This window comes from Colias philodice, chromosome 15 (assembly GCF_061535455.1).
Source record: "Colias philodice isolate Cphi_HAF_F1 chromosome 15, ilColPhil1 Martin Lab GWU primary, whole genome shotgun sequence".
Lineage (NCBI taxonomy): Eukaryota > Metazoa > Arthropoda > Insecta > Lepidoptera > Pieridae > Colias > Colias philodice.
The window spans coordinates 5,334,450-5,581,397 of record NC_143100.1 but is presented as its reverse complement, the minus strand read 5'-3'; the positions used below and the strand labels follow the sequence as shown (position 1 = coordinate 5,581,397).

Here is a 246,948-nt window from a genome sequence, read left to right as displayed (position 1 = left end):
GAAAGTAACTCTGTCTGTCTGTCTGTCTGTTACTCAATCACGCCTAAACTACTGAACCAATTTTCATGAAATTTGGTATGGAGATATTTTGATAACCGAAAAAGGACATAGGCTACTTTTTATCCCGGGAAAATGAAATCCCGGAAATCCCACGGGAACGGGAACTATGCGGGTTTTTCTTTGACTGCGCGGGCGAAGCCGCGGGCGGAAACCTAGTAAACACTAAATGTTAAATGAAGATTACCACAATATATTAATGAAAATCGCATCTAAATCGGATAAGCCGTTTCTGAGATTAGCGTGCACAAACATACAGACAAACAGACAAAAAAATTTATAACTACAGTTTTGGGTTTGGGATCGATTTAATAATAACCCCTGCTATTTTTTTTACATATTTTTATTGTACAGACATCACTTTTCTAGAATTTTATTATATGTATTGATTGACCACGCGCAAGGTTACTAATTTCCACTACATCCTCATGCAAATCGTCAATTTTTATGAACATTGAATCTGTAAATAAAAAAAAATCAAAAGATAAGTACCTAATTTTATTAAAAAGCTACTAACAAATAAAGTTTTATCAAGAACTAAAGTGACCTTCTTTGGGCGTATAATATAGTCTTGTAAAAGTTATACATAAAAATAAAATTTCATCATTTTCTTATTTTGTCATAACTTTAACTAATTAAAAACATGAGTATAACTATATAATTATAATAAACAATAAATATAAAAGCTACAACTTACCTTTTGTGGGAACGCAAGAAGGCGAAAATTAAAAAATAGCCGAAGATTTTTAAAAATGTAACGAATGAACACAATCACTGTTATCTACTATTACCCAAAGAGAATACAAATACTACGTCTATTACCTATATAACTGTAATGGTGTCTTGTTTGACATCAAATAATAAACATCTACCCTCACTTATAAAAATTTAGTATATTCACATGAAATATAAGCGCACCTGAAATGGACTCTGGGAAGATATGAATTATTTATTTAACTTTAAAAAAAAACAACCTCACCAACATCATAATTCATAATATTTAAATTATGAATTTCCAAGGAGCGTTAATATTATGTAAATTGATTTAATTTTAATGAAATCTCATAGATGGCGCTGTTTTAAATTTGTCTTTATACTACTAAGATTCATTATACTGTTTCTCTGCCAAAATTACTTAAATGATGTAGTTTTTATAGTGTAAAGGTAGACAATAGCATGGCTTACTCAAAAACAACATTTAAACATGAGTCTTTATATTGTACGCTGTCGTAGTACACGGAATACGTAAGAAAAATAAAGGTTCACAGCTCCTCCCCCGAAGGTGATAGCATGATAATATGTATATAACAGCCTGACCCGACCTGTTAGTAATATTCATGCAAAATTTGAAGTAAATCTGTGCAGTACTTTCTGAGATTAGCCTGGACAAACATACAGACAAACAGACAAACAGACAAACAGACAAACCGACAAACAGACAAACAGACAAAAATTCTAAAAACTATGTTTTTGGCTTCTATATCGATTATAGATCATGGATTATGTATTCTTTTAAAAAAATATTCAATGTACAGTTTTGACTTTCCTACGATTTTATTATATGTATAGATTTCTTTATCTTTGGGTTATAAACATAAAAAAGTCATTTAATTTAATACCTACTCATTATAGCTATGTAGAATGAGGAAAATGATTTTTTTAATGTTGAAGGTTGGTTTTTTCACTGAGAAACTTTGAGATAGCTAAATCTTATTTGATTTGTTCATCCATCATTAACGTTTTATTTTATCTCTTAGACTTTGCACCGAAAAACTGAGTTTATTCAAATATTATTACGGGTTTCCATTACATGTGACTTTTCTCATATTTATGTATTTACAATAAAACATTATCTTCTTTAAAATCTGATAGTGAAGTAGGTTGTAACGTGAATAAGAATTAGGTAGATCTCTCGTGTTGATATTAAAAACCCTTTTAAAAGTGAGGTAGGTCCAAGGAACATTGTAATATCTACCTACCCATAACTACATACTCTTATGAATTTTGATATTCATTACTTTATATAAGGTACAAATGCGAAATTGTGTTTGACTGTCTTCCTTTCACTTCACATTCAGAGCGATTCTACGTGATGTGAATTTTGTAACTGTAGACATAAAATAAAAATACCTAATACCTATTACCTATATACATATAGGTATATATAGTTAACTGGCTAGAGACTCTCTAGTAGAGAGTGATGAGTGAGGCTACTTTTTACAGCGTTGAAACATTCTGATGGGAATTTTCTTTGACCACACGGGTCACGAGAGAAGTACCGGGCGTAAAGCCTAATCTGCTGCTTAGCTAGCTAATTAACTATTATGTACCTACCTACTTGTAACTATTTGATTATAACTTAAAAGTACCTACGTAGAGGCTGTCAACATTTTCAACATTATAGTCAAGTTACAAATTAACCTAAAATTAAAAACATAAACATATAAAAACAACCATGAAAACAAACCTTAAAAAATGTCGACAGTCGACACTAATCTGTTATCTCTTCATATGGATGTTTAGTTATAGCCCTAACCCGTCATTGTACCTATAGTTGATGCAGCAGTGATTTACAGTGTGATCGGTTCCTACAATATATCCCAAGTTTTCTTTAGACAATCCGTGAGCGATGTACAATAACGTGAATAATTTATTTACACGCGACAGGGTAAACTAGAACCCTTTATCTCGGGTTTTAGTTCAGATAAAATAGATAATGTGTTTCTTTATGGCAGAAATCGTAAAACTGTATCGTAATACTGGCGTCATGGGGCTAGGACGCGACGGAGGTTGACATGTGGGTAAGGTATATAGATATGTGTTTTGTTTGCTGTACCTACGTATATAATTGAGATGGGAATGGCATTGAATGTTGATAAAAGGTTCATGTACGTTACTAACAATAGATGAAGATATTTTAATGTAGATAAGTAAATAGATTTAATTTAAGGAAGCTTCTTTGGGCTATGTTAAAAAATAGACTTTAAATATCGACTCTACATACCTAAATTAAAACCTACCAACCTAAATATAGGTATAAAATACGATAGTAATTTTATACACTTAAAGATCTTCTTTATGTTTTTACATCTGTGAGAAATTCAACATTTTCATCCCCTACATTACTTACCTACCATCGTCACCAAGACTACATAATAATAGTATACTTAAATACATCATAACACCAAACGATACTTACCTACTATCCCTTACCATCAGTAACTTAACTACAGGAAAAATATGTTACTAACATTCAAGAGCGTTCCTGAAATTTGTATGCCATAGAAGTTCGGTTCCAGGCGATGCGGCGGCGGTTGATTTATGCTGGCGTGCGGCGCGGGTGCGGCAGGTACGCGGCCGTTTATAGCAGAACTTTAATTTACAACCGCTCTAAATAACGTGGATTTACTGCGCGCTTTTATTGGCCCGCTAGACGCTACCCGCCCTACCTCCCCACTTCCCGATATCCCCTTTGTTTGAATCGAATTTAATGTGATGCATTATGTTTTTTAGCTTTTAATGACACGACTTTCCATGTGTGATGGCTTTATCTTTGTATATTGCACGCCTCATAAGCGAAGCGTTGAGGTGGGTACTACTGTCACTTCGCGCAAAACATCTGATTTTTCAAACTTAAAATGTCTTTATGTATCATACATTGCACTTGTAAGATAATACATACACACACATATTAAGAAAAAACACTATTTTTAACGTTCATGATATTTTTGATGTCATTTTTGTTATTTAAACTAGTTAAAAAACAGTTTAAAAAAGTTCTGTCTTGGACGTCCGTGTGTCTGTATGTGCGGATCCTTTTTCTTGTTAACACGATAGCGACCGAAATACTTTACTAATCGAGTCTTTTTTTTTCTCTTACGCTTGAGTATGCTCAGGAATAGAACCCTTTCATTTTTCAGGGTCTGATTCGATGTGGTTTAATTGTTATTAAATAAACAAAAATAATAATTAATAAATATTTATTAAAAAAAAATTATGAGGCGTGCACTTTTGGATTTTCCAAATTATTTTTTTAATTTTAATAATTAGCCTATGTAAATGAATATTTAATTTCTAATAAGTAGGTAGGTACGATTCTAATTAGGTACCTATCTCAAAAATATAATTAACTTATATCACAATTTTAATCATAAAATTAGGTACTTTTTATAGGTATTTCGAGCGGGGATTTCTGTTTCATTTTAGTTTTTATTGATATTAGATAAAAATATTTATATAGGTATAAACTAGGTATGTGATAGAAATAAGAAAATCCACATATTTTAACAGTATTTTGAAAAGATTACTATGACGCTATGAATAGGTAAATTAGGTATATTTTCCTCATGATAACTACATTATCTTTTAATCTAATTGTGAGAATAAAAAAACCTCATGAAACATTGTGTATTTTCAGTATAAATGGGAAACCCAAACATATCATAGCACCTTGATGATAATAATATCAAAAATTGTTATAGGTATGAAATAATAACCTCAGGTTTTAGATAACATTTATTGTATCATAAATTTAAATTACATAAACATGAATGTGTGTGCATTTACACACATAGGATACCTACCTAGCGTAGGCATATTGTCGATAAAAGTAGGTAAGTACCAGGTTGTGTAAAAACTAATATGTAGGTAGGTACCTTATTCTAGTAATCAGTACTAAAATAGTGTTCAACTACATAGTTCATACAATATGGTTCATAGTTCATACTCAATTTCAATCAACATAATCAATTGATAAACATAAACATAAACGATTGATTCAATTGTGGCATCTCTACACGACTGCGGCAGGAGTCAGGACCTACGAAGCTATGTTGAACATAGTTCATTTGAAATAATTTATTTAATCATGTAATTAAAAGCACTATGTTACAATCTAGTTCTATGCACAGTTAAGAGTTAAGACACAGTTAGTTAAATTTTTTCTAACATTATTATTTATTACATTAGGTATTATTTGAATCGTGCAAGTCCACTATCAACAACAAACATTTCTTTTGTCAAGCTCTTTGCTATATGTGATAACGAAAATTGATGGGATTTTTTATCTTAAAGGTGGAATTTATCGAGTAATCGTGAAAAGCTCTCTCTCGGCAAGGCCACGTCATATCCGTCATTATCTACAGAGAGAAAGCGGATGCTAACACCGGCAACTTCAAAGGCATGCAGCCCTTTGTCGGCGTAATCTTTAACTTTTAATTGCACTTGCAAAACTAAATGTCTTTATTGCTCCGAACAGTTTTGTGATAACGCTGAAAGAGTGATACAATAGCATGAAAGTCTGCATAATGTATTTTCTATCCTTCGGTACCTACTGATAATTAATGTAAGCCGGCCAACTGTTTTTTTATGCATTTTATGTTAAAGAAAACAAGGGAATAAATGCAGAGTTATCAAGATTTCGGTACATTTTATTTCAGGGCATTATTCTTTATGTATTTATCTACGTGAATACCAACTCTACAAGTAAAAACTATTTAATTAATTTTATTGCCAGCACGGTTCGTCTTTCAACGTCTAATCTAAGCCTATTAAACATCACGAAGCCGTCTCGGAACTCTGAATGCATTTCCAAGTATCCAACCCGATATAATTGTAAAAAATAAAACGCAGGATGGACAACAAACACGTTTTACCTAAGTGTAATTTGCATCTGGTGCGATTCCATAACTTATTAACCCTTTTATATTCATATTAATTGATGCTCTAAGAAAAGGAGAATAAAGTTTAAAATCGTATATTGCGACTTTAATTTATGGCGTTTTTTGTTAGGATGAAGTTTTATAGCGTTGGCGGCTGAGTAATAATTGGAAGCGGGGATGCGTTAGCGCAGTAAAGCTGCAATTGACCAGAAAATAACGAGCTCTCTCATATGTAAATATATTACCTATATGCTTCGAATATGCCGTCCATTCCCAGCTGCTGTGCTGTGCGGCGAGCAGTTTTATTATCTAAAGTATTTACTTTTTACTTATCGACAGCACTTGTGAGTGTGTTTTTAGACTCATAATTATTATGTGCCTACCTAAGGTATATCTATAGATAGGTAATACCTTCTCCTCTTATTTTAGAGAAAGTACCTACTGTTTACATAATGAAAACTAAGATAAATACCTACTTCATATCCTATATTGATGACTTGTATCGTAGGTAGGTAGGTAGTTAGCTAATTATACAGTTCTTGATAAATTTTCTGTTCTTTTATTGATAAAAGACGAGCCATAAATAGTTTTCAAATTAATTGTTAAGTATTGCATTTTAATAATCACGACTAAATAATAGACATTAGAAGCTCTGTATAATAGGTTTCATAATTTCATTAATTTAATAGGAATCATGTCAATACAACACGTTTACAACGATTGTTAACGTTTATTTGATAAACAAACTTACAAACAGTAAAAGTATAACTCGCGCAAACAAGAATCAATAAACTAGTATCTAAACACAATCCGTAATGGTTATGGACCCGCTGCGAGCGAACAGTGAGTCCATACAAGTCGATGATGATTCCATAAATTTATATAGTGCATAATAAAAAGGCTGCTTGGAACAAAACGTCGTCACCTCCGTTTATGAACAGCCGTACGGCGGGTGCACCCAATCATTGTTCTTTGTAAGCCCTAGCGAGTCCATACCGAACTTAATTACCGTGGAAATTGGTGAAGGGCCGCTTTATTGGATTTTAGCGACTTTACATTGTGACTGATTAAGCGCCTAATACTTACTAGCTACGTGGTAAACTGGTAATCAGTTTCGCCTTGACATTAATGAAACACTGCCTGATTTTATGTCAGACGCGGGCCGAAAGTTTACATAGGGGTGCTAATTAGAAATCTATAAAACTTTAATTGGTTCTGAACACAAATTAATTGCTGTGCGCTAAAATGCGTATGCTGCGTTCATTATTTTACTTGTGATAAATAAATAACCTTATTTTAATTGTGGGAACATAATAAAAACTTAAAACGTCGAAAAGACGAGCCATAAATAGTTTTGAAATTCAGGCTCTCCTTTTTGTTCAAGACGTAAGTTCTTTACTTATATTGAAACATAAAACCAAAATATAACATATTCCAATCTACAGTTCATTTATTAACAATCTCCGATAGTACATAAAGGTGCTATATAAGTCATGACCCGCGTCCATGGGTGATGGGCGCAAGGCGGAGTCAAGCGAAGTGACGCGGGCGTAGTGCGCGGGCGGCGGATAACGCTCGGACAAAGGCGGACATGAAAAGCGCCGCCGAATCTGCTTATCACACCGTTTGATTGTTCGTTGGCCGCGCACTAATAATGCCCTCTATATATCAACTCTCACGTGGGCATGTGAATGCAGCGATATCATGTACTTATTAGTATAATTAAGGAAGGGCGATTGAAAATGGTTATATGGAATTTAAATAAAAAGCAGTGTTTTGGTGAAGCTGTAAGTTTTTCATTAAAAAACTGTAGATCGGATTCAGCAGATTTAACAGAGAGTTAATAAACCGTGGATCCGTTCTAAGGTAAAGTTTGCCATACCTACCCACTAGAAACTTATAATTCTTCTTCTTCATTGTATTCGTTGAGTCTCAATATTATATTATATTCTACCACAAAATACCAAATGAATAGACCTTCAGGATTACTTTACCTATACGCATTTAATTATCTAACTCATAGTGATTCGGTTATTTTTCTATATGTTTACTTATACTTTTAAAGAAAAATAATAGAGAGTACCTACCTAATTTCGTTGAAGTAAATGTGTAATGAAATATTTTATAATCATTATATTAATACCTAACATTAGTAATTAGTAATTACTACCATAATTAAGCGCTTAGTTGCATCTATAAATTGCATGTATTTATGCAAGAAAGCTATAAAATTGTAAAAAGATCATATAAACTAAGTACACACCGTTGTACTTACAAAATATTCTAGAGCTACTCATATTCAAAAAATATAATGTACAACAACATTTGAATCTATAGAATAATGACTCAAAAAAAGATGGTGATTGTGTTAGACACAATATCATCAGTCTATCACGAACATGAAAATGAAAATCTAAAAAAAAATATCTAAGCTTTATTCAAAAGAAACTTTTTTTTGATCGACACTATTAAAAATATAATTTTATCATTTAAAATTAAGTTTTAAATCCATTTCACATACCTATAAAATAGCGATATGACATGATATCTAATGTTAAAAAAGTTGGAATCGTGTTATGAATTTAGTTTAGGCATGTTTAGGTAGGTACATCTACTTTTAAGATTCAGACGTTTGCAGTTAAAGTTCCGCAAATTATACCTTTCGAGTTCCAACCTTATCCAACCTTAAGGGAACCCAACTAACTACGCTTTTACAACGTTTTATGGCACATAATCGCCGTTCTTATTAAAATTTAAGTGCTTGCCTTTCCTTATGCAGCTACAATAACGTATCCTTATTGGCATTTACCTTAAATTGACTTACATTATTATATTGGTGCTGTTTACTGTAATGTATATAGCGCAAGTAGGTACACAGGAACGCAATTAATTGCTGATCTAACGGAGTTGCAGCTTTTACTTCCCGTCGTGAACGTTGGAATGCATCATCATCATCGGACTCATTGACATTACTGAATACTTATGGTCCCTGAAGATTTCGATCATAATCCGTCACGCTGGGAAAAAGTGGTTGCATACCATTTAGGGCCGATTTTTCAATCCTTGGTTAAAATTTATCCGTCCAATAAAGTATTACACGAACATTTTATAATTTCACCTGTAAACTGTCAAATACGGACAATTAGAATACATTTTTGAAATGGTAGTTTAATACGTTATTCGATGAATAAGTTTTAACCAACGATTGAAAAATCAGCCCTTAGACAAAAACTCTACGAACGCTCTACGACCTACGTCTACGTCATGCGGGAAGCAAATAGTCTTGCGCTTTCCTTCAACGACAATAGATATATCATATAATGCGTAATAATAATATTTATAATATTTATATTGCGCAAAAAAAAAACATTTTAATAACCATTTTTATTTATTTTAATTTCGATTTTCGGTCGGACTCCTACTAGCGTTAGCTCTGTGCGTTTGCTACTCTTAAATTTAGTATTCTGTGCTCGTACCTCAACTTTTTCCTGTATGTTACATTAAATATAGGTAGTTAGTAGGTACCTATAAATAGTTTAATGTTCATTTATAGCCCTTATTTTCTGTACAAAACTATGAACGTGTGTACACGTAGTATGTACCGAAAATGTACTGCATCTACCGATACCATCTGTAGTAATTTTGTGCAATAAAATTTAATTGGTTTCTACTGAACTACAATATTATAGAGCATACTGAGTGAGCGCGGCAAACGTGGAACATCGACCAAATAGTCGTAAACCACTTATAATCCTATTGTAAGTTGTAACTAAACGGATTGGTTTGAAATAAAACATTGATTTTTCAAGTTTGGTACGAAATCGAGGAGAGTTTGCATTATTGTATCTATTTATTACTAGAAACCTGTCTTATAATCTATAGGAACCTATATTTATTCAAAATTATATTGTAGAGTCAAGAATTATATTGTAAAATCAAATTATTAGGTACCTGCCTACCTATGTGATTTCGAAAGTCACATTAACGAAAATGAGCATATAACAGTAAATCACTCTACATCTTTTACAACTAAGATATTATACCTATTCACATATTGAACATCTAATTTATTTTGGTTTGTCGTGCGCAATTGTAGGAACTAGGCACTCTTGAGCACAGCTCGTACGTGTTATTTTACTTATTTTGGAAAACAAAGTATACATTTAACTGACTTAAAATGCAACATTTTTATAACCAACTGTGCCATTAATTGTCTGAACATGTTGTAGTAATCTTCCAGATTAAAGGTAAAGGATAACACAAGAAGCGAACTAGTTTTCTTTAAAATAAACAGTCGAAAAACCATTCATTAAAGAACAATAAGGATAGCTGTACCTACCTCATAAACAGATTACTTAAATATCCATAGTAGTTTAACTAAGACAATTAGGTCGGGTTCTTCATCGGGGATTACCGTCGGCACCTTTTGAGTTTTGACAATTGACAATAATGCTTTGTTTTATAGTTGCCTTTTTTGCAACTGTTTTTGAAATTACTAGAAATCGCGTACACTGGGGTTTCCCGTTACGTTACAGTCAAGGATCAAGATATCTTTCACGATAGTATCTAAATATAGATATTTGGAATCATTATATAACTCCATTTAATTACATTCAAAATTATTTACAAGATATATTTCTGATGGAACTTTTATAGGGTCTAGAAATCAAGTTTTTAGTTATTGTAAATGAAACAGTTAGGTACTGAATATCATAATAATTATGAATTTAAATAATTATGGAAAACAATTGATATCATAAAAACTTCTGCTCCACCCATGAAAACAGGTACCTACGATGAAGTAGGTACATATAATATACATTTTTTATTAAAATACGTAAGAATACTGCAGGCTTAAACTCGCTACTTTCAGGAGTACCTACCTACATATTTACACAGTAAGTAGTTCCTGAAATACCTAAGCCAGGGCGATTAGTTAGTCACTTATAAAAAAGCTATCTATCATTCTCAAAAAGTTTTCTTTTACATTGATATTTTTGAAATACTCGGTCGTTTTTCTTTATTTGATTTATCTCAAAGCTCATAAATTTTGCAAACAATAAAATTGGGAAAAAAAATTCTTACGAATAGATCAAGTTAAAATTAATCGTCTTTTGAATAGTTGCCATAACATGACTTTGATTAACGGTGTCCAATAATCGTAAAATAAGAATTTTCTTTTTCCTCCCTCCGATATCCTCCGACATTTCAAGTTATCAAAAATATCGTACAGTACTCCCAAACTGATAATGCGCATAGAAAAATTCGTCACTGTTCGGCAACTGTCATATTCCCCGACGAGCCTCCGAAGACGATAAGTATATAGAGTGGTTAAATGTAGGGTAAACTCACCTAATTATGTGACTCACTTAATTCGGAGATACAACGTTTGGACTCTTTTATAGCGTTATAGGAGTAAAATCCAATACATTAAAATTAACCCTATGGTATGGTAATAAAGCTTCTTTTCGTGTACAAACTTTTGTTAAAATTGTGCGGGTGAGATAGTAAGAATCACGAGATTTGTCACTGCGCCCGCCATGTTTGACGTTTCACCGGTAGCGTGCAACTGTGCTGTCATTATTTAATTAATTTTAAATAGAAAAGGTGAGTGTAAGTTCATGATACTTTGACAATTAATTGTTAAAAACATATTCTTGTTGATACCGATAAAGGTTTTAATAATTTTTCATTTGTTTTTGCATAATACCTTATTTCCTGGGTTCAAAAAGTTAACGATTTTCAAGATTGCAACTCAAAACAGTGTCACCGAATTAACCAAGCAAATTTTTATTATTTTCAATTCGTGTATAAATAATTGTTTTTAGTACGTATACGTTAGTCGTTTAAGTCAGAAAATATTTATTTTTGCTCAGGTTTAAAAGTAGGATCGCTTTCAAGCATTTTAAAAAAGTCCGTTATTTTTTTATCACATAATTAAGTGAGTTATTTTTTTTTATTTTAGACAGCATGGAGGAAGACAAAAATAAAAATAGAAAATATAATGAAACAACGCTGACATCCGCAATTCAAAATATTCTGCAGTCAAAAATGAGTCTGTACCATAGAAATCTAAATAACAAGACACATAGAAGTGCTGTAATGTCATAATTCGTATGAAAACCGCTGTCGCCAAAATCAACACATTCAAACCGAAAGCTAAACAGTACACACAAGTAAACTATGCCTTTTATTGGACAGCTTGATTTTAGTGAAAACTAACTTATCTATTAAATTAAGCTTTTGAATATGTATCCTAACGCACGAATTTACGGTTTATTTTAGAATAACATCCCTAAGTATATGAGACTTTTTGCTCCAATACGAACAAACGTGATAATAAGAATGGTCGACTGTGTCATTCATTGTTATTTCGATTACTATGGTGACACTCGTAATACTTGTAAATATTCTATAATTTTAAGGAAAAACGGCATTATTTCTAAAAAAAAATATTTTCCGATGAAATATTATTCCTTTATAAGTATAATTACAACTTGTGGAAGAATATCCGCAATGGGAATTGCTGAAACACACCATGTATACACTCATACGTCTCCAGAGCAACTGAACAGTGACGAATGCACTGGTGATGTGCAAATCACCTGAGTGGCGACAAGGTCACGCACGCTTACGACTTCTAGTGTCTTGTTATTTAGATTTCTATGGTCTGTACACTGTTCACACAAACAATAATTATAATGTCCAATATTAATTTTTTATGGTTCCCCTCTTTTGATAATTTCTCATTGATAAATAAATACATAATTATTACTTTCAATATGTTTATATTTTTATTAATTGTATTTTTTTTTTACTTTTGTGTTAAAAAATAATAAATACCTACTCACTTAATTCGGTTATAACAGAATTAGAGAAGTACTATCACCGAATTATGGTGATTGTCACAGAATTAGACAAGTCATCGCGGTTTGATTAAGCTCATTTTACGCTGAGTTAATTCATATGTGTTAAGATTACACTTGCTCCATTTGATAAATAGAAGATTGATTAATGTTCCTATTAAAAATAAAAATAAAATTTATAAAGTTTAACCTGTTTTTTTTTCATATTCTGTTTTGTCACAGAATTAGATGAGTTGACTATATTTTCTTCATGCATAGTTTATTAGAATTATGAGTTTTATTGTGATTTTATGGTAAAAGAAACAAGTAACGAAATTTGTTTCGATAATTCAATGTAAGTTAATAGCGAGGATAAGCCACACGATTGCGAATATATTATATATATATTTGTTGTATTGATTTACTTGGAAAATTCTATACTTAGAACTATGTATTAAAGTGTCTTACTGAAGCTGGCGTAATGATCGATGTATGGAAGGATAAAATAAGACAAAATATATTTAATATAGGTCTTATAATTATTATAAGCTGAAATAGCTAAAAAGCTTCAAACTGAGTAATTATGTAGGTATTCCGTCTACTAACTTATCTGCCTTTTAACACGCTTTTATTACCTTCACCAAAAATTTCAGATGCTAACATTATAATTACTTGGTTTCTATGAAGTCTTAATTAGATACCAGGCCCTGGAGACAACTATTCCCATTTCCCACTGGTGTTTAAAAACTTTATAAAAATATGTTATATAAATTATATCCATCGCGATCGAACTAAACATATTTACAACAATGATTAATTCATTCGTATAGGAACGACGCCATAACACCAGTCGGATTTAAACTTGGAATTTTGGTAAGGGCAACTTTACCGGGCGTTTATTGACCGAGCCGTGGACAAAGACGCTGCATTTATGACATCGTAAAACTTACTATTGAAACGAGCAGCTCCAAACTGAACGCACCGCACTTATTGTTCAGACTTAAATAAGATATCCATTTTTTATTGTTTAGACTTTAGCCCATTACGGCCAGCGTTTGTACATATTTTGACTCGGACGCCTTTTCAGAACACGTCGTTTGAGATAAGCCGACTTTTTCACTTCGCAAAATGGTCACATGCTGAAATAGCGCCTACCTCCGGCCTACGTTACAACTTACACATAAACATGCCTATTGTTATTGTGTATTCTTTGAAACGTTACAAAGAAATAGACAATGGAAATACATATGTTCTGAAAGGCTTTGGTTGGAGTTTATTGGTTTAATTATTAGCTCTACCTTTTATATTTTGCCGACATCCATACAGTTCTCTAAAATCATGTTTGATATCGGTAGGTAGGTAACTACCTATATCTCCAATATGATAATAATATTATATTGAATAAATTCAAAGTTATTTAATATTTTAGCGCCACCTTACCGAATAAAATATCTGAAATTATGCACATGACCCATGACATATTTTAGAACTCTTATTTACTAGGAAGGATTAAGCACATAATTATTCAAAAACTCTCAAAGCATGTAAAGTCAGTCCAAATGGACGGTTTTCAACGTATTTTATACCACACAATAAATTAGAAGAGCAATAACCATAAATCTTCGTTCACGTCAAATCGCATCACATATTCATGGCTTATGTTTGATATTTAAAACGAACCTGTCGATGGCAAATGTGTTCTGACATACAAACGTAAATAACTATATTATCTTCGTTTAGATCTTAATGTATATATGTGTAAAATATCCTATAAAATGAATACATTTTTATATTTGTTTTGGTATTAATAAAGAACATTGCTTAATTGCTGCAAGGCTGTAGTTAAATAATATGTTTTTAAATCTCTATATATGAATCCGTTACTACATAGGAAGCTGTTTGCCTCCGCTGGTGCTTTGCGACGACTGCGTAATCTTCTACCCGTTCCGAAAAAGTTAGCGCTTGCTCATTCCCTTCTCCTGTCCCACCTTGACTATGCTGGATACATCCTACTTTGACCTTTCTGAAGCCCAGTTGGATAGGCTTGAAAGACTCCAAAACTTCTGCATCCGATTTATCCCTGGTTTGAGAAAATTTGATCACGTCTCCGACTTCCGTAAGAGGCTGAAATGGCTCCCTATCCGACTCAGGCGAAACTCCCATATCCTTCATCTTCTGAACTGTGTGTTGTTTGATCCAAAAGCTCCAAGCTATCTTCGAGATAAATTCAAATACTTGAGCTCGAGTAATCTACGCTCCTCTACTAACCTTTTACTTCTGATTCCGGCTCACAAAACATTTGTTGCAGTTCGACACAATTCGTTTGCAGTTCGTGCGGTTCAATTATGGAACCCTCTCCCCGCAAAGGTCAGAAGTGCTCAAAATTTGAACGCTTTTAAATTTTTATTAAAAAATTATTATCTATCTCTTGTGTAATTTTGTGTAGTTGTCGTATTTACGTTTATTTTTATTTGTTGTTTTATTCTATTTTTCTGATTCCTTCTTTTCTGCATAGAAACTAACCGGGCGAACTCTGTTTCGCCACCAGAGACACCTTTTCTTTGCTATAAACCTCACGGAGCCCGAGACCCGCTTTCCAACGAATGCAAAACCGTGGAAATCGGTTAGTGCGTTCTGCAGGAGTTATAGCGCGAGCGTCAGAAAGGAAAACCCGACTTATTTTTATATTAGTAGATTATATGTGTGCTATGGATATATATTTGTATGTGTATTTATGTATTTATTGTATGTATAATTATTTATTAGAATATATGTAATTATTATTATCGTATTTATGTATTTATTTATTTCATTATTTTTATCTATTTTATATTACTTTTAGTAAGTTAAGTAATGTTTGCTTTGCATATATGTTTATTTTGCACATTTTATCAATGTGTTAGTATTGCCTTATTTTTGCTCACCCACATCATATCTATTGTTATATTTCCTCTGATTGTTGGGTTGCCTGGTAGAGATCGCTACCTAGCGATAAGGCCGCTCTTTGCTGTTTCTGTAGTCTTGTCTTTGTTACCTATATGTATTTATGTATTTTCAATGCAATAAAGTATTTTTGATTCATTCATTCATTCAGTTTACCACTATACAAAAATCATCATGAATAGTCAGAGTCGAATTTTTGTTACTGTAGATATGTAGTTGAAAAGAGTCTGAAACATTAATTTAATATTTTTGGTTATGACTTATGTTTGATCGCAAAGTTCCTTTGCATGCAGATAATATATAGATGACAGCAGACGCCAGACACGCTGAAATAAATTCAATCTGAAAAAAAAAACATTTAGGTACCTACAAGGTACCTACCTACCTATAGAAATAACTCACATTTATTTATTGTCTATTCTCAATTGCTTATGTTGGTATTAGATAACTTAGATAGATTTATTTTTTTACATCAAGCTGTTGAAGAATTATTGAAGAAACGTAACTTTTTTTTCACTTAACCGTATACGTAAGCCTTCCACAGTTTCTGTCAACTGAATCCTACGTCATAATATAAAATAATATTAATAAATAATGACACATAATAAAGTAATATTACAACATTTTAGGTAACATAGATTTCCCCAAATAACTAGACGTAATACGACGATAACATTAAGTATTACAAATATTCTTATCTAAATGCGAAATAATTGTGATTTGTGACGTGACAAACAAACATCAGTAAAGATAAACTGATCTCCTATTGGTGCTATTTACTACGTCGACAAACTTGAGTAAACACTGGAGAACAATTAGTGAGAAAAAATAAAGATGGTTGAGTAACCACAATAAGTTTCCATGACATTTAATAGCGTATCTATCTATCTATTTATTTATTAATACAGATATATTAATACAGATATTTAAATACCTACAAACTTCCTACAAATAACACAAGTATTTGCGTAACGTCCTTTTCTGGATCCCTAGAAGAATAATTACCATCAGGTGAGGATGGAAATTGGAAATATTCAAGGGGAAATGTACAACTATTTTCACTATTTTAATGTAATACACCATGAAGGATATTTTATACCTAATATTAGGTACCTATATCAGTCATTCTAAAAAATCAATTTACTAGACATAGAGCTTAAAAAAATATTTATATATTTATTTTCCTAAAGCTCATACCTAGTATATTTAAGTAGGTATATAATTTTAATTTATAATTTTTTATCAATGTAATCTTGTAAACCAAGAGGACGAAACTGATCAATATTAAAGTGGAAAATTATTATCCTATTAAATTTTATTAATGTATGTGTGATTCATCCAATTCATGAAAATGGATTAGCCGATTAAACGTCTATCCGATAGTGGACAAGTAGGTACTTAAACGTTACAAAATCTAAAACACTTTATACCGCCAAAATGAGCCTAAGTAGGAACGTATTATCTATATATAGATATAATTAAAAATAATCGCTAAATGTGTTGCTAAGTGTAGCGTAAAAATCTAGAACGGCTTGACCAATTCACCAATTTTTTTTTTACATTTTTGTTGAGGCACAAAATGGAGCAATAGGGTAGAACAAAGTCTGTCGGGGCATGCAAACTGTCCCGGAAGACGTAGAATTTGTGCGAAGTTTCATTTTTTTATTCTTATTACCACCAATTTCTTACATGTCTCTTTAATAGAAAAATTTTTCACTTTCTGTATAAACTGTTTTCCGAACCGATGGTACCCACCTAGTTTAAATTAAGTACATAATTTATTTAGATAGTACCACACAAAACAGGTATGTATACCTACTTACTGCGATTTTACTAAATCGGCTCTATCTTTTGCAAGGCGATATACATAAATATACATACAAGAAAGTACCAATGTATGAAAACAAAACATTTCGTACCTAAAATATATTAGATATTACTTTATAAGCAGGAAAGAAGGATTAATGTAGATATTTTATTATCTGTACTGATACGATTTGCAACTTTTTAATTATTTTCATACTGCATATCATTGAACGATAAAGTAACAATATTTTATGAGTAAATCAGTAGAATCTGAAGTAAAATAAAAAACCGGCCAAGTGCGAGTCGGGCTCGCGCACAAAGGGTTCCGTAGCAGCAAATATAATAAATTACAGTTAAATCAACCTATCTCAAAAACTATAAGAGATACTTTGATCAAACCAAAAATCGTTGAAAGAGTTAATTAGCATGCATCACCTCTATTTTTTTTAGAATTTTATACCCCGTAGTTATAAAAATAGAGGGGGGGGGACATACTTTTTACGACTTTGAGAGCTGATATCTCAAAAACCGTTCACTTTAAGAAAAATGTTTTTTAGAAAACTTTATATCATTTTAAAAGACCTTTCCATTGATACCCCACACGGGTATGTACATCGAAAAAAAAAATTTCATCCCTCAGTTACATGTATGGGGGGCCCCACCCCCAATTCTTTTTTTTACTATTTAGTGTCATATTTTTGTAGCGGTTCATACAACACATATTCCCATCAAATTTCATCACTGTAGTACTTATAGTTTCCGAGTAAATCGGCTGTGACAGACGGACAGACGGACAGACGGACAGACGGACATGACGAAACTATAAGGGTTCCGTTTTTGCCATTTTGGCTACGGAACCCTAAAAAGCACACCACTCAACGCCTACGCAAGCTTATAAGATGAAAAATGAAAACTATTGTTAAAAAATATATCGCTATAGCTTACCTATAACTAAACTCAGGCATACCTAAGTGTAGGTATGCCTGAGTTTTAAGTAGAAGATACAATACAGTAGATAATATAATTACTTCAAAACATGTTCGTAACGTAAAAACTATAAAAATTAAAATAGGAAAAACCCTGAACAAAACTCTACAGACGCTTGGCGCTTCTATATGATTTGCTTCGGCCTTCAAACTTACGTGACTTCTGAGTGCCAAAGTACTGCTATTTATCGGTAACATCTTTGTTATATAATATTGATAGCCTTTATTACGTGAGCAATATAACAAAGATGTTAGTTTTAAACTTTATGAACAAAGTGTGTGCATGGTATCACATTACTGCGACGTAATCAAGATATGGTATGGACACGAAGGAAAAGCGGGATTAAAAATTCATTTAGCCGCTTTCATGTTCGCCGATAATCCGGACCTTATCAAGATATCAATTCATGAGGATTAAGCCCGCCTAGTTAAATAGAATCCACTGATAAGAGCTTATTATTATCTGATGTTGATATTTTTTAAATGACTAAAATTTCGTTTTAATTATGGTTTAATTATTTGGAAGTTTCGAACTTCGATTGAAAATTGTGAAGTTTCTTATCGGTCCTTATAAACTCTCTGTATGCAAGTTGTTTGGTATTCCAATTCCTTGCATGTAATTAACCTGAACCGAGAAAAAGATGATTGTACCAACATCAGTTTCTAAGAAGCTCTAAGCTAATCGTGATTTAATTAACAAATGAAACAAGGATGCATCACTCGTTAAACATCCGATGCGCTATTGTGCTACACCTACTGATGTTTGTCGTCCCCGTAATGACGAGCCTGGTGATTTAATGAAACTGTAGATTCTGTTGACATTGTCCGCCAGTTAGGCGTGACGTGTTAACGACCTGTAAGACTGCTGTCAAAGAGTAAACAGTGCAAGGAAAGGCAAACATGTAAGGAATAAGGATTGTTTGCTTAGCGCCGGGCCGCTGTGTGATAGTCGGGGAGCGCGGCGGTGGTCGCCCCAATCGCCGTGCGTTTATTCGCTCACCGCCAATCGTGGACCTGCTGCATATTGTACTTTAAAGATGGCCACTTTTTTCGCCTTTTATATAAAATTCTTCCTAATTCGCAAGAATGTTCGTCGATGGTTCGCATACACAATCGCATACTATTTGCAAAATTTGTCTGTGACCTGTCTGTATTATTCATCGTAGAGTGATGTTTTAGGATTTTTTTTTGTTTCTATCCTAGCATACAGCTTTCATAACATATAGCTTTTAAAGTTATAATATTTATTTACACAGGTTTTAATAATTAATTTTTACCTACTTCTGACACATGATTAATTATTCATGTGCCTCTATCAAGGTATAAAATCATCTATTCAATAAAAATATATTACCACCTACCTACTTACCTATATTAAATTTCGGATACTTACAACAAATATCCCAATCATATTATCTAGAATTACGAGTAATGTTGAAACTGTTGAGATATTTAATTTGCCAGCGACTCTACATTTTTTAAATATTTGACCAGCTGAAGGTATTCTGAATAATAAAATAAATTTTATGGACATATTTTTTGGAATAAATAGCAATTGATTTAGTAGAATTAACTTTATCCACAAACTTTCTTATATTATAAACTCGAAAGTTGGTAAGAATCTAGGGGAGTAGGAGTTATGTTATATGTTTTGTAATTCTTATCTGGTGTTCAGTCCTATCCTAAATGTTGGTATGTACACAGATTCGCAGAACGAGTATAAATAATGTAATAAAATAGCTGAAAGGTATACAGGTATGTAAAAATAAAATGAATAAATAAATAATTATTACCTATCATTGCGTCAGTATAATATAGCAAGAATACCTTTTATGCGGACACGATTTTTTTTAATAATTTTAATCTTTTTGAAGGACATAGGAGAGAATAAAAGAGCTAGTGAATTGTTTCTCAAAATCTAAAACTAAAAATATCGCAACTCGAAAGATAACAGAAAACATCATCAGTGAAAATAAATGTTCAAAATATATACTGATTCCTGTACCACGAATCTATCTATAATTTGAAATTCGAAAGAAATTGGCTATCTATTAATAACAATAGCAGACGATTTTCATCTCATACCACATCTCATACATATAGATAATAGATGCAACAGATATCTACTTTTTAGGAAAAATGAGTAAATTTTCTTTTCTACATCGAATTTTAAACGACATCTATAGTCGCTATTGCATTGATTACTCCTTCTAAATTCATTTTTATTATTATTCATATTCATATTTAATCCTATAGGTATTAAAAAAAAACAAGATTCAAGATACGTTCAGAATGTGGGTTCTTTTACTAAAGCTAAAAATAAAAGCTATGTTGGCTGTTACATTAGAATGTCGTCATTTATTACCTAAGCCTCAATGTATTTCGCTTTGTCACCATGAGGCATGAACAATAAACTTAATACTAAACTTATGTGGTTTAAAATATATTTTATAAACTGCAGAATAAGATGCATAATATATTAAACTATACTATATAATATAATATCCCGGGGAAAAAACGTGCGAAAGCGTTTTCATCCATTTTCTTTTCGAAACGCCGATGATAAAGTCTATAGGTATGTTAAAAAATAACAATGAATAGGTACCTAATTAAAATATTTTATACAAAAATAATATCCGTAGCCAAATACGACATCACATCTCTGTATTGATTGAATCGTGGCTCTTTGTTCATGTGTTATGTTACCTATTGGTGGTACCAAATAGCTAAGATTGAACATGGTCGAATTGATTATCTTCTGCCTACGCTATAACACCGTTCAAATAGTTTGACCCTCTGCCAGCAACCCACGAACGGTAACATACGTAACTAGTATTGCTTTATTGCACGCCTCATAAGCGAAGCGTTGAGGTGGGTACTACTGTCACTTCGCGCAAAACATCTGATTTTTCAAACTTAAAATGTCTTTATGTATCATACATTGCACTTGTAAGATAATACATACACACACATATTAAGAAAAAACACTATTTTTAACGTTCATGATATTTTTGATGTCATTTTTGTTATTTAAACTAGTTAGTTAAAAAACAGTTTAAAAAAGTTCTGTCTTGGACGTCCGTGTGTCTGTATGTGCGGATCCTTTTTCTTGTTAACACGATAGCGACCGAAATACTTTACTAATCGAGTCTTTTTTTTTTCTCTTACGCTTGAGTATGCTCAGGAATAGAACCCTTTCATTTTTCAGGGTCTGATTCGATGTGGTTTAATTGTTATTAAATAAACAAAAATAATAATTAATAAATATTTATTAAAAAAAAATTATGAGGCGTGCACTTTTGGATTTTCCAAATTATTTATGATTTTTGTCTACTATGAGCTTGAAGTAACAAACAGAAACTACATTCTATAATAAATAGTTAAAAATCCAAATAAAATGACACTGAAATTAGGTATATAATTTATTTACTAATTTTCGGTGTAGGTATCGCGCTGGCTCTTTTAACGTTTAAAGAAAAAATAACATTAATGTGCATTTAATAGAGAATTAGTAAAAGTATTTAAAACTAGCGGTCCGCCCCGGCTTCGCCCGTGGTACATATTTATGTTTTCTCTACATAAGAACCATCCTGGTACTTCAAGGAATATAATAAAAAAAGAATTATCGAAATCGGTCCACCCGTTCTCGAGTTATGCGCTTACCAACACATTTTGCGATTCATTTTTATATTATAGAATTATAAAACTTATATTTAAAATTATAAAACTTAAACTGATTAGTAAATGTAACACATGTTTACGTGATTTAATTTACATTTACTAAAAGTCCATATACATATTGTATGTATCTAGAACTTTTAAAAGCTGCAAAGCTCGCTACATTTTTCAGTGCAGAAGTGTGAAGTGTAGGTCGATTTAATTCATAGGTGATTCCGTCATAGCTTTCAGAAATATTTCGTGATTACTAAAAGACAGGAAGGTTATAGTACTAAAATCTTAAGGTACCTATAGCTACCTAAATTCTTGGAAAAATAAAGTAAAAAGTAAGATACTGGCTATGCCACCGATGTATTATATGAATATAGTTCCTGTTGGCTGCTCCCGTGGGATTTCCGGGATAAAACGTATCCTATGTGTTAATCCAAGTTACCCTCTATATGTGTGTTAAATTTCATTGCGTGAAAGAGTAACAAACACACACACACACACAATCGAATCCCTAAGCACGTTAATTAATAAATATTTAAATCTTGTAAAAACACAATAGCTCTGCGATTTAAAATGTGAACGTGTACACAAGAACATGAATGGGCTAGAATAATGTTTGAAGTGAGTCATTATTACAATTAGCATCGGTTGTGTCTACGAGGTACGGGAAGTTCGAGGGTCGACGCAGGGCTGCGGCGCCTTTGAGCGGTGAAGTGCACTCAATAAGCATCGGTTTACATAACATTTAGCAGCATTCCTTTGACTTTTGTACGCACTTTTATTGGAAAATGAAAACTCTAATCTCATTTCCTTTCGGGGCTCTTCGTTATAAGCGACCAATACCTGATACTGGATATATCGTGACGTAGTTACTATTTAGTTTAATAAATAAATGAGTAGGTATGTGGTATAGGGAATAGGGTATCACTTACCCACACTGGAAATAATACTGCTTTAAGACATAAATATAGGTACATTTTAGACGTAATGGGCCCTTTTGTGGAGAAGGCTATGTCTACAGTGTTTTGTGGTACCTATACGTCGCCAACGCTTTTAGCCTTGGTCTACCCACTTCAGTTCCATTCAGTTTATACATATTTCCTTTTTTACTTTATATAATACTTACCTTTTCAAAAAAATAACATCTCTATATATACCTATTAATTCCCGTGTCACATTGTTAGTTACCTTACTCCTCCGAAACGGCTGGACCGATTATGTGTAACTATATCGGAGAATCGGAGATCTATTTTTCATACCCCTAAGTGTTAAGAGTTAAAGCATATTAGTATATGGGTAGTATTTAAACGAGTGACTGTAAATTTAAAGTTTTAGTTATCAAAAATATTGATTGATTATATTGATTGATATGTAATTATAATTGGGGTAACAGAATTACTAAGTGAGCGACTGACTGCGAGCGATGAAAAATTAATAGATCAGCAACTAACAAACATTAATTTGCGTTACATAAAATACAAAATGAGCAGCTTCATAATATTTGAGCGACCTAATATTAATTGTTTGAGTGACAAAATTACGTCTTGTATTATATTCATTATTTGGCATATGATTTATTTATACTGAGTGGCATTTTATCTTAATCGAGGTATTTCGAATAGAAAAATCACTTTGAAAAATACTATAATGGACAGAGTAGGTACTATCAGTTCAATTTGTTTTTGAAGGTTTTATCAAATAACTATTTGAACAATTTATTCTAGTGTTTTTAGTCGCTCTAGATGAGCGTAATTTAGTCGCTCACTTAGTAATCTATTCGCTCAACTAGTAATTTAGCCGCTCATATAGTAATGTAATCACACAGTTAGAATTCGAATATATCAAATGGATTAATCACAATCCTCCTTTAGTACACTCAATCTGAATTTTATTATCAACTAATATTCGTTGCTTGTTTAGTTTATTTGTCGATTACTCAAATTCATACCGCTCAAGTTATTAAATCAGTATCTCATAATCAGTCTCTCACTTTATTTTCAGTCGCTCGTTTTATTATTCCCCTTAGTATATACACATATAGGCGTAAATAGATAGCTAGACGGCGAAAACCGCCTTTTTTTATATCATTGTAATTCTTTGACTGAGGGTAGTTAAAGTTATACTTATTGTATTTGAAAGTAAGTTATCCGTAGTTTCTCGAAAACTACTGCAAAACGGTGTACAACTCAAGTTTTACGGTTTTATTTATTGTTCATCAACTTTTAGCTTAATACAATCATCCTTACAGATAGGATTATAGAAATTTAACAAAATATTGTTATCTGGCAATTTATTAAAATATAATATCCATCAACAAAGATAAAAAAAGGAATTAATTGATTGAAGAATATCAGAAAGGTGCTCATCGGATGCAATAAATTCTAATTATCAACAGTGCATATCAATTATCAACTCATTTGTATAAATTGTTACTATGCTATGCAATCAGCATGCAGTATTCTGTATTCAAATGGGTTCATGTCTTGAAAATTCGTGACTCAAAAGCAATTATTTCTTTATAGGAATAAATTTTAATTGCTTTAAAAACTATTTGTAGGTATGGATCGTTTATTTGTCTGATGCAAATTTTGAAATGTTTAAGGACAAATTGAGGTTACGTATACCTAGTCATCAATTTTTATTATTTTGCAATCAGAAATAGATAAACAATATTTATCTATACAGATGTCATATATATTATATCAAATGATTGATTTCAGAGATGTACAATATTCCTACATGTCGCCGTCATCTGGTTGAATCTGCTATTTGATTGAATGACTAGCGCTTTCATTGATGACGGCATTTAATTGAATGACTAGGCCGCATGTTGTTTTGATGGAAGGGTGATATTTAAACAATTAGTAGATTAACATGGATTTATTTAGTTTATCAAATGTGTTTCGTGCCGGTGCTGTACTTACTAACAAATCGGTGTTTTCAAACAATACTCTTTAACACAACATTTTAAATACAACAAGCACATTACACTATAGATACATATGTTCACAATATTTAGTATTTTTCAAATCAGCATTGAAGCGAATCGAGTACTTTTAATTCTTAGCACCACAAAATGTTTAATGGTCATTCCTATCACAAAACATAACGATAAACTTTGACAGTCAATAATTAAATGGCTGATGAATAAATTAAATTAGATACTACTACATTTAACAACTTAACTACAAGTTAAGCAATGTAGATCAGAATAATCATAAGTCTGAAACATTAATTTATTGTGTATCAATAAGTGATTGCATTAAATATGAGATAAAATTACATCTAATTTTAAGCTATTATTTACAGAACAGTTAAAACTAGGAATAATCTCATTCAACGTAAAAAATATTTCTCAATGCCCCCGATGCAATAAAACTATGTCGTAAAATTTATGGACACGGTTTATGATTTTACAAAGTATTAATGAGATTCTAAAAAGCTTCTATCGAATTATTTAATAAAAATATGCAAATTAAACGAACCACCGCATGAATTCTTTTCAATGACATGCGGATTTTAATTTAACCGGAAAATAATCTCATTGGTAACATGTGAAGCATTGAGAAACATAATAAATTGTTAAAAATAATGAATTCAGTAATACTTAAGTATTATAATAATATAAAAAATATAGTTATCTATATTTACAATGACAAAATTCTTTTAATTTAGATTAATACTAATCGTATTTAACAGTAAAAGGCCATAATACAGCCTTAAGGCGTAACTGTATAAGAGGCACATACTAACAGTTAAATAGCTATAAAAAAGCTATGAAGGTCCACTCCTCTGAAGCCGAGGCTTCTTCGTTAATTCGTGAAATGAGCCACTAAAGTGAGGGGTAAAATAAGAGTCCGGAACTAACGAATAAAGTCTGAGTATCAGAGAGTTTTTACGATAGTCATTTATGCTTCCTCACGAGTCCCAATATTCATAGTTTCATCGTATTTCCGGAGAAATAGTCCCGTGAGAATATTGCACTTAGTTTATCACAACTTATAAGTAAAGGATTAATTTAAAGCACAATTACGTATACCCAAGAGGGGTAATTCACAAAATAATCACTGGTCAAAAAGTCACTGTCCGTAGGCGTCATAGGCACCGTAGTCTTGGTTTTGCGGTCACAGCAGCGGGACTGGGGCCACCCCGGGAACGAGCGGCTCGGGCACGCCCTGAAGCACGCCTTGGTGGTAGTGGTGGTGGTGCATCATGCCGTTCATCATCTGCTGGTGGTGCAGCATTGTCGCGTGATGCAACTGCGCGTGTTGCAGCGACGCATGATCACCCTTTTCTTTCATTACCACCTCTTCGCGTTTCTTCACTTGTTTCCGCTCTTTGGCTCGGCGGTTTTGGAACCATATTTTTACCTAGAACATAATGAATTATTTAAATTTTGTGTTGGTTGGTTGATGAATGGTGAATGTAGCCTTTTATAGCTAGCAGTATTTTTGTACCAACTTTTATAAGGACTCGAAAGAATTAATATTGCTATTTGACACGTAGCATGATTACGGCTTCTGATTTTGTATTACTATTTTCAATCTGTATTTATAGAAGTATTACAACATTTAGGTAACAATTAGTCCAAAATAAAATAGGTACCTATTTCATCGATACGCCCACTGATATAATACTCAAGACCAGTTAATATAGCAGTCATAAATTAATTTTCTGCAAGCTTGTACCTAAAATTGTAATTTACGACAATGGCTTAAACAGCGATAATTGAAACTTGATTAGCTACTTCAAAATACCTGATTGGAACAAAAGGAATTTTGTATACAGAAAATATTAATTGTACTTGATGCCTACAACCTTTATTGTTCACTAGCTGCTCCCCGCGGTTTCACCCCCGTGACTCCGCTCCTGTTGGTCGTAGCGTGATGATATATAGCCTATAACCTTCCTCTATAAATGAGCTTTCTAACACCGAAAGAATTTTTTAAATTGGACCAGTAGTTCCCGAGATTAGCGCGTTCAAACAAACAAACAAACAAACAATCAAACAAACAAACAAACTCTTCAGCTTTATAATATTAGTATAGATTAATTTTCTGCAAGCTTGTACCTAAAATTGTAATTTACGACAATGGCTTAAACAGCGATAATTGAAACCTGATTAGCTACTTCAAAATACCTGATTGGAACAAAAGGAATTTTGTATACAGAAAATATTAATTGTACTTGATGCCTACAACCTTTATTGTTCATTTGACATTTAAAACTAAGACGATAATATGAGCTTCGTTAAGATTGTGTATAATGTAAGTACCTACCTATATTGCATAATTAATCACAAACTGTTAATCTTAGCAAGTAGGTAAAGTAATTGGAAAGTAAGAATATCTACATATTTTCTTTGATTAGATAATCACAAACAAACGACATACCTAGATTACTTTTTATCCCGGAAGGAACGGGAACTATGCGGGTTTTTCTTTGAAAAAGCGGGCGAAGCCCCGGGCGGAAATCAAGTTTCATTATAAATTAGGTGAGTACTGTTTGATCCATTTCTCTCAATTGAAATTTGAAAAAAAAGGTGTTCTAATTCTGATCAGATCGCAATTTATTATTTGGCGATAATTTATAGGATCAAACAAGATTTTAATTAAATAAATACCTGTCGTTCAGAGAGTCCCAAACTGACAGCTAGCTCAGCCTTCCTTCGAATAGTGATGTACCGACTGTAGTGGAATTCCTTTTCTAACTCCAGCCGTTGATGGTCACTGTATACCACCCTATATTTGTCTTTTGTCCGCGTTTTGCCTGTAACAAATAATGCGAATTAGTACCTAAATAGTGAAATATGTACATAGTTAATTTCGAATTTACGATTCGAAAGTGCTTCTAAAAGAAGTCTAATTGAAAAAATAAATGTTTGAGTTTGAAAGACAATAAATAAACAATGCAAAAATGTCTGTAATTTGTAACAAAAAGTAAGAATACCTAACACTGTTTTAGTTAGAGATTCTCAATATCTAAACTGAATTGTGGTCTTGTAAGTTGTAGGTAGTCGATTCTCAAGCGAAAAGTGTGATTCGTCGAGTATATTATCTAACACCAACCAAGTATATCTAACACCAAGACTCCAGAGGCAAGGCTAAGATTTTTTATTATTAAAATAAATCCTTTGTTTTATTTAAACAGCTGTTGGATAAGAGGATGATAAGATGAATCCAATTGTTTGAGAGAACAGAGATGCCGCGGCTGGGAGCTTAGCGCGGGATCATCGCGGACCACACCTGAAGAGGTTACTCTACTCAAGTACTGTTTGTTTCATAAGCTTTCCTATCTTAATTCCTTCTTTATTATTTACGTTACCAAGTGACAAACGCGAAATAAGAACTACTTTCACTGTTCCCTATTTACCACTTCATTTGGGGTTACGCATCATATCTGAATTCTGAAGGCAAAATTTGTGGTTAAATTGAAGGTTTTTCTTTTTTTATGAATTGATTTTGGCTTCAAGACAAAGCTATATTTAATATTATGTAGGTATTTTTGTAGGTATCCCATCGTTGAGAATTATTGATCCATTTTATATACATTTCAATACTTATCTAAGCTTATCATTTTTTATGGCACATTACATCGCATCGTTTTAAAACAACATTTGAAAATACATATTTATACGTGTACATAATATTTGACTTGAATTTAACCTTTCTACTGTTCGCAAGTAACTTTTATAATATGTAGTTACCTACATTGCATCTATTTTACCGCAAGTTCATTTTACATAATTTGAATTTATGAAATGGCAAATATCTCATCTCCAACATGAGTGGTTGATTAAATGCCTAGACGGTTTAATTCTAATCCATTTTTAATCTCTGTTCTCTTGATCATACACAGCTCAAGGCTCTTATTTGAAGAGCTTAAATCCCAAAAGCGGAAAAACATCCCATGTTTTTCATCGTTATATATGGAAAATTGTAATTTTATTTACACTTTTTATCTGTGTTGTAGATTTCTCAACAAGTAAAATCATCAAGATATGTAGATCTGTTTACACAATACTAAGACAGAGTTGAGGTGTCTGCTTGTGTACTCGGAGTGTGTAAATATTCCTTATCTTGGTATTAGGAACTTCATAAATTACGTTTGTCAGATGCGAGAAACAACGTGGAATTTGATAGAAACGTTGCGTAATAATTTCAAATTAAACATGCACGTTTTAGATGCATTTTTGTATTCTTTTATTTATTGTATGGAGACGGTGACATTACGGGTTTATAACTCATAATTAACAAAAACTATACCCAACAACATTGATGTTATCTTATTAGTAGATATTGCAACTGATAATACAAATAATTCCAAATGGAATATACCAGACGGGAAAAACGATATAAAAATAAACGACCTGTCGTAAATTTCTCACATTATAACAAAACCAAACAATATTGTATGCATATTTAAGAGGTGCATAGATAAACTCTTCAGTGTGCTCGAATGACAGAAAATTATAACTAAAATAAATTTCCTGTAGGGGTGCAAACACAAAGAGAACTAGCGGGTCAAACAAATACCCGCTCTATCTATAGAAGATGCGGTGTTTGATAGCAGCTGTTAATTTTTTGGGTAAACGTCATGTGATGGCTGGACGAGCACCTTGTGAACTTTAGGCCACACATACACGCATATTCTAAACTGTATAAAAAGTTGAATTATATAGAATAATGCAATGCTAGGTATAATAGCTATAATTTTACATCAGACGCATTTGAAACATGACGTCAATTGCATCCATTTAGCACATCAATGCTAGTTAAACAGAATGCCTTCAATATATTTTGCTGATATGTATATGCATTTATTACTCATATCTCAATATTAAATTGTGAAATCGAAAAGACATTAATAATATGAAAAATATTTAAAAATACAAAAATAAGCTTTAGATAAACTTAAAATTATTCATAGAACTTTTCACACAAATACTGTATAGAATCATAAAATATTCACACCTAAGCCATCGTTCTTATACAAATTGTGTAAGGTATATTAAATTTAAAATCAATCTATCTTCCCACCTAATAGAAAATCTAAATATAGCGTTATCATTATGCGTTTTACAAAAAACAGTTGTTTGTTAATAGCAAACAGTGCGGGCGGGCGCGGCGAGCCAGGGCGGATAGGACTTTTACTCGTTTCGTTTGTTATCACGGGCAAATACACTTTCAGATAAAATGGCCTCGCAGTGCATCACTAACGCCATTATTAAAATAGCAGATCTTACGTGTCTTCTATTTATAGCAACATCAATATACAATACTAGAACCTACCATTCGTTTCCAACGGTGTAAAAACTAAAAACCCTCAACTTGTTTCAAGTTTCAGACCTTGTCATTTAATTACATATTGCATATTCTACGACATAAATAAATAGGAACATTAACACAAACAAATTGCAAATGTAAAATAAATTCTTCAACAAACTCAAGATACCTAATGTAATGATAGTAAGGTCACATTATAACAATAGAGTAATTATGATAACGCACTCATTCACCAGATAGATGAGTATTCGGCAATATGAAGTCGCTAATTGAAAAATAATAAACACGCTTCCCATATCGCTGATCCTCCGATTACACGTGTACCTCGATATCAGGAACAGAACGATTGCTTGTCGAACATATTGTAGAACGCGATTTGTGAGGGAAACAATTAATCGACGAGTTATCGGTTACGCTTGCGGCTTTGTCGGCCTACCGAAGTCCGAAATCCTGCTTTCAGTAATGCGCGATTATCGCGAGCGAGTGCGATAGCGGCGCCTTTGAATATGTTGATTCAACCGCACGTCCTATCGCCCGATACCTTCTTGTAAGCGCTTGTAATGTGTTTTTGATGGACGAGGTGCGGCCACTATCTGATATCACGACGATAACATATACATTAGAGACGTATGTGATACATTTTGAGTGGAAACAATCTGGTTTGACACTTCTTAAGTGTCATAAATGCGATTTTCGGAGAGCGGAAGAAATAAGATTTTTTTTAAAGTAAAAATAAACAACACTCATGGTTGGAAAGAGCCAAATAGCGGCTATAAAGCGTCGCTTCGTTAGCTTTATGTGCTGTTTCGCCTCCATTTGGGGTTCGAATTGATCCTACGCCGACGTTCGCGTTGTAGTAACTGTTAACGCCTACATGATTATGAGAGCATCAATTGGTTGTTAAATACGGTTGGAACGTGTTGCGATATTGAAATAATACTTAATTTTATTTAAGAAACATTACTTAATATGCATACAAGTACCTAGATAAGTAGTAAATTAAAAAAAATTAAAACACTTTTTCAGTAAAATACAACACTACCTCAGTAAAATAAGTAAAAAATGTAGGTAGTTTAGAATTAAACCTTCTAAAATAATTGAAACTTGGAAAAACAAAAGATGCCAAATAAAAACAAGAATAAAAAACTTTCAACGTCAAACATATTGAAACACGAAACTATAGAGACATCACAAAAACTGACCAAGAACATCAATTAGTTTCAAGCTTGGACAATTATTACAATGATCGTCTCCTACTGTTCGCCTCTGAATTTTTTGCGAACCATCACCCGCTGAGAAGTAGCCGCAAAACGTCGACTTTCGACACTCTCCATCCATCTTTCTTCATTAGCCCATTTACCATTATCTTTGTATCTTAAATATTGATGGGTTGTTTACAAAGAAGGCGTTGATTGGTTATGCCTTTGACATAATCGGCTTTGTGTAAACTCCCCGGGGGATTGGTGAATGCTCGTTGACAAATGGAGAATGATTTCCATGAACATTCGGGATTGTGCAAACAACGACGTAAGATAAATAGAGATAGAAACGTTTTGTACACATAGAACCCGCTACATAGTCAGGTATAGAAATTGTGAATACTTATTTAAATAAGTCTGCAAATATTACGATAGTGTAATTGATAAGAAGTTGCATTGTTGTGATACAGTATTGAAGTGTGCTTGAAATTAGTTATTAGACCGAGCATATCTAGTTAATTTTTGGGTGGAAAATGATATACTGCATATAGTACCTATGTGCAAAAAAATACACTAAAATTATTACATATAAAGACATCACAAGAACACAAGTATGTAATATAATCATCAATCATGTGTCATTCTATTTTAGTTTCACACAATATAGTACCTAGTAAGTAGTACCTAGCCAAATATTGCTAACTAAAAATACTTTACAAAAGCAAGTCACGTCCAACCCATTGAATAGTCACGAAATAGCGCACAAATACCGGTGCACTAAATAAAGACAATAGCTAAGTAAAATTACAGTTTCGCGCTGTTACGAGAACTTGGCAAAGATTTAACTTGTTCGAGTCCCCGGGGGGCCGTTGTCCGTGATTGTCGCCGGGAGCATCCCCTTCTATCCCGGCTTGGCCCGGGATTAATTGTTCACACCATGCATTCGCTCCCAAGGCACGCGTTAAAACTGAATCGTTCTACAAAGCATAAAATAACATCTAAGTAATGTTATGCTCGATGATAATTGCGGGAGCGTTGTTCGAGAATGCGAATGACAAAGTTAATTGCTCTTGAGGTTTTATGCGTTATTTAAAACAATGTTGGACGTTTTAATAAATGTTGCGGTAGATTTATGTGTCTGTATTTAAATTCGGTATAATAAGAGATGTTATTTTGTAACACAACATTAAAAGTTAAGACGCATATAGGTTTAATTAAACAGAAGCGGTCATAAATATTAAAACCTCTACGAATAATAATTATTATTTGTAGGAAATCTATAAAAATGAAGTATAGGTTAATTACTTAGGTATTTTAGTAACTATGTGAATACCTATGATGAATATTTAGATATTTATATACATATTATGATTATATTATTCTTTCTAATGTGCAAAGTTCAGGTTGTTATGACGTAAAGTATAAGAAGGTATTGGTTACCTTGAATTTAAATCCATCATCCTATATCATTTACATACAGGGTGTCCCAAGAAGTATGGATATATGCCAGGAGGTAGAGGACCTATAGGGCTATCCGAATCACCCCCATGTATGTCATGCGATTTTTCGTATTTTCGGAGTTATGACTTTTTTTTTTAATTTTTACATATTGCCGAGTACGATGAGATGATTTATACCTACCATAAACGTGACTTATTGCGGTAAATGCTTGCTTTTTTTTGTGTGCTAATCTGAAAGATAGGCCAATTCAGTATGGTAACATTTTCTATCGTTAGATCGAATGGAATAAAAAAAGAATTGAATGCCAAGAAAGATAAAATTACCCAGTATGTTCACAACTTCAAGGACCCGTAAAAAATAAAAATATGACATAAAAAAAGATTTTCGTTTGGCTTTTGAAAACTTGCTCTATCTATCAGGTAGCTAAAAAAAATAATTTTATAATAGAATTTGAACTCTCTATCTATCTATCTATATATATACCTACTGAATTGGACGATCCATCTTTGCCAAAAGAATCATTTGCCTATCCTCGCGAGCAGTGATTTTTCAGGGTCGAGCTCTTCAGACACTTGATCAGAACTACCATGCTTTTTGAAATAGACTATAACATTTGATATCTTTTTATCAAATACTCTAAATGATTTTCAATTTTCCTTTAACTCTAGTTTTTGTCAAAATGTAAATGTAAACTTAAAAATATTTTTCTTGTTGAAAAATGTTTACCCATTTTTACTGCAAAGTTAATTAATAATACAAAATGACAAAAACAATCGCTTACCTCAGAGTTAAAAAATATTCACACATTCAGACAATATAGGTAGCATTGGCGAAATAAAAGTTCAATTTTCATTGTTACAAATAAAATAATACTTAAATTAATTGTACAGAAAGTTTATTTCCGTTATTCCGATATCCGATAAAAAATAACAACTTTAAAAACCTTGCATGTTATTCGAAGGTTTCCTTTGGGTTAAATAAAAAATACCTACATAGGTATGCCTATATTTTTATATATTTATAAGACTTTTAATGTAGGTAGGTATATTTACTTGTTATATTTAAATAATAAAATACATAATATCAGTCTTTAACTATCAATATTTTATTTTAAACAAAACTGAGTCAACGACTGACTACTGAATAATCTGGATGTAACTTTTATATCTATTGTTAAAAATATTACATACCCATTATAATAATTCCTTCATCATTGAGTGTACATGAAAATAGATAAAGTGTGATTAAATCTCATGTTATTAATTATTCATTGTACAAAAATAAAAACAGATTGATTGATTGGTTGCTGATTATAGTCCGGGATACATCGCCCATTTTTGCAAGTGATTACTATCAAGCTAATTTTTCGTGAGTAGCTTTATTTTGATGAGATGCCCAATAATTTCATGTACGAAACTCTCGATTGTGGTAGCTTACAGAGGTAACAAGGATAAAAATTTTTGATTTGACGGTTCTCAAATATTTATTACGCAATTTGTAGGACAATATGTCTGTTGAATTATATACGTATTAAATAAGTGAAAATAAAAAAATCTGCTGGTTAGTAATCATTTATGATGACTTCGTTATCGATACACATTGGAAAGGGGGACTCTTTGATCAAACCATAGATTTTGTAGGACAAATATTTTTTCGAATAATTTAGATAATTATCTTGAGATTGAATAAAAAAAAACATTCAGTTAGTAATTAATATTTGAGAACCATCAAATCAAAATATTTTATCCTTGTTTCCTCTGGTAGCTACCACAATCGAGAGTTTTGTACATGAAATTATTGGGCATCTCATCAAAATAAAGCTACTCACGAAAAATTAGCTTGATAGTAATCACTTGCAAAAATGGGCGATGTATCCCGGACTATTACAGCACAATAGGTATGCTCAATGCTCATAATATTTATAGGATACTCTTATAATAGATATAATTTAATCTGTGATTTGATTTAGATTAGATTTCATGTTCCTAATATGGAAAGAAGGAAAGACAGAAAAAAACGTTTATTTAGCGAGACAGTGTGACACAGTTAATTTCTTTTTTCCAGAAAATATAATAATTGATGTATAATTTTACTATATTTCTACCTATACCTATGTGTGCTTGTGCAGTCTCTCTTTCATTATTTACGTACCTATAGATAGATATGTAATATTAGGAAATCTTATTATGTGAACAATTCCTACTCCCAACCTACCTACTTTAGTTAACGAACAATTATTTTCTGTAAATGTATGCTGTGATTGCTGGCTGCTTTATTTGTGGGAAGCTTTAAACTAAAACTAAACGTTATATATCCTCACAGTTAAAAAAATAATAATCTACATAGTTGCTATTTTGATTTCTTCTAATTTATTTGGCTCAATAGTTTAAAAATTAGGTTTTCTCCTTAGATATAAAGATACCATAATTGAAAATACATATAATATACATAGGTAATGTACCTAGAAGAATTTTATCTTTGAATCAAACCCAGGACCTCTCGGTTCTACGCTCACGCGTCTACCACTGTACCAAGGAGTAAATTATTAGTAAATTATTATGTAGTAAATTATTTTTTTGAAAAACAAGGTCATAAGGAAGTTTCACTTCTTACGTGTGTACACTAGTACACGCACACATTATTTTTTTATTTTATTTTTGTGATTTTCTTATTAAAAATTGTTGTTTTTTTGAAGTGAAATATCACGGAGTAAGGTGACGATCTTGGTATCTTTGAATCTTGCCAAAGAAGTTTCATTTCTAAGTGTAACACGTGTGCTCGGTGCACACGCTCTTTTTTTTAAGTGTTATACTGTAGGTAGGTACTACGCTTATATTATAATTTAAACGTTAAAGGTAAGGTATTGTGTTGTTTAATTATTCCAATAAAACAAGCGATTGTTAAATGACTGTTAAAAATGAAAGCCAATAGCCGCGTCCAGACCGGCTGAGCGCGGCTCGGGAGCCGCGCTCAGACTTCCTGCTCGCGAGCCGTGGCACCCGAGCTAATTGTGTAAAGTTCCGAGCCGCGCTCGCGAGCCAAGGTGAGCCGGTTTGAGCATTCAGTTTCTCTCCGTATAACGATGGAAAACCACGTATTATAGATGCTGCGGCGCTTGTGTTGTCTGGATATATCATAAAAAAAAGAAAAAAGAAACGAAAACTGGATTAAAAAATTGTACCAAAACCGAAATTTTTATTTAAATGATCTGGATCTTTCGAATCCCATAACATTTTGAAGCTTCCGTAAAGTTGTATTAAGCGAATACTGTCTTCTTTATCCATTTTTGATTCTGGCTCGCGAGCGTCGTTACGTCCGTCCACACCGGGCGAGCAGCTCAGACTGAGCCGCCTTTGAGCATCGCCAAAAACCGACAACGCATGGCTCGGGGCTGAGCGGCGCTCGGCCGAGCCAACGTGTGCCCGAGGAAGCCCGAGCGCCGTCCACACCGGCCGAACTATTGGCTCGCGAGCGGGACTCGCGAGCCGCGCTCGGTCGGTCTGGACGCGGCTAATGACAGTTAAAAGTGTCAGATTCCGTACGAACAGGTATTTTTTGTAGCACTTGGTATCCATTGTTAAAATCCCTAAAACTCACTTATCAGACACTGTATTTATGTAAACTTGTTTAACGTTGCTGTAAATAACTGGTAACTATTAGTGGCCAATCGATAGCATACAAATTTTATTCATATTTATCAAAGATTTTTGTGGTCTTTGTATGTAACAAAGACCACAAAAATCGCAATTTGACGCGCTTAGCGCATCCAATTGCAATCCAGTAAACCTAGATTTTTCGACCTTCCTTATACCGGATATTATATCTGGTTTCTTCGTGTCATCACAATTTTAAGCTTAAGGTCAAAGAATGAAGAAATCAATTGAAATATCTGCGGTCTTTAAATTTTGATTTTTAAGCGATAGGTAGGTACTTAAATAAAGGAGATTACCTGACAAGCTTCTTTATTTTGTTTATTTTAAATCACATTCCCTAGAACTTACTTTAACTTATGAGGAATATTTAGAACCAACTCAGTTTAAAAATAACATATCTATACATATTAAATGAAATCATAGGAAATGCAGGGGCGTGATCTACAATCGATATCGAAGCCAAAAATATATAGGTATACCTACTTAGTTTTTAGAATTGTGTCTTTTGTCCTTCTAAACTAAAAAAGTATAGAATGAATTAACTTCAAATTTGGTACAGAAATAGCTTGAGACCTAAGAAATGACATAGGATAGGTTTTGTCCCGGAAATCCTACAGGAACAGGAACTACCTATGCAGGTTTTTCTTTGTCTTTCGGCGAAGCTGCCGGTCTGTACCTATAGGATACCTAGTTCAAAAGTTAAATCATTTGTCTGAAAAGACATTGGAAACAGAGGCAAAATTCGATACCTAATGCGGTAAAAAGCATTTTTCGCATATTTTTTTAGATGAACTTGTGAATTCAATTTTGAAAACTTTAACTTTTTTTTAAGGAAACTTATCTAGATACTTACCTAATTAATAATACTGATAATACCTAGTTAATAACCGTGTACTTTTGATTTTTTAGTGACAATGTGTTTTAAAATATAATCCGTAGCTTTTTATACGTCTTTTACTTGGGTAGGTAAGTATGTAGTAGGTAGTAAATACCTAGTAGGTAGTTTCTAGTTTATTACAGGTAGTAGTGGCGGGCACCTATTGAATGATTTGAAGATTAAACATGGTAAGTATCTAATATCTATCCTCGCGCATTATTTTCTTCAAAATGCAGGCTATTTATTTTGGATTGACACTATTGATGTAAAACTTGAAGGAAAATTACCTCGGAGTAGCGTAAACAGTGGCTATTTTATATCTTTGTATTTTGTTGCGTGTTTTCTGTTGATAATATCTTGTAATTTTACTCTAATAGGTACCTACTTAGGTATATGAGGTTAGTAGATAAATAAAAATGATGCTCTCATAGTAATAATAACTGCATTTAGGTAGGTCCTACATTAGTTAAAAATGAGAAAAATACTTATAAATTAATAATTATGTTGTTAAAGTTAGCCATTTGCCATCTAACGAGACAAATAGAGTGGCATAAACAATAACAAGAAGGAATCTTCATAAGATGCCGCTCATTTTCTTGGAACAATAACCGAGTAAGCTTCAGCCGTAATAACAATTAGCTGCCATAAAATTTATTACTTACCTACATTATCTGACCGACAATGACCTGTTATTGTTTGTAAATAGACAACCCTGCATAAATTATTATAGTTTACAACAATAGTCGGCACGAAAACCTTAGAATTTAGATCTTTGGTGATAAGGAATTGTATTTTCCTACCCTGGAAATTTTTGGTATAGGGTTTACCTACCTAGTTCAATAATTTTATGGGCAAACAAACAATTTAAATAACATTATTTACATAATATTGTTTATAACCTGTATGTAGCTACGCTTTCTTTTTTATACTTAGATTTGAGTGGAAGTGGGTAAAGTAAGAATTAGAACGTCACTAGTTAGGTATTTAATTGATTTTTATGTATTAGTTATAGGTAGGTTAGGTAGCTGTATTCATTGGTCCGTTCGCGGCTCGTGCTCGTTCGAAGGATCCATAATATTGCGATAATTGTTACACCTAGCAATAACATGTACTTATTATTTAAACATTCAACTTATGTACCTTATCGTTTTATTTAGCAATTGATAAATATGTAGGTAGTAACCTCAACTTATAATTAATTTTGTTATGTCCTTGCTTTTGACTTTCACATCCAGATGTTGCCAATTTGATACATATTTTATTGCGTTCTAACTAAATTCAATAACATAAGCACGGCAATATGAAGGTAGACAAAAATAAAAACCTGGATTTGGCTGTGATTGGTAGCTTGGTTTCTTCATCCATTCGTAGGGCGAACGAGGCGGCGCCGGCGGCTGTGACGGCCTCGAGCCAGGGGAACCTTCGCTGGGACTCGCCAAATCTCCTCTCGCCGGCGAAGGCATTTCAGCAATATCTCTTTCACCCGGCTCTCTTTTAAAATGATGAGGATCCGTGGGCCACTCTGCCGTCGGAGCGCCATTCCAAGCACACCACTGCTGTTCTTCGAAATTCTGATGCTGCCAACCGTACCACCCGCTCGCGCCGTACTGTCCCTTGCCTTGGTACATGGCGAGCGGATTAACGTAATTCACCATTGCTCGATCACCGTCCTAGCATCGCACATACACTCGCTGTCACAACACTACCGTGCACCGGTTCGAACACGTACAATACAACGCACGGGACATTAGCCGACTGAAAATGCAAAGGTAAATTGCTGTTGAAGCGAGAACGGAGCGGGCCGCGTGACTGTGCTGAGAGGGGCGGAAGGCGGCCGCAGTTCAGCCAATAGGGAACGCTTTTGAATCCCCGCCTCACTACCGACTCGCCCGTCGCGCCCCTTGCTATCAATTTGCCTAATTATGTACAACAAAAATAATGGACAGCGCCGTAATGAACTCGGACTGAACTCAGGTACTTTTTTACTGCAAAGGGATTGTTAATAATAGCGTTTGGTGTGATTCATTTGCATATTCGGGAATCAAGATTTAGATTTTAAAATTAACGAATTAAGAAAACATTAAATTAAATATAGAAAAGTACCTACAGGTAGGTACCTATCAACTTACGCCTTAATTAATTTTATTTAATTCCTTTACGGTTTATTTTTTCTTCACATAAAAATGTCCTTAGATAGGTAGGTACCTACCTATAGGTATACACATTAAATTCATCCTTTATTAGGTAAGTTATAAAGTTTATAGGTCTACTTATTTTTTACAAAATACCTATAGGTATAGTATATTTTAATATCTTCCTATTAATAGGTAATTCCTTCTAGTTAGGTACCTAGGTACCTATTTTTTTTAACTGTTTTATAGGTCTACTACCTACCTAAGTAGTTGATATTAAAAATATACAAATAAGAGGGATGTGACAAATTCCCCTTCAGCTGAAAATACGTCAAAAAATTCCCACCTCATTAAAAATAAAATTTCAAAACTCCCCATAGTCGATCCGAACCTAGATCGATTCACCGGGGTAATAATAGAATGAGACCGATTTTATAATAAATTTAGTCTATATTAAAAATGGATTTGCTGGAAAAATCCTGGACAGGATATTTTTTTTTAATTAACTAATAATAGTTACCTAGGTATTAAATTTTTTTTTTTTTAATTTTGCATTTTATTGGCCAGCCGAACTAGGTTCGGATCTTCTACTAGGTAGGTACCTAATACATACCTATAGGTACTCCGGTAGCCGGTAGGTACCTACCTACCACCCACTTGGAAAATTGTAGGTATTTTGTGATGTTAACCCCAACGCAAAGCTTTATCATAAAATTGCCATAAAAAAGACCAAAATTGGAAGGTTCAAAAATTCCAACTAGACATTGGTGCAGATTTACTGCTTTACCACAGTAAAACTTACATAGGTAGGTACCTATACTTAGATGGTATCTATGTACTTACTAAACGACATTCAAGATTCAAGAAAAATACTAAAGTAGGTAATAAAATCTATTATTTATCTATCCTACTAATATTAGGTAGGTACCTAACTACCTATAGGTAAAGCTGAGAGTTTTACTTAAACGCTATAGGTAATGTCAGGAACCACCTATGTGTCAGAAAGACTTTCTAGAAGTTACTAGTTAGTTAGTTAGACTTTCTAGAATACCTACTGGTGATAGGTATTTATTTCCCGTTTTTCTTTTTTTTTGTATTTTTAAATTCCTAGGGTGTTCCTAGGTCCCTAATTTATCCATAATATTGTAAAGGCCAACTGATTGTTCAGGTAGATACTATAGATAATACTAGGGTAAAACGAGGATAGATGCCCCACTTTTTGAAATAGCCTCATAGGTAATTTTAATAATATGTATCTTATACGAACACTTTGTATGAATATATAGCTAGGTTAATTATCTGTTTTGATGTTTTGAATTACTATATGTATTTTTTATCCTATCATTTATAGATATTGTGTTATAAACATTTTTGTAGAACACTTTTTTTGAGAATAGATGCCTACCTATATGGATAGTTGCCCCACCATGAAAATACTAAGGAGGATAGATGCCTGCAGAGTGGGATAGATGCCTTACATACTCTATAAACGCGAAATCTAATAAAATTTATATGATAAACCAGCAAATGTCATGTTAACATAACTAACTCTAGTTGTTCTGTTGTCCAAGAATATACCTACTTGCGCTCGCACTCATTGTTTTCTTTTGTATTTTCGTGGCGTGGTTCTGCTGCAATCAGTACCTACCTATAAGGTAAAATCATTAATATATAAGTATACATAACAAAAAAAAGCAAATTTAACACGTAAAATCGGTTAACATAGAGAAAACCTCTGACAATAACATGTATAATATTATACCTATGTATTGAGGGATAGATGCGCTTAGGGGCATCTATCCTTCGAATAAACGGGGCAACTATACTTTTTGACCTATTCACGAAATTACGAAATTATTTAGAGCGTAGGTAAGTATTATCATAACAAGGTATAGTATTGAGTCATCTATTCTGTCGTAGGTAGGTATTATTGTATGAAGTTGGTGTGAACTATCGATGACATACCTAATACTTATTATACACACCAAAATAAATCCTGCAACTGTACTTCGCAACTTCGATGTGTGGGAGGAGTGGATAGGTACCTTACCACAGTAGGTACATATACCTAATATTATAATACCTACTGTCACACTGTGACCTCACAGTTACGTAATCATTTAGATATTTAGATGCTCAGAACTCGAAAGTTTAGGTAACGTTTAATTATGCATTTCTGAATGTGAATCATAATATTTATGTGAAGCAATGGTGAAAATAAAATTGCAGCGTAACGACACACTTCTTTATTTTGAAAGTTCTAACAAGAATGATCCACGTTTAACAATGGCCAGCTAATATATAGGCTTATCCCCTCCGCGTGGCTGGCTGGTAGGCATGGCGGTGGCATGGCGGCTGGCAGGAGGGGATGTCAACATGGCGGCTTGGCTTGACGGCGGTGACAGGCGACGTCACGTCCGTTACCACAGAACACATATTACTGTCCGTTACACTCGGCCATCCTGAAACAGTTGTTCCCACAGGAACAACAAAAATAATTAGCTCTCTAATAAATCAATAAGATCTTCGGTTTCCATTTGCTCATCCGAACTGCTAGCACTATCAGAAACTGTAACAATACTTTTATAGGGCCTCAACGAATCTGCAGCTACTAACCCACTAAAACTCTATATACTTCTAATTTGGTACCTATCATTGCCCAATACTTTCGTTACGACATAAGAACCGGAATGCAAGTCAAGTTTAGTGTTAACTTTGGATGCTGAACAAGTAGGTGCTTGACGCGTTAGCAATAAATCACCCTTCTTATATATGTGAGCGGATTTTCGTTTCCTATCAAAGTTACGTTTCATTCTAGCGCTCGCTTTTAGTATCCTGACATTGCACCATATAAAACCAATCCGCTACTTCGAGACGATTTACGTTCATAGTGTCTACCAGTGGCGGTACGTTCATACAAGCCGAAAAGCCCGGCTTGCCTTAGAAATTCGCTACGAGATAGGAAAATAACCAAATTCACGTTTGAATATTCGCGCGCAATGAGCAGTTCATAATTTGCTCCGAAATTCAATGAAAACTCACCTACAATATAATATATAATACGCCTAGCATAAAACAATGACGAATTCGAGTAAACTTTTAAGTTCATCCTTCTTCCTATCAGAATAAGGTCGTACCTTTTATTTTGACGTTACAATCTAAATTGGATGGATTATAACATGTAGTTGTCTCGCTTGCACGCGTGGGCTTTTACCGGGCTTTGCGCTCATCTCTTCTAACGTATGAAATTTCGTCTAAGTAGCTACATACCTAGCCATAGAATTCTATAGCAATCTGTATGGAAAATAAAGCTACGATAAAGCCCGGCTTTAACAGTGTGAAGATAGTTACGATTGCGCGAACGAACGTCGTGAATATTATTGTTATTAGGTATAGTTTGTTTGAGCGGGTGATTATATCGGTGTAATTTAGGTTATGTTTTTCGAATTTTGTGATAAAATGAGTGTCGCGACAGCAGATTGTGTTGTAAATTGTGATGGTTTGCTTTGTGCTAAGGGGGGGAAAGGTAAAATCATTAAACTTTACTGAAAAACATCAATTAATTTCTTCATAAAAACCAACTCCCGATTTGTGCATTACCCAAACAGCTAGTAACTAAGTCACATAAACGAAATTTTAATTAAAATATGTTTACGAATTAATCGATTTCATGAATAAGAATTGCTTAGAAGCCCCAGCTGATGAAACTTGCACATTTGGTACTTGGTAGTTATGATTTCTGCTAGTAGGTATAAGGTAGTTCTTCCACGGAGCGTGCTTTCTCATCGTTAAATCGAATTCATAGGTACGTATTTAAGAAATACACAAGGCCAAGAACGCCTTATTGAATTATCAATAATTGAAAGTTGTTAGGTAATTGAATTCTAAAACAATCACCTACTTTCTTCCGATTCCGATTCCGATGTTATAAAATCTTTCCTTCAGAAGATCGCCGTTTTGAATTATTAGAATATAAATGATCTGTTCAATTTTATTAATAATATAATGTCATACAGTTTAATAATTATAATTTATCGATTTTAATGATAAACGTTTGACTCAACTGTTAGCGGGCGCGCGTGAAAATTTAGAAGATTTGATTCGGTAATTACACAGTATAGGTACCTTAGGAAGGTTTCTAATTCAAGAAAAGGGTACCCAGCAAAAACTTTGAAAACTTTGGGCTTGCCCAGTCCTTACACCCTAGGCACGCCACTGGTGTCTACTGGATGTCTACTTAACGCATCTACATGTTTCATTCGTTCCCCCGGCCTATACTCTACGCTTATATCGTTATCTTGTATAGAAAGCCACCACCTTGCGATACGTGGTATAATGTCACGTTTTGTAAGCGTAGCGCGGACTGCTGTACAATCAGTAACAATCTTAACCCTTTTTTCCTACTATATATACGCGAAAATGACGCAAGGATTCTACAACGGCAAGAGTTTCAAGTTCATAACTATGATACATGCTTTCCTCTTTACTTGTCACCCTACTAAAATATAAAACGGGTCGCAACGTACCATCAATCTGCTATTCCTAATTTACACACAAAGCACAGGATCGTACAAAGCTAACACAGGCTCGGAACACAAACACTTTTTTAATTGTTCGAAACTATTGTTTTGATCACTACTCCATATCCACGAAGCTTTCTTTTTAGTTAAATCGGTTAAAGGGCGGGCAATGATAGCAAAATTGTAAATAAACTTACGAAAATAACTACACAACTCGATAAATTGACGCACACTATGAACATTGGTCGGTGTTGGAAAACGAGACACCGCTAATAACTTTGAATCGCCCGGTTGAATACCCTTAGCCGATATTTTATGACCTAAATACGTTATTTCATTTTGCAAGAACGAACACTTAGGGCGTATTCAGAAAGAAAGCTTGAAACTTATAAGCGCTTATCGGCGCTTGTCATGTTCATATATTTTCCTGCGTGGGTTACCAGCACTGACAGGAAAATATATGAACATGACAAGCGCCGATAAGCGCTTATAAGTTTCAAGCTTTCTTTCTGAATACGCCCTTACTCATGTTTAATTTTCAATTGTCTACTTCAAGTTTGACAAGTACCGCTTGCAAAATATCGCCTGACATAACGTCATTCGAGGGTAAGAGTAAATCGTCCAGAAATGCCAAAATTTCACGTTTACCATGTTTGTTTTTAACATTATTATTTTTAGTTCTACCTACAGATTCAACTATTTTATTTATCAACCGCATAAAAACGGATGGCGCGTTCGCTAAACCGAATGGAATACGAGTGTACTCGAAATGACCCTGAGGTGTTATGAATGCAGTTTTGTGTGTATCTTCATTACTAACACCACAGACTAATAATAATATACTACGTATACAACACGTAATTATTGATGATGGCCTTGAACCATATCTAAACTCGTAAAATATTAATTGTGGCCCGCTAATTTCGAAACCTGATCGTCTATGTTTGGCAATGGAAATCTATCTTTTACGGTAATAGCATTTAAGGCACGGTAATCAACACACATCCTACTGTCACCGTTTTTCTTTTTGACTAAAATGACCGGAGATGCATAACTAGATTCAGACTCTTTGATAATCTCGGCATCTAATAAATCACTTTAGGCTGAACTACTGCTTGTTCGCTATGCGATAATCGATAAGGCTGGCGGTAAATAGGCTGATTACTAGTGAGCTTTATTATTAGCATTATAATTGGCAAATCTATGGCAAGCAAGGGTAAGGTACCTGGCTATTTGGCTGTAGTGGAGACTCCTGGCAGCTTTCAGCCCTGGTTAGGACCTCTCCCGGCGGCCACACGATAACCTCGCAGCCCATGTTGATGACTTTGATGTACCCGTCTTCACCAGTGAGCAGGGTGGATGGAAGAGAGTAGGCCACTCCCTGCAGCTCATGATGCCGAGGCGGTGTAACCACACCGTTGCCGACCTTATTTCCGAGAACCCGCACTTGAATGATGGAAGAGCCAGGTGGAAGTCTCTCTTCGTTGACTGTGACGACTTTAAAGCGATCATGGTCTTCGATAGCCTCAATATCGCAAATGGGATTGGGATCTTGAGTACGATTAAATTTGATTATGCCTTTGCTAACTGTCAATGTCATACCTTCGCTGTTGATGACAGGCTGACCGATTAAAAGATTAACATCGGCCATTTTGATGCTAGACAAGTAGGCGTGGCATTTCATGGTTATACCGTCAATTTCTAATTGAAATTCGACTTCTCCACGACTCGTTGAGAGTCCACCGGAGAATCCTTTTAAAATGACACTCGTCGGTTTGACATCCAATGACAATGCGTTCGATACTTGTTCGTTTAAAACGTTAACTTGACTGCCGGTATCAATGTATGCTTTCACGTGGATGCCATCGACTTTAACGACCTTTTTGTATATTTCATTATAAGGGCGTAGTACATTTACTTCTTTTATGTTGTCGGTTGAGATAGATCTTCTATTTTCCGTGGCAATTGTAGAACAACGTGAAGCAATGTGTCCCTTGTTTCCACATTTATAACATGTACGTGTGTCAGGTAGGGAGCAATCACGCAGTAAATGACCAGTTTTCTTGCATCTCGGACACGGGTCTGTTTCGACATTGGGTGGCATTGACTTTTTATCCAGGTGAGATGGCCTACTCACCAAATTTTTATGAAACCTTGTGTCGATAGGTAAAGTACGGTAGTCGTCAAGTGCACATAAAAATCCTTCGTAAAGCTCTCCTGGCGTGTGGCATTGGAAGGCTCGAGCGTTAGCTTGTAGCGATAGTGGCAGACCACGAATGATACAGGAAACGCTGGCGCTATCGGATAACTTGCACCGGAAGCACATGGCGATTTTATCTTGATAGTATTTTGTCATCGTCTCTGTAGGTTGCTTTTTCCTTTGTAGTAATTCTTCAAGCATGTTTCCATAATCGCGATATCGAGGAAATGCTCGCAATAGCATATCCTTCCATTGTTCCCACGTGTAATCGTAGTTCTCTAGACGATTATACCACTTATTTGCTTGACCTCGCAGCTTATCTTGTAGGTAATAAGGATTTAGTTGTATCGTCCCATCCATTTATTTCCCCAATTTGGTCAATTTTACGAATCCATGCTTGTACCGTGCATTCCTCACTATCAGGGTCAAATTCCGGGATTAAAGATGCAGCACGATGGACTTTTGACTTATTTGGAGCTTGGGGGTCATCTTCCAGGTTGCGTAGAGCCTTTACTACTTCTTTTTCCAGCAGATTCTTGAGCAACTTCCGTGCAGGCGGTGAAGAAGTACCCTCATCTTCCTCCGACATTGATTCGTCAGGAGGTCGACAAACTTGTGGTCGACGTCGTTTCATCCCACTTCTGATTTGTGAAGCAATGGTGAAAATAAAATTGCAGCGTAACGACACACTTCTTTATTTTGAAAGTTCTAACAAGAATGATCCACGTTTAACAATGGCCAGCTAATATATAGGCTTATCCCCTCCGCGTGGCTGGCTGGTAGGCATGGCGGTGGCATGGCGGCTGGCAGGAGGGGATGTCAACATGGCGGCTTGGCTTGACGGCGGTGACAGGCGACGTCACGTCCGTTACCACAGAACACATATTACTGTCCGTTACATTTACGATATATGTACATACACCTAGGTAGGTAAGTACATATTATCAAACCTATGTAGAAAACGGCACTCTATGAAATGAAATGAAATTTTAGTGAAATGAAAATATGTTCGTCGATAAATCCTAAATGAAATGTTAGTCAATCGAGCAACAGCTCTCTTTTCTGCAAAATAAAATATTTACCTACCGTGAAATATATGCCAACATTGCCCACTTTTTTGAATAATTTCAATTTTCGCAAAATTTTCTATATCTAGGTAGGTACCTAGAGACGTTAGTAGGTATCTACTATCTACCATAGGTATCTACCTATTTTCTGTAAGCATAATATGTTTTTCTTAGATCGTGTGCAAATTGTAGCAAATTTCATTATTCTTCAACATTTTATTCATTAGGTATTTGTCTGATTTTGAGGGCGGGCAAAGTTATCTGCACTTTTTACCATCATTGCCCACGTCGATGTTTGACGTACCTAAATACCTATGACTCTAGCCAGATTATTAAAGTCCATTTCAAAGGTGGCTGGGCAAAGTTACCCAGGTAGGTACCTACTCTTTTCAATTTTCATACAATCGCATTTCGCTTTTCCAAAAAGCCTAGGGTTGGTACCTACATCTCAGTAAAGTGAGCATGAGTCGATTTCTTTTACTGCAAATATTTCGTAGAAGGATTATGTTGTAGGCAATAAAAAGATAAAAAAGCCAAATAGTTGTACTAGTAGGTAGTGTTCAGTGACTATTTAATAAAAATAAACATATTTTTACATTTAAGTTATGCTCAAAATTCAGCGATTTAACATTATTTACCATGATTCCTTCCGGGATACCAAATTAAGATTATGTTTCTGAAATTAACCGATTAGAAGTAATATTATGAAGTATCAAATTATATGGTAGATAATATGAAATGTGCCAACCCTAAGCTTTTTTGATGGAGGGCAATGTTGTCAAATATAGATCGCTACATTATTGCGTAATTTTGCCCACCATTCTAACTTTTGTATAGAACAACCTTCAGTGGTAATCAAGTGGTAATAATAGCATTAAAATACACTTCAAACTTTATTTTATAACATTAAACATATTATGAGTAAAATTAACCTGTGTTTTAGCCATCATGCACAAACTATCGCTTGAATTTTCACCATTTGTCCCTTATTTTGTTTGGCCTTGGTCACCTCATTAGAAAGAGACAATTTCTAAACGGGAACAGTCTCAATCGGACCGGTTTTATGCGCCCACTATACGCCGCGCCGCAGTGCACCGTCTAGTTTTATTAAACGTACGTATATTTAAAAGTCTTTGGCTAAATTTTCGTAAAATCATTGTAAAAAAAATATACATTGCATGCACGGTGCACCCCTTGAAAACATGTTTTAATTTTAATAAAAACAAATACATAATTTTTATCAATTATTGATAAAATCCCTTGAATGGCAAAGAGTATAATTTTTTTTCTTTGAGTTTTTAAAAAAGTCAAATATTTACCCGGGTACCGCCACAACGTCTTCTAAGCACGTCTTGTATCTAATCTGTGACAACTTCCTCTTCCTGAAGTTATATTTAATGAAATAATATTAAAATTCATCCTAGATATAAAGAAATCTTTTTTTTATTTTTTTTAAACTTGAAACTAGTATGAAAGCTTAGAATATATATTACAGTAGTATAGAGCGAGTGTATTGCACAAATTCCTCAGTGCGCATCGTAGGCAGATGAGCTATAGCACAGCTATAGATAATATATAGATGTGTGTGTGACAAATAGGGATGGGTAGGTATCAATTGCGTGCCGAGCTATCGATAAGTTATGTAAATAAATATGTACCTTTTGTAATTTTTATGTTCAATATCTTATTTAAGGAGAAATGTATGAATAAAGTATAAATATGTCATTTTAAATTTGTTTGCCAAGAGAATTAAGTGTTTATTCCATTTGAATATTTCTTGTATTAATTTTAAGTACTTAAAAAAATATGTTTATTAATATCAGAAAAACGAGTTCGATATTAAAGTTAATAAAATAAAAATTCGGGTTTGGTGCTATTTCTTTAATAATAAATATAAAAATGAATCGCAAAATGTGTTGGTAAGCGCATAACTCGAGAACGGCTGAACCAATTTCTTTAATTCTTTTTTTATTATATTCCTTGAAGTACGAGGATGGTTCTTATGTAGAGAAATGTAAACATGTACCACGGGCGAAGCCGGGGCGGACCGCTAGTAATAAATGAAACAATAATAATAATGTTTTAAAAATGTTAAATAAAAATAAGAAATAATTAGTAATTTAAAATGATAATATAATAAATCATATAAATAATTTTTTTATTTAATTTTATCCATTCTACTATAAAATGTTCAAAATCAATTTAGTGGTTCAGAAAATATATCGTAACATTACATACTTAACATTTACACTATAATACATTTGCATTCATAATATGAGAAAGTGTATCATACAAAACACACCACAAATTTATTTATAATACATTTTTAAAAGAGTTTTAATTTTAAAGTTAAATAAATAATTTGTTAAAATATAGTTCTTCTAGTAAACTTTATATCGAGTACAGCGTTGGTCAGGTCACATCACTACGATCACGTGGCGGCAGTGAGGCGCGCGAGCGAGCCTGCGCGTGTCCGCCTCCCACCTCCCCTTCACCCCCGCGATGCTAGATTTATTTTCATAAAAATAAGTATACAATCGACTTACTGATGAAATGTGATACTGGATTTCAATTTTGTGTATTTTCTAGTATCGTTTTTGCAAGATATAACTGCACATTTCACCATGTTTATTCCTAGATATGAATAAAAATCCAGAGCAACGCACTTCGTCAGCACTCAACCACGACTACGAGCGCGCGCGGCGGGAACGTGGTGTTGTTCCCACCTGTGCCTACTGTTCCCACTTGGTTGTTCGCACTCTATAGATATCTATACTCTAAGTATGAAAGTATATAAACGAAACTATGAGTTTACACAATCATATTTGGTTACTCTATTATCTTGTCTTTATTATCTGTATTATCGATATGATTACACAGTCTGTGCTGTATCTATAGCTTATGGTCTTATCTCTCTAGTCCATAGAGTAATATAATATATACGGGCTCTAGTCTGTGCAGTGTGCACACTCTGTTGTTTATGGTGTGCATTAGTGACTATTATAACTGACTAGTGTTTCAATTTCTGTTTGTGGCTTGTGATATTGCTAATAGCGTGGTAATTTAGTAAATAATAAGTGTTTCTATTTGACTACTTTTTCATTTCAATATAAATCTTTTAAAATGTCAGCGGATAATATTGAAAAACTTTATCAAAATTATGGAGTTCTCGCCGATGCCAAAGATGATATCGCCAAGGTAACCTATAAAACGATTATACTTATAAATTATGATCTCGCTTCTTATTCAATGTTAGACATTATATTCATAATATTTGTTACATTTTTAGCACGAAAAGGAATATCTAGAAATATTGGCGGCCGTCAAGGGATCCGATAAAGAAAAACGGCTGGCGTCTCAATTCATTGCGAAATTTTTCAATAGTTTCCCTAACTTAGCAGACCAAGCTATTGAAGCACAGTTTGATTTGTGTGAAGATGATGATGTGGCAGTAAGTACCAATTTCGGTTCATTATCAATAAATAGAATCTATGATTTATCTGTTTTTTTTTTTTTTTTTTTGTGTGGTGTCTCTCAATGTTAGCCAGAAGGGCTTCTACATTTTAACGCGGACGCGGGGGTGAACTGAAGGTTCACCCTGGTAGCGACATGCACAAGGGCGTCCCCCCTTGACGGGGACCACGAACCTCGGCTTGGGCTGTCGCTTGAGTGGAGGAGGCCAGAAGGGCCCTAATCGGACGGGATGATTTATCTGTCTGATATTACACTACCATATTGCGGATGTGTGAGCTTTAATTTAATATGGGTGTAATTGCTTATAACTCTTTGGTGAATCTGTCTACACAATAATACTAACATTATGAGTTTGAATAATCCATACTAATATTATAAATGCAAAAGTAACTCTGTCTGTCTGTCTGTTACTCAATCACGACTAAATTACTGAACCAATTTGCATGAAATTTGGTATCCTCCTAAGGACCAAGCTAAAAAAATCCTATTCTGCATTACCACCCATTGTTCTCACCTGAGTACATAAAAATACAACAGACCTGCCACCCAATGGTATTTTTTTGTTTTTTTTATTGTTGGAGTTAAAATTTACTTGTGGGATTTTTTATCTGTGTAAAATATAGCTTATAGAATACATTTCTGAAAAAAAAAACTCGATTTATTTTGTTCCCATGTGATCACATCAGACCTAAGTGAATCCAAAATTTTTTTATTAAAATTAGGTTTTACTTGTAGATTTTTTTATTTACTTATGTTATAACATATGAGATCATACAATAACCTCTAAAAAGTATACAAAAGAATTAAAAACAGTTTTTCTTAAATTCTAAATGTGTAAGTTTACTACATATTAGGTAATAAAATATCTAAACTATCTGAACATATGTTAAAAAAAGAAATAAAAACATTGGAAGTACAATATTAGGAACTTGAAATATCAATGAGCTAACTAAAAATCGATTTGGAAACAAATGGTGGGTCTCCTAAGTCTTCATCACTAGGAATAAAATCTCCGTCAGTCGGCTAGGAAATCGATGATATTATCGTCACGAATAACTGAAAAAATAAGGAAGATAACTGTTTATTTTGATTGCAATAGTAATTCCTGTTGACAGTTTAAATAAATTATAATCATAAAACAGGACAATTATACTCAAAATTACTGTAAAACAACAAAATAAATTATTAACCAATTAAATGTTTTATAGTCATTGACTACCAATGTCTTCAACTGAGTACAAAAAAAATGAAAATAATGTTGTAAGTAACGACCAATGTTCTCACATGATCACATAAAAATTATCCGTGAATTTAAAAAATACAATATGAATTGTTTCGTTAAATTTAATTAAAATACGTTCCTGTACTGTTTTTACTATTTATTTTTCAATACCAAATGAAAATCAAGTGAGAGATTAATATGATAATTAACGATTTAACTTACCTCTGTTACGTTGACCAGCCATTTTAAAAACTTTAACTAAAGTATTTTAAAATTCTGTGATTGGATAACCCATTTACCTACCAAACCTAATAGTTCAATTCAGCCAATCGCGTTACACAGTGATCATAGGCAGAAAAGCGCGGTATTTTTTAAGATATTTCGAATTTTCGATTTTGTCATCGGATGAGGACGGTGGTTGGTAATTTAGTTAAAACTTTTTGGTGCTTTGGGTTGTAATGGTGATAGTGTTTATGTACTTATATGAGGCCATTGGTCCTTAGGAGGGTATAGAGATATTTTGATACCCGAGAAAGGACATAGGCTACTTTTTATTGCGAAATATGTACCACGGGCGAAGCCGGGGCGGACCGCTAGTTCAATATATTCTATAAAGTAAATAATAGCTCATAGTAACTTCTCTTTACAGATTCGTAAACAAGCAATCAAGGAATTGCCTATAATGTGCAAAAGTAATAAAGAGCATGCACAGAGAATAGCAGACATATTAGCGCAGCTGTTACAGTCTGAAGATTCAGCTGAAATCAATGTAGTTACAAATTCCTTACTCGCTATTGTGAAAATTGATCCAAGGGGTGCCTTAGCTGGCTTATTTTCTCAAATACACCAGAGCACTGATAGTGAAGTGCCAAATGAAATTGTCAGAGAAAGATGCATTAAGTTCCTTGCTACCAAAGTAAAACAACTTGGGCGAGAAGTTATTAATAAAGAAGCGGAGGATTTAATCATAGCAGAGGGCAAGAAAATCTTAGAAGTAAGTTGATTTGATATTGACCCTTCTAAAAACTTAAATGTGTTGTTTATTTCAGTTTTGAATTCATAAATTATAGTACAAAAATGTCAACAGTAGTTGCTAGATAGTGTATTCTTTGATTTTATATTATTAATGTTAACTTTTCCCTATTATCAGGATGTTGTTGCTGAAGAATTTGAACACATAATGGATTTACTAACATGGTCCAAGCTCGGTAAAACTCCAGCTGGTAAAAAAGAATTGACACAAATTATTGCCGCATTGGCATTTAGCCCCGATGACTGGCATCCTGAAGACCCTGAATATGTAGACAGACTTATTCAATGTTCTCAACATGCATTACCTTTATTTACTGTAAGTATATATTGTCAAATATGTGTTACATTGAAAGAAAAAAACTACAAAGTAACTATCCTATACATTTTTATTTGGCCTAATTATTTATTTATTAGTCAATAGCCAATACAACTGTAATGACTCCTGAAGTCTATCAATTTTAAATTATATTATATAATCAATAAGGTATTTGAAATACATTAGGATTTTTTGTTGAACTCTGTCTAAGCATACATACAGAAAAAATAGAACAATCAATAATTTTTGAGACAATTATTAAATATGCTATTTATTTTTCTTTTTCCACCAGCCTCAAGTTGATTCTACACAATTTGTGAACATTTTCTGTGATCATGTTTTGTCAAAATGGGATGAAATTGCAACAACAGGAGGGGGGACAGACCAAAAACTTGAACTCTTGAAAACATTTGCTGAAATCACAGAACATTGTGGTGACATTGAAAATATAGATAAGAAGATCAACATTGTGTATGATGTTCTATTGGTAAGTAATATGTACTTATCCAGAGATTATACTACTCTTTATACTAACATTATAAAACATCTACAAAACATTTAATTATTTTGTATGAAAATTCCTTCGTTAAATATAAATAAGGATTGGTGCCTTTAGTTAATCACTTTTTGAGAAACATCATTACTAAATTACTTAATAATAAATTATGAATAATAAATAATATATAATAATAATAGTAAATGAAAGCATACAAACAAATTGAAAGATCAACATAATGATACTGAATAATCAATATTATAGGCAAACATTAATAAATTATTATTTTTATAGAATTATCTACCAGAAGCTCCGTTAGTAGTTAACGAGGAAGAAACTACAGAGAAGACTGCAGACAATGAAGAAAAAACGGACGAGACTAAAACAACAACAGCACCGTCCCTTCAATTTTCTCATGTGGAATGTGCACTCTTTGCTCTGCATTCGCTCTGTCGCAAATCACCGGAGGCTCTCAGTGCTGACGCTGCAAGGTTGAAAACATTACGTTTGCGACTTCAGTACACAGCTCGTTTAACACAAGGCTACATAAAGAAGTTGAAAGAAGTAACACAGGTGATTATGCTTATAATAATTAATATCTTAGAATCTGTTTGTGTTTCTGGTATTAAAAATAAATAAAAGCAATATTGCCTGCTTGAATGTAGCACTTTGAATGGTTTTCTTATTTCTTTATGTTTTATTTTAGGGTAAAAAGGGGGAAGACGCCAATTCAGATGAAAATAAATTGAGAGTGGCAGCATTGAAGACAACTTCAAATATAAATACGTTAATCCGCGACATTTTCCGAACACCACCAAGCTTTAAAAGCAAAATACAGCTCTCATTCCAGACTACAAAGAAAGAGGAAAAAGAGGTATTTATTTTCATCGTAATTATTTACAATCGCAAAATTATATGACTTTTACAATGACAAATATCGTGAATTGCATAATCAGTTGTTTGCTAATTTTGCATTGTTGGTTATTAAAAAATTCTTAATAGTGATATAAAAATGACTAACTTATCAATTAAACTGCCTTTCTCTATTTATTACAATTTATTTGCAGGAAAAAATTGTATCCCATACAGACGACAAAGAATCTGGCGCCCAGAAAAGACACCGTCCCATCACTTTTGACAATGGCGAGAAAAAAGAATCACCCGAAAAACGCTCAAGGAGTGGTGACAGAAACTTAAAAATGTACACACCACCATCTGGGAAATATAGTTCAAGATTGAATAACAGTGGTCGCTTTATGGGGGGTAGCTCTGGTAGGGGGAGGGGAAACTATGGCAGACGGGACTTTCGTAACAATGGCGCCCCCTACAGACGGCGCAGTAATTACTGACTGACTGACTCATAAAACAACAAAGTATTTGATTAGGGATGACTGACTGTTCTTTTTGACTTACAAGCTGACATTTATTTGGTTCAAACTAACATGAGCAACAATAAGTTGCAAACGTCTGAGTAATTACAGATATAATTACTCGAATAGCAAGCAGACATTGCAGCGGGAGTTACGAGGGTTTCTTTTCGTTTATTTGTACATAGGTTCATTGTATGCAGAACTGCTTCAAATTAGTTTTCCAGTATTCACAGAGGAAAAGTATGGTGCGTTTGTGCAACATTTAAATGGCATTATGGTAAGTAATAGAAAGATAATTTATATTATTATAGCATATACAGCAGATACAACACAACTGGTAGCTGCAGTAGATACCTACAAAAATTTGTAAGTAGTAGATTTTAATGATTTTTTTAATATGAAAATTGCTGAGGAATTTCCAAGATTCTATCATGCAGGTGTGTAAGTATTGAGAATATTATATGAGTTATTTAGGGGTCCATACCAGTCATGGAAGCTGATTTTCCACACTTCTTGTTTCAGATATACTCGAGTTTCTTTTTTTTTAAGAAACTCCTACTGTATGGATTTATTAAGTCTTAAATTCAATAAATAAAATTTATCAATTACAAAATGTTTTTATTTCATGTCTTAACATCCTTACTTATTCAATGGTGTTAGAAGCAATAAACCTAAATTAAAAAACCTAATTAAAAAACTAGCTGACTGATGTTTTCTTTTCTTCAAGCAAATAATTGTCAAACCCATGAAGTTTATAAGGCTGATATTTTCGCATTTTCCAATATTTGGGGCAAATTTTTAGTTTTTCTTTTATAAGATCCTTCTGCGAGAATAACTAACACATCAAAATAAATATTGAAATAGGTCAAGCCATTCACATGTGATTGCATGACCAAGTGAAATAGGATCATCATTATCATAAAAATAATACAAAGATCTTATCTCGAAGCAACTCAAAAATAGAGTTACAAGTATTTATAAATTAAAAGCTTACTATGTATGCAATTACTCATCGCATATTATCAACAACATTACACATGATATAATCAAGTTCGTAACAGGGGTCTGGGTTAGAACTGTCACTTTGAATGCTTTCTATTTGTTCTAATATTTCTGTGGGAACTTTAAAGTTGGACTCCATTTCATTCTGATCAGGTAAACTTTGAAGCGCATTCTGCAAAATATCCTGCACTTTATCCAAGTGTTTCTGAAATCTGAAATGAAAAATAATTTAGTTAATTAATGTTGTCAGATACTTGGGAATTATGTTCCTACAATCGATTTGTTGGAAGGATGAGTTATGATATCACCTAAACCACGAATTTATGAACAGATAGACAACCTTGGGAGAACACATTTTTGTCAAGAAATTATTTAAGTGAAAAGGAGGAAGGAAATATCTGTAAAGAATAAAAATATGCGTATGAAAGCACAACCACAAGCAGAAAGTGAATGAACTGATAAAAATATACTTTATAGTTCATTACCTCATTGCAGTTTCAACTCTTTGACGTTTCTGCAACTCCATCATTACTCTCAAAGTTTCTCTTGCTTGGTGTGGTCTAAATTCATTTAGTAAATGATGTATGTGTATAAACAAAAGGCTTAAGTCTTCAACTTTTTCCGCCCTTTTGGGTGAATCTGGGCAATGCACTAGGAGGTCTAAGAGATCAAGAAAATTAACAAGTAGAGAATGATTCAATTTCTTCAGTTCCCTTCTTCTTTCAAAGTGTAAAGGATAAAGTCTTCGAAACCCCTGTAAATAAAAAGAAACATGGATATAAGTTTGTTTAGTTATATTCTAACGTAATGAAAAACAAAATCATTATAAGTATAAGCGACACATGTACCTGACTTTCAAGGGATCTTATTATCGTGTCATCAGCGTTAAAAGTGTTTCCAAACATTGAATAGGAATCATGAATAGGGCGCGGAGGTAGTGGGGCTCTGTTTCTTCGTACATTGTCATCTGTATAAAAGTTAATATACTGCATAGGTGGCAGTGGCAAAGAACTGACTTGTGCAGTTTCCGAAGACATGATTGAAGATTCCTGTAATTTAATTTGAAATTAAATCATGTCCTTCAAACTAATTACTGTCTCTCATTATGTTTTTATTAAACTAAACGATTACTTACTTCTGTATGGCTTTTTAAATACAATGATTTATGATACCTATTAACAATTATGCAACTATTAAGTTAAAACGTAAATTTAAAATAGTCATACGGCACAATTTGATATTCAGGTAATCTTTTTGCCTATTTATTTTCCAAAATCCAATTTCTCTAAAATAGGTACACGAAAGTTGAACCGTCGCCGTCAGGCGCCAAGCACAGAGCAAGTAATATACTGTCAACTGTCAAGACCACAAAGGGCACAAGCACAGAACCTTCACAGAACACTTACTGTTCTGTGGGCACAAGCCACAAAGTAATTATATAGTCTGTGGTAGTTATAATTTATCGCCACGAAAGACGTCCCGCGGCGAACGTTATGAGTATGAACCTTAGAGTATATATTACAGTAGTATAGAGCGCGTGTATTGCACAAACTGCTTTGTTCACATCGTAGGCAGATGAGCTATAGATACTATATAGATGTGTGTGTGACCAATAGGGATGGGTGGGTATCAATTGCGTGTTGAGCTATCGATAAGTTATGTAAATAAATATGTATCTTAAGTAAATGTTATGTTCAATACGTTATTAAAAGGAGAAATGTATGAATAAAGTATAAATATGTAATTTTAAATTTGTTTACCAACTGAATAAAGTCTGTTTATTCCATTTGAAAATTTCTTGTATTAATTATAAGTACTTTAAAAAAATATGTTTAATTGGAATATCAGAAAAACGTGAGTACTTTTTAAATAATAAAGTTAATAAAATAAAAGATCGGGTTTAGTGCTATTTCTTTAATAATAAATCAAACAATAAAAATAATGTTTTAAATTATTGAAATTAAATTTTATAAAAGATTAAATTTTATAAAAGAAAATAAAAAATTAAATGTTTGAAATAATTAATTTTATCCATTCTTCTATCAAAATCTTCAAAGTCAATTTAGCGGTTCAGAAAATATATCGTAACATTACATACTTTACATTTACACTATAATACATTCGCATTCATAATATGAGAAAGTGTATCATACAAAACACACCACAAATTTATTTACAATACATTTTTAAAAGAGTTTTAATTTTAAAGTTAAATAAATAATTTGTTAAAATATAGTTCTTCTAGTAAACTTTATATCGAGTACAGCGTTGATCAGGTCACATCACTACGATCACGTGGCGGCAGTGAGGCGCGCAAGCGAGCCTGCGCGTGTCCGCCTCCCACCTCCCCTTCACCCCCGCGATGCTAGATTTATTTTCATAAAAATAAGTATAGCAATCGACTTACTGATGAAATGTGATAGTGGATTCCAATTTTGTGTATTTTCTAGTATCGTTTTTGCAAGATAGAACTGCACATTTCACCATGTTTATTCGTAAATATGAAAAAAAATCCAGAGCAACGCACTTCGTGAGCACTCAACCACGACTGCGAGCGCTCGCGGCGGGAACGTCGTGTTGTTCCCACCTGTGCCTACTGTTCCCACTTGGTTGTTCGCACTCTATAGATAGTATATATACTCTAAGGTATGAACCAAGAAGCATAATAACTAATACACTGGAGATTTCAGTATGAACATTAACTTGTAACAAGAAAATATGACGTTGAATGACGCCTGTATGTTTTTTTATCCCTTTCACACCTAGGTTAGTTAGTTAGGTGTGAAAGGGATAAAAAAACATACAGGCGTCATTCAAGGTCATATTTTCTTGTTACAAGTTAATGTTCATACTGAAATCTCCAGTGTATTAGATATAAGCTTCTTGGTATGAACTAATTAATTTGATAGGTCGGCCTTATTGTAGAATATAATGTGAGCACAAATGTGAGTTTTATGGAGTTTTCAATCGAACGTGCTATGATTTTCAATTTTAGCCACAATTCTAGCCAATTTGGATTAAGTAATACCTTGACCACATTATTTTAGGTGCCGACAGCGCCGCGTCTACGGGACGCCTTTCGTGGTATATACGCTATTGCAGTATAAATTACTTGCTCGTTGGATGTTAATAAACCAAAGACGTTTTAGCTACTAGCCAATATCCAAAATTACTTTCTCTATTATAATAGAACTGAAAATAAACTGTGCACCATGGCACAAAAACCGGTTCGAGTGAGAGCGCTCTTCGTTCCAACTTGCCTCTTGCTAACTACCATGCTCACAAAAATAATAATTATGGACAGATTGATTGAAAAGCGGGCGTATAAAAGTCCAGTAAATACTAAATTGATTATTGATGATACGCACAAATGATACGCTACCTTTATGTATGTAATTTAATGTATGTAAAAATAAACTTAAACATAGTGTACGGGTAAATGGTAACTAACATTATGACTGGAGGACAATACGAGAATTTTATAAAATGTAACATGTGTTTTTTGAAGTGAAACTTCTTTATCGGGGTTGGAAAAAAATTTAGTGTAACATTTTTGCGTTACGCGCCATCTTGTTTTTATCCCTACCACGCGTGATTGACGTATTTCTGTAAAGTTGTATATAGTAGGTAGGTAAATAATTTTTTTTGGAAAATAAGTTCATAAAGAAGTTTCTCTTCTTACGTGTGTACACTTAACACTAGTACACGCCTTGTACACGCACACATTTTTATTTTTTATCTCGTCCCACAGAGCAAGAAATATAGTATCGCTTGCGTATGCTTGCGAGTTGCGTATAATATAGTCTATGATATAAAAGTACCAACCTTACGAAATTAGTTTTGTCAGGTTTTGTGAATTTTGTGAATAGTTGTGTTGTGTTTTGATTTATTTTGAAGAACAAACTAAAAAGTTTTATGAAGTTGTGACTCGAATTATTGATCTAAAGAAAAACTTCCTTTCATTGCAATGTAATTTATTAAAAGTGATGTTCTAAAATTTATTCTTTACAAGTGCTATGTTTATTTTTTAAAATTTTGAGTAAGTAATAGTCACAATTGAATGTTATCTTACCGGTTTTATTTTATTAAATTAAGTAGTCTCTATGCTATGAATTCTTTACGTTCGTGGTCTGAATTTTCATCGAGATATTAAATTATATTTTCTTTCACTTACATGCATGTTGAAACACGATAATGAAACGCCCTGTTCTATTCTATATATGTATGTAATTTATGTAGGTACCCTAAATTATGATTTAAAATTAACATTTTAATTAATTATAAAATTTGTGTACCTGTTCAATCAAATCTATTAAACTTAATTCTCTATAGTTAATTCCCTCATGTATATTTTTATCATGTATAATATAAGTTAAAACTCCCTATAAAAGTTATTTATGAACTCTAAAAATAAATATAATTATGTCAAACAAAGCATTATTTTTTTTAACCACTCCTCTTCACTACTTACTGTATGTACTTAGATTGTAGATAAAAAAAAGTATGTAAGTAATGTTTATAATAAAAGTATGTAATGTTAATAACTTTATTTAGATTAATAATGGCTGCTACAGAGGAGGATGAAGTTATTCGAGAAACATTTATGGTGAAGAGATCCCAGAATAAGAAAATTTTTACACCTATCAATTACAAGGAACGCTGGTTTGTCCTCACTCGCAAAGCACTAATCTACTATGATTCTGATGGCCAAGTAAGTAAAGTATTATTTAAAAGAATATTTAACTTATGACAAAAGAGACTCAGCAATACCTAGTCCAATACCTAAAATTGTAATAAAAACCACTTATTGATCAAAGAACTTTCTAATGTGATAATTAAAATTAATTTCTGAATTATATGACACTGAAGCTTCATCTTTTATAAGAGCAATTCAAAAAATATTATGATGTTAAAAAAGTAAAACAAAATGAATCTGCTCCATTCCCACATATGATAAGCACATGTGCTATGTTAGATGTTTATTTGTACTTAAAAGTCTACACAATAGTAAGATTAAATATTAATAATGGCAATGTAAATGTAATTTTTATAAAAACGACAAATAAATTATTAGAATTAACATTACCTACTTAGACTTTTAAACACCTGTAATGGCTACTTTTATGCTAAATTACCATCATTGTTGATCAGACTACTTAGTGAATGTGTATGGAACTGTTGACATAAGAAATTGTACAATTGTTGTAAATGTAAAATTGTAAATGTTTTTAATTACTATTTTATATTTCTTATAATAGGCATGACGAGAGATTTTGAAATCCTCTTCCATAATGTGTGTATACGTTTACTATACAAGAAAAACCCTATATTTCGGTAATATACTTAAATTTAACGAAGATAAAAGCCATTTTCCAAAAAATATTTATTAACTGTGCCAAAACAGCTCGCAGGTGTCATGGCGTAGGCGTGACGTCACACTTTGGTAAATACGTAATTATTTGTACGCATTGCGAAGAAAATTAAAAAAATATTTATTTAATATGTGGTATAGAAACGAATTTCAAAGTTTATAAGTGGTGTGCAGTATTGCAGTGTGAATCCACATAAAAATAATGCTCAAAAATGTGTTAGTAATTATTTTAAGCGAGAAAATAATAAGAAATGATTGTATAAAGTTGGCGCGGAGAACCCCGAACCATGTATTCGTGAATTCGCAATTATATTTCTGTTCTGAGTCGCTAAAGCATACGTGAAACAATAGAAAATAAATAAAAATGCGTATTCTCAACATATTCATAACAACAAAAAACATCTGACGTGAGTTGTTTACTTAAGCGTGACGTCACGCGTGTTTTAGTCAAAATGGCCAACTGCAGTATTTCAATGTTTTATTTTATTGATAATCTCATTAATCTTAATGTTTTTAAGATTTCTAAGTCACTATATGTAATTTATCTATTATACATTTTCCCTTAAAAACACTAATACGATCATTTATGGATACTGTCGTGATGCCTATTTAGTGTAATAGTGTTTCTTTGTAAAAAGTGGTAGTTATGTGATTTCAACAACTAATCAACAAATTTACCTAGCTTGATCCTTATAGAATAAGTTTTGTAACAGAAATTATTTATGAAATGTTAAGGATGTAAAATCGGGGTAGGTTACACAATATATCTGTCCAACTGAAATGATCAGTAATTTATTTTTGTAATAAACTGTTTGTCTGTTTTTGCTGTCTAAGGATTTTGTCTGAATATTTTAGAGGTAAGTCAGTATTCAATTAAAACTTAAATAATGGTAAGATATTTTTTAGATTTAAAATGTAATTTCATAAGATTTTTTGAGTTGTGTTGACTTAATGTCCTATGGCCTCCCTTTTAGATGTGTTAATGTCCTACTAATATTATAAATGCGAAAGTTTGTGAGGATGTGTGTGTGTTTGTTACTCTTTCACGCAAATACTACTGAACCGATTACAATGAAATTTAGCACACATCTAGAGGGTAACTTGGATTAACACATAGGATAGGTTTTATCCCGGAAATCCCACTTGACCGGGAACTATAGGGTCTTTCTTTGTAAACGCGGGCGAAGCCGCGGATGGAAAGCTAGTCTAACAAAAGATTCTATTATCATTACCAAGTCATGCAAAAACGAGCTAGTTCTATAGATTTACCAGATGAAATATGTTTCTATTTCCACCAACAATTTCCACTATGTTTAGTGTATGTACATTGTACATATTGTAGTATGTGTAAAAGCTCTCTCGTGCTCATCCATAAAATAAAATTATTTATAGGTGAGTTAGATTCAGGTCAATTAGATAAATCAAATAATATACAAACATTTGAAAAAAAAAGAATTGTGTAACTAATGTGTTCACATGTAAGTTTTTCAAAGGATCAAGTTATTTCCTTCTGGTGGTACCAGTGTATTATGGACAGATACATTAATTAAAAGAAACTGGCTATACAATTTCCCCGACTTCACCCAGGCTGAAAAAAATAGACAATAACAAAAATTGAAAATATTTTTAAGATCAGATCCGGAAGATTACTATAATTACCTTGTTAATAGTTAGTTAGTTGTTAATTGTAAGTTAAATTAAAATCCCAAAAATCATTAAACAAGAAATCCTTTTTTTGCAAAAATTCGCAAATTGCTGATCGCGAGCGAAGCGGGTGCGATGATCTGATGAACAGTATATTTTTTAATATTCTCTTATACATCTTTATTCAAATTTTTATTTTGTTTTATATGTATAACTAGCTGTGCCCGCGACTTCGTCCGCGTGGAATAGTGACTGTATAGTAGTTACTACTTAATTTTTGAAGTGAAAACTTCTTTAGCGGCGTTGAGCACTTTTTCTGTAATGAGTATAAAATCTTAAACTCGCGTCAGGACACGTGACCTGATCGAAAAAGCGTAAGACGAATACCATTCCAAAATATCAAACATGCTCAACGTTAATAATCAAGTATTCACTTCTGCCGGCACTCCCGGAGTGCAACCCTTCTTTTTTATTGAATTTAAAGGAAAAACACGTACTACCATAAATAATACAAAGAACTATTAGTAAAATTTATTACTAAACTGAGCTAAAAAATAAAAAAATAAATACCTAATTAATTTTCTACGTAAAATTTATTTTTAGGCACCAGAGGGGAAGGGAGCAAATTTATTTTTCTTCCTTCCTTGTATGGATGTTTTTGTTAATAAATCGTGAAGCAACTGAGCGCCGAGACAAACGTCAAAACGCAAAGGAATAGAATCCGCTATCGATACTAATAATTGACATAAGCGTATGATGTTTTGCTAAGGATTTGTTCACCCTACCAACGACGACGAAGACCACAAACAAAATTTTCATCCAGTCGCAATTTAACAAAATAGTGCTAAACACAATTAGAATAAAATATTAAAATTTCCTGTCGTTCTGGTGCTTGGAATTTTTTTTTTTGAATCTATACATATAATAAAATCGTAGGAAAGTCAAAACTGTACATTGAATATTTTTTTAAAAGAATACATATTCCATGATCTATAATCGATATAGAAGCCAAAAATATAGTTTTTAGAATTTTTGTCTGTTTGTCTGTTTGTCTGTTTGTCTGTTTGTCTGTTTGTCTGTATGTTTGTCCGAGCTAATCTCGAAAAGTACTGCATAGATTGACTTCAAATTTTGCATGAATATTACTAACAGGTCGAGTGAGGTTTTTTTAAACATATTATCATGCTATCACCTCCGGGGGAGGAGCTGTGAACCTTTACTTTTCTTACGTATTCCGTGTACTACGACAGCGTACAATCTAAAGACTCATGTTTAAATGTTGTTTTTGAGTAAGCCATGCTATTATCTAGCTATACACTATAAAAACTACGTCATTTACGTAATTTGGGCAGAGAAACTGTTTAATGAATCTTAGTAGTATAAAGACAAATTTAAAACAGCGCCATCTATGAGATTTCATTAAAATCAAATCAATTTACATAATATTAACGCTTCTTGGAAATTCATAATTTAAATATTATGATGTTGGTGAGGTTGTTTTTTTTTAAAGTTAAATAAATAATTCATATCTTCCCAGAGTCCATTTCAGGTGCGCTTATATTTCATGTGAATATATGTACTAAATTTTTATAAGTGAGGGTAGATGTTTATATTACAGTTAATATAGGTAATAGTAGATAACAGTGATTGTGTTCATTCGTTACATTGTTATAAATCTTCAGCTTTTTTTTTAATTTTCGCCTTCTTGCGTTCCCACAAAAGATAAGTTGTAACTTTTGTATTTATTCTTTATAATTATAATTATATAGTTAGACTCATGTTTTATTAGTTAAAGTTAAGTATGACAAAATAAGAAAATGATGAAATTTTATTTTTATGTAGGTATAACTTTTACAAGACTATAAAGAAGGTCACTTTAGTTCTTGATAAAACTTTATTTGTTAGTAGCTTTTTAATAAAATAAGGTACGGTTATCTTTTGATTTTTTTTTTATTAACAGATTCAATGTTAATAAAAATTGGCGATTTGCGTGAGGATGTAGTGGAAATTAGTAACCTTGCGCGTGGTCAATCATCAATCATCAATCATCAATACATATAATAAAATTCTAGAAAAGTGATGTCTGTACAATGAAAATATGTAAAAAAAATTAGCAGGGGTTAAATTATTAAATCGATCCCAAACCCAAAACTGTAGTTAAAGCATATTTTCCGACGCTGGTTCTTAGATAAAGTGTATCAAAATCGGTTCATCCATTTATTATACCTTTATAGGGGTAAAAGTGGGAAAAAATATTAGTTATATTTTTATCCAATTCGGTTTATCCATTACAGCTTCTATTAGATTACAGCGGTAAAAGTGGGAATGAACAATAATGGAATGTTGTCAAATAATATACTCAAGCGGTAGATATATCAAAATATGAAAGAGCAACGTGTGAATTACAATTAATAATGTTTTATCGAAATCGGTTCATCCGTTTATTACATATAGGGCACTTTAGGGGTGACAGTGGTTAGATAAATAAACCAAATGGAGCATCAAACGACAGGATATGACGTGTACATATAGGTACAATTAGATAATATGGTTTACATCAAAATCGGTTATCCCATTTACTAGGGGTGGAAAGGGAATGGGTTGAAAGTCTATTAAAGAAGAGGGGGATATGGGAGCGAGAGGATAGCCACACACTGGAAATTTTGAACTCTACTCAAAGCCACATAGGCCTGGCCCTTGGCAATTTTTTTTCCTAAAGATACCACTTCTTTTGTCACTGTGGTCCATTACAATTTGTGCACGGTTGATGATGATGTCAAGGAGCAACAAACTTATAGATATCAATATGATATAGGAATGTAAAATGGAGGTAGGTCTCGCTTACTTGAAAATAAGAAACCGAAGTTTAAAATTTAAAAATTAAAAAAAAAACCAACGCAACGAATGTAAAGGAATAAATAATAATTTTACAAACTTCCCGAGGATCTTTAAAATTAAGTACCATTATAAAAAAAATATAATATATGATATGATAATGATGGTATGGCAGCTCCGACGACTTTGTTTTTTTATTTTTATAAATATTTAAAATGGTATTTATTAATTTTTATTGCACGGTCTAAACGGTTTAGTTACTACAGGCGTGAGACAGGAAAGATCTGCAGGCCGAGACGGCAGAGATTAGAATAAACGCTATGGAATAGAAACTGCTATCGCTAATTATTATTGACATAAGCTCATCACATTTTAGTAATGGTTCGGTCACACTACCAAAATTACGACGACGACAACGACCAAAATTCTCATCCAGACCAAATTTGTTCAAAATAAAATATTAAAATTTCCCGTCATACTGGTACTCGGAAGAAAAAAATTTCGAGGTCAATTAATAAAAAATAGATTTTTTTCGATTTTCTAGGAGCTACCGTTTCTACGAAAAATCTATTTATTCATTCATTCAAAAAAAAAATTCCAAGCACCAGAACGACAGGAAATTTTAATATTTTATTCTAATTGTGTTTAGCACTATTTTGTTAAATTGCGACTGGATGAAAATTTTGTTTGTGGTCTTCGTCGTCGTTGGTAGGGTGAACAAATCCTTAGCAAAACATCATACGCTTATGTCAATTATTAGTATCGATAGCGGATTCTATTCCTTTGCGTTTTGACGTTTGTCTCGGCGCTCAGTTGCTTCACGATTTATTAACAAAAACATCCATACAAGGAAGGAAGAAAAATAAATTTGCTCCCTTCCCCTCTGGTGCCTAAAAATAAATTTTACGTAGAAAATTAATTAGGTATTTATTTTTTTATTTTTTAGCTCAGTTTAGTAATAAATTTTACTAATAGTTCTTTGTATTATTTATGGTAGTACGTGTTTTTCCTTTAAATTCAATAAAAAAGAAGGGTTGCACTCCGGGAGTGCCGGCAGAAGTGAATACTTGATTATTAACGTTGAGCATGTTTGATATTTTGGAATGGTATTCGTCTTACGCTTTTTCGATCAGGTCACGTGTCCTGACGCGAGTTTAAGATTTTATACTCATTACAGAAAAAGTGCTCAACGCCGCTAAAGAAGTTTTCACTTCAAAAATTAAGTAGTAACTACTATACAGTCACTATTCCACGCGGACGAAGTCGCGGGCACAGCTAGTGAATGAATAAATAGATTTTTCGTAGAAACGGTAGCTCCTAGAAAATCGAAAAAAATCTATTTTTTATTAATTGACCTCGAAATTTTTTTCTTCCGAGTACCAGTATGACGGGAAATTTTAATATTTTATTTTGAACAAATTTGGTCTGGATGAGAATTTTGGTCGTTGTCGTCGTCGTAATTTTGGTAGTGTGACCGAACCATTACTAAAATGTGATGAGCTTATGTCAATAATAATTAGCGATAGCAGTTTCTATTCCATAGCGTTTATTCTAATCTCTGCCGTCTCGGCCTGCAGATCTTTCCTGTCTCACGCCTGTAGTAACTAAACCGTTTAGACCGTGCAATAAAAATTAATAAATACCATTTTAAATATTTATAAAAATAAAAAAACAAAGTCGTCGGAGCTGCCATACCATCATTATCATATCATATATTATATTTTTTTTATAATGGTACTTAATTTTAAAGATCCTCGGGAAGTTTGTAAAATTATTATTTATTCCTTTACATTCGTTGCGTTGGTTTTTTTTTTAATTTTTAAATTTTAAACTTCGGTTTCTTATTTTCAAGTAAGCGAGACCTACCTCCATTTTACATTCCTATATCATATTGATATCTATAAGTTTGTTGCTCCTTGACATCATCATCAACCGTGCACAAATTGTAATGGACCACAGTGACAAAAGAAGTGGTATCTTTAGGAAAAAAAATTGCCAAGGGCCAGGCCTATGTGGCTTTGAGTAGAGTTCAAAATTTCCAGTGTGTGGCTATCCTCTCGCTCCCATATCCCCCTCTTCTTTAATAGACTTTCAACCCATTCCCTTTCCACCCCTAGTAAATGGGATAACCGATTTTGATGTAAACCATATTATCTAATTGTACCTATATGTACACGTCATATCCTGTCGTTTGATGCTCCATTTGGTTTATTTATCTAACCACTGTCACCCCTAAAGTGCCCTATATGTAATAAACGGATGAACCGATTTCGATAAAACATTATTAATTGTAATTCACACGTTGCTCTTTCATATTTTGATATATCTACCGCTTGAGTATATTATTTGACAACATTCCATTATTGTTCATTCCCACTTTTACCGCTGTAATCTAATAGAAGCTGTAATGGATAAACCGAATTGGATAAAAATATAACTAATATTTTTTCCCACTTTTACCCCTATAAAGGTATAATAAATGGATGAACCGATTTTGATACACTTTATCTAAGAACCAGCGTCGGAAAATATGCTTTAACTACAGTTTTGGGTTTGGGATCGATTTAATAATTTAACCCCTGCTAATTTTTTTTACATATTTTCATTGTACAGACATCACTTTTCTAGAATTTTATTATATGTATTGATGATTGATGATTGATGATTGACCACGCGCAAGGTTACTAATTTCCACTACATCCTCACGCAAATCGCCAATTTTTATTAACATTGAATCTGTTAATAAAAAAAAAATCAAAAGATAACCGTACCTTATTTTATTAAAAAGCTACTAACAAATAAAGTTTTATCAAGAACTAAAGTGACCTTCTTTATAGTCTTGTAAAAGTTATACCTACATAAAAATAAAATTTCATCATTTTCTTATTTTGTCATACTTAACTTTAACTAATAAAACATGAGTCTAACTATATAATTATAATTATAAAGAATAAATACAAAAGTTACAACTTATCTTTTGTGGGAACGCAAGAAGGCGAAAATTAAAAAAAAAGCTGAAGATTTATAACAATGTAACGAATGAACACAATCACTGTTATCTACTATTACCTATATTAACTGTAATATAAACATCTACCCTCACTTATAAAAATTTAGTACATATATTCACATGAAATATAAGCGCACCTGAAATGGACTCTGGGAAGATATGAATTATTTATTTAACTTTAAAAAAAAACAACCTCACCAACATCATAATATTTAAATTATGAATTTCCAAGAAGCGTTAATATTATGTAAATTGATTTGATTTTAATGAAATCTCATAGATGGCGCTGTTTTAAATTTGTCTTTATACTACTAAGATTCATTAAACAGTTTCTCTGCCCAAATTACGTAAATGACGTAGTTTTTATAGTGTATAGCTAGATAATAGCATGGCTTACTCAAAAACAACATTTAAACATGAGTCTTTAGATTGTACGCTGTCGTAGTACACGGAATACGTAAGAAAAGTAAAGGTTCACAGCTCCTCCCCCGGAGGTGATAGCATGATAATATGTTTAAAAAAACCTCACTCGACCTGTTAGTAATATTCATGCAAAATTTGAAGTCAATCTATGCAGTACTTTTCGAGATTAGCTCGGACAAACATACAGACAAACAGACAAACAGACAAACAGACAAACAGACAAACAGACAAAAATTCTAAAAACTATATTTTTGGCTTCTATATCGATTATAGATCATGGAATATGTATTCTTTTAAAAAAATATTCAATGTACAGTTTTGACTTTCCTACGATTTTATTATATGTATAGATAGTTTATAGTTGTTACCCACGGCTTTATCCACGTGTTCAAAGGAAATTCTCCTGGGAATTAGATGGTAAAAAAACTAAAAAATGTGACTCTCAAATGAAGTTTTTATTAACAAGCGCATATCTAGAAGGGTATCGATATGTAAAAGCCCTCATGTAGGTAGTTAGTTTCCTATCGTTAATGTTAGCGCATCAGTAACCTTTCATCATTATAATATGTATGTGGTGATGCTGCATGCATGTGTCTTATAACAGCGTAGTTATCATTATAAATAAATAAAAAAAAAAATCCATGATAGCTGTGAAAAGAAATCTGCTTTAGCCTGTATCAAGTCAGATATTTATTATCCTGTTACTTAGATGTTTTTTTTCGTTAAATATACGATTTCGATTTTCATTTTTTAACATTTCGACAAAACCATAATCGCCTATGTACGCGATAAATTACAAGTTTAAATTGGAATGCTAATCGATATTGCGATCAGCAACATAAAACTTATTCATTGGAAGTGTCCCTCCGTTAGTTAGGAAAAAATCAAATGCAACGTAGGGAGTGAGAAATATTAGGGATCAGGGAAGGTTTGGATGGGGTCGGACGACGCATGCGTGCATTGGGCGTGTCTGCTATACGAAGCAGGTTCGCCGGCAGTTCAGCTCCGTTGACCGAACTTCTCCCGTTCATCGCCCTTTCTTTCCGGTAAAGATTTTACTCACATAATACCAATAATACAGAATACATTTTTATTTCCCTAACATGTGTTTTTACATTCAGTGATTCTTATTTTTTTCTCTCACTAACATCCATTCAAAAACGAAATAATTAAAAATCAATCGGAAAAAGTTTGTTCTTCGCCACCTCACGAGTAAAATTGTATCAGGATAATTTTTTTCTGTGACAAAAATCCGAGTGAATAGTTTCTTTATTTAATTTGATCAATCATCTCATTGAGAGCATCATCTCGGTTTTATAGAGGCTACAATATCATTTGGCGTTTTTGGTCTGGCCCACCGGTAAATATCATTTGGCGTTTTTGGCCTTTGATATAACGTGTAGGTTGGTGTTTTTATTTGTTAAATAAGCTTTCGTTCCATTAGGAGACGGAATTATGAAACACCTTTTATAACGTATAGCGGTAACATTAAACATATTTAATAGTTCGTCCGTATATATGGTATTACGTAGTATTATAATGCTTCATGTTGTTCTTAATGTAGTTTAAATGATGAACGTAGAAAGTATTGTATATTTTTTTGTCCAAATCAAATTAATTAATTTGGTGCATTTTGATTTGTTGTTTTAAAAATGCATTCGTCGATGCAGCTTGCTCTTCGACTAAATTCGTAAAGAGGGAGAGAGGTCCCTATGCGATAATGTATGCTCAGGCAGTCCTCACGCGGTTCCTGTGTGAACAGTTTTAATGGAGTGCCCTCCCTCATACTTGAAGTGTTTGTAAAAGGCACCCTCTATTCGGCTCTACTGTGTTGTGCCAGCACACCTTTTAATAGCGTTGTTCTTTTGGGAAGTGTACACTTTGTTGGCAATTTTCTATCTAAAAATGTATTATTAATTACTTACTTTTTCCTTTCCACGTTTGGATCGAAAATTACCTAGGTATACGCTTGTTAAAGCGTTATATTTTATCATAAGTAGGTACTTACTTTTTATTTTAAGATATAATATTATAATGTCATTAATATCGTCCCATTTTAAGGCAGGATAATATGTTAATTTTTACAATTTTATGGGTTAAAGTGGGAACACTGTAAAACTCAGTAATCTCATCGAATCGCTCATCCCGATCGGAAATAATCAAGTTACGAGCCGTGATTCAGGAAATGCGATCTGTCAGATACACCCGACATGGAAGCCGATCCATGGTCATTTATTTCGATTGATTGGGTAAAACTTGAAGGGATAATTTGCTGCTTTGTCAATTTGACTGTACTTCATGAAAATTTTATTGTATTTAGATGGTATCTAACGAAAATTTATAAAAACGTATTCTTTTACGAGGAAGGTACATAAATTTTTATGCCTTTCTGAAATCACATCCAGGAACATCCTATTATAATTTCTGTAACACTCGCATTAAATTCAGTGACGTTATTCGCAAATATACAATAATGTTATCTTTACACAGAAACGTAAAGAGCGTGGGCGAATATCAACAGAGACCATACACACGGTAGAGCAAGCGCAGCTGGGCGAGTTGAGCAAGCAACTGCCGGATGGTGACAACGAGAAGAGTCCGACCTACAGATATCCTTTCCAGGTAACTGATGCATTATACGCAGTATTAGAATTTCTTTACGTAACGCCAAGTTAAAATGATGGTAATTTTGATATGTGGACATGTGGACTTATATAGCCGAATTTAATTCTTAAATTAGGTATATCCAATAGAAATGGGAACAGTAGACCGCCTCTTTCGTACAGTTTTTCCGTACGTTTGTACAGTTACCTAGATCGTTTCTAAACTATCTACGGGCTTGAATATCGGTGGAGACTAAAAATATCCCAATTTCGCAGAGGATTGAAGGAAAACTTTAGTTTTCATTCGCCGACGCAGATGTGAATTGCATCTGTCCAACATAAAGGGCAAAAAATATCAATCATTTTCTGACGTTCAGTTCTAGACGTGTTTAAAAATATAATACATAATTTACTTTAATATAATATGTATTTACTTATTTTATTTAGATTGTATTTGTTTTCTCAAAAGTAGGTCCATTTTGAAAGTAGAAGAGAACTTACCGCAAAGTTCGCTTTATAAATACGAGTCCACGCGGGTCGGAAATGCCGATAATTTTTGTCCGCAAGCTATACATATTAATGTACTCTGAATAGGGTCATGTTTGTATACGATGACATAACATATGGCAGATTGTGCACAGGTGGGCTACACAGAACAGAACACAGACTACACATTGTACCTGGCGGCTCGGGAGCATTCCGAGAGATTGAGTTGGATACACGACATTAGAACTGGTTAGTATTTCATTTATTCCAAATAATTCTCAGATACATGATTTTTTGCCTAAAATTTATACTATTTGTAATAAAAACCCGTATTAAATCTATACTTCACGAGGAATAATAAAAATAGATTATAATGATAGACAGGCGGCGGGCTTTGAAATTGAAATTTGTTGAATTCATCAGGTCTATATCGACATTTTTTTTCTAATTTTATAGCCTTTGTAACTTGTATTGTTTACTCCAACTTAAAATTAACTAGAGTTCTTAGAGTAAACATTTTTTGAAAATAGGCAGTGTACATCTTATTTTACTTAAACATTAGTCTCGGGGTCCAAAACCACAACATGGAATGTTAAACTGTGGTGACTCATAAGCTATTCCTACAGTTGTCGATAAAAAGTCACCTAAAAGAGATAAAAAACGTATCAGGAAATTACAACACAATGACCAAATAAATTTTGCAGTTAAAAAGATAATTATGTTATTAAACATTACATCAAATGAGGGTGTGAAATAACTATAGTTATCAAGAGGAAGACTGATTATTCTTGGAAGTTAGACATTGAAATATGATCATTTTTTTCGTTAATTCAAAGCGTTGAAATATTAATTTAATTTTATAAAGTAGGTTTAGAGTGGTGTTAAAATTGGATCTCGTTGCATATAAAATGTGCCCCTAATGAGCTTCATTAAAACCGTAGTTAGTGAGCTTGAAACGCAATACTGAAAGCAAAGCGAATATAAGTATTAAGTTCATAATTAAACATCTCTTATCTTTCACATAAATTTAGTTGATTTTTATTTGCATTGTTATGTAATTTATTGTGCATGAGACGTGTACTGGTAAAACTGGATTATTAAATTAATTGAGGCTACTTTGAAATTAAATACACCGACAAAATAAAAGGCCGACAAGATTGGCATTTAATTTTCTTTTTCATTTTAATTTAATCGAATTGTTGTTCAAATAACATATGCATCATCATGTCTATATAAATTTTACTAAACATGTACAAAATTAATGAATCATTATAATATTGGAACAAATATTTTAAGAAGTCACCGAGTGAAGATACTGTATAATAATATTTAGTCTGCCAGGACGCATATGAATTTTAATGGGAATAGAACTCTTCACGGATTTTATATCTGAGTGGGATAGAAATGTACTTATTTGCAACAGCATATATAAATTACATATATAGTTATTAGATAGTTTGAAGAATTGTGGCAGCAATATCAAATAATTTGTTTGAAGTTGGATATGACATATAAAGTAATTATATAAAGTAATTAGAATGCAAAAAATAAATTCAAATATACAGATTTCTTACGTGAAGTCATTAGTCGATACTTTTCCATCTTTGTCTTTTTCTACTCATGGATCTCTTGCTTGAACTATGTGTTGTATGGTGTTCCATGAACTCGTATTTTAATATACTTCAGAAAAGGTCGCCTTCATATTACCTTTTCTTCGATGTTTCTTCGTTGACCAATTTGTGAAGACCACCTTGAGACGTTTTTATATGTTACTAGCGGTCCGCCCCGGCTTCGCCCGTGGTACATATGAAAAATAGATGTTGGCCGATTCTCAGACTTACCCGATATGCACAGAAAATTTCATGAGAATCGGTCCACCCGTTTCGGAGGAGTATGCAGACTAACATTGTGACACGAGAATTTTATATATAAGACTAGCGGTCCGCCCCGGCTTCGCCCGTGGTACATATATGAAAAATAGATGTTGGCCGATTCTCAGACTTACCCGATATGCACAGAAAATTTCATGAGAATCGGTCCACCCGTTTCGGAGGAGTATGCAGACTAACATTGTGACACGAGAATTTTATATATAAGATAAGATATGGGGAAGGAACTGATATCTTAAATACACGTTACCTACACGGTGACTTAGCAAAGATGCTAGTCTCGAACCGTTAATGCTATATACCTAATACAGTTACCACCTAAATGTATTTAGCTCTAAGGTTAGGCCAAGTATTTTATTGAATAAACGAATTCGATGTACGTACTGTGCATATCGCATTTGATTGAATGACTACAAAAAATAGGAAAAATTATTCAATAAACTGCAGGCAAAGAAAAGAGCTATCGAATCAAACCACTAATCATTTAATTAAAAAGATCTCATTTTATTTCAATTATTGATTTTTGAAGTGAAAACTTCTTTAGCGGCGTTGAGCACTTTTTCTGTAATGGGTATAAAATCTTAAACTCGCGTCAGGACACGTGACCTGATCGAATAAGCGTAAGACGGATACCATTCCAAAATATCAAACATGCTGAACGTTAATAATCAAGTTTTCACTTCTGCCGGCACTCCCGGAGTGCAATCCGTCTTTTTTTTTATTATTATTTTATTTTACCTCAAGTTAATATAAAAGTTAATTAAGAATTTGAATTGGAATTGTATGTACGTAGTGTGCATATCGAACTCGCGCCGCGCCCGCTACCACCCGGCGGTGTGGTCGGCGCGCCGCTGGGCGTGCTGCGACGCGGAGCGGCGGTCGGCGGCGGGCTGCGCGCTCACGGCCGTGTGGCCGCTGCCCGAGCCGGACCTGCAGCTGATACTGCACGAGCAGAAGCCCAACCTGAGCTTGTGTGAGTATGCTTGTGTTAAGCCTTGTTTCCACTTGAGCATGCTCAGGCGAATGAGCGGCTCATTTGGCCGAGCCGCTCATTCGCCTGAGCATGCTCAAGTGGAAACGGCTTTAGGGACAATATTTATTTATTGAAGTGAAACTTTTTTATCGGGGTTGGAAAAAAATTTAGTGTAACATTTTTCCGTTACGCGCCATCTTTTTCTTATCCCTACCACGCGTGATTCGACGTATTTCTGTAAAGTTGCATATAGTAAATTATTATTTTTTTTAATAAGGTGATCAAGAAGTTTCACTTCTTACGTGTGTACACTACATATTACACGCACACATTTTTTTTATTTATATACTCTTTATTGCACACACAAAGTTTGACAAAATACTGCGGTCTAGCGTTGAGGATGCGGGACGTTATGTTACTATAGAGTATAGACTATTCACTATAGAGCGTTACTGCAAGACGTAAGTTGCAAGGATAAGCAAGGGTTAAAGTCAAGCAAGTAAAGCAAGTCGGTTTCGGAAATGGTATTTTATCTGGATGAACTTTTGCGAATATCATGTTAATTAAATGATAATACAGAAGCACAATATTATGTAGACCGTACATCTAATATCTATACATATAATAAAATCGTAGGAAAGTCAAAACTGTACATTGAATATTTTTTTAAAAGAATACATAATCCATGAATTTTTGTCTGTTTGTCTGTTTGTCTGTTTGTCTGTTTGTCTGTTTGTCTGTTTGTCTGTATGTTTGTCCGAGCTAATCTCGAAAAGTACTGCATAGATTGACTTCAAATTTTGCATGAATATTACTAACAGGTCGTGTGAGGTTTTTTTAAACATATTATCATGCTATCACCTCCGGGGGAGGAGCTGTGAACCTTTACTTTTCTTACGTATTCCGTGAACTACGACAGCGTACAATCTAAAGACTCATGTTTAAATGTTGTTTTTGAGTAAGCCATGCTATTATCTAGCTTTACACTATAAAAACTACGTCATTTACGTAATTTGGGCAGAGAAACTGTTTAATGAATCTTAGTACTATAAAGACAAATTTGATTCAGCGCCATCTATGAGATTTCGTAAAAATCAAATCAATTTACATGTTAACACTACTGAACACAATGTTAAAAATTAATAATTTAAATATAATTATGTTATTTATTTATTTAACTCTTTAACCCATAATAAATCTTCCCTTCCCTATAAGGTGCGCTTATATAATTCGTGTGAATATACTACATTTTTAAAAGTGAGGGTAGATGTATATTATTTTAAGTCAAACTAGACACCATTACAGTTAATCTAATATTGATTGTGTTCATTGGTTACATTTTTAAAAATCTTCGTGTTTTAATAATTCGATCACGAGGCGGGACTCTAATACAAAAAGGTTAGTTCGTTGATAATTATTATTCCTTCATCATTTACATGTTGTTAGTAAAAATATACTTTGACTGTTAATACTTTTGTTCAGTATTTATCTGTATGATTATTGCTTGGTAATTAATATATTTTCATGTCGTATACCTAATTATAAACATAAGTGTGATGTGAAACTAGCTGGATTTATTTTTACACACTCATAGTCTTATATTTTGTGTTAATGTTAAAATAGTATTAATAGTGTAAATCATAATATTTTTTCAAAGTTAAAAATATTTCCTTTTTTCTGATGGTGTTGCCATCGAATTAAACCGCGCTGTCGTTTCGTTCACAAAAAGTCATGTTATTAGGACCGAATATGTAGCCGCCTCAACTTACGGAAACGAGAGTAACCTGCGTTGTCTGTTAGTTATTATATAGTCGAATTTAACGTTACATGGAAATTGGAATCTAAATATATGTATACCTACTTATATTAAATCTGTAGAGGTCAATTCTGCACATGAAATATATTTCCTAAATAACTATCACGAGGTGATTAGAGATCGACATCGACGTCAAAAATGTTTGTCCGTCTGTCTGTCTGTATAACCGTTATAGAAACAAAAACTACTCGACGGATTTAAACGAAACTTGGTACAATTATTTTTCATATTCGTGAGCAGAGCAGCAACTCCATTTTTAAGCTTTCGTCGCGTGTGCGTTCTTAATGCGTGTATCTTAATGGTTAAAGCTACACAGAAATCAAGTATGAAAGAAATGTTCTCCATATTATATAAAAAATATCTCCCGACATCATAAATGTCTATCTTTTATGGTTGAGCTTAGCTTTCTGATTATATTTGTCTACTAGCTGTCCCCGCGACTTCGTTCGCGTGGAATAGTGACTATGGGACCTATGACCATGGGCTCAGGGTGGGGCAACAATAAAAAATCATTTTTATTTTCATGCTCCCACTCCCGCGCCCACTCGCACTCCCACGCCATATGCCACGTTCAGTCCCAATCCCACGCCCACGCCCACTCCCCTTCACAATTAGTACCTACCAGATCAAAGCCAGGGTAAGCGCCCCACCCAGCCCCACCGTGGCTACGCCCATGCTGAATTACTATTTAACATACAATTATTGAGTAAATACGTACAACCATACTGTACTGTTGTACTACCATAAATAATTAAAAGAATTGTTATTAAAATTTCTTACTAAACTGAGCTAAAAAACTTACGTACCAAATTATTAAAGAAAATCAAGAAATGAAATGCCTAACCTATACCAAATAGTTACTACATATTGTAATTAAAAATTATGATTAGTATATAATATCGAAAATCAAAAAAGAAATGCCTAACTAATTCTACGTAAAATTTCTTTTAAATTATGTCATATTATTTTTTAGGAACCAGGGGGGGGGAGAGGAGCAAATTCTATTTCCTTCCTTTCTTAAACGGATGTTTTTAATAATCTATGGTGTAGCCAGTAGCCACTGATCAGCTTAATCGATACTCAGTTTTTATCAAATCCAGAAACAAATCCAAATTAGATCTTTCCTGTCTCACGCACGTAACTAAAGGCTGAAGAGAGAGAGAGCACGTAACTAAACCGTTTAGACGAAGAAAAGTGTATAGAAAAAGGAATAAATAATTTCATAAACTTCCCGACGATCTTTAAAAATAAATTATAACTTTCATTTTTTTCATTCCCACTTTTACCCCTATGTAGGTATAATAAGTGGATGAACCAATTTTGATACACTTTATCTAAGAACCAGCGTCGGAAAATATTCTGCCTAACAAAAAAAACCGCATCTAATTCGGTTTACCTGTTAGCCAGCTACGGTGCCATAGACAGACACACACACACACACAGAAATACATAGCGGTCAAACACATAACACCAGTCTTTTTGCGTCGGGGGTTAAAAATATAATACGACATAATTTAAAGGACATTTTATGTGGAAAATTTACCTATACACTAGGGTAGATAATTTTTGAAACAAAAAAAAATCGCAGTAGGATGAAACCCATTAGAAAAGGATATGATAAAAATGTAAGGAAAAATAAATTACGGTCAATCGGAGTTCGGGAAGTGGGAGGGGGGGAACTTTTAAGAGAAAAAAATGGTTTCTCTCGATTTCTCGATAATAATAACACCTGCTAATTATTTTCTACATATTTTAATTGTACAGACATCACTTTTCCACAATTTTATTATATGTATTGATGATGATGATTGAGATTATAACACTCTTAGTCCGTTTTAATTTTTATTCACCCGCATCAGTGCCACCTAAAAAATCTTTATACATATATCGAAATTCGAGCAAAGTTAAGAAAATGAGAAATAAGAGTTCTCAAGGATCGTTAGAGATAAGAGGCTTACTATTGACCGAAAACAACATGTGTTATGCCGAACCTGAAACCGCTTCACAACGAGAATTGCGGCTCACAGCTGACCGCGAACGGCATGTACTATCCTGTGAGACCGAAACCTTCACTGAGGGTATATATAACGTCTCACAGCTGATCGCAAATGGCATATTGTACTATCCCGTCAGACCGAAACCCTCACTGAGAGGGAATTACGTCTCACAGCTGATCACGATCGTCATATTTTATCTCGAGAATTCTGAAACTTTTACTCAATATGAAGACCGTTTGACAAATAATAGGGTGCACCATAATATTATTCGATCTCTCGAAGATGAACATGAGCATAAGCAATGACTAGAGTAGGGACGCGAATATTACCATTATTTGAGACAAGAACGATTAATAAGTTTGTTTAATGAAAGATTAAGAATTGAAACTATTGGTCTCTTTAACCCATTGACCACCGTAAGCCCCGATCGGGGCGCGACACAATAGATTTTCTATTGTGTCTGTGATTCCGAGGACTGATGGATTAAACGGACGAATAGCGAGAGGCCCGTCTTATTGCAGACAGATTTCGACATAGTCTTAATGACTTAGAGGTAAACATAGAAGATCAATCTACAAATTCGGTGGTGTGGTCCGACAAAATAATATAAAAGTGGGTTTGCTTATAACCTCACAATTGATTACAGATCATCTTCTGTATAGGCGATATTAACGTAGTATGTTCTTTTTGTAATGCTTTAAAGTGGAGTAAGGAGTCGGCTTTCGTTTGAAGATACGCCGGAACCTTTGAAATCACTACTTTTAAGTTTTAGAGGAACATGTGCAATCTAAACAGTTCTTAGACAATATTAGCTCTTATAGTATTGCGTTTTAAATGATCCTTTGGTGCTCAACAATTATTAGATGCTCCTTTCATTCTTACTTTTAAGATACAAGGTCAAGTTTATCATTTGATAGGATCCCTTTTGCCTGAAGGCCAACCTAAGTTTCTTTAAATATATTTTGTATTCGACTACGACGAATAATCGAATACAAGAAATCAATATTTCTCGAATTTAAAACTGAACTCATTTCACAATTTTAGAACATGTTAATTCATCAGGTTAATCCGTATATATGCGTTTTAAATCGACATTAGAAGCTTTTCCTCAAGATGGTGATATTAATATAAAATTGGTATAAATGCCGATAGACGGAAGTCTATCAGCACTCAGGAATTCCCTGAGCGTGTTATAACGCCCAGGCCGCAGTATTACAATTTTTCCTACAGTAGGGCGACGAATGTATTTTCGCATAGCAACGGAGGGGAACTCGTGGGGGGTAAAGTGACGCGGGCCACGTACCACAAACATGTTTAGTTTGTGGTACCGAGCGCGAAAGAAAGTCATCGTGTTTTTAGTAAAGTTACTATGTAAACTAACGTAATTTATTACTTAGGTACATATTCTATAATGGTGCGCTCAAACTGTTAATCTACATTTAATTTAGATTATTATTTTAATTGCTAAGAAATGTAGAATTTAAATCACATTCATTCATGTTTTCCTCAGATATTCGATGTCTATGATTTTCGATGATTTTAAGATTTTCTTATCAGAGAATTCAATTTTAATGTAGTTAAATTTTATAAGAGACAATTAAGAACATTCAAAAATAAAGTGTCACGTATTTTTTTTAAACGACGAATGACGAAAAACGACCGAATCGCGGACGAAGTCGCGGGCAACAGCTAGTATATTATAAAGGCGAAAGTTTGTAAGGATGTATGGTTGTATGGATGTTTGTTACTCTTTCACGTAAAAACTACTGAACCGATTACAATGAAATTTAGCACACATATAGAGGGTAACTTGGATCAACACATAGGATAGTTTTTATCCCGGAAATCCCACGGGAACGGGAACTATGCGGGTTTTCCTTTGCAAACGCGGGTGAAGCCGCGGGCGGAAATCTAGTGCGTAAATAAACTCAAAACTTTAATTGCAATTTTTTTTAAAGATGTTTTTTAATATTATTTGTGTAAAATGTATCAGGATAGTAAATATAAATCGAGAAAATTCATTTAAAAAACGAATATAGTATAGTATATTTCAGTAGCAGCTTTTTCTCGTTGAGCGCTGAAACTTATTACAAATATCTGATGCAATGTCCGGTCTTTTAAAATGAGTTCGCAGTGGAAAACGGGACTTCTTTTTATGTACTTTCACTTGTATATAATGTCTAGCTTTAAATTCGTAGTTACTTAGTTACGTTACTTAGTAACCGGTTCGATATGAACTTAGAAAGCACACGCCCACAGTGAACGCTTAGTGCGTATTCCCATTGTGACTGGCCTTTTTTGTTTATCATTGAAGTGTTTTGCTTTTCCCACCGGGTCATGAGTCGTGATGATGATTTTATTGGTTCAAGGTAAGATTACCGTTAACGATGCCGCTTATTATTATACCTGATAAATTGGTTCGATGGTTGGACGGAATCGTATCTTGCCTTTATTTTGTGGGAATTTATCAGTTCAAACATTTCCGCAGAAAGTTGATCAAAACTCCATATGCCAAGTTTTAATAGGTATATGAGTATAGGAAATTATTATTATGAGATAAAAGACTTATAATATATGTATCTATAACCGTTAAAGACATTCCGGAAAACAACTTTTTGATTCTCAAACCGTGGCTTATATTATTTTGTGCTCTTTGCATAATTTGAATGTTTAAATTCACGGATGAACACACTCTCAATAGAAACAATAATTATTGAAATAAACAATGTTAACGTAGAATTAAATAAAAAGATAACAAACATAATATAGATAAATTTAAAATTATGTAGCTTATAATTTCCAATGACGTATGAATACGTTTTAATTTAAATGTATAGCTTAAGCAAATATCCTTAATATTATTGTTTATCAATTTAAAAGAAAAACTTATAATGTCTAATCCATATTGAGTTTAACTTCGGTAGAAAGGAAAACTACCTACCTACTTTAGTATAATATTATTCTTATCTTTGAATCCCAATTTTTAATCGTGCTGCTGGATATAGTTTCTATGCTTTTCTGTTCCCCGACTTCATAACCTAAATGACCTAATGTGTGCCAAAATCAAAATCTGACCCTATACATATGTCAGTCATTTAAAGTGTTTTGAATGACACGTGTCCTCATTTTTTATATTGTTCACTTTCTGAAAATGCACTTGATGTAGGTACAGTTACTTTGAGTCACATCTTAGTAATCTTATCTTTTAACGAAAACATATTTAAAAGCGAAATTAGTAAGCATATGTTACCTACCGTAATTTATTCACATAGTACATTATTAATAGCAATAACAAAATTCAAATGAGCTCTTGTGGAAGGCTGGCGTAATTTGTATAATCAAGATTTTCGTCGACGTAGGATGTTACGTCACTTTTCATCATATAGGGTTTAGAGCATGCATGAAAGGGACGAATTGTCGCATGTGCCTGTGCATCGAATAGTGAATGTAGGCCGTATGCGACCACACTCGATGCCTTCTGTTGCTCCGGTGATAAAATATTCACTATAAATAACTTGCTCCAATGATTTTGAAAATACGGAATATTGAACAGATTTATGGTTAAATATTAACTATTGCATAAACATCCTATCAGATACTATTACAAATTTTATCTGGTATGGGATTTATGTCAAGCAGACATTTCTTGAAAATGGTCTCTTAGATGCTTGTGATCAGGATTTTTGTTGAGTATTTAAAAAGTATCTCTTATAAAAACATGCGTTATTCAAAACATCAAGGTTATTTGAGACTAGATTTATAAATATGGTCAAATAAGAGTAAATAACATAGCATTTAAAAATATGAAAAAGGTCACAGTTCAAAAATATATGCCACAAGAATAGTATCCAAATAAAAAGTAAATATTAAAGTAATTGCCTTCACGTTTCGGCGGGCAAGGCTTTATTGTGTATCTCGCTTTAGCTTCGATACGGTACATTGACACGTTACGTTAAACGTCAGTCGTGAATGTCGCGCGCGGACGTCCGGTCGTCTCGCTGCTCCCATGTTACAAATTAAATCCGAAAACGAACCAATGGTTACCAAGAAAAAGTCTAAGATACCATGTCTATCGTTGTCTTCGTTCCTCCCGGCGTTAGAGGGTACGGTATATTCGGATGACCTTTTTTTTACGGCCTCCAGCCACCGGTTGCGTTTGCGTTCACTCGTTTCGCTGCACTCACTTTCTTGTCTTGGTCAGGTGTACTGTAATGAGTTTTTATAATGCCAACTACAATTTGGATATTCCAGTGCTTGTGCTAAAAATGTCATGCTATTTTATGTGCTTTATATTTGATACATAGTGTGAAATCAACTTTATGTTGTCGTGATCGTTCTAGTGGGTGTTTAATTATTTAATTGTAAAATATTTTTGTGTTGTCTTTAAAAACCTGTTATGAGTGTCGGTAAATTTGTTAATTAAGGTTTTTATGATATTAGTTATTACGAAAAACCATAACAGGTCTTAATATTTAATGACCAAAAATTATTACAAGAATTTAATAGTTCTTAAATATCATGCTTTAATAATTATGATGTTGTTATGGCAATAATAATAAAATACATTATGAACGGTGTCAACATCAATATAAAGTAGTTAGCTTAGTACTTTATAAATATAAATATTAGTAACACAACCCTGGTACTAGAAATTATTAGAGCAAGCTATGTATATGCAAGAAATGTCACCATGGTTTTATTATAATTAATTAATATACACCCACGCACGGTAAAAGTTATCGGTAATCGTTCGTTACCTAGTACTTTCTCTGTTGCTTCGATGATTCATGCATCTTACTGGGTCATATTATACGCAACGATAAATCTGTGCTTACAAAACATACTGATTAATATTTCACTTTTTAACGAGTGTATTGCGTAAATTATAACTGTAGTTCTTTGAAACCGAAAGTTCAGCATAAAATAAATACTAAAGATCGAGAGGTTTTAAGGAAAATTATGCGTTTATTTTTCTGTGAGAAAAGATTTATTAACAATTTGACATTGTATAAACTTGCAAATAAATATGATAATAAGTTTTTTATGCTATTTAGTCGTTTGAAATCAAGTAACAACTAGATAAAATAATTCATTTAAACGTTGAGTAACTAAAGAATGGTAATATTGAAATTTTCTTTCATTAGCGGTCACGGCGGCTGTCACAATGCCCGGGGGAGGAAGTGGTCCTCCCGGGACGCCCTCGGCTAAACCCAAAGTAAGTTTCCATTCGAGCCATATAAAAGAAAATTATTATACCGTTATAAACGCATGACTTTGACTTTATTAATATCCTATGGTTTTGTGAACACTCTGTATTTCATTCTGTAGAGTTAATATTGTAATGATTTTCAAATTTGTCCTGAGTTTTAGATCTTGTTTTCTCGAGATGTAAACTATTTATCTTACCTCTCTAGTAAACTTATTAAGTATAGTATATAAATGATATATTATGTGCATTTATTTTTTCAGGAGAAGAGAACAAAAGTAGTTGTAGCACTATATCCCTTCAAAGCAATAGAAAGTGGCGATCTCTCCCTAGAAAAGGTACCATATATTAAAATTTACTTAATTTACAGTTTTTCATTATTAAAATATTCATAAAATTCATCAACGAAACAAAAATATCGAAACGCTATCGTAAAAGTCATTCGTTTTCGTGTTAATAACGAACACGTAATATAAATGTGTTAATAATTATAATTTTTTTAACGCAATTTATTATAAATTATTACAATAGAGATGTGTCCAACGTGTATATTTTATTAAAATTCTAATAAACGACATTATAGGATTATAAAAAGAGACACAAGATGTCTATTAATATTATTAATTCCCTTAATTATTTGACAGGGTGCAGAATACGAAGTTATTGATGACTCACAAGAACATTGGTGGAAAGTAAAAGATGAGAATGGGTATGTTTTATATTTAATCACTTTATTTTTTAATCTTTGACATTAATAATTTAATGTTTATACAGGGTGTCCCAAAAAGTAGTGATGAACGGAAGCTGGGAGGTAGAGGACCTAAAGGGCTATCCGAATCACCCCCATGTATGTTATGCGATTTTTCGTATTTTCGGAGTTATGACGTTTTTTTTCAATTTTTCACCTATCGCCGAGTACGGTGATATTTTCACTCATGGTGACGTCAATTATTGCGGAAGGTGCTTGATTTTTTTTGTGTGCTAAGCTGAAAGATAGGCCAATTCAGTATGGTAACATTTACTATCGTTAGATCTTTGAATGGAATAAAAAAAAGAATTAAAATGCCAAGAAAGATAAAATTACCCAGTATGTTCTCCACTTCAAGGGCCCGTAAAAAAATAAAATCACATAAAAAAAGTTTTCCATTTGGCTTTTAAAAACTTGCTCTATCTATCAGGTAGCTACCCTGAAAATTTCATTTTATTATTCAGAAGGCTTCAATCGAAAAATTGAAATCTAAATGAGGTAAGTGCAAAAATTGAATTAACATGATGATTAATAAAAACAAATTAAAACCAATAACAAGGTGTTTAATTACCAGAAATTTTTAAAATGACCCCGCTATTGCTCAGTGCAAGTGCGACATCACCGTAAAAAGTTGTCTTTTAAATGTCTGAATGCCCTTTTATCATTTTTAATGGTTTCTTCTGCTACTATGAATTTCCAGGTTATTTCGTTCAAATTGTGGCAGTCTCTCGTCTTTGTAGTATCCCCACGGAAAAAAATCAATAGGGTTTATGTCCGGGGACCGTCGAGGCCAGGCTAAAGGGCAAAGATACCCTGAAAGATGGATTGGTCGTTGCAGCCTGCGCATGCGCTGGTGACGCCTGCCTTAAAGCCTGGCCTGCACGGTCCCTCGACCTAAACCCCATTGATTTGTTTCAATGGGGATACTAAAAAGACCTCGGCTACTTGAGAGAATGCTACAATTTGGACGAAATAACCCGGAAATTCATAGTAGCAGAAGAAACCATTAAAAATGATAAAAGGGCATTCAGACATTTAAAAGACAACTTTTTACGGTGATGTCGCACTTGCATTGAGCAACAGCGGGGTTATTTTAAAAATTTCTGGTAATTAAACACCTATTTATGGGTTTTAATTTGGTTTTAATGATCATCATGTTAATAAAATTTTTGCACTTACCACATTTAGATTTCAATTTTTCGATTGAAGCCTTCTGAATAATAAAATGAAATTTTTAGGGTAGCTACCTGATAGATAGAGCGAGTTTTTAAAAGCCAAATGGAAAACTTTTTTTATGTGATTTTATTTTTTTATGGGCCCTTGAAGTTGTGAACATACTGGGTAATTTTATCTTTCTTGGCATTTAATTCTTTTTTTATTCCATTCGAAGATCTAACGATAGTAAATGTTACCATACTGAATTGGCCTATCTTTCAGCTTACCACACAAAAAAAAATCAAGCATCTAGCGCAATAAGTCACGTCACCATAAATAAAAATCTCATCGTACTCAGCGATAGATGAAAAATTGAAAAAAATGTCATAACTCCGAAAATACGAAAAATCGCATAACATACATGGGGGTGATTCGGATAGCTCTCTAGGTCCTCTACCTCCCAGCTTCCGTTCATCACTACTTTTTGGGACACCCTGTATAATTTATTTTTAATTACAGATTAGTAGGATACATACCAAGTAATTATGTAAAAGAAAAAGAAACCATAGGATTACAAAAATACGAGTAAGTACAATACTCTTTAACTTTAGAAATATTATTTCTTATGAGATATATGTATATCTATAACAATATCAATACCATAACACTGAAAATAAGTAGGTAATATAATTTATGTCTTAATTTGCTTGTAACAGTCCATTATTGAAAATAAATCATGGTAATATTTATTAGCTACAGAATAATTTATATGTCATTTTCTGTTTTCCTTTAATAATTCATACTCATTACTTACGCATTGCAGATGGTATGTAGGTGAAATGTCTCGACAGCGAGCGGAGTCAGTTCTTAAACAAGAGGACAAAGAAGGGTGTTTCGTTGTTCGAAACTCTTCAACCAAGGGCATGTACACGCTCTCATTATATACCAAAGTGTAAGTAATTAGTATAGGTTAAAAATAAAAAAATTGGTTGTTTGTAAAGTAGGTTTACGATCGAGATGTTTACGTGATAACGTCTTATTGGTGGCAGCGCTCGAGATGAGACGGGAGATCGGTCGGTCTCTTTCTCGTTATACCTGCGATCGCGCTCGTGAGGTTTTGGTGTGACACAAGTTTAACCGACTAGAACGATTTTAAAAACGTTATCACGTTAAAAATGTATTGCAAATGCCAAGTTTGTGATTTAAAGAAAAGTTTAGACATTTTTATTGAATTACAAGCTGGAATTTTGCATTTGAATAACGATTCGTCGTTAATAACAACCAATAACAAATTACTAATTAGTTTTCTTGAAATGAAATCATAACAAATGAGTTCTCATCAAGTAATAATGTTTTCCAGAAACCACTCTCAAACAAAACATTACCACATAAAGCAGAACGCGCGGGGTGAATTCTACCTATCGGATAAGCATTGCTGTGCTAGTATCCCGGAACTGATAAACTACCATAAGCATAATAGTGGAGGATTGTGTTCGCGGTTGAAAGCTACGCCTTGTGACCGACCTGCACCGCCTACTGCTGGGCTTTCACATGGTGAGTACTATACTTTATAGGACACACTATCTACGTTAGGTGTATGATAGTTATAGCACAAGGAGGAGGAGGTATAGGAGTACGCGTCCTGAGAAAACAATGTACTATAAAGATGCTGGTGCCGTAGTGTAATGTTGCTTCATATAAGAACATTCAACAGTTAGAATGCGTGCGATATGTGTCCCACCTTAAGACTCACATAAGTGCATCTGTGACCCAGCCCAAAAAAAAACGCTAACTTACACTCCGATATAAATTATGAATAATTGTAAGTGTCGATAAAATGTGTCCAACATCAGAATAAGCTACAAACTATACTGAGAATTTTACCAAATTAATTACAGTAAAATATACATAGCAATGTACCATTGCTACAGTGCATGGTGAGTGCCTACTGTTAAGTGTCTGTATTAACTGGACTAAAAAATGTTTATTCCAAATTATACAACCTTCTATAAATATAACTTTAAAATGAAAGGCCGGCAAAGCACCTATAACACTTCTAATGTTACAAGTGTTTATGGGTGGTGGTGACCACTTAACATAAGGTGGCCCACCTGCCCCTTTGCTTGCTCTGACATTAAAAAAAAATTATATACCAATTTTCTCCAACCTATAAGAAAACGCTTCACATTCCAGACAAATGGGAGATCGATCCATCCGAGCTGGTGTTACTAGAGGAGTTAGGCGCGGGGCAGTTCGGCGTGGTGCGGCGCGGCAAGTGGCGCGGCCGCATCGACACCGCCGTCAAGATGATGAAGGAGGGCACCATGTCGGAGGACGACTTCATCGACGAGGCGAAGGTTATGACGTGAGTGTTGTTTTAATACGCAAATTACGTGATCAGTGGCAGGAATTTTTTCCCCAGGACAGTTCATTAGCATATTTTGTAAAATTAAATTGTAATACATACTAAGATGATTTAAAAGGGCAACTATGGAGTTTCTTGCCGGTTATTCTCCATGGATACTGCTTTCCGAATCGGTGATAAATGTTAAAAATATGTAATTACGATTCAAAAGTGCTTCTAGAAAAGTCTAATTGAATAAATAACTGTTTCGAGTTGGTGTCGAGATTTTATTTTATGTGGAAATTCGAATTTTAATTTATTTTATTTATTTTACACTTTTATTACTTAAATATATTTTCATTAAAAGGAAAAGAAAATAATAATACTCATACAGCTTCATTTTAGATTGATCTATACTAGGCGTCACCTTATGGCCTTAATACATCATTACAATGGCAATCGAGTGCCAAATAATTCCTATCAGTTAAAATAATATTTCACAAGTTACCCTATATTACAGAGAAAAAAAAATCCATTGCTTACTACGTATTCTCGCTATTGCAGCAAACTGCAGCACCAAAACCTGGTGCAGCTGTACGGCGTGTGCTCCAAGCACCGGCCGATCTACATAGTGACGGAGTACATGCGGCACGGCTCGCTGTTCAACTACCTGCGCCGCACCGCGCCCGACCAGCTCGGGCCCGCCGTGCTGCTCGACATGTGCATACAGGTGTATATCATTATTTGAAAGAAAGAAAAGTTTATTTAACACCACACACATAACGTATCTATATGAAAAAAAAACATGTGTAATAGTTGACCTGACGGACGGCCGCATAACTACAATTAATCGCGACGCTCCTCACTTGTCATTTGCCTTGGTGAGACAATGGACGTTGAAGCGTTGGCAGCGTGCGCGCTATACTTTTTTAATATAGCTAATTATATTAATGTAGGTAGTAAAAAGAAATAAACATCGTCGTCGTCGTCCTCAAACATAAAAAAAAACATTAACACTTTTTCATTTGACCATATTTCCATGCTTGGTGACGACATAATTTCCAATTTTGCATACGTGTGCGTCTTGCGCGAGCGCTCGATGCGGACTGCGATCGCGCGAGTATGTGGCCAGGCATTCGCACTCGTATTGCCGGTCCTTTGACTCGCGCGCAAAAACCGACAAAATAGGGAGCAGTGAGCAGGACGATGAGCACGACGAGTGGCATGACGAGTAATGTTGCCACACTATGTCTCTGCCTACTTTCCTCGTTACTTCCCATACCACTCGTCGAGTGGCAGGCGTATTAAACGCGCAGGCGTATTTACGCTTATCTCTAGATGATTAGGAAAATTGATAATTTTAAAATTATTTCATTGTAATTTTCTAGAGCCTATATCAATTATTTGTTATAGGTGTGCAAAGGCATGTCATACTTAGAACGACATAACTACATTCATCGGGATTTAGCCGCTAGAAATTGTTTGGTAGGAGACGAAAATGTTGTTAAAGTGAGTATCACCATCATTTAAGCACGTCATTTAGTAATAATAAAATATATTTTTAGTCAAATTGTAATATTAGAGAAAGTAATTAAATTGAACATGTAATCAATGAAGGTTTATTTAGAAAAATGATTGCCTTATTTCAATTTTACTATCTATATTTTAAACAATTTTAATTTTTGTACATTCATTACATTAAAATCTACAATTTCCAGGTAGCAGATTTCGGTCTAGCACGATATGTCCTCGATGACCAATACACGAGTTCGGGAGGTACTAAATTTCCTATAAAGTGGGCACCTCCAGAAGTTCTTAATTATACGCGATTTTCCTCTAAATCCGATGTTTGGGCTTTTGGTAAGTAAATATAACACAAAATATTATATGTAAATAAACACATAGATTAAAGTTTAGAATAAATATTAGGCGCCTCGAAAATCTTGAATCACCAAAGTGCAATCTTTTATGCCAATAAATAATAACACTATACATTTTACAGGTGTCCTAATGTGGGAGGTATTTACATGTGGCAAAGTGCCATATGGAAGGATGAAGAATTCTGAAGTTGTCGAAATGGTACAGAGAGGCCAGGTGCTGGAAAAACCCAAAGGATGTTTGAATGAAATATATAATGTGAGTTATGAAGCTTAATATTTTAACATTTTTAAATAACTTTCCGTAATCTACACTATTATAAAGAGGAAAACTTTGTTTGTTTGTTTGATTGTAATGAATAGGCTCATAAACTACTGGACCGATTTTAAAAATTCTTTCACCATTCGAAAGCTACATTATCCACGAGTAATAAAGGATAGGTTTTATCCCGGAAATTCCACGGGAACGGGTACTATGCGAGTTTTTCTTTGTAACGGCGGGCGGAGCCGCCGGCGGAAAGCTAGTTCTTTATAAGAGAAGATTGAGGCTTGAGCTGCATTTGTCCTAAACAATTGGATATGAAGTTGTGTATATGAAATTGTTTCCAATCCAATTATAATATTTTCTTACCAAGGCGTAAAACAGAACTGACCTTTGACTATATTTTTAACTCAAGGTTAGTGTCTTTTCTCCATTATTTTAAAATAATTAAAGTTGATATTCCATATGCGTTCATTTATCAGTCTGTTTTTTTTTCACATTTTAACATATTAAATATTTTCACTTTCAAGATCACTCGTCCAAACTAATAATTGCATTGGTGTCCTAGAATCATGGATAAATATAATGCCCTATTTAACATTACAGGTAATGCGAGCATGCTGGCGGCACGCGCCCGACGAGCGGCCGTCGTTCCGCGCGCTCAAGGAGGAGCTGGCGCAGGTCGCGCACACGGTGCTCGCCGACTGACTGCGCCTGCTGCTCTGCCTGCTGCGCCCCGTGCACGCCTCTCCTGCCTAGGTGATAAGGTGCACTTTCCCTTGTACGTCACCCGTTTGAGATCATCGCGCTTGTACTAGACCCGTTTTAAGTGCAGATTATACGCCTCTATTGCGTTTGAGTTAAGGTGCACTTTCCCTTGTACGTCACCCGTTTGAGATCATGTCATCGCGCTTGTAAAGACCCGTTTTAAGTGCAGATTATACGCCTGTTTGAGTTAAGGTGCACTTTCCCTTGTACGTCACCCGTTTGAGACCATGTCATCGCGCTTGTAAAGACCCGTTTTAAGTGCAGATTATATGCCTGTTTGAGTTAAGGTGCACTTTCCCTTGTACTAGACCCGTTTTAAGTGCAGACTACACGCTTCTATTGCGTTTGCGGTAAGGTGCACTTTCCTTTGTCCGAGACCCGGTTTACATGCTGACTTCACGCCTCTATTGCTTTTGAGTTAAAGTGCACTTTCCCTTGTGCGTCACACGTTACAAGTGCAGACTAAACTCTTTATAACGTTTGCGTTAAGATGCACTTTTCCTCGTACGTTAAGCGTTTGAGGCCATGACATCGCGCTTGCAGAGTACACGCCTCTCCTACCTAGGCGATAAGGTGCACTTTCCTTTGTGTTACCCGTTTTAAGTGCAGATTATACGCCTTTATTGCGTTTGAGTTAAGGTGCACTTTCCTTTGCGCATTTCCCGAATCGGGACATATCATCGTTCTTGCAGAGATACGTCTATAACAGCTATAAGAAAGCACATGCTAAGTGTATCCTCTAAATGTATGTTATGCGCACACAGTCAATGAGTTTGTGATAAAATTTCGTAGCGAAAATTTCTCATATAATCCCGTGTTAACTCACACACATACTAAATAAGTTTAATACACATCGCACATCTACTTTATTACAGTAGGCTGATTTAAAGTGCCTGCCGCTCTAGCACATATTTCACCAATGGACCCTAAACAGTACACGTATTTAAAAGAAATTGTTTAACAAAAACATGTTATGTATAACACTTCCATATCCTTAGCAACTGTCCAGAACTCCTAAGTCCAGAATGGTGCCGCTCGCTTGCAGAGAACATGTATATAATATAAACGAAAATTGCATTGAAAAATGTGTACGTAAAATAAGTTTAATACGCAGCTTTAGTTTTTTACGTGTTTTTGTATGATCATACAGCAGAAGTGCAAATTTTTGGTCATATGTATTGTTACAGGCGAAAACGTTTTTGTTTTCATCATCGGAAAAACATAACTTTAAAATTTTGCGATGAATACGCAGCTAATTTAAAAGTGCAGCTGATAAATAGTCAAATGTCTATCGCTTGAAAATTTATATTAACTTTCATATACTGCATTTATATACTCTATTACTTTTTATCTTATACGTGTACTTTCATATCACGATGACTTACACAATTAAAAATGAACGTAAAACATCGTCAAAATCAATCCTAGTTTTTTTTACACCACTTATTCAAAAGAATTGGTGTCATTTTTCGTAATTTTATTCCACTTTCATAAACTGCTAAAATATTAAAGTGCAATGACTGAAACGCACATTCCATTTAATTAGGAAATAATGGTTAATGATGCGTTAATAAACAAATATGTATTACATACAAATGCAGCTGACACATAAACATGTATAAGATATATATCTAAATACATATAATAAAAAGTTTGTTGAAATGTATATATTTTGATACAAAATGTACTTTATAATAATAATAAATTAGGGAAAAGCTTAACCGCGACTACAAAAAATACCGGCCGTCCACTGCTTTCCATAAGCTCAATATCTCATCAATTTTAATAATGTCCGTAAATACTCAGTAGAAGTAGACATCGATTTTTAATGATATTACAATATGAATCTAACATACCATGATAATAACAAACAACTCGTAATTGATATGACTAACTACTAAAGTTATAAAAATTAATTTAATTAAAAATTGAAACGTAATATCTATGTAAAATCAGCATTTTTCGATCACTAGGATCGGCAACTGTAGCAAACTCGCTTTTTACATAACATTAGTGTAGTGAAGTCCCGTGTCCCCGTAGTGGGGTAAGGGGCAGATGCATTATTCATACATCTGTTTCACTGATCGATTTTCTTTAGGGACAAGTAAGTGATCAGCCTTCTGTGTCCTGCCAGACCGAGACATTTTTTTTTCTTCGTCTCCACCGGGAATCGAACCCAGGACCCCTCGGTTCTACGCTCAAGCGCCAACCACTGTACCAAGGAGGCGGTCATAACATTGGTAGGTATTAATTTTCAACTACAACATGGTGTACATTATTCATAATAGCATATCATTACATTGTAACTGTATATATTGTAATAATTTAATTAATTGTAACTTAACAGTATTCAAAAAGATGCGTTAGAGATAGACTGCTTAAAACGGAATTGTTTACCTGGAACTGAATAAAAATATATTTCATTCCCTTAGAGTCATTTACATTCCTTTGTTCACATGTTTTTGTCTCGAACTGAATTTTTCATTTAATATGATGGTGTGATTTTAAGAACCTAGTCATATTTTAGGTGAATAAATGATGTAATTATTGGCATTATACTTGGTTCCATTTACGTTTAGCCTGTAAAGGTGGATCTCACGTAGCCGAGTGTAAATGTGTAATGATTTCTATATATTTTGTTGTATTTAAAGTGGAATTTAATGAATCAAACTTTAAACTTGATTGATGTTTATTTTATTAATACCGTCGATTCTTTCTTTTATGGAGATATGACATTTTAAATACCGCATATTTTAAACATACAATACAAGTACAAAAATATATTTCTAAAATTTTAATGTCAATTGTATTTAGTCTGTATATTTTGTAATCGGATACTTCAACAAATTTAATATAAAATAGCTCATTGAATTTGTCATGCTGAAAGGAAGTTACCGAATTGACCAGCAAATTGCAAGTATTACATATGATTACCGTTATTTCTGAATATGTGTTAATTTAATAATTTTAAAATGATTTTTACACCCATGATTTTGTTGTCATTTATTTTCATAAAAAGGTAAAATAGTGCCAATTCTCGTATCATCATAAAATGGGTAGCTACACATTCGTATTTCATAGTTTTATATCTAAGACATGCGACTGAATAATATTAATTTGCTTTATTCCTTGGTTAAATGTCGACCTAGGTCTTAAATATTTTTGTAAATAATTAAAATGCAACTTTGTTTATTCAATTTTATGTATCTGTATTTTTTGTAAACACCTGCTTATGGGATTCAAGAATCTTGTAATAATTTTATTGAATATATATTTGTTAATATTATGTTTAATTAATAATCAATATGTATTACAAGTATCGTAACAGTACAATATTTTAAATGCTCTGTTTAGTATTACTAAGAGTAATTTGCTTTGATTTGTACAGCAATTCATTTGTATACCTACTATTTTGTAAAATTAAATAAATGAATATTATAGATATTATTCTCGTTTTATTTAAAGATCCATAGAAAATAATGGCTAATTATCTGTTCATCATAAGTCATATTACTCTATTGTCGACTTTACTCTTATATGTAAAAAAAATACTGAGTAAGTAGGTAGTAAGTTCGCTTCAAAAACTCGTAAAAGATTCATCGAATGGACTTCATTTCAATGCACAATCTGCTTCAAACATTGGTTTAAACTTGTATACGTAGTATATTATTATTAGTCTGTGGTTTAAACTTTTTTCCCTAAACTGTCATCAAAGTAACCCATGTTTCCAATGGTTTTTTTTTTAATATCATGATTATTGAGCAACAATGTTTGCTGGAATCTTTGTTAAACATTTAGTTCTGTGAAAAAACCTTAAAGTAATGGAAAAAAAATTGCTTAAAGCATGATTCACGCTAAACCATGCCGGGAAACAAATGAAACAATATCCATCGGCGCGACATGTCAACCACTTTCCCCGGTCAGGCATGAATCAGTTTATATTACAGGAATACATTGAGTTACCATGTACTACGTACTAGAGAGGGCATCTCTACTAAACTATTTCTAACACGAGTTAGAGTCAATCGTCTCAAGCCATTTTTTTGTTACATTGATTGGTTTTAATTCATAATTTTATTCCCATTTTTTTAACAAGATAAATAATATTTATTTGTTACATTGATTGGTTTTAATTTATAAGTAATAAAAGGCAGAATATCTACAAGTTGGTGTGAAAGGGATAAAAAAAATACAGGCGTCATTCAACGTCATATTTTCTTGTTACAATTTAATGGTCATAGTGCAATCTCCAGTATATTAGATATAAGCTTCTTGGTAATACCTCAATGCAGGAATACAATGATGTTTGATCTTGCCCCGGCCGGGGCATGGACGGGGCACAGCCCGGTCACGACACGGTGTAGCGTGGATCCATGCTTTAACGTTTGGTTCCTTCGATAAGAATTTATCAAGCAGATTTGAGACAGATTTGTTTGTTTTTGGATAGGAATTTGTATCTCACTTCTTTTAAATGATTGAATTAACTAGAATCAATCATTACAACATACAAAACAAAAAAGAGGCGTAGTAGAAAATATACAATAAATATTTTGTTTGGAAGGAATTTTAGTGGTTGGAATTGGGTTGGAATCATTCATGAAATGTATCCAAAATAAAATTCAACAAAATTGTTGTTAATCTCATTTTTATTACTTTGACATTGTTTATTTACTAATTTTACACACACTTTTCATTATATTCTCTTACCTTTAGTAAATGATTTATTCATATTTCATATTTTACCTGTTCATGTACTTATTTTATAACAAGGAATGCAATAAAATGAATTATTATAAGTACAATATTATTCTCATCATTTTTTTATACCTACATACATGCTAAATTTATATATGTAATGAAAATACAACAATCTTAATAAAAGTATTCGATTTGAATCAGGTAACAGTTGGAATTTATAAACAGAGGTTTAAGTAATGGCACACTGACTAGTAAAATACATATAAAATTCTTATTTAAATAAGACAGACTGTGTTGTCTGATAGAGAGTAATCAGTGCTATTATGTACCAAAGTACTTCCATCAAACAATAAAATTGATTTAATAATTAAGATTTCTGGATGTTTTACTGATGCTGGGGTTACTAGTAAAAAAAAGCAACCACAGAAATGTTTAAAATAGCATTGTAGTAATAAGCATTATTATTTAATAACAAAATAATATTATATTCCTATGACTGAAGTATAACAACAACAAGAAAACATAATTAACAACTTGATTATACACTAGTTAAAGTAAAAACTATGTCTTAGCACATTTAAATGAACCAAAGTTGATAAATAGCACTTCATTTTGAGTAGGGATGTAACGATACATGATTTTGCCGATACGATACCGATACCGATATTTGTAGTAATGTATCGGCGATACCGATACCGATACCGATATCGATGGCTTGGTAGAAAAATAAATAGTGAATTATGCATAAAAAGTTACCAACATTTAACAGAGACAACTGTTAAAATAAAAAAATATTCTTTTAAATAAAAATGCCAAATCAAAAAACAACAAAACCATTTATTTTAGTATTATTATTTTACGAAGTCAGTTAAACTTTAAGTAATACACATACAATCAGTACCTAATAAAAGTTTACTATTGGTAGAGTTTTTTCAGAAAACAAAGTGCGCACGCGCGGGCGGCCTCCCGCATCGTTCATTGGGCGCGGGTTTTTGAATTATTTGATATCAAAAAAATTGGTTGTTTGTAAAGTAGGTTTACGATCGAGATGTTTACGTGATCACATAATGCAGTGGCAGCGCTCGAGATGAAACGGGAGATCGGTCCGTCTCTCTCTCGTTATACCTGCGATCGCGCTCGTGAGGTTTTGGTGTGACACAAGTTTATGAACATGTCACCCGACTAAAACGATTTTAAAAACGTTATCACGTTAAAAATTAAAAAAAATCAAAATTATTTATTTCTTTCCTTTACATAAACAAATTTGTGATTGGAACACTCCTAGTAAGCAAATAAAATGCTTGTGTCAGGAGGTTCCGCTCTTCCTTAACACTATTACAGAAACAGAAATAAAACAATATGAATGAATACAATGCAAAAACATAAAAGAAAAGAAAGAATTTAATAAAAAAATATCGGTATCGGTTGATTTATTATCGGCGATACCGATATATCGGCTTGCCGATATATCGGCCGATATATCGGTATCGGTATCGGTATCGTTACATCCCTAATTTTGAGTGTTGCATAAAATGTTTATACATAATACATACCTATTATGCAAAAATTCTACAATAATATTATGTTTAATTTGAAACTTTATTGCTATTATATATTTTGTAATGTTTGAAATTGTAAAAAGTGCAATAAAATCCTAACTGAATTTTACAAGAATCAATTAATGTTAAATTTGTAATTAGAAAGCAAACAATTCTAAATTATATTCAAATATTATAGTTATTACATATTTAATATTAACAATAAAAAGGTTATTTTACGAACATAATTATTACAATTGCATTATTATAACATGAATATAATACGATTTAGGTATATACTTTGTCTGTTATTATTATATAATTTTGAGCATTAATTTTTTAAATGACTGCCGAAGCATAATATTAGCACACATCAAAAATATAGAGACATTGTTTTTACATAACTTCTTTCTGATCTTTTCAAAACTGTCATATACCGCCTTATAAAAAATTACATTTTATTAAGGAACATTTTAAACAACTATGTATTTAAATTACTTCTAGCTTGTTGACTTTTTATAATTCTAATTACTGAACAATATCATGGGTTCACCATACCTTTTAGAGACAATTCAAGAGATAGATGGCGGTCAAGGGTAAAGTCCTCTTTATTTTAAATATTTGGGGCATGAGCTTCAATTATTTTTCGAAATAATTAAGGGCAATGTTCCAAATTACTTAATGCCTAATTTCAGGCTATCGATTAGCTTAAACATTATGATACATAGAATTTATATTATTAATTATAAATATAAAATGACATTACAATATAAAGTAGTAGTTTGATCCTTAATCAAGTAATTTTGGTTATTGGAATGGCAAGAAGTATTTTACATAAAGTTTATCTGACACTTGTGACTAGTTATGAAATATATAATATTATATTTATATAAACATTTAATAGCATTTATTCTAAGTGATGTAATGTTATTTCTACATATCAGTAGGCAAGATATCTGGTATCAGATACTGACATAAATCCATCTCAGAATTTACAAAGGTCACTTTACCTGCAGTGTTTTCATCAAGCCTGAAATTGTAATTTAAATATTAAAATAAATTCTTAACTAAATTATTACTGTACTTATCTAAGTATATTCACAGTTTACTTCTTCAGTCTAGCTTTAGCTCATCAATTTTCATGACTATCCCTTATAGATATGAAACAGTAATTTGGTATGTTTAGTATCAGCTGAGAGAGCAGCATGAAAATAAAGTGGTGTTCAATTATTTATTTCTGTTTCTATTATTGTTATTATTAACTAGCTGTGCCACACAGTTTTACACGCATTGCTGCGCTCCTATTGGTCGTGATGATATAATATAGCATAGCCTTCCTCAAAAAATGGACTAAGTATCTAACACTGAAAGAATTTTTCAAATCAGACCAGTAGTTTCTGAGATTAGCGTGTTCAAACAAACAAACAAATAAACAGACTCGCTTTATAATATAAGTATAGATAAGTTAACCGTCTTACCATCCTTTTATAACTGCCCAACAGCCAGAGAAGAATGTGGGAGCATTAATTATGAGACAAACTCCGAGTCTCTCTGGATAGTGCCTACTAAGAAGCCATATAAGGTTCTTTAGCACCTGATAGTCCATACAGGAGAGTGTAAAGTTGTTTAAGTCAAACACAATACATAGGTTGTCAACAACTTCTTCGAAACACTTTTTACTGGCGTCTTCCTGTGAAAGATTATAATGACTTGTTATTTAATTAATTTTTACATGATGTAATTACAGTGTAAACTCTATATAACGACACTCCATTTAACGTCAATCTCCGTATAACGTCAAGATTTTTCGACTTTGGTTGGCTTATATTGTTGTCTATACAATAATACACTCCATATAGCATCACGCTCACTCTAATTAACGACCACAATAAGACATTACAACTAGGACTAGGAAGTACTGACTAAGTTGCCGAAATCAATGAAAATGTAGTTGTTTACTTTCTTTTTTACTGACATACCGAAGATTCTCAGAAATGCAGTCGTAGAAAAATAAAGAAAAAATTCTGCATGCTGAAGAAGATGGACGATCTGCCAAAAAATAGAAGAAACCTCAATATGAAGACCTTGATCAAGCAATGATAACATGGTTTCATAGGCAATGTCAAAATAATATTCCTGTCTCGGGACCAATCATGCAATTATCCTTTCTCTCCATTTAACGACCACTCTCTATAACGTCGAAAAATGCACGGTCCCTTAAGTGATGTTATATAGAGTTTACACTGTATATTGAATATTGATTTTTGAAATTACATAATGATATTCATTATTCATCTAATGAAATGTTTAATATGTATGCTGGGAGTATTAAGATATATTTCTTGTAGTTTTATAGTATGTTTTAGGATGAAAAACTTACCAAACAATAAACAATAAACTTAGTCAAGTCATCTATACTTCTATCATTAGAACTGTGGTTTTTAGCAGGAATGTAAACAATTGGGCGTCCAACAATATCCCTGTGTCTTAGTACTCTAGCCTTATCTTTGTATTTTTCAATGAGTTCTTTATCCTCATGAAGCTGTGCTACACCATACTCAACCCTCCATTTATTTGTTTTTAATATTGCCTGCAAAGCAAAATCTTTAAGTGATAACAGATATTACATTAGCTAGCACTGTATAAAATGTTTCTATGAAATTATGAAAAATACAACACTAATATCATTAGAAAATAGAAAATATTAAAAATAGGCATTTAATGCCTATGACGTCGTTTACCCTAAGCGTATGTAATTTAATAAAGCACTAACATACGGTGTGAAATATAATCCTACCTGAAAAGAATTGTCAACCGTTTTAAAAGCTCGTAAATATCTCTTTAATGAGTAATCATTATGGTATTGTGCTGGATCAGCATCTGCTATTAGTTTCATCCGTTCCTTGAGCAGTTGAAGGTCCTCAGGGTTAACAGGTTTCAGCTCTTCCATTTTAAATTGAAACTTCTACCAAGAGTTTACAGAAAAACGTAAAAGCCGTAAAAGGTTGCGTTTAAAAAATCACTGAAATAGTGTTAAATTGAAACGTAAATAAAGATATTTAATTAAAAACAATACCACTTCGCGTACATTTTGACGATTGACGATGATATCTGATATCGAAAAGTGAAAACGGAAAAACGGAAATTGACATTGACATTTCATGACAGTGCTACCGATGGTGCTACCACAGAGTACTTTGTACATTGAGATATACACTTAGATTTAGGTGTATAATCTGGATATACAGCTACCATTATAGAGTAAACTGTATAATAAAGATGACCGCACTATTGCGCACTATGTGTGGCACTAGGCGTCACTACGCGACGCAACCGGCAACACGCAACGCTCCGCGACACATTTGCCGATCATTGATAATTTAAGCTCTCGTATTTCTTACAGATACTGTCGCCGGTGCCGTCCTGTTACGATAGTATGGTATGATATAACGAGAGTACGCATGATACACTATAGTGAGTAGAGTCCTACCAAGGTCCTACGGTCCTACCTATCTAATACATTTAAGAGTTCTAATTTAACCCTTATTCAAACGCGAGCCTGTGGAGGAGCTAACAAAAAAGTAAGATACGTTCCTGGGTAATTTTGGGTCGTAGATTTCAAAAATACACACAAAAAAGGGGTTAGTGGGGGGGAAGTACCCTTTTTTCGGTGGGAAGTATATATCCCGTCATCTGTTCTCTCTTGTAAAAAGTTTGTATAGGTGGGAACTATAGCTCCCAGTGTCCACTCCAGACATCAATATTTTAAAACACTAGTTAGTTGCCCTGACTCCACTTGTGAATTTAATGTTATCGTAAAAAATTATAAAGATCAAGTTTTTTAATAAAGGAGGTGAAAGTACTCATCAATGCAAGTTTATTTTACTGAGGGAAGAATTCGGGAATTGAAAAATGAATGACTTCAACATAAAAATGGCATTTTTCTAAAACAAAATAAAAACAATAGGTAAATACTAATGTATTGAGTTAAGATTTCTAATTATCTGATCAGGAAATAACGAATAACAATAAATAAGTTGCTTATACCAACTAAAAAAGATTTTTTAGACACACAGATTTTATATATAGAATTTCTGAATGTCGTGTGCAGTGACGAACACTGGGATGATATCTTCCCACTTAAAGACTTAATTTCAATCGACTCTACCAAGGTATAAACGAAAGATTCTGGGCATATTTTTACGTTTCACGCAACCGTAATATAGTCTAGTTTACATAGCTAGAACTCAAATCTACTTATCTAATTTTTTTTTAGCACTACACCAAAAACTAAAAAATAACGGTCGTTTTCGGCTGCAAAATCACGTCACCTGACTTTGACGTGTGTTTACCATGACATGTAATAATTCTCTGAAAAGTGTTTCCATGAAAAAAAGTTCTCTGAAATGTTAAGATTGCGTAGATAAATATTACACTGCATTAGGTTTAAGCATATAAAAATAAAACACGATTTACTTCAATCTGAGACGTGGGAAGTATAGCTCCCAGCGTTTTAATAAGGGTTAATTAATATAAGCTTTCCGCCCGCGGCTATAAACTCAAAGAAAAACCCGCATAATTATTACCGTTCACGTGGGATTTCCGAGATAATGCTTGCCATGTTTTTGATGTGACAACGTCTTATAATTCGATATAGCCGACTGCACGCACGAAAAAACATGACTCATGCGGCGTTACCTCGCTCTGAGGCGTTCCATGTAAGACTTGAAGTGCAAGCGAGAGCGCGGAAAGAGCGACAAAGAAGCACAATCGGACGTTGTCACGTTCAACTATCGTCAGTAAACCGACTTTACAGACAACAATTTTTTCTCAAGTATCTGAAGCTGTGATCAAGCTACTCTCTGTACAATATATTATGTTTCCAAATTGGTTCAGTGTTCGAGGCGAGAAGAACACGAATATTATACAGATAGACAGAGTTACTTTCTCGTTTATTATATTTGTTAGGATTAGGTAAGTATTACTTAAAGATTTGTGTGTAATGATTTAACTCAAAATTTACTTTAAACGATTTTTACATCTTTAGCGAGTAGGTAGGTAGGTACTCTATTTTATTATATCTCGGTAAACCTATGGGCTATGCGTGAATATATCAAATTCGTATGGACACTAGTACATACTACACTGGATTTCATATGTTAATGATTAAAGTATTACGGTACAATTACATTGTGCGTTAAATCCATTATAGGTAATAAGTAGGTAGGTAAAAGGGGCATAAGTGTAAATTTTGAAAAGTATAAATCTTGAAAGTCACAGTGGCTTTATAATGAGTAAGCGTAAAAGGCATAATATAAAACGGAAAAATTAGAAGAAATCCGGGGTCTGAGTTGGGTTCATAGGTGGCCTATTGGTAGGTCAATATGCGGTGCGGATGACTAGGTAGATAGAGCATTTACTGTTCATAATAATTTAATATTAGCGAATCACTTTTTACACACCTTTTTCACTTTATCACAAGTTCATCTAAAATATTTTTATGTTTAAAGGTAAAATTTATGTTAAAGAGGTATTAGTCAATAAGTTTACTATATTTCTTTACCGAGTCACTTTACGAGGAAATGAGGAATTTATACCTTAGATACCTACACAAGATTTAACAAGATTTAAACATCTTTATAATTTTTCTTAAATTAATTAGCGAACAAGTGACTCGTTTCCACACTTCATGATATTATATAATAGCGTATCCAATTAAATAAAATCCATTGTTTAGTTTGCACTGATTTATTATTCACAATATAAATATATACAGGAGAAATTAAAATTAATAACAGTTATAAAATAATTATTTCCGTCAACATTTTTCACAAGTTTATGAGAGAAGGCCGTTCACGGTGAAAGAAGGTAAGTGGTTAATGCGTCTCCTGAAATCAGCGACTGTGCAGCAGAAACTATAACCCTGGTCGATGCGGTCGGGCCTCCACCTGAGCCAACTGAAGGCGTTGTTGTTTCTGCATCGGTCTGTGCAGAACTGCAGTGCGCGGGCCTCCGAGGCAGTCAAGTGAGGATTGTTGATGCTTATAAATGCTGTTCCCAAACGTCTGGATGAGTCGTAAGCGACCTGTAGGAATACATTTGTAATTTAAAATCCTTTGTGTTTCATCATAAGAAATCTAATCGATCTTTCAAAATTTTCCTAAAAAGTACCGAAGTGTGAATTATGCTGAAGCATTAAATGCAGTTTTCATACCTTGTAGAAGTAAAGCGGCACAGGGACACGGCGGCGGTTATTTGTGTTATCCAGGTAAATGTCAACAAAACGGCCAGATGCATCACGAAGTTGGGCCACGCCAAAGGTGCCGGTGTAGATCATACAGTTGTAACCAGCAGCTCCAATACGGGCACGGAGATCCTGTTAGTAATATTATGATAATTAGTATCCTGTTAGCTATATAATAATAGTATAATGCAAGTTATTAATTGAATATGTGCTGAGAAAAAGTGTAAACATATTATGTGAAAGTTTTTTCGACTACGAAAAGATTCAATACGATTGATATGATAAGTATGTAAAATTCGAATAAGTAGGTATCGTAAGGATTACCTACATTATCTAATCCTTATGATACGTACTAATTTCTTGTAAGGCCTATCTTTTTTGCCCTACATAATATTTTTATAAAAATAAATATTGATTTGTTGTAATATAAAATAAATAAGACAAAATTTACTTGTTCAAGATTGTTCCAGTTGCCTGCGTTAAATGGTTGCCATTGAGGAGCAGCATTAATGAAGTAGAATGTTGCACGCTGTCCAGTGGCGAATACTTGGTCACTTTTGGCTATTAAGTGTCCACGAGCGAGGAACTGGGTACTTGTGACGTATTTATTCGCCAAGTTATTACCGACTACTCTAGCAATAGCCTGCTTTTGGCTGTTCTGAGTGTAGATGTTGTTAATGTCGATACCCGGGAAGAAACCACCAGCTAAAAATGCCACATGAAAAATTATGGTCAAATATTTAATATTTTCTTATTATAAAGTAAACATAAAGAATGAAGAGGATTCCATTTGCCTTGCCATCAGTGAGTTAAGTGTACAGTGTTTCTTTTTAATATGATACTTATTTATAAAAAATAAATGTCGCCATAATAATTACCTGCCCAGTTGGGTCTATTAACCCCAGTTTGATGAACAGCATTTGAAGGGTTTTGAGTATACCACACATATAAAACTTCATACCGATTTCTGTCATAGCATGCCCAGTAAAGTGGATGGAAAACGTTATTGACTCTAAAGCCAACTCTGGAAAAGGCAATTTTAAATATTGAAAATATTACTTATATCATAGGACGTAAAATAATTTAAAATGCAGTCATTTTAAGTAATTTTCCTCGATTTAGCAATTCCTTGTATTCTTCATAGATTTAATTACCTGATAACAACATTATTATTGATGCATCTATCGTTAGTTTGAACAGCTTCATGATTAGAATTGCTATTGCAAGTCAGTTGACCAAAAGCACGATTTCCATTAAGCCATCCTGAACCTGAGACTAGATTATCTCTGACACATCTTGCAGTCTAAAATGATATTATAAAAATTAGTGAATCAGTGAAAATGATTAACAGTTAAAATACAAATAATTGAAATAAATCTTACAGCGGTTGCAACAGTTGATTGAATGTTAGGGTGACGAATTTGGCGTCCTGAACCAACACAAGAAACAATGACATCATCACCAGCATTTAAACGAACTTGACCCGAATTTCCATTTGGGGTAAGGTAAGTGTTTGTTCTTCTATTGATGAATACTGGCTGGGGTTGACCAAAATCATTTCGGACACGGAATGTGCATCCTATAAAAATGTTTTTTCATTAGAGCATTATGCATCTCATGGATACAGTAAGACATATTATACATATATTTTAAACATTTGTATCTCGTCAGTTCACTGTACTTACCACTTCGGGCACTAGGGCTATTGAATATGTTTGTGTCATTAAGCCATCTTTGTTCTTCTAGTTCAAGCCACTTATCCAGGTAGTCCTCAAATGCGTCCTCACTTAATACACCAGCTAAATCACTGGGATGAGGAAGCTCTGCTGGTAGAGCAGAAACGGCTGCAAAGAGCATAATAATTGCCGTAAAAGACAACATTTTTTATGCCCTTTCAAGAAAAGTGTATGATTTGAAAACCTAAGGACCAGCCTAAAGGCTGGATTTTTAAAACTGTGCCGCACATATTTGATGATACAAAGTATTTATAGTTTTAAAAAAAGTTGATAAAGTGATAATTAGTAAAAGATTTGCAGACCCTCTTCTGACATCATAGATTTTGATAACAATTACGCTCGTAATCGCGTGAACAATAATTAAAATGATAAAAAAGAGACAAAAACAACTGTCCTGTCCATATTTTGATGGATGATAGAGTAAAGTGATTTCGAAAGTGTGATGGATAAATAAAACTAAATACATATTTAGAATATGATATCTATCATCCTCTTATTACGTAGGTATGCCTTATAAAATAAAAGAAGTATTATTTTTTTACAAATCATACTTCCTAGGTATTCTTAGGTACTTATAACGCAACACAAACACGAAAGTTTGTTACTCTTTCAAGCGAAAAGTACTGAACGGATTTTTATGATAGGTTTCTATGTCCTAGGATATCACAAAAGTCATGGAAATACTTGTTTTTGCATGGAAATGTACTTGTTTTTGCCCGCGAGCTTTTCAGTGTTTCAATTTCTGCGCCTTTGTTAACTGATAACTAATCATTAAATTTTTCTTGCGCCATACATATATATTATGTATCTTAATGATATTTGGTTCATTGGATTTGTCTCCACTTAAATTAAGATGAAAGGCTATAAAATAAAAACTAAACCACTACCCGGGTGGAGCCCGAGTGGGTAGAATAGTATAAGATCAGACCAGGCTAGATCAGATCATACACTCACGCCTTCAGCTATTTTTAATGCGATAATGCGAGAAATTTAATTCTCTCCATTAAGCTCTCCATATTGTACCTACCTACATCAACGAATTATAAATAATCCAAAGATAACAGTGATTGATTGATGAATTTATTTGTTTTTACCAAATGGATTGTTATAACGTCGTGCAACCAGACATGCGACTTTAATAATTGCAAGGTAATTAATACCTATAAAAAAAACAAGAAATTCATACTTAGGTGGAATCATAATATACCTATCTATGTTTTATTTAAGTAGGTCAACATTTCTAAAAACTAGGCTACTAATTAAAATTTTATTTACGTTTTTATAAACGAAACGTGTTCAATGTTTATTGCATATTGTTATAAATATATTAACGCTTATTTAGCATACGTACATTACTACCATATGAATAGGTATAATATTTTAATGTACATAATTCATACGATACTCATATATTAACAAATAATGACACTTTGAATATTAATAACATCTTGATATATGAGTGTGGTAGTTTATTATTTTAAAATATTAATTTCTCATTCTTTTGGCCGGTACATATTATTATCATCCATGGAGTAGATTTTTGATATTGTAATCCGTTACTCAAAGATACGAGCTAAGTGAACAGGAAAATAATAATTAAAGTACATAGTTACTACACTTGGAAAACTTCAATACTTTTCACTTTAGATACTGAAGCTTATTGGATTAGGATACTATGGTCAGCAACTAGCAAGTTTGACATCTTAAAACTATCAAAGAAGACTCAACTTGGTGGAATTGGTATATGGCGAGATGGTCCAAATAAAAAAGACTAGTGTGAATACATAAATAATACCAAACACAGCATCATTTAAAAATTAAAACGTTTAATAGCAAAATTAATAAATCTTATACACTAAAATGCAAACAAACACATTATATTTCAGTCACGATCCTTATATCCCCACCTGCGAAGGAGTTGTTTTCTTTGTATAAGATTCGGCCGTTAACGGTCATGGCTGGTAGGTGGGAGATCCGTCTTGTGAAGTCGTCGATAGTGCAACAGAAGCTGTATCCAATGTCAACGCGGTCTGGTTGCCAGTTGAGCCAGTTAAAAGCAGCATTGTTACGGCAACGGTCTGTGCAGAACTGCAGAGCGCGTGCTTCAGCCGCCGTGTAGTAGGGGTTGTTGATACTGATGAATGCGGTGCCTATGCGTCGAGACTCATCGTATGCAACCTGTAAACATTTTCAGCTTCACATAAAATGTTCAAATTCACATTTATTTTCATTTCTTTCATTTGCCACAAGCTTGTCATCTATTCTTTTTTATTTGACTCATATTCGATCAAACTGGGTCTTCAAAATTATGTTGAAGGTCTAAAAGAATACCTATACAAGAGATCTAGATTACAGAAAAAAAAAATATATTTTCTAAAAAAGGGTAATATGAACAAAAAAAGCTCTCAGCTGAAATTATCATTGAACAGGAAAAAAATGTTGATTTCATGCGACATTTTAGTTATGAACAATATATTTCTAAGGATTAATCTGTGCATAATCTACATTCTACACAATCGTAAAACCTCAAGTGAGTCACACAAATGGATTGAAAGTTTTCTTGATCCTATAACTAATTTATATATTGAATTAACTCTATATATTATATAATTATAATGTACATAAAGTTTTTAATTTTGAACGGTTCTAATATCTGTGTTAGAATAGATAGCATACCTTTGCTCAATTGTCTAGATTTTATCACTAACTACGTCAATAATCTTAACTGATAATAATTAATGTATCCATTAATTAATTATTGATTATGCACCTTTATCTATACATATAATAAAATCGTAGGAAAGTCAAAACTGTACATTGAATATTTTTTTAAAAGAATACTTGATCCATGATCTATAATCGATATAGAAGCCAAAAATATAGTTTTTAGAATTTTTGTCTGTTTGTCGGTTTGTCTGTTTGTCTGTTTGTCTGTATGTATTTCCGGGCTAATCTCAGAAAGTACTGCATAGATTTACTTCAAATTTTGCATGAATATTCCTAAGAGGTCGGGTGAGGATAGTTTAAACATATTATCATGATATCACCTTCGCGGGAGGAGCTGTGAACCTATATTTTTCTTACATATTCCGTGTACTACGACAGCGTACAATCTAAAGACTCATGTTTAAATGTTGGTTTCGAGTAAGCCATGCTATTATCTAGCTTTACAAAATAAAAACTATGTCATTTACGTAATTTGGGCAGAGAAACAGTTTAATGAATTTAGTAGTATAAAGACAAATTTGAAACAGCGCCATCTATGAGATTTCGTAAAAATCAAATCAATTTACATGTTATCACTACTGAACAACTGTTGAAAATTAATAATTTAAATATAATCATGTTATTTATTTAACTCTTTAACCCATATCTTCCCTTCCCTATAAGGTGCGCTTATATTTCGTGTGAATATACTACATTTTTAAAAGTGAGGGTAGATGTTTATTATTTTAAGTCAAACTAGACACCATTACAATTAATCTAATATTGATTGTGTTCATTGGTTACATTTTTAATCTTCGTGTTTTATAAATTTATAAAGAATAGAAAAAATTCGATCACGAGGCGGGACTCGAACCCACATAATTTCGTGATCGAATGTTTCTATTCTTTATAAATTTATTATTTATAAATTTATATTTATAAAGCATTTGAATAAATAAATAAATAAATAAATAAAATTAAAATAAATGTCATAAAACCAAAAATATCAAATTCAATCTTCGTGTTTTGTGAATTTTCACCATGCGTTCCCACAAAAGGTAAGTTGTTACTTTTATAGGTATTTATTTTTATAATGATAGCAATTCATGTTTTTTATTGGTTTTATAATGGTTTTATATTACACTTTTAGAATGAAATAATAAAATGATGAATTGTTTTTGACTTTTACAAGATTTTGAGGTGCGTTGGGAACAGTAGTTTGTTGATAAAATTTTATTTGTAAGTAGCTTTTTTTATTGATTTACAATTATTAACGTTTGATTTTTTATTTACAGATTCAATGTTCATAAAATTATATCGCCTTTGGAAGACTATTTCTGCTGACAATTTTACAACACCACTTGGAAATTGATGATTTGATGATGAAGATAGTGGCAGCAAGGATTAAGTGGAAATTAGTAATCATCCGCTTCGTCAATTTTTGACTGAAGTTAATGTCCAACGTATGGTTCAATCATTGGAAGTATCTCGGGTAATTTTGGAGGATATTTTTCAGGAAGGAGAGGAGGGGCAGCCAACCACATATCAAACTACTACGTTTTGATTTTTATTCTGACTTTGCTGTTATCTGATTATAATATTTATCGTTATGGCTATCGAGGTACCGACCGTACTGGGATGAGAGTACATGATATTATACCTACTCATCATCCAGGATTGCTTAGAGCATTTTCACACTGAAAAAGATGTTTTCTTTGAATCGTAGTTGCTTCATTTATTTATTTTTAATCATTTTACATAATATGTTTTATATTTGCCCATTTTCATTATATTTTATAAATAAAATGGAACCAACATAACTTTGTTGTGTAGGTATCATTTCTCTATTAATAATCCGTAGGCATATTTTCCGAGCACCCCATTTAAGGTGCGGTCCTGAAATTATAAAAAGTTAATGTATACTTTTGCCTAATATAAGCTCAAGATCATTTTTAGATAAAAATAACAAAAAGAACTTATTTATTAAAATTTAGTAGATAAAAGAAATTATGTTACGATTTTATAAGAAAACACAGTATATTTATTAGGCGGCGGTGATCTCTTCCAGGCAAAAGATATTCATCAGCTCAATAAAATTGAATAGTTGTTGTTAGTTATTCTTTAAATTCACTGATTGTAATGAGCATTTCCGCATGCAAGTTGTATCGTAGTTTAGATGATATATCATAGTTTTGACACATTACAGTTCCAACAAAACCCTCAAATTTTTGAGCAGAGTTGATCAAGATAATTTAAAAAATGTGCTGTGTTAAGTATTATAGAAAAGGTTAGTTCGTTGATAATTATCATTTCTTCATCATTTACATGGGTGTTGTTAAATGTTAGTAAAAATAAACTTTGACTGTTAATAGGTACTTTTGTTCAGTATTTACCTGTATGATTATTGCTTGGTAATTAATATGTATATTTTCATGTCGTATAGCTAATTATAAACATAAGTGTGATGTGAAACTAGCTGGATTTATTTTTACACACTCACAGCCATATATTTTATATTAAAATAGTGTAAATCATAATATTTTTTCACAATTAAAAATATTTCCTTTTTTCTGATGGTGTTGGCATCGAATTAAACCGCGCTGTCGTTTCGTTCACTAAAAGTGATGTTATGAGGACCGAATATGTAGCCGCCTCAACTTACGGAAACGAGAGTAACCTGCGTTGTCTGTTAGTTATTGTATAGTCGAATTTAACGTTACATGGAACTTGGAATCTAAATATATTATGTATACTTAGGTATATTAAATCTGTACATGAAATATATTTCCTAAATAACTATCACGGGGTGATTAGGGATCGACACTGATGCCAAAGAAGCAAACAGTAAAATTTTTGTCCGTATAACCGGTATAGAAACAAAAACTACTCGACGGATTTAAACGAAACTTGGTACAATTATTTTTCATATTCCTGAGCAGAGCAGTAACTCCATTTTTAAGCTTTCGTCGCGTGTGCAACCTTAATGGTTAAAGCTACACAGAAATCATGTATGAAAGAAATGTTCTCCTTATTATATAAAAAATATCTCCCGACATCATAAATGTCTATCTTTTATGGTTGACTCACAATAACACGTGTAACTTCCGATAGCTTAGGAGTTCGAAGCTTTCTGATTATATTTGTCTATAACACTCTCAGTCCGTTTTAACTCAATTTTTATTTTCATGCATCAGTGCCACCTTTTTTTTTTTTTTTTTTTTTTTTATAGTGGGGAAATCTTCCAAAGATACCCACGGCCCCCGGGGAAGGAGCCGTGGGTTATGTCGGATTCTTACCGACTAAAACCCCACTGTGTTCCGTCGAGCCGCTTTAATGATGGGGCCGCGGGTAATTGTTGGAATTCTTCCGCGACCAAAAAATCTTTATCTCGAAATTCGAGCAAAGCTAAGAAAATGAGAAATAAGAGTTCTCAAGAATCGTTAGAGGTATACTCTAGGCCGAAAACAACACGTGTTATGCCGAGAACCTGAAACCGCTTCACAACGAGAATTGCGGCTCACAGCTGACCGCGAACGGCATGTACTATCCCGTGAGACCGAAACCTTCACTGAGAGGGTATAACGTCTCACAGCTGATCACGGCCGTCACATTTTATCTCGAGAATCTGAAACTTTTACTCAATATGAAGACCGTTTGACAAATGATAGGGTGCACCATAATATTATTCGATCTCTTGAAGATGAACATGAGCATAAGCAATGACTAGAGTAGGGACGCGAATATTACAATTAATTGAGACAAAAACGATTATTAAGTTTGTTTAATGAAAGATTAAGAATTGAAACTATTCGGTCTCTGGAAACGGACGAATAGCGAGAGGCCCCTCTTACTGCAGACAGATTTCGCATAGTCTTAATGACTTAGAGGTAAACATAGAAGATCCATCTACGAATTCGGTGGTGGGGTCCGACAAATATAAAAGTGGGTTTTCTTATAACCTCACAATTGATTACAGATCATCTTCTGTATAGGCGATATTAACGTAGTATGTTATTTTTGTAATGCTTTAAAGTGGAGTAAGGAGTCGGCTTTCGTTTGAAGATACACCGGAACCTTTGAAATCACTACTTTTAGAGGAACATGACGTGCAATCTAAACAGTTCTTAGACAATATTCGCTCTTATAGTAGTGCGTTTCAAATGATCCTTTGGTGCTCAACAATTATCAGAAGGTCCTTTCATGCTTACTTTTAAGATACAAGGTCAAGTTTACCATTTGATAGGATCCCTTTTGCCTGAAGGCCAACCTAAGTTTCTTTAAATATATTTTGTATTCGACTACAACGAATAGTCGAATACAAGAATTATCAATATTTCTCGAATTTAAAACTGAACTCATTTCACAATTTTAGAACATGTTTCATCAGGTTAATTCGTATGTATGCAGTTTTAAATCGACATTAGAAGCTTTTCCTCAAGATGGTGATATTAATATAAGATTGTTATAAATGCCGATAGACGGACGTCTATCGGCACTCAGGAACTCCCTGGGCGTGTATAACGCCCAGGCCACAGTATTACAATTTTTCCTACAGCAGGGCGACGAATGTATTTTCGCATAGCAAAGCAGGGGAACTCGCGGGGGGTCAAGTGACGCGGGCCACGTACCATTAACATGCTTAGTTTGTGGTACCGAGCGCGAAAGAAAGTCATCGTGTTTTTGTTTTGTTACTATGTAAACTAACGTAATTTAATACTTAGGTACATATTCTATAACGGTGCGCTCAAACTGTTAATCTACATTTAATTTAGATTATTATTTGAAATGCTAAGTAATGTAGAATTTAAATCACATTCCTTCATGTTTTCCTCAGATTTTCAATTTTCTCCGATTTTAAGATTTTCAGAGTGTTCAATTTTAATGTAGTTAAATTTTATAAGAGACAATTAAGAACATTCAAAAATAAAGTGTCACGTATTTTTTTTAAACGACGAATGACCTAAAACGACGTAATCGCGGACGAAGTCGCGGGCAACAGCTAGTTATATTAATATGTTGTTCAACAGTTTTCATATTTTATAAGCGATGTTTTAATAATAAATTTTATAAAATTGAAAATATTGAGACATGGAGAAGTTGCCACTATAATAACCATCTATATTTCTATGCTATGAACATTTACCTTGTACATATACAGTGGAACTGGTAATCTTTCATTGTTATCCGTGTTATCGAGGTAAATATCTAGGTACAAATCGTCCATTAGCATCGCGTAGTTGGGTTACTCCAAATGCACCAGTGTAAATAACGCAATCGTAGCCAGCCACACCAATACGACTTCTTAGAGCCTGTAATTAGATGTTTGAGAATATAAGGAGAAATGTGCCTAAAAAACTTACCTACTTGCAAGTTCCTAATAGATTTTACATACCTACTGTGTGAACCAGGTTCAGAATAATAAGTTAACTGGATGTATAATAGTCAGTAGCATAAAATACACATAATATGCATAAAATGTAGAAATATTATTAAAACATACTTGTTCAAGTGAGTTCCAATTGCCAGCATTGAATGGCTGCCACTGTGGAACAGCGTTAATGAAATAGAATGTTGCTCGCTGACCAGTCGCGAAAATTTGGTCGCTCTTAGCAATAAGATGTCCTCGAGCCAAGAACTGTGTAGATGTAACGTACTGGTCTGCCAGTATATCACCCACAGCCCTCGCGATAGCCTGTTTTTGTTGTACTTGGGTGTAGAGACTATTTATTGTGACTCCAGGAAAGAAACTACCAGCTGGAATAATGGTTTTGTTAGTTTACAATGTTTGAGATTGTAATATTTTAACCTGGATGTTGGATATTTCATCATTACCTAACCAGCTTGGTCTATCAAATCCAGTCTGGTGAACAGCATATGACGGATTTTGCTCGTACCATACGTATAATACTTCAAATCGATTCTTATCGAAGCAGGATCGGTACAACGGATAAAAGACATTGTTCACTGTGAAACCAACCCTAAAATTACATTTGTTTGAATAAAGTATCTACAGCGCATATTTTAATGTTAATTGATTGCATAACAATAAGGAAAATAACCTACTGAATAATGACATTATTGTTAAAGCATCGCTCATTTGTTTCTTGGGCTTCATGATAAGCATGAGAGCTACAAGTCAGTAGCCCAAACTCGCGGTTACCATTTAACCAACCAGATCCAGACACCAGGTTACTGTTAACGCATTGTGCAGTCTAAAACAATAAATTATTTTATTTATTTTTAACAACACTGCAAAGCAAGTTCCTCTTAATGTAGGTATTCTGTTTCAATTTGTTCAATAAGAAGGTGAGAAGGTAGGTACTTACAGCTGTAGCTACACTAGTTAGGAGATTTGGATGTTGTATAGTCCGGCCGCTACCAGTGCAGGCTACAGTAACTTGCTCTCCTGAACTCAAATTTACTTGACCAGAATTTCCAGTCGGTAATAAATATGAATTTGTGTTTTGCCGGAGGAACACAGGTTGAGGTTGCCCAAAATCTCCATTCACATTTAGGGTACAACCTACACATTTAAAAGCATAGTATAAAACATTTACATTATTTACCTGAGTATAATACTTATTTTACTTTTGCTTAAGCTAATGGTAAACCTTACCACTTCGAGCATCCCTAGCAGTGTTATTGTCCCAGGATTTCTGTTGGACAGCAAGCCATTTATCTAAATAATCTTCAAACTCTTCTTCGTTTAGATACAAAGCTAGCTCTGCAGGATTTGGTAACTTTGTTGGTAGTGAAGTTATCACAGAAACGGCAACGGCTAGAATTACCAACCGAAGCATTTTAAAAACGGTACTTTTGCGAGACTATGCTATAATCTTAAATTTTTGTTACTTACTTTACATTTATATATTTCTCATATCGTGTGATGTTATGTTTTGCGATAACGGTAATATTGATTTGATAGATTTTATCTCAGGTACCTAAAATGTAAATTAAGATATATATGTTACTGTTGTTAGTAACAACACAAGTACCCTCAGTAGAAAAATATGATAAAACTAAGTGTAGAGTTTTTTCATTGAGTCCAAAAAAAATAGTCTTGATTTAAGTATCAATGAATCATAATCATAAACACTGGACTACTATCATTTATTTAAAATAAAAATGTAAGTTACCGCATCTTTTTTTCTGCCAGAAAGAATTTAATTCAACGAAACACCGGACAAATAAGAATCGTTGGCGAGGTATATAAATACGTTTATCTAGAATTCAATTTACCAATCAGCAACAATTTATAAATTTTGTCCTCAAAACGGCGTCGACGGCGGGTAAAACCCGGAAATAGAAAATAAAGTAAAATTAGGTTACAGCTCGCTGAGAAGATGCAATTTTTAAATTCACATTCCAACTGTTTTAAACTACATCTCCTCGACAATATCCCATCCATCTCCTTAGGATTAGGCACCTTCCATGTTCAAAATTATATTATGGATTGACATTGGCAAAATGCTATGTTTTTTGAAAGTTCAGAGGATAAATAATTATAGGTACATAGTTAATTTTTAAATATATTTAATGTGCTTTTACAGATTTTTCATACCCATTAATCCAATTTATTTATAGAACTTAGCACAAGTTGCTAGATTTGGTTCTACAAAACCCCATGGATTTGATGAATATTAATTGAAGATTAATTGATATGAAGATATTGGAAATGATGATAAAAGTGATTGATTGTCTAATCGATTTTTATTTCTAAGACTGATAATTAGTGTTCTAAATTCAACGTCTTCATTTATTATTTTGATTTCCGTATTTGTTATCTTTTATTGAACTAAAATTGTCGATTTAAATTTTAAAGTTTACTACTAGAGAAAAAAAACGACCAGCTCAGAGGCATTGTTTGTAAAGTCTGTCATTTACGCGGGCATAATCAAAACTTCTTTTTACTAGTTTGATATAAGTTTGTTAAATCATATCAATCATAATTAAGATTTTTTTGATAGAAATAAAACAATAAAAGTGTTAAAACATGGAGCGTTTATTTCATTCATAAATAAAATTGTATACATTGCTATTTTCAGATATCATTCCCTTATGATAGGAGCCCGTTGACGGTGAAAGAAGGCAGATGTCCAATTCTTCTTCTGAAATCGTCGACGGTACAGCAGAAGCTGTAGCCAAGGTCGATGCGGTCTGGTTGCCAGCGGAGCCAGCTGAAAGCGGAGTTGTTGCGGCAACGGTCCGTGCAGAACTGTAAAGCGCGCGCCTCAGCCGCCGTGTAGTGGGGATTGTTGATACTTATGAATGCTGTTCCAATGCGTCTGACTGGGTCGTATGCAACCTAGAAGAAAAGTGATATTGAATAAAAGGAGATGCCAATGGAGAAATGTAGAGCAAGTCTTCAGGGAATGTCTTAATACTGGCTCTTAATGCGAAATAACTACGTAATTTGTTTAATAACTATTTTATTATAGTCTCTAATGTTATCTGAAACATTATAACTACCTTGTACATGTACAGAGGAACTGGCAATCTTCGGTTGTTGTTGGTATTATCAAGGAAGATGTCCACAAACTGTCCATTCGCGTTACGCAGTTGAGTTACTCCGAAAGCGCCGGTGTAAATAATGCAGTTGTAGCCAGCTGCGCCGATACGGGCTCTGAGATTCTGTAATAAAAATTGTTATTTATACGACATTATTTTATTTATATTAATTTTAAGACCTTTAGAGGGAAGGAATTTTTCGTATTACTCGTTACATTTATAACATGTTTGATGTTGGTTTTTTACAGCTTGGCAAAAAGAGAAACGTAATAAAAAATAGGGTTAGGTACATCAAATGCATTAAAAATAATATAATAATAGTCTAAACCTTTTTTATGTTAAGGCATAATTTTGTCTGACTTACTTGTTCAAGTGAGTTCCAGTTACCAGCATTGAATGGCTGCCACTGTGGAATAGCGTTGATGAAGTAGAATGTGGCTCTCTGACCGGTCGCGAACACTTGGTCGCTTTTAGCAATAAGATGTCCTCGAGCTAAGAACTGGTGGGATGTAACGTACTGGTCTGCCAATCTATCACCAACTACCCTCGCGATCGCTTGCTTTTGTTGTACTTGGGTGTACAAATTGTTGATAGCTACTCCAGGGAAGAAACTACCGGCTGAAATAAAAATAATTGCAGGTATACTAATTATAATGAAGTTTATATTTTTAATTTCACAGATTTGATTTAATATCTTACCTAACCAACTTGGTCTGTCAACACCGGTTTGATGAACTGCATATGTTGGATTTTGGTCATACCATACGTATAAGACTTCCAAACGGGTTTTGTCAAAGCATGATCGGTACAGCGTGTGGAAGACATTGTTGACTACGAAACCGACGCTAAAAACAAACAATTATTATTTGTTGACAAAATCTTGCCACAATAATAATAAGTAATAGCGTAACAACTTTGTCACGAATTGGGTTAGCTCACACCCCCACAGAAGATAGGCGTGAAATAGTAGCACACGAATGTTGTTCTGTTTCATACAATGAGTGTGGAAGCCGGAGGACCTTATACTTTTCCCTGCTCATCTCAAACCTCATTCTATTGCTTTAATCACATCGTCAAACCTATCTTTATCTCCTTTGAGTCTATTCCTATCTCCGTCGAGAACAAAAACAAACCTACCGAATAACTACGTTGTTGTTGAAGCATCGCTCGTTCGTTTCTTGCGCTTGATGGTAAGAATGCGAATTGCAGGTGAGACGACCAAACTCGCGGTTACCATTCAACCATCCGGATCCAGAAACAAGGTTGTTATTGACACATTGTGCAGTCTGAAACGGAAATGTTGTAATTTTCGAAAGATACTAAATTACTATTACTTTTATTCAGAGCCTTTAAATTCTTATTATTTATAAATTATTTCACAATTAGAGAGAAAATTCGTAATAAAACTCACAGCTGTGTGGACACTAGCTTGGATGTTGGGATGTAGGATGGTTCGTCCAGAACCAGTACAAGAGACAATCACTCGCTCTCCTGAGCTAAGGGTCACTGCGCCGGAGTTTCCATTTGGGAAGAGATATGAGTTTGTGTTTTGTCTGATGAAAACTGGCTGAGGTTGACCAAAATCACCGTTGACACGTAAAGAGCAAGCTGGATAAAAAAAAATGTTTCATTTTTTTATAATGGCGTGATGAATTTGGACTCTATAAATTCTAATTAAGTAGGGTAATAATATATTATATTCGTAGAAAAAATAATATTTTTCAGTATGATCAAGTTAAAATTAAAAATATAAAATAGAGAGGAATTATAATAATCCTGAGAATTAATTTTGTTTGAGAAAATTACCATTTCGAGGAACACCAGCAGTGCTATTGACCCACGATTCTTGTTCGACTGCAAGCCATTTATCTAAATAGTCGTCAAATTCGTCTTCATTCAGATATAAGGCTAGGTCTGCAGGATCTGGTAGGTTGTGAGCGGGTAGTGAGGAGATCACTGCGACCACAGCGGCTAAAATCACTACCCGGAACATTTTGAAAATGTTACCTTTGTGAGATTATGAAATAATCTTATGCGTTTCGATACTTACTTTACATTTATATGTCTGCCATATCGTGTTCTTGTGCTTGTCCACAAGAATTTTGCGATAACGGTAAAATTTAATTTGATAGATTTCGCTTTTATCTGGAGCATGTACCTAAACATAGAATTATTAATCGTAAGCATGATAGTGGGTGTTGATTAATAACCCATTATTGATTTTAATTAAATAAAAAAAATAAAAATAAGAACTTTTGTATTTTATTTAAAAATAATTCAACTTAGTTAAAAATAATTCAGCTTATATTATTCACTTTCTGTCTCTGATAAAACATAATATCAATTAATCGGAATAGATAATAACATTGAAGGAAGCTCTTCTTTATCAGATATAGAACTATCTTATAATTAGCAGTGTGAAAAAGAATATATATACAATAATGAATATCCTAATATTAATGTTATTACATTCTAAAATTTTCAGTTAGTTACTACGCGTGTATTTGGTGAATATTAATTATACCGACTACAGTAAGTTATTTCATAAAATAATAATCACCAAAAATATTATTTAATAATATTTAAGTATTTGTGAGGCCTGCATCCTAATAATTCCTTACTTTTCCCATTACAAACTTTCTTTACCATAGTCAAATCTGTATGTCTTTCATTTCATAAAGCTGGTAAATGACAATGTATTTGTAGCTATACCTACATCTCTGCAAGTTTTAGGTAAGGTGTTAATGGTCCAAGATCAGGCGTCCAGCTCAGTTGCCTGCTTTTAGGTAAAAAAATATATATAAAAAATGTGTACGTTTTAATATCCGTTAAATCTGTATTGTATTTATCTACATTATTATTTTGTACAATTAATACTTTCAGTAAGCTTAAAAGCTCTCAATACATAATATTTGAAGTTTGGGGTTTCTCTACCATACATAATAGTTAATACACCATATATTATACTCTAGGCATATTAATAAATAATTTACCAGTGGGTTATATGAAGAAACCAATTCGAAAAGTAGCTGTAATCTTCTTCGAAAAAAGCTGTTATATATATTAAGATTTTGACGATTCAGAGGCGCTTCAATAAACAGTGAACGAATAAATGTTTGAGGATGAGGTTACGAGTAGGTATGCTCTACGATTTTTTAAAAGTGTCTTTATATAACGGAAGTGAATAAAGTCATGCTTTGTAATTATTTTAGAAACGTTAAAGGGAATTAACACTCAAAAGGTAATTCTAATAATGAAAAATGTTTGTTCATCCTAAAATTAAATTCGCTTTGATGGCTCGCCCGTGACTAAGCAGTCATGTTAATACCGTTTCAAGCAAGTGTATTATCAGTGGGTAATTACTGATTTAGCAATATTCATTACCTTTAATTCGATAAGATTTAAGCAAGCAAATTTAATCTCCTTAATTATTTTTCTAATCAATTAACACGTTAATCGTGAGGAGGGCGTGGGCGTTGCATGAAGATAATCTATGGCTGGTCACATACAAAGGATTATGTCAAAATATAACAAATGATTTATTTTTATTTTACATTAATAATATATATTTACTTATGTTATATTTTGCACAATACTATCCTTATGACCCTTTAAATTACAGGATCTACCTAGTCGACAAACAACACCAATTTTCATCGATTATGAGGATCATCCGATCAATATGGCTTTTAATCATGTTTAACAATCCTATGTTTTGAGGTATTAGAAAACAACGTTAGTTGTTAGGTATTACAAGATTCACATACTAACGACATTTAGTTGCAGTATCGCACCTAGCAGTATTAAAAGTGGTTCAAATTAGGATTTGGACGAGCCGACGAGATCTAAACAAAAACATCACAGAAAATAATAGCACCAAATTTAATTGTACATAATATAGGTAACGCCATCGTCCATACAAAAATACCCAAACCCCTTTAGATTTCGTGACGTAATTATTTAGTGACGTCGAAGCTTCCATCTTTTATCAACAATAATTATATCTCGACTCTGGGTTGGAATGATAAGTTTTCAACGTTGGTCTGCTAAATGTCCTATTATTATGAGCACCTGTGTAACCATTTATCCTTTAGAAACTGGATTAATTTTGAAAATTTCCTGGTAAACTGTAAACTTGGGCTTATTGGAATGCAAATTCATAAAGTCGTTATAATTTAATTACTCTTAAAACTTAAAGTTTTGGTATCCATCAGGTTTATAACTTGGTATTACATCAAACATCTTTGAATATAACTTAGGAAACGTCTGTCTGTGTAGAGCTAACTTTTGCAACTTCTGTTTATTAAGTTGTTTACATACTTAGTTAAAACTGACAACCATAACATATTTAGGTTAAACTTAGGGTTAAAGGTATAAATTATTTATATTGTTATTATCTTTTTATTACTACGCTTATATTAGCTTCACCTGTATGTTTGTATGTAACCGACTCTTTTAGAGTCTATTTTGACCCACTTTCAACGTACAGATTTAATTCAAACTTTGTACACCATTTGTACATTCATCAAGGATCGGTGACATTTAAATGATTATTACATCCTATAAAAACTTGTTTTTTTTTTCTTAAAATATATATTTATTCTTCTACAATATTTACCTACGTTTATTAACATGTATGAGATATGAGATAAGGTTCAGAGCATATGGATTTACATCAATCAATTTATATAAATATGAATAATTAACACAGGTAGGTTCCTTTCATTTAGGTATTTACAGTTAATGCCCCCTAAATTGAATATACTAATGAAAATTATGTTAAAAATACGCTATATATACCTAATACGTATACTGTTTGTCTAGCTATTTTCACTTCGGAGTGATCAAGTATTTTATGACTCTGTGAATGATGTGCCAATATGTCGTACAAGAAAGAGGTAATCATGGTGTGTGATAAAATTTTACGAGGGCCAGATTTAATATCAACTTTGGCACATCAAGTAGTATATCGCAAAAGATCGTAAATACGTATTATATTAATTTATATAGCACATCCCATACTTTGAATACATGAAATTAATATCATAAAGATAATTAGATCTTTCGTATTTCATAGGATACGATTCTCAATGGAAGGATTGGAACTATTCTTAGCATTATATTGATTAAAAAGTAGGATCAATAGATGTTTCACCCTACAACTTCGTGTGCAGGTCGCAGGAGCCCTTTGGGAGTCATTTCAAATGAATGGCACGCACACCAAGAGCGCAAGTACTATTCTTCAACAATGAAAGAGCTTTTCTGTTTCGTGTTCCTAACTTTCTATTTGAGTTCAGGGCTCGTATACAATCCAGAGTTGATAATATTATAACATATCAATTATTTATTAAATATTCTAGAGATAATATAACTGAACAGTAAAATTTACACATAGGAAGTTACCTAGTGTTACCAGGAAATAGGGTAAAAAGAAACACATTTTTTATCGATAAACTTTTATTTGTAGTAGTGTACATGACGTCATATAATTTTCTTTAAAATAGCAACTTCAAGTAGTGCAAAAATATTATGAATTACAAAATTCAGTAAGTGCATAATATTTTAAACTATTAAAGGTATTATGAATATCTTTTTCAAGTGTTCATTAATTTATATTATTATATTTTAATTTAAAAATACCTAGTTATATGTGAATAAATGTGGTGCATTTAAATTCAAAAAGAAAACCAGACTAGCATCTATCAATTTAATTAATTTATTGCATAGAAATATATTAATATGTGCAAATGGAACAAAAATAAATAACTACACTTAGCTCTTTATTATACCAAGAATTTAATTGATAATACTCAGCTTAATTTCTTATTCCGTTAATATCTGAAGAATTAAAACTAAAGGAAACAAAGAGATAAAATGTATCATCTCCAACGTTAACAAAGTGGAAATCTAATTATGTATTATCTTGGAATATTTATTATAAGTACGTTTAATTGTACTAAACATAATATTTGTCGCACTTTGAAGTTACGTTTCTTGATTGTACATATTTGTATTTTATAATTCTACGTAGACAGTAGGTACACAAAAAAATAATGAAAATAATAATTAATGGTCCATTCTGTTTCATGATGTCAAATGTTTCTTTGCAAATTATTAACTTGTAATTATGGGCAAGCCGAAGACACTCCCATCCTTCGTTATCAGAAAAATTGGAGAAATAAAACAAATTGTAGGATTTAAACGTTTAAGTCAGTGTACTTATCAGTGCTCGTATTATCTATGAATTACAATGCAATCACAATGCGAGTGATATTTACTACAGTTAAGATAGAAATTGGTCGTGAAATTACTAGTAAGTAGTCTAATTCGATAGAGATTTATAATTTAATCGATAAATAAATGAAGGCCTCCACAATATATAAATGTAATATTTACATATATACTACAATAAGATACAGTAGGTAATACATAGATCTAGTCTAGATAAAGGCTAAAATATTTTTGCTATTAAATAACAATATTTAAAGCACTTAGAGAATACACAGAAGAGTGTAACTTATATGCCTAAGTCTTAAAGATTTAACTTTAACACTTTTTATTTAATAGAAGAAATAAGGAGAAGAGATAAGGAAGAGAAAGAAGACAATAAAACTTCATGAGAATGTAGATAACCACTGCAGATAATTTACACTGATTGTAGACCATTGTTTTACAAATCAATAAATAACGATATAATATAATTATTAACTTGAAGTATTTCGATAGCATCTTATCAAATCTATCTACGTACAACACAACAGATAACACGAAAACTTTGCACACAAATCGAGCCTACAATAAAAATGAACTTACTTTTTACATTATGTTCAAAAATCTCACAGCTTTGTCTTTCATTGTTCGCTTTTCAGCGAGTAAATTAAGAAATACGAATAAATTCGTTAATACAATAAGACTATAGAGTAACATCTATCTATACATAGAGGTATTTCATAACAGTCATTCAATAATTTCAACTACACACAAATCACAATGTTCTCAATACGGGTCTGCTGGGATGCTATGCTAAACAATGCTTTCTAATATTCCAAATAACGATTGGAGAATGTAAGGAAATTCCATGATTGTGATTATAACCGAAAGATTGAATTTTAAAATATATTGTCAATTTTGTAAGAGTAGGAAGTTCTTTTATAGGCCGTAGATCATAAGCTGGTAATGATAATGTAGGTTTTTTAACATTTTTTTCTTGCAAACTATGGATCCAAATATTTTTCTTACTTTTGGTCTATGTAGGTATAATTATTTTATGTATTGCTGAGTACAAGTGCAACAAATAGTTATGCTTCTAATAATATAGAACTAACACTCCATTAGGTGTGTGAGCTATTTGGACTAATTTTAAAGATTCCTAGTTACCTTACAATTATTTTTATTTATTGCATGTTGAAGTTGCAAAGATATATATAATATAATATGAAATCATATATTTTTACAACTACATGAACTAATTAAGTGAGAAGTTTGAGATCATAATAACGAATCTTTACAACGAAATTAATTGGTTACAATAAATTATTGCTAATGTTTCAAAATAGCTATGCCGCAGTGCAAAGGCCTTTATTAATAAATATTTAACACATTACTTCGACAACTCCGTATTCAACTGTCTAGGCCTACATAAATTAAATAAATAAATAACTAACATCAAACTAGTACAATTCCTTATATTATTTTGATTGCTTCAATCCCTCTTAACAAACATTGTAACACAACCAAACTTTACAATATTATGTGAACAAAAGATTAAATCATATTATACTGGACATATTTTAAAGAGCATTCAGACATATATTATACTCGCACACGATAATAATATTATTAACCGATCATAGCTTAACGCCAGGAAAGGTTTCTAAATTATATACTAGAATAAATAATTAATTGAAGTGAGGAGTTCTAGTAAATAAATGATTTACTACTGCATTGCAATTTCATTACAAATATACTTTAGTTAAAGAGTTAATATTAAAAATTCTGAAGTTTTTACAATAAAAGTTAATAAATATTCGATTTCTTAATTAATTCTATATAATCGTAAATCTTAAGTATCGTAATATAATTATATGAATTTAGTTTTTCGATTATAATATGTAGTTAGGAAAGTACAGGTGTGTATTATAGATATAAAAATAAATCGTATAAAAGGTATTCCCGTAGTAGGGATTCAAGCTAAAGCTTTAAGATTTGTTTTGTTAATAACACGGCGAAGTTTCATTAATTCCATTAACCACTGTCAGAAAATAGGAAGGAACAGAAGGTAGATAGATATATTTTTTTGAAGGTAGTAAGTACCTACTCGTAGCGTCATTTAGTTTAAATAAAAATTTTAGTTATTTTTTTATTAATTAAACAACGTCAATTGTTGGGTATGTCCGTTAGAAAAGGAATATTCAAGTCAGTAATAAATAATCGTAGTCAAGTAATTCGTTGATTTAAATAGTGATAAGTAAGTAAGTAAAGATAGTTATTTTAAATTTTTATAATAATAACCAAACAAAGATATTATTTAAAATGGAATTAAATGATAAATTCGCCTCTGTACTTACACGCATTGAGAAAAAGACATGCTCTTTGAGTTTCCGAGGATATGTGACAACGAGATAATATAATATCATTATTAGATTTATAAGCTCAATGATAGTCTTTTATTCGTAAAAGTAGAAGTTATTAAATAAATCTACAATATATTTTACAATATAATTTTATATTATCTATTTAAGTAGTAAATAATGGAATTTCGGAAAGCAAGTAATAACAATATCATTTTGGTAATTGAATTAAATTTATCTTACTTTTTAATTTAATTGAATTTTTAGTATCATAAGTGATGTAAGTAAGTCTGAGGGATTTTCTAAACTGTTGTTTCCAAATCTTCGGACACTATCTGGAAATGCTCTTGACCTGTAAACAAATACAATGGTATGAGAAATCTGTGGTACAAATCGCCCCAAACTTCTAGCCCTTTTATACGACATACCTCTTTACCATAATGCCATAGATCTATTTAGTTTATTTGGTGCATATTCATTAAAAACTATAAATCATTCAAAATTATAAAGATAGATACTTAGATATTCATTATACATATTCTTTTACATTTTAGAACACCATGTCGAGAGATGAGGTCATTAAAATAGTTTTATGATTAGGTTTTTGCAAAGGTATGATGATGTGCTAAGTTCACTGACCATGATATATATATAGTAATAAGATTTCTTACTTTCTAAGTACGCGGCAAGATCGTGGTCATCTGCGCGTAAAGCGAGATGTCTCGGGGTCAGGCCAGCATGGTCCTGCCGCAACAGCGACGCTCCTCCAGCCACTAACATGCAGCAGATCGCTCGCCGCTTATACGTAGCCGCTTTGTGTAAGGCTGTTTGCCCCTTTTCATTGTCACTCATATTCAAAATAGCCGAGGGAGCGCTCGCTATTAAATATTTCACGATCTCCTTATTTCCGTAGCGCGCGGCTATGTGCAAAGCGGTCTGGCCAGTAGCGTCTATCGAGAGCAGGGAATAGCCCGCCGTATGCAGATCCCTAAGCTATACATAAAAAACAGAATATTACACATAACACACGCCATAAAATATGCTAGATGCTATTAAAATATTATTATACAAACCATTTTCAAGTCGCCGACTTTCGCCGCTTTGAGAAGTGATTCAGATGTTTTTTCCAATAAATTTCTGGAACAATATTTGTGTTTTATTTTTTGTTTGCTGTTTGTTGTGATCCACTCAAGAGACGAATTTCACAGAAGGAATTCTCCAACTTCTATCTCCCAATACTAATATTGTACTAGCTGTTTAACTACTGCTCTGGCTCTGTAGCAACTAATCTAAAAATTACGAAGAAATTAGTTTAGCACGATTGCTATTATAATATGTAGGTATTGTATTTATTAAAACCTTAATTAAAACATATCTATCACCTATGACCTACATATCTAGTACTGCCGTATGTTTTACATGCTTATATTAATTTACATATTGTATATGTAATGTTAAATGTGTTTTAATCACAATCAGAAACTAGCCATTCGCTGTATATAAAATCCATACCATACAACATGAAACTTCTATAAAATGAAAAAATTCGTAATAAATTTGAAAAGAAAAATAGTAAATAAATACAATATAAAGCTCTAGATTTATAGTCTATGGTAAATAATTGTGAATATTAAAAATACCTACAAAAAATTAAATAATACTCTAATAGTTATAGTTTTTAATTTTTATAGACCCAGCCGTACAAATCTACTTTCTATATAACAGTGAAGATGGTGCTCAATCTCACCTACAGCCAAATACTTCTTGTTCAAGTCCAAATAATTTTTCATGTATGCTGCATGCGATAGAAGAAAGAGTGCACATAAAGGGGGCGCATAAAGCAAAATAACCAATCTTCTATTAGATGATACGTGTAATATGCAAGACCAAATCTAAAAAATAAAATATATATCAAACTAGATGATATGTTCAACGATTCTGTTTAATCAAAAACATAAAATATTAAAATTTACTCGATAAAAAAAAATCACCAAGTTAGCTCTAATTTTCACACTTTTACGTTTTCTACTTGACATGGTAATACTTATTATGATTTTTTTTTCATAAACAATTATATTAAAACATTTGCAAGATATTTGTCAGAGCATTTTGTGTAATTACTTTTAGTTTTGGTTTTATCTGCGATAAACCACTTTTATCGTGACAAAATCAAACGTTTATCTCGAGAAAAAAAGAGCGCCAAAAGTGGTTTATCGCAGATAAAACCAAAACTAAAAGTAATTACACAAAATGCTCTGACAAATATCTTGCAAATGTTTTAATATAATTGTTTATGAAAAAAAAATCATAATAAGTATTACCATGTCAAGTAGAAAACGTAAAAGTGTGAAAATTAGAGCTAACTTGGTGATTTTTTTTTATCGAGTAAATTTTAATATTTTATGTTTTTGATTAAACAGAATCGTTGAACATATCATCTAGTTTGATATATATTTTATTTTTTAGATTTGGTCTTGCATATTACACGTATCATCTAATAGAAGATTGGTTATTTTGCTTTATGCGCCCCCAAAAAGGTCTAGTGAAAATAATGAAAAAAATCAAATAATAATAAGATGTAAACATCGAATAAATAAATAGATTAAAAAGTAAATGGATACTTGATTACGCTTCTAAAATGAAATATGTAAGTATTGCCTAAAGGAAACCCTTAAGGAAACTGATAAAATATTTTGACACGGGTAGGTGTCACTTGTGAATTATTAAGTACAACCTCTATCACATACGAACTTTTGTACAACTAAAAGCCATCAGAGGTGAGGTGTCATAGGAGGCCTTTTGTGATTTCTGTATTAAATAACATATCATAAATGGGAATTTGATAATAACATTTCATATTTAATGAGCATAACTAAAAATAAAATGTTTTGTAGTAGATAAATCATTAAATTCATGCCGATAAATTACTCAATAATAAATGACTATCAGCAACAAAAATGTGTTAATTTTGCAGCCAAAATTTGGTAACCATGCCACAAGACGTAAAAGACTTACGTTTTGAATTTCGCAAGTGACTCTTGAGATGCTTGGCCATCTTTGGTCGTTGGACTTGTACATAATGGGGGAGAATTGGAGTCTTGTGACACTCTCGGTACTGATAGCTTGGGCGAAAGAGAAGACTTGGAAGTAGGTGTGGCAGTGGCGGCCGCAGACGGTGGTGTTTGTGGAGTTGCCACTTCTTCTGACGTCCGCGCTGGACTGCCAAAGCCGGATTCGCTGTTCATCATTTCGTTTTGAGTCATAACCTTCATAAATGCATCGGAGCATGGTTTTGATTACGAATGTATGAGAGACTAACTTTTCATAAGTATTTGGCGCATATAGAAGGATGACAATAATTATAATCTATCCAAATTCACTCGAGTGAACACTATCATCAAAGTCTAAAGGTTTATTCCCAAAGGCGCGATTGGTTTCTTCAATACTGAGGTAAATCCAACTAATCCTTCACTAATTGCTTTATTTCAAGGATTTATAAAATGAAGAGAAGATAATAAACTAGGCTTTGAGAATTTCGTACTAATGATAAGGATAAATCATTCAAACAAATATAAAATATTCTAGACCAAAGCAATATCTTAAATAAAATGTTTAATTTGTTAAACTACAGGGTGTCCCAAAAAGTAGTGATGAACGGAATCTGGGAGGTAGAGGACCTAGAGGGCTATCCGAATAACCCCCATGTATGTTATGCGATTTTTCGTATTTTCGGAGATATGACATTTTTTTCAATTTTTCATCTATCGTTGAGTACGATGAGATTTTTATTTATGGTGACGTGAATTATTGCGCTAGATGCTTGATTTTTTTTGTGTGCTAAGCTGAAAGATAGGCCAATTCAGTATGGTAACATTTACTATCGTTAGATCTTCGAATGGAATAAAAAAAAGAATTAAATGCCAAGAAAGATAAAATTACTCAGTATGTTCACAACTTCAAGGGCCCATAAAAAAATTAAATCACATAAAAAAAGTTTTCCATTTGGCTTTTAAAAACTTGCTCTATCTATCAGGTAGCTACCCTAAAAATTTCATTTTATTATTCAGAAGGCTTCAATCGAAAAATTGAAATCTAAATGTGGTAAGTGCAAAAATTTTATTAACATGATGATCATTAAGACCAAATTAAAAGCAATAAATAGGTGTTTAATTACCATAAATTTTTAAAATAACGCCGCTGTTGCTCAATGCAAGTGCGACATCACCGTAAAAAGTTGTCTTTTAAATGTCGGAATGCCCTTTTATAATTTTTAATGGTTTCTTCTGCTACTATGAATTTCCGGGTTATTTCGTCCAAATTGTGGCATTCTCTCAAGTAGCCGAGGTCTTTTTAGTATCCCCATTGAAACAAATCAATGGGGTTTAGGTCGAGGGACCGTGGAGGCCAGGCTTTAAGGCAGGCGTCACCGGCGCATGCGCAGGCTGCAACGACCAATCCATCTTTCAGGGTATCTTTGCCCTTTAGCCTGGCCTCCACGGTCCCCGGACATAAACCCTATTGATTTTTTCCGTGGGGATACTACAAAGACGAGAGACTGCCACAATTTGGAAGAAATAACCCGGAAATTCGTAGTAGCAGAAGAAAGCATTAAAAATGATAAAAGGGTATTCAGACATTTAAAAGATAACTTTTTACGGTGATGTCGCACTTGCACTGAGCAACAGCGAGGTCATTTTAAAAATTTCTGGTAATTAAACACCTTGTTATTGGTTTTAAATTGTTTTTATTAATCATCATGTTAATTCAATTTTTGCACTTACCACATTTTGATTTCAATTTTTCGATTGAAGCCTTCTGAATAATAAAATGAAATTTTCAGGGTAGCTACCTGATAGATAGAGCAAGTTTTTAAAAGCCAAATGGAAAACTTTTTTCATGTGATTTTATTTTTTTACGGACCCTTGAAGTGGTGAACATACTGGGTAATTTTATCTTTCTTGGCATTTAATTCTTTTTTTTATTCCATTCAAAGATCTAACGATAGTTAATGTTACCACACTGAATTGGCCTATCTTTCAGCTTAGCACACAAAAAAAATCAAGCATCTAGCGCAATAATTCACGTCACCATAAATAAAAATCTCATCGTACTCAACGATAGATGAAAAATTGAAAAAAATGTCATATCTCCGAAAATACGAAAAATCGCATAACATACATGGGGGTTATTCGGATAGCCCTCTAGGTCCTCTACCTCCCAGATTCCGTTCATCACTACTTTTTGGGACACCCTGTATAATTCGAATGTGGTTTGTATCAATGTTTCACTGTTATATAGGTGATCTTCTAGCATAGCTTACAAAAAATCAAATCAGGAGCAGATTATATCGCAAGAGCAATATCGACAAATAAAACTAATTACCTTGCATGTGATTCTGGTACATCCAATGAGACTCCAGCGCTCGGTGTATCACCGCTCTGTGATATATCAAGAGACACTGAGAGTCCCGTAGTGGTGTCCAGTGACACCGACGGTCCTGTGCGGTCCAACGATGCCGTAGCAGTTGTTTCAGGGTGAGCCGTCGTCTCCGTGTCCGGTGTGTGAGGCGCCGCGTCAAGAATGTAAATGTTTTCATGTCCGATGTCCATTGGATAGTGGAGATTCTCTTGAGCCTTATCAATACGGAAGAACCTTTCTGCTGTAACGGCTGCAATTTAGATATATGTATTTATTTTCACTGTACAATGTTTTAATTGTCACGGTTACTAAAATGAAGATACAGCTTCCTGGGAAATATATTTCTACATGTAATAATATATGACGTTTGTGAGTGCGATTTGTTTGATTCCACTTTGTATGAGGTTTATTTTAAAATGAAATACAATGATTAAATAATTATGCTTAATATTTCGTGACTGAATGGTGAAAACATAATTGGAGTAGGAAACTCACAATCGACGAACCACCAATCGACGATGTTCGAGTAGGCTTGAGATTCTTTGATCATATTCTGAACAAGGTTTCGCATTTGCTCTAAATCGGTTGCCGGATTTACTTCCAAGGTGCCTATCCGTTCGGCTGTAAAACATATTTTTAACAATATAAAATCCAAATAACATTAGTATTTTATTTATTTGTAGCACAACTTAACTCTTTACCTACAAGCATTAAATTGTTGATACAATTTATTTACTAATAAATGGCTTTTACTTATTCATCTAAGTACCAATAATTCGTATTATACATTTTTACGTGAAACAAAAGCATTTATCCCAACTTGGCACACATGTACTGAATAAAGAATGAACGTGAGGCTGCAGTAAATTACTTTCGCATCACACGTACTTTTCGACTAATAAATGTTCGATCTTAATTTACGGCACAATAATAAATAATGTATTAAACGCCTCGCCCGTTCTTACGGATTATTTATATTTTCATTTTACGTATTCTGATGTAAACATTATAAGACGTTTACGGCAGCGGATTTTATATGGCGATTAGGTAGAGTTCAGATTTTATTATATAAAATATTGTTTTTCAAGCCAAATAGATTTATGAAACAACAGATTTACATTTTATTATATTGTACCTATATACCATAATGTAATTAATGTGATTCGATAAATTGAATTAGGCTTCTGTTATCTAAATTTGAAATCAGTGCCAATTTAAGTCGAATGAAGCCTTAGTAAATATCGTTGTTATTTGCTTGCGTAAATATGCCTACACGTTAAATATAGCCGCAATAAAAAGGAGAATGAATGTTCACCTGCTTTAGCCAACAATTCCTTGTCGTAGTGGTGGCGCTCGTAATCAGCCATAGTTATGAGATTCACAGTAAATGTCAATTTGTCCAACGTTGCTAAGCTAAGGAAAAAGAAAACACCAGCTTGTTTAGTTTGAACGTTTTTACTAGAAATAATGCCTATATGTTCCATTGTTAGAATATTAAAATTTGTATAATTAACGAAATATTTTAGGCTATTCTAATAACATTTAGATAGAAATAAGCTCAAATCAATTTTCTTTTTGTTTGTGACAAAAGGCAAAATAACAATAGGTAAAGAATATTAACTTCTCGTATATAAAACTAATTAAAGTAAATCAATATCTCTTGAATAAACTATGATCTAGATTAAATTAGAATAATGGCTTAATCATAATAACAACATAATTAATTACTCCAAGTATAAAATTTCCCATCGTTCTTTCTTTGAAGAATTTATTGGGTGATTAAAATCCACTCTAAAGAATCTTGTGACGATGTAAATAAAAGAATAAATTTAAACTGCTACTCCAGTCCGGCTTTCCCTACTTAAACAAGAATTGGCCGGAGCGAAATAAAACCCTCTTACAGGAAATTGGCGTTTAGCAGAACATTCTTTTGTTGCAGTTCACGGTGTTGGTATTGTGTAAAATTTATTAACTAAATTGTAGGCGCAAAACCGATAAAATGTATGCTTTATCCGATTGCTTAGAAAAACCATTGGTAGACAATGGTCTTCATATTTTTTAATAGGCTTCATATTTTTTGGATTGATTTTTCTCTACTTCTCTGAATGGCAGTCCATATTTTTCACTTTTACTTTCATAAAAATTACACACTGAAGCCTTTTTTGTTCATGTAAAAATGTTTACCAATAAAATATTTGGACTATTCAAATTCACTATTTCAGGCAGGTAAAGCAAATAGTAGCTCCATTTTGCTATCAATATTCAATACATTAGCAATCACAATAAATTAAAAGCAAACGTATTCTAAATTGTAACAATTGGTTGCTATCGTAAACAATATACAAAATGTGGAAGTAAATTGAATAAAATAATTTAAACTCTTATCCATTTCCATAATAGCTGTTTCAAAGAACAATGGTTAAGAGAGGATTCAATAATTTCTAAAATAAATTAAGGATGATTTATCCAATATATCTTGCAATTAGAAGCGATTCTAAATTGAGTTCGATATATGGAAAAAAAATACTTATTGTTTTTACATTAAAATAAAAAATTAAAACACCCGCGTGGATGAACGTAATTCGTAATTAACAAGGGTAATCGAATGTACTTACGGTGCCAGCACCCTTCCTGGTTTCTTTTTGGCAAGCATTATAGCCTGATTCAGAATGGATAGTGTAATCACAGACGGTGCAAGCCTACAAGCCTCGCCATCCACTTGCATGGGTATCACTTTGGTTGTCACTATTTTCGCCGTCTTGCACTGAGTGATACACGTGCCATGACCACCCGCTTGTAATAATGGCTACAACAAACAGAGTTTATACTATTGCTATTCTGAAAGTTGTGGCCTTACCATGAATTAATACCTGTAGGTATTATGGGGCTTCTTTTTCACGTGACAGTTGCAGTGCTTTAATTAATTAGTAGTTCATTTGATGACGTAACGCCAGCTAGTGACGCTTATACAATTACATATTAAATTTATAACTTTGAAAATATACATGAAAACATAAATATTATTAGTAACACAGCCTACAATCCTTACAGGTACTCACCAGTTGGTATGTGGTTAATCCTACTACTTCGATTAATCCATCTTCGGTCGAGGGTTCAGAGGCACCCATAGATTTATTCCAGGGATGAGTTCCCCCTCCATAACTATCAAGTATAATTATGTCAATTATATACAATAATAAAAGAATAGATTTACAAGTTAAAATCACAAAAATAATCGAAACACACCTTGGAATGTTTAAAAAGACAATAGCGTGAACTTTATGTTCCCTTAAAACAGGAGTAAGGTCTTTTCCATCGCACTCTAAAGTAACAAAATCTGCTAAACCCTTCCATTTCCGTTGCATGAGATCTTTTCCGCCCGCTGTTCCGTAAAACAGCTTATTTCGTATTCGAGAGTTGAATTTTTCTGGATGCGCCTCTGGAAACAAATCGAGCAAATTAGCCTTATATCAGTATGAAGAAGCAATTTGCAAAGTTTGCGTCAACAATTCATTTTATTCAGAGCACGGTTGCGAAACGAATAACTTTATTATCTGACAACAACACTTAGAGCATGAGAATTAACAATTACATAAATTACTGAAAATAACACGATTTCTTTAGACTTAAATGTGAAGAATGTTTACTGTAATACACGCTAAAAAGAATTACACTTTTCATTATATTATTAAAATATGTATAACTTTACCACTTTTTATTTAACAATAATCGAGCTTTTTCATACCAGATTATACCAATTCCATATATTCACGTACATACATAAATATACATAAATGTTTAATTTTAATGTTATTTTACCAAGGTTAAATAAATGGGTATCTCTATAGAGCCTTTGTAATCATTGGCATACAATGCAAAAAAGGAAAACCCGTTGTCTGGCTTACATAGTTAACTACCTTCAATTGCTATCGTATTTTCCCTGCATAGTTCAAAGTGAACTGAAACACAAATTTCCTTTTGATGTTACACTCACCTCTAGCCTCGTGAAATTCAAGAGCAATGTGAGCGTCGACTCCGAATGAAAAATAGTTGTTAACGACGTTAAGAGGCAGGTCCGCTTTAGCGTTGCTGGTGTCCTCGCCCGACGCCGCCGAATTAGGCTCCACTGTCAACTGCCATCGATCCAACAGCACGGTGTCACTTTCGCCGATATGTGCCAGGATTTTCGATATTGGCTCATCTTCGTAACCCTGAAATGTATAAGTATGTAAGCATCCAAAAAGTTTACACAAAATAAACTAAGAACCATTTTCATGTTATAGTTTTCAAATAATAAATTGGTAATGTAAATGTTATATAACTTTTTATTGAGGACATTTCTTTTAATGGCATCTTTATCTTTATAGTTATAGTTTTATGAATCATAAAATATTCACATTTACACGCGTAAAGTGAGTGACTCTTTATAATAAAAATAAAGGAAATATAATCGCGCTTCAGGCACTTGTTCGCTTCAGCGGAAATAAGCAAGCAAATATACAAATGAGGTCAAGAAAGATTCTTAATTATAATAATACTAGTGGTCCGCCCCGGCTTCGCCCGTAGTATATTTCGCAATAAAAGGTAGCCTTTGTTCTTTCTCAGGGTCTAAAGATTGTCTGTGCCAAATTTCATAAAAATCGGTTGAGAGGTTTAAGCGGGAAAGCGTAACAGACAGACAGACAGAGTTACTTTCGCATTTATAATATTAACTAGCTGTGCCGCGCGGTTTCACCCGCATTGCTCCGCTCCTGTTAGTCTTTAGCGTGATGATATATAGCCTATAAGCCTTCCTCGATACATGGGCTATCTTACACCGAAATAATTTTTCAAATCGGACCAGTGAGAGGTGAGATTAGCGCGTTGAAACAAACAAACACAAATATATAAAACTCTTCAGCTTTATAATATTAGTATAGATATTAGTAGGGATGAGAAATTCCTTTTCATAATTTCTTACGTAAAAAGCAGAGGTATTTGGTAATTATTTATAATGCTTAATGAAAATTGTACAACGAACGTTAAAAAGCTTAATTTGATATAACGTTATTCCTAGAACTGTTTGTTTAGTTTAAATAGGTACCTTGTTTGAATTGTTGAGTAAATAGTTACGAAACTACAGGAATTCTGTATCCCTTCTTACAAATTGTAAGCATTTATTGTGAAACACTTGAACAAATCAGTGACATGAAATGGAAACATTTAAAGTAGGTACAATAAAACTCAAACTATTATACTTTGAAGAGGATTACAAATTTGAAATGCGGGCGACAAAGCTCTGCCTAGAACTGCGTCTCGAATTTACATATACATACAAAGCAAATTATAACAATAGGTACCTACCTTTACTCTGTACTATAATATTATTTCCCTTTTATAGAAGAAAGAACAGGCAGGTACAATAAATTTAAAATATGCATTGAGTTAAACATCGTCTAAAAAAGAGCTGTAATATTATTACAGACATTAAAACATAAACATAAAATGAAATGATATAAAAATCATATTATGTAAATTTGAACCTTGGTAATATAAATTGTAAATACCCTGAAGGCAGCTTGGCCGCTCGGTGAATAGAAAAGCCTTCAAGGAAAATTTTGAATGACAGCATTGATAAAGCAAGCATTATTATCATTATGTAGGTATTTATAGGTATGTATTTTTATAAAAATGTTATTACTAGTAGTAATTTATTACATCCAATTTTTACTAATGTATTTAAACTGTTAATCGAAACGTTTATTTTTAACTTTTTCATCACTTATTTCAAAGAGAACAGTAAATTATAATAATATATTATGTTTAATTGTGATAAAAGCGTTGTTACATTACACAGTATCGAAATAATTTTGTAATAAAGACATTATATAAACTGCAAATATTTATCTTCGCTACAATTTTATTTACACGAGTAGTTCATTCCGTCAGTATAATTAACTAACGTTCAAACAATTCTGATATTGTAGAAATTGCTAACAGATATTGTTTTCGTAAAAATTTACGCTACTGTAATTTTACGCAGCGTTTATATTAAATTGTTTTAGCTCCTAAAGCTCCGTCAAAGAGCTTTTACAAATAATTGATTTTATACGGAATTGTATTAATAACAGGCTGTTGAGATTGTGCACTCGTTTTTATATAAAATAAAATAACATTGTGAGCAGAAAAGAAAACAAAAGTTAACAAAGCTAAAAATACACACCATATTATTACTTAAAGAGAGTGCATTTTAAGAGGGTTTAAAGAATAAAATGCGAAACGAATATTGAAAAATGCCTTAGGGAGCTTTCGCGATGAAAACTTAAACCATTATATAAAATCCGTTGCTTTTAATCCCTCTATTTATCGTTTTACCTTGTCTATTTTTGAAGTCTTACATTTGTTTCAATTTTATTAAATTTCTATACTACACAGTACACATGTTATAAAATATATTATGAAATATGAATTATAATTTATATATAGGTACATTTATATATAGGTCTTAGCTATTTTTGTATTCGATGAGGTTATTTTACAAAATACATTGAATTTTCATCGTGTCTGTTGCAGGCCTCAACGTATATTGTTGTGTAATGAAACAAATACAATTTTTCATTTTAAAATTTCAACGGAACTCCCAAACTAAATATTATGACGAGAAAAATGAAATGGGAACATACGATGAAATCATATTATGTACTATTTTAATGCAGAAAATAATTTCTGAAAAAACTGAAACATTTCATATTCTTACCCATCCAGCTCTTTTTATATTGTATCGGAAGTTAAAATTGTATTGTATCGGAAGTTAAAATTCATCATATTTGAATTCAAAATTTGATTTAATTGAAATATTGAAACAATCTTGATTTTTGGGATATTTTAATTGGATTGAGGCTCTCGTGCGACGTGCAATCTGTATTATTCCGTTTCTCTCGCCGTATATTTTTACGTTATTATTATATACCTGTAGGTACAGATAATAAAGTAACAAAGTGTAAAAATTAATTATATAAAGCTTATTAAATATTGCTATTGAGAGTGTGGAGCGCAAACTCTGCTCTTCCATTTATTTATGCCTTTATTATCTAAAACTACCGGAATGGTCAATTTATAATTATTAATAAGTAAATACTAATAAGTAACAATTATTATTTTACTAGTACTTATAAGTAACATATAGTTATTTTTATGCCACGCCAACTCTGACAGAACAAAGCTTGTGATTAATCTAGGACCTTAAAGCCTAATTCTACACAGCACTTACCCCTCCCCATCCGAGAGCTCTCGCGAGGTCGTTCCCGGTACCCAGTGGTAGTACTCCCACGGCTGGTCTGGCACCGATCCTATCCAGAACGCTGAGCACCCAGCCCACAGTACCGTCTCCTCCACACGCCAGGACGCGTAGGTTAGGCACTTTACGAAACATTTCTAATCTGTGGACAGACAGGCTAATTAGCTTTTGTCTTATAAGAGGGCCATGTTATTATGTCTAATAATAGATTATAGAGCTTAATAAAGCTTTCTAAAATAATTAAAAATGGTTAAACATTCCGTATGAGTATTTAAATGTAAATTACTTAGTAAAGCAAAATAAATAATTAAGCTAAACCTATTGTAAATTGTAAATTCTTGAACTTTATTTAAATACATTTTTCATTTCGGATGCCTAACACGTAAACCTTTAACTGATGTGCTTTTGATAGCATTCGTATTTCGTTTTAAAACTTGTTTACAAAATTGTTCACTGTTGATTTTTATGCTGTTCTTTTTGTTGAGCGATTGAGTTGGTATGGGTATTATTTTTCATGAAGAAGTAGCAATATTCAAGTTGCAATGTTCAAATATAAATTACATTAAGTATTTAATAAATAATATCTATTAGTTGACAATGAAATTTCCTACACATGTAATTATAAAAATTTGATTACAATTGAAGCAATTTATTCGAGTCACAACCAGAAATATTTAATCCAATCCATTTTCCGTTACATTTTCATTTACGTAGGTCGGTAAGTCGGTAAGTATACGTACCTATTTTATCAGTGTCAAGGTTTGTTAGCTTGACACAATATTTGTGATATTAGGTGAAAGTAAACATAGAAGTTACTAAATGGTTTACATTATAATATGAACAAACGAGGGTGGGAACTGATACTAAGATATATTTAGAATGAAATATTTCAGCTTGGATTAAAATAATCGCCCTTTCAGAACTATGGAAAGCGTTTGCTACTAATTTAAAATTAAATGATTAAGTAGAATTACTTTGCTTCCAAACAATTCTAGTTAAAAATGCGCGAGGGTTTCAACACGCTATGTCATACAAAAGAAAATATTTGCGCAGCGTCTAACGACACGACACAATGAAATAAGTAGAATTCATAGCCACCCAGCGGCTTTATTTACTTATATTCTTTATCCGTGAAAAATGCGCACGCGATTTTTTTGTTTCGACGCTATTGTGAAAAGGGATCAAAGCGGGATATGGTATTACGACTGAGAGAAGCTTTGAGGACTGAAGTCTAGAGCCCGAGATGTAGGTACACAAGATAAGTGTCAGCCTGAGCTCTTCACGCGACACTTCGCCGTGTATTCACACTAACTAGGTAATAGACTTGCAGTACGAATATACGAGTAGGTATCTCTCATTTTGCTTTTATTTTCCCGTGATTTTTTTTTATTGAGAATTACACATAACACTCTGTTGTACAAACTATTAACAAATTATAATGAACCTAACTGCAAGGTTATTAAACAACACAGAGTGAGCCATATTATTTGACGATTGTTATTGAAATATATGTCATTACCATACAATGTGTAGCATTAAAATGCATAGACTTGCTATTTATAAAACTTGTAAAGAGGACTATTCGCTCTTTAATGAGGCAAAATAATATAACAATGACGTCAATTCACGCTTTAAAGCCTATAATGTATATTATTCCATTATTTCCATTGAAATTTGTCTATATTAACGCACGATTGGTTTGCATTAAATACTATGTAATGTGTGTGTGGGTAATTTATTATGATTATATTTATGTTTATATTTCAACAAAAGCTTAATCAAAAGAAAATGCTTATTGTTTTCTACTTTTTTATGTTAGATATACTATCTTGGAAATATTTAGATAAATACCTAAAATACTACAATTTAATATTACAAAAAAAAAATCGATGACTTATTCACAATAACTTACCCTGGTCCTGGTCCGCCTTGCGTTAAATCGAAAACTTGTCGTGGATTCAAAAGCCATTGAAATTTTTGCAACAGTTTCACACCTTGATTGCCTCCGCTTTTTGGGTTAATAAAAACGAGGACAGGCTTGACGTTGGCTGTCGGTATTGGTTTTATGACGAAGGGCCTTTGCTCCACCTTTGAGTCCTTTCCTTTTTTCTTTGCGGCGTTTTTCTTTTTCGGCGATTTCCTTAAAGACGATTTGAAACTGCCCCGTCTCGGAAGTTTCACAATCCATGACGGCGGTACAATTATATTTGCTTGGGTACCTTAAAATTTTCTTTCATTTTACTAAAATTCTTTGTTCAATTACGAAATTCAACTGCTTATACATATGAATACAATTTTACGTACCTAATGAGCATTCTTCTCCAATCCGTTGCAGATTAAAGCAACTCTCTTTGTTGTGGTATGCATCCTTACACCACGAACAACTTAAGGCAACAATTTCCTTTGAACTAAACGATATTTTGGCCTGCAGAGACTGTAAAAAGTATATAAATTGGGTTGGGTATAAAAGGCGATTTCTACGTCAAATTCTAAGAAGAAGCTACGCAAATACAATAGTTATTAGCCTGGCAAAATAGCATGAATACGCACAGGATCCTCTAGGTCAGTGCTACCTCCTACCGCATTTTCGACAGTGTTCTTTGAGGATAAGCACCACCCACAGCAACCGCGCCGCAATGACTGTGTGACAACAAAACAACCATGCAGTGTACCAACACACATGCAGTGTACTAAATAATTAGACAAACGCAAATAAAAGTATATATTAACACATGACAAAACATTTACAATAATATACCTATAGATGTTAAAAATATTTATTACGTTATTAATCCAAATAATTAAATAATAAATAAGATAAGTAAATAAATATTAGTCGTGTATAAAAGTTAAAAAGAGAAATTTAAAGTCATTCAAAAATAAAACAAGTATAAAAGCTCCATACGTCCTAAAATCATAGATTCTTTAAAGCTCAACGTAAAACAAACTGTCTCTGGAATAAATCATGAAGCATTGGATAAAAAATGAAACATATGCATGGGTGGAATAGACAAAATATGACTAAACACTCCGTTGAGAGGTATCGTAGCTGAAACGCAACGCTGTCTCTATTTTACACAACGGTAGCGCTATGTGAGTGATATGCTAACGCGTCATTAAAAATGAAGTTCCATTTCGCTCTCGGGACGCGACTTCTGACGTGGAAATGATATGAATTTTACGCTAAATGTAAATCATTTACAACAAGGGAGACAGTAATGCATTGACCATTTAGCTAAATTGTCTCTAAACATTTCAAAGTTAATATTAAATGTTTGCATTTTTATTTATTGCGTTTTATCTATTGTAATTTTAACGTGGTTTAATGTGATTTTTCTTCCGTACCACCGTTTTAAAACATTCGTTAATGAAGCTTAACTTCATAATCGGCGCCTACCTATAGGTACGTTTAAGTTTGTTTAATAGACTATAAACAGCGATTACGGTTCCTGTATGAATATAGATGTCTACATAGGTAACCGTCATTAAAATATGGATATAAGTATATTTTTCAATCATGTAATTAATTACGATACGTGGAATCTATTTGCATGCAGTTGGATAGGCTTACCGCGCGAGGCGCCGAACAAATGAGGTTGAGAGACGCTTTATGAATAAAGATCAGAGAGTAGGTCAACTGTAGAACATTTACGAGATAATTATCCACGTGAAAGCAGGACCCATCAGACTGAATTATTAGTTTCAGCTTCGTCAGCATCAGGACAAGTTAATTAAAGTCAGCCATTAATATTCATATGTCCAGAATGGACATATTTTAATGCATGTATAAAGAGCCCCATTAGAATGTAGTGCACGGTGCACCAACTTTATATCCAATATTTTGGGCGGCCTTTGTGATGCAGAATCGCTCAAACCGTTAAGGGAGCGCATAAAGCAAAATAACCAATCTTCTATTAGATGATACGTGTAATATGCAAGACCAAATCTAAAAAATAAAATATATATCAAACTAGATGATATGTTCAACGATTCTGTTTAATCAAAAACATAAAATATTAAAATTTACTCGATAAAAAAAAATCACCAAGTTAGCTCTAATTTTCACACTTTTACGTTTTCTACTTGACATGGTAATACTTATTATGATTTTTTTTTCATAAACAATTATATTAAAACCTTTGCAAGATATTTGTCAGAGCATTTTGTGTAATTACTTTTAGTTTTGGTTTTATCTGCGATAAACCACTTTTGGCGCTCTTTTTTTCTCGAGATAAACGTTTGATTTTGTCACGATAAAAGTGGTTTATCGCAGATAAAACCAAAACTAAAAGTAATTACACAAAATGCTCTGACAAATATCTTGCAAATGTTTTAATATAATTGTTTATGAAAAAAAAATCATAATAAGTATTACCATGTCAAGTAGAAAACGTAAAAGTGTGAAAATTAGAGCTAACTTGGTGATTTTTTTTTATCGAGTAAATTTTAATATTTTATGTTTTTGATTAAACAGAATCGTTGAACATATCATCTAGTTTGATATATATTTTATTTTTTAGATTTGGTCTTGCATATTACACGTATCATCTAATAGAAGATTGGTTATTTTGCTTTATGCGCCCCCTTAAGCAGCTATACCTATCGAAAATCGAATAATTATGCATTTAAATCTTACACGTGCCCTTTTATAAAAACTCTACCTCAGGCAAACTAAACAATCAGGTTGTGAACACAATAACTTTTAGTTTCAGGAAATATTACAGAAGCTTAAATCTTTTCATAAAAGTTACGAGCTTCCTTTCTATTACTGACACAATACACGTCTGTAAACTTAGTTTAACTTTGAGGTTTATTTTCATTCATATTAACTGAAATTAATCCTTGTTATGGAAACAAGGATTAATTTCAGTTAATTAACCGTCGTATAAGTATGATCTATTCCTAAGAACGATAAATATATCGCGCGAAAAGCTGGCAAATTAAGATGTGTTTATTTAAATGAGCTTACTTTTGGAGAATCGCTGAAAATTTTTATAAAGGAATCCCAAAGACAATAAACGTCATGAACATGACTGGATTTCACATGTGCTACAGTTTGAGATATTTAAATAGTAATATATTCCATATTATCACTTTTATAAAGCTGGCGAGAAATAACACTTTTTATAGAGTGATATGAAAATAAACATGTGAGTTGCTTTAGTAGAAACGAATGCGACCGCTTCAGAATTATATTTTTTATATTCCAGATATCCATTTCATACAAAAATAATTTTACCACGAATCGCAAAAACGATATTATATATTTGTAAAATTCATTATACAAGTATATTTGAATATAAAGACGCGTTTTCAATTAAAGCTTTTCGCAAGGGTTCCAAACAATAACGCAACATTGTTACTAATCTGTTTCCTAGTTCCGGGTAACATTTACCTTTGAAACACATGATTTCCGACAAACAATTTTAAGTCGCTCGTTATCAAGCGCCAAGTTTCCGCACGTACGCCGATAGCTGTTAAACTACTTGAGTAAATTAAACACTTTAGAACGGATCTGAGCACGATTCAAGTTGTGTTTTTTGCCTTACAATGACAGTCAGCATTTACTAATGGACAATCGAAATGGGTAGTTTAACGTAGTTCAGTTTGTTTATATTTTGTGGCCAAAAAAGTTATGGAATATTAAAAAAAAGAAGCATTCAAATTTCTTGAAGGGAAAATGATGTTCTATAAGTACAACGAAGCATTTTCAATTTGCATATACCATAATTATGAATTTCAGAATATAGATAAGTTGTTTCAAAAGCCTGTTTACGTCAATACTCGTGCCGAAATAACGCTACGGGTCAGTAAGTTTCCGGAGATTTGTGCAATGTAATATTAGTTGAAATTGTGGGGCTTTCGAAACATTTTACCTTTATGAGAAACATTTGCAAGCTTTACGTTTATAAAAGAACAAATAGTTTAATAAACAACAATAACAATACACAAGGTTAAACACAAAACAACCACAATATCTACAGCTAGCACGAGGACCTCCAGAAAACGATCATAAATTTGATTACCTTGCCGCAAGCCTTGCACTTTCCTTTTTCGGACCGTCGGTGCACCCAATGATGATGTGTGATAGTTTGTTCCCTGTATTGTCTGACTCCCACATCTCTGAAAGTCGGCTTACATGTAAATTGCACTCGGTCTATCAGGATATCGATGCATGCAGTGTGGGCTACAATTTTACACGCAGAACATTTCATGCGTGGCCCGTGTTTCTGTTGGAAAAAAAAACACACATAAGACTTTATGCAGGACGCTTTCATAGTTAATGGGAGCGTTATCTGATATTTTAAATTGACAGGAAAAAGGATGAGTAGTATTCAAAATAAAAGCAGATATAAAAAAATTACGCTTTATATATTGCAGGTAGAAAAGGAAATGTAAACAAGGCGGGTGTATATTTTCCTCAGTTACTACGCATTTTATATAAAATAATTTAACATATTTCTACTACCTGTCTTTTATAAGTGTTCAATTTATTTTAATTTTGTCGTTTATGCTAGTATATAATAGGTAGTGATCGATTAGAATATCACTTACACCTAGTCCCTTTGTATGCTTAAATCTTGAAAACTACGCAACGGATTTTGGTGCGGTTTTTTTTAATACATAGATAAAGTGATTCCTTCCTCTTTGTTTTAGTATATAATTTATTAGGTTTAAGACAAAGCGGGAGAAGCCGCGGGCGGTAAGCTAGTAAATCATACATAGTAATAATCTTCTGTAACTAATACACGGAGTATACATTATTTTAGTTACTACTGTATGAAGCATCATGGTTCATTGGAACGGTAATTTTCACTAGTAAATCTTTTTTAATAAATTTATTAGTATTATCAAACTAGCTCTATTATATCGAATCATCTCTCCCCACAAAACGTAGGTAGGTACTAGGTATTACAAATTTATACAATAGAATATATATATAGATAACAGAGGCACAGTATTACAATAAATAATATTGTAATACTGTGACAGAGGTCAGTCTCGAATGTGATATAACCAAGACTAATGTAAGTAAGGAGCACGCAGACACCCAATCTCTAATATGCCTAACGAGCCACGAGGTAATCTCAATCTATCTACCGAATATCCTGTCTAGTCATACGACACAACTTCCGCTGCGATGGAACTACGTAATTTTAAACGTATACCTACTTTGATACGACGATAGATTAATTTATGTACAAGTCATCATATTATGACATTAGCAGTTTTTTTGGCTCTATTGTTAAAGTCTTAGCGAAACAATAGCCTTGGAAACGATTAGAAAACGTTTAGCGTGTATAAAATATGGTATTTTAGATGAGAAATGTGTTTTAACTACTTGACACATAACATTTTAACCTGTGAAAAACATTAATTATACCGTATTTTAAAAGTAGCTGTAAACCTCACAAACAATATTTCATAATTTTGTATAACTTAATTATACAACTAACGCTCAACTTTTATATTCTTTGTGATACATTTATTCTCAGTAAGAGAAAAATTGCTAAAAGTAAGTACACTACAACGTGAAATTTGTGTGTCAACACAAATCAGCTAAAGCTTGTTGGACATACATAAACACTTTCACAATGTTTCGGGGAATATTTTCCAGCTCCTATCCGAATTCCGAGAGAAAATGGAGCCTGTCCTTTTAACCAACATTTAAATAGAAACTTACTTTAAGTAGGCATTTACTTAAGGTAAATTATCAAACTTGTCTACATCTAAATACCTTTTATAAATTACTACCTACATACCTTTTTTATAAATTACTTTCCTAATGACGCCAAAAATACTCTCGATATATTTATTACAAAATTCGTTGTTTTTCTTCGTAACAAATTAGAATACAACCCACTCAATACGCCATTAAAATAAACAAAAATAATTTTATTTACTTACGTTTAAGCCTTTAATTAAAGCTATTTATATTTAGACTGTAGTAAATTCTACATTGTTGTATTTTCTTGGTATATTATTCAAATACATATTATGCTAAGATATGATGTTTGTCATAATTAAAAACAATATATATAACACTAGAGGTCCGCCCCGGCTTCGCCCGTGGTACATATTTCGCAATAAAAGGTAGCCTGTGTCCTTTCTCGGGTATCAAAATATCTCCATACCAAATTTCATGCAAATTGGTTCAGTAGTTTAGGCGTGATTGAGTAACAGACAGACAGACAGAGTTACTTTCGCATTTATAATATTAGTATGGATTTCTCATTTGAATTTATTAATATAATTTATTCAATACACATAATATCTACCAAAGAATTAAGCAAAGTTGAAGTTAAAATTGAAATAATGTAATCCGGCCAGCAAAGAGGATTGTTTTCAGCTGTTGTTGTTAAGGAAATTACGTTGCCTGGATGAATCTCAATACTACAGTGCATTAGTAGACGAATGGAGCGCTATAGAGTACAAAACTATGTTGCATTACAGAATAATAAATTAAACATTTTGTAGCATCCTAACTGTCCTTATAGATAAGTTCATTAGTTTTAAATTTCCAAATCGATTAGAGTCGGGTGTTCATAGTGTGGTTGTGATAATAAATATGTATTTTATTTTCAATATTATTCCTATAGATGCATTAACTTCATAAATTTTCAATTGATAAGCAAAATAATATTTGAATAATATTTGATTTAGAAATAACATAGTCATTTCTAGTTAATTTGAGGGGTGGGCGCAGGTGTCTGTAGCACAGTTTTTACTAACACAGATACCGGAGTTCCTCCTATTTTTATTGTATAATTTTTCAAATAAGTTATGATATTAACTTTATGTGTAACTTTATGTGTTATTTTGCTGAATAAATGAATTATGAATTATGAATTATTATGAATATGTATTCTTTTAAAGGTAAGACGAGAAGCAAATTCACGGTACGATAACAAAATTCAACCTCACATAAATTCATGCAAGTCCTCGATCACGATTTCAGCTTAATAGGTTGATGTACATTCTGAAATATAAATCTAGCGATGGTACGATTTATGAGGGTTCCCAATTGATAGCATGTTATCGACAAACTTTCGGCTATACAAACAAGATATTGAACTAATTAAAGTCTACTCAGTTTCTTTTTCAATAGAACCAAAACTTTTCATAATATATACGTACCCGTGGAAAAAATATTAATGGAAACACGTTGCTGAGAGAATATTATAACATAAGGTATGCTATTAGTCTTAATACCAGTACGAAATTGAATATGGTTACACGAACTAATTTTGTAGATACTTTGAAGAAATTTAATTTATGTAAAACCTTATAGCAATTACGATATAAACGACTCAGTATAGGCTTTTGTTGTATCGACAGTGACAAGTCATTGCTGCTTTAATGGTGGAACGGGCTCATTAATCTTACATTCAACTAACGCTCAACCGACACCCATACAATAGATAGGAAACTCGGTAATGGTTGACGAGGAAATTATAATTCCTCGCCCTGTTGCTTCTGATGCTGCAAACTTTTGCGAATTTCAATACGTAACGCTTGTAATAAGACCCTTGTGAAGCGATGTAAGGGGAGGAATAGGTTGAATAATTATATATTGAAAATTTACTCTATCTACTTGTTCAAATTCCTACGAACGAAAGAATGAGTCCACTCAAGGTGTGCTTAAAATATCATATTCCTTCCAGTAAATCATCATCATGTTCATCAGTGTAACGATCAGGCCCAGAGTCCTATGGGAGTTTGCCATTCTGCTTTACTAAGTACCTAGTACCTACTGAAGTAAGAAACTAAATGCTATTAAGGAAATTAGAGAAGTCGTTAAATTAAATGTAAAAATATTATAAATTTTGCACCCTTATAAAATATTTTTATTTGTACAAGAGTTTTTTTACTAAGTACATATTATATTATATTACTTATAATTATATTTTATATCTTCTGCAATGCACAAGATAACGCCATTTTATGATATCATTTCATCTTTGGTTATATCTCCGATGGAAACTAGAAAAACTTCTCCAGACGCAAAAAGCTGGAATGTGACACTTCACTTAATGTATTGTATTCTACGAATTCACCATATCACTTAAAAGATTTAGGCGGTAGATTTTCTCAATGTAACATATTTTTGTCATAAGGAATAAATAGAAAGTTTTAACTAACAAGAGCTTTTCAAAACGACTGTAGTACTATTTTTAGGCTGGGTGAACAGATTTTGATAATTAATTATTATTTTTTTAATTATACGCTGGTGTCTGCTTTGTGGTCCCATTTAAATTTGGAAATAATGAATTATTTTCATGTCACCGTCGGCAATGTGGCGCCACGGTACGGCCACATTTACAGAAGCAAAAAATTGTTTGCAGACCTTACTTACGCCTTTACAAATGGATTGCCGACGTTAAAAGATATGGGATACGGAAATGATTGACGTGGGAATAAAAGAAAGGAATTGGAAGAGTGGGGTAAAGGATATTTCATAATACGTATAATAAAGATCCAATATATGTATCTGTAGTTTTATTTCATCTTCGATCATTGAAATGATATGAATAAAGAATTGAAATTCTTTACTCATATGAAACTAATAAAGAACAAAGCAAATTGCACACCTATGAACAATTATATTATATACGGCATAATTTGTTCTCTAAATTCTATAACTTTATAGTAGAGCAGGCTCCAAGGAGATGTTCGTTTGCAAAAATAGCGGACCTAAATCTGACTTCTGATATATATTGTATAGATCCCAGACATCCTATAGACAGATGTTGCCAACCAGTTTTGTGGTCCCCCTCCCCCCACCCCGGTAATTAAATATGGCATACAAAGAAAAAAATAAAAATGTCCAAAACATGCCGTGTGGGGTATCAAATGAAAGAGCTTATTGAGTAGATCACGAATATATAGCATACTATAACATTTCTTACACTTTCTCCAAGATTTTTTAGAAAATTTACGAAAATGCTCCATTTTTGAAATAACTTTAAACCACTATAGATTGAAACTCACTTATTACGAACTATTGAATCGTAAACAATGAACTATTGTTAATTATTTAAAATAATAATTTAAAAAATATATTCATGAGTTTTCAATATATATATGGATATTCCATTCAAAAGATATAACGAATTTTTAAAAGTGTCAATCTACAGAAAATAATAGGTATACTGTTCGAGCAGGCCGTAGTGCGGGACGGGGTAAAGGTGATTTTCATGTGATTAAAAATTAAACCTATAGTCCGACCTATAGTAGACTTTTCACTGTCACGATATCGCTATCTATGCGGGTGAAACCGCAGGGCATTGCTAGTTATCTATATATGTATTTATATTTATCGTCGCCTAGTACCCACATCACAAGCTTTAATAGAGCTTACTGTGGGACTAGGTCGATTTGTGTAATAATGTCCTATAATATCATTGAGATAATATTAATATGGAGACGACACCGCCTACATCACTTATGTTAAAGTTTTTTTTAATGGTTTTAAAGTGAAACGCATCAAATATGCCTTCGTGTGTGTTACGATATTGCACAAATAATACAAATAATACGGAAAAGTGCAAAGGAATAACTTTCATTGGTAAGTACCTAACTAGATAATAATTTTTAAAACTTAGTTAGAGCAAAAAAATGGCGCACAGATTTTGTTCGTGGTGTCTCCTCCATACGTAGTAATATTCATCATTCATCATCACTCCATATCTCAATGTATAATATTTATTTATTTATTATTAGCGTTATCCTTTGGATTATGGATAAGGTACGATTTGCGTTGTCGCTTTGCTTAGAACATTACGTTGCTTTAATGTTCTAAGTCGCTTTGATACAATAAAACCTAAATAAAAAAGAACAAACCTGGCATTCAGAATCGCCAACGTAGCAGCAGTCTCCGGACACTGATGTGGGTTGCCAAAGGTGCTCGCCGCTGATTGCCGCTTCACTCCAGTCTGGAGTCGACCGGAGTACTCGGGGACCCGCCGCTCCCTCGCTAGTACGTCTGGAAGGAAACAATAAGTTAGCAATATGCATTTATTATTGTATTGCTGAAGTCGTAATATACAGTGTGTCCCTGGATAAAGTGCAATCCCGAAAGGGAATGAAACTAGACCATGAATCATTGACTAGAAAAATATAAAAAAAATATGTATTATATAAAAAAATATTGTAGGATTTATTGGTATTTTAAGATTTTCATGTTTCATTAAGGACTCTATGTACAAAAGTATTGATTTCTTCCAAAATAATGGGTCTATTTCTTTGAAATAAAAAAAAAACAGTATGCCTAACCTGGCGATGACCATGAAATAATAAATAGTCCGAAAAAAAGTAACTATCATGGGTATCTAAAAAAATGTATTTGTATGAAAAAAATGATTTTTTTAGACGTTTATTTAAAAAAAACTTCAAATTACTAAAAAAATGTGCCCTATAACTATGTAATTTTATAGCTTACTTTTATTCTTTACCATTTTAGCTTCCAAATTACAAAAAAACAATGTTCTAACTTTTTTATTTCAAAGAAATAGACCCATTATTTTGGAAGAAATCAATACTTTTGTACATAGTGTCCATAATGAAACATGAAAATCTTAAAATACCAATAAATCCTACAATATTTTCTTTATATTTTTCTAGTCAATGATTCATGGTCTAGTTTCATCCCCTTTCGGGATTGCACTTTATGCAGGGACACACTGTAGTTGAGACATAATTCGTACAATGGTTCATACATATAATTAATTGCATATTTATTATTAGATGATCACTCTCATAGACAGAGAATTACCTGATGAATTATAAAATAAATTTTATAATTAATAAATAATACTAGTGTTCCCAATTATTGATGATGCGATACAAATGTTGTTATACGAGTATAATTATATCAAACCCGACCTAACTTTCAAGCTTAAGTAATGACGGGTAGAAGTTGGGATCAAAGTTTCGATTTTACAAAAATGTTGCTCTTAAAAAAGTTTCACGCCAAATTGGTTTCATTTGACGAAATTCAACGACGCGGTAAACCTCGTCGAGGAAAAAATATTAAAATGTAAGTATACCTTTCCATGATTAATTTCTTATTCAAATCAATTTTATAAATGCTTTATAGATGTAAAATAAGATGTTTAATATTATAGCAAGTTCGTTAATAAATATTCAGAAACTAGTAGGTATCTACACTTGACAAAACTAAATAAATGAAGGATTGATCCTCAATTTTTTTTTATGGTAAACTAATGATTTTTATGATATGATATTATTTTCTGATAAACAAATCGTTTTACTTGAGCAGATCTCACTTAAAATGAGACTTCTTAAAATACGAAAGCACGTCCGCAAAATATCAGTGATCAGTAACAGTGATCTTATGCTCAATCAGCTATACTTACATAAAAATGCACACTAAAACTAAAACATTATATGTTATAAATAATACATAAACAAGAAATCAAAGTCCATACAGTATTATATTGTCTGTAGCGAAAGTAACCTTAAAACAATATTGTTTAAAAAATACTGACTATAGCTGACGATGCTACGCTGTTCTACCAGGACACCCTTATCACTTAGACACGTGTAAAATAATAATACAAATGCCTTTATAAATTTAGTTTTTAGTAAAACGATCAAAAGCATAATATGTATATGGAAATATAATTATGTTCTGTGCTTTCTTCAGAAATAAGGTTTTATTGTTATCGAAATTCTATTCTCAGGCCGCATATAACCCGATAGAACGATTTTAATTAAAAAAGCTACATTTGGAATTCAAATTCAGATTCTTTCATAAGCTTTTTAGAACATTCTTTGGCTGATAATTGTTTGAGACGGTTCTTCGCTCAATAAATTAAAATTGTATAAAAATTGTAAAGTATTGAGAAACAGAAAATTTCTATCGCAACTATCGGGCGAATGAAGTTTTCAAGTTAATTCAACAACAGTACAAGAAGAATTGCTATAAATTTAGCTTATCGTGAAGCTTATTTTTTAAAGACTATGGATTGTGCTCATTGTAAGCGGACAATGCAAGGATGCGCTTCAATAAAGTGCAGCCGTTGCGCTTCTCAGTTCCACCTGGAGTGCGTCAGCAGCGAAGAACTAGTGGCCAGCACGAATAGTTGGAGGTGCTATAATTGTGAACTGTTATCGAACGGCGCACTCGCTTCTCATATTGCAAACGCACCCGTTCCTGTATAAATTGGTAAATGTGGAATATTGTACCTACTTATAAAGAAATAAAATTTTTAAAATTTTAATTAATGTGTTTTCTCTGTTATGCTCATGATTTGCTTTGACCCTGCTACGTGTTCTATATATCGGCTTGTTGCAGCTAAAGTGATCTCTTACACATCCCATATAGTTGGATTGTTACGTCTCGTCGATAACATATTTATACATTGTCATAGTTGCTACTTCGTTGTTGAAAACTTCAATCTTGCTAGTTCCTATCTTCATAATCATATATCGATATCATCCTTTTAGTTTAGATTAGAACTGATTCCTCCTTGTCATCTATACTAATACTAATAATATTATAAAGAGGAAAAGTTTGTAATTATGTAAGTATGTATGTATGTATGTATGTATGGTTTTCACGCTTAAACTACTGGACCGATTTCAAAAATTCTTTCACCATTAGAAAGCTGCATCTTCACTGAGCAACATAGGCTATATTGCATTTTCAAAAAAAATAGAGATCCTTACCAAAAATGCAATAATGTAACCCAAGGTGTAAAAAATTCCTTAATAAAAATGCTGTCATCGCGTGCGCTGCGGAATCTATTGAAGATAGAACAAAAAAATGTTCTACAGTATTATAGAATGGATAAATATCTACAAGAAAGTCCGCGATACCATATGTCCATCTTCAGTAGTTATGTTACTACAACAACTTTTTTACGTTTTCAAAGTAAATAGAAGTGCCGACAGTAATCAAACCATGTTATCCATACACATATATTAATCCTTATCCCATTAAATGATGTTTTATTGTAGACTGTTTCAATACCAGCAAAATACTTTTTAAATGAAAAAAATTGGATATTCCATTCAAAAGATATAACGAATTTTCAAAAGTGTCAATCTACAGAAAATAGTAGGTATAATGAGCAGGCGTAGTGCGGGACGGGGTGAAGGTGATTTTCATGTGATTAAAAATTAAACCTATAGTCCGACCTATAGTGGCTATAACTTTTCACTGTCACGATATCGCTATCTATGTGGGTGAAACCGCAGGGCATTGCTAGTCTAAGATAAATTATTTCAATGCATCTAAATATATTATCTTATTTCATTCAAACTATAATAATTGAGAAGTCTATAATATTATAATATAGAGACTTTTCAACAGTTGTATAAAAATGACGAAAAATTCCTACTATTATAACCTTAGCCCTATATGTTAGTCTTGTCAGAAAGGGGATTTGACGAAAACATTTTCAATGTTGAATCGAGGCTGGCTTCTTTCTAGTGATACGGTTTGTGAAAAATATTGCGCTAATGTAGCATTTGTCACACGTGTACTGTAATCGCCCTGTCCTATATGCAAAAATTTCCTCGTTTGTCTAGCGGTAACAAAAACAAGTTTAAGCACAGGGTCCTTGCGTGCCCTCGGGTTAAGGTTTTGGGGTATTTGGAAGAAGGGTGCTTTAGTAACATCCCGAAATAATAACACACTAGCCTTATTCATGAGAATTACGGCGATATCAAAACACATCTTGTATTATACGTGCGTTCTATTCCATTTCCACAAAGAGAATCAATCCGACCAAAATGGCCACAAAATTGTCATACAAAGAATACAATTGCACGCGCTTACTGGTAAAATAATAGAACAATGGATCGACGGGGGGATTAGGGAGGGCTGCCGGCACTCTTGATACTCACTCGGATAGATTTCAACTATCGTACCAAAGGGATAGTCTGGCACTATTGTTGCAAATATCACTATCTTGCCATAAATGCAGAAGGCTGTATGGAATTATATTTCTATTATGCTGTATATATTGCTTTGTAGATTTTTCAACAAAAATAACTATATAGACCGGGAGATACTGACACAAAATTTCGAGTCATTTGTAACAGGATGGCGGTTCTACAGGGTTCTTAGTACGCAATGACAAAAAGAAAAATGATGGTGTGAACGCTGGTACCGGCGGCTTAGACGCGTGGGCGTTAGTCGAACTCGTCGGAAAATAGCGAAAGTCAAACGATTTGTAACAGTATGGCACTTATTTTTCCTGTAAGTTTGAGGATCAACGAATATAAATACAAAATTTCAAAGATCTAGGTGTTGGAAATCTTCACCTATATAAATTAATAATAAATTTATTTTTCAAGTATGACAGCACTTTTTCCCCCTACTAGAAGTATGGCAAATATAATAATGGTCACATTTTATCAAATACTCTCCAAAAAGCCAAATGCAATACTGGTACAAAAAGATAGGCGAAATAAAAAAAAATTGCAGATTTTCGGCGGTATGGCGACCATTTGGAATCGTCCGAAAAGTATGGCATGGCGATTTTCGTAAATGGCTGCACGACGATGGTTACCTGTGCAAAAGTTAGCTTGGTACAAATGGTTGAATAATTGTTTTTTTTAAATCAACACATTCGCGTCGGTATGGCGGGCTGTAAGTCATACCGGAAAAGTATGGCATGACACTACCGCCTACTTCTTTTTTATGGGCTATCGGTAAATTCTAAAATTTTTGTGTTACAAATCGTTTGACTTTCGCTATTTTTCCGACGAGTTCGACTAACGCCCACGCGACTAACCCACCGGTACCAGCGTTCACACCATCATTTTTCTTTTTGTCATTGCGTACTAAGAACCCTGTAGAACCGCCATCCTGTTACAAATGACTCGAAATTTTGTGTCAGTATCTCCCGGTCTAATAGGTATCTCAGCTTTATATTTTTACACCAAAGTTAACAGTTTGTCAATTGTATTTCCACATGAAAATTACCAAAATAAATATGAAAACAAGGTAAATAATATTTTCAAATGATGCATTTATCTTTGATGAGAATTTCATAAATAAAGGTAGATTTATTTACCCACTACATCGACCCACTTACCTTTATATTATTAATGATTATTGTCCGTGGTTACATAATGTATTATATCGTCGCACGTAGTGCAAACTTAACATCCATGCAGCCATGCTTTGCATATTTCATAGTCTCCTGCCATAATAGATCTTCGCCTCCCAGATTTACTGCTAAACTTATATTTCATTTTAACGTTTAATCCCCGTCTTTAAGCCGTAGGGAGTGCGGTCACAGCTATTTCGAAATTCAATTAACATATTATTATTTTGTTCCAAATATGGTAGGTGCTACGTGTTTATTAATATAGGATTTCGGTCATTAGCAACGTTAGTGTGAATGGTGGATAAGTTTTAACAGCCAGTACCTACACCGACTCTTCTTTTCAAGCATAGTGACTATGTATTGAAATTGTTATAACGCTATGCTCTTTATGAGGTCATAAATAAAAAAGATCTCTGTAAGTAATTTAAATTTGTTAAAGATATATTTGATAATCCTTTCTTGATATAATATTTTCTTATATGTTACAGATTTAATTCTGTAATACTTTTACTACACAGTTTTTAAGTATCTTCTGACTTTACCTGACTATATGGTTGCTGAATACCGTATGTGAATTACATTTACTTTAAATAAGAATACAATATAATATAGCCGGTTAAAAATTTGAAATATACGTTTAAAACCTTGAGTCGATAACAAAGTAAATTTCTAAAGTAAATCAATACGAACAGGTGCTAATGTTACCGACGCTGCGATGGCTAATATTTACATTAAAAATAATTAAAGCCAAGAACATAATACTCAACTCACGTAAGCCACAATAACTTTGCTTATTCATTCTCTTTGATGTGTGAATTCAAATGGAATATTTTGTCCATTTCCGAGATAGCCTAGTTACTAGTAGATACATTTGTTAATCCTTGTGCTTTTATAGTCATTATTAACATTAATATCTGTCATATTTTACCGAAGTATTATGATTATTTAAATACCTATTTAAATCTACAAAACTTGGCTTTTCATGATATTGTTACATACGCAAAGCCACTATATTAGTTCTGAAAGCCGCCATACCTGCAGTAAAGCGGAGCTCATATTGAAGATTTATTGAAGCATTACCGTTATTAAACTATACGTATAGCTTCATATTGGCTTCATAGAATTGTATTGAGATGTTCCTCACTTAAAAACCGACACGATAGTGAAATGTCACTTAAATTCATGTTATCCTAAACATTGCAGTTGAATGCACTTTTACGTACAACAATCTCTTTATACCTATGCATTATGAACATGTCACAGGCAAACGTGAATAATTTTTAAAATTTCTAGAGCGCCCAGACACCATACTGCAGATCTTGATATGCTGTCCTGACATCCTCGGCTACATCGATAAAATCTTTTTCATAGATCAGGCCTTTGAAAACATAACGGTGGAATGGTTTTGATAGCAAAAGGATAGGATTGCTATTAATTTTAAAATTTAAATCAAAGTCCCCTTGCTTTATCTAATACAGCCTTCTATTCTACGAGAATACAAAAGCAGTTCATTACGAACTGGAATCTCCGGGTAAAAGGTTAGAGATTATCATAAAAATATTAGGTATACCTCGCCATATTATAAAAGCACAGCTGATAAGATTCTACGAAGAATTCCAGCTAAAGCATAGTTTACGTAGGGCTGTCTAAACTAGAACAATTGTTAATTGTTAAGTATTATATGACTACATAGTATAAAACAAAGTCGCTTTCCCTGTCCCTATGTCCCTATGTCCCTATGTCCATATGTCCCTTTGTACGCTTAAATCTTTGAAACTACGCAACGGATTTTGATGCGGTTTTTTTTAATAGATAGAGTGATTCAAGAGGAAGGTTTATATGTATAATAACATCCATTAAATAGTGGAGAAGTACTGTTATTTTTGAGGTTTCTAATGTGATGTCGTAAAAAATTACATTTTTTCCGCTTACATTGCAAACGCAGGCTGAACCCTACGAGTTTTATCAAAATAATGTACTAAGTATTATACACATTGAAAAGGTCTACAGAAAAGTCCGCGATGGTATATGTCTATCTCTTATGGATAACCCACAATAACTTTTTTTTGTCATTTACTTTTTACGACAAATAATAGCTAATTTTCGATGCGATTTTAACTAATACAGTATTAATCCTTAACCAATTAAATACCTTGAATACATTGTTCATTTAATATAGATCTATATGGCCCTTTACACCGTATGATTTATGTGAATATTTTCGAAGATATTACAGATTTAAAAATTGCGGGACGTAGCGTTTGCGGCGGTACCGGCCGGCCGCCCGGCTATCGGGCGAGTCGAGCGGGCCGCTATGTTTTTAATTTTATATACAACGTTCACAGTTTTTCTGTAGTGTATTTTGTATCAGCATTGCACCCGTGCGAAGCCGGGGCGGGTCGCTAGTATTCTATATACGCTGAAATACAACACGATTCTCCAAAACACTATCGAAAATCTGAATGATTTGTATAGAAAAAATTAAGTAGAAAACACCGAAATATATTATAAATTGTATTTATATTATGTACTTTATAGGTCTTATTTTGTATCGTTGAGTTCAAGGGTCTTTATTATAATTTGACCTTATAAACCTGGACAGCCCTGTTTGAAAGCATTAACCATTTCCATAAAACCGTTAATCCGGCTGCTTATCCACAAGAACTACGTGCTTTAGATCTCAGCGATGAGGCGAAGAGGGTAACCCCTAATTATAAATTGCATTCACGTTACTAATTTACCCGTATTTTCGAACAATAAAGCAATTTCGCTTCTCAGATAAGATTAGTAGTAGGTTTATTGCCGTGTCTGGCGAGTAAGATCGTTTTTTAGGGTGTGGTATAGTTATAATTTGGAAAACAATATCCAAAATTAAGAAGGCAAAACGAAAATTAAAGTTCCTAAAAGAACATGTAGGTACCTAATACAGGTACGGAATGTCTTATAAACAAAAGCACAAACAACAAGCATAAAACTGTCAACCCGATTCCAAATGCGCAGATATACCTACAGGTTGTTTTTGCACTAAAGATCAATGTAACGCAAGGACATTAAGCTTGTACCTGGCCTTACAATTTTAAATAACAAAACCCTGATATGAACTTAAATTAAACTTTCATTACCTTTAGTGGGATTTATATATAAATTCACATATTAATTTCGCAAACATAATAATTTCGTCCTATAAAATAATATGGGAGGTCTAGTGAGTTGCGAGTTGTGACCAAAGTGCTGCAACTTTCGATGTCGATCATCTATCATCGTTTGTCTAGTTACTGATACGTTTCTAGGTAGCTGCAAGCTTTGATTGACCGTTATATAATAAAAACTACTACATACTGGGCCGAATAGTAAACTCAAAATATAATTAAGATATTAAAATACATCAAATTTCTTCAATATTACTTAAATTTCTTACTTATAATAATAAGCTTTATTTATTTCCACCTTACAATTAATATATGTATAGTATACATATGCCATTTTAGTTATACTAGTCCTTGTTAGGTGGCCCCTTATGGGTAAAAGCCTCCACCATCTTCATCTCTTCATTCTTACTTAACTTTGTTTATTTATTCGAAAAGCAATCTCCTTCCTTATCCTAATTACTTCCTTGCGTACGTATAATTACGTACTTTGTCATTTGACTTCTGACTCGACTCAATTTTGTTGAGTAAGTCAAGGACAGTTGAAAAAACATGCAAACGCCTAGTAAGTATATCTCCATTCTTGTTGTTTCCTTAAAAATAAAGAACCTATATCACTCACTTCCTATTTAAAAGCACACAGTTCTTATAAAAGCGTATAGACATACATAATAAACATACTTATGAGCATAGTTAAAATACTAATTTATAAATAAGTGTTGAATATAAAAGTACATATACCTACTTATACCATATTGTTGCAATTTAAATAGATCTCGATGCAATTGACGCTATTCTCGAATCAATTGTCTATTCATTTGACCATAACAGCTGTAAATTGCCGTTTCTATTATCATAAGCCACAGTACGAAAGGGATTCGTCGAAGGTACCTGGTTATAAATCATTTACGCAGTTATTATTGGTCTAATTTTAAAAGGATTTCCGTGTATAAAGGTTTTTTTAGGTAACCGACGTAACAAAAAACTACGGAGGTATTCGTAGCGTACTTTTTTTCAATGCCATATTGAGCATCTAAATGGCACGTTCGTTTTATTTTATAATTTGTTAAAAGATGTTCATTAAAACTCTGATATATATGGGGTATAGAAAATTATATGGAAAATTAAACCCAAATTTTAAATTGCAATATTCGTCACAACTCCAAACGCAAACAATACCTACGTACTGAAACCTTCGCGATTAATCCTTGTATATAAACAAGTACAATATACACATCATACATAACAGCAACCCTCATTAATGCGCATTAAAAAGGATACAATTATTTCGTACGGAATTAAAAACAATAAATTCAAGTTTATACCGATATAAGCGCTCAAGAAGGTCAATGTAGTGGTCATTCTTACCTTCAGCGGCACTTATTAAGTAATGAATGGCATTGACGTTTCCTCAAAGTAGATATAATTAATACAAGTTCATATTACGTTGTAAGCTGCAGGTATAATGCAAAGATCAGCCCGGAAACATTAAATTAGGTCAAAGGTTGTATTTCCTACTGATTGAAGATGTGTTTAAATATATTTGTTACAATTTGTACCGTAAAGTATACAACTGGAAAATTATTTTATTGCTTCGAAAGATATTATTATAATATAAGACTTTATGATGCATTATAATTATTTATAATAGATATTACATAATATTTTAATTGAATTATTCTTATTTTTTATTAGTTCGCAGGGACTTTCGAATCATTATTATTTACCAATACTTATCTATAAATGATGGAAATAAATTTAGTCATATTTTAAGGCACGAAGTCAATAACAATGCACACTATACTAGAAGCTTTTGCAAAATTGTTTTTGTTTTTCGCAACGTAAATGAAGGCTATGCGACATAAATAAATTACTTGATAGAAGTTTACAATTGAATAAGTTTGACAGCGCGTAGGCCGTAGTTGTTTCAATCAGAATTAGGGTTACCCATCCACTTCTTTTAATATTTTCTTAATAGTAAATAAAAAAAATCAAACATTAGACACATAACATTTATAACGATCTCGATCGAACAAAGCGCAATAATAAATTATAAAAAAGTTATGGTAATAAAAAAAAGTAATTGTTTGAATTACAAACGCGTGGCTGGCAACCATAACGATTAACGAGGATGCCAGGTGCGGATTTGCAGTGGTAAGTGTATTTGCAGGCGAGGGCAAAATAGTGTGCGGCAAATTTCTCAACTCTCCTCCGGTTCGTTCTAAGGTGAACTTCAGAACCATATTATATGTTTCACACATTTGAAAGCAATCGATTATGTCGAGTGATTTTTTCAAACAAAATCCAGAAATCCAATTTTATTGGATGATACAAAATAATCTACATTAACAACAAAACACAAAACTATTATCGAATTACGACGAGAATGTTATTACGTTAAAATTTTGCATACAAAATGTTATAAAGGAATACAATAACTTTATTCGGTAAAATTGTCTACTTTAAGCGGTGACCTTCATTCATGAAAATTCAGTGGACCATTTCGTCATTGGCTGTCACGCCGAGTAAACTCTAAGCCGAGTTACAAGTTACAACGCATATAATTTAAACCGACTAAATTTGCACAATTTAGTAGGATTAGGTCAAAACAAAGCTTGGGACACCTTTGCTACCTCTTTGTTATTACATTCTAGTTGACTGCTTCAATTTATATACATGAATAAATTCCTAATATCCAATTTTAGAGAAAAGGCATGACGTTGATAGAATTATTAAAAACCAATTATTATTTTTTTAAGTGATTGCAAGCAATCTTATAATTGCCTTTACCGTAACTAATGAGTATTTTATGTCTGTGCATGTTAACTATCTATCATTAGTATAAATAAAAAAACAGCATTTAGATTATAATAAAATTTCATTATAATTTATTAGAACGACGAAGAAATACCTACGAGCTTTAGAATTTTTATATTTTTCAACAGGTATTAGATATACAGAACTAGTAATCCGCGACCTTGGCATTCAAATTCCTCTGATATATGTATAACAATTTAGTTTCCATAATATTATATAATTAAGAAGTCGAATAAAAGAGTATTACTTTCAAAACCATATTTTATTTTTTAAATAAGTAAATTCATAAAAGTTATCTGACATCGTGCCATTTGAATAACTGATTTGAAACATTATAAATTTCATTGCCATGTCTATACGCGCGTAGGTATAACAAAGGCAGAAGATTTCACATATATTGCAATCGATCCTTACATATGGCAAAATAAATTAAGCTTTTATGTTCAGGATTAGAATTTAGATTTTCTATACGTACTAGATTTTCTATAAACTCATTGATAGTCACATCTCGTTTGAAGAGGAATATGTCCCTCGTTTTGAACATTTCCAAGGACATCTATAAATAAGTGGTTCAGGGATTAGAATTAGAATCCCGTGTACTAAGGTGATAAGGTAACCCTACAAACGCATATTTAACCGGTCCGCAACTGCCAAGGTTAGGGTCCAGTGATTCCGGTTCGCTGATCGCGGACCGAATGGCATTCGCCGTGAGGCGTGATGTAACAATTTATGCGTAGGGCCATCGACGGTTTATTTTTTATATTTTTTACAATTTGTATTTATTTTCAAGGTTTGTAGTGGTCGTATTAAAAATATTAAGTTATCCAAGGTGCTCAAAGAAGTATATGGTGTGCAACTTATTTTTCAGTCGAATCTGTTTAAATAGTTCTGTATTTTTTTCCTCATTACACTTTCATGTTGGTTTTAATACTTCTAAATAACAAAATTGGCATAATCGACAACCCTAATCGTAGATTCCGTTACTTTCTACTACATATTTTGAAAACTTTTGAAAATACATAGGTAGTGAATTTAGGATATATTAGTTTAAGGAATATAAATGCATGTTGATTAAATAGTTCTCATTAAAAATGGATAGATTTAAAAGTATGTATTTTATTTGTTCTAGATTAAAGTAAATAGCAGTCATAAAATATATGTATTAATAACTTCATAGGTTCCCACTCAAGTTGCGGTTTAGCTTCGACGTGGTCTTTTATTGTACACAATTCTAATATACTGCGTCATTACCGGCATCACGAATTATTTACTAGGATGTCACGTACCTACTTATTCATGATCTATTATTGCTATAAAAGTAACACTTTGATTTTAAAGATAATTCTGATTTGACAAATTTGAATTTTTTATTAAAATATTAGCAGTAAATTCAAATTAACATAGCTAATTAGTAAAAAAATTGTACTTAGATTTCATTGCCATACTTGCAATTTCAAAATCTTTAATAAGAAACTAAATCCCACGATGAATAACGGAACAATAGCGCTACAATGCAATACTGTTTGTTTGTGATGAAATCAAAAACTCAGATAAATATTAAGCATCTGATAAAAGACCCGAATATTATCAATGAACGGGCGAACTGATAATAATTTGATAACGACCGTTTATAGCTTTATTACTCTTACGCGTACCTGCGGGGATGTTTGTTTTTCCTCCTAAATTTAAGATTGGGGCACTTCTTGAAGACGGCGAAGGAAACATCCAAAAATCCCATAATCACTAATATCACAGATAAAATATATCACAAGTCAAGGTAACACAGCGCGGTATCGCAGGTTGTTTTATGGAGGCGCGAGCGCCGTGACTAAGCGGTCGGCTGCGCGACACGCCGTAGTGCGGAGTCTGTGGGTAGCTCCGACACGTGCGTTGCACGACACGGTACAATAATTCATTGAACCACTGAACTGCATCGCTGCTCTGTATGCAAGATCGTATTCATGACCGTTGTCAGCACGGCACGGTGCCGCCGTGGGAGCTGTAGCATCGTTTTTGACACAGATCACAGAAACTAAAGGGTTTTTGATATTCGATGAATTCATACTTGATAATAATCGATATCTTGTTGGGAGAAGATATCATAACTGTGTGTTTTAAAGTTTCATAACTGAGGGATCATCTTAATGTAGGTGATAAGATGCGATAGCACTGCAAAATTGATAAAGTGCGATGACTGATGTAATATTTTTCAGGAGAATAAAAAAACGCCTACATATTTTGTATTGTTCAATACTACTTCAAATCAAATCTTCTATCTAATTTTCATTTAAACTTGGGAGACAAGCTTATTCTGCTCAGTGCGGGTCTACTATTTAAAATATTAATGGATTCCACGAACCCAACAAGGAACAAAAATTGAGGTCGTCGTAATCCGCAAGCTTGCGGTATTATAGTGCTAATCATTTCGTTTGTACAACTAATTGTTTTGGTAATTAATCATTATATTAGCTAATTTTGTGTTACTTGCACAACAACAGGTAATTGGAAGCTTTTATTGCAGAAGAGATATAATGTAGGTACTTTTATCATTGTAAAAAGGAATCGATAGAATGCAAAAAATGTAAGCAGCCATCCCAATGCAAAATAGGTAATTATTTTTCATCCAAGGTGGAAAATCGAAGATAACTTCATTCAGCAGACAATCTCAAAACGAAGGAAGTTCTTAAATCGTTGCTTATGGTTACTGTATTTCCTACACTTTGAAATTAAGGACAAAATAAAATTATAATTATAATATAAATAAATATTCCTTTTTGAAGTGAAACTTCTTTATCGGGGGTGGACAAAAATTTTGTGAGACATTTTTTGCGTTACGCCGCGCGCGTTACATTTTTTGCGTTACGCCGCGCGCGTTACATTTTTGCGTTACGCCGTACTCGTGACATTTTTTTTCTTATCCCTACCACGCGTGATTCGACGAAAAATTAAAAATTAAATAAGTAATTACATCTATTTTTCTAATACTTAGGTGTAATAATGGTATTTATTTTTCTAAGTTATTTATGATTAACCTCACTTTTTGATTGTATTTTTCAATACACTAACACGTGGGTGGAATTATGGTATCTATTTAATTTAATAATTTATATAATATAATATATATAATTATATTATTTATATATATATTATATATATATATATATATATATATATATATATATATATATTTATAAATTATTTATATAATTATAATATAATATATAATTTATAATTTAATTGTGGTATTTATTTTTCTAAAATTGTATTTACCTTAACCTCAGTTTTTGATTGAATTTTTTAAAACATTAATAAATCTATGACTCACGTTAACACGTGTTTGCTTGATTGGTGTTCATATATGATTTTGTGAATTCAATATTTATAAGAATAAACCTCAAACTCTTTATGTCCAATCAAAATATGCATGTGCTTTGTTTCTAAGAATTACAAAAGACCCTAAACTTTGATTACTTTTACGATAATAGCCATTGACTATTATACTGTGCCAGATGTGGATACAGTTACCTATTCAAATTGTTTACAATACAGCTGAGCCGGTCGTTCTACAGATATAATTCTCCAAAAATATTAACCAAATGTGGTCGCTTAATGCGGTATGTCGTAGTAAACAATGCCGTAAAAACCAATGTTTTCGATAAGGCGGTCATATAACATTCAGCAAGGACCTTTCATTTTGGTCAATTTAACCGGTATGTTGTTATAAACGATGTCGCCATAAACGGTTTTGACTGTATTTAAATAGGTAGCGAGGAGCGAAGCGACGAGCGTGTTAGACTAACGTATTTCTGTAATATTGTATACAAGCTGTGCCGCGCGGTTTCACCCGCGTGGCTATGCTCCTGTTGGTCTTAGTTACGAAGTAACTATTCTCTAATCTGTGGTCTTAGCGTGATAATATATAGCCTATATTACTCGTGGATAATGTAGCTTTCGAATGGTGAAAGAATTTTTAAAATCGGTCCAGTAGTTTATGAGCCTATTCATTACAATCAATCAAACAAACAAACAAACAAAGTTTTCCTCTTTATAATATTAGTGTAGATAGTAAATTATTTTTTGAAAAATAAGGTCATAAAGAAGTTTCACTTCTTACGTGTGTACTCTAGTACACGCACACATTTTTTATATATATAGGTACCTACCTAATCGGTTTAAAATGCAGACAACGGTGTACATCATCATATTAGATCATCATAGTGGGTGCACTAACCAGTTTAATCGTTATGATTTAAGCCTACTATACAATATTTAATTTTAATAAAGTCGAAGTGGACCTATCGTTTAATGTAAACTGAACAATAAATATATTGTGTAACTTAGAATAAAAAAGTAAAAGTATAGGCAGCGTTCTAATTAAGATGCCATGAATTGAAATTGACTCATTGTAAGTTGTAATTCTCTTCATTGAAATCGGTCTGAACTGATTCAGAATATATTTAGGACAGTAAGTACCTATAATTATTTAAAATATCTTTTATCACCGAAACAAATTACATATTATATAAAATATCAATTTTAAATGATATTTAATGACAATACATGTACTCTTACTATATTCAGTTATTCAGTGTGTTACAATCTTATCATCCAAATTCAATGAACACCAATTTATTCTTCTTCGATGTAATTTGATTAATGTATATGTACATAAATTATAGTCCATATGTACATAAATTATAGTCCATTTGACACATACGCTTGATTATGTTTGACTTATGAATCACATCAGGTAAAGTTACTATACTTTTACCTAAGCTTTTACCAATATGTATATTAAGTAAGTGTAAAAGTTTAGGTTACCATTTACCTAGATAGTGTTTGTAATGACAGATTGACATAATTCTTACAATATGTATTCAATAGTAACAATTAACAAAACATTGTCTGATTTATTATTTTATTTGAATCTTCTCATATTTGTGGAATTCTTGAGTAAACAGACAATGTTTGAGGTTAATATTAACTTCAATACGTTGAGCAAACATATCTTGTAAGTTCATTTAAATGGCTAGCGATAAAAGCTGTTAATGTTATAATTTTTTATATTGGAGAAGGAAATTGAACTACATTGTATTCTATTAAATGAAAATTTATAGAAATTTTATTACTAAATATCTACCTACGAATAATAATTTACTAATTTTAAATGGTTTTAAATTAAATTACAATCTGTACTTAAATTGTTGTTAAACATGTAACTACTAGTCTATTCTATAAAAGATGTTTAACACCGTCAATTAATAAATTACTGAATTCTTCGATTGGCTGTGCAACTATCGTAGGATACAATATGATTGCCGTATTTAATATAAACAATGAACAGTCCAATAGTGTAGAAATAAGAACGAGAACAAAATGCGCTCCTAAAGGCGCGGAAATCGATACGGTGTATGCTTGGGAAAACCCATTATAAGTTTTTGTCATGTTACCGATAAACACCTTTATATTTGAAACGATAGAATAGTGCGGGTAGTTAAACTCTCGTTTATTTGTCATTAGCTGGTTGACAAGTTTCCATATCGTTTTTGTGTGAATGATTTGGACTACTCTGTTTAAAATATTAGACATTTTGTCATTTTCCCAAACATTATAATCGATATTTCTAACGAATATAAAGAAATAATACCTACACAATAAGTATATTTAGTAAAGCATATGCATTTCTCTAAATGTAAGATTGAACTAGTAATATTTATGTACTAGCTTTCCGCCCGCGGCTTCGCCCACGTAGTCAAAGAAAACCTGCATAGTTCCCGTTCCCGGGAGATTTCCGGTATAAAACTTATTCTATGTCCAAGTGTCCAAGCTATCTCTGTACCAAACTTCATCAAAATTGGTACAGTGGTTTAGGCGTGAAAAAGAGACGAACAGACAGAGTAAATTTCGCATTTAAAATATTAGTTATAGACTACAAGCCCGCATAGGACAAAAATATGGGTCAAATGAACCACCAGGGGATATATCTAGAACGATAGCAGAGCAAAAAATAATAAGATTCATCACTATGCCGTCACTTGTAAGCTGTCCAACTGAGTGCAGATGAGAATTGAAAAGTACAGGTAGACTCGGTAAATTTTGGTCATATATTTTTGTACGGCATTCTTAACCATCGATAGATCCATTAAAAATAATAAGAAACCGCTCAGTGCCGTACAAAAATGGTGGTCCACCAAGTCGGAATTTTTATTTAATTTCCGAGAGTTACCGGGGGTAAATTTGGTCATTTGACCATGTACGGCATCTGTGTCATACTATTGCTATACTGCTTTTAATCCATTATTCCGCAACGCCGTACAAAAATCATGGGGACAAGGGGAAAAAATAGAGAGTTGCAATCCCCTCTCTTTCCCCACTCCAGGGGGTCATTTGACTAAGTACGGCTTCGGTTCCAAAACATTATCTAGCACTCAAAAGTACTATTAAAAGCAATGCCGTCAAAAAATAATTGTTCTTTTAAATGTATACCAATAATCATCTTAATTTCATCGAATTCTTGATATAAAGAGCTGTAAGGTCATTTGACCCTGTACGGGAACTTTTTTTTTAACATGATATTGTAAAATTCAATTGTTGTATAGTATTGCCGTTCAAAAGAAACCGTTCTAAAAAAAGTTATAGAGAAATGCAAAACCAGAAATTTTGTTAAAGTTTAAACATCGTAGATTAATGAAATATAATAGTTTTCTACACTTTATTCGTTGTTTTAAATAGTATTAACATAGATAAATTAGGAAAAAACGATGCCGTACATTTTTGTGCAGACCACATCTTTTAGGCTGATGAAAGCGACGAAAGCTACAATTTTAAGGGTGCTTTATGGCCATTTGATACAGTACGGCATTAACATATTTTTACCCAACTACGGCAAAGCAAAAGGAGGGTTATGGTTGTTTACAGGTCATGTATGTATGTTCATCTATTCCCTCGTAACTTCTAAACTACTTATCAGAATTCGACAAATGACATATCATTAGAAGCGTCTGAATTGTTCACTGGATAATCAGCGACCAGCTATAAAGGCTATATGGGGTTTCACAAAATCTAATGTGGCGCCCTCTAGCGGACAAAACATACAGAGTAAAAAAATAAAGTTAAGATAAATATGCAGTGTTTGGTATCATTTGAAAGCACTTTACTTGTACATTTTGAATATGTATATATTACTAGCATTTGCTTGTGACTTTACCTGTATTCATGGGCTGATCTATACATATAATAAAATCGTAGGAAAGTCAAAACTGTACATTGAATATTTTTTTAAAAGAATACATAATCCATGATCTATAATCGATATAGAAGCCAAAAACATAGTTTTTAGAATTTTTGTCTGTTTGTCTGTTTGTCGGTTTGTCTGTTTGTCTGTTTGTCTGTATGTTTGTCCAGGCTAATCTCAGAAAGTACTGCACGGATTTACTTCAAATTTTGCATGAATATTACTAACAGGTCGGGTCAGGCTGTTATATACATATTATCATGCTATCACCTTCGGGGGAGGAGCTGTGAACCTTTATTTTTCTTACGTATTCCGTGTACTACGACAGCGTACAATATAAAGACTCATGTTTAAATGTTGTTTTTGAGTAAGCCATGCTATTGTCTACCTTTACACTATAAAAACTACATCATTTAAGTAATTTTGGCAGAGAAACAGTATAATGAATCTTAGTAGTATAAAGACAAATTTAAAACAGCGCCATCTATGAGATTTCATTAAAATTATATCAATTTACATAATATTAACGCTCCTTGGAAATTCATAATTTAAATATTATGATGTTGGTGAGTTTGTTTTTTTTTTTAAAGTTAAATAAATAATTCATATTATCTTCCCAGAGTAAATTTCAGGTGCGCTTATATTTCATGTGAATATACTAAATTTTTATAAGTGAGGGTAGATGTTTATTATTTGATGTTAGTTACAGTTATATAGGTAATAGACGTAGTATTTGTATTCTCTTTGGGTAATAGTAGATAACAGTGATTGTGTTCATTGGTTACATTTTTAAAAATCTTCGGCTTTTTTTTAATTTTCGCCTTCTTGCGTTCCCACAAAAGGTAAGTTACATATAGCTTTTATATTTATTGTTTATTATAATTATATAGTTAGACTCATGTTTTTAATTAGTTAAAGTTATTCTATACATATAATAAAATCGTAGGAAAGTCAAAACTGTACATTGAATATTTTTTTAAATCCATGATCTATAATCGATATAGAAGCCAAAAACATAGTTTTTAGAATTTTTGTCTGTTTGTCTGTTTGTCGGTTTGTCTGTTTGTCTGTTTGTCTGTATGTTTGTCCAGGCTAATCTCAGAAAGTACTGCACGGATTTACTTCAAATTTTGCATGAATATTACTAACAGGTCGGGTCAGGCTGTTATACAGTAAAAGTTCTTTATTCGCGGGCAATAGGTTCCGTAAATGTGCCGCGAATAGAGAAACCGTGAATATGGAATGGTAATTTGTATGGGGTTATAGGGGATACGTTCCTGGGTGACGAAATAAGGAAGCAAATACATAAAGAAATCAGTTCTATTGAAATTTTTGACCATACATATTTATTAATTACCATTTAATTAGGTATTATCTTCAGGTTTAGGCAATGACTTAGCACTTTTTACTCGTTTTTTAGTCGACATTATAAATTCGTAGTTGTAGTTCAGGCGTTTTCTAAGAATAACAATTGATTTTTATTTAGGTAAATACCTACATGTATGTACCGATGTACCGATTTGATCCGCGAATAAAGAATTTTGGGCCGCGAATATAGAAATTAGGTCGCATTTTTTCCACCCGCGAATAGTGAAACCGCGAATGAAGGAAGCGCGAATAAGGAACTTTGACTGTATACATATTATCATGCTATCACCTTCGGGGGAGGAGCTGTGAACCTTTATTTTTCTTACGTATTCCGTGTACTACGACAGCGTACAATATAAAGACTCATGTTTAAATGTTGTTTTTGAGTAAGCCATGCTATTGTCTACCTTTACACTATAAAAACTACATCATTTAAGTAATTTTGGCAGAGAAACAGTATAATGAATCTTAGTAGTATAAAGACAAATTTAAAACAGCGCCATCTATGAGATTTCATTAAAATTAAATCAATTTACATAATATTAACGCTCCTTGGAAATTCATAATTTAAATATTATGATGTTGGTGAGTTTGTTTTTTTTTTTTAAAGTTAAATAAATAATTCATATCTTCCCAGAGTAAATTTCAGGTGCGCTTATATTTCATGTGAATATACTAAATTTTTATAAGTGAGGGTAGATGTTTATTATTTGATGTTAGTTACAGTTATATAGGTAATAGACGTAGTATTTGTATTCTCTTTGGGTAATAGTAGATAACAGTGATTGTGTTCATTGGTTACATTTTTAAAAATCTTCGGCTTTTTTTTTAATTTTCGCCTTCTTGCGTTCCCACAAAAGGTAAGTTATAGCTTTTATATTTATTGTTTATTATAATTATATAGTTAGACTCATGTTTTTAATTAGTTAAAGTTATGACAAAATAAGAAAATGATGAAATTTTATTTTTATCATGTACATATAACTTTTACAAGACTATATTATACGCCCAAAGAAGGTCACTTTAGTTCTTGATAAAACTTTATTTGTTAGTAGCTTTTTATTAAAATTAGGTACACTTATCTTTTGATTTTTTTTTATTTACAGATTCAATGTTCATAAAAATTGACGATTTGCGTGAGGATGTAGTGGAAATTAGTAACCTTGCGCGTGGTCAATCAATATTCAATACATATTATAAGAAAATTCTAGAAAAGTGATGTCTGTACAATGAAAATATGTAAAAAAAATAGCAGGGGTTATTATTAAATTGATCTCAAACCCAAAACTGTAGTTATAATTTTTTTTGTCTGTTTGTCTGTATGTTTGTGCACGCTAATCTCAGAAACGACTTATCCGATTTAGATGCGGTTTTCACTAATATATTGTGGTAATCTTCATTTAACATTAAGTGTTTATTTCATGTTAATCGGTTTGTAAATAAAAAAGTTATGACCATTTAAGTATTCACGGCGAACATTTGCAAAGGCATTCTATTGTACACTATACAGTGTACGATAAAACGTAAGTTATCTGTTATACGCTACAGTAATTATTCCTTATAAATGTCCAGGTGATCATATCGAAAGTCCCCAAGGGTGGGGGGGTAAGCTGAGGTAGTAGGGGAGGAAGGGGTCAAATTAGAATTATGCTTACTTCTAGGTAAATTTTATACATAAAATGTCCTTTAAATTATGTCGTATTATATTTTTAACCCCTTTTAACCATTTTTAACCATGAAAAAGATGGGTGATAAGTGTTTGACCGCTATGTTTGTCTGTTTGTGCCACCGTAGCTCGCTAACAGGTAATACGAATTAGATGCGTGTTAGGCAGCATATTTTCCGACGCTGGTTCTTAGATAAAGTGTATCAAAATCGGTTCATCCATTTATTATACCTAGGTATATAGAGGTAAAAGTGGGAATGTGGGAAAAAATATTAGTTATATTTTTATCCAATTCGGTTTATCCATTTATTAGATTACAGCGGTGAAAGTGGGAATGAACAATAATCGAATGTGGTCAAATAATATACTCAAGCGGCATATCAAAATATAAAAGAGCAACGTGTTTTATCGAAATCGGTTCATCCGTTTATTACATTTAGGGGTGACAGTGGTTAGATAAATAAACCAAATGGAGCATCAAACGACAGGATATGACGTGTACATATAGGTATAATTAGATAATATGGTTTACATCAAAATCGGTTCTGCCATTTACTAGGTGTGGAAAGAGAAGGGTTGAAAGTCTGTGAAAGAAGAGGGGGATATGGGAGCGAGAGGATAGCCACACTCTGGAAATTTTGAACTCTACTCAAAGCCACATAGGCCTGGCTCTTGGCAATTTTTTTTCCTAAAGATACCACTTCTTTTGCCACTGTGATCCATTACAATTTGTGCACGGTTACGGCCCAACTTAAAAGATGTCAAGGAGCAACAAACTTATAGATATCAATATGATGTAGGAATGTAATATGGAGGTAGAGGTAGGTCTCGCTCACTTGAAAATATCACATGAAAATGAGAAACCGAAGTTAAAAATTTAAAAATTAAAAAGAAAAACCCAACGCAACGAAGGAAAAGGAATAAATAATAATTTTACAAACTTCCCGACGATCTTTAAAATTAAGTACCATTATAAAAAAAATATAATTGTATATGATATGATAATGATGGTATGGCAGCCCCGATAACTTTGTTTTTTTATTTTTATAAATATTTAAAATGGTATTTATTTTTAAACATCTTCGGGAAGTTTGTAAAATTAGTGAAACTTTTATTACATCGTCTCAAACTTTTTGGACTGTGTAGCGCATGTCGCGTGACGGTCGGCTGCCGAGTAGGTATAAAGCAGTGTTCGGAGTCATTATCGTACAAATACGATAATTTTGTGCCTAAGTTTCACTTTTACCGTGGTTTCATAAAACCACACAACATTTTTTCCTTTTTCTATGCACTTTTCTTCGTTACGTTGAGTTTTTTTTTTATTTAATTTTTATTGCACGGTCTAAACGGTTTAGTTACTACGGCGTGAGACAGGAAAGATCTGAGCGCCGCACTGAGACAAACGTCAAAACGCAAAGGAATAGAATCCGCTATCGATACTAATTATTGTCTTAAGCGTATGATGTTTTGATAAGGATTTGTTCACCTTACCAACGACGACGACGACCACGAACAAAATTTTCATCCAGTCGTAATTTAACAAAATTGTGCAATACACAATTAAAAATAAATAATTAAAATTTCCTGTCGTTCTGGTGATTGGAATTTTTATTTTTGAGATCTACGAATGAAAAAATAGATTTTTCGTAGAAACGGTTATATATATTGTCAAAAACATCCGTACATAGAAGGAATTTATTTTTATTTTTTAGCTCAGTTTAGTAATAAATTTTACTAACAGTTCGTTTAATTATTTATGGTAGTACGTGTTTATTCAATAAAAGTTAAGTAGTAACTACCTACTATGCAGTCACTATTCCACGCGGACGAAGTCGCGGGCACAGCTAGTTGCATATAATTCACATCTTTTCGTTCATAGCTTTTTTATTAGTTCATCAATTTAACGGAGTCCATTCCACCTGACTCCGACTTTCCAAGGTGATAATTAACCACCTCGAGCTTCTTAATATTAATGTATATTTATATTTTATTATCAAAATATAAAGCAAACATTTCGTTATATGGATTTTTTTCTTTTTCAGATTTTTCCCCTTTGAACCAACGAAAATGTACGGCACATGAAAAAATATTATCTATGCATAAAATACTTTAAAAATAAATTTATTTCGTCTTGTGTCAAATGACCCCCTGGAGTGGGGAAAGAGAGGGGATTACAACTCTCGATTTTTTCCCCTTGTCCCCATGATTTTTGTACGGCGTTGCGGAATAATGGATTAAAAGCAGTATAGCAATAGTATGACACAGATGCCGTACATGGTCAAATGACCAAATTTACCCCCGGTAACTCTCGGAAATTAAATAAAAATTCCGACTTGGTGGACCACCATTTTTGTACGGCACTGAGCGGTTTCTTATTATTTTTAATGGATCTATCGATGGTTAAGAATGCCGTACAAAAATATATGACCAAAATTTACCGAGTCTACCTGTACTTTTCAATTCTCATCTGCACTCAGTTGGACAGCTTACAAGTGACGGCATAGTGATGAATCTTATTATTTTTTGCTCTGCTATCGTTCTAGATATATCCCCTGGTGGTTCATTTGACCCATATTTTTGTCCTATGCGGGCTTGTAGTCTATTAGGATTTATATTTTTACTTATTCCATCCTCCATTTCAAGTATTTTTAAGACTTATATTGAGTGGTTTCATATTTTAATTATTTCAAAATAACACACCAAATTATGATCTTTTCATAGGCATAGTATCTAGTAAATAAAAATCTACTGGCATTTCATAAAAGGTACCTACGTAATCGACACAGCGTTCCACAATCACTTAAGTAAAGGTATGTGTTATAACTAAAATGGATTATTTTTAAGGTACATAGTGAGAAATCCGAGATTCTGTATCAAACCAGGCGTTATTATGAATAGACACTTCAGTTCGTAGTAGTTCTATAGGTATATCGTTCTTCTAATCCGATTAAGGTCTGCATCAAAGTAGGCGAGATTTTCGGAGATGAGAGTTTTCAGGTCAAAGCGTAACTCCTATTACTTAGACAAAATAGTAGAGTAGTAAGTGAATGGATTTTTAAGTAGAGTGTAGTGTTTTGGGTTGCTTTAAATAGGTGAATTTATTTTAATCGCTTTATCTATACTAATCTATTCATATGGTCAAACAGTTGATAAAATATTTTGTTATGAAGTTTTAAGTGTCCTGTCTGAGTTATAAAAAGTGAAAATATTATAACTAATTTGTTAATTTATTTATTTATTTATTTATGATAAGGTACCTTACAGCTAGTGATACAATTTTTGAGATGAATAAATACTAAGCTACGCCAATTAAAAGGTACACCAATAGGTAGTAAAAATAATATACGTATGTGAACAAAGACTAGTATAAGAATTTTACAAATGATAAGAGAAAATATTTTAATTTCATGTAGGTAAAGTAAGCATTGATCAAGCCCAATAAGTATTTATAAAGAAAGGAAATGTTTTAAATATCTACGAATTCATAATAAATTAAAACCAACTTAATTTAATATTAAGTAAAACCTGGTAAGTAGGATGTGATTGTGAGTGTGAGTGTGTGTGTGTGTGAAAGTGCGTGTATGAGAATGTGTGAGTGTAATAGCAGTGAGTGTAAAAAGCTAATGCATTATACATTATATAAGCTAATGTATTATATTATTATGTGAGCTGAGCTTCAGTATTGATTAATTGTAAAATAGTTAAGCTTAGATATTACCAGCAACGTAATAATTATTATAGGTAATAATGAACAAACTGATGTTTTATTTTATTTGTAAGTATATAGATTTGATAATAAATGGTGAACCTGAAAAATATGTGTTTTTCTACCCTCTTCTTACATCATACATGTAGGTATTGAGCCACTTAGGTAAACTTCACGCACGCACGTGATTCGTCTCTGGAGAAATATTAAGAAGAAATGCTGAATCAGCTCTCATAGTATCAAATATATTAACATTTAAAATCGCGATTATTTCAACTAATTACCTGCACATGCAAGTTTGCGTGCTACAAATATACCATCTTTCATACTGCAAACCAAAGGACTACGATCGTGTCAGGAAGGGGAAAGGACTTTAGTAGTTAATTCTCACTATCCTTTTACAAAAAAAATACATTCCATCATTCGAAATCACCATAGTTTGTGGGTTATATAAATACGTAGAAAATATAAAACGTAAAAGTTTTATCAACATCATGAGAACTTCAATCCTTTCTTTTATCAAAATTCGCATATATCACTAGATAAGAAAGCACGTTTAAGTATTGCAGATAAAAACGAGTTGCTTTAAGCACAATGTTTAATTTATTACTAAAGGTAGATAAAACACGGCGAATCAGAATCCTATGTATCTATCTTATCGATCGACTCGCAGTCAATGCATTGAGAATTTATAAGGAATAATAAGTCAACTGATCGACTTTCGTGATCTGCCAACTTGTATTTTCCATATCGCCTGGGATACAGAACACGCTATTGTTTATTGCAGAGGTGCATTTACATCAAACGAGGGAATTTAAAAAAGCTCATTTTAACCCACTATGTTTAATTCTATTAGTGTAAACAGGCGTATTATTTCGTTGTTCTTAGTGCTTCCGAAAGAAAGCTTTTGCTCTAGCTCTACACCTCTATGTTCGTTCGTTGTAAATGCTCCGTAATCCATAATCAAATGAAGCTTTCCAATTTATGAAAAGTTTATTATTGTCTGCTTAGATGTAACTAATGATATTATCTTATGTTTAAGACTTTAGTGATGAAAGTATACAAGGTGACTGGTAAGACGTCAGACGCATTTTGACAGGAGCTTTTTCTCATGAAACTGAACAACTTTTGTTCTACAACTTTGCTGAATTCGTAGAAAAAAAATTGGACTTTGTATGTAAATCGGTCAGCTGATTAGTGAAGTTTCCTTACAAAGTCAAATTTTTTTACGAATTCAGCAAAGTTGTAGAACAAAAGTTGTTCAGTTTCATGAGTAGAAGCTCCTGTCTAAATTCGTCTGACATCTTGTCAATAATTGGAATAAACTGAATTATAATGGGTGCTAATTAAACAGGCTTCTTTTAAATATCATTATTCGCCCCCAAAAATGTATGTTGCCTTCTAAATTACTAAGTCAGCCACAATTAACGAGCATCTAAATAATATTATCTTAGCCACTAGTTATCTTCTATGTAAACCACTCTAAATACAACTCAGCATAATGATTATTTTTTAGCATCTAAATTTGGAGCATGCATTCTAACAGTAAACTTCTAAAATACTATTAAATGACATCAAAAATTATATTTATTTAGCTTCTAACTTTTTAACTCAGTACGTTTAAAATGTAACTCATCCCATATTAATTGATCGTCAAAATTTTGCTTAAAATGTCATCAAATAGTCGGTATATTGACCACTAATATTATCAGAAGCTATTTGGGAGAGACAAAATAAAAGAATTTATTTTTGAAAAATCAATTGTTTATTGAATAACCATCATTTTACTTATAGTAAATAATAGAAACATATTTTAAAAAGAATGTAGGTAGGTAAACAAAAACCATTATTGGATAATTAGCGCAGCTCGCGCTTTAGTTGGCCTTCCACGCTTTCGTTTTAATCCAAGTGGTTGTGACTTTGCCTCTAATGGTGGCGTCACGTATTTCAGTCTGATTGCAAGGCCTATTAGATGCTTGCAGCTGTACTTGCGATAAAAGTCTAGACAATCACAGCAACCAGTAATCCACTCGGTCTGATTGTTTGGTAGTACTACGTTCCAAGATGAAAAAAAAACTTTTTTGTATTCGTCAAAACACCTGAATTTCTTCTCAGCTTGATTAATTTTGAATGAGTTGTTGTCTGGAATTAAATATGTGGTGCTGTCCGGTGTTGAATGTACAACTCTAATTTTGGTATCAGTTTTAGCCCATTGATATCCTGTTGTCCAATCTGATAACTGCAATTCAGGTTGTGTCGCAATTTTTTCTTCTGTTGCTTGTAGTGACCAGCCTTTAACCATTTCCTCTGCTACCACGAGAAAACGGGCCAACGGTATACGCTCGCGGAGGGTGTTGTGGTCTTTTATAACTCTATTAAAGGACTCGAGTGCGTTGTTCGTCGCTGGTGATATTGGTGCTGCACCCAAATACCAATTTGGATTTTTTATAAGCCATTCTTTTTTAAAATATTTTACGAATGCTTTTTGGTCTTTCCATTTCTTCAAGAACAACTTCGAAGCAGCAGAAAATACTTCAACAGATGTAGCTGATTGCAATGCATCAATGTCTTCCAATAAATATTTTCGAAAATTCTTCTCTGTTGTTTGGTCCAATTTAGTACAAATCTTCTTCTTAGCGTGAGCCCAACACATTTTCACAATCGCTTCTTTTCCAAACACATCACGAAATGCATTCTGTATATTTTTTGCCGCGTCGCAAACTAGGATCTTCGGTTCAAAGGTATGAGAAAAAATTGACAAAAGATTGCTCTTTAATCCTTGAAACATTGTTTTAAAATCAGCTTTACATTCATTTGTAGATACTGTCAAGCAAATGGGGTGAAATTTTCTGTTTTTATCGGTTGTTCCTACTATCAATACAGGATACCCTTGCCAAATCAATTTATATGTTGCATCTGCATGGAGAATGTCAGCAGAAATGCATTGTTTCAATAAATTCTTAGTAGATAATACGATACGAAAACTATGTGGATCACTTTCTAAAATATAATAGGCTATAACAAAGACTTCGTTCTCGTTGTCAGGGACATTTGTATGATTAATAATCCATTTTTCTAGCTCTCCTAAAGAAATTGTGCCATAGTGCCATTGCCCATATTTGATACGCCGGCGATCTGCTAAATAGTTATAAAGCTGCCGTTTTGTAGGTATTTTAAGTTCAGGATTTTTCTTCAAATTCTCCAAGATTGATTTCGGCTTTAGGTGGAGGTCATACAGTTTATTAATTTCAGATTTAGTTTCATCGCAAATACCATAACGGTAGCTATTCTTAATAAAATCGTGATTATGTTCGCGATCTGTGCTATAAAGTAACACTGCCTCTGTATCCGCCTCAAATAGCAAATATATTTCTGCAGCACACTGTACTCCTTTACGTGGTACTTTGTTGCATCTATAAAAACGTTTTTTTCCTTCTATGGAAAAATGTGTAGTGCGTACTGCCCACGTCTTTTCTGCACTCACGGTTTCTTCGGCAAAACTTACACACGAAAATTTGTTTACAAATATCCAGTTCTTAGATTCACCTCGCTTTTTTTTCGACAGCTGACCTTCTTCTTGTGATTCCTCGTCAGAACAGTACAGTGGTACTTCATTTTCACTTTTAGACGTCATAACTAATTATTACTCATCGAAAACTTTAATTAAACTTCAGCGAAAACAATTGCAATACGAACGCACGAACGACAATAAACAATTACACGTGAACAACTCAACTCGTCGTCACATGAATCGAATGGCGCTCTCTGATTGGTGCAAATGGCCGGTCGCAGTCGTTTCGCGTACTCGCGCCAAATCATGCAGTGGCTATTTTCACGTTAAAAGAATACGATGCATTATTTTACATGCTAAGTTATAATAAATGATGCTTTCTGTAGAAGCTTGAATTATATTTTTTTGAGGAAATTGTGTTGAAGCTGTAAAACGTAAAATGGTGACGAGATGTAAAATCCGTGGCCGAGTTAGTAAATTAGGTGGCAATGCATAAATAAGAAGGACAGTCACAATAATTGATGATCTTTACTTGACGCTTTCTATAGAATATTTAGTGGGCGTTGTAAAAAAGACGAATTAGTTTATTAGAGACTATGTTATTATCCCGTGGCTTAGTTATAAAATTAGAAGTTTAATCACGTGTCCGATAAATAATTTTGTGGCTAGACTTATAATTTCCCAATTATAATTAATCTATTTATGGTGCTAACTTCATTAACAACAGAAAAAGCAGGCCATTTTCAAATGAGAAACATATTCTTGGAAAACGTAAATAATCATTTATTAGCGTCGCTCTCATAAATTCTTTTTAAAGTGACATAATTAATTTACAACGGGTTGTTTTCGTCTTTTAGGGAAAAAATTAATAATACTAAAGAGAGGGTCTCCCTTTTGAAAAAATGAGTAAAAATATCGAATTACATGGTTAATTTAATTTCTTTATTAAAATGGTGCTTAATTTAGCTTATTTTAAAAATGTTAAAATTAAAACACAATAATATTATCTACCTTAATATGATGGCTATGGCTATGGAAATAATATAGATGTTAAAATATCATATTTATAAATCTAAAACCTACTACGCCTATATGAAACTCTAAGTTTTACGTTAACATTTCCCATGAACTTTTTTTTAAACTATTCCATCTCGCCCCGAGCTCTGTATGTTCCCATGTCCCCCTTCTACCATTCCATCATATCAAACTTAAAATAAACATAAAAACAACAGTCGGCAGTCGCATAAAAGACTTTTTAAATATTAGTACCTAAACTAGCGCCATGCTAGAAACACATCAATCATCGCGTGTGCTTTGTGCTACAACCTGTCTGCATTCAGCTTTTTCCAGATTAAAAATAAAAAGGCGTAAAATAAAAAGAAAAGGTACCTACGTAATGTTGCATACGAACTATTGAGTAATCAGTGATGTGGAAGCGTTTGTTGCAGATTTCAATCGTGTTTGTGTTTGCTCTTTGCTACGTTACACGAGTATTGACCGACGAACTTGTTAGCGAAATATTTTAATGAAGAATTCCATGCATGCTCGGAACTGAAATAGCGCTGACTGAATATTGCATATCCAATTTTAATCCATATTAATTGATTTTTGAATAATTTACACACCCACCTGACCGGCGGAGAACAAAGGAAAGGAATTTTCAAGAAATACTGGAAATAATGAACACATATTTTTTTAATAATTAAGTATTTTCTTATATTGTGGCACAGCCTATCTCTAATTTATAAATCTTAGCTACACGTTCTCAATTATTATTGAAAATCTGTTAACAATAAACCGTTAGCTAATAACTTTATTGAATCTATAATGTTTATATTATTGTCAAAATCTTTTGCCAAATAATATTATCTAACTTTAAAATGAAGACGACAAAACAGCAATCTATAAGAATTCTTAACGTTTTAATAGCAAGGACAAAAAAGCTTAGCAAAAGTTGTATAAACGTAGAATACAGAGCATTATTTATTGTTGATATTATACCACATTGAAGCTATACGTATGAAGTTTAAAATTCCTACAAGGTGCCGGTTGGCTTAAGCTGGATCGTGGATGGCCTCGTTATGTGGAGCAAACAAAGAGAGCGTAGAAACTCGGTTTAAAGGGCATACTGCAGATGTCAAGCATGAGCAGATCAGAGTAGGTATTGTTCGGAAACTTATTGTTTTCAGAACTGATACGTGACGAATTTTCAATTAGAACTTGCATGAATTAACAAGCAGTGTTCTCTCTTGAACTTTGTATACGTTTAAAATATGCTTCCAATTATTATTTTGTAGGATTCAAATTGACGGATGAAATTAATGTATCTTTTAGATATTTCTATATTTTTATTATGATTTAATTGATTTAATTAATTTGATGACTTATGAAATGTGTACTAGGCTACATTATATACTACGTATAATGCTTAAAAATAGTGGCATTTTCTATGCAATATCCGAAATTCTTCATTCAAAAGGATCGTTATGTTCCTTATTCCACTTGCATTTAAATAAACATATTTAAAATGCACCACAGTGGTATTAATTCTCCAAAATAACAACCACTCAGAGATGAAACTGCGAGAACTGCTTATAAAATGTAAATGAGGAAAACATTGTGGTGAAAAAATGCGAAGTGCTATATTATGGAGGTCCCTCACTCCACAGACGGAAGCCACGACTAGCCCTCGGCAATTTTATACAGTTCGTTCGTTCAACAGAAACCTTTATTCGTTCGCCACTTTAAAATATGTGGCAAACGGGCAAACGCATCACTAATTGGAACGCCTATGAAAACAATACATGTCGTGCGGTTAAATCGCGTTTAATTAAATAATTATTAATGAATTTGGTGTTTCATGTTAAATAGACAACGCGGAATTTTTAGATGCTACTGTTGTGTTCAAAATTAAAATGCACAAGTTCCCAGTAAAAAAAAATCTAAAAGAAGGAGCGTTTCTGAGTTTCTTGTTGATTTTGGACTAAAGTTAAAGTAACAATTATTATCATTAGAACACAAATATTTCTATTTCAAGAGCATAATCCTTTACCGCTATATTGGTCATACTCATTTAATAAATTTGATAATAATGTTAACAAAATAGTTAATTTGCGAAATATTTTGCATACAAGAATTTTAAAATAATCAACATATTTCAAATTTATTTCAAGAAATTTAACTTACTTTTTTTATTCTTATGAAGCCTATCCTAAAATATTTTAATAATGCACCACACCTGAACTCGCTGACTTTAATGCGCAGTAAACTGGAAATATAAATGAAAATACATAATTAATTTTCACCAACACAAATGATACCTACGTTTCCATTGAATTGAAAACGATTAATTGATGGCCTTTTTATTATTATTATTTTATAATAATCGTAAAGATTTTATTAAGTAGGTATACGTAACACTATTTTATTCCCCGTTTTATCATTAATTTACGTAATAAAACTATCTTATTAACACGTTTAACGTCTCGTACGGAGGCCCATTAAATATATTAACGACGCGTTGCACTTTTCTTAAAATAACTGAAAACTGCCGCGTTTATGGTGTCATAAAGCACCGTGTGCTTGGAAACATTGTGGTTTACTGCATGCTTACAACTATCTTTTCCTTAATTTGTATTCCTTTCCTAAAGAAGATATTAAATCTATTTGCTATCTCTCCAGAGGCAGCGCTTGAAATAGGTTATAATATTACATTTCTGGTAGTTGAAAGATCGTCGTAATGGAAGTAATATCGTTGATAAGATTGCATACGGTATACGTTATTATTTATTAACATGTTAGTTCTATTACGTCAGTACTAACATAATATTAGACTTGAATATTTCTTTTGAAGAAACCTGGATTATATCTAAGATTAATCAAATATGTATTGCCTTTTATACTAATGCTTGATCAAAACCTTGTGAATTTAACTTATAACTTTTTATTTTTTCTATTAATAAAGCTACTTTTCTATACATATGAACAGGAATGCGGCCATAATTACACTTATGCGTAATAGATAAGCTTGATAATAAAGTTGTGTTTGCGCTCTAAGCTCATTGACATAAAAAGGCCGATTAGCGTAATAGCTGGCTATTAAGAAAAGAAAAATAAGATAAAACTATTAGCAACGTGCAAAATAAAATCGGACTAGCTGGCGAGATTAGGTATTGTAATACTGTAAAGAGAGAACACTAGATGTTGAACACTGAACAGTGTGAGTATCGATTCGGTCAGATTGCTGAATAATTAACTTGCAAGCGAACGGTTATAATAGGTTGCATATTTAACGGCACACAATAACATCTGGATGTCACGTATGAATGGAATTTATTAGGATAATGTAGCAACAGATGTACGTATGGATCCATTTCAACGGATACAAACGGTGATTACGAAAAATCAGATGATATGGAACGCTTTGTAATGACAGCATCTGGCACACCAATATGATTGATTAAAAATGGTTAATACGGTTTGTAATTACAAAAACGGTATTTTATTTTTGAAGAATGGATATCGCAAATCGGACGTTGCTAATTGCTTGCTCGTTTTGCCACGTTCTGCAGTATTTTTAAATTTAAACTGTTATTTTGTATTTGGATATCAGAAAACGATTTGGATTTTTTGCATAACTGTATCAAAAGTGACGCTAAAATAAACCCTATTTCTACAACAACGTACATAATTTTGAGATACATAATTATTAAGAAAACCGCTCGATCACATCCAGACGTGACATGTCTTTTTTGTATCACAATGTAGATAAGATTCCTCATTACATTATCGCACACTAATTTGGCTTTATCCATAATACAAGAAATCTTCCACATCTAGTACATAATTATATTATACTGTATATTCTATAACATCTGAAGATATATGTATGGTATATTTTCAATAGAATTCCGAAAACAACCGCATCACCCAAACAATTCATTATGCGAAATAACAATACGATTGGACGGTCACAATAATAGCGACGCAGGTGCAGGGTATTTAAAAATTGGGACAGGTTGCGGATACTCGAGTCCCAGTAAGTGCGCACTTGATTGGCGGTACAATTTAATTTTCAATCAGGCTGAATGACGTTCTAGAGGACCGCCGCTATTCGCTTTGATTAAAGTTCACTTCACCACCACTCGATTTGCTATCCCCGTCAAATATTATTATTATGGGTAATGTATTGCGCGCCCTTTGTTCAGAAATATTAGACAAATCATGTTTTTTAAATATAATTGTTTAAAGGAAAATTTGGGTTTCTTTCTTCTATCGATAGTAAATATAAAAGTATCTACGTAATCTGCAAAATAGGTACGTACCTAATTTTTCATATGAGTTTTGTTTAAAAATCATAAAAAGAAAAACTAAAAGCATAATTATGAATGTAGAGTTCTCTCTACATTACAATATTAACAATATTTTATACAAATGTGTTCAAATTATATGGGCATTTAGTCAATTAAAGGTAGATACGTAGATTTATTAGTTTCCTAAACAGCTGATTACAGAATTCATAAGAGTAAACAAAGCTTATACGAAAGAACATTACGAGATGTGGTTGCTTCGGTTTATTAGAACGCGCACGCGGTAAGCCCTACCTGTTGCGAGATGATGTGTTCGGAATGCTAAAGTGGCTTACCGGATGCCATTCTTCAACCGACTACCGCCGTGCAAATGGTTTGAACGTGGAGATTATTCAAATTATTATATGCTGCGAATATTCTTAACCATTCTACTGATAATCTTATTATTTTGGTTGCCTACTTTCCTTATTTACTCTGTCAAAAGTTCGCTTCATCCTATATTCCCTTTTCAAGTGATCACACGATAACTTTATTCATTTCTGATCGTTTTACTCAATACAAATACAGTCGTTTTATAGCTTCAGATTTGAAGTGTTTCCAGTTCAACTTTGAAATTGCTGTTTGAAATAAGTTTCATGTGGAAATGTGTTATGTGTGTACATTGTACGTATACCATTCGTGACGATTGATTCAGACTTAATGGTCTAGTGAGAAGATACTCTAAGTTCGTATCGGATGCCTAACCGATGATCGATTGACCCAAATTGTCTAACAATAGCTTCTTCCAACTTGGTCATGCATTGAATATAGTAACAAATTTAAGTGATAAAAATGAACACGGTCTTGCCGAGGGTGACCCAAAACTTATAAGCAGATGAAACAAACCTCGAAACTTTGAAGGTTATCTTAGTTCTTTTGATTATTACGGCGCGTCGTCTTCTAACCACGGCGGCGGTGCCCGTGAGCAGCGCGCTTTTAACTTCGTGGTCGCTGGTCTCATCGGCGCTGAGGTCGGGCGGCTCGAGCTGAGCGGGCTGCACGGGCCCGCACGCCGCGCCCGCGCCCGCCGAGCCGCGCCGCGCGCTCCACGCGAGCATGGAACTCTTGAAACACCTGAGCGCCTTCGTTGTATAGGCTCCCTCAATGCACTGCCACCATGCAACAACATATCGGCCCACCGACACCCGTCGCACTTCGCGGTATATTTGATAACGCACTCTCCACGATTGATCGCGATAAAATTCCACGGGACCCTCGGGTTACCACATAAAAATATTGCCGCACCGACGTCATTCGCTTTAAAAAGTTAAAGAAAGCACATGTGGCGGTTTTATGGTAATTAAGTCGATAAAATGCGCGCGCTGATCCTCGCCATATTTATCAAAAAACAAACAATGTGGTATCTTACGCACACACATTAGTGGCTCGCCAAACTTCAATGCGTATGATTGTGGCTATTACGGATGACGCGATGTGTTAAAAATTGGAATAGGTAACTGACTCTTATCGAGGCTTAATTTATTCTTCTTTGTTTGTTATATTGTATATAGAGGCTCTAGGTATGTAAGTACAAATTCTTAATATTATTTTTTTACAAAAATTTATGTAAGTATACAATAAATTGTTAAGAAACTATACACGGTCTTAGAGTTGACATTGGTAGAGTCAATACGGCGTGACCTTCACACTGGAATCCATCTATTTAAAATAATTGTAACAGCGATCTGTGTGTTTTGATGCATATACGTTTTCCATGAAACAAAATGGAATATCGTTAAAACGTATTGAGTTAAATAAAACGAGATCACTTCACTGCAGCCGGCACTGAATCGAGCTCACGCGCGGAAATGTCACTGACTCTGGAGTGGGCTCGCATGAGCCACTAGAAAAGATGAAATTGTAGTTTTAGTACGTGCACGATCACGGGGACATGTACATTAACTAACCGCGAACCCGAGACAGCGCACGAGCCGCCATGTCTGGATCATTGTGGCGTTGGCGCCGAAATAGAAATGCTTCCGAATGACACTGTGTCGTGGAGATCGTCTTTGTCGCGTCGCGGTCGACCAAAGAGGAAAGAGATACGTGCTTTGTATAATTTATAACACAGCGACGTAATATTTACTTACAATAATGTCATCATTGTGATCTTATTTCAAGTAAATTTATTAGGTAATATTGTTGTAGGATTTAGAAACAATATGATGTTTGTAAGTTTCTGATACAGACATACAGTGATTTTTTATGCTAATGATAACCGGGTGATTATTCAATTTTTTTAAAGGTAATTTCTGTGAATTGTTTGAACTCTTTGTTCTTATGTGTTATTGTAAATAGTTCTTCGATGATAAATTTAGATACCTACTGATCGTTTTTAAAAAACATAAATCCGCTGTGATAAATTTAAATACTTAGAATATAGGTACACGCTCTATGTGCGCATTCTTTATATTATGTAGAGTTTTTGAATTCGATTAATATTAATATTGTATTCTGTAATATGTTTATTTTATTTTTATTTAAATATTTAATGTATTAGTTTATACCCAAGTACTTAAATATTATTACATTACAGATGTTATGATGTTAGATAATTTCATAAGTTACACGCACTTATAAAGATCACATGCGCACAATAATATCTATTTTTTACAATAATAGAGACCTAATCGTACAAAACAACTACAATACAATGTAAAAACATTCTGATGTTCGCGATACAGAAACGCGTCCCCTAATAGCTCAGTTATTTATGACTTTGTTGGGAGCCTATCTTTATTTATTGCCATCACAGCCATCGCTTGTAATACGCAAAAAAGTAAAGGTATTTCACTTTTCCTGGGCTAAAATAATATAATAAATTCTCAACATGAAAAAATAGGTACGTGTTTTATATCGAATTTTTATTGTGAATACACAAACAAGAAGAGTTTTGATCTTCCGCGGATAATTGATTCGCTATCAAAATAGAAATAAGGGCGCTTGTGCACTACAAGGAATTTTACTGTCCGGCATTCCGATTTTTTACGGTCCGGTTTGGCATGAAAAATCCGATGAATTGGCTTGTGCACCTGTCCGTCCGTCTTTACTCGGATCAGTGCGGTACAGTTCAAGGAAGTTTGGCGGTAGAATGCTATCATATTTTTTTTGCATTTTACAAGAAACGAGTAAAAAATATAGAAGATGAAATATTATATTACTTCGTAAGATATATTATTCTATAAAAAGTAAAGTTCCGTAAGAGATTTAAAATGCGTGTTTCACTTATTTATTTTAATCGGTGACGAGGAGCTAAAGCTATTCCCACTTGAACTTTGACTTACCAACACTTACTTAGATAATAATTATAGGTCAATGTATATAAAAATAACAATACCGAATTTCAAATCACATTGCCAGCTAAAAGGAAGTAAAACAAGAGCTTGCTTTCAATTGGCATATGCTGTAAAAAGAGTAAAATCCAAGCAAGTGGGCATTCGAAAACAATTATATGTACAGCGACTCGTAGACACAAAAAACCATCCGGAACAGGGAAAAGTGAAATGTCGGACAGTAAAATTACGTATAGTGGACAAGCTATCATTTAGATTAATGGCGTGCCATACCGGACCGTAAAAAATCGGAATGCCGGACAGTAAAATTCCTTGTAGTGCACAAGCGCCCTTAGGGCGCTTGTGCACTGGAAGTGTGTCCTGGAAGGAAGTTTACTGTCATCGGTTTTTTCATGCCACACCGGACCGTAAAAATCGGAATGCCGGACCGTAAAATTCCTTGTAGTGGACAAACGCCCTAAATCTATAAACTCAACAATATCATGTCAAATGATTGAGCAAATAAATAATGAATTTTATAACTAATTATAACAAATAAATAATAATAGGTATTATAGGTACCTAACTAGAACTTGTGGGTACTAATACAAAAAATTGAGAAGGTCATATAATTTTATTTCTATACTTTAATTAATCCTGAAAAAAAAACCTATATTTCACATAATATAATCGAATCTACTTTCTATTCATGAAAAATCCTTTACCAATATTAGAGTAACAAAATATTCGCAATATCAAATCGTAGCTACCTACTATTAATCAAAAATCATAAAAAGGGCGCCGTATCGTACAAAAGAACATGACAACCAGCAAATATTATCCATACGGCGGGAGTTTTGATTGATTTTTCATTGAACTGTATAGAAATAAGCCGGTTAAGTTACTTGAATACTTGGAAGTATAAAGTAAACGTGAATTTCAATTTAACTTAGTACAATTGTACTCGAGGCGTTGCAAACTTTCTTTTACCTTTGTGTAATATATCAATGTCAAATGTGTTCTTTAGATGTTATTAAAAATAATCTATTTAATGTTATTTGTGATAAGAATACAACTCGAGGGTGTTCAAGATGTCATTGTGAGAAGAGCCCTATCATTGTTCAATTTTCTTTAACACCTTTTTACTATAATACTTGCAGGCACATACGGTGATTATAGTTATGTAGGAATTACATTTAAACATGCAACACATTATTATCAGGGTTTATAGTAATCTATATTTGTCTGTTATAAATAACAAAGTATCATCATTATAACATATTTGTTCCATTCTTGAAAATAATTTTTTTTTAATATGTATTAAATTATGTACCTACCTAGATTGTAGATATAAGTAAATAGTAATAAATAAAATGTGGAAAAGCAAACACAAGACAGAACGATGTTCAACAAAATATTTTGTACTATATGTACAAAATATGTTGTAAAATATGGAAATAGCTGACAGTAAAAGAAAAAAAAAACGCGTGCCCTACTGCTCTATTGTGCCTTTATGAATAATAAAATATGAAGTTATCTAATAATTTTAATGCATAGCGCTATAACCTAACATGTTTACAAGAACTCTCCAATTAACATGTCATTCTAAAATACGAAAATAACGTGTTCCCTCATATGTGGATATGAGACGTGTGAGATAGCGTGCGACATTTTCGCGACGATCCGTTGCGATTCGCCAACACATCTGCCAAGTGATAAAGCTATTTATAAATACTACTAATAGTATATTTTAGTAAGCGCGTGATCGAACACTTTAAAATGACTGGCTATTTTCGGCACAATAAATATGCTCCAACAAATATAAACACGGAACAGAATATCTTTCAATATGCCTTCCTACTTTGCGTCTCGTAACATTTTCTCCGTGAATACAAGAGTATATGTATATTACAGAAATTGAGAAAGGTGTAAAACTGAAACACAGAATTTATGTGAAAAAAATATATATTTTTAAGTACGGAACTGACAGGTGTTCCCTGTTCAATGAATTTTAAAGTGACTTGATTAATTTTTCAAGTGAACTTTAACCTTTCCGCTAGGCGTCCAGTAATTGTTCGTTAGTAATTATCATACTTTATTATCTACTTCTGCTTAATTTCTAAAGAAGAAAAAATGTAGTTCCTAATATGCCTACATACCTACTAAAAATACACTAGGTACCAAGATATTAAGATTATTGGTACCTGAAGCTTATTATTATTTTCAAAAGTAAAGGTGTATTCCCAGTAAATATTAATTTGCTCACGATCTCTCCGTACTTTATAAATTAGCAACTTGATTGACGCCGTCTACAACCGTTGCTGTTGAAAAGTACCTAATGTCTAACGTTAATTAAATTATAAATTCATGTATATCTCACGGCAAAACTTTTCATGACACGAAAAAAATAAAGGAGATCGGGAAATAATCTTTGTGTACTTCACATAATTAAGAAATACATTTTAAGGTTAAAAAAACACACTCAGGTCTCAGATATACATATTACATATTTTGGAAATTCTGGACTCTGGGAAGTCTCAATATCAAAAATTTTAAGACGTTTCAGACATTTGCAGCGAAGAGGTGATTTGAGAATATAATATTTATATGAGAAAAAGAAAAAGAGAGATAGTTTACCTGCTAATATGTTACCTACATGTAGAGTAGAGAATAGAGATAGTTGTAATAAACCATCAATACGTTTAGATGAACGTATAGGTATATTAATAAGGGCTTAAATTCAATTACACTTAATATTGTTATTGCTAAAAGGGTAAAGGGTTACAACCAAAGCCATATTCCCAGTATTTTTACGCTCCTAATCAGCAAATTTTAGAAGAACCCTATATTATGGTAGTGTGTCGTGCGATACCTAGCCTTATAGGCTAAACTTAGTTATAGGCATTAGCCTATAACTAAGTTTAACCTCATTTTTTATTAATTGTCGAGAAGTGTAAAATTTATATTGTACTATTCAGTTAAATACTGCAATATTGACTAAATTATGTAAGAATTAATTTTTCGGCAACAAATAAACGTGTACCTACATATTGGTTAGGGAGCCAGAAGCAGATTTTATGACCAAGTTCCTCTCAAGCGGTAATTAGTAAAATGCATCAGAGTATAGTATTATAAAGCCTCGTGAACGTCAGCTGGAGCTCGGTTGGGGGGATGAGCGGCTGTAGCCTCCCACGCACGTAGGAAAAAAAAATACATTCATTCATTTCCTCTCAGCTAAAAATTTGTCAAATTGTAGCTAACCCAATATCTCAACGAAAAAAAATAATCAGCTGGTTACAGCATGGTGTATTATACGTCAGCTGGTGGCTCGAACATGAAAAAAAAAAATTATTTTCCGTGATTTCCTCTCAAACAAAAATTTACCTGATGATAGCTTATATGTAACTGTGGATAAATATATAAGTCAGCTGGCTGTATCTTGGTGGAAAAACCGTCAGCTGATACTTTGAAACTTATTACATAGGAGTTAGACAGAAGCATCTATTGCCAATTTATATGCATCAGCTGACTAGATTTTCCTCAACTTATTGCTAGCTGATTCTTTTATTTATCGCATCTATATATTTTTAACACTCTCACTCACAAATTTTCATCTGAGAGGAAATGACGATATCTTTATGGAGTTTCTTGCCGGTTCTTCTCCATAGATACTGCTTTCCGAATCGGTGGTAAATTTAAAGAATGTAATGACGATTCAAAAGTGCTTCTGGAAGAAGTCTAATTGAATAAATAAATGTTTGAGTTTGAGTTTGAGTTTAATTATTCGACATTACGCTTCAATATAAGAGTTGAGTTGAAATAAACATTCAGTATCAATATTTTTGAAACGAATAAGTATGTAATCAAATAATTTTATATATTTAAATAATTAAATAATCAATTAGCAATAAATGAACTAGTTACTCGATAAATAATATTTATTATATAAACTTGATAAAACATTATGAGATTTATTCGTTTTCGCTCTGACAACCCTCCATGGGTTTTTATCTTCCATATATTCCTTAATGCTGTAATAGGCTCTCTGAACTCATACGTTTTTTACATAATTTTTAAATTTAGCACTACTAAACTCTTTAATACTATGAGGAATTCTGTTGTAAAAAAGTATACCTTGGCCCATAAATTAATTTTTAACTTTAGCTAACCGGTAAAATGGCATTTCAATTTTATTTCTGTTCCTTGTGCCATAACGGTGTCTTATCTACTACTCTTGTGTGTAAGTCTGCGTTTTTGTGTACATATAAAATATTATTAAATATATACTGTGATGGTACAGTGAGGATACCAGTATTCTTAAAGAGATCTCTTAGTGAGTCCCTAGCACGTAAATTATAATATATAGAGCGTATGGCTCTTTTCTGTAATATAAATATAGTTTCTATATCTGCAGCCCTGCCCCATAGCAGAATTCCATAGGACATAATGCTATGAAAGTAGCTAAAATAAACCAATCTAGCCGTGTCTTCATCGGTGAGATGCCTTATTCTTCGAACTGCATATGCAGCTGAACTAAGCTTAGCAGCGGTGGTGGCAACATGGGCCCCCCATTGTAGCTTCTCATCTAGTGTCAAACCAATCACAAGAAAAACAGTGGAATCCACAGGGTAAGTATAATACCTCCCCGTTTAAAATAATATCCCTTTTCACCTTTTTTACATTTGGAAGGATAAATTCTACACAATTTGTTTTTTTTTTTTTGCATTTAATAATAAATTATTAGCAGTGAACCAATTGGATATGCGTAAAAGAGCAGAGTTTATTATATTGTTTTTTTTATCGAGTAACTAGTTCATTTATTGCTAATTGATTATTTAATTATTTAAATATATAAAATTATTTGATTACATACTTATTCGTTTCAAAAATATTGATACTGAATGTTTATTTCAACTCAACTCTTATATTGAAGCGTAATGTCGAATAATTAAAGATATCGTCATTTCCTCTCAGATGAAAATTTGTGAGTGAGAGTGTTAAAAATATATTGATGCGATAAATAAAAGAATCAGCTAGCAATAAGTTGAGGAAAATCTAGTCAGCTGATGCATATAAATTGGCAATAGATGCTTCTGTCTAACTCCTATGTAATAAGTTTCAAAGTATCAGCTGACGGTTTTTCCACCAAGATACAGCCAGCTGACTTATATATTTATCCACAGTTACATATAAGCTATCATCAGGTAAATTTTTGTTTGAGAGGAAATCACGGAAAATAATATTTTTTTTTTCATGTTCGAGCCACCAGCTGACGTATAATACACCATGCTGTAACCAGCTGATTATTTTTTTTCGTTGAGATATTGGGTTAGCTACAATTTGACAAATTTTTAGCTGAGAGGAAATGAATGAATGTATTTTTTTTTCCTACGTGCGTGGGAGGCTACAGCCGCTCATCCCCCCAACCGAGCTCCAGCTGACGTTCACGAGGCTTTATAATACTATACTCTGATGCTTCTGACGAATTATCTCTTGAGAGGAAATAATGAACCCAATTTGCACCTGGCTCCCTAACTATATTATACAGGCTATAAAAATATAAACTTTTAAATTATTCGAATGTTTTAAAAGTTCCACTGAATCGTTAAATATGACGTCGAAAATGGCATTGTCTAATTGACATCTCCCCTCAAGTTTTTAATCAGAGCGCATAATGCCACCGGGTGGTTATTTCTCTTGCTCCAAATACGTATTTAGCAAATTCAGTAAATGACGGTAGGCTACGTGGAAATTGAATTTCATTGGAATGCTCGAAGTCGTGAATTTTGGTAGAAAATGTTTGCCACTAATTCAGACGAGCGAATGAGCAGTGGGTTCGAGTAATTATGGCTGTTAAAATTGGAAGCAGTTCATATCTCTGTAGTAATCATTTTGCTTCGGCATGATTACATTATTAGATTAGATTATCTGTAATTAAATATTCAAAAATATTTGTACGTCAAGGTCTATTTGTTAACTCGTTCCTTATTTCTCCTTAAAGAACCGAGCGATCAAAGTTTTCTTTTAACCCATGCATAATACGTTAACTTTATTGTTCTAGTATGATATGCTAGTAACTTAGTGTTATGTTTATAAAATTGGGTTTAATTTTTCCTCCTCAGATCAAATCATGTATGAATGAAATAGTAAATAAGAAATAGTAAACGTTAAATAATGGTCATATCTCTGTGTTAAATAATATATTAAATATCTATAAAAAGTTACTTTATAGCAAAGCAACAAAATTTTTACGGCCGTAATCTCACAGAATAATAGAGATTCATTAATCTAAAAATATTTTATAAGTGTCGTTTATTAAACAAAATTGCCAGTTTACACTAGATTACATTTTCATTTAATCAAATTTAATTTCATAGTGAAATTAAGTGTAATGATCGTAATAACGTTTTAGTACCTGTCTTAACAATTATAAAGATAGGGCTTAAATTCAAATAAATTATTCAGCCGAATAAACCGGCTGGGTTGTTTCCCAGGAAAAATATACAGTATTTGTTTCATTCGAAGCGAAGCATCTGCTGAATGCGCATATTTTATTCGAATTTTCTTTATTTTACACCCAAAAAATACAGTCAGAACAAAGGGGCAAAGAAAGATGTATTTATATTATACGCGAAAATACTTTTATAGGCCTTATAAGACTGATAAAAGTAGTTGTGTACTAGTTCTTAAGGGTATAATCATATATAAAATACCCAATTAAGTAATACGAAGATAAACGAAATTTAAAATAAAGCGTTTTAAGCCTAAAATTTAAAATTAAGTATATTCAAATCCTATTGGGTTTATCATATAACAAAAAAAATGTAATGTAGGTAGGTTAGAAATAGACACTGTGACTACAATATAATACCTACTTATATAGAGCCATGAAGGAAAAAAGGAATATCTATAGGTTCTTCGATTAAACCGATCGATTATTACATAAACATCAACAAGAGAACGATAATAATGAATGACGGCATGAGATGGAAAAATAAATAGTAATTAATCATCGACATAATTAAAAGTAGGTAATGAAAGAAACATCTAATTTGTAATAATGAAAATAATTTTTTTTAACGGATATCTTTCAAAACTATTATGACTCGTGCAACTACAAGATAGTTAAAAACTGAAACAAAATATCTAAAATCTTTGCTTGTTACATTTTACTAGGATACCTACATTAAAATTATCCAGTCTTTCAATGTCAAGCCGATGTAGAACATGGCTTATAAGCAGTTATATTATATATACAGCAACAATATATTTTACACAAATTAACAAGTGTAAATGTTACTCATAATATTACTCTGGGTGAATTTGCTTCTGTAAATTGAAAACGTCTATTAAATGGTCAAATGAATCCAATTAATTTCATAAGATAAACTTTGCTACAGATTATATAGGTAGATAAGATTTAATTTAATCTACGTGATCCATTAATTTATCAAAGATCCTTCAACCTTCCTTGATTCGACCTGAAATAACTGCGTTTACCGGACATAAATGTTCCATTTGTTAAGGGCGGTACTAATCACTAAGGAAGTTACTTTAAAATATTAGCTTTCGCTTTCCCTCATTTTTTCACACAAATAAATGAATAATTAGCATCTAAAACTTGTGTCCATTTAATTGCATAAAATCTTTGTATCATTGGATTGTACTAACATAGATTAAATAATTCTTACACAACCTAATAAGATAGCAATAGAATAATTTGTTCAAATTAAGTTGCTAGGATTTGACAAGGGTTTACAAAAGTTATAGGGTCAGTTGCGAAATAACTTGCATCCGAAAACAATTAAAACAGGACGTTACAAAACAAAGTTTAAATTGAATAATTAATATTATTTTAAACTTCTTGATAAACCTCATTGTTTCGTTTACATTGTTAAAACATACTTTTACGACGCAATAGTCTTTCTCAATGAGACTAAAATTAGTTTATACGGTGGTAAGTGTTGATATTAAATGGTAAATGCAAACCATTTTAGACAGGGTCATAATATAATAGAGAGGATTATGTGCCCAATTAATAATTATATCATAATTAACCAAATGCATCGAAAATTGTGGTCATGTAGAGCTATTTTATAGAGCCAGTAAAGCTACAGTTGGAAATAATTTGCAAATCAGTGAACCGCAAATAATCGATTTATCCATCGATTGACAAAACCACGTTGTTAGCGATTCGAGGAATTCGTCACGTCAATATTTCGAAATACAAACAAGGTGTTATATTTCAGACTAAAGTCGCGCTACGAGCTTTTTCTATTCAATAAATTCACAATGAATATTTTTCGTGCCTATAAAATCGTTGGCAAATTATTGTTAAGATCACGATCACATATTCATGTCAATTTCAGACTCATTAGTGTTCAAAGCATTCGCCGGGTAAAGAAACTGAATATGTAGATCATTAATGTCAAATTAGTACTTTTCTAAAACTTTTTATTTTCTTTTCTAAAACAGTCTTCAACATTCAATACAAAATTAAAGTTACATACCAAAGCTGGACAACAAAGATAGGCTTTGTACACCAAACATAAAGGTCGTAAAATAAAAAATAATCACAAAACGTTAAAACTACGTAATGGATTCAGTCGATGCCCGTAACTATTCACATACATATAAACTAATTAGGGAACGTGCAAAATGGCGTTTGTATCAAAAGACTAATAATGCGGCAGCAATGTTCATTCAGCAGGCATTAGGGTGTAATTGGGCAATTATTCCGGATAAAGGATTTTATTCTTGTGCAAACACACTTATTCATTTACAGTTTGTTCTGTTTACGTATTGTTTTAATGTATTTTGCTCAGTTTAATAGAAGTTTTGGTATCAGTTTTAGAGGGTTTATATTTGAATTGGCAGTTTAAATTCAATATGAAAGCATTTACTCGGCTTCCCAATCTTAATGAGTACCTTTATATTAGAGAATGTTCTATTTATTATAATAGAATTAATCGATTTATTTTTTATGATTGAATTTAATAAAAAAAATATTATTTACATACGATTTTGTTGAGTCTATAAGCAAACAAAATGTAACTAAATATGTACCGTACCTAATACTATAAATTATGTTTTGTATGTTGTATGGCTTCATTATTACTTGATGATTCAGAATTGTGTCATGAATATGGAATGCGTGGATCAGGATTCAGGGGATACCCTTTAGGTTTATCCTAAACACGTTCTATTAACACGCGACGCGGCCCGGTTTTGGTCGGGTCTATTTTAACTTAATCATAAATAATATTTTTTTCTAAGGTATAAATTCAGAAATATGCAACATTGGAATAAATTGCATCAACACACAAAACTTCCAAATACTATATTGCGTAGGTACTAGCTGTGCCCCGCGGTTTTACCCGCATTGCTCCGCTCCTGTTGCCTTTTTAAAATCGGACCACTAGTTCCTGAGATTAGCGCGTCCAAACAAACAAATTCTTCAGCTTTATAATATTAGTATAGATAACATGTACTAACATGCAGCTAGTGAAAAATCGGTACAAAATCCATATTAATAAGGACAGAAACGAGAAATTAACAAACTTAAACAGCAATTTTCTTCTATCTCGTTTATCTATAAATAAGGCTGCCGTCCTTTAACTAAAAAGCCGTTAACCAACAAATGGTCAATTTTCAGTTTTAAATGTAGGGTGACACAGTTCAAAATTCTCTATCTTTCTGTCTAAGAATCATTTCTCTAGCATTAATAGTTATAGAGATATAAAAATATTGTAAGCCGTTAAATAACACAATTTTCAGCGATTCCATAACTTGAAAGCGTCTAACCAACACTAATTCGCTAAATTTCCTTTAAAGTACCTTAACCGCCAGATTTAATAATTATTTTTTAACTTTTTACTTGACTAAAAGTACGTTATCAGATTATACTTGACTATAGAGACGCAAAAGGAATATAACTGCTTTATGATAAGCTTTCATATAACTATTCCAATGGAAATCCTTACCTTATTTGCAGTTACTCGCCCTTAACGCTTTTTTAGTTAAGTAATTTTATTTAGGAAAAATTCTAATAACACTTTTTTGCTTAGCTACAAAGCAGCTAACCCTCATTTTTTAGCTAAAAGGCAGTTATCCGATTCTGGTGATGCATCAGTTTTGGGGATGAGAGTGATGATGAAATAATGTCGCTCCCAAGCAGAGTACCGATTGTTTTTGATTTTCTTTTACAAGACGTATTGTTTTTGATCAGGTTTACTAAGTTTTAAACAATCTAGCAGCTAAATTACGGAAAATATAACAAGTCAAAGTTACGAAAATTTGGTAGGTAAGGGTTACGACAGTGCGAACTTTCAATCGTACTTCTCTGTTTAGACTCTGATTTGTCTCTGTAACCGAGAAAGAGAAGAAAGACAGTCTGTACTATTTAATTTTTAAAACTATTTATTAATTATGTAATTTACCCCTTGGGTGGAATTAGTAATCGACTGTCAAGCAATGTACTAGAGATGGTGATACAAAAATTGTTAGGAGTACACTACCTTTGACCCGCTGACGGGGAGTCCATTTTGCAACTATTGCTATTTTTTCTTATCTTTATATGTATTAGATTATTAAGATTTGTATTTTTTACATTGTAGCAAATAAAAAGTTTTCTACCTCCTGCTATTTTCCACATATTCTGGTATATTATATTTTCTGAATGTGGATGAAAGAGTCTTCTAATCATTTGATAAGCGGTTCTACATTATTTATTAAGAGCATCCCACATGTAAGAGCTTGAAGCCCTATTGAAACCAGGGTGTATTTTTTCAAAAACCTCGTGCACAAGTCTTAATTTTTTTTTTCAGGAAACGATTTATGTTTACATTGTTTGTGGTTCTATATGTACTCACATATCCGTGACTCGTATGATGGCTTCGCAGAAGAATATTTATAAAATAACGTTAAAATTGCAATTCCAAATGAATATACGGTTCCAAAAAGAAAAGCGAGAAGATTTATCTATAATCTTAACCCCTTAATGAGCCTCTGTAATGAAATAAACGTGAACATGACGAGAAATAAAGGTTAATTTTATCAATAACTTAAAAGAGTCATTTAGTAAAAGAGTTACAATACTTGTTACTCACAAACAGACGCAAGAACCATTAATTTAGATAGTGTTTAAATCCTTAATACTTAAACCTAAAAGCTTTTGATCCTTTTCCTTTCCATTGGTTGACCTAGAGGATGTAATTCCCGAGAGCAAAGCCTAAGACAGCAGCAAATTTTTAACATTAGTAAGATTAAAATTTAGTACAACTATATAGAATCATAGTACAAAAGCATCTAAAAGCCCTTAACCGTTGATTATAAAGTTTTTGAAATTTAAATTAAAGCGAAAGTCATAGCTTAAAAGTAGTTATAGTAGCTTAACGACGTTTTAGGTAAGCATTTTATTACTAAATAAAAAAAAATCCCAAAATGAAAATAAAAATACTAAATTACTTAGCTAAAAAGTCGCTATGGTATGTTAACGGCCGTCTTGTCCAGTAAATAGTTAAAATTTTCAGATTATATGCTGAACTAAACGAGAAAAATTGAATTTAAAAATAAATTATAACAGTTTCTGGGTAAAAACTATTATTTATATATAATATAATTAAATTTCAATCGATGTATCTCACAATAATTATTCTAAGTGTCATAATTTTTAAGAAATAACGATTTCCGTGTTTTTTGCCATTTACTCGAAACTCACTTCGTGGGCTTAACGGCTTTCTAGTTAAAGGACGGCAGAAGGGCTTAACATGCCCACGCAAGACACTCCCCCTCATACAAACTGAAACACACACACGTCATGACTCATAATATGCTATATCATTATTCTAAGATAACGAAAAACACCTCATTCGTGTCGAATCAGAATTTTTAAAATAAATGTTTGTCATAAAATACTTTATTATATTATATATTGTATCGTAAACAAGACACATTTAAATCAAAGCCAGCATTTCAATATGTATAGATTTAATTATATGTATACTGTAGGTTTTTTTTTATAGTTCAATAAGTAGCATACCTAATTATTTTTATTATTTATTAATATAAAAAATAATTTGTTTTCTGTTTTCACTTCGTTCAGAAACAATTAAATATAATGAGGTAATTTCAAATCAAATTATATCGAATCAATTCATATTATGATTTCATTTATCAGATGTTTCAAGATTAAATTGACCGAGTCCACGCTGTTTTGCATATAAAATTAATGATATATTATGAAACATGAAAATGAATATTTATTAAAATTATACTTATTAGGACTTGTACATTTTAATGTACCTATGGCCAACGAAAGTGAACGTTCATTTCTCTTCACAAAATATATAAAAACGATAAGGTAACCTACAATATTATTTTTTTCTTACATACTTATGTACCTATGTTATTAAATAATATCTTGTGCTTGGTACATTGTACATTGTGCATTGTAGGTACCTATCTTGATTTAAATTCTTTCTATGCAAAAAATAACATATTTGTAAATATTATTTCCCCCCTACAAAACGAGGCAAGAGTTCCTCAGTTTCTACCAAAATAGTGGAATAATATATATGTTGATATTAAGTTTCTCTGAAACAAAGCGTATTTCCGGGAAAACATATGTACAATGAAAACTGAGCCTATTGAATTCAAAACTATAAAGTGGCATTGTTACTTTGCTTACTATTTTCCCCACTGAAATATATTTAGAACAAAGCTAAATTTATAAGATCAAAACCAATGTACGATTTTTCAATAAGTGTCCGGTCGATAAAATGATATTAAGAAATATGTTTTGTATCGCGTCTTTTTGCTCGATGGAATTTCATTTCTGCCTAAATAACAATTCTCATATTATGTACACCTATAGTTTTAAAACGATGGGTTTTCATGGTGAGTAAAATAAAATTCGATACAAGTTCTCAAACATTTCCTTTTTCAGTCGCCACAATTCAAATGATTTCACTAAAATCAACTTGTTTAAAATTTGATCCTATTATTTTAAGCTTGTGTTTCCATCCCGTAGTAGAGCAAAGTGCCTACTCCGTATTCTATCCTCTTAAACATGGCGTTGTCTATCAAACAGTGTTCAGAATTGTATTAAATATAAAGTGCTCTAAATCGAAGGCACTGGACGAGCTGAGAAGCCGGCCAACTCCAGAATATCGTTCGGAAATTTATTTTCTATTTGACATACGAAAACTTACTGAAATATATTTAGACGTACATAATTTCAAATAATTCTCGACATTGCGACGTATGTTATCTAAATAAATGTATTTTTTTTTATTCATATCTATCTATGTTAAAATTATAATTTCTTAAAAAAACTTGAAATTTGAATTGACGGTTTTTTTTAGGAACATGGATAAAAAAGACCAATGCTTTTTAGAAGCAAAACGAAAGCGTATTATAGATTTTACTCGTATGTTTCAGTTATAGTTAATTGTGCAAAGAAATACAAATTATTACCCTAATATATAACTGAAGTAGCAATAAAAACTACGAGCAGTTTTTCAAATGGCGTATGCATATGCCCACAATAATAATTAATAATTGTGAGAATTCAATAAATAAAATCGCTTATTTCAGTTCTATGAAAACAAACTCCAAGAAATATTAATAAATTTTCATAGAAGACGCTAGAGGAAGGAATGTATTATCTACTTTACCGAAATGATGAATTGTTTATTGTTACAATTAATTTCGTATGAATTGTAAATTGGAAATGGAGACTGGAGGAGAATTGAAAATAAGAAAATAAATATAAACCAGCAAATAAGGTAAAATAAAACAATAAGTAAAAAGCATATTTATTGAACACTTAACACTGACCTGTTTTCTAAAACGTTCAGGACCACGGGCACAGCTTCAACCTCATCAGGAGGAGGAACTGCATAACTTGCTGACGGAGGTGCTTGGGCTGAAGTCAAAGCGAGTGCCTTGTAACGCGACTGTTCCGCCGTCGGTAACACAATATCCACGGAACGTGAACGTAGTCCTGTTCCAGGAACGGTCAGAGATTCAACACATTCACTTAATTCTTCAGCTCTAGCGCCTCCCGATACTTTGGAAAAACACGAATCGACTGAAGCTGCTCGGTCGCGCTTTAGTTCGGGAACCGCTAGATATATGTCATGCACTAACGAATCCCTCGGTCCACTGTTTGCGTTTTCCTCAGAAGCTCGAACATTTTCTAGGGAACTTCCCGTTGGCTCGACGAAGAAAGCTTCTTGTCGTGATATTGAACGTCTTCTTTGAGGTAAGACAGGAGGCTCATCGACAGGCGGTTGTAATTCAAATGACGGTGCACCGGGTGAAGGTGGAGGTGATTGTATCGGTGGGGGCAGGAGCATTCGCTTTGGAGGGGCTGGAGCAAGCAGAATTTTAGGAGATTCAACATCACTTTCATCATCTTCTTCGTCATCATCTTCAGCCGATGAAGAAGCTGGTAGTCGCTCGGGGGTAGTTCGCTCCTCGCTTCTGCGCGCTAGCCATGTTTCCATATGACGACAGTGGACGCATGGTGGCGGGGTGCCTTTTCCAGATCGGCGACGTGACCACAATCGCGGAACCTGCAATATGAACTAAATTCAGTTTACTCCGTTTTATTTAAAAAATAAAAAAGAATATATATATAAGTCTTTGAAATTAATTCAAACAATTGTGAACAGATTTATATGTATCATCAAGTTAATGGTCATCGAAATGTAACAGCATTCTTGCATTATCCTATATGATATGATATCCCACTCACCTCCAAATAAGTGCCCGAGTCGTCAGATCCGGCGGAGTCAAAGGAGCGGCTCCTCGCGCCAGCCTGCGGCACCGACAGCAGCGAGCTGGCGCCGGTGCCGCGAGCCGCTTCCAGCTGGATCTCATCGAATGACGCCGACCGGACCTTTAGACCATTCCATATTAGTTTTACATCAGTTACATAAAAATATATTTTATTTGGATAAACAATTGACTAATCAAAACAAGGGTTTATTTAAAAAAATATGAAATCCATTCAAAAATAAATATGATTTCCTTTAATCTCCACGGGCTCTTTCGATATTTTCATAGATAACATTCAGTGGCATATAAATGAAAAGTTGTAGATTATAAAAGCTTTCATGACGTGACCAGTACAAATTAATTTAATTGTATTTCCAATAGCTCGGGGTATTTTCATTTTACTCAGGTTGAAATATTTTATTTGATGTTTTTGGTCGGTTTGATTAATCTTTGCCATTTTATGAACGTCAACTAGATATAGGAGTCTTTGGAGAATAGAAAGATGATATTAAATTATTATTCAAATGATATATTCAAACGCGGTTCAAAGGAACATAAGTTAACATCAAGATTACACCGTTCATATGCACGAGTCGCACCTATCACATTCCTATTTGCTCGGAGCGACCGGGACGAGGACGAGTGCATAAGTAAATTCCGAAGTAGATGGCATACACGTGTTTGTTGGGAGAGATACGAAATATCTTATTAAATGGCATACTGAATTTCTAAGATTTATTAAGTTCATTGTATACGATGGTATAGTTATACAGATATATATCTATTTTGTATCTTATGTAAGTATAAGCACAGAATACTTAATAGTAGGTAAAAGGTAAATTGTTCAAGAAAATAATTTGTACTAAAGCTTTCTAATATGGTACGGTAGGTACATAAGTTTTTAAATGGATTATTTTGAAAATATAATTTAAAATGGTAATAAGTTGAAACTACTTTCTTCATAAAATATTTATAAATTTAATAAGATTGCATAAATGTATGTTTAGGAATAAATTTTTTAGCATTTTTCAAATCAAGTTATATTTCAAGAACACTTTTAAACTTCATGCAAGCTAAGTAAAAAACTTGTTGGAAGAATGTAGGTTTTATTTTCCAGGTTCTTTACAGAACTACAAGATGTAGGTACTTAGAAGTAGAAAAGTTAATTGCCTTTTCTAAAACAAGACCACTTCAAAGAAAAGGCGAACTATAGGGAATATAATCTCATCTTAACCGGCTACAGTTTCTATGAATTTACGATAATGCTTTGAATGCGTTTGAAGCACTTAAGTGCTTGTAAATGATTTTAATTTAAATGCTAAATTATCTATTTAGATAAAAACTAATGTCTACACTCTACATCCACTTGAACTCTTGATTTTTTTGCTTAAACACTAAATTCAATCAATTTAATCACAATCATGATAGATTCGTAGGCATCCATCATAGATGCCTACGAATAACTTTACATTTGATATTATTAATTTCCATACAAGATAGCAGTATCATTATTTTTAATTAGATAACCTAATTATATAATTAGGTTATCTAATTTGATTGATTGATTTTAGATATACATATGTTTAGATATACATATGTATATCTAAAATCTACATTCGTTTTCTGTATCAAACTATTTAGTTATGTTTCTATATCTCTTACAAGCGTGCAGCCGTACAACAAAAGATTTAACTTTACTAGCTAGCTATTAAATTACGTATCTACTTTTCCTTCTGTGAAATCGAAGAAAAGCGAGAGATAGTTCTATATTTTGTTTTAACAATAAATATCCTTCAGCTAATAGCTATTCACCGATCCTCTCAATAAAGTAAACAAAAAATAACGACTACACTATTCAGCTTGTTAAAAACAAACCTCTTTAGTTGGATTTATAAATCGTCCGTTAAGATGTCTTCGAAGATTTATATCGTTTGATGTGTTAGCCAAATGTGTGGGTTTTTTAAACCCAGCTTAAAATATAGCATCGTACGAATTTACTACATGTGAATTTTCTTAAGAATTTTCGATACTAAGGTCAAATTACCATACTTATTTTAACTATAAATTTTATAGATATATCTCCTTAATTATTTCAAAAATTTCAATACATTTAATAAAAAGAATCGAAGAAATTGTAACAATTAAATCGCTACTGAATTTCATTAACGGGTATGAATGCTATTTCATATTCCGATTGATGACAAATACTCCATATCGCATAAAGTACCTACTTGACCGCACATTACTCAGAGATGAAAGTTTTGGTAGTATAGATGGATGTTTGTCAATTAAGTGAAACTACTGCGCCGATCTATTTGAAATTTGGAAGAGGATTAGGTTCTTCAGTTTAGTAGAACTAGTTGCAACTTAGTAAAATGTAAAGGGAGGTATCGAAACAATGTAAGAGTATACAGGGTTACTGGTAATTAGACCGGATCCTTTTAAGAGGTGGTAGGGGAGGTTATTTGCAACAATTAGACTGCATATTGTTATATCCGGAAATGGCTCATTTTTGAGATATAATTTTTTGAATATTTTTTTAAGAAAATCCAGTTTCACTACTTTAAAATTAAATTAAAAAAAAAATTATGAATCGATTTTAATTTTCTTTACAGTTTTAGAGAAACCTTGTTATAGCTCTTAATAATAAATAATAATAGCGTACTAATGTGGATCCATCTAGAAACTAGAGGCGGTTTTATATTTTTTTTTTAATAATTTTCGGAACTTGGTTTACAAAAACATTTATTTTCTCCAAAAAAACGCCGACAAACTTAGTCTGCGTTTTACATAAAAAACATCTACAATTCTTCAGCTATCCAACGACGTAAAAAATTTGGCCCTTTGTTGCACAGTTGCAGAAATAATGCGATAACAAAAGATTCAGGTAGAGACATTCCGAGAAAGGGTTATCTTTGTTGAATGCGCCGTTTCGCTCTCGCTTTTGTTTGTTGAACGGGCAATGACAACCCAGTTTGCTCAGGCGCATCGTACTGTTCAGACGCTCTTTTCAACCCTCTATTACGATAAAACTTCGACCTTGATAACGTTATTGGACTTGTGTGATTTCTTTTTTCTGTGACTTGGCTTGTGAACTGGACTTTGTGATTGATTGCTTACCCGAAGACTTGGCTTGTACTACCTGATCATGGCTGCGGAGCCCCACGACCATCTACCTCGTCTTCGAGAATTCACAAACGAAGAGTATGCAGACATACTATTTTGTTATGGTTTTGCCAATGGCGTCGCTACTCATGCTCGAACGGAATATCAGTCTCGATTTCCACAGCGCCGTTTACCCCATGTGAGTGTGTTTGAGGGAGTGTACCGGCGACTACGAGAAACTGGTCAAGTTCAAAGACGGCAAAGCGATGCTGGAAGACCTCGTGTTTACCAGTCGGAGGAAGAGGAACAGATAATTCACATGTTTGAGCTAGATCCGACGACCTCAACAAACATCATTGCACGACGTCTTGGCATGTCACAGTGGAAAGTATGGAACACAGTGCACCGCTCAAGACTCTACCCGTATCATTTGACACCAGTACAAGTAATTCATGCCGGAGATCCTGCACGCAGAGTCGAATTTTGCAGGTTCATGTTGAACGCCGATATGGAAGATGTCAATTTTTTATTAAAAATCTTATGGACCGACGAGTCCAAATTTGATCAAGATGGAATAACAAATTATCACAATATCCATTATTGGGCCCCAAAAGTAGACGGTAATCCAGACAAGAAAAAAACACAAGGATCACAAAGAAGGTTTTCCCTAAATGTGTGGATGGGCATTATTAAGAATAAATTGATTGGTCCTTTCTTCCTACCCAACAACCTTAATGGTGAAGCATATGATTTTTTTTTGAGAAACGAACTTAATGAGCTACTCAGTGAGGTACCCCTTGAAACCCGCAGAAACATGATTTATCAACATGATGGTTGCCCCGCACATTTTTCTTTAAGCGTCCGGGAGTGGCTCAATTGTCACTATCCCAACAAGTGGATTGGCAGAGGAGGACCCATTCCGTGGCCGGCCAGAAGTCCCGATTTGACTCCCGTCGACTTCTACGTATGGGGTCACATGAAAAGCTTGGTGTATGACGAGACTCCCGGACCTGTGGCAACCATCGAAGAATTAAAACAGCGCATAATAAATGCAGTAGAAAAAATGAAAATTAATTTAAAGACAAGCGTTGTTAAAAGCAATTTACGCAAACGTATGCGTCTCTGTATTCAAAATAGTGGCTCACATTTTGAAAATAAGCTGTAAAAGTTAAGTCACATTCAGAAAGTATTTCTTTCATAACAACCTCTCATGGATACCTTTCTTTAGACAAAGTAGCCCTTTCTCGGAATGTCTCTACCTGAATCTTTTGTTATCGCATTATTTCTGCAACTGTGCAACAAAGGGCCAATTTTTTTACGTCGTTGGATAGCTGAAGAATTGTAGATGTTTTTTAAGTAAAACGCAGACTAAGTTTATCGGCGTTTTTTTGGAGAAAATAAATGTTTTTGTAAACCAAGTTCCGAAAATTATTAAAAAAAAAATATAAAACCGCCTCTAGTTTCTAGATGGATCCACATTAGTACGCTATTATTATTTATTATTAAGAGCTATAACAAGGTTTCTCTAAAACTGTAAAGAAAATTAAAATCGATTCATAATTTTTTTTTTAATTTAATTTTAAAGTAGTGAAACTGGATTTTCTTAAAAAAATATTCAAAAAATTATATCTCAAAAATGATCCATTTCCGAATATAACAATATACAGTCTAATTGTTGCAAATAACCTCCCCTACCACCTCTTAAAAGGATTCGGTCTAATTACCAGTAACCCTGTATAAACATGAAGCTGACGTTGCTGATTATTAACCCTTATTTTAAAAGTCAAGTTAAATATTTTTTCAACAGCAATATTTCCCTCTCGTCGCCTTTTGTATACAGTTGATCTTAAAGAATTTTAGAATTATTATTTCATGATTATCTAGTTTTAGTGAATTTGATTTATTTTAAATGGTAGACAAGTTATTTGCTAATATGTTAGGATCTATTACAAGTATCTATATGTGAAACAATTATTTATTGTATCCGCCAATCGCCATATATTCTAGATTGTGCTTCAGATATTTACAAAATGTCGTAAAGGAAAAGGAATAATTTCATACGTTATTTTCTTTTCTTGCTACATTAAAAGCATGCAATGTCCGTAACAATTTCTTTCCGCCCCTCCATTAACAAGGTAGTAATTTATTTGCCAAATTAATGACCACTACGCCTACTAATGCTAAATGTATGTGAAAACCAAAGGTTATTCCTTAGTAAACGTTTTCTTACGAATTAATATAAGTATAATATCGTATTTTTATTTCTATCTAAATGTAATTAATCACCGTGAAATGTCACGTTGTGCGCCTTGTAGTCTCAAGTGAAATGTGGTAAATTTTCTCGCAATACAGCTATTTTATTTTATATACATATTTTGTTGTTAATTTGTTAAGTGCGGAACTTGATATACTTCTTTTATTAAAAAAATTACGTTCATTTGAGAATGCAGAGGTTTTAATGTTATAAATATTGAAAAAATACTCCACCACTGTACGGTGAAATCGTATTTGATGTTAAAGTATCAAGAGTGAACTCGGGCTTAAAGCTTTCAATTTAAAAGCTTAAAAACTGTTGCCTTAAAATGTATGTCGAAATTGTAAAAAAATACCGACGTTTATATATAAGAATTTTTTATTATCTCCATTGCAATAAATTTTCTTTGAAATTTTATAGCACAATACAACTTTTGTCAGGTTTACAAAATTCTAACTCGCCGATAGTGTCGCTACGGGAGATGTGGCTTGGAAAAATAACATTGTTGAACATTCTGACTTCAAAGTAACTGTGACGTCGTTACAGAGGAATGACGTCATAACATGTTCGTATAGCTGGAGAGTTTCGGACCATAATATTATGTATCGGGCAGAGCAAATGTTACTGGTGAGCAAATACGGATTACTGCTATGTTATGCTGTGGATATACATGTATAATGTGTACCTACATAGTATGTTAGTTCAGGTTTCCATATTATCAAAGAAGAAGAATAAGCATTTCTAAATTATTGAATTGAATATGTTGAAAACAATTTTTTTGATAATGTTTTCCAACAACTATTTAGAAATACATGGTAATATAAAAAATTCAAAATGCACAATACAAATACAATATTCTACAAACAAGATTTTCAAGATAAACACATATAAAGATTTATAATATCTAGTCATATAATAAGGATAACAGCTATCATATAATCAGTATAAATATCTTGTCACATAAGTAATGTGTATACGTAGCTTAAGCTACGACGCCGCTCTACGAGTCTACGACTGTAGAGTTTCAACAAGCATTTGTCATTAGCATTGAGTTGGATAAAAGGATAAAAATAATGGCTCAAATTGAGTATCAGGTGCAAGTAACGTTAGTAGCTAACTACTTAACTAGTTAACTTGTTGTAGTTAGTTTATTGTACATGGAGCTTAGCCCAAACTTTTAGTTAGCTCTAAAGTTGCACTGTTCCTTGTTCTTTCGAGATTTTATTTATGTGCCTTAATAACTTAAAGCAGATTTCTTGTAGCGTTAAGAAATAACTCATCTAAATCAGAGTTTATTTAGTACATAATAATAGCTGTTAATTTAAGATTAGACTCCTAGATCTAGTCGATTGGTCAAATATAACTTTCTACTTTAGATCTTAAATACTTCGTACATTTTTAGTTATATGAACACAAGAGAAGAAAATTGTTCAGCCACTCTTGAACTAGAACTTATGAGTGGGGTAACTAACTTTCTGAACGACTACTAACTAGCTTTTCGCCCGCAGCTTCGCCCACTTTGTCTTAAACCTATTAAATTCTATTCTAAAAACTTCCTCCGGAATAATTTTATCTGTTAAAAAAACGCATAAAAATTCTGTAGTGTAATTTTAATAATTTAAGCCTATATAAGGGATGGTTGGACAACGCCAGCGATTTTGTTTTATATTATGTATAATGAAAATCGATTCAGCAGTTTTAAGAAACAAACATACAAACTTTCGCATTTATAATATTAATAAGATACCAACCTGCTTGGGCACTTCGAGGCTGCTCTGCGTCTTCATATCGGCGGGCGTGGGTGTCTTGGATCGTTTGAACGTGGTGCGCAGGCGCTGCATCGCGGGCGGGGCGGGCTGCGCGCGCGCCGCTCATGTCGCGGGCCCGCCCCGCCGCCCCCACCGCACCGCGCTCTTAGCAACACTGCAATACAATAAAATATAGAATAGGGAATTTTTTATGTAATTTTATACTATGGATTCTGCCATCATTTTTAAAATGATTTTGCCTGTATGAAAAGTGCGTGTTTGAATAAAGAATTTCCATTACGAATGTTACGGTAACAGTTTTAGAATGTTAGGTGATATTACTTTGCCCCAAAAAGGAGCTAATAATATTAAATTAGCTCTTTAAGTTGAAAAAAAAAGAACACACATTCGGAATATAGATAGATAACCTTTCCACTAATAATATCTACACCAATTAATAGTTAATATTTTAATTGAAAAAGCCGGTGATGGGTTTTCAAAAGCTTACTGTTACGAGCAAATCCTATATTCAGTAGAGCGACGAAACTCCATTTACAACTGAATTATGAGCTACTCTCACAAAATGTTTACTAGTTATCGTAATACATATTACTTACTTGGCTATAAAAAAGAAAACATACTTACGAAAAAAATAAACTAAAAAATCCAACTTACTGAACACGAAGCGCGATAACAACTTTCATGTTGGTATTTCATGCATCACATTATAGTAAAAGCGATCCATAACTCAAAGTCGACACAAACGTACACTGATACCACTGCCACCACGCCTGACGCCACGCATGAATATTACATTCATCTGATAATCGCCGAGTCAATTTGCTGCGTAAATATATCACCATGCACAAATATGTAATAAAAAATTTAAGCAACAAAACATGCTCGTACCGAAAATAATGGATAACTATGAATCATGCGAGTAAAGTTTGGGGAAAATACAGGCAATGTTCCAGTCCGACTTTTGCTGTTTAAATGAAAGAATGAAATTAATAAAAATAGTAGCTACGTTTACATGAAATGATACCAGTATTGATTAATTATAACTGTTTATACAATAAGTATTTTATAAGGATACGAAACAGAAATAAAATATAATTAATTGAATTAATCTCCAGCTTACTTTAATTGAAATCTTGACAGTAATTAAACAATGGGTCGGGGTGGATTGCTATTATTCATAAACTTTAGTGCCTTCATAAAACATTCATATAAAATTAAGACATAAAACGCTTTGAGTAATACCATTCCATCTTAGGATATAAAATGACAACTGGATTCATATGTTTAAAGTTATAACACTAAGCGATGATAAAACTCAGTTGAATAAGTTATTGGGAACACATTAACTGTTAATTATCATAATGGATAATATAGTAAAAATATTTACAATAAATAAAACCAAGTAGATAATAGTAATTAAAAAGAAACTACGTAAAATTAAATCGATCTAACTAAGTTGTTACTTACTAGTAACTAGGATAGTATAATTTCAATATTAATAGTTATTTACCGATTAAAAGTCCGGCGTTCAATAAACATTAATCTTGCAATGCAAAATTACATCCGTCGCAAAGTTTGCACGTAATGAAGGGGCGTACGGTAAAACGTGAAATTCTGACGTGAATAATGTAATAAACAAAATGTATCACTTTTCCTTTTTAATCCACTAGCAATTCGTCCTGTGTCTACTCGGAATGACCCGGGATTAAAACAGAAATAAAGAAATAAAAATATCGTGTGTCCGAGTGCAGCTTTCTGATTTTTCAAAATAGATGAATGTTTGTTTTTATAGCGCTCATGTTGGGACTAAGATACATAGATAACTACTACAAATTATACGCACATCAAGTGTCTATGGATATTGTTATGACATACATACTACCAATAAAAATGTTTTAACTGGTTATTTCTACCATTAGGTGTCTGAATATTCGTGTGGAAATGTAAAATAAAGGTTCTTAATATTTTTTTCATAAAATTTTATTTAAAGCATTTAAAAGCCCATAAAGCAGAAATTTCAAAGCTATTTACTTATAAAAGTCTCTTGTGGGAATATCCGTTAAATATAAATAAAATTTTATGATGTTAGTCGAAACAATGTACTAAATTTGATGGAACTAATCCATTTACTTATTATCATAAAAAGTTCATTCAGGCTAAATTATTTAAATGTTCGCGTGCTGCTTTACGATTCATAACGTTAGTATATAAATAGGTTATAAAAATTTTCGTTCCTGCATGACATCAAATATTTAACTAGACCAACATAAATTAAATTATAAGCAAGGCAGTTATAAGAAAAGGTTAAGTGGTTTTATTACTGGCTACGTTAAATAACTATAATTTATAGGAGTGAATTATATGTATATTCGTGTCAACAAAGCTATTTAGTTTTTGTTTTATTGTTAAACATCAATAAAATATATCAACGAAAATTTAAAAGAAGTATTATACTATTAATCTATCTTAACTATTCAGATTTAAAACGATGCATTGGAAATTAAAACCAAACGATAATTTTTAATCTAAACGATGATTAAAAAATATAGTTTGGATTAAATTTCCAATTACACTATTTACAATAAGTCAACATGTTTTGAAAGAAGCAGAAGCCGGTTTAATAAAAATGAAATGTAAAGAATACCTAGTACCTAAACAAATTGTTCAAACTCAAGTGAAATTATTCCAATTGAGAACGCTTTCAAGTCAGTTAGTTACAAATTGGTTCTATTTACATTGATTGATGAATTAAATAATGAGCGTCTATGAATATCAGATACTCCACTGTAAATTGTGTCAGAGTAGCACTTAGATCCTTATACTAAGCGAATCCATCTCATAATTTTTCAAGTCCCCAAGATACGAACCTTAATAAAGTGACAAAGATAATAAATCTTGTAGCTAATTCGACTATTTATTATGTAGTGGCTAAATATCAGAGCAGATAGTAGTTAATTATACCAATTATGGTATTAATAGGTATTCCACTAAACATTAATAATAATAAATGTATAAACATCTAGCTAGGTATAGATTGTCTAATCTAAAAATGAACGCCCTTCCACTAAACTTCATTGTTTCAATGTGTGAGGACAAATAATTATTGAACCACTTTTATATGTGTGCGCGCGGCGATTCTACTGCAAACTTTGACTTTCGCGCACTGATTTGTCAACTAATCGGGCGATCAGTTCAGGTGCCTAGCATTGTATGGCGGGGAGAGTGCGCTATGTACGGAATGACACGTCCGTTCTGTCGTGCATCGCGTCATTTATGCACTAGTTGGCCAACTGGTCCTGTCGTTCGGGCATGGACAGGACTGGAGGACTGAACGACCAATGAGGCAGACCAATTTGTGTGTATTGCGTCTATACACGTACTTTGAATGTGAGCGTAAACACAGTGGAGGGGCGTTCATTTTTAGATTAGACAATCTATACATGCCATGCCATTTCCTAAACCTTTTCCAAATCACTTCCATAGATATTTTTTTGTATAAAATTAAAACATTAAATTTAGAATGGAAATTAATAAATTTCAATGATTATCTTTTGACCTTTTCACGTGACACTGCATTAATTATCCGAAGCTGAGTGCGACATTATTTAAGCCATAAGGTCTTACTTCCCTTTTCACAAACTCTATAAGTTACGTAGAAATAACTATCATCAAAGAATAATCTTATAGTAAGGCTTAATGTTCTAACAGGTATAATATAAAATATTAATTATATAAGTAGGTAAATCTATCGCACACTTATCCAATTATGTGTATGAGTGAAGCCATTGAAGTTTTCATTAACTCTTTTGTATTATATAATAGAGCAATAATATAACCGAAAACCAGAAAATTGCTGTAATTATTTTAAATACTCGTTATGTGTAACGAATAATAGAACTTGTGAATATTAACGGCACGAAAGCGGATATTGTCGCTATAAAGTTAAGGATAGGCAATTGCTGTTTTTATAACCTCGACGTTTTGACGCCATCGCTCTGAGATTTACGGTTTGTGACTAATATAAGACGTAGTACTATTATTTACTCTGTGTTAGAGCATTCTCGATTACGTTTGGATAAAGAAAATATACTGAACCAATTGAAATTCGCATTACTTTACCTATCTGACGTAACTGTTCTTTAACTATCCATAAATTCGAATGTATTAAAATTGTACCAAATAATTTCATCTCATAATATGATTAAACATTCAGCACGAATTCGTCAATCTGCTCGAAGATTATTGAAATCGATTTCTGAATCAGGAAGCACATAATTTAAAAGGGAAATCGACTGATACTGTGCCTGAATATTGAATGTACGCTACTTATTGGAAAAATTACAAGCGTGTGAAACGTGTAATTTGTTTCTCAGACAGAATATCGAAAATATTGATGATTCTAGTAAGATTTGAGTAAAAACATCTTGTATTATCCTATTTATAAGTGTGTACTAGTAGGTAGTGGATGTCAGAGTAAAGACACAGTAAACAGGTGGCCTTTAGATCGGGACTGTATTTTTTCCCAAGCAGATTATCTGTCACCCGCGATGGACGACATAATATTGCACGCCTCATAAGCGAAGCGTTGAGGTGGGTACTACTGTCACTTCGCGCAAAACATCTGATTTTTCAAACTTAAAATGTCTTTATGTATCATACATTGCACTTGTAAGATAATACATACACACACATATTAAGAAAAAACACTATTTTTAACGTTCATGATATTTTTGATGTCATTTTTGTTATTTAAATTAGTTAAAAAACAGTTTAAAAAAGTTCTGTCTTGGACGTCCGTGTGTCTGTATGTGCGGATCCTTTTTCTTGTTAACACGATAGCGACCGAAATACTTTACTAATCGAGTCTTTTTTTTTCTCTTACGCTTGAGTATGCTCAGGAATAGAACCCTTTCATTTTTCAGGGTCTGATTCGATGTGGTTTAATTGTTATTAAATAAACAAAAATAATAATTAATAAATATTTATTAAAAAAAAATTATGAGGCGTGCACATTTGGATTTTCCAAATTATTTATATATTACACTCATTTTGAAATGTCTTGCAATACAATAACTATAGATTTTTTCTGTAAATATACAGGATAAATAAACAAATACCTTATATTTGCATTATTTCGCAGTTCTATAAATATACCCATTTATTTATTTAAATGTAATTTTGCACGTGAACAATATTATGAGGTATAAAATAATCTATTACAGAGATATTTCTAGACATACCTATCTGATATTAAAACACAAATACGTGCCATGCAATCTCTATCATTGGCCGTAATATTAGGGAACATTCACGAAATGAAAACTTTGTGCATACATGGATAGCGCTGGAAATTCTAAAGGATATTGAAATGGCTGAAATTTATATTGGTAAAATCATATTGTTATCATGAATGTGACATTTATTTCGTGATCAGATATGGTAATGTTTTTCGATAACGGCTCAATTATTTCCGATTCTAACATTATATTGTAATTATTGTGTCATTTTAATTATTCCTGTTTGCTGTAAATTTACTGTACGTACTCTGTTCCATAAATTGGGTTTCTTTGAAGAAATGAGCGATAAAATCGCCCATAGTGCATACAATGATACATATTTAGCAATAGCACATCATAATAACTAGTAGCTTGGCAATAGTGCATAATCAGTGTTATATTATCTTCATTAGAAATACTTAGATTAAACTTTCTATGATGATATTACTACAAATACAAAGTATGGTATTTATCCACATTACGAAAATAGCACATCTTTTATTGAATAAAAACACACATGTCAAAGGAAAGTGGGCGAGCGATAGATGAACAACAAAATTGCAAGGGAATATTGGAGGCTAACAGCTCTCACTGCAAAGCCTTTGTTCCTGTCGGGCTATTGTCTAAACCCTAACCTAAACAGGCGACGTGGCTGAGATGCCGATCCTTAGGCTCCTCTATAATCCAGCTATTCCACCTCTATTACTGTGACGTATTTTCTTACAAAGTAAAATGCATTCTTTGTTGCATTTATTTCGTTCGAATATGTATGTAACATTATAGTCAGGTGTAGTTTAGGTTACAGTTAAGTGCTAGCAAATTCGATGTTCAAAAGTTACAATGTTTCAGAAGTAACCAACCAAGGAATGCATAATAGTTTTGTGTACAAATACTTCAATAAGACTGGGAAATTTTTGAGGATGTTGACGACAATACTCTTAGGGCCTTTTTGAAATGTTCCCAAGAAGCTTTTTAATAGATATATCATTATATTATGACCAACATCGTTTGTACACAGTTGGTTTGTACCTAACTCAAAGCAATGTCACAAACAGTTTCTGACAATTTCATAAAAATTAAGAGTACCTAACATAAATAAATCAACTATACGTTAGTTAATCTAAAGTTTTGTTTAGATATGTGTAGTATGGAAGATAACCTATGAAATACTTCTGTAAAATATTATTTTCTACAAATAAACACAATCAACGTTAAAGTATACATTAAGCAATTATTATAATCTATACTAATATTATAAAGAGGAAAGGTTTGTATGTATGTATGGTTTTCACGCAAAAACTACTGGACCGATTTTGATGAAATTTGGCACAGACAATCTTTAGACCCTGAGAAAGAACATAGGCTACCTTTTATTGCGAAATATACACCACGGGCGAAGCCGGGGCGCACCGCTAGTATTATAATATAAACGTAAAACATATTTTCCGTTAATTTTACGAATTTATTTATACCCTTTAGCCTTTAATTATTATTAACCGGATAAAGATGTAGCTTTATAAATAATCAAAGAATTTCCAAAATCCGTCCAGTTTATTCAGAAATTCCCCCCTACAATTTTATAAAGTCACAGATTCACTGTTTGTAATATTATATTAGTCTTAATATAGTTAGATTAGTATTAAGTAGGTAATTAATAATGTACATGGAATACTACATTCAACAACCGCTTGAATAATTTAAGGTATCTTGATCGAATATTGCCCATAGCGTTGTAGTAATGGAAATTTTCATAAATAATAATTATGGTATTGACAAAGCATACAATATCAATAATGGTGATGGAAAGACGGAAGACGTGATAAGAACTATGATTCTAATTTAGTAATTTACTGTGTTTACTATTAGATATATCGATGCATATTACAACGTTTATTATTCATATAGATCCTTGTTCCTCTGTCTATAACTTATTTAAGTCTGAAATGTTTCTGTTAACGGGTGTTATTTATTTATTTATTTATTACGAAATCTGATTGAGCTCAGTCGACGTTGTGTGAGCCAATTAATGTACTAAAATCTAAGTACCAACATACTGGCCATACATAAATGGAATAATCAAAAAAAGGTATAAAATTATCTTCAGAGTATCCATTATCGATACGTTTTTGTGAAAGTTAGTTAAATTTAATAAAAGCTACTCGGAGTCAAATCACGACGCCGCGCCCGCCCACTCCGTTAAATAGAGGAAGTGTTTATTTACAATTCTTACTTCAAACTAAATTTTTATGTAAGACTTCTTGGCCGTGTCGTAATAAACGAACTCTATAAAACTATTCTCAATAAAAAGGCTAAAAACAGTTAAGAACTACAGTATTTACGATCTAGTCAGCTTAGAACCGAGCTTTTGCGTCGGAGGAAAATTAATACCTACGTTATCAACGTCAATAATTTATGAAATAATGGATAATCAGGCTTAATTTCAGATAATCACTAACCGTAATCAGTGTATTGTTACTTTCACTCAAATTTTAATTTTATGTGTAGAGTTTGGATAAGCTATTTTCCAGCAATTAAGATATAGCTTTATGCCAATTGTTGAAACTTTACGGAAAGTTTCCTATGTCTTACGTTATCTTGTAGATCGAATTCGTAACATAACCATAAATATAAGGTGACGTCATTACAATGGTAAACACTGAGCTAACTTTTAATTACATTCTTTGAGAAGTGCCCCAAGTCACGACCCTAATAATAATTGATTTAAAACTTCTTTTGTTTCTTCCCCGGTTTTAAATAGGCCTGTGTTTTACTAATGTAGTTAACTTAAGCAAGAAATAATGTGATGTTCCTATTTTTTGTAACAATTTCCACCTGTTCCTCATTATATCTTATAATTAAATATCGTAGATGATAAACGTTTCGTATAGTGTCTAATTCAATTCGCAAAAACACTTTATTGAAATGAAAATGAAACGGCGTATACACAACAAATAACATCCGAATGAATGCAATAAAAAATTTTATCTTTGTTCTAAGAAGAGGATAAAAAAACTGGAATGCGCAGGTTGTAATTATTATTGATTAAGATTCTAGCGCTCATAGGTAGATTACATGTAACTTCCATTTTACCCTACAGTGTAGGTATCTATATCCTCATCGTCATTTGAGGTAGGCGAACGCAACTGCATGTAATTATTGTAAATTGCTGTACATTTAACACTACGCACTCGTCTGATTTGATGCCCCTTTTTTAGCTGTAAAATAAAAATAAACAAATGACCCTATATGGCATCAATTATAGAACAAATACATGAAATACATAAGTATAATTGGAGCTCTTAATGAACATTTTTCACAAAATAGAAGTCAACAAGAATATTTTACATATAATATATTTATAAAGACCAAAAATACACCTGTTTTTCAAATGCAAAGTAATTAGCTCAATCTCGAAGCTCTTGCTCGCTCGCGTTACTTACTTTGCTCGATGAATTTCACAATATTATGTGTGTATTTAATTTATGTAGAGAAGGCTCCCTCGTATATTATGTTTCCATGTAAATATAAACAGGTAGGTATCACATTATTTATTTATACGTACATCATTAAAATATCTTATTTAGACTGTATATTTTCATTCAATACCTACTCAGTCGAAAAGAAATAAAAATAAATAATAATACAAGCTATTTTCATTAATCATACGAATTCATTACGTTGTTTACATTACATTCATTAGTAGTATGAATAATACTGTTAATATTAATGAAATGTTGTAATATTTAAGTGTTAATGTATCTCAATCAAGGTCGGAAGGTTATTATAGATAATAATGAAAGCCTAGACGATGGCTTTGTGGCTTTAATTGTGGAATTATACTACGTAGCTATCTATGTATGTTAATTTCCGTATCTCGAAGCTTTGTTATCCGATACATACCTAATATGCAAACTCATGTCTTCCCATATAATCTCAACTACAATGACTACGACTGAAGCCTTTTTCAGACTCAAAGGTCTAATCAGGTTCGTATGAAATCACAATTTATTCTTACAATAATGTAGAAAATCTTTACCTCAATTTTAAACTCAGTTTCGTAATTCTTTAATGTTTTAAAATACACTGATTTACATACCAAATTGTGCTCTAAGTCGCTGAATTCATGAAAACCATTAACCAATATAAAATAGAGATTCAAATATAACGTGTTGTTGTGTCGTGTACCTACTTAATATTCATCACAAATATATTACAAGCAGTAATAAACTTGCGTCGAATCCATAAATAAATGATTATTCACCCCAATAATGACTACCTGCCGTCGATTTTAATTGTAAACACACTAGAGTGATTAAATTAACATCCCAAACCCTACAGTATCAAGCCGTGTAATTGGTACACGTTTCGACCTACGAAGTATAATTTATCATATCATATTTACTCCGTACACAAGTGTCTTAGACACGTCTATTAATTTCGATATCAAATTGCCGATTCAACGAATTAGTTTTACAATATTCATGACACAATTTACCGGCGAAATGCAATATGTTGGAAAATAGCGAGCCGCCCACCCTTATTTTAACCTAATTAACATTTTAATATTATAATTTTGCTGTGGAAACCAAACTATGACGTAGTCTACATTTTAGATGTATGTAAATTTCCCTTACATCAGTTTAATACACGATAGATATCGATACAAGCCTAATTAATATCTTATTTAAATGGCACTTATATTTCTCTACAGTTAAAAAAGGGATTGGCTGGTGACAGATACTGAAATTTCGTAAATGCAAAATAGGAAGTATATTTATATTTGTGTTTTGTACCATTTGATCAAGTGAATAATACATTTTACAACGATTCTCTTGTAATGTAAGATCGTATAAAGCTCAATTTAGAGAGCAAAATTGTATATTTGCTTTCTGCAAATACATTGCAGTACATTGTCTTTTTCACCCACATGAGAGAGTACGAAACGTTGAAACGAATTGTGCTACTTAAATGCAATTTAATCGACCAAATTGGAGACCTTTTCTCTTTGAAAACATGAAGCGCTACATGCATGCCTCGCTTTTGTTAGAGAATTTAGATTTGTATTCCATTTAGTTCTTGTATTTTTAAAGAGTTGCTATTATTAAAAAAATATAACGTGGGATCTCGTTGTTGTACAATTTAAAAAGACGTCTCTGAATAAGTAAACACATCCTTTGAAAATCCATCCATCTCATTAAAAATGTTCCTAATGGTTAGGTACCAGACGAGGGTTTGAAAAGCTCAATAAAAAGGTGTTATTTGTATACGCTTCATCAACTTTCGTTTCATGTTATAATAGACATGTCCAACTTATCTGTAGTACAGTGAGGGTGTTCTGTGTGTGAAAATTTTCAACACGTTCCATGCAGTTTTGTTTGAGCTTTGACTTGCTTTATAATCTCTTTTCAATGATATTCATGCAAAAGTCAAGTTCAAAGTATGAATATAATTAGCACCTTGTAGAATTTAAATACTTAACGGAACGGAATAATCTAATATTACAGTGAGGTTAACAAAGTTAATAAGGCTTCTATTAAAAAAAATTCAGTACTTTTCAATTTTTCGATCGATGGATAGGGAAATAATTGATAAGTGATTTAGATAAGTGGTTCATAGAAAAACATTTGTTTTGCTATGAACCACATTAAAATACAAAATTATACCTAATAATAATTAATAGTCGCAAATTGTGCTACCGGGTAATATCTCGGCAACGATGATGATAGTGATTAATCAGAAATTAAAAAATCTTAAAGCACCTTAAAATATATATTATGTTATGAGGTTAATATTATTTTATTTTTAGGCGTAATTTAGACCTTTCAGTAAGCCAAAATATTGTAACTAGTTCTACAATCAAAGTGTAGGTATCTGCAAATTGATGGATGAAATTGGAGCTTAGTTAAATATAGTAATTATGTGCTAAATTATTTTACGGAGAGCTCAATTTCTTATCGAAAAACCGAGTCCATAATTATATATGAAAACACATACACTTTGTGAAAATAATGCCTGTAAAAGTTTATAATTTGATTAAATTTATGAGTACAAGATTTTTTTCCCTAACTACGTGTACCTACCACTTGACATTCACATAAATATTATTTATAACAATCGAGATAAACAAATAAGAAACAATTATCAAAATTAGACACGTTTTTAATTACCTGTCGCTTGTTTAACTCGCCAACTGACGCTCTCTCTATATTCACATGTAAAATTATATTTAATTGAAACGTTATTTTTCTCAGAAGGAGTTAATATTGTAATACATAATATTTGAAAATACTTCATTATTTGTTTAGTAAAAAGATAATTCAGAAAAACCATAGATTTTGTTTGTGTAAATTATAGTACAAATAATTTAGGATATGAAATAAAAATATAATATAAAAATCTGTTGATTTAAAATGATTTATTAAATTGTCATTAATTTCGATTAAGGATATTGTAAGTAATATTAACTAAGTCAATAAATAGCCAAGGTACAAATACAAACAAAGTGCCTACAACATGATTTAATGTAGAGACAATTATAAAAACAACATTTTTATTTAAAACCTTTATGAATCGAGAGTCTCTGTCGTTTTTCGAAAAGTGAATACTTAAACCGTTGAACCTTTAATTTTCAGCTTTGAAATGCGGTTATCGATTTTTTTCTTCTCTCGTCTATCATTACTTGATCTCTTGGTTTAATTAATTGCACTGAACACTATGTGTTCTTCGACGGTATATTAATCGTTTTAGTATTTGTTATTCTCATTTTTCGCGCTGCTATAATGCAATTAATACTAAACGACCCTTTTTATGTTGTGAAAGTTTTTATGATACCGTAGAAAAAGTACATTCAGCGATAACAAACACGGAAACCAAAAGTTTAAGATATCCATCACTTCGCATAAGCCTACTGGATGAATGACGCCTAAAGCCTTGGGGGAGCCCAAACCCAGCAGTTGTATTTTTGTTCATAGATGATGGATGTTATATGTATTAGCTTTTTTGCGTACTCTGAAAAATATACTGTCTAACCTTAGTTTCTACTCTTCTTTAAATTAGGAATTACACATATAAATAACGACAGGTTTTAAAAGCTTATAGCTTTTAAAACCTGAGATAATATCTATTAAATGCAAATGCATACCTAATACTCATAAATTTTTTGATCTTACATAAAAAATCTTCCATTCCAATTTCATTTTCCATTTCCAGCTTTGGAGCATGATTTTATTGTACCAAATTGGGGCAATGTAATGAAAATTATAATAAGCTTTACCTAAGAAAAAATGAGGTTAATCTTTGTCTCTACCTCTTATTACGACGATAAAAGGACAAACGCTCACATGCCTGTAAAATTTACTGATAACTGACATGCAAGAGCGGGCACGCATGAACTCTGTACAATTTTGTCAGTAATTATGAAAAATGCGACTTACACCGCCCGTTTTACATGTACTGTAATTATAATTTGCATGCTGTTAGGCCATTATAGTTGCACGTTATTAATCATTCAAGCATGCACGGTAAAATTTTCGTACTAAATTGTTGGTGTTATTAAAAAAATACCTATATTATAATACATTTCCGGCTGCCTATATGTACCTTCTAACGTTTATATATTCAGAAAGAATATATGCACCTACTAGTACAATTATAAATTTTACGTAAAGTCGTTCAAATTATGTTGTTGTTAATAAAATTGCTGGCGTTTTGTTTGGAATCGGACATACGGTCTTATCTCATTAGCAAATGATCGGTTCACGCTTGGATCCTTCAGTATATACGTAGAGGAAGACAAACAACTCGTTTACTCGTTTGTATCGGGCCGTGTTTGCCGACTCATTAGACCCACTTTCGATTCGACGCAAGTCACTAAGGAACCGTAACGACGGAAAAGTCTACAGCTATCTTCAATAAAACAGCTATATACGTTTATCTAAATTGTATTCGTTCACATAATGTGCGATATGTTTAAGCGATTTGTAGACCTAATAAAGACATCAAATAATACTTCAGTTTGTGTTGCCCAAGATATCGAGAATTCTAGTTTCAGTCTCAACGGGATTTATGATTCAATTGTAAACTCTTGGTTAATTCATCATTGTTTATCTGTAAAGTTTAGATTGGCAATAAAAACTTTGAGTTATAAATTGAAGTATCATTTGTAAAATAAATATTGGTTATTCAAATAATTTTGGTTTATTCTAATTATTCGTACAACATAAATCTTAATTTACATTAAGCCATTTATTTATATTAAAACTGGTTGCTTGGCTATCATTAATAACCACAACTGAATTTTCGCTTGAAAGTTAAAGCCTTAATCTTATAAAATTTAAAGAGCAACATTTTAATATTTTACTTGGAAAAACTGTCATAATATTATTGTGTTAAGTGGCTCTCACTGAGAGCAAAACTTGCTGAGCTGTCTTCGGGGAACGCTTAAAAAGTAACTCTGATCTGTGAAAATGTAATTGCCTAAGTTTTCAGTTTAATGACTGAGTTGTTAGTCAAATAACATTTTTACATATTGTGAATATGTATTTACAAAAATATATCCACATATTTTAAGCTCAAACATTTGAAAAATATTATGTTGAAATATCAACATATATTATCAGGTAAAAGTATGTTAGAAGGACTGATATATAAGTTGATAAAGTTTATACGAATATAAATGAAACTTTGAGTAAATTGACCCGAGTAATACAAACACGCACAAAGCAATGAGCCTTATAAAGATAAGTTGAAAAGTACGAGAATTAACTTTGTTTTGTTAACTTTTCCAAGGTGCGGAAACCTTGACGCTTGAGTTTGACTTGTACTTGCCTTATAAATAATTACGAGTCTTCTATATTAATGATGTTTTCTCCATCAAACAAAAGTGTATTGAATTTTGAAGATATACCTAAATAGGATTCTTAGATAATTCAAAATGATTTATTTATTATAAATAAATAAAATCAAATATTGTTGTAAAAATACTCTTTAATCAATAAAGAAATCTTTATTTTTACTGTGGATATTTTTTCGTGTGGGCAAGTAAGCAAGTACTATCTCGTAAAAATCAACTTAGTTGGGTTAACTCAAATTCGTACTCCTTTTCCGAAATATTTTGCATTCCTTGGACTTTCTTTAACTACCTATTTTAGCATAAATCTAAATCATAAATCAACCTTTGAACTAAAATTTTCCACCTTTGAAAATAAATCGGTTGGAAGAACGTTTTAAATTTAGAAACATACCCAAATATCCTCGGCGTTCATTTTGGTATACGTTTCAGAAGTTAGACAATATCTAAGGCAATTCTATTTTTAACACGATTGATTCTATTGATTTATTGTCTGTAGTCAGAGCTCACGCTCGTCTCGACAAGAGATAACGATGAAATAACACTGGATGGTAAAACTATAACCGTTCGCGTATCGCATTCGAACAATTGATTAAATGAAAACAATTATGTGTGAATGCGCACGTGTGATTCTTTCGTATTTTGATATAATTAAGCATATTCGTGTCTTTATGTGATTAAATATTTATGTTAAAATGTTCAATTTAGGACAATATTTATTTTTAGATTTGGTTCGTCACTCGAACATCACCGCTACGGGATTCTACGAAAGCGTAAAAATGACAGCAGAATACTTAAGCGATTACAATCACGTGTCTGTGTTACTAAGAAGTACGTTCAAATGGAATAATTACTTGTTAAATCGATATTGTGAAAATCCCAGAACGAGTGTCTGCTTTTAAAATGAAGGAAAAAGTACTCGTGCAGTATAATTGTCGTTCTTGATACGGGTAACGTTAGTTATTGTGTGATTATTGCTCATTAAAAACGGATTAATTGGTCTATATAGGGAATTATGAACAAATACAGAAAGGTAGATGTACTCGTGTAACAAAGAAATACATATTTCAACAATTCACGCGTGGAGCGCGACACGCTTCTATATATTTAATTGGAACTAACAACTTAATGAGATCATTAACGTGATATGAGAAGGGAACAAATATATCGCTTAATACTTACAGCTTTGTTTCTTTCAAGGCAAGCGAATAAGCTCAGATTGCACGACATTTTATCAGGTTAAAATAATAGAAAGAATAAAAGAACTATCGAAGAACGATATTCTATTACAACAAACATAGTTAAAAAAGAATATTGAAATTTTTGCTTCTACAGTACCTACTTGATAATAATCTATGTACTTATGCTATCAAAAGGATTAAATATTATATAGTAGTAGAGAGCAAGGTTTCCAAATTTACTTGGTAAAGAGAAGTATGTGTACTGTACCGTTAAATCTAATTATGTATAACAATATTACCTACAGTTTGGTGCTGCTTAAAGCCCGTATTAAGGTTTTCGCAAGTCTTAGGTGCAAGTTTATGATTAAGATCAAAGTTTACAAAGGTAAGTACCTACACATAAATACATAAATACTTTGAAGTAAGTTACCATACATGTTTTCGTATGCAATTTTAATGAAGGGAGCTTGACGGTAATTGTCTCGTTCCCAAACTCATTAATCATAAATGAAAACATACTTCATCCACTCAAGTTCTGTATTATTGCGAAAACAGTAATTATGTATGGACAAAGAATGTAATGAAAGAAAGAGAAATTAGTTTTACAATTTATTAACGAAATACGCTACAGACAATTAAGGTTTAATTATACAAAGTATTGATTCAACCTTTGTAGAGTCATAGAGCGGTATTATCCTAGAAGTGATAACATGCTTTGATATATACCTATTATTGATTGAAATGAGCCGCGCGCCCCCAATTACATCGAAAACACGGGGAAAACACGCAGGCGTGTGGTGTTTTTTATTTAGACAGACTTCGTATGCTCGGTAACTAGTCGTTATTAATTCGATTGTACATTGACTAATAATTAATTAACAGTGTGCCCGATATAACCTGGGCGAGGCATTTCCTCAAATGGATTGCGTATTCATGAGTATTGTATAGGTTTGGTTCCTCTCATGCAAGCTTCGAGACGCTGTCATATTATGTGATGAATCACGTCCATTGAACAGACATTGAAAGGGAATGTATCTCAAATAGATTGAATGAAATCGGAATGTATTTATATTCGTTTAATAGTATTTGATTCCTCAATTTTAAAACCTCCTCACATTTATGCGTTTGAAACATTCACACATGAAAAAACGTTTTACTTGCGATTACCTTTTAACTCTAAGGACAATCGAGTATTGCGTAATGCGTGTAAAGAGATTCTTTGTCTATTTGAGTTCATTATTCTTATTATATTAACAGCAATGTCGTGACAATAGTGTGAGCAACTTGCTACGAATTCGTTGTATTCTCTTTTATAACATTGTCATATGGTCCGGGAGCCAGCAGCAGATTTTATGACCAAGTTCCTCTCAAGCGGTAATTAGTAAAATGCATCAAAGTATAGTATTATGAAGCCTCGTGAACACCAGCTGGAGCTCGGTTGGGGGGAAGAGCGGTTGTAGCCTCCCGTATCAGCTGACGGTTTTTCCACCAAGATACAGCCAGCTGACATATATATTTATCCACAGTTACATATAAGCTATCATCAGGTAAATTTTTGTTTGAGAGGAAATAACGGAAAATAAATTTTTCTTTAAATTTAACTTTCATGTTCGAGACACCAGCTGACGTATAATACACCATTTTGTAACCAGCTGACTATTTTTTTTCGTTGAGATATTGGGTTAGCTACAATTTGACAAATTTTTAGCTGAGAGGAAATGAATGAATGAATGTATTTTTTTTCCTATGTGCGTGGGAGGCTACAACCGCTCACCCCCCCAACCGAGCGCCAGCTGACGTTCACGAGGCTTTATAATACTATAATCTCATGCGTCTGACGAATTATCTCTTGAGAGGAAATAGTTAACCAAATTTGCACCTGGCTCCCTAACCAATACATTTTTGTCAAAACAACAAAGATGTTACGTGTAAATACTAAGAACGTTTCTGGACTCAGAACAATCCGAGATAAGGGTAGTTCTACAAAGTATGGAAGAAACTGAGTCTCATTTCGGCCCACATTTTTTTAAACGTTCTGTTTGCGGAATTCAGTCTAATGACAAGAGTACAACGTCTCTAAAAGTATATAGAGCGGAACAGACAAAATATCTAATAGTTTTCGATTTATGACCATTTTAAGGAAATCAGGCCACAGGAAACTGAGCAGGTCACCAGGAAACTGAGAAAAACAACAAAAATCGGTAGAGATTAATGAGATCAACGTTTATTTATCATGTTTTACATATTTGTATTATTAAATAAATTTTTAATGGTACTAGTACCTTTAATAATAACGAAAAATAGCTCTATGCTTGGCTTACATACTAATTCTATATTTAAAGAGTCTTGAACAGGAACTCTATTCATCAAATGATCATTGAGCATTAAGAATTAAGTAAAATCTTCTTAAAGATAGTTAACAACATGAAAATAATGAAGTCTGAGACTTAATGACACTTCAACCTAGCATTGTACTTAAATCTAGTAAAAGAAAATATTAAAAAAGGTAGGTATTAATAACTTTGGCGGTTGAAATTGATATTTTTTATGGCATTCAAATGCTTTATAAATATAAATTTATATTTCTATTCTTTATAAATTTATATGTATTTACAAAGCATTTGAATGCCATAAAACAAAAAATATCAATTTCAACAAAAAAAAAGGTCGTGTTCCATCGTTACAATATTGTATTCACTGAAAATTGTTTCATATTAGTTGAGATGGTTGTTAATCATCTCAATTGATGGCGCACGGTGTGTCCCTTAGACACATAAAACTGAAAGAATAGAATAAATTCGATTGCTCTGGCGGGTCACGAGTGGCTGAATTGGTCAAGCATCCGCCCCGGAAGGGCGCGAAAGGATGAGGTTTCGAGTCCCGCCTCGTGATCGAATTTTTTCTATTCTTTATAAATTTAAACTTTGGCGGTTTCAATACTATATTATTTTTATGCTAAATTTTAAAATCACAGTCAGCTGAGCAGTTAGGGCATGTGAACAATATAGAATCGCCTTTAATGCATCCATCATGTGCCCAATTATTGCATACTAGACACTGGAACCAGTCATTTCCTGTAGTATCTTCGCTGTGAGACCACCACAGATAAGGCACTCACAGTCACTGTATTTATTTTCCTTTCCATTTTTTGTTTCATTTTGTTTGCCTCTACATTTCTTGGAATTCAATTTTCGCTTCTGAGTCTTTTTTTTATCGTAGTCTGTCTTTTTTCTTTTTCAGCAGCCAATCTCAGGGGATCTATTTTTATTTTTTCATACCTCAATTTCTAGCTTTCCTTTGGTTTCACATTTTTTTCTGTACAACAAAATATCATATTTAGTGTTCAAAATACAGTGCAATGCAACCAACTTTATTTTACACTTACATGTCTATAATCATTGTTATTAGACTATTAAAGACATATAAGTTAAGTTGTAGTATAAACACCTACAGTCAAAATAGTACTAGGAACTGCCAAGATCGGTAAAAGTAATGTTTTATGCTTTTTTCCGAAGTTTCTTAAAGATTACGTGCATACTTTAAGATGACCATTACCAATACTAATTATCTGTAGATATTTAATTACGACAGCTACTCAAATGATTTATTTCATTAATTTATACGTAGTTTAATGTTTATAGGTAGAAAGTTTTAAATTATCTTACGCAGAAACAATGTTTTAGTGTGAACTTATCAGGATCCTGGATGGTCATCAGTATCCTGGCTTTCAATTTGACAGGAACCTGAGACCAGGATCCTGAGAATATCTGTCTAATATTAAAAAAAACATATCAATTTACAACATTTAACCAGAATTAAGCAAAACTAGGCCTTTGCGTCAGCATCTTACGTATCAAAACGCTATATTTCCTAATATTATTTATTAATTACGTAAAAAATATCTTACCAGGATTCTGGGAACTTCACTGATTACGACACCACTTTCCTTACTCACCGCGTCGGGCTGACTGTACTACGCGCTAGGTGTGAATAACTAGATGATATTCTTTGTCTCTTTCGTACGTCTGATTGACTCAGCTGAACGGCAGCATCGCACGGCAAAAAACCTAGCTGTTATTTGCTTATTTTACATGAACCAGGATCCTGATATGAAAGCGTGGGGACAAAATGTTGACAATATTTTTTTAATGTTTTTTTGGGAAAATAAGATAATAATTATTCTACCTTGCAAGAAAACACAGTAAACTCACCGATTTGGCTTTCAAATTACCTTGATACAGAAAAGTAAATAAATCAGGACGAATTTAAAACCAGAATTTGTCCGAGGGACAGTTCAGGATCCTGAGAATTTGACACTTTGAACAAAGATTTCGTGGCATAAATAAATGTTTTTTTTAATTGTTTTCAGTGACCAACAAGAAACAGCTTTAAATAACAGTATTCCGTACAAATTAATTACTTTGAAACGTTTTTTTAGGTATAATTTGGCTGAGCCGCTAAAAATTCCTTACTTTGTAGAACTACCCATAAGTAGAGTGAAGCTTCAACTTGTGTTGTGTGCCACCTCAATGACTGCCACTTACATACGTATGAAAGAATCTGAAAGAGACGAACATTCAAAGCGCCAAAAATGTATTTCTATAATTTAATCTTTTACAAAACGTAAAAGAAAATACAACGAAATGTCAATATTTTCCGTACTCAAACACTCGAATCAAAAAGTGACTCTCTAATTTACTTCTGTATAATGAAATTCCAGCGTGTGTTGATCAAATAGTAATTTATTAATATTTTATTTCAGTAGCCTTCGTGTTTCGTACCTTAGATATCGTAGCGACATGCGTGTTCAGTCATAATAATTAGGTCCACATTTGATACTAAAACCGATCAATTATGAGTCAGATTGAGTCCATTGAACGATGGAATAGTCAATACAATACTGAAATTGATTTACCTACTTTACAATTTTCATATTTTGGCAAAAAATTGTTTCTTTTGTAAATAAACGTATATATAAATACATTTTGAAAATGCTATCCATTCCCATTATCCAGTCTTGACTCTCTTAGAATATAAAAAAATTACATGGTCGCAATTTTTACAGAAAAAAATTCGCGACGTCGAGATATTTCCCCTAACTCAATGTTTGTAGAGTCAATTTTTTCAAGTTTCCATGTACGTCTTACCTAATGCAATAATAATACTGTATTTACGTGGCGCCCTGCTAAAACGTATATAAAATTGTTAAAACATTATTTTTAGAGCGGGCTGCACTCAGCTGGGCGAGCTCAGTTTAACGTCGATTTGAATCATAAAGCAATATTGACGTCAGTGCTCTGTATCTTCACCTACACCTATTAGACTTTCTCGTAATGCTAGCGAAAGTAATAAATCTCCCTCTATAAAAAATAACATTGTTCCATTAAATTTCATCATGATGTATTTTATAAATTCGTGGAAATTTTTTTGAAACATGTACCTAACCTAATGTAGATAATAAATTTTCGAAAGGCGGGAACCAACTTCCGTTTTATACTACTCATTAATGAACCTATACCGACACGATTTACGACTATAAACTTAGGATATACATTATAAAAGAAAATAATCGTCCATATATTTTCATTTATTTCTTTTCCTGTCTCAAATAGCACTTCATTTTATTTATTGCTCGTAATAATTTAGGAATATTTTTCATTTTTCGTACATGATTATAAATATATTTTAAGGAAATGAAAATAATGTGTTGTAAGCAAATAACAACGCATAGTCTACGTCATGACTACTAGACTACTAAAAAGTAACGTACGCTGACCAAACCTACTGATAAACGCATTGTTTGACTTAAATTTCTTTGTAAATACAAAAGCGCAATTCTTATTATACATTTTTTTATAAATATAAATGTTAGAAAAGGTAGGAACAAATGTTATAGTTTCAATCTTTCTACGCTTACTTTACAAATACCTACAGGCTACAGTGTGCAGCAACTCTACATTTGGTTTCAAATGTGTGCATAAACAACCAGAAACATGTACAAAATCAAAACGATAGGTGCATTGTAGGTTACAGCCAAAGAATGTTTGCACATCCACAATATTCAGTCAGACTCAATGAGTGTAATTAAAAAGACTGTGAATCAGACCAATTTAATATTATTACCGCATATTATTCTATTAATATCTACAATCGATATTTCCATACCATTTGCTGCCAAAGGCATAACAAAAGTGAGTAGATACATTGTAAACAAATCAAATAAGTTAAAATAAATAAATAGTTTTTATACTGAATACTGAACCTATTCTAAGAATAACTTTTAACATAAAACACGTCGTTCTTGGCAATCAAATTATCAAAACAAATGAAACAAAAAGAGTTATAAATTTTATTTACGTCGTAAGTAAATATAGCTTTCTGAATTTATAAATACTTACTGTTAAACAATCTAACGTCCCTAGCTGATACTATACGAACACTAGTTTACATTGCTATTGCTATTATTACATACATCTACCACAAACATTCCGTCATTACACAGGCGTGCTTTACGCGTTTAGTTACAATATACATTACTATATTATGTAGTAGTAATGTTATGTTAATTTCGATTTACTTTGAGACTCAATAACTAGATATTCATTTTTAAACAATTTGCTACAAAGCACGCAACAGGAGTAATAAAATTAATATACACCTATTTTCAGGAAAATAACATGATATTGAACTCGACAGAAATCCTTGTGAATGCAATCATGAAATTCTCCTCCAATATTCATAAATCTCAGTGAAAAAATGAAATTCAAGTTAGAGCATCATAATTTGCTCTAGTTCACTTTAAATATAAAACTAGCGGTAACGTGAAGCCGAGGCAAAATCCAAAAGCGTTCTCATGTTCATGTCAAGTATCTAAAAGTCGATAAACTTAGTTCTAATACGTGTTCGTATAATAATATCAGATAACATTACTAATTTTGTACATTATTTTGTGAATTAACCTTTAAATAAACGTTTTGTTATTTACAACACTATGGTTCGGTAATCATTAACGATAACCATAGAAATCTCAATAACAAGACACTAGAAGTCGTAAGCGCGCGTGACCTTGTCGCCACTCAGGTGGCTTTCACAACACCAGCGTGTTCGTCACTGTTCAGTTGCTCTGGAGACGTATGTGTATAAACATGGTGTGTTTCAGCTTATCCCATTGCGGAAATTCTTCCACAAGTTGTAATTATACTAAGAAAGGAATAATATTTCATCGGTAAATATTTCTTTTTTAGAAATAATGCCGTTTTTCCTTAAAATTATATAATATTTACAAGTATTACGAGTGTCACCATAGTAATCGAAATAACAATGAATGACACAGTCTACCATTCTTATTATCACGTTTAACACAAATTTCAACCTTATTTCTATGAGTTTATGTTCAAAGTTATATCTATTGAAAATTGACAACTTCTGTTGTAGAAAAGCCGAATTTTTTCGTATTGGAACAAAAAGAAACAAAACGTCTCATATACTTAGGGATGTTATTCTAAAATAAACCGTAAATTCGTGCGTTAGGATACATATTAAAAAGCTTAATTTAATATTTAATGTAGTTTTCACTAAAATCAAGCTGTCCAATAAAAGGCATAGTTTACTTGTGTGTACTGTTTAGCTATCGGTTTAAATGTGTTGATTTTGGCGACAGCGGATTTCATATGAATTATGACATTATAGCACTTCTATGTGTCTTGTTATTTAGATTTCTATGACGATAACGTACAAATTATTGACATTTCTGTTCACTTTTTGTTTATTTAGTTATAAAAGAAAAATCAGAATGCATAACGTTAAAATTTAATTATATCGCTATCACGCAATTACTCATCCATTAATTTGCAACGGAAAGCAATATTTTATTATTATTTCCTCTCAGTAAAATCTTTTTATGTTGTTATATTTATGTATTATACAAATGAATGTGTCTATAATTGATATTATTTTTTAACAATGTGTATTGTAGGTATATGGGTATACAATAACATATTTGAGCAATACGCTACGGAAAGTACACTTAAAATACGCGAAAATTGTCAGTTTCTGTGTATTTCGATATAGTATTTATTCAGGGCTATCTGCAAACTAAATATAATAATTTGTATTCAGATTAAAGTTTAGAGGTTGTCTCTATTTAATTATTTATCTTTATTTTGTAACCCCAGCAATTGCGCAGGCGACACACTTGGTGATAGCCGCCGCCCAATACATTATCCTTATTTCCTAAAATTAGTTAACTAGGATTTTGAAACGATTTAATCTATTATTAATTTTAATAAACTGTGTAGTATTTTCTTTAAAAGAGCTTTAAAAGCTTTAGATAAAGTTTTGACAATACAAAGTACCTACCTAATTGGTTGCATATGTAAATTTTGATAGAATAAGAATTAAATAATATAATATAATAATATATGTAATAACAGGCGCCTTAAAGAAGCTATAAAAGAGACTTAGATGAACCAATTTATTTTCATCATGAACTATGAATTCTCTCGAAATTTTACACGAACTCTAGCTATATATGTACATAGTTACAAATCAACAATTACGGGAAAGAATGATATAGTTCATGTTTTAAAAGTATAATACTTCAATTATCAAGCGTAGAATATATTTTTGCAACCTTTTTTTCTGTTACAAATTAAAAATTGTTAAGTCATATGCGATTTAGAATTACATACACATTAATTTCTTACATTAATTTCTTACATTTCAATTATAATTATGTACTATTATGTGTTTATGTACTATTATGTGTATGTATATTTATATAATATGTAAGTAGATATTATATTATATTTATATTAATTTATAAGTATTTATTATATATATTATGTTATTATTATTATTGTATATATTATTTTTATTATTTGTATTGTACCTTTTGCCTAATTTATTTATTGAATTGGCGCCAAGTCGCGTTCTAGCATACATTCCTTACCAATCAGGGTTGCCTGGAAGAGATTGCTTTTGAGCAATAAGGCCGCCTTTTAGTACGTATGTGCCGTGTGTTTCATTGTATTTAATTATAGTATAGCTTATTTATGTTTGGTATATTATGTACAATAAAGAATAAATAAATAATAAATAATAATTATGCTTTAAAATTGCGGCAAACAACGGCATAGCTAATCCGAGCTCATGAAATATCAGGCAGTTTCCGTCGCTACTCATATATGTACCTGCTTTGTTCTGCTTTGTTTCAATTTCAAGGTACTCGGAAAAACATTATAAACTCACAGAATAAATAATATTAGGTACACAGAATAATAATAAATATGGTAAATATGCTGTGGTGAAGGTATTATGCTTCACCACCACATAAAAGTCACATCTATTCTTTTAGCCTAGTTGTGGTAGAGAATGATTTTCGATGTCAATTTTCTTTCCTTAATAAGCTCATTTACAATTTTTCTACGGGTTGAGTATTCTCTATAGTTCTTCACAATACATTTAAGTAATACCCAGAGCTCTGGATGAAAAATTGCAATTCAATGAACGAGCAAGCAGATCAAAGGTGATAAAAGGACCAAAGCTTTATTGGACAACATAATAAATTTATATCATCGTATTCATGCTTGACATTGATCTTGTACACTTCCGAAATACAAAATTTGAAATAATAACTGGTAATATTCTAACACGATTGAGAGTCGAATAACGAATATTAATTCATAGTTTATTCTGTTATGTTTCCATTTAAACACTCCTTTGAAATAATCAAATATTTTATAAGCTCAGGGTAGGCCAATGGAATAACAATTTAAATCACGTTCGCCGTAGTTAAGGGGCTATTTAGAACTTTTCTGGTGTTCTTTCAACTGAATTTACAGTTACACTCAACTATGTACTCGTAAAACATATTAATGTTATACATGTGCGATACTAAACTGAAAATAACAAGGTTATTTTAGCCCGTTGTTTCGTTTTACAATCAAATGCCGGCAACTACGTAAGCGTGATATATTCAAAAAAATAATAATTGGATATGTAAATCTCTAAGGCCTCTAGGGTCTAAATAAATAATATAAAATCAACTCATGAAACGGCTCTGATTTATTTTCGGATCCTATTGATGTCGTTCTTTTCATAATTTAATGTGCTATACCTATATTTAATAATACTGTATTGATATACCTAGTCATACCTAACTTTTGTAAAAAAAAACAATAAAACAGTACTAAAGAAGAGGTAAAACAGGCAAGCCTTCCATTATTTAGTAGAATTAACATTGCCTTTCATCTACATTAACGTATAATTCAACTTTATTAATAAACTTAAAAGAAGATCTATAATATTTTTTTCACAACCTCTATCACCTACATTGTATCAAGTAGGTATATCATGATAAAATAACTTTATAAGGAGTAAACTAAAACAGTATTTAATGAATAAATAAAGCTCGGTATAAGGAGATTTAATTAGCCATCTATGCAACCGTATTTGCAAGTCATTCTGGCGTACTAAGCAAAGATTAACATTAATTGTGTCGTATTATCCTAGTACAAATAATAAGGAATTATATTTCTATTAAGGCTGGTTCGTTGTAAGCGATTTTATACCGTAGGTTCCGCAGTCGCGCGGGTCTCTAGAGCTTTCTTCACTCCACCACTCATCACTGCGCTTATAATAGCTCTCAACCCTGACATAACAATTATGTTAATATTGTATCTTAAGTGAATATTCAATAATTATATGTCAAAAGTTATTGCCCTGGGAAATGTTTTAAGCAAATATTTATTTTCCTTCTCAGGCTTATTAGGTGGTACATGGTTTAATCGATTTCATTTTTGTAAAATAAATTTAGATAATAAGTAGTTCCTTCACAGTTTTAAGTCATGATTATTTATTAAATTACAAGTAGAAAATTGATTAAGTCAACTAGGTACCGTTTTAAGACCCGCTACAATGGAAATTTTTAAATATAAGTAATGATTTAAAAATGTATAAACAGCAAAATAGGATCATGCCAAAATTTAAATTAATATTAAATAAAACTTTTCAATAAATAAACAACAGAAAATATAAAAAAACTATAAGAAAAATCTTAATTATAAAGCGTGTACTAATATTAAATTATAGGTACTTTATCATAAATAACAATTTTCAAATAGTAACACAAAAAAAACTAGAATTTTCGAATAAACTCATGATGGTTCGACGCGCGAAATTGTTTAGGTATTGTGTTTAAATTTCGAAAAACTTTGCCTTAGCTTCGTAGCGTTGGCGTTGTGGCTGTGGTAATATTATATTTTGGAATGATTTATAAAACAAAATAATATTATTATTACTTACCAATGCAGGAATAATAATGCAGTTGGTATTCATTTGTTGACGGTCACCCGGCGGCAGCGGCCGCGTGGTGACCGCCACACATAGTGGTATACGTAAATCTGAATAAAATCTACTCTTCAGTATGAATAAAAAAATGGCAAAAAATTCACAGTTCATATAAACCGGCGAAAAAGTTAGCGAAAACACGCTTCCGTTTACGGCTTTATAAGTACGAGTTTTTCACGCGACCCGGCAAGAGGCTCACGGCGAGCGAGCTTTCGCGAGATTGAGCCCGACTGGCGCTCGCTTTGGGCGGGCGGCCGCGCCCCTTCGCCTCGCCCCTCGCCCGCAACTACCTTAAAATTCTTCGCATTCTTTCACACACTTTGAGCATTGTTTGAAGTGTTTATCGACGCTCGAGCGACGCTGTTGAAGCCTGCCTAATCGCCGTCTGTAACTTAAGTTATGAATTTGCTTATTGTTCAGCCATTCAATGAATAATAATCGTCAACTTACCATTAACGCCTGCATTTCCATAGCATTTTTATAATTTGATGGAAGCGCTTATTTATAAACATTAGGAGTACTATTTACAATGTAATGTGTTTTATATTTTTAATTTTAGTATATTACAGTAAAAAAGACATGTACGTTGTACATACTACAAGAAATCCCCGTAACAATTTTTAATGTATAAAATGAACATTCTTACATATTTTTTTCTGACATGATTTCCTTAAAAAATACTTTATTTATTTATTTTGCCCATTTATATTGCACACAATGCCTGTAAATAACTTATTTTACTATACATACAACATAATATACTTGCTTAATGTTAGTTTTTAAGAGATTACGTATCAAATATTGCTATTGAAATTCAAGAAAATTTTTAACTAATTACCAATTCAATTCGCATTTACATCGGCCCAATTTTATTACAACTCAATACGATTAAATACCCTTGATTTTCTTTTTAACTGCTTAGCATAATTTTCTCTCCTTTGCATCTTAATTTAATAAAGGACTTTTCCTGAGTGGTACACGTAAAAAAAATTATGCTAATATCTTTCGAAAATATGTAGAGTGGGTTTTTACTTTTTGCTCAGAATTATAAATGCTTTTTTGCATTTTATGTAGATAATAACGGAATATGAGCTGAGAATTTTAAATATTTTAACACAGGAATATGTTAAGCGTTTAGATAAATTAAATTCTTTGTGTTTTCTAAGCTTTGTATGCGTTGCGAGGACCTCGTATAAATTAGAAATTCATACTTGATACAAAACGACAAATGTAATGGCATTTTTTAAAACACAAGTACCTCACATAGAAGCTTAACTCATTTCTATGAATAAAGTTCGATGCACAGAACACAAAAACCGTTAAAGTTAGTATCAGTAGAATAAGAAAAATCGGATATTACCTACTACAATAATTCTTGGTTTTTCCTAATCGAATACAACAGAAATCTACCAAGTGAACAAGTCAATCCCGGTAGTCGCTATTCGTTAAGTAGGTCAATTTGATCATCATTGAAACCGAAAGCCAATCAAATCCCGTTTTATTGAAATCCGAACTGCTCGCAGCTTACCTAGTTTGTTACTAAAGCTTTTGCCATTTAAATTATTAAATACTGTTGACCTGACTGTGTCCGCGGGCGTTGAACGTTTATCTCTCTAATAACGTTTGATACACAATCGTAGATAGCTTATTAGAAACAACAATTCGATTTGTCATTTATGAGCAAATTCCTAAGGCTTGCAAACAGATTTTTTGGTGTAGATGTGAACTTGTAAGTAGTTAACTATCTGATTTTTTAGAACTATATCGTCAAAATGACACATAACCACATAAAATTACTGTTTTAATAAATGGATGTATACATATAATAGAAATTTGAATTATACTAGTAATATAATATTCATATATTTTTTAAATATTATTCACATCAATGAGCATCCGTTAGTGTAAATTCAGCTGCCAACTGCCTTTAAAAAGCAGAATAATATTATTCAAAGCAACAAAGTATCGTTTATAAAATAGCGGAAATTCAAGCCTGAAAGCTGGGAAGAATAGTATGCTAACACGAAACCTGAATGATAACGTCTCTTGAATAATAAAGTTGTTCGAACGCAGAATGACAATGCAGCATCTGGCTCTCTTTATTATTAACAATGTAATTATAATTATCTCGCAAATGTTACGAGATGATTACCTATTCCATGCATTGTATTCTGTATTTTGGATTATATTTTTATTTTGGATGAACTGTAGTCTGTAGCTGTTGCTTTATAAAAAAAAGTAAAGAAATTAAATGTTAGCTTTATTCCTCTTGATTTTAAATGATATCATGGTCAAGGCTAAAGGGCATTTGGTACAAGAGTATACAATGTGAGCCTCTTCACATACCATGGTTTTATAACAACAAGTTTAATAGATGCGAAACTGTAACCGCTTTTCGACTTCGTTCCGGACACATACCTACCGTGCGGAAGTTTTACTTATCTCTTGAAAAAAGCTGACTCGCCCAACTGCGAATTCTGTCATAAATATGACGATATCCAACACTTCCTCATGGAATGTGTTCGGAATGATGTTAAAAGAAAAGACTTGTTGACATATTTTAAAATAAATTTTATGAATGTTGGTGCATATCATAGCATTCTAGCTGCACCACACTCTGATGCAGCTAGAATGCTATTCAACTTTAAATTTAAAATATAGTTAATATAGTTTGTTAAGTGTTAAATATTTGTATACAAGGTATAATGGGATTGTCATCGTCCTTTAGGACAAAAATCCCTTAATAAAAAAAGATTTAAAAAAAATGATATTATGAAGGATACATGAACGATCGGGTAGCTATTAATCAGTGTAAGTAGATGCAATTGGTTAAATAATATGGGATCAACTTTTTGTGATACTACAACGTACTAATAGAAACTAGAACGAACTCACTAGTTCTGTCAATAACCAAATTACATCTGCAATGTTAATTTCTAACTATCTAGTGGTACCTATTCGTTTGGTACGTATCATCATGAAACTAAATGCTTTGTAAGATTGAAGTAAATGCGAGGAGAGGTACTAAATAATTCCAGTATAATTACTAGAGGAGGCAACTCTCAACGCGTAGCTCCTAGACAAGCTCTTTTGATAACATTCGCCTCCCACAAGTGCAATATGTAAGTAGTTTCTTCTTTGAAACTTTTTAACATTCATTTAATATTAATTCGCTTAGATGCTCACGTGTAATATTTCTATAATACTTTGAAAGTACAATATCAAACGAATAGTTTTCAAACTACTGCAGCAATGCTGCATTTCGATATTAGGAAAGCTAATTTCAAAGTAGATTCAATTATTTTTAATTACTTTTAAACATATACTAATTGAAATTTTCAAAATCCATTAGGTGTTTTGAATTTAAATATTTACTCTACGATCCAAGAAAATATCATCTGAATTTTCTGAGATTAACTAGATATGTCACAAAGGTCTAAGCAACGGCTTACTTTGGACAGCTCAACAACAAAATTGCCGTAAAGGAGGGTTGAAAACTTTTGAGTGGGAAAACACGCTTGAGCAGTTTATATAATGGCAGCTCTGAAATCATAAGATGTAAATAACTTGATAATGATTTTGGTATTCGCTGTTGTGATTGTTTTACCTTATTTTCCGGTGAAATTGTTTATGAGGGTAAAATAATACTGGAGTCATTTGGAATGTAACTAGATATTATTATAGGTATTTGAAAATAAACTAATTCATAAATTAAACTAGCCTGTACGTAGGTACATAATACATAACCTTATTTATGTTATTTAAATAACTGAGCCTAAGTATACCAAAGAAAGTACCTTACCTTTATGAAGTCATAAAAGCTTCGCACTTTATTATAAGTATGATTATTGCAGATAAAATAAAATTGATTATAACGTTTTTTAAATATCATTAATTAAAGCAAATAGACGCTTAGGTATTTTAGATCTCGGTTTCTGGTCCATAAACTGTGTCGACTATTTAGACTCATAATAAACACTATAACTGACCACACACAGCCGCACATTTAACGTGCTCAATGCAAATAATTACATTATAATTACATATCAATCATTCATGGAATTTATAACTAATATAACATTTGATTTTGGACTGTAATGACCAGTTTAACAACTTCTGGATATGTTCTGTTTAGCTTATCTGACAGTTAAACTGTGGTTAAACTGATTCATAATGTTATTACCTATAATGTACTACATCAACATCAACATCTATAGGCTCATTAATTAATATTGAAAGAAATTTATTGACACTCTTTCCGTTACTTTCGAAGCTAAAATACAATATCTATGATAATTTAAACCTAGAAAATGTAGAACAATTACACTGTTGAGTAGATACAAGCTGTACTTAATTATGATTCGATGATTTTGATAAAAAAATATTCCCCTTCATTTATCTTAAAATAACATTTTGATCAGATAAGATCACTGTTTCACCATATACCATATTTATAATTATAACATTTAAATTTTATATATATATATCATGATGATACAATTTTGATATCTAATTACATTTTTAGTACCTACTCAGTTTTTTTTTTAAGTTTGAGTAGTCCTATTTCTTCACAAAATTCAACTGAAATATTCTGAAATGTAAAAATAGAGAAAATCTAGAAATAAATTCTTGTCTTAAAGGTAGAAAAAAGGCTTATGTTTAGGAAAATTGAATGGTCATAGAAACTAGAAAGAAACCATGCACCAAAACCCCGTGTAATATAATCTGTGCTTAGTTACGTCATTTATTAACTCGGCCACAGATAATACAATATCTAGGTACTATACATGGCTATGATTACTGACGATTATCTTCGTCGTAAACGAAGACGTAAGCAGTGACCACTACGCTTTATCTTATATTATGTGTAAATCAGATAAGTTTTCATGGAATTATATAAGAGAAAGCCGTTTTGTCATCAGTTGTTCATTAAAACAATTTGTCATATAAAATATTCCGTAGGAGTTAATATGACTAATGAGAAATAGGAAAAACTTATTTTTTATTTCTTTCGCTTTGAGATACAAATAATTTGTCAAAAGGAGAATTATAAATTAATATAATTCAATCACTACAATATTCGAAAATGCATATTTTTAATCTATACCCATCATAAAAACGCCGATAGCCGGGTGATTTACCGCGTAAAGTTAGCATTGAGCAATAAAATATAGACCTATATAAATATTTATGTTAATAGTGAGTAGTATCATCATATCCATTTTTCCTGCTTTCAAAAATCCTCCTTAATCACAATTTGTTTTATATATTCTATAAGTAGGTTTGTATGGAATAATAATACATGCAAGTACATAGATATAAAAGTACAAAAAACACACTACATTTATATTATATATATCATAAATACATAAACATAATATGTTACCTTACAAAATAATTTCGTTGATAATAAACTTTTGTTAATCTTCATTATTTAACGGAGTTCATCGTCTGTTACATACAATCACTTACCTGAAAAGATGAAATTATTGTTTTAATAGCCATAACTACACATCTTAATCAAAGAAGTAAAAAGTATATTTTATGAACATATCGTATTTTTATAGTATAAAGTGCATATACCTACAGTTCTATAATGAAAACGCTAAGATAGTAGAGTCTAGAGATAATGATCGGCGATGATAAATCCGAATAAACATTAAACAACATGCCTTCAACGAATTATCGTGTTCTATATAAAACTTCTTTTTATCACGTGTAAAATAACTAAACCTTGGCACGGACAATAGAATACTTGTGTACTGCTATACTTGTGTAGGGCTGATGCTGATAAAATAATTACAATTGATTATTGACGTTAATCTGTTTCATTAAAGTTCGTTGCTTTTAAATTTGAAACAAGATATTATTATTCATAATGATACATAATATACAATGAAGTTTTGTATATAAGTGTACCTTACATTGGCCCGACTAGCTGGGACCACCTCTATCGTGATATAATGTTCTTAGTCTATTCATGTCTATTTTTAGATATAAAGCCGATATAAAATAAGATTGAAGTTGTTCGCGTAGGTCTTGAAAGCTATGATCATCGAACAACAGGCAGCCCTACAAGTGAGTGACAACAAGTAGGTAAGCGCGAACGTGTTGAGGAAAAATTTAGATACACTGTATGCTTCTTCTGTTGTCTATTTTTATCTCATAATACAAAAGAAATGCAGCAAAAAATCCGTATCTCTGCTGCCATTTGGGTTAAGCAACTTTGAAAATTTTGAAACACTGGAAACAGTTGTCTTATGAACTGCAATTTAGTTTTTTAATTTTTTATTAATCTAAAATTCCTCACTAAAATATTACAATATATCAAATATATAAATAATAAAAAAAAAACAAAAACATTTTGTACCTAACCAGTTATTATAATAAAATGTTATAGTTATGCATTCAATGTTTTAAATAATCTAAATATGTAAAAAGCTATAAAATATAAAGAATGCTTTTTAGCAAATATTTAATCTTTAAAGTTAATAACTATGTAAATAATAAAAATGTACAAACCTGTTTAATATGTTAATATCAATAGAAGCATCCTGGCATATTTAAAATATTAACTAGTCGAGCAAAAAATTGCAATATATAAAGCTTAGGAAATGAAGCATAAAGTAAGGGAATTAAGCTGCTAATAAGTATAAAGCTTAGAAATAAAAAGCGGAAGATGTGCTTGGCAATATTAAATCTAGTGTCGGAAAAGTTTGCCTGAGAAACATTTGTGAGCCGTATAGTATTTTACGGCAGTGGTATAAATGGTTTTTGTGCCAATCAGCTTGCAAACAACAACATCCAACGTCACTGTGATTACGTCTGCGGACTTTATATTCATGGCAACTCACGTTCCTCGCATGACGTCACTAGGAAAATGAACCCGGCAGCCCAGTTTTGGATTTATGTCCAATCTACAAAGAAAAAACCAATTGAATCCCTCTTGTAAAATTTTGTCTCCCCTATGTAGCTGTATTAATCACATTAAAATTATAATATTATCAAAAATATTAGTATTTCAGGGTAACACTAACTTATTTAGATTTGTAATTTATTATAAAAGCCTACCCAAGCCACTTTATTCGTTACCTAGGTAGGTTAAAAGATCTTAAACTCAATTTGTTACGTGGATAAAATCTCCAGGGAATCTCGAATCATGTAGGTATCTTACCATCTATTTATTCAAAGGTATAATAATTTATTATATTTCATAATTCTCAATAAAAATACACGGCTAACGAAGGAAAATATACCTACATCTATTAATTCTTTATTTAGCTGTTATGTTTCATACATGTAGTGAAATTTGATAGGAATAAAAAATATCGTCATGTTATCCCTAAAAATTGTTTAGAAAAACGTGATTTATGTGGATGACGAAAATAGCAAAACGATAAATTCAATCTATATCCGTAATAAAACATGTTATTGCTGTTCTTCTTTGAAATTATAACGTAAGCCACTCCACAATGTAGGATCACATTCACCACCTACACTACGGCACTGAGTATTTTATGAGCTCAAAATAGAACCTCATTATATCTAGCATCATAAGTTAACACAGCACAATACTAATTTCACAATTCAGAATATACGATCGACCGATACTAACTAATCGTTTAAGGCTCATACTTCAGTAACAAGCGATATTTTTATTGGAACGTACCCCTCTTCATCATCCTGATCATCCTCTTCATCAACACCATTGCATTCCACAACAACATCCGGAACTGCACTCATTTCGAACCCTTAAATTGTTGATACAGATGACCCGACCAAGTCTTACAAGACTAATACCGTAGACTGCTACCCATCGCCCTTGGTAAAAATTACGATACTATGAAGTATATTATTAAATTAAACGAACTCAACTTGTACGACATAAAACATAAGCATGCGCCGTCCATTGTATACGGGTCACGAACGCACAGTTGGGGCTTCGCTGCATAATCCTTTTAAGTGTCTTCGTATATATTTCATCTATAGCTTAACACCTTACATATTGTGCATTTATTTACACCTCTATGTGTGAAATCAGATTGTTTTAATGTACTTACTTACCTGACTCCGTCTTTAAAAAAATTAGTCGAGAAAAAATCCTTAAATCTGATCTTGTTTTCCGGCAAACTCATCATAGAATATAACGGTGCTCCTAACATAACAAATTGATTGTTCTGTAGACTATTTTATTAGAGACCTAAAATAAGTAGGTACTTACCTATACCTGATTACATGAGAAACCATAGACGATGTAGTTTAATATCTACATGCAACACGGCTTCTATCTCGTCAAGTTCGCACCTCTCATCCTCAATTTAATTTTTTATTCATCCTGAGTAGGTATATTATCATCCTGAGTATTCATAACCTATTGCATTATTTTCCTACATTTTATTTTATGGATTTAATAGTATAAAATATGTAGATAGCCTAGAGGCGAGAAATGGCTTATGAGCGTTAAGTCCAACAATTTTACAAAGTTTAAATTAACTTGCAATGTATGTTCGGGTGAAATCTTGCAACTCAATTTTGAAGATACCCAGAACCGATTGATCTGTATGCACGTTCAGTTTGGATCACATTGCATGTCTATCTTTGTATCGTCACTCTAAATCCAACATGGCGGCATATCCAAGATGGCGGATCAATTATTTTAAATGCACTCCTTTAATAATAAGGCTATAATATATTATTTTATTTATCATGATGAGTATCATATTTTTTATTTCTTCTGGCGCACTACGGTAAAAATTGAATATTTAATTATTTAGCATAGATTAAGTAGGAAGCATTCCTTTGCATCTTGCCTACCGACTAATTATATGTATATCAATTGATATCTATTGTTTAATCCATACTTATATTATAAATGCGAAAGTAACTCTGTCTTTCTTTCTTTCTTTCTGTCTGTCTGTTACTCAATCACGCCTTAACTACTGAACCAATTTGCATGAAATTTGGTATAGAGATATTTTGATACCCGAGAAAAGACATAGGATAGGTTTTATCCCGGAAATCCCACGGGAACGGGAACTATGCGGGTTTTTCTTTGACTGCGCGGGCGATGCCGCGGGTGGAAAGCTAGTACATAATAATATAAGCTCATAAAAGCTTTCTAAATTGTATTATTGATCCAGTATACATAGGTACCTAGATTTTAGATACATATATAAAAATTAATCAACTTAGTCAAATATCTCATAACCTATACGTAGGTGTGTGTTGTAGGTATGTATAACCAACTACTTAATGAAAATATCATTGTTGTCTGATGATTTCATTATTTAGAAAGCAAAACTATATTTTGTATCGATAAAGCAATCCTCAGCGTATAGAAAGCTTTCTAATTAATTAACTTAGCAAAATTGAAGTGATCTCCAACATAAACGCGAGTTGAAAGCGCATTAACATTTTACATATTTACGACTTCATTTAAAATACGTAGGTAGGTACATTATTTAAATTTTAAATCAAAACAATCATCTAATGAAAACAATTAAACGTTGATTTATGTAATTGTGCTATTTTATGGTTGTTATTTCGTTTGTATTAAGGGCCGATTTTTCAATGCTTGGATAAAACTTATTCGTCGAATAATGTATAAAACTACCATTTTAAAAACGTATTCTAATTGCCCGTATTTGACAGTTTACAACATTATCGTGTAATACAATATTGGACGGATAAGTTTTATCCAAGCATTGAAAAATCGGCCCTTAATATTATAATTTATAGATATGTAAATTTAGTAAGTATCTAGGTAGATAGGTAAACTTCTGTTAAATTTTCAGCCTTACAAAAAGATTAAATTAACATTTTTACGTTAGCCTGTACATCCTTAACAAACAGCCGACCGTGGGTATAGAATATCGCTTATTAATAGATATTTGATAAATGATTCTTATCATTATAGGATGAATGGTAAGACAAACCTTCATTAGCATTGATAATTTGTCTTGATATGTGATTTATCATACCTAATAATTTTTATTATAATATGCAATAACATAATATGACTAACATACAGTGGCGAGGCAAGAGCTACAGTGAGCAATTAGTGTACACTCTACGAGATCCCTCATGGTGTTTTTGGAGAGGCGGGAAGGGGTTGCTAACGTGTACCCAATAGGCACACAAAATTTCATGAAAATCGATCCAGCCGTTTTGGATAGTATGGTTAATTTAATTGTGACGAAGTTTTTGAATTATGGTCAAAAACGGCTTAAACTAAACGCTGTGCGGGTAGTTATAATCAAGTTAAACACAACGTAAATAAAAATATTAAAAAACGGATAATTAAAGTGTACTCGGGCGTTCCCAAGTAATAAATAATAATTTTATTATATGAAGCGTCTGAGCCTGAGGTCAGGACTGTTTAGCTTGCGTTGACGTTGTGCATATTTTACCCTTTTCAAATATAAATAATACCTACGGACCAAAATGATTCCGTTTTTGTGTTAATACAAAAACAATATCTAAGAGTGAAAAAAAAAATAACAGGATATTACAAATAAGCATTATTTTTTTACCTATAATTTATAAATATGTAGTTCAAAATATGATCATGATAAATAAAATAAGTAGCTTACAACATGGATGTAATACACTCTGACCTTTGTTAAGGGTGCGTATAAAGCAAAATTACCAATCTTCTATTAGATGATACGTGTAATATTCAAGACCAAATCTAAAAAATAAAATATATATCAAACTAGATGATATGTTCAACGATTCTGTTCAATCAAAAACATAAAATATTAAAATTGACTCGATAAAAAAAAATCACCAAGTTAGCTCTAATTTTCACACTTTTACGTTTTCTACTTGACATGGTAATACTTATTATGATTT

At 32.5% G+C, this 246,948-nt stretch overlaps 10 protein-coding genes and 1 pseudogene across 25 annotated transcripts; 2 read left to right on the top strand and 9 right to left on the bottom strand.

Annotated features, from left to right (window-relative positions):
* Positions 1 to 24,831: 24,831 nt before the first annotated feature.
* Positions 24,832 to 39,226, bottom strand: cad (caudal type homeobox). 2 transcript variants are annotated; one of them, XM_089703986.1, is made up of 4 exons: positions 38,766 to 39,226; positions 34,102 to 34,116; positions 27,590 to 27,735; positions 24,832 to 26,336 (listed from the first exon to the last, which is right to left on the bottom strand). In XM_089703986.1, exons 1-4 carry the CDS (start codon positions 39,094 to 39,096, stop codon positions 26,091 to 26,093), a joined length of 738 nt encoding a protein of 245 aa, XP_089560112.1. In that variant the 5' UTR covers positions 39,097 to 39,226; the 3' UTR covers positions 24,832 to 26,090. The 2 variants fall into 2 exon arrangements, with proteins under 2 accessions (XP_089560112.1, XP_089560113.1); XM_089703987.1 differs by lacking the exon at positions 34,102 to 34,116.
* A 2,578-nt stretch (positions 39,227 to 41,804) lies between these two features.
* Positions 41,805 to 46,882, bottom strand: LOC149482221 (uncharacterized). Its single transcript, XM_089704102.1, has 3 exons — positions 46,681 to 46,882; positions 45,319 to 46,613; positions 41,805 to 42,035 (listed from the first exon to the last, which is right to left on the bottom strand). The coding sequence occupies exons 1-3, from the start codon at positions 46,880 to 46,882 to the stop codon at positions 42,021 to 42,023; spliced, it is 1,512 nt and encodes a 503-aa protein (XP_089560228.1). The 3' UTR covers positions 41,805 to 42,020.
* Positions 46,883 to 50,377: 3,495 nt separating this feature from the next.
* Positions 50,378 to 55,883, top strand: cass (apoptosis inhibitor cassowary). The gene is made up of 8 exons (XM_089704504.1): positions 50,378 to 50,558; positions 50,650 to 50,811; positions 52,706 to 53,050; positions 53,207 to 53,404; positions 53,697 to 53,891; positions 54,195 to 54,473; positions 54,607 to 54,774; positions 54,968 to 55,883. Exons 1-8 carry the CDS (start codon positions 50,484 to 50,486, stop codon positions 55,247 to 55,249), a joined length of 1,704 nt encoding a protein of 567 aa, XP_089560630.1. The 5' UTR covers positions 50,378 to 50,483; the 3' UTR covers positions 55,250 to 55,883.
* A 167-nt stretch (positions 55,884 to 56,050) lies between these two features.
* On the bottom strand, positions 56,051 to 57,607 carry MED7 (mediator complex subunit 7). 2 transcript variants are annotated; one of them, XM_089704505.1, is made up of 4 exons: positions 57,408 to 57,607; positions 57,121 to 57,321; positions 56,758 to 57,026; positions 56,051 to 56,484 (listed from the first exon to the last, which is right to left on the bottom strand). In XM_089704505.1, exons 2-4 carry the CDS (start codon positions 57,307 to 57,309, stop codon positions 56,280 to 56,282), a joined length of 663 nt encoding a protein of 220 aa, XP_089560631.1. In that variant the 5' UTR covers positions 57,310 to 57,321; positions 57,408 to 57,607; the 3' UTR covers positions 56,051 to 56,279. The 2 variants fall into 2 exon arrangements, with proteins under 2 accessions (XP_089560631.1, XP_089560632.1); XM_089704506.1 differs by having other exon boundaries at positions 57,445 to 57,607.
* A 2,511-nt stretch (positions 57,608 to 60,118) lies between these two features.
* On the top strand, positions 60,119 to 100,023 carry Btk (tyrosine-protein kinase Btk29A). 10 transcript variants are annotated; one of them, XR_016316659.1, is made up of 18 exons: positions 60,119 to 60,311; positions 60,827 to 60,983; positions 72,046 to 72,177; positions 72,800 to 72,893; positions 75,327 to 75,506; positions 84,464 to 84,534; positions 84,789 to 84,863; positions 85,170 to 85,234; positions 86,948 to 87,013; positions 87,252 to 87,380; positions 87,789 to 87,982; positions 88,622 to 88,793; positions 89,337 to 89,502; positions 90,186 to 90,281; positions 90,491 to 90,632; positions 90,775 to 90,908; positions 91,518 to 93,707; positions 100,010 to 100,023. XR_016316659.1 is itself a non-coding variant. In XM_089703791.1 (17 exons), exons 2-17 carry the CDS (start codon positions 60,834 to 60,836, stop codon positions 91,617 to 91,619), a joined length of 1,968 nt encoding a protein of 655 aa, XP_089559917.1. In that variant the 5' UTR covers positions 60,119 to 60,311; positions 60,827 to 60,833; the 3' UTR covers positions 91,620 to 94,516. The 10 variants fall into 10 exon arrangements, 4 of the variants coding, with proteins under 4 accessions (XP_089559917.1, XP_089559921.1, XP_089559918.1 ...); XR_016316664.1 differs by lacking the exon at positions 100,010 to 100,023 and having other exon boundaries at positions 91,518 to 91,678; positions 91,872 to 94,516; XR_016316662.1 differs by lacking the exon at positions 100,010 to 100,023 and having other exon boundaries at positions 91,518 to 91,776; positions 91,967 to 94,516.
* LOC149482217 (uncharacterized) lies at positions 97,920 to 101,037 on the bottom strand. Of its 2 annotated transcripts, XR_016316665.1 has the most exons (5): positions 100,713 to 101,037; positions 100,296 to 100,505; positions 99,394 to 99,605; positions 98,156 to 98,945; positions 97,920 to 98,090 (listed from the first exon to the last, which is right to left on the bottom strand). XR_016316665.1 is itself a non-coding variant. In XM_089703797.1 (4 exons), exons 1-4 carry the CDS (start codon positions 100,863 to 100,865, stop codon positions 98,849 to 98,851), a joined length of 672 nt encoding a protein of 223 aa, XP_089559923.1. In that variant the 5' UTR covers positions 100,866 to 101,037; the 3' UTR covers positions 97,920 to 98,848. The 2 variants fall into 2 exon arrangements, 1 of the variants encoding a protein (XP_089559923.1); XM_089703797.1 differs by having other exon boundaries at positions 97,920 to 98,945.
* Positions 101,038 to 103,744: 2,707 nt separating this feature from the next.
* On the bottom strand, positions 103,745 to 106,031 carry LOC149482216 (salivary endonuclease-like). The gene is made up of 7 exons (XM_089704468.1): positions 105,845 to 106,031; positions 105,542 to 105,738; positions 105,314 to 105,462; positions 105,038 to 105,183; positions 104,611 to 104,864; positions 104,130 to 104,291; positions 103,745 to 104,000 (listed from the first exon to the last, which is right to left on the bottom strand). Exons 1-7 carry the CDS (start codon positions 106,014 to 106,016, stop codon positions 103,752 to 103,754), a joined length of 1,329 nt encoding a protein of 442 aa, XP_089560594.1. The 5' UTR covers positions 106,017 to 106,031; the 3' UTR covers positions 103,745 to 103,751.
* Positions 106,032 to 107,770: 1,739 nt separating this feature from the next.
* On the bottom strand, positions 107,771 to 115,401 carry LOC149482215 (salivary endonuclease-like; annotated as a pseudogene).
* Positions 115,402 to 116,617: 1,216 nt separating this feature from the next.
* Positions 116,618 to 119,102, bottom strand: LOC149482214 (salivary endonuclease-like). The gene is made up of 7 exons (XM_089704467.1): positions 118,916 to 119,102; positions 118,521 to 118,717; positions 118,247 to 118,395; positions 117,809 to 117,954; positions 117,474 to 117,727; positions 117,071 to 117,232; positions 116,618 to 116,906 (listed from the first exon to the last, which is right to left on the bottom strand). The coding sequence occupies exons 1-7, from the start codon at positions 119,100 to 119,102 to the stop codon at positions 116,658 to 116,660; spliced, it is 1,344 nt and encodes a 447-aa protein (XP_089560593.1). The 3' UTR covers positions 116,618 to 116,657.
* Positions 119,103 to 123,208: 4,106 nt separating this feature from the next.
* Positions 123,209 to 209,568, bottom strand: rdgA (retinal degeneration A). Of its 4 annotated transcripts, XM_089704510.1 has the most exons (20): positions 209,423 to 209,568; positions 202,290 to 202,433; positions 201,368 to 202,107; positions 150,218 to 150,359; positions 144,400 to 144,603; positions 140,924 to 141,013; positions 140,678 to 140,807; positions 140,286 to 140,592; positions 138,347 to 138,515; positions 135,092 to 135,308; positions 134,344 to 134,536; positions 134,157 to 134,259; positions 133,713 to 133,903; positions 132,413 to 132,510; positions 131,593 to 131,718; positions 131,062 to 131,347; positions 128,695 to 128,916; positions 126,753 to 126,816; positions 126,351 to 126,672; positions 123,209 to 126,031 (listed from the first exon to the last, which is right to left on the bottom strand). In XM_089704510.1, exons 1-20 carry the CDS (start codon positions 209,510 to 209,512, stop codon positions 125,982 to 125,984), a joined length of 3,888 nt encoding a protein of 1,295 aa, XP_089560636.1. In that variant the 5' UTR covers positions 209,513 to 209,568; the 3' UTR covers positions 123,209 to 125,981. The 4 variants fall into 4 exon arrangements, 2 of the variants coding, with proteins under 2 accessions (XP_089560636.1, XP_089560637.1); XM_089704511.1 differs by lacking the exon at positions 140,924 to 141,013; XR_016316760.1 differs by lacking the exon at positions 123,209 to 126,031 and having other exon boundaries at positions 126,592 to 126,672; positions 126,753 to 126,968.
* On the bottom strand, positions 177,190 to 179,087 carry LOC149482213 (uncharacterized). Its single transcript, XM_089704512.1, has 2 exons — positions 178,206 to 179,087; positions 177,190 to 177,929 (listed from the first exon to the last, which is right to left on the bottom strand). Exons 1-2 carry the CDS (start codon positions 179,029 to 179,031, stop codon positions 177,244 to 177,246), a joined length of 1,512 nt encoding a protein of 503 aa, XP_089560638.1. The 5' UTR covers positions 179,032 to 179,087; the 3' UTR covers positions 177,190 to 177,243.
* Positions 209,569 to 246,948: the final 37,380 nt, after the last annotated feature.

Bases quoted from the DNA above. Each gene is read 5' to 3' on its own strand.
- LOC149482214 (XM_089704467.1), bottom strand. From the start codon at position 119,102: ATGTTCCGGGTAGTGATTTTAGCCGCTGTGGTCGCAGTGATCTCCTCA. The intron at 118,718-118,915 runs GTAATTTTCTCA...TTTTTTATCCAG, and splicing joins TGCTGGTGTTCCTCGAAATG to CTTGCTCTTTACGTGTCAAC. The intron at 118,396-118,520 runs GTGAGTTTTATT...TTTCCGTTTCAG, and splicing joins AAGCTAGTGTCCACACAGCT to ACTGCACAATGTGTCAATAA.
- LOC149482216 (XM_089704468.1), bottom strand. From the start codon at position 106,016: ATGCTCTTTGCAGCCGTTTCTGCTCTACCAGCAGAGCTTCCTCATCCC. The intron at 105,463-105,541 runs GTAAGATTTATT...ATATCATTTTAG, and splicing joins AATCAACTGTTGCAACCGCT to ACTGCAAGATGTGTCAGAGA. The intron at 104,292-104,610 runs GTAAATTTTGTC...TATTACTAACAG, and splicing joins ACTGGAACAATCTTGAACAA to GATCTCCGTGCCCGTATTGG.
- rdgA (XM_089704510.1), bottom strand. From the start codon at position 209,512: ATGCAGCGCCTGCGCACCACGTTCAAACGATCCAAGACACCCACGCCC. The intron at 126,673-126,752 runs GTTTGTATAATA...TTTTATGTATAG, and splicing joins AAGTCGGCGACTTGAAAATG to CTTAGGGATCTGCATACGGC. The intron at 126,032-126,350 runs GTAAGAAATCTT...ATTTGTTTACAG, and splicing joins TCTTGCCGCGTACTTAGAAA to GTCAAGAGCATTTCCAGATA.
- LOC149482217 (XM_089703797.1), bottom strand. From the start codon at position 100,865: ATGGAAGAGCTGAAACCTGTTAACCCTGAGGACCTTCAACTGCTCAAG. The intron at 100,506-100,712 runs GTAGGATTATAT...TTTGCTTTGCAG, and splicing joins CGGTTGACAATTCTTTTCAG to GCAATATTAAAAACAAATAA. The intron at 98,946-99,393 runs GTAAGACGGTTA...TTACAATTTCAG, and splicing joins TGGGCAGTTATAAAAGGATG to GCTTGATGAAAACACTGCAG.
- MED7 (XM_089704505.1), bottom strand. From the start codon at position 57,309: ATGTCTTCGGAAACTGCACAAGTCAGTTCTTTGCCACTGCCACCTATG. The intron at 57,027-57,120 runs GTACATGTGTCG...TTTTATTTACAG, and splicing joins TAAGATCCCTTGAAAGTCAG to GGGTTTCGAAGACTTTATCC. The intron at 56,485-56,757 runs GTAATGAACTAT...TTTTCATTTCAG, and splicing joins AGAGTTGAAACTGCAATGAG to ATTTCAGAAACACTTGGATA.
- cad (XM_089703986.1), bottom strand. From the start codon at position 39,096: ATGGTGAATTACGTTAATCCGCTCGCCATGTACCAAGGCAAGGGACAG. The intron at 26,337-27,589 runs GTATTTATTTAA...ATTATGTTCTAG, and splicing joins TGGGACTCTCTGAACGACAG to GTAAAAATATGGTTCCAAAA.
- cass (XM_089704504.1), top strand. From the start codon at position 50,484: ATGTCAGCGGATAATATTGAAAAACTTTATCAAAATTATGGAGTTCTC. The intron at 53,405-53,696 runs GTAAGTATATAT...TTTTTCCACCAG, and splicing joins ATGCATTACCTTTATTTACT to CCTCAAGTTGATTCTACACA. The intron at 54,775-54,967 runs GTATTTATTTTC...ATTTATTTGCAG, and splicing joins CAAAGAAAGAGGAAAAAGAG to GAAAAAATTGTATCCCATAC.
- LOC149482213 (XM_089704512.1), bottom strand. From the start codon at position 179,031: ATGACGTCTAAAAGTGAAAATGAAGTACCACTGTACTGTTCTGACGAG. The intron at 177,930-178,205 runs GTAAAGCTGATT...CATCTGTTGAAG, and splicing joins GACAGTATCTACAAATGAAT to TATTTTCTGCTGCTTCGAAG.
- LOC149482221 (XM_089704102.1), bottom strand. From the start codon at position 46,882: ATGTCGGAGGAAGATGAGGGTACTTCTTCACCGCCTGCACGGAAGTTG. The intron at 46,614-46,680 runs GTAAAATTGACC...ATTACCTACAAG, and splicing joins CACGGTACAAGCATGGATTC to ATAAGCTGCGAGGTCAAGCA.
- Btk (XM_089703791.1), top strand. From the start codon at position 60,834: ATGGCTGCTACAGAGGAGGATGAAGTTATTCGAGAAACATTTATGGTG. The intron at 84,535-84,788 runs GTAAGTTTCCAT...TTATTTTTTCAG, and splicing joins CGCCCTCGGCTAAACCCAAA to GAGAAGAGAACAAAAGTAGT. The intron at 87,381-87,788 runs GTAAGTAATTAG...AATGTTTTCCAG, and splicing joins CTCTCATTATATACCAAAGT to AAACCACTCTCAAACAAAAC.